Here is a 288,358-nt window from a genome sequence, read left to right as displayed (position 1 = left end):
CAAATCATTAGTAAGACCTCTTCTGGAATATGCAGTTCAGTTTTGGGTACCAATTCACAAAAAGGATATTGGGGAACTGAAGAAAAAGGGCAGAAAAGGGCAACCAAACTGATAAGAGGCATGGAGGAGCTCAACTATGAGGAAAAATTAGAGGAACGGAATGTATTCTCTCTTGAGATTAAGGGGGGATATGACCAACATGTATAAATACATCAGTGGTTCATATGGTGAACTCGTTGTACAGTTATTCACCCTGAGGCCATCACAAAGGACAAGGGGGCACTCTTTACGTCTGGAGGAAAAGAGATTTAATATCCAAATACGAAAGGTTTCTTCACAGTAAGAGCTGTGGAATAGACTCCCTCAAGAGTTGGTTCTGGCCAGCTCAGTGGATTGTTTAAAAAAGGCCTGGATTCTTTCCTAGATACATATAATATAACTAGATACTAACATTTATAGGTAAAGGTGATCCAGGGAATATCCAATTGCCTCTCGGGGGATCAGGAAGGAATTTTTTCCCCTGCAGGAGCAAATTGGATCATGCTTTGCTGGGTTTGTTTGCCTTCCTCTGGATCCACTGTGGGTATAGGATTACAACTTTTTTTTTTTTTTTTTTATGGTTGAACTAGATGGACTTTTTTGTAGTTTTTCAGCCAGGCTAACTATCTAACTAAAAGAGACTGTTCCCAATATAGTATGGCAAGATTGAATGTGATAATTTGGTTTTGGGCCCCTTTGAGAGAAAACTTTCCTCTACTGATGTAAGTGGTGAAGCTATTGCAGATGTAAACGCAAGTGTGGGAGGAGCCTAGAACAGAGCCAAACACCCCAGAGGTATCCGGATCTAGTCAGGTACTGTCCAAGGGCCTTCAATAGGGCTGAAGCCATAGGCAAGGTGGTACAGAACTCAGTAGGAACAGCAGTAGTCACCCTGGCTCTTTTTAAGGAGTTCTGCGGGTTGTCATCGGGGTGCAAAAGACCTTTCAGGCTAGGCTGGAGTCCTCTGGTTTGAGTGCTGGTGACACTCGAGGGAATGAGTTTGCCATCTGGGAGCATACCCTGCTGGAGAGAACTATAGAAAGAGAATGAGCAGCACAGAGGCTAAGTGGTTAGCACTTCCACCTAGCAACACAAGGGTTGTCAGTTTGAATCCCAACCATGACACTATCTGCATGGAGTTTGCATGTTCTCCCTGTGCCTGTGTAGGCTTCCTCCGGGTGCTCCAGTTTCCTCTCACACTTCAATGACATGCTGATAGGTTAATTGGCTCCTGTCTAAAGTGACCCTAGTATGTGTATGTATGAATGTGAGTAATGGATCTTAGATTGCAAGCTCCTTGAGGGTAGGGACTGATGCACAAAACAGGTATATATGTAAAGGGCTGCATACATTGGTGGCACTATATAAGTACAGGTAATAAATAATACACATTGGGAGAGACTGTTATAACTTAAATATAGGCATGCCCAAAATTAAACTCAGTTGCTGTGTCCTAAACACTAATCCAGTGTTTGAACTAAATATATACTGTATATATATATAAATATCCACAGCACTATATATAGACAAACCATTAAAAAAATGCTAAATAAATATACATATAAACTTGCTTAAATAATAAATAATGTCCAGCATAGAAGTGTTTCACTATAAAAGAAAAGTGCTCAGTGTTATGTCTCTTCAATTCTCTTGCACAAAATTCTCTTCCGAGAATTAATAAAAATTACTATCAGTTCTCCACACCATACATGATCCTCCACCTTCATATTAGAGAACTAACCAGAAGAAAAAGAAGAAGACCTTTAGTGTACCTTCCTTCTTAGATTGCAAGCTCTAACGAGCAGGGCCCTCTGATTCCTCTTGTACCAAATTGTATTGTAACTGTAATGTCTGCCTTCATTTTGTAATGCGCTGCTCAGACTGTTGGCGCTATATAAATCCTGTATAAAAATAATAATAGAACATTTTATAAAAGTGTTCAGGTTAATATCACATCCACAGATATCCACACACAAGGTAATGTGCATCCAGCCCAGCACATTCAGCTCAGAGACTGGCTCCACTCACAGAGGTGCAAGTGTGTTTGTCTATCACAGAGCTTACTTCTGGGTGTATTTCATAACTTCCAGGGGTGCCATGCAGGATGGAATCACTTCCTGTGGCTCCACCCTGGTACGTTTTGTCATTTTGACTTCCTCAGGAGGTTTCTGAGGACATCAGAACAATGAAACAAGCCAGGGTGGAGTCACAGGAAGTGATGCCATCCCATAATACTTCATATACAAAAGTGCATGAAATGAACATTTCTTTTGGGCATGCAAGTTTTTCCCCATAACAACAGTATATTGGGTGGAAAGCAACATATGGCATTAATTTCATTTTTGCAGCATGTGTCTCACTGAGATATCACTTATAGTGTACACATACAGTACAAAAGGGAAGAAATCAAATTTTTACAATGGCTGTGGCTACATTATACAGAATATTGGGTGTGGCTTAAGGGGACATGGTTAAATAAAGTCTGAGGCTACCAATAGTATATATTGTACATAGTTTGCAGTCCTTGTACCCACAATATACCTCAAATTACTGCACTATGAGTGGGAGTCTTATAGACATACATACCTAAAAAACAATTTAAAAGAAAATAAAACAGAATACAGAAAACTAACACTTTGAGCTTACCTGAAATAGCTGCAAAATACACATCAAACAGCAACTATTAAGACAAAAAACAATATAGTCAGGACTTTGTAACACACAAAATAGCTTATAGAAAGCAGGGTTCAAGTTTATGTAACATAATACACAACACATAGGGGTTGACAGGGGTGGACTGGCCATTTGGAAACTCGGGCACTGCCTGAGGGCCTGGGGTCAGTAGGGGGCCCCATGAGATGCCCCTGGTACCTTTTTCATAGGCTTTTTTGAGTTTGAGCAAGGACACAGGGGCCCCATGATCCCCTATTGCCCGGGGGCCCCATGAGTTGTCAGTCCGTCCCTGGGGGTTGATTTACTAAAACTACGTGGTGCAAAATCTGGTGCAGCTCTGCATAGAAACCAATGTTTCCAGTTTTTTTTATGAAAGCTTAATTGAGAAAGCTGAAGTTAGAAGCCAATTGGCTACCATGCACAGCTGTACCAGATTTCTCTCCAGTTTTAGTAATTCACCCCCCATAAAGTGTTGCTATCTTAGCTATGCAATTTACAACATAGTGTGCAGCATGCAGGAGTCAGGAGTCAGTGGGGGTTGGATGGCTAGGGTCAGTGGTTTGTGCCAGGAAATTAAAGACTGGTATCCCTGATCAGTGAAAGGAAAAATGCTCAGCATCAATGAGAGGAAAATATGCCTGACATCAGTGGTAGGAAAACATGGTGCAGGAGGGAGGCGAAAATCCACAGCGTTAGTTGGAGGAAAAAATGTCCAGTGTCAGTGGAAGCAAAACATATCTCTCATCAGTAGTCAGTGTAAAGAAAAATGCCCATGATCAGTAGTCAGGGAAGGAAAAAATGCTTGTTGTGGTCAGTGGGAAGAAAAAAAATGCCTGGCATCAGTGTCTGCTGAAGGTAGAGTGCCCTGATGTCAGTGGTCAATCATGTAAAAAAAACTGGTGTCAGTAAAATAAAAAAAAAAGAAAAGAAAGAAAAACGACATTGGTGACAGTTGAGTGAAAAAAAATGCGTTAGGCCTTCTTCACATTACAGCAACACACTGTAATATGCAAAGTGGTGTTATTAATTCTGAATGGCACCTTGCCAACTGTCCTGTGTTGCAGCACACCACAGTACACAGTAAGTCACCACAATGCATTGTAGTGTGCTGCTTTATAGAAATAATGCTTTCTAGTGCACTAGGCAGTCCATACAAATTAATGGGCTTCCTATGTTAATGCACATGTGCTAATGCAGAGCAACAGTGTAAACCCAACCTTAGTATTAGTAGGAAGAAAAAAAAGCTGCATTGGTGTCACTAGGATGAAAATATAAATCAGTATAAGTGGAATAAAAACTTAGTCTGGGGGTGGCCAGTGTTGATGGAGAGAAGACATTTATGGCCAGTAGAAGTAAAGCACTATTATGCACTTACCTTGCACTATATAGAGTATTCCAAATTTGTCACCTAGGTACTAACAAGTAGTGTTTTTTAAAAGGGTGCTACTGTATTCTTTGTACACAGTAGCTGGTCTCCTTTGTGGAGAATAACTGGTAAAATGGAATATGCCCTATTTCAGGCTAATAATATGTCAGGCATGTCAAATTCTGTTAAGGCATGGGGACTTTTCTATATATAGTATGTTAGTGAATGTAATTTATACGATAACTCTTGATTCCCACAAAGCAATTTCCTTCTAGATAGAAGACTCTGCTGATTTTTCCCGATCGAATTTGTAAGCATAATGTTTACTGTTTTTATCTAAACACCTATAGGAACATTTGTCTGTATTATCATGTGTCTGGCACCCAGTGGCTAGGTTCCATATATCAACGTCCTTGTGCGCAGAGATTACATACTGAGATGAATGTTCAGCCTGACACAATTTAGTGTCATCAGCAAAGAAGGTTTTTTTTTTTTTTTTAAACCATTAAATGTTGAAGTTTGCTCTCTGGATGTCAGTAAATGTTAAGGTTAGTGATCCCTTTTCGTTCATAGTCTTTAATAGTGGAAATTTTATTCTAGGAATTAATGAAAATAATATATTTAATTTATGTGCTGTCACTTTGACCATCATTAATTTTCTTGCATATGCTGGTTTCATTTAAGCAGTGAAGATGTTTCTTAACAGCTTCGTGCCAGGTTTCTTCACATTTGCAGATTCAGTGCATTAATGCTGGAGAAGTAAAGACTAGTAAAAATAGACTTATATTTAAATGCATTTTATTAAAGAAATATGTTACAATTTATTTTAAATTCAGCAGCTGTTAAAATCATGAAATATAATTATAAAGACCTACATAGAAAGGGTCAAACGGGACAATAGGTTGATTTTTTTCTCTGATATTATACATTTTACATTAGAGTTTGTTCAGAAAAGTATATTCTGTTGTCTAAATTGCTGTATTCATTTCATCATTTTCCACTGTGAGATTTCATTTTATTTTTTAAAGTTGAACTCTTGACCTTCAGTCTTGCACGAATATACAGAATATGCTCCTCTTCTGTACTAAAATTGCATACTCTGATTTCAGTGCACACTGTGAGCTTCTTATAGTATTGTGCATCAGAAGCTGCAGCAAGTCAGATACATCCCCCCTCTTTTCCTGACTGGAGAAGGTCCAGGATCATATAAGCATTTTACCCCAACCTTGCCAACCCCGCCTTGCCCCTGTCATTCATTGGATTTAAGTTCTTTCCTGGAGGATCAGCAACATGTGCTACCTATATACTGTATACTACCTAGTTAAGGCATTTAATATTTGCATAACCCCTTCCAGGAGCCAGCCCACTGCTTGCATCAGGACTCTTGAGAGGAATTCTGAGGCAGAGCACTGTGATGTTTTTTTAGGAACCTATGTACAGCACCCTGCCAGCTGTGATCTACCTGCATTGCAAAGAGAAACACAGAGTCCCAGTGATGATGTCCCTGGATCTAAAATCAGACATGCAATAAAAACAGGTTTTATTTCAAAAGGTTTTAATTGTTGATGAATAGGGAGGTAGAAACCAGATAAGGCAAAATATAAGGCAAAGTGTTAAACTTCAAGTGATAGTAAAGGCAATGTTTAAAGAAAAATGTTATACTTACCTGCTCTGCGCAGTGGTATTGCTCGGAGCAGCCTCGATCCTTCTCTTCTTGGGTCTCCCGCCAGCGCTCCTTGCCCCACCATCCTGCCGAGTGTCCCCAGAGCAAGCAGCTTGATCTGGGGGCATCCAAGCAGTCTTGCTCCCAGGCCACTGCTCTGCTTGTCCATTCATGCACAGAGCCACATCTGGGCCCTGCCCCCTCTCTCTCCTAATTAGCTTACAGGCTGTGATTGAAAGCCATTCGCTCCTGCTTCTGTCTCAGCCAATGAGTACAGAGAATCACCAGAGAACCGAGGTTCTCATGCACATCACTAGATGGCAATGGGACTCAGGTAAGTATTAAGGGGCTGCTGCATAGAATCATGAAGGTAAAAAACCTTGAGCCTTTACAACCACTTTCAGCTTTAACCTCTTCACGCCGGCTGCACACAAACGTGCGGCCTCCCAGCGTCTGGGCCTAGACGCCGAGCGGCCGCACATTTGTGTGCAATTAAGAAAAACATATGTGCTGAGAGGGCGCTCCCTGCACGCTCCCAGCACACATGTCCAGTACTCACGGAATGGTCCCGATCTCCTCTTTAGATCGGGGCCTTTCCCTATCATGTGACCACCATGACGGTGAATCATGGCGGTCACATGACCCTAAAACCCGCCCTGCCTCTTACAGTGATTTCCATCTTCCAGGGGCATCAGCCAGGTATGGCATATGAATACATACACTGATCCAAGTTGTATTCATGTAACTACTCTGTAAAAATATCCAAACCTCAAATTAATATTTAGGCCTTCTTTTTAACCACTTGAGCTTCAGAAGATTTCACTCCCTTCATAACTAGGCCATTTTTTGCTATTCGGCACTGCATTACTTTAACTGGTGATTTTGTGGCCATGCAACGCTTTCCCAAAAAGAAAAATATATAATTTTGTTCACACCAATAGAGCAATCTTTTTGTAGGAAAACATTTTTAGATGCTTGAATGAACCCCCCCCCCCCTCCCCTCACCTGTGTCATCTCTCAGCTTTCTGATGTGGCCTGAACTGAGTGTCAAGTGCTCCTATCACATCTCCCTGGTTCCTTTCCCTGTGGGTTGCCTACATTAGGCGGACAGCTACCAGCATAGGTAATTTGCTGTTATAATAATGAATTATGGTTATCACATGTATTGAAATGTATTGTGGTGAAAGATATATAATAATTATATGCTGTTATAAGCATTCTCATGGGTTTTTGTATACTTGCAGTGCTTTTTCTTTCCCTATATTTTAACCCCTGAAGAAGCCTACCCGGCAAAACGTGTTGGAATCCACCACCTTCATGTGTATTCAATCAGTTTCAAAACAATAGAGTGCAGCGCTTAAAAAAGATGAAAAGTCAATAAGGTGATAGTACAATATCCACAGTGGTAAACTGTAGATACACGAATTCCCACGGCCTCCACTCTGTCAGAATAACAGAAATGCGCACTCACCGGAAAACGCATGGGTTATGCGCATGTGTGATCATGCATCACAAGCAATAGGTACATCAGAAGCCAGGCATCTCCCTCACGGTAGGTCATCACAGACTCCTAAGATAGGTCCGGGGGTCCCCTTAAGGTCAGCCAGGTACTTCAGGAAAAAACCTCGTCTCAGGATGGCAAAGTGCTTATTCTATGGGAGTGAAAGCTCCAGGCAGGAGCCCCAAAAAACAGATGCCCAAAATAGTGTAGTATGTCCAAAAAACGAGTTTTTATTATTAGAACAATAGGGCAGTATGCAAGTAGTACATCATGTATAAATTAAAATACAGCAGTACTGACCCCAGTGATGGTGACCGCCGAGCCTCCTCGTGGCTCCGGCGGTGGAATGACGTCACGCTCTGCACAGTTCCTCCTTAGGCCTTTCGTGCTAAAGGCACATCATCAGAGGGGAGACTGTACAGTACATGATGTACTACTTGCATACTGCCCTATTGTTCTAATAATAAAAACTCGTTTTTTGGACATACTACACTATTTTGGGCATCTGTTTTTTGGGGCTCCTGCCTGGAGCTTTCACTCCCATAGAATAAGCACTTTGCCATCCTGAGACGAGGTTTTTTCCTGAAGTACCTGGCTGACCTTAAGGGGACCCCCGGACCTATCTTAGGAGTCTGTGATGACCTACCGTGAGGGAGATGCCTGGCTTCTGATGTACCTATTGCTTGTGATGCATGATCACACATGCGCATAACCCATGCGTTTTCCGGTGAGTGCGCATTTCTGTTATTCTGACAGAGTGGAGGCCGTGGGAATTCGTGTATCTACAGTTTACCACTGTGGATATTGTACTATCACCTTATTGACTTTTCATCTTTTTTAAGCGCTGCACTCTATTGTTTTGAAACTGATTGTTTGTATTTGAGGCATTATGGTTGTCTAAAGTGTTCTAGCTGCTGACATTTATGAGAGCGCTCACTATTCATCTTTTGTATATTTACCTTCATGTGTATTATACGCTCTTTACCAGGAAAAACCAATCATCACAACCGCAAGTTGATCGTGCATGCTATAAAAGCGTGAAGCCGCATCACAGAGCCACTCCGTATAAATAAATCCGGAAGTGACGAAACGCATCGGCAATTGGCTGAGTGATAACCTGCAGTGACATACTTTGGAACCTGAAGTGATGTGGGTTTGTCTGAGAGCGAGGACTGCCAGTGGTGAGAGCATTGTGCGGTCTTCCCTCTCTGATATTACCAATGCATGGAGATATATATATCTTTGGGCTTATTTTATACTATGTTGTTGTAAGTGAGGTTCTCTGGGCAGAGATTAAATGATTTTAAATGGTACTGCACCATGTTGGGTCTCTATTTTTTTCTTTTATGTGATGTCTGTGGACAGTCATTATCAGAGGCAATAACATTGGAGTATTTGAACCATTCTTGGGAGGAATCAATATATGATATGAGAGAACATCTTTTTCTGGAAGAATATAAATTTCCAAAAAAGCGCAGTTGCCAGCCATGAGAGTGGGAGCCAAATAAATTTGGTGAGTGCACACCTGAAGGGGGAGCACGGCACTTTGAAGATATTTTAACCATCACGTGGTGATTTTTCTTTGGCAGTTATACATTCAATTCACTTGGTGAATACAAAAGGACTTTTGATTTATGGACTTTTTTTGTTATCACTTTATTATTTACAGAGCGCTCCACATATATTTTGTTATTACCGAACATGACTTGTTTATTATAAATTTTTTTATAGTGGAAAGTAGCAGCTTAATATTTGTTTTGTATTATATATATGATATATATGTAGCGCAGTTTGTATTCAGAAAGGTCATTCCTTTTGACCCGGAGATACAGTTGCAAAAAAAAGTATGTGAACCCCTTGGGATTACGTGGAGTTTTGCATGAACTGGGCATAAAATGTGCTCTGAACGTCTGATCTGCAACTACAGGAAACGTTTGAGGTTATTGCTGCCAAAGGAGGGCCAACCAGTTATGAAGTCCAAAGGTTCACATACTTTTTCCTCCCTGCACTGTGAATGTTTACATGTTATGTGCAATTAAACCATGGCAACATCTAATGTTTGTGTAGTATTATGTTCAGCAGACTGTGTTCTTCTATTGTTGTGACTTAGATGACGTTCAGAGCACATTTTATGCCCAATTCATGCAAAACTCCACGTAATCCCAAGGGGTTCACATACTTTTTCTTGCAACTGTATACGGTGATTTGTATAGGATCTAATAGATGTCCCACTTTAAGGGCTGTTGTTTGAAACCACGGAGCCCCATACAGCCAACCTGACAGGCCCCCCCTAAAAAAAATAAAAACAGCTTACTATGCTTCAGATATGAATGAACACAGTGAATGATAGGTAACGATCACTCACTATGTTCATTCAGGAAAGGAAGAGGCTGGTAAATATGACATATATACAGGACCCTTCCACCACTCTCCATCCTGAGGGATCCTAGTGTGTGCTTGCAGCTGCTGGTTGGAAGTATAAGAGGGGGGGGGCTGGGCATCAGGGGGAAACGTATGGTACACGGGGAGGGTCATGGGTGTGGCGGGGAGGCAATTACTGGTACCAATCCCCTGTATGGCTTTCTCTGCAGTAGCTGAAAGCCATTGGGATGGATAGGAGAAGAAGCCAGCTTTCAGCTTCTGCACAGACAACCATACAGGGGATCAGATCCAATAGTTGCCCCCTGCCGTACCGATCACTCTCCCTGCCCATATCTGATTCACCCAGCTACTTGGGCCCCCCTGCTGGCCTGGGCCCCTTACAGGGGGTGGAACTCCCTTATCCATGGCCCTACCCACGTTTACACAGTGCAGTGGATTGTGGGTTAGGATTATGCATCCTTGTGGTGTAATATACATAATAAGGTAGCATTATATTCATTTATTATTATTAAATTACAAATCTCTCTGCATTCCCTCCTATATGAAAGCAAGTTAATACCAAATGTCATGCACTTATGAACCTAGGCTTCAGGGGTTAGGGATGGATTGTGGTGAACATGTAAAGTAACAAGAAATATGAGGGATTCTTTACTAGTTCACAGAATGACTCTGTGTTCCAGCAGTGCAAATTGGCAATCTGTGTCAAACATCTGCTCCACAAAGATTAGTCCCATTAACTGCAAATCCTTCCAAATCATTAAATATTAAGTTGCAAATCGAAACACATTCCCTATGTATGTATACACAGGCCCCATAGTGAGGCAATTTTTGAATTTAGTTAGTGTGTTACCCTCCTTTCCACAAATTAATGGGTAATCAGGTTCTGAAGATGATTGACAATAATGGTTTCACCTTCTGCCACCATCAGTTATTGATTACACAGTGAAATAATGAATATAAGAAAAGAGATTGGGGGTGGTGACTGTAGCATCTGCTGTGAAACTTGCTAAAACGTCAGTTTCCCATTAAAATAGATTAATCCAGATGTTGTATTTTTGGATTCAAATATAAAGTTAGTTTGTTTGCAATTAAAGCATAATTTAAGGGTTAGACCATAAAAACAGTGTTTAGATCATCTACTATAATGCCTCATTTTTCAAGTTTTTTTATGTCTGAATAAATATCACATTATAGATATTGGGGTAGATTTACTAATAGACTGTGCACTTTGCATGTGCAGTTGCAATGATTTTCCATAGTAAATATAAATGTGGTAAAGCTTCACTTTGTAAATAATACCCAATCAGGTGCATGAAAAAAACAGCACTTTTGCTTGCACATGATTGGATGATGGAAATTATCAGAGCTTTACCACATTTACTAAGCTCTTGCAACTGCACTTGCAGGGTTCACAGTCTATTTGCCTTTAGTTAATCCACCTCATTCTGTTAGTAAATACAATACACAAGAGGCAAAGGCATTTATTTGATGCCCATATTTCTTGACATGACTTTATACCATTTACTACCATTTTGTCAAGTATGTAGAAAGACTCTAAAGTTAACCGTTTCAATACCGTGCAATTTTACACCTTCCTGCCCAGGCCAGTTTTCAGGTTTCAGCGCTCTCACACTTTGAATGACAATTGCGCGGTCATACAACATTGTACCCAAACTAAAATTTTATCATTTTCTTCACACAACTAGAGCTTTCTTTTGGTGGTATTTAATCACCGCTGGGGTTTTTATTTTTTGCTAAATTAACAAAAAAAGACCAAAAATTTTGAAAAAAAACACATTTTTCTTTGTTTCTGTTATAAAAGTTTACAAATAAATAATTGTTCTTCATAAATTTAGGCCGAGATGTATTCTGCTACATGTCTTTGGTGAAAATAACCCAAATTAGGATGTATTTTTTAGTTTGTAGGAAAGTTATAGAGTTCACAAACTATGGTATAGATCTGAATATTGATCAATCCTGAAGTACTGACAGCCAATCTAATATCTTGAGGTCCAAGAATGTCAGAACAGTACAGATATCCCCCAAATGACCCCTTTTTGCAGAGTAGACAGTCCGATGTACTTCATAAGAGGCATGGCGAGTTTTTTGAAGTTGTATTTTTTGTCATAATTTTTCGGAAAATTAAAAAATTAAAAAAATTATTTTCACTATTTTTTTTTTACATACTGTCACCAGTGCAGTACAGCGTCATCATATAACTGGCATGGCGGTGAACAGCGACACTGACTGGTGACAGTATGAAAAAAATATATATATATTTTTTTTTTTTTTTATTATATTTAATTTTTTATTACATTTTTTTTTATTTTTTTTAAGATTTTTTTCATATTTTACTATGACCAAAATAGTACAATGTTGGGGGGCGTGTCCAAGATGGCGACCGGAGCGGCCGCATAATCCGGAGCTCCGGTGCCGTGCTTTTAGATCCGCTGCCATCCGAGCGGCGGCGGGTCACGGAGTGCCGGCGGAGGACCCGGGTAGTATCCCTGACCCCGGGGAGTCGGAACCCAGGTGATATTTCCGCCCCTCGTGGCGGCTGACATCCGCGGCCTGGTGCGGCCGCGCGGGCCGGGGCTCCGGCGCCGCCCATCAGCTCTCCCATCCGCACCTGCTGCCATCCGGTACCGAACTTTTAAGTCCGCTGCCATCCGTGCGGCAGCGGATCACAGAGTGCCGGCGGAGGACCCGGGTGGTATCCCTGGTCCCGGGGAGTCGGGGCCCGGGTGATATTTCCGCCCCTCGTGGCGGCTGACGTCCGCGGCCTGGTGCGGCCGCGCGGGCCGGGGCTCCGGCGCCACCCATCAGCTCTCCCATCCACACCTGCTGCCATCCGGGCTGTGGGAGATCGCCTGGGAACATCCGCAGCGCCCTCTGCATTGCTGGGACTGGGGGAGAGACGCCACTGAGCCTTGCTGCTTCCCGCGGTGGCGGCGGCCTACATCACCGGTCTGGAGCCTCCATCTGGTCACAGTGAGTGGGGGATGCAGGTGCCCTCTTATTATTAGCTCCCCCCGCAGTGACCTGGGAGTGGGCCTCACGTTGCTGACCCCGGAGCCTGCCATCTCCTGTAACCACAGCCCCTGTTGGGCTCAGAGGCCTACTGGGGCCTTGATATTGCCCCGTGGAGTGTCTCCCTGGAGGGCCCTGTGCTTGGTGTTGGAGGTCCTCTGCCTCCCACTTGTCCCTCTTGTGTCCTAGATTGGGATCTGGTGCCATCATCCTGCTCCGGTGTGCTATATCTGCGTGTTACTGTGATCTATGTCCTCTCTACCCTTCCATGACTTGCTAATTATCTTTACAATATAATGTTCTCGCAGATGAATCTAACCGCATTCATGTAACTACAACCCTGAACCTATTTTGGGCGTTATAGGTCCCCTGGGGTTATAATCTCCATTCCTTATCCTATTTTCAGTTGATCACCCCCAGGAGACTCCCTGTATGCCGTCCACAAAGAAAAAAAAGGGACAAGCCCAGAAGTTCCTCACAACATACCTACTTAAGGCACACGAACTTTGTAACATGTCTCCAGTCAATACAGAGCGAGCATCCCTGTCCGATCCCACGCAGGATACCACCGCTCCCTTATCGGCCTTGGTCAGTGAAAATACACAGCAACTTACAAAAGGGGACTTGGAGTCCTGCTTGGAATCTATGTACGCCAAACTAGCCGCCAAATTTCAATCAGAATTGCATAAAAGCACTAATGTTCTCTCTCAGGAAATAGCCACATTGGGCTCCAGGACAGACCGCTTAGAAACCAAACACGATGAACTTAGCCTGGCCTATGGTGAACTTTCCAGAGAGCATGATCATTTACAAACGGCCTTTTTTCAACTACAGGCGCAGGTGGAGGACCTTGATAATCGCAATCGCAGGAATAATCTGCGAATCAGGGGAATCCCGGAGTCTATGTCTGACCTCTCCTTAATCGTGACCAAATTATTTCAATCACTCCTCCCGGATCGTGACTCTGGGTCTTTTGCCTGTGACCGCATCCATAGAGCCCTACGCCCTAAACCTCCTACTGACAAGCCACCTAGGGATATTGTCCTGTGCATGAGGGACTTTTTGACCAAAGAGGAAATACTCAGAGCTGCTCGCAATACCCCTACGATCTCCTTTGAAGGCTCGGTCTTACAAATCTTTCCGGATGTTTCCCCGGCCACGTTGGAGAAGCGTAGAAAAATGAAAGAAGTCACAACGATCCTGTTCTCAGCTCGTATTCGCTACAAATGGGGCTTTCCCTTTAAGTTGATTGTTCCACATAATGGGAGCACATATATAGCTACATCTCCTTCTGAAGGTAGAGCAATCTTGGCCAAACTGGGCCTAGCGGATGCCCCATCACCTCAACGTCCACCCTCCACCCCTCGTGTCTCTCCCATTTGGCATACCCCATCTCCACGGAGAGATAGAAGGAGAGTCAGACAGGATCCGGGTTGATAGGTCCATTCTCACTTGCCTATTACCTATTGTTTGACAGTCCTTGGTCTTGCCTATTGTCTTTTATGACTTTACCGAGAATTGAGACACAGGGATTTTGTTTCTTACATCTTACGCTGTCAGGATGTGTATTTCTATGGTTACTGCTATGTTAATTTTATAATCCTGAGTAATATATGTGTGCCTTGCATTGATAGCTGGACGAGTTAAGGTATAACAAGGGTCTTTGGTCCCTCTTAATTGCGCCCATTGGTTTATGGTTCCACAACTCTTTGACACGTTACCCCACCCTGCCTCCTGACATGGCCGGAAGTGTCGCTGCCCGATTGAGGGGTGGCAGTTCCGTTTTCCATGTTTTAGGGAGACAGGGTTTGGGCCCATTTGGCCCCTTAATATTTGAACTTTTTGTTTTATCAGGTATGACAAATTTTCAGCCTGATCCATGTTCTTTAGTTACCTTATTTGTAGGAGCTCTTCAACTCTCCTCTCTATTGTTTTTTGTCTTCTCTTTTTTCAACACTTTAGTGCATGAGGATTGTGTTGTGTCGGTCTATGGACATCATGGCCCCCATCTTGGGGCCGGGGGGTCCCCTGGGCTGGTTCTACCACCTGTACGTCTGTCTGCTATAGACCTGCGGATCTCTATGTCTAGCCAATTAATTTTAGGGGATATCTCTGTAATGTATACTTTTATGATGATAGTAATAAGCTCTGTTTGCTATGGTAATTCAATGTATTTCGCATAATGTCCAGGGTTTCAATTCGCCAAACAAGCGCAAAACGGCCTTTCTTCAATATAAACGACTGGGAGCCAAGATTATCTTATTACAGGAAACACATTTTGCAGCTGCAAAACACCCGACATATTTTCATAGATCTTATAGGCAGGGGTATTATACCCTGCATTCCTCCAAGAGTAGGGGCGTAGCCATCTTTCTACATAATTCATTCCCCTTTGAGGTTCAACATGTGTATCGTGATCCGGACAGTAGGTTTATCATTCTTAAAGGCACCCTTTCAGGTCGAGAACTTACTATTGCTAATGTATATGCACCGAATTCAGCTCAAGCTACCTTTTTTTCAAAATTTTTTGGTACTCTGGATAGGTTTTTGTCCCCTCATCTCTTGGTGGGTGGGGATTTTAATCTGGTGGCAAATCCTCTTTTGGACCGTAGTTCCCCCTCGCATTCTTCCCAGGCTTTCCCAAAATCCCTTACTAAGAAATTAGATACCCTCCAGTTGGTGGATGCCTGGAGAGCGCACAACACCGGAGCCAGGGATTACACATTTTATTCCCATCCACATGACTCTTATGCTAGATTAGACTATATATATTGTACCCCAAATTTACTAGCTAATTCTAAGGTAGCTTGCATTCATTTGAGCCCCTGGTCGGATCACAGTATTGTGGCCTTATCTATCACATTTGTGGGATTGGCACCTACTCCTTTCTCTTGGAGACTTAATGATTCTATGCTAACCGATATCGACTCTCGCCAGGAAGTGGTTTCATCTATTCAGGAATATTTTCAATCTAATTTAACCCCTGATATTTCCCCAGCCACACTCTGGGTAGCCCACAAGGCGGTCCTACGAGGCCGACTTATCTCCATGGCCTCAGCCAGAAATAGAAAACGTTGGCAGCAAATACTACTTCTAACCCGAGAATTAGAAGCACACTATAGAAGCCATGTCGCTAATCCATCTCTGCTTAATAAACAGCTACTGTCCCAAAAGCGCTTGGAACTGAATGCCCTGCTTTCCCAAAAAACTGAAAAGGCCCTTCGCTGGTCGAAGGCCTCATTCCTATTACATAGTAACTCGGCATCTACCATGTTCGCAAGGAAGTTGAACCACTCTCTGCGCCCCCCACACGTGTATAAATTACGCACAAATTCGGGTGCTATCTCATCTCTACCTCAGGAAGTCTTGGGTATTTTCGAACATTTTTATTCAAAACTACTAGCTCCTCCGCAGTCGGATTCTGTCCCTCTGTCGGACTCTTGGCTGGACTCTATACCCCTCCCTGCCCTTACACCCTCTCAGATTGTCACTCTTAATGCCCCCTGTACTTTAGAGGAAATAACATGTGCGATAGGCGCGCTCAAGCGCTCTACTGCGCCGGGTCCTGACGGATTTACCGCTAGCTATTATAAACATTTTGCCTCTACATTGGCTCCATACTTGATAACTTTATTTAATGATGTTTTGCAGGGGGGTAAGTTCCCTGAGGAGATGTTATTGGCTAACATGTCTCTAATACCCAAGCCACAGAAGGATCACTGTTTGCCACAAAACTATAGACCAATCTCAGTCATGAATAATGATCTAAAAATATTTAGCCGTATTTTGGCGGACCGGTTGGCCCCTATCATCTCCTCTTTGGTCTCTCCAGACCAGTCGGGTTTTATTCCCGACAGATTTATTACAGATAACATTCGTCTCACTCTAAATGTTATTCAAGACGCCAATTTACATTCCAAAGAGGTTCTGTTGATGAGTTTGGATATAAACAAGGCCTTTGATAGTGTTCTTTGGCCCTACTTGTTCTCCTTGCTACAGAAGATGGGCTTTGGTGAAGGGTTTTTGGCAGGCATACATGCCCTGTATGACTCTCCTAAAACGAGAATTAGGCTTCCTGGCTGTAACTCTGACTTCTTTACATTGGGTAGAGGTACCCGCCAGGGCTGTCCTCTTTCACCCCTTTTATTTGCGCTGGTGTTGGAACCTTTGGCATTGGCGATTAAATCACATTCGGATATTTCTGGCTATTCATTATTAGTTTCACATTTTAAATTGAGCATGTATGCTGATGATGTTATGCTTTTTATTACTAACCCGTTGACTTCTTTACCTAACTTGTGTGCTGTATTGAACGATTTTGCCAAAGTGTCAGGTCTCACCGTTAATTTTACCAAATCTGTGATCATGCCTGTTAATGTTCCTGACTCCCTAAGTGCATCTCTCCGTAGTTCTTTCCCATTTCGCTGGGCCAAGGACAGGATATCCTATCTGGGGATTAACCTCACTCCCAGATACTCGGATATATTTGCGGCTAATTATCCACCATGTGTATCGCGTCTCTCTACTCTACTGAAGATCTGGCATGGTTATCATATCTCCTTTCTGGGTAGAGTCACGGCGGTTAAAATGAATATTTTGCCCAAATTGCTTTATCTTTTTAGAGCACTTCCAGTTCCGGTCTCAAAAACCTTTTTGGATCATTTTCAGCGGACTATTAATAATTTTATTTGGGGAAATAAGCATCCACGTTTTGCCTCATCCATTTTGTATCGCTCACAACGGTCGGGAGGTCTCGGTCTTCCTAACTTTTGGCTATATTACCTCTCGGCTCGCTTTGCGCAATTGTCACAATGGGCTACTATTAACTCTCAAATCCCGTGGATCAAGTTTGAGTCTCAGTCGATACGCCCTTTTTATTTACCGGGAATTTTATGGTCTAACATCTCCCCCCGATCGACTGTTTTTCATAACTCCATAGTGGCTCACTCACTGACGCTTTGGTCCAAACACAAATCTAAATTGGGTTTAGTCTCTTCTATTCCCCCAGGTGTGTCATTTTTTGGTGATCCTACTTTTGTTGTAGCCTTTTCTTCCCCTCATATGTTTCGTTGGTGGTATGATCGATCTTTTATCAGATTGTCTGATTTCCAAAGAGGAGGATCTTATATTACTTTTGATATGCTGCGCGTGTTGTTTGATGTTCCTCTTCGCGAGTACCTTCGATATAGACAGATTAGGCACTTTTTTAAAGCGCACTTTGGCCTTGCCCCATCCTCTCCGATTTCCTTTTTTGAACGTGTCAGCCGTGACTCTCCCAGGGGTAGGGGTCTTATCTCAAATCTTTATCACCAATTTTTGATCTATCTTTTTCATGCTCCCCCTTTGTACAGACGAAAATGGGAGGAGGATTGTGGCATCACTTTTTCGGATGAGGATTGGGATTCCATGGTGGATAATATATGCAAGAGCTCTAGATCTCTTTCGGTTCGTGAGACGGCCCTTAAAGTTCTAACCAGATGGTATTATACCCCGTCAAGACTACATGTACTGTTTCCACAAACGTCCCCTCTATGTTTTCGGGGCTGTGACTGCACGGGTACTTTGGTTCATATATTTTGGGATTGCCCGACCATATCTTTGATCTGGCGTAGGATTTCTGAGGTCGCTACCTTATTGTCGGGCGCCCCGATACGATTGTCCATGCAGACCTGTTTGTTGGGGGCCCATATCCCAGGGGTCTCTGACGCCAATCTGAGATTGATACACACATTATGTATTGCCACTTTATGGTCTATTGCGCTACATTGGAGGTCCAATGTTGTTCCCTTAGACTCCGTTTTACACAGAATTGACACTGTAATGCTTATGGAACGCATTCATTATACCCTACTGGATAAGCTGCACTTATACGATAATAAATGGGAGTCATGGAGAGATTGCAGACACTTATTACATGCTTAATAACATCCCCAGTAAAGGTTGGCTGGCATGTACTATTGACAGGTGTATCACCTAACCTATTTTGTCGTTTACGTACTTCATGCACTTGTAACTTCCTCTTTTTTTTCTTATCTTCTTTGTTATGTTAATATACCTTTATGTATTGTACTTTTCAAAAGTGCCTTGTTTTTGCTGACAATATCACTTTTAAAATGTGCTGTTGTTCTACTGTCTACACTTGTACAATAAAATCGTTTGTAAACAAAATAGTACAATGTTACCATAGTAACACTGTACTACTTTGGGGAAGTGATCAGTATTTTTTTTTTTTTACACAATTTGCTTATAGCAAAGAATTACTTTGCTATAAGCAAGCATTTACCTGAATGAAATCGATTCATTCAGCTTTTTTTTTTTTTTTTTTTTTTTTGTGCTTAGCTGTGATTTGGTCACAGCTAATCACATGACATGTGCATGTGATTAGCTGTGACCATTCACAGCTAGGCACTAGTATACAATGGATGGCATCATGAATGAAGCCATCCATTGTATACAACTGTCATGTGGCCTGCTGTGATTGGTCACAGCAGGTCACATGGTACCGGCAACGGGAGCCGGTACTCGGATCTGTCATCGGCCGTGTCCGAGGTGCAAAAGCTGCAGCGCTTTTCAAGCCGCCAAACGACCATTGGCCGGGCGGCTAACGGTTAAGAAAGGAATTTGGGCACTTTTTTTTATTTTCCCATGCAGTGGGTCTGTGCCAGCACTGCATGGGTTAAAGCGGAGTTCCACTCGACCTATCAAAAAATAAAAGTCAGCAGCTACAAAAACTGTAGCTGCTGACTTTTAAAAAACAGCCACTTACCTATTCCTAGGTCCCCCGTAGCCCGTTTCACCAGCCGTCCTGGATTCCAGGAGGCCAGCATCTTCAGTGTGGGCAACCGGCTCTGATAGCTTATGGCTTCACAGCCGGGTACCCACTGCGCATGCATGAGTAGCGCTGTGCTTCGTGAATGGTCCTGTAGTCTTCTGGGACCTGTCACGTGTCCCAAAAGATCGGACCAGAAGTGGGAGCGGGTACCTATCAAATCGGGGTACCCACTCCCCTCCTGCTCCCCAAAGGTGCCAATCCTTAATGGGAAGCAGTCCTTAAAGCGGAACTTCCCCTTTTGGGTGGAGCTCCGTTTTAAATGCCCATTTTTGTCTAGGGACTCAGGAAGTAAAGATATACTTACAGTACCTAATTCGCCGATCCTCCGAACGCATGACCAGTCCCCACTACTCCTAACCCCCCGCACGCTAGCGGTCTTGTAAATGGGCTGTTCCTGATGTCAGCACGTCCATAGACCAGCTCCAAATATGAGGACGGCAGGAACAGTCCACCGATGGACAGTGGTAGTAAGTGGTGGTAAGTGTAGCTTTACCCTGAACCCCTAGATAAAATGAGCACTTACCCTATACAGTGCGGACACAGCTCCACTGCATGGGAAAATACAATTCTTAACCAAAGTTCTGCTTTAAAGCAAATTTAAACCCCAAAACAAAAAAAATTCTATATTTACTGTAAGTTTACTAATCCATAGTTGTGGCGGTTGCATTAGTTTTTCTTTATTTTTCACTTTTCTTTTCATCTGGTGATCTGGCCAGTAACACACTGTATCTATGGAGGAGCAATGTAGCCAAACTTAGACAGCAGCATTATCACTCTGTGTAGATGGTAGTGTTAGATGGACTAATATATTTAGATGAACTTTATATACATATTTAAACATTGAAAGCCTAAGACCAGCTAACACTTTTTAAACCATTTTTCCATTGAGGATAAACGTTTTAAGTAAGGGAGTAAACATTGACCATTATAAGCACCCCTATCAGTGCTAAATGGTTTGTCTTAACCCCCTAATTAACCCTTTTGCTGGACTACTGGCTCTAGCAAAGAGTGTTGAAAAATAACAGACTTTCTGGCTGAATCAATTTGTGCAATATAAAAAAAGCCTAAAAAAGAATGCAGCTGGCACATCTAAGAATTGGTAAACTGTAATATATGGCATTTCTGTTTTTGGGTTTAGCTTTAATAACAGGTAATTAGGAAAATATATATCCTTTAAATATCTTGTGTAATGGCATAATGAAAAGTATCATAGGGAGTAGGATATGTGGAGACTTACTTGCAGAAGGCACAGTTGAGCAGATTGGGAATGTGACAAATAAAATCAGGTCATAGTTATTGTATGCTGAGGGCTGGACAAAAGTTCCCTAGATGATGAAAAGCAGGTGCTGAAAAGTATAACACTATATTTCATCTTTGACCTAATTTTGAAGATCACCATAACTGAGATATAATACTTGTAAATCTATGAATTACAAAGTTCAACATTATACATACAAAGCAGTTTTTATTCTTCTCAAATTAATATCACATTATTTTTATTGTGAATAAAAAATACAGCAATTATCCTTGTTTGTCCCTGATAAAGTCGTGAGGACATGGAGAAAAACATGTGGGTGAGATTTCTGTGTTGTGAAAGGTAACATTTGTAAAGAATAAATAACTCATTCTACTCAATAGTAAAATCTCTGAGCAAGCAAATTACACTTTACCACCTAAATGAAAAGAATGCTTTTGGGGTTATAAAAATTCATCAGGTGTATTTATATTTTTAGGCACCTTATTCATGAGCATCATCTGTTATATGGCCAGTCCCTTATTTATGGGGCTGTCACCATGAAATAATGTTCCTGATTTTGTCCCAGGTTTCTTTTCAGTTTTATCAATGGCCTGGCCTGGGCGTCTGCAGGGTAAACAATCTTAGCAACATTTCTGTGATTGACCTGGCGAAGGAGGGATGGCAGGGTGTCTGACCCCATCTGTGTCTGGGGTTGTTGATTGTTGTCACACACTGATAATAAGTGGTGACCCCAGTCCCTCCCCTCTCAGCTTGTACAGTCTTCATAGCTGGAGGTAAGGATATGGATTATTTTCTGCCTTGACCTTTCCTTTGATGGTGACCTACAATGTGTACCTGGGTCTGCACTATTTATCCAGAGAAAATCAGGCTCCGGTGTTATTAAACCATACCTCTTGAATCCCTTGCCACTGTTAGCACAGTTTGTCCAGGTATTTTGCATGCCACTATTAACCCCACCCCCTCATTTGTCCTATTCTACCCCCAATAAATTCAGGTGAGGTCAGTAAGGTGTACCAAGATTCCATTTTAAAATCGGTTGTGCTTGTAGAGTATTAAAGTATAACTAAAAGTAAAACTTTTTTCTTGTCTTAGAAAACCTGTCAGATTTTTTTTTATTGCTCCCCATTAGGGAGATGTACCCTCTCTATTTGTCCTGTTTACTGTTATCATGAAGAGTGAAAGTAAAAGAAAATCCCGATTTGGGATTGTCACCAGAACAGGAACAGGAGTGGAAATCTTCCAATGAGGACAGTGGTTCTGGTGACCCTGGTCATAACCAAGGATTTCCTCACCTTAAACAGATACCCTCTCACTTCTTGTTTTGGCTATGGGACAGGAAGTATAGTTCTACTTTAATTAAAAATGTGACCACCTATTTATTGTTGCAAAAATTTGTTTTTTTACATACAGAAAAAAAGTCACCTGAGTAAATGACAGGAAGTTGACCAAGTACCTATCAGAAGACGAAACACTCTAGAGAATTGCCATGTGGTTTGAGAGAAGTGGCACAGGAAAAGCGTGTGGACTGAGAATGCCAGCTCTACCCATCCTCATTCCAGCAGCAGTGACCATTAACATGGTTGTACAATTATTTTAAGGAAAATACGTCCCTAGAAACGACTCCTCTCATTCAATGGGAAGCACACAAATGTGTGATACGTGGGCTCCTGCTTTCCATCTCTGCCTCTCGGAAACGCATAGCTCAGGTATCTTTTACGTCTATACTTCAAAAAGTACGTAAACTGGAATGCTCACATAAACGCTCTAAAACTGTAAACTTAGCAACCAAACTTGACCAGGCACGCAAACAACTTCGAGACATAGTGGAAAAGAAAACCAAGCGCAATTTTACTTTAGCTCAGAAACTCTTTTATGAACATGGAAAAAAGAGCCGCAAGTTTTTACCCCGGGCCTTGCAAACTAAAAAAAGCAGCTCGCACCATTCATCAACTTAACTCCAAACAAGGTCACGTACTTAAAACCTCTGCGGATATCGCAGCCGAATTCGAGAAATATTATACCACCCTTTACAACCTACCCTTACCACCAAAACTGACAGGGGACGCTAGACCACGTAAGGTCATTATCCAGACTTTTCTCGCCCAATAGCTTTCTAAATCCATTTCCCAATCACAAGCAAAAGATTTAGATGGAGCTTTGACATTGGCAGAATTACAACAGGCCATTGAACAACTAAAACCAGGTAAAAGCCTGGGCCCAGATGGACTTATAACCACATATTACAAATCTTTCATTAATGTTCTAGCACACCCATTCCTAAAGGCCTTCAATTCACTAGTTACCCCAGGACAGTCCATGCGCCATCTTTCTGAAGCCCATATTACACTGATACCGAAAGAAAATAAAGACAAGACATCGCCAGCAAACTATCATCCGATTTCCATACTGAACGTTGATTTAAAGATTTTTGCCAAAATACTGGCCAATCGTTTACTGCTTATCATAGACCCTATTATCTCCACTGATCAGGTGGGGTTCGTACCCGGTAGAGAGGCTAGAGACAATACGATCAGGGCAATTTATATTCATCATTGGTTGACACAGAAGAAGCAATCTGGCTTCTTCCTTTTTCTAGACGCTGAGAAGGCCTTTGACAGATTGGCATGGGACTACATGGAGGCCATTCTGTCTGGCCTTGGGCTTCCTGCACGTCTTTTGAACTTTATCATATCTCTATATACAACACCAATGGCTAAAGTGAGAGTCAATTGCCTCCTTTCAGACGCTTTTTCAATAAGCAATGGGACCAGACAGGGCTTCCCATTATCCCCCCTTTTATTTATTCTTAAGTTGGAACATTTTTTGAACTGTATTAAACGGAATGACAAAATCAAAGGGATTTCAGTCAATGGCAAAATTCACAAAATAGCGGCCTTTGCTGACGACATCTTACTCTTTCTGACAGATTCGCATATTACATTACCTAACCTACTACACAACTTCAAATTGTTTCAGTATTTGGCCAATTTTAAAATAAACTTCAATAAATCCCAAGCCCTCAATATTTCCCTAACCCAAGATACGATCAGACAGGCGAAAGCAAATTTTCTTTCACATGGTAGTCAGAGGCCATTAATTATTTAAGAATTTAATTATGGACCCATCTTACAGAACTATATGCCAAAAACTTTCTACCCATCCTACGCAGCATTACCAAAGATCTACAGACATGGGATAAACCGTTTTTCTCTTGGTTTGGCAGAGCAGCTATCCTCAAGATGAACGTGCTTCCTAGACTTCTGTACCTACTGCAAACGATTCCAATCAAACTGTCTAAGTCCTTCTTTAAGTCTTATAAAACATTATGTACCTCGTTTCTATGGTGTAATAAACGACCCAGAATAGGTTTTGACCAACTTACCATGCCTAAGATAAGAGGAGGTATTGGACTACCTGATATCACCCGGTACTACAGAGCCTGTCACATGGCAAGAATAGTAGATTGGTCTACGAACCGCAACCGTAAGGCTTGGGTTAATTTGGAAGCTGCTTTTTTGGGGACCTCGCTCGCCACCTCCCCTTGACTAAAAAATTCCCACATTCCGTCCAAGTTCAAGGAACACCTTCTTATAGGCCCTGCTCTATCCTGTTATCATCAGATAAGTCAGAAAACAGGTTTCTCTTCCACCCCTGGCCCACTCACTCCTATCAAAATGAATCCAGACTTCCCTCTGGGTATGTCACATGCCTTTCTTGCAGGACCTAGCCCCACAGACAGTTTGAGTTTGCATCAACTTTTCAAAGACAAGACGTTCTTATCCAGAGACCTCATTCTGAATAAATGGCCATCCCTGACCTTGACGCCTTGGATGTATAGACAACTCCACCACTTTATACATAGCTCCTCTCATCTAAAAGAATATACTAGACAACTTACCCCGTTTGAAAAACTTTGCTCAACAGACTCTCCCCAGAGACATGGTATATCCAAGCTTTACACGTGCCTCGAAAACACTATTGACCTTCCGTTTAGGAAAGCTTGCAATGCCTGGAGCTCTGATTTACAACTACAACTACCGCCAGAAGATTGGGATCACATTTACGCACATATTCACAAAGGGTCCATATGTGTTTAAACTACACTCTAGATGGTACAGAGTTCCATCCCTGCTTCACCAATTTGACCCCAACATCTCAGATGCGTGTTGGAGATGCCACCAGGTGATGGGTACACTCTTGCATATCTGGTGGGACTGCCCATTGCTGCAGCCTTTCTGGAGAAAGTCCAATCTACAATCGCACAAGTAACTACGTATACCCTAGACCTCTCCCCCGCACAATTCTTGCTTCACCACTCCACACTTCCATTTAGGACGTGCCGTAAATCACTCGCCATGCATATGGTAAACGCCGCAAAACAATGTATCCCAGTCCACTGGCGCTCAACCCATGTTCCCACTATCCGAGAATGGTTTGCTAGGATCAACAAAATTGAGGAAATGGAGGAACTGATTTATGTAGCTAAGGAACATCCCGAGAGATTCAGGAAGACATGGGCATGTTGGAGTCATTTCAAAACCACTTCTACTTATCACCTACTAGTACATGAACAACCTATACCCCCTGACTGAATGATTGGACACAATGCTGTACTGGGGAGCGCCCTATTCACTGGAGACTTTCAAGGTCCTACCTTTTCCCTGAGGTTATGTTACTCCATGTGCTGGTGTCCATCTTGGATTCTGCTGTGCATGATGGGAATCCTTTTTATGCCTTCAGGTCTCTGAGGTCCACCCCCCAGAGGGGCGTGGCTGATGACATATAAGCCTGTGGCCCGCACATGCTCTTTGCACTTGTGTCTTGTGTCTTTGTGTTACTATTACTCTGTTCTGACTCTTGTGACTCTCCTGGTATTCTGATTCGGCTTGTGACTTGACTATTCTTTGTATTCTCCTTTGATCTGACCCTCTGTTGCTGAACCCGGCTTGTGACCTGTGATTCTCGTCTTCTGTCCTGTACTGTTTTGTCCTGTTGTTGTTGACCCCGGCTTGTCTGACTACTCTTTTGTTTCTTCCACCAGCTACACGCCATTGGCGGCGGCCATTACCGCAGCTGAGGTGTCTCGGGGGCCGCGACCTGGTTCCTGGCTGCGTCAAGTCCATCCCCACCATCAGGGGCCCTGGTGAAGGGCAGCCTGGGACTTAGACTCCGCGCCCTGAGGGACTTCGGTCTGTGGGTGGTGGTTGTCGTCAGCCAGTGCGTTACATTGTTAGGCCTGCCTGTCCGTTCCTCGGCTCCTGCCCTGACATTACACAAGTGCCATGAACCCTGACGGTGCAGGCACGCCTTCGCTCCCAACGCTAGTCGCTAGACTCGATCAACAGGATCACCTGTTGGATCAGTTCGCTCAGGCGTTGCAAACTCTGCTTGCACGCACTGCACACCTTGCTCCTGGTGCTATTAGGCCGGTAGTCACTCCGGTGGTCTCTCCCGCTGCTTCTCCGCCTATTGCGTCCACCACCTCGGTGGCTGCATCAGCGGCACCCAGAGGTATGACTGGCTCTGCCCCTCTTCCACAGCGCTTTGGGGGTGAGCCGAGTCAGTGTCGTGGGTTCCTCAACCAGGTGGGTATTTATTTTGAAATAATACCCCACGCCTTCCCGTCTGAGAGGTCAAAGGTTGGGTTTCTAATTTCACTACTCGCAGACAAGGCCTTGGCCTGGGCAAATCCCTTATGGGAGAGGAACGACCCGGTGATTCAAGATTTTTCCGGTTTTGTCGATGCCTTCCGTAGGGTATTCGATGTACCGGCTCGTTCCGCCTCGGCGGCCAAGCTGCTCATGACCATGCATCAGGGTTCACGGACCGTGGCCGAGTACGCCATAGAGTTTCGTACCCTGGCGGCAGAGGTCGGTTGGAACAATGAGGCTCTGGTGGCTGCGTTTTCCCATGGTCTTTCTGACACACTGAAGGACGAGATTGCAGCTAAGGAACTGCCTGTGGTGTTGGAGGAGCTCATCTCTTTCCTGATCCTGATTGACACCAGGCTCAGGGAGAGGCCTTCACTCAAGGAACGCCTGCGGAGGCCTTCCAATCGACTGGCACCTGCGTTTTCTGTCCCACCCGTTCCTCCCTCTCCTCCCACGCCTCCTGGGGATGGATTGTCTGGTAGTGAGCCCATGCAGCTGGGGTTTGCTCGCCTTTCCGAGGGGGAGCGGGCCGCTCGGCGTCGGGAGGGTCGCTGCCTGTACTGTGGTCTTGGTGGGCACTTTCGGCAGTCCTGTCCGGTCCGTCCGGGAAACGCTCGCACCTGAGATCCTGTCGGGGACAGATCTTGGGTGGAGTCTCCTCGTCCCCGGCGTTCCGCAGAGATAAGCCACTGATCACCGTTGTCCTCTCTTGGGCGGAGGGCTCGGTGACGGCCCAGGCGTTGGTAGATTCTGGGGCCAGCGGGTTGTTTATGGACAGCTCGTTTGCTGCCCAGCACTCCATTCCCCTGCAGGCTCGAGTTACCCCATTGGTTCTCGAGGCGATAGATGGCAGGCCCCTGCAACCACCGCAGGTTACCCACGAGACTGTGCCAGTGGAAGTAGCTATTGGGGCTGTTCACAGGGAGTTGGCCTGTTTCCAGGTGATTTCTTCTCCGCACTATTCGGTGGTTTTGGGGTATCCCTGGCTCCAGATGCACAATCCAACCTTCAATAGGCAAACAGCCGAGATTCTCTCGTGGTCTCCACAGTGTGGGGCCGGGTGCATCCGTGGGCCGGTTAAGGTGTTGTGTGCCTCCTCGGACTCCGCGTTGCCCTCTGATTATGGGGAGTACCAGGACGTGTTTGATAAGGTACGCGCTGGTGCCTTACCTGCTCATCGTCCTTACGACTGCGCCATATCCTTGCAACCCGGTGCCACTCCTCCGCGTGGCAGGGTGTATCCTCTTTCAGTTGCGGAGAATAAGGCCATGGAGGAATACGTTGCGGATGCGCTTTCCCGGGGGCACATTCGTAAGTCTACTTCCCCAGCAGGAGCGGGCTTTTTCTTTGTAAAGAAGAAGGGTGGTGAATTGAGGCCTTGCATTGATTATAGGGGTCTTAATCGAATCACCACTAAGAATGCCTACCCGATTCCCTTGATTACTGAGTTATTCGACCGCCTTAAGGGGGCAACAGTCTTTACCAAGCTTGACCTTAGGGCGGCGTACAACCTCGTACGGATCAAACAGGGGGATGAGTGGAAGACCGCGTTTAACACCAGAACCGGTCACTACGAATACCTGGTGATGCCCTTCGGGTTGTGTAACGCGCCCGCAGTTTTTCAGGAATTCATAAATGATGTCCTTCGTGACTTGTTGCAGCAGTGCGTGGTAGTTTACTTGGATGACATCCTGGTTTACTCTGCCGCCATGGAGTCCCATATCCAGGATGTCAAGCAGGTGCTGCAACGATTACGTGAGAACGAACTTTTTTGTAAACTTGAGAAGTGCGAATTCCATCGATCCCAAGTTGCCTTTTTAGGCTACATCATTTCTGCGGAGGGATTCTCCATGGACCCTCAGAAGGTTTCGGCGGTTCTGCAGTGGCCTTATCCCAATGGTCTTCGGCCCATTCAGCGCTTTTTGGGTTTTGCCAACTACTATCGGAAGTTCATCCGGAACTTCTCCACGCTGGCAAAGCCTCTCTCAGACCTAACCAAGAAGGGCAGTAATCCTCACGAGTGGCCACCCGAGGCCATCGTAGCGTTTGAGGCTCTGAAATCCGCCTTCGCGTCGGCTCCGATACTGTCTCATCCCAATCCTGGATTGCCCTTCGTCCTTGAGGTTGATGCATCCGAGATGGGAGTAGGCGCTCTCCTGTCTCATCGTCGGTCGCCCGATGGACCCCTACTTCCCTGTGGGTTCTACTCCAGGAAGCTTTCCTCTGCAGAGTGCAACTACCAGATTGGAGATAGGGAGTTGTTGGCAATCATTCTGGCTCTCAAGGAATGGAGGCACCTGCTTGAGGGCTCCGCGGTTCCTGTCCTCATTCTTACCGATCATAAGAACTTGACTTATCTTTCGGAGGCCAAAAGATTGACACCCCGCCAGGCCAGATGGGCTCTGTTCTTGTCACGCTTCAACTATGTGGTTTCATATTTGCCTGGTTCCAAGAATGTCAGGGCTGATGCGTTATCACGGCAATACTCTGAGTTGTCCAGGGAAGACTCTGAGCCAATCTCAGTTATTCCTCCAGATCAGATCCTGGCTGCCATTCGCACCAGTCTGACCTCTCCTCTTGGGGAGCAGATTTTGGTGGCTCAATCTGATGCTCCCCCCGGGAAGCCGGAGGGTAGATGTTTTGTACCCGAGGGATTGCGCACCCGCCTGCTGCGTACCTACCATAATGCCAAAACTGCCGGGCATCCGGGGAAGAACCAGCTGTGTTGGGTCGTCTCTCGCTTATTCTGGTGGCCAACCCTCCGTGCCGACATTGCCTCTTATGTAGCGGCATGTTCGATCTGTGCCCAGAATAAGTCTCCACGGCATCTCCCTTTGGGTCTTCTGCAACCCATTCCCAATGGGGAGCGTCCTTGGTCACACCTAGGTATGGACTTTATTGTAGACCTCCCGGTGTCTCGGGTTCATACGGTCATCCTCATGATCGTCGATCGGTTTTCCAAGATGTGCCATTGCATTCCACTCAGGAAATTACCAACAGCGCAAGAACTGGCCACGGTCTTTTCCAGGGAGATTTTTCGCCTGCATGGGTTGCCTAAGGTGATTGACTCGGACCGCGGGAGTCAGTTCGTGTCCAGATTCTGGCGCGCCTTCTGCTCCCAGTTGGGTATTAGTCTCTCCTTTTCCTCAGCCTACCACCCGCAGTCCAATGGGGCTGCGGAGCGTTCCAATCAGGCCTTAGAACAATTCCTTCGATGTTATATTTCAGACCATCAGGACGATTGGGCCGATCTCTTGCCTTGGGCAGAGTTTGCCAGGAACTCGGCGGTCAACTCCTCCTCCGGGATGTCGCCCTTCATGGCCAACTATGGGTTCCAACCCGCAGTATTACCTGAGAGGTTCTCACCACAGGACATTCCGGCTGTGGAGAACCATCTTGCTGCCCTGCGTTCTTCATGGGGGCAGATCCAGAGGGCCTTGAGGGACTCAGCTCAGCGCCAAAAGTTCCAGGCTGATCGCAGACTGTTGCCCGCTCCTTCATACCAGGTCGGCGATCGGGTGCAGTTGTCTACTCGCAACCTCAATCTTCGGGTGCCCACACCCAAACTAGCTCCCCGTTTTGTCGGTCCTTTCCGCATTCTCCGCAAAGTGAATCCGGTGGCCTATGCCCTTGCCCTTCCGTCTGGGATGCGGATCTCCAATATCTTTCATGTTTCCCTGTTGAAACCTCTGATCTGCAATCGCTTCACTACCTCTCTGCCTCGGCCCCGTCCTGTCCGGGTTGACGGTCATGAGAAGTATGAGGTGAGCCGGATCCTGGACTCTCGATTGGTGCGCGGTCGATTACAGTTCCTGGTTCATTGCCGCGGTTATGGTCCTGAGGAGCGTTCCTGGGTTCCTTCCGCGGATGTCCATGCTCCTGCCCTCCTCCGCGCTTTTCATACCCGCATTCCTCAGAAACCTTTTGTTGAGCCGCGGAGGGGGAGGGGCCCTTGAGGAGGAGGTACTGTCAAGGTCCTACCTTTTCCCTGAGGTTATGTTACTCCATGTGCTGGTGTCCATCTTGGATTCTGCTGTGCATGATGGGAATCCTTTTTATGCCTTCAGGTCTCTGAGGTCCACCCCCCAGAGGGGCGTGGCTGATGACATATAAGCCTGTGGCCCGCACATGCTCTTTGCACTTGTGTCTTGTGTCTTTGTGTTACTATTACTCTGTTCTGACTCTTGTGACTCTCCTGGTATTCTGATTCGTCTTGTGACTTGACTATTCTTTGTATTCTCCTTTGATCTGACCCTCTGTTGCTGAACCCGGCTTGTGACCTGTGATTCTCGTCTGCTGTCCTGTACTGTTTTGTCCTGTTGTTGTTGACCCCGGCTTGTCTGACTACTCTTTTGTTTCTTCCACCAGCTACACGCCATTGGCGGCGGCCATTACCGCAGCTGAGGTGTCTCGGGGGCCGCGACCTGGTTCCTGGCTGCGTCAAGTCCATCCCCACCATCAGGGGCCTTGGTGAAGGGCAGCCTGGGACTTAGACTCCGCGCCCTGAGGGACTTCGGTCTGTGGGTGGTGGTTGTCGTCAGCCAGTGCGTTACATTGTTAGGCCTGCCTGTCCGTTCCTCGGCTCCTGCCCTGACAGAGACGCACTTGATGCACGTTTGAATAGGCTGTGGCTCTGCATCGTGACCTGTCTTCCTGGTTTTTGGCTCATGTATTACCCCATTGACTGATCTTGCACGTTTTGCATCTTAAGCTATATGACTATCTTTCTGGCTCGACTCGTACAAAATGATGTGATCTATTTTGTCCATAATTACCCATTCTACATCCCCTCTACCCATTACCCATCCCCACCCCCTTTTTTTTTTCTTTCTTTCTTTCTGCTCAGATGAGTTCCCCCATAGCAAGCAGCTTCATATGGGGGCACTCAGAGAGTAGGAGGAACAAGGAGCGCCATTGTTGGGGTCTGAGATGTCTGTTTCATGTCTTTTATTTCATACATATAATGTGTCCCATTCCTTTACTAACTAGATGCTTTTTCCAAGACAGTAACATACTAAGTGGTAAAGCAACAATAAGAGCTCATTCACACATTACTGCAACATGTCATAAATCACGTTACATGCATTGGTGTGTTGCAGTACCATTCATTATGAATAACACCTCATTGCATGGTACATTGCAGTGCAGCTTAACGAATGGTAACATGTTACTGTGTGTTGCATTGTGGTGTGCTAGCAAAAAGGCTGCAGGAGTGATTTTTAGTCTATAGTGATGTGTTAGGCAGCCCACTCAACTGAATGTGCTGCCTTATAGCAATATTCACTGACAAACTGCATATTGTGCATTCAATAAACATACTGCTACAGACCACTCTGTTGTAAATGCGCCCTGGGGATGATGGCCCCACAGCATGCACCCTATAAAGTATGAGCAATGGCAGCTCCCATATTTCTCTCCTGACATCTTCCTTGGAGTGCCAAGCCTGATACTATATGTCCAAGACATATTTAAAGCAGAACACAAGACTTATATAAAAAAACAGAGCATCAAAATGTGGAGCTGCGCTAAACATCCACTGTTCAAGTTGAGCTAGTATGAAATATTTTTTATGCAGTGTGTGCTTTAAAACGGGGTCAACCGTGACCAAGTCACCCACTGAACTAGAAGGCTATCATTAGAACAGTGATTACTGCATAGTGTGCTTACATGGAAGGTCTTAAACCTTTTACTCACCATTCTCCTGGCCACCATAGCTTTTACCCACCAATAGCCGGGGACACTCTGTGCAGAAAGTCTTGATGGCATGGGGGCCCCAGTCACTTGTTGCGTGTTACATTGAAGGGTTAGCTCTTCACCAATAAGAGGGTGACTTCATCCCCTATCCACCACTAGCCCCAGCCCGAACAGGGTTGCACTTGTGTAATTATCCTCAGGTTCCTGTATCACCCAGTGTGAGATGCATCCCTCCAGCGCTATGACCTATTATGTGCTGTTCCAACCCACACTCTCAGCGATAACAGGTATCCACTTCAATCACTATAATTCAGTCAGAGGCTCAGTACAGCACTATTTTATTTGTACTTGAGGTAGTCAATCAAAAACAACATGTTGGACTAACAAAATATGAGCACCAAACTTTCCTTTTGAAAAGTTCAGAAGTATAGAAGCTTTCTAATGTCCTCCATATCTGGTGATGGAAAGTAGATAAAACATCCGGTGATCAGATGTCAGCTGCAGCACAGCAATCACAATGCTGTAGAACATATACAAAGTACATTTTACCCTCAGAACTATTGCAGTTTACAAGTCATAGATGTGTAGGTACTTGACCATCATGACAGATGGAACTTTGGCTTATTTGCACAAACAGTTTAGGTATTTGACCATCATAGCAGAAGGAACTAACTTGCACAAACAGTTCAGCTCCTGATTAACGACAAAGTCTTTATCGACGGTTGCTGCTGTCAAGAGCGTTTGTTCTCTCCTCCATTATACTTATGGTTGAAGTCAAGGCAGATGTCCCTCAGACTGACGGTCCAACAATTCATAATTAACAACAATGACCATATAGCCCATTATAGATTTCCAAGGGCAATGATCACTAGTGGCTTGGCCTAACAGTAAAAGAAAACTTTGCTTTCTACATTAATAAGTGAAGTATTGTTACGGTTACACTACCCAGCTACCACCCGAACTCTATACCAGGGCTTGAAAAAGTCGTTTGCCCGCTCGTCAAATGCAAGGAGAAATTCTCTAGCGGCGAGCACAGATGATGGAGCGGCTGCGCTCCAAGCCTCATTGTTAAGCCAAGTTCCGGTTTCCGAGTTCCGGCTTCTTCAGCACCGCCGCTGAGGGGACAGGTGCAGGAGAGCTCCGCTCTCCTCTGCTAAGAGGAGACACCCTCTCCACCACTGCAGGGGACTCAAGGAGTAAGTACTATATACATGTCATATCACTATAATGGAGTACAGGGGAGCTGGGATATACATTACTCAGTAATATATATCCCAGCTCCCCTGTACTCCATTATAGTGATATGACATCTATACAGTAATATATATCCCAGCTCCCCTGTACTCCATTATAGTGATATGACATGTATACAGTAATGATTACTGTAAAAATGTCATATCACTATAATGGAGTACAGGGGAGCTGGGATTTACATTACTGTATACAGTTTTATATTTTGGACTCTTTATTCTAAAGAAAAATGTAATTTTATAAGCTTTAAGGGGGCATGGTTGGGGGCAGGGCTGGGGGAAGGCTGGGGGTGGGGTTGGAGGTGACCTGGGCAAGGTTGGGTGGGGCAACTGGTGGAGAGTAAAGTTTGTGCATGGCTAGTAGGTCTAGAGTCTAAATTTTAAGCCCTCTATACTATTCTACATCTAAACTAAACTGTCTCAAATTACTGACCCAACTTAGTAGTATGACAAATACTAATCATGGGTACATAGTACAGGATCATAAATATTGTTAGGACTATTTATTGTGTGTGTTTCCTCTGTGTACTCCTGTCTCCTCCCATACTCTAAAGACTTTCTGGCAGGCTAATTGGTTCTTGTCTACACTGGCCCCCGTATGTGCATACAAATTGCTCATGTATATGTGTCACCATACTCTACATGCCAGTCCCAAACCGAAGCAATCGGGGAGAATTGAGGAAAACTTATCTCATAATAATTTACCGAGAAAATTTTATGAAAACTCTATCAAGTGTATCAAACATGGTGGGCATAGGGACTATTGTCTTAAATAACTTAAACTCTCAATCATATAATAAAAATCTACTTTAAAGCAGACGCCAGTTATGTGCAAGACCCAGGTTTAACCCTTTAAACTTTTATGGTTTTACTTGTATCACCCTTTCCCTCCCTGTACTGTGCACATTCTGTGGATTCTGTTTATAAAAATTCTTCACACTCCACCAGTTCCACTACATTGACTATGGCAGAATGTACCAATGCACATTGACTCATATAGTTTAACTTGAGCTCACTCAGGAGGACATCAAGGAACAATGTACCTGAGCAAAGAGAGGAATATCACTTCCAGGAATTTCAAATGGAATTACAAGCTCCCCTGGATTGGAATGATGCTGTATTTATCTTTTCTTATCAGCTGTAAGACATCTTTAAACCAAGCTAAGTAAATTCCTTTTATTATTATGCTTTACAATTGTTTGAATTATTGCACTACATCCACACATGTTAAGGTTAAAGATAGGAAAATGGAAGTAATAAAGTTTAACCTTTTATTACAGAGACTCGGTAAGATCAGTCACAGTCCTCGTAAAAACCCCTGGGGTCTAACCCTCAAAGCACAGGCACACCTGAAGCTCTGGTCAAAAAGGTCCTACTCGCAATGTCTAGAAACAGCTCTCCAATCAGCTTCCTTGATACTCTTCAGTGAAATGGGTACTTCTCCAGCCCAGCTTCTTAAGGTAGGGTCCTGCAGAAGATTATCTTAAATCCAGGCTTCTTCAGGCCCTCAGAGGGATGAGATATACTGTATGGCAGATTAACAATCGTTAATAAGTGATGAGTGCTCCCCATACATACCTGATAGTACTGAAAATGTAAAGGATGAAATCAATGAGGCCAGAAATATTTATATTAGATTACAAGTGAAAATAACACCTTGTGTTAAACATATTGATATTAAAGCATTGTCTATTTGTAAACTTGAATATTATAAAAAAAAAGTATTTTGTAAATCAAGGTGTGGAATGTTGTATACGTTTTAATAGTTATTGATTTACAAGAAACTTAGTAATAGTCTTTATGTTTTTTATGTTATTAATTATAGCAGTTTATACTGTGCGTGTATTTATATATACAAGACAAGGACTGCCTGAGAAGCTATCCTCTAATGCCTGCTATGTGCTCTGGAGCTGGTATCTGGGCTTGACAGCCCTTGAACAAGGGAGACCTGGGTTATTTCCAGCAGCCCCTCCTGGAGACATCGCTACAAAACCTTTCTTTTCTCTTAGAACATTGGAGCCATCTTTGTTTGGGCATCATTCAGAATCAGTATCTAACTCTTGAATGGAGATGCTGGCCCAGGGGTTTTACCACCATAAATCCCAAAAGCTGTGAAGTAGCCTTTATGTTCTTTGTTGTATGTATACTTGACTCACACAGCTCAGTTTCCTGCTCTTGCCTCTCATACTGTGGTTTAGGAAAACTGAAGAAGTGTTTACTCTTGCCTGCATCATATTTAGATGAAAACCTTCTCCCAGCATGACTTTTATCAAGCAAACCTTGAGACACTGTGCCTAAGCATAATAACTTCACTGAACACTTCATTAAAGCTCAAGGGCTGCTTTTTAATGGTAAAATGTACTTTTTCCTGTGTCTGAAAAAGTATACTATTGCAATCTTCTGACAGTCAGTTACTTATTTGTGCAGATTTGTTTACTTGTTAATCCATGAGGATAAAAATACAGAAGCTACTATTGCTAAACAGAAAATTGCAAGATCAAAGGCTGCCATATTGATCCTAGCTTCCTACCTAGTATGTCACTGTACTGGGCCACGTAAGGTGGACAGGAGTACATATTTCAGACTTTACAAACGTTTGTTCTAAAATACAAGTTTACCCAAAAGAATGTAAATACAGAAATTTAAAAAGAGGTTTAGATGATGCATGTAGCAACCTTTTAAACAAATAAATATTATTGCCAAACATAAAAGTTAAATGTTAAAATACACTTTTTCTTCTGAGATTTAGCTACTCAAAAGCAGTATAACAATACTACTAGCTCACTGTTCCTGTATACTGTCCTTCTGGTCTCTGCCATTATCAGAATATAAGCATTGGCCACAATAGAAGTCTATAAGGACTCTTAGAAGTTACAGATAGTTCCTGGAGCTCTCCTTTAACAACTCATCTGTTCTACTGGCACATTACACTGTAACAAACATTGAACTCCAAGTTTCTAATTAAGTAAGACATGGTTTACAAAGCACCCATTTGATATTCCTCTAACACTATGCACTGAAAATTACAGAGCGCAGTTTGGCTCCCTGCGTTGTGCAATTTAAGTTCCCATAATGAATTTATAAAACACACCATTTGCTCATTTACATCCATTTTGGATATATTTTTAGTTGTTAATGCTCTATTAGATTGTGAACACAAACACACTGACCAAACAAAAGTAAGTGATCCTGACACAGCAAACAAATGCACACCAAAGCAATGCACTGGACTTTTCATTTGTATGATAATGCATAAACAATTAGAAGAATTTTATAATCTGTACAATGCAATTATATGCATCTGGTAATCATGCTTACTCCAGCATGAAGTCCTCTTGTCCTCTTTTGTCTTTTGCTTTAGACTTCACACATTTTATTCCTTGAACTCTTGTAAGGTGTAAAGCTGGTTTTTGCAGTGTCATTTTTAGTATTCTAATGATCTGCCTCCAGGTAAAAGCAACAGTGTAGAAAGAATGGCATTTTTCTGGATTAGACAACCTGCCTGGGGAACAGAAAGAGCTTCACTTTAAATTAAAAACTGCAGATGTGATATGTGCTATGAAGCTAAAATGTTATTAAATGTGGTTTGCAGGGAATTGGGTGACAAAGCACAGTGCATCCAGCATAATTGTTTTTTGTTTTGTTTTTTGCATAGTGAAGGAGGTAAACCGCCATGTAAATACATTTCAGATCTTTTTTGTATTTTTGTTTATAGCGAGTGGCTAAAAATGGCATAAAATCAGATTCCTCTATTGGCAAAACATTTTTTTTATTTAGGATAGAGTAAGGGAGGGTTATAATCCCTGTCAGTTTGGGGTTTTTTTGTCATCTTTGAGATTTACATTGATTTTCTGTCTCAAAGCCAAAACAAGAAGTGAGAAAAAAATCCCTGCAAATGAAGGAAATCCATTGACCCCCTCCTCCCATGTCACCAGAACTGGTGTTCTCATTGGATTTCCCCTGTATTACTTTTCTGGGGACAACCCAACATGTATGATTTTCTTTTACTTTACTTTTGATGACAATGGTAAACAGGACAAATAGAGAAGACAGGACAAATCTCCCTAATGGGGGCAGAGGTAGCAATGAGCAAAAAGGTGAATTCTCCAGTTGTTGCTTATGTGTTATAATAGGTGTGACATACCATCTTGCCAAATATTTATAATTAATTTCCACTGTATTCATATATACTGTGCCATAAGCCATTCTTAGTATTTTTTTTTGTTGTTGTTGTTCATTCACCTGTGTTCTAAGTTAATTTTCCCATTTTTCCACATATGGTGGAAACACAGGTCCAGTTATTGTAATAAGTGTCTTATAGATACAGGGGAACACCATGTTTTTGTACCACATATGAACTGAATATTTGTTAAAATGGGTGTAGGTTTTCTGCAGATCTTAATAGTTGTGGGAGTGTTGCAACAAAATGTCTTAATTGATAATAACACATTTGTCTATCACAAAAAACAATTCCCTTTTTTTCTGGTTTATTAGTCCTGACATTTCTGCCTTTGTCCCTGGGGTGTAATATGTATACTTTCTAAATTATATTGGTTGATCTAATATTCGTCGATAACATTGTGGGAGTGAGTTTTGGATGGCCATGGGTATATGAACAGTGTGTAATTGGATCTAGGATAGGAGCCATACGGGCATAGCCTGGAGTGTTATGTACCTAATTAAAAGCTGATCATTGCACTCCCTATTTACAGCCAGATCAGGTGAGAGGCTGTCTGGAACATGCATATGGTTAAATTGGCTAATATGAGTGTAATTTTTTATGTCTGAATGTATGTTTTTACAGAGTTTGATCTTGCTCTTTGCTTAATATATCCTATTTGGTTCGGTTTGGGTAATGTGATCCTCTTCTCTCCCACAACGAAGGAAATATACCATTTCAATCTTTTCATGCTAGGTGATCTGATATAACCTAGGTAAGTGGTATGTTAATTAGGACCATGTTTGCTTATTTTTGGCTATTTTATCCCCCCCTTTCCTTCCTCTTTTTCTGGTCCCCCCATGGATCACCCCAGTTTTGGAATCCCCTCCACCTATCAGCACATGACTGGGTTTTTTCTTTTCAACCCCCACATTTGCTATTGTTATATATATCTATATATATATCTATCTATATATATATATCTATATCTAGATATATATATACAGTGGGGCAAAAAAGTATTTAGTCATCCACCAATTGTGCAAGTTCTCCCACTTAAAAAGATGAGAGAGGCCTGTAATTGGCATCATAGGTAGACCTCAACTATGAGAGACAAAATGAGAAAAAAAATCCAGACAATCACATTGGCTGTTTTGGAAAGAATTTGTTTGCAAATTATGGTGGAAAATAAATATTTGGTCACCTACAAACAAGCAAGATTTCTGTCTCTCACAGACCTGTACCTTCTTCTTTAAGAGGCTCCTCTGTCCTGCACTCATTACCTGTATCAATGGCACCTGTTTGAACTTGTTATCAGTATAAAAGATACCTGTCCACAACCTCAAACAATCACACTCCAAAACTCCACTATGGTGAAGACCAAAGAGCTGTCGAAGGACACCAGAAACAAAATTGTAGACCTGCACCAGGCTGGGAAGACTGAATCTGCAATAGGCAAGCAGCTTGGTGTGAACAAATCAACTGTGGGAGCAATAATTAGAAAATGGAAGACATACAAGACCACTGATTGTAGGCCTGTAATTTTTAGGAATAACTCACTGAAATCTGAGTCTAGTAAACATTCCGGGTATGTTAAAATTTGAAACACGAAATCATAAATTATAATTTAATAAATAATCATAAAAAATAATAATATAATAATAATACATTTATTCAATAATATAATCAAATCAAAAACACTGAAATTTGAAATAGAGCGTTAGTTCGCACATCACTGAGCAAAGTCGCAAAATCGTTTTCAGTGTCTGATGACAAATTTCCCCACGAATCATTATCACTCAATTCTGAAAGTAGTTCTAATTTACTATCGTTGTTCTCTAGCTGGTCTAAAACCGATTTTGACATAAAGGGACGCTTTTTGGACGCCATGGACTTTCCAGGCAGTTTCCAGGCAGAAAGAACAGTAAAAATGCAGGCAGGGCACAGGACAAAGCACTAGGGACAAAATGTATGTGAAATGGTTTGATACAGTAATGTTTTACTATGTGATTTTAGTGAATTTAGTGAATGTCACTTTTAAAATGTTCAAATTTCCCGTCAGTTTCATCCTCGTACATCCTGACGTCGCAGGGAACGGAACACGGAAGAGAGATGCCGGCATCGGCCGGAGGACATTGCAGGGGACACTGCAGGGGGGGACATTGAGGGAGCGCAAGACAAGGTAAGTGCAGAAGAGATCCCAGAGCAGCGCTGCAGGGTATTCCCGAGTGTAGCTCGGGGTTACTGCTTGTGGTGCTGAAACTTTACCCCGAGCTACACTCGGAAATACCGCCAGGGAGGTTAATGTATTCCTGGTTACAAGTCTCATGTGATGAACAATCTGACAGATTCAGAGCTCTGTGGGAATCTGCTCTCCAAACTCAATTTACCAATGCCCAATGAGAACATGCATGCATTTTAGCACACAAATGCTTAATTGGCACCCACGCTCAGGAGACTTCCTACAAGTTCCTACGCAATAGTATGCTACCCCTTCAAAACTCAAGAAATATTTAATAAAGGTCTCAGATCTGTGTTGTAGATGCAGAAGCGCAGTAAGGGATATATTACACATATGGCGAAACTGCCCCCTGATTCATATCACAGAGACCCAGATTATTATTATTATTATACAGGATTTATATAGCGCCAACAGTTTGCTCAGCGTTTTACAATATAATGGGAGACAAAACAGCAACAATACAGTTCAATACAAGAGGGAAAGGAGGGCCCTGCTCCTTGGAGCTTACAATCTAGGAGATCAAACTTACAATGGCCTGCTGTCTATTACACATATCTCAAATTATTCAGATACAAGTGCACCTTAACCACTTCCTGTCCGGCCCATGCACATAAACTGTCGGACAGGAGCAGTGCCGAAGCAGGTTGCCATTTATAAACGGCCCCCATATTCACTGTCTGTGCGCTTTACCTGGGAGCACATGACACCACAATCCGGTGCCCGCTGTGTCCTCCAGAACACAGCGGAACGCCAATCACTGTACGGGATCTCTTTGTGAGGTCCCAATTCATGTGATCACTGATTGGCCAATCAGTGATCACATGAATAGTAGTAAACAAGATGTCACTTCCTGACATCATTGCTTACTACTTGTGAAATCTGTGAATGATCACAGAGGTCACATGGTACAAGGCTATTCACAACAGCCTTGTACCATGTGACAAGCTGTGACCAATAACAGCTCTCACAGTATTTCTCAATGGCTGCAAGAATGCAGACAGAGAGAAGGAGAAATTATTGCTTTTATAGCCTTTATTGGTGTAAAAGTAATTGGTGTAAAAAATGAAAAAAAATCTGCATCACCCCCCACAAGTAGTATATATAATGACACTGTACTGCTAGGGTGACGATATGTTAAAAAACAAAAGCAAAAAAAAAACATAAATAATAATATAAAAAATAAAATAACAATGTAAAAAATGTTTTTGAAAAATTATAATTTTTGGTTATAAGCTTATTTGGGTTTTTTTTTTTTTACTAAAAAGATAGCTGAATACATTTTGGACAAGATTTATAAAGAAAGATTATTTATTTGCAAACTTTTATAAAAAAACACTTTTTTTTTCAAAATGTTTGAACTTTTTCATTTATATAGCAAAAAAATAAAAATCCCAGTGGTGAATAAATACCACCAAAATAAAGTTTTATCTGTCTCAAAAAATGCTAAAAAATTCATATGGGTACAGTGTTGCATGACCGTGCAATTGTCATTCAAAGTGTGCTAGCACTGAAAGCTGAAAATTGGCCTGGACATGAAGAGGGTGTAAGTGTCCGGACTTGAAGTGGTTAACAAACACTTGCTTGACACTGCTAAATCTTTGATCCCCGAATTTTGGAAGTCCTCCAATATCCCTTTGATCAAAGATTGGATTAGAACAGTTGATAATATTTATGAGATGGAAAAGTCAGTAGCTATAGAACGGGAGCACACAAAGAAATTCCATAAAACATGGACTGCTTGATTCTTATTCCAACTCTCCAATGACTATGCTGTTAACCATATTAATATATAATTGAATATCTGACAGAAACTGATAATTTCATCCACCTTAACTTGAATTTGATTTTTAATTATATTTTTATTAATTCCCTCTTTTTCTTTTGGTTTCTTTATTTACTTAGTATGATTTTCTATGTTGTATGAAGATCTTTAACCATTTTATGCCTTTATATTATATGTTTTATTGACACACATACTTTGAAGGTTTGATATGTTGGTTTGTTGCTCTATAAATATTTATAGGTATGTAAGACTTCAGCCCTCCACGCTTATCTTGTCTGAATCATACCATTTACATAACCTGTTATATATCACTGTACCAATACCCCATAGAGCATGTACCTAAGATATTTGTTATATTATATCCTCTTTTGGTTTCTTCTGTATCTATGATTATAATTGTCTTGCTTTTCATGTCATTATAAGACATTTATTCTTCAATAAAAATGTATTGAGAAAAAAAAACAAAACAAAAAATAAATAATAATAAAATAATATAAAATATAATAATAAAACATTACTTTCTGTTATTAAATGTATCTTGGGAAGTAATATTTCGCCAGCCATCAGCCGTAAATGTTTTTACTGTGAACTATTATATTGTATCGTTTCTAAAAACAAATTTTGTCAGCTCAAGTGAACCACACATAGAGCTCCATGACTACATGCAGGCATGACCTTAGAATGATGTTGTGTGTCATGAATGACTGTCATTGAGAATGTAAACCAACTCTGTGTATGAGGGCCCCCAGAACCTGAAGTGCCCCAGGCTCCCTGAGGTTTAAGTTAGACATGTGCAGTTCATTTCATTTCAAATTGAAATATAGCATCCTCCCAGCCTGACCCACCAACATGCCAGCTAAAACCCCACAGTCACAGAAGGGAAAGAAGGGGGCAGCAGCAGCTGCAACCAAGAGCGCTATGGGGGCTGTAGGGACCCAGACCACCATCAAGGAGTTTTTATAGCAACCTCCACTCCCGCCCGAGTCATCTTACTGGAGAGATCCAGCCCCAGTCTCAGCCACTCCTAACAGCATGGTAGAGCTCTCCAGCTGCAGCTCCCCTCCATCTTCACAACTACCTCTGGCTGCAATATCAGCTCCGATGGAGGAAGCATGGCACATGCAAGCCTACATTCGCTCTTTGCCTACAAGAGAGGACATGGACAGGTATTTGTACAGATTTGAAACTTCCTATAAGGCAGAGCTGCACTCATTGAAAACATCATTGCAAAATACTCAAGACAGGGTGGGCACTTTAGAAGCCAGGACCACTGTCCTTGAATATAAGTTCTCACAGTGAGTTATGGACCGTGAGCATGTTACCTGTTACCACTTGCCCTCCCCCCCATTCATGACCAGGCTGTTTTTTGCAATACGGTGCTGCGTTACTTTAACTGACAATTGCGCGGTCATTTCTTTTGGTGGTATTTGATCACCTGGGCGTTTTTATTTTTTGCGCAATAAACAAAAAAAATACTGACAATTTTGAAAAAAAATACTTTCGATTTTTTGCTATAAAACATATCCAGTAAAAAAAAAATAAAAATCAAATTTTTCTTCATAAATTTAGGCCAAAATGTATTCTGCTACATGTCTTTGCTAAACAAAAATCCTAATATGTGTAAATGAATTGGTTGAAGTGAAAGGTATAATTTTTCAGGGTTGAAAGTATGGTCACTAATAATGGAATTCATAAATGTAATACTCTTATTGAGTATTGTTTGCATATCAATGCTGTGAACTCTCTTATTATATTATGAGGGGAATAATATTGGAAGATATGGATCCATGTACCGTGTAGCAAGAAGGCAGAATCTTTAGCTGTTTTGTATTATATTTTATGAACAAGGAGACATACAGTTTGTGCGGACCTGATGTCTGTACTCCAGAGCGGCGGCGGCGGCGGCAGCAGTGTTCATCATAATTGACATTGGATCTAGTTCGGGAGACATTGTTTTGTTTTTTTGTTTTTTTAAAACTGTCTCTGTGATATAATTTTGACACTTTTTGGGTGAATAACAATGCACAGTGTATGCCACATTTATTCACATATGTGGGGGGGGTGGCAGGATCTGGGGGCCCCCCTGTTAAAGGGAGCTTCCAGATTCTGATAAGCCTCCCAGCCCGCAGACCCCCACAATCACCACCCAGGGTTGTGGGGAAGAGGCCCTTGTCCCCATCAACATGGATATAAGGTGCTTTGTGGGGAAGCCCCCCTGCCAAAGAACCACCCAATGTTGTGGGCATGTGGCCTGGTATGGTTCAGGGGGGGCCGTCACTTGTCTCCCCCTTTCCTGGCCTGCTGGGCTGCATACTAGGATAAGGGTCTGGTATAGATTCTGGGGGGGGGGGCATGCCATCTTTTTATTGTAGTGTATAGTTCCCCTCAAAATGCATGCCAGACCCAAAGGACTTGATATGGATTGGGGGGGACCCCCACACTGTTTTTTTAAATTGTTTTTTAATGCCATTCCAAACATAATAGAAAGAATGCTGAAGATGCAAAACAAATTTCAGTATCACAATCACAAATCACAATAGCTGGTTGTTAAGAACTGGCCAGCCATGGCATCTTTAACCACTTGCCTTCCAGAGGATTTACCTCCTTCCTGACCAGGCCATTTTTTGCGTTACAGCACTGCGTTATTTTAACTGACAATTGAGCAGTCAAACAACGCTGCACCAAAATGAAATTTATGACTTTTTTCCCACAAATTGAGCTTTCTTTCAGTGTTATTTGATCGCCTGGGTGTTTTTATTTGTTGCGCTATAAAAATAACAGAAAATTTTGAGAAAAAAAACTATATTTTTGACTTTTTGCTATTAAACATGTCCAGTAAAAAAATTTAAAAAAATCTAATTTCATCATAAATTTAGGCCAAAATGAATTCTAATACATGTCTTTGCTAAAAAAAAAATCCAAATACATGTAAATTAACCTCCCTGGCGGTCTGATTATGTCAATATTTTTTAATGTGAAAGCGGTATATTATGTTGCATGGAAATTTCAGTGTCTGATAACGAATTTCCCCACGAATCACTATCGCTCAATTCTGCAAGTGGTTCTAATTCACTATTGCTGTTTTCTAGCTGGTCTAAAACCGCTTTTGACCTAAAGGGATGCTTTTTGGATGGTTCTCTAGTTTGCGGGCAGAAAGAACAGTAAAAGTGCAGGCAGGGCACTGTAAAAAGCAATAGGGACAAAACTGAGGTGACATGGTTTGATACAGTAATGTAATCCTAACAGATTACAATGTATTGTGTATGTCATGTGTTTACTTTTTTGAATCTCTCACCCGTTCCGCCTCCCTACAACGTGGCGCTCGCAGGGAAGGGAACCTGGAAGACGGATGTCGGCATCGGCCGGAGGATACAGTAGGAGGACATTGGCTGGAGGACACAGTGGGAGGACATCAGGGGATCGCAGGGACAAGGAAAGTTACACTACACACACACACACTACAGTGTAATCCCAAGTGTGGCTCTGGGTTATCGCTTTTGGTTTTGAAAATTAACTCCGAGCCACACTTGGAATTACCGCCACGGAGGTTAAATGGTTTACGTGAAAGTTATAGCGTTTACAAATGGCAGTATAGATACTGTAATTTTAAAAAAAAGAGTTATTTTTACTAGTAATGGTGGCGATCAGCGACTTATAGCGGGACTGCGGCGAGCATTCTGACACTGGAGGGGGAACTGACTTGGTGTCATTGACATCCCCAGTGACACCAATACAGTGATCAGTGTTAAAAAAAAAACTGACATTGTACTAATGGCACTGGGCAGGAAGGGGTTAACATGAGGGGCGATCAAAGGGTTAACTGTGTGCTGGGAGTGTTTTACATAGGGGGCCGTGTCAGTGTTCTTCACTGTAAGCACACTGTTTTGGATGGATGTGCTGTAAACAAAACAGTTCTCCTCCCCGTCGGAGATCATCAGAAATTACCGGGACGCTGGTGAGTAATCACCTGCCAGGACCCCGTGATTTACAGCCGTGCGCCCCCTACCTGTAGCAGTATTTCTGCTATTGGGTGAATGGGAAGCGATTAGCGTCCATGATTTATCTGCTGACAGCAGAATTTAAACAAACAATGCCAACTTTAAAACAATGTAAAAAAAAAAAAACCTTAATAGACCCTTCGGGTCTGGTATGGTTTAAAGGGGAACCTCATGCCAATTTTCTTTTTAAAAATGGCGCGGGGCCTCTCCCAAAATCCAGACCCTTATTCGAGCATGCAGCCCAGAAGGTCAGGAAAGGGGGGGGACAATCGAGCCTCCCCCATCCTGAACTATACCAGGCAACACGCCCTCAACATGGGTGGTGCTTTGGGGCAGGGATCCCCCCTAGAGCACCTTGTCCCCATGTTGATGGGGATATGGGGTCTCTTCTACACAACCCTGGGCAGTAGTTGTGGGGTCTACAGGTGGGGGGCCTATTGGAGTCTAGAAGCCCTCTTTAACAAGGGGGGCCCCAGATCCAGTCCCCTCATGCAAATGAATATGGGGTACACTGTACCCTTTCTCATTCACCAAAAGAGTGTTAAAAATAAATTAAAACAAAAAGACAATTTTTGACAAGTCATTTATTAAAAAAAAAAATAAACAGCAATTGAATCATGGTTTATTAAGGCCTCTGCAGCTGGCAGGCTGCACTGCTCCTTAACAACCATTTATTCTTCACAATGAATTCTAATAGAGTCTATATTTTCGACTTTGAATCCATTGGAAACATTTTGAATTCGGTTGGAAACATTTTGAATCCGGTTGAAAACGAATAAACGCAAGGAAATGAATTTCATTACAATGCAACTAAACTAAATTAGTAACTTAACAAAGCAAATTTATTCTTTTATTTTTTGCCAGTTTTGGAAACAAAAGGATCCATTTCTTAATGAATTTCACATTCTGAGTTCAAATATAACAATGAAATTTGTCAATTGGCTCTAGTTTTTCTGTAAACGGAAGGTTTTCTACTATAGGTGTAATGACTACATAATGCACAATAATTATATAGATAGATGTCTTTCCACAAATATAAAGCACTTGCTAGGAGATTTCACTGTTGTAGTCTTGACCCCAAAAGCTCTGCCTTGTTCTTCGGAAGATCCAGGTCTCTGATAAGATCGCTCAATTCCACTTGTGTAATGAGGTGTGGTTCAGTGGGTGTGGATGGAAGAAAGTCTGGGTCATGTGAGGTTGACGGTTGATGACTACACGCTTCAGGTTCTTCCTCACTTGACTCAACCACGAAGGATTCTGGTGCTTTAGGAATTGGTAGCCCCTCTCCAAGAGAAACTGGACGTATTGCCGATGGAATATTTGGATAGTGCACAGATAACTTTTTCTTTTTATTTAGCCCTTTTACAATTGGAGGCACCATACAAAAGTAACAATTACTAACATGATCTGTTGGCTCTCTCCAAATCATTGGCACAGCGAAAGGCATAGATGCCTTTTTTCCATTCAACCATTGCTCCAGTGCCGTCCCACAAGAATTGCAGCATATATGTGGTGCCCAGCTCTTGTCCTGGTCTCCTATCTTGCAGCCAAAATACAAGTTGTAGGCTTTCTTAATCATTCCTGTTATCCTCCTTTTTTGTGAGATAAAAGTTATTTCACCGCAGATATAGCAGAAATTATCTGCTTTATTCACACAAGTTCGAGGCATTACTGAGTAGCCTATATAAGCATAAAACGAAATGTAAAGACGAACTACAATCAGCTACAGATACTGCAGCTTTTATGCAGTGAAGTGATGCAATTAAAGGCTAATATTGCATCATCTCAGTATACATGCAATTTTCTATTGGTCACCAGTATCAATTGCACAATATGCAGCTGAAGTTGCATCATAATTTTGAATGGCTTACGTCATTAGATGGGTGAATATATCATGGAAACTAGAGCCAATCAACATTTTTTAGGGTCATTTTCGTTTTCAGCACCCCAAAATTATGTAAGATTAGCTAATTTTATGCCCAAAACTTTTTACCTGTTGAACAGTGTTATTTTTATCTTCTTGAGAAAGTTCTTACAGATACAAATGCCACTTTCGACTGACTTCTACCCTGAGATGATCAGTGGTCATCAGCTCAGTGAAAAAATTGCATGTGCTGATTTTACATTATAGAAGAAATACATCACAGGCATAAAAAGCTCTAGTGTAACATTTCTTGATTATGTTCTGTGGATGAAATATAACAAAGGCTGAATGATTATCACTGATCTGTGCAGTTAAATGCATCTGATTCATTCAGAAGATGATCCCACTTACAGTGTACCCTTTAAAAGAAATTAGGAATTCCATTCCAACATCCTTGCAGCACAGACGAGTAAAGAAAAATTTGTGAAACTTCTTTGCCTCCAAATCTTGTTAGAAGTATAAAAGTGCTCCCCTCAGCCATCCAGTGCAGTTGTAAATACCAAACCGGAGTAGTTCTTGGCTAAACTAAATCCTTAACAGAGAAATTTTAAAAAATAGAGCCACCAAAAAAAAGTACTTTTCAAAGATTTGAAGCGCACTGAAGATCGCAACACAGTCATGGAGATGAATAGATTGATGGATGGAAATATGGATACAGATGAACAAATGGGCTTATAAATGGATGCACAGATCATGTTCTTCTCATAAGAGTGAGCCAGTGAATGTGGCTATGATTGATTCGTTGAAATCAGCAAGCCCCAATCCGCTCAGTAGCAAAATGACTACAGGCCACAACTTAGGTTTTCATTCTCAACTGTGTTTTTCTTGTGGTGCTGAGCAGTGCGGTGAATTTAGGCATGTTTTGCATGCTGTCCATATATGTTGCAATTCATCCCCGTAAGACATGTTATAATATTAATGTGCAGCGCTAATAAAAAATGTGTGTAATAATCAGTGATGACCAGTGTGATTGTAAAAAAGAAATAGGGAATTGTGAATACTCCAATGAAGAAACAAAATGGACAGTATAACAAATAACAAATGAATATATATAAGTCCTCTAAATATCATAATAGTCCCAAATATAGTGATGTGATCAAATCAACAAAATGTAGTGACTTCTCCTTCCCCCTTCGGCGGAGCCTACTTGCTGACATCACGCCACCGCGTCCACGTGATGGTCTGGCAGCCGTCTTTGTAAGTGCTTTTTATCCATTGATGATTTTATGCTCCACGTGGTTGCTATCTTTTTAATAAAACATACTACACTATATGGTGCTGTCTCCGGGCTCAGTCTTCGAGCTTGCCCTCTAGGAGGAATTCCTTTCCTTGGTTCACCGTAAGCTGGAGATGGAGACTTGGGTGCTCTACTTTTGATTGTTTATTTGGTGTTTCATTGGCTTCTGGAGAGATCCCACCTTCAACCAGGTCACCGGCAGGAGGAACAAACAGGAACACCCCTTAGTATCATTCTGCTCTGGGCTTGCTTGCTACTTACTTCTTGTGAGTGCATTATGGTGTAGGTGCAGTGCGGAAGTCACAGAAGTCACTACATTTTGTTGATTTGGTCACATCACTATATTTGGGACTATTATGATATTTAGAGGACTATTTTCATTTGTTATTTGTTATACCATCCATTTTGTTTATTCATTGGAGTATTCACAATTTCCTATTTCTTTTTTATGATGTTTCCTTTCTTTTTTACAATCACATTTGTCATCATTGATTATTACACACATTTTTATTAGCTCTGCACATTGCTATTAAAGTGTTTTGTTTTGGTGGAGACAGAGGGTTTGCCATGTTGTGCCAGCTGCTTTACTTTTTCCTTTTTTGTCTTGCGCTCACCATTTATTCTTTGATTATACATTTCCCGTAAAAAATGTGTTTTGCCCAAATGTAGCAAGAAACATTTTCCTTGTAATACAGCAGGCTTAAATGAGGTGTGAATGTATCCTTAAAGCAGTATTAAACCCAAAAGCAAACATTTATTATACTGCAGCTTCTTAGATATCATGGCTTCATTAGTTTCCTTTTTTAAGATTTCTTTCTTCTGTTTTCATCTGGTGATCCAGTCAGCAAGTCTGTTGCTGTTCAGAAGCACAAGCAGCCAGCTCAGCTAATGATTGCTAAGCTGCAATATAATACATTTTTAGTTTTGAGTTTAATACCACTTTAGATCCTAATTGCAGCAAAAATCACAAACAGAAAAATCAGCTGTCACAGCCTCTCATAAAGAAAGCCTGACTGTGCCTACCCCTTCTGCCCAGCTGAGCTATCAATCATCTACCCATCCTTCATTCACAGATCTTGTTGCATTCATAGTAGTACAGCCCTTATGAATGGAGAAGCTGGGCAGAAAGGGGTAAGCATAGTCAGGCCCTCTTGATGAGAGCCTCTGACAGCATGTTAGTTGTGTTAATCATCTCCCCACAAGAAGATTACAGGGGAGAGGGCAGGACAGAGGAAGGTTTTCACTAAAAGAAGTGTAATCAGCACAAGGGACACATCTTACTGACTGTACGTTATGTCCCTTGTACTAGCATTTCTCATTGTGGTTTTGGCTGCACTTAGGCTTTAAAGCCGTTGTAAACCCAAAACCAAAAATGTATTAAATTGCAGCTTACCAATCATTAGATGTGGTGGCTGCATCAATTTTCTTTTCTTTGGCTTTTTTCCCTCTGTTTTTACCTGGTGAACTGGCTACTAACACACCTCATGTATTAGCGAGCCACCACTCTAGAGGAATGAACTAGGACACAGTAAACAGTATCATTGGCAGTCTTGGAAGTGTTAAATGTATTAACAGATTTGAATACACCAACAAATTGAAGCCAAACTCCAACTCACGCTTTATAATCATTTACAGCAAACATTTTTCCTCTTGGGATAACGGTTTTACGTGAATAAATAAAAGGTGATAATTTTAACCGATATTCTTTACAACAAATAGGGTTAGGCCCCCACTTGTTAGCCAGGATATTATCCTTATACTCTTCTCCGTCTGCCAGAATTAAGATCAACAGCTCTCTAGCTCCTGCATTCTCCATCTGGAATGACACCCGACAAGGGTGCCCCATCTCCTCTTCTCTAAGTCCTTACTATGTAACATCTCGCAGTAGCCATTCGGCGCAATCCTAATATCAATGAATTATCAGTGGGCCCCTTACATTCCAAACTGGCCCTCTTTGCTGATGACCTACTCCTATTTGTAATACAACCACATACCTCCCTACCCTCTATAATGCAAGAATTCCGTAAATTCGTCCAGATTAGTACCTTCAAAGTGAATTATACCAAATTGGAACTGCTGAACATCTCTTTAGCTTCGGAGGATTTGCAGCATATTTCTTTAACCTTCCCTTTCAAAACCAGTTCCACTTTTATCTGATATTTAGGCATACAAATACCCACAGATCCATATAAACTCTATTTGATAATCCTCCTGCCCTTACTCCACCGGATAGAAACTAACTCTCCTGCGCTCTAAGACCCAAAGGAGGTAGATGTATGGAACCAGAACTTGAAAAAAAGCTCCAAAGAAGGCTGGGGAAGCCCGACCAATACTGTGAAGCAAAGACAAAAAAGAAGCGCACCAACCTTGCTTACTCCACCGGACTCAAGCGGACTTATAATTTTATGCTACCAATAGACTGTCCTGGCTGGGTAGAGTAAACACTCTGAAGATGGATGTTGTTCCCCGTTTCTTATATCTATTTCAGACGATCCCTATCTGTCTCCCTTCTTCATTTTTTTTTAATTACGCTGTCTATTTTCTGTTTTTATCTGGAATGCACGATGTCCTAGAATTCGTTGGACTACCCTCTCTCTCCAGGTCCTTCTAGCAGACCCATCTTTAATGTCAATGACTCCAGGCACGTTCCCCCCTCCAGCTTCATTCACCTGGTTACAGAGACAGCAAATAGTGTTTTATGTTTGTTCTTTTTTTCTCTGTTTCTGACATTCTAACTTTGCCAACAGCCTTTGAATCCATCCTGCTCCAGTCTGAACCTCCCTCCCATGTAGTTTCCCAACTATACTTAATTCTTCTCCGTGCTTCCTCACCCAATCTTCCTCCATATACCCATGCCTGGGAGGTGGATCTACAGCTTACTATTTCCCCCCTGGACTGGAAAAAATGTTTCATCCTGACCCAATGCACTTTCCCCAGCTACTAAAACTAAGGAAAAAGGTTTCAAGTTGATAACTAGATGGTACAGATGCCCGTCGATTCTTCACCAGTTTGACCCATCCATCCCAGATACTTGCTGGCATTGCCAACGCTCACAAGGTACTCTGCTACACATTTGGTGGACTTGTCCCCCTATCCGGGAATTCCGGCAATATATTTTTGATTTGTACTGCAAATTGATGGCAACATCTATTCTCCCTTCCACAGAGATAGCCCTCCTCTCCATGATGGACTCCTAAAATCAGTGAAACGAGATATCTTGAGACACCTTGTGGCCGCAGCCAGGACAATCATCCCATGCCACTGAAAATCAGCTACTGTGCCCTTCCTAGGGGAATGGGTCAATGAGCTGGAATCTATACATGACCTGGAACACCTGTTGATGTGGGAAATGGGAAAAGAGAATCCTTCTCTGGTGTAGCCATGGTGGAGCGTGTACTCCGTCACCTATTTCATCCCTTTGCTCTCCTGCTCTTTACTTGTTTTCCTTTACTCTTTTTTCTTTGCGTGTCTCTCTTTAATATAACTATTTCACCTGTTACAATTATCATCCCTATTCTATCATCTGAGACGTGTTTCCATAACCTCCAATTTTTATGTGTTCCCCTGGGGCTAAAGAGCCCAACAATCACTTACTCACCTATGTGTACTTCACCTATCTCAGGTGTTATACATCCTCTTCCAATTTCCTAAATTCATGTCAACAAAACCTGTATGTATCGTATTCTCACTTCAACACAATGTTGTTTGGATTATGGTATACAATATTCAACCTTTCTTTCTTATCTGTTCAATTTACCTGTATTTCCTTGTATTCTATGTTTCTAAAAATTTACAATAAACTCAATTTGAACTAAAATTGATAATTTCCACTGCCTCTTATTCAATGACAGCATGCATTTAAAATGCAATTTAAATTTTATATTACCTTTCTATTCTACAAATAATATTGGCTCATAAGTATTAGGTTTACTGAGTCCAGGGGAGGACTGAGAACGCATAGGGCCCCTGGGGCAAAAGGGGATCATGGGGCCCCTGTGTCCTTGCCCAAACTCAAAAAAGCCTATGAAAAGAGTACCAGGGGCATCTCATGGGCCCCCCTACTGACCCCGGGCCCTCGGGCAGTGCCCAAGTTTCCAAATGGTCAGTCCTCCCCTGACTGAGTCCCTAAAGTGCAAGGAATAGAGCTTCTGCTATTTAGACCTGTTCTGCAGCCTAGACACTGTTAGAGCTACATGGACTCTAAAAACAAGTCTGGGAGCACAGAGGGGGTTTTAGTGATGTGGTCACACTACTAAAATCGGTAGGAATTATTTGTTAGTAGTAACAACTGAATATTACACTTTTGCCACAAATGGCTCCCTATGGAGTAAGGTACGCAAACATAATTTAGTAGCTTGTAGTAACGATTAATCACATACATGCTACTACATACCCATTTCATAGGGAGCCATTTGTTTCATATGTGTAGCAATTGATATTTAATACTAGCAATTGATTCCTAGTGATTTTAGTGTACACAGACATGGTTATTATTTCTCTTTTTAGTTACAAACATTGCTTCCTGGAGTTCCTTTTTATAAAAAGAAATACGCTCAATCTTATCTCGGTGGTGATAATGATAAAATAAAGGAGATGAGCATATTTTGCGGTGGATACATTATTTTACTGTTCTAGGTATGCAGTAATTTCTGTTCTTTATGTGGTGCCTTTGTTGTTCAGTTTTATTATTGGATTACACTGATAAACTAAGAAAATCAATTTACTTGCATTGCATTGTAACAATGCAAACCATATGAATAAACATTATCCTGCCTGATATTTCTTATTATCACACTTAGCCTTGAATAAAAAAGTGGAAATTGCTTTAAAAATTAATCAGCTTACTGAGTTTTTTTAAAGTGAATGTGTAGCTGATATGATTAATAATATTGTGAAAGCAAAATTGTCATTTATTATTTTCAAAATTAAATAAGGCTTGTGAGACTGTAAAATGAGACCTATTTATATAAACACATCCAAGAAAACCATTCAAAAAAGGATCAGGATTTACATAAAACTAAGATGAATTAGTATTGCATGACTTTTTAACAGCTATTTTACATTTGCATATGCAAGCCATTTTGATGAATTATATAACATCTTTTATTGATAAAGTATACAGTTCTGCTGTGAAGACCAGTTTCGTGCTGGTAAGATATAGAAGCTGATAGTCAACTGCAGTCAATCTTTTTCAGCTAAACCTGAGATGACATTCATTTGCAGTTTGTGAACTACATTTAAATATAACCAGTGCTTGTGAGACATAGTAATGGACCTATGTCTAAAATATTAAAATCAAAATGTTGCCAATGTTTTTTTCCCATCCTTTTCAATTTAATGATGTTTGCCCTTTTTCTTTAAAAAAATATAAGCCTCTGATTTCTGTACACATTCTATGTTTTTCATTATTGCATAGTTATCCCTGCAAAAAAATAATTTTACCGGGAGATAGATTTTTGTTCATAAACAAAGGAAAATAACTGTTTCTTCTCTAAAGGGTCTATTTTGACCTTACTGATTTTTTTAAACAATAAATATGTCATTTTAACATTTTTCTAAATGTCCTAAGTTTGTTTTATACATATTCATGTTTTTAAATGTAAAATAGTTTTTATTAATATTGAAATTGGCATAAAGTAACAACATCAATGCTGACAAAGCCATGTAGCTATGTTGTAAATGTTCAGATGAGGGCATAGATAACACAAGGTTTCTGCAATGTAAAATACACAGAACAAATGTAATACATAGGCAATTGACAAAAGTGTTTTCTGATGTCTAAATTTTATGGATATTTAGAACTTAGTATCATCCCTTAGACATAACAGATCACAAATGATTATATGGCACTGCACCCTCAGTACATCAGACCTAAACACATAAGGGTCACTGTTCAAAATCAAGTAGGAGCGGTGTCTGAAGATTCTGCTCACCACATACCCCAAATTTTCTGAATGTATTTCAGGTAACCTCTGTGGTCATAGATCATGTTCTTTTATGGAAATATTGTATTAATCTCTGCTTTCCATTGTTGTAGGCTAGGCATCCTAGCTTGGATCCCCACATTAGCCATTGCCTTCTTGGCAGTAAACAATACCTCAAGCAAAAAGATGCACAGATAAATGTTTCATTTTAAAAACTCAGGAGGACCCAGCAGGCATAGTCGAGGATCTAGATGTACCAGGGAACCCATGGCATCATGGAAAAAAGGTGATTATTTTCTACCAGTGAGCCAGTATCTGTGGACAGGACCAGCATGAAAAAGGAACCAGGAGCCCTTTAGATCTTGCTAATGAAATTGGCATCAAATAGATACAAAGAGGTATAAATAAATGGATGAGCTTATCAGTAAGTTTTAAGGAAACTGGTGGCCATGCTGGTTAGAACCTCTTCCCAGGCCCCATCATCATTAGGACCCAAATCAGCATACCACATGCATGAAGTACTTCTACTTAATTTGTTTCAATTTGTGGAGTGGAGTCCAATGACAACTGCCACACATAAGAATATCTCTCAGACATGTAACAATAAATTTGAGATATGAACAGGCCAACCTCCTGTTTCATTTAATTTGAAAATGTATGTTTTGGGAGACAGTTGATGTTTGTATAGTTTGCACAGCCCTATATACTGTATTTACAACAAAACTTAATGACCAAAGTCTGCTGATTGAAATGTCACATTGGTGCAACTGTTATGTAACACAGTAAATGGTAATAGGAACGGTAAAGGGCAAGCGAAAATAGTATGTGTTTTACTTTAGGGGAGCTTTATTATCTATATTCCCTATTTATTTACTCATTTTTCCAGGACATTCTTCAGCAATAAAGTTTTCACCCATAGTGCTCCTTTCCAAACATCCACCTTCTAGCTCCACTTCCCCTAGATGTACCCTCCAGCATGTGATGTGATGGCCCTCACCCTTGTATGTGCTTACAGGCCCTGTTCTTCAATATGCCATGAACCACCATGCACCCCTTTTCCATTTACTTCAGACCAGTCATTTGAACGTTTAACAACGTTGCTTGTAGCGCTGCAATAATACAATCCAAAGTGCACACCAGTCCCACTCTGACTAACTAGTCCCAGGCTGCCCAAGCATACCTTTCCAGGTAGTAGTTCATATCTGGGGGAGTCCTGTTTTAGGTTGATTCCTGTGGTGGGTGCTACCAGATTGCTTGTGGTTACATCTTCTCTGGTGGACTTCTTGATCCTTTTCTCATGCAGTCTTCCCCCCGAGCAGTGCCTTCTTCCTATCTATATCAATCACAGAGTGGAGGGCAGTACTCAGAAAAACTCAGGAAAGGCTTAGACTTAGAGTTAACCCTTTCCCACCAGGGCAACCCAGAATATCTATCTAACAGCAGCAACATTTGTAAGAACCTGCACACACAAAGGCCTGGGCTAGGATCATATTAGGCAAGTAACAGTAACAATTTCAGAATGAGAGGTCAGCAATGGCAGTTTCTTTGTTCCTTTCTTGACAAGTTTCCATTAAAAGTGAATCTCAGGAACATATAAAAAACACAATAAAACAACTTTCTAATTGTAAATACAACATGAAATGTATTTTAAATACAGCCAGTACTTTGTATTAGCTTCTTGCAGCCCAGAACAGCAGAGCCCTTAGCCCAGACTAGAGCCAATTCTGTTCTGTAGTGCAAGAAACATGCTAATAGGAAAAAGCACAATTGCAAAGATGGGAGCTCATTAGTCTGTTGCTTCTCCTTACACTGATCAGTCACCATATGGAGGAGACAGGGCCATCTTTAAGGAGGGGCAAAAGGAGCGGCTGCCCTGGGCCCAGTCATTGTTGTGGAGCCCAAAGAGCCTGTCCAATACTTGCCAACTGTACTGGTTTACACTCCCTTGGAAGTCTTTGTTCCACACTGTCAGATATCTGAGTGTGAAGTGCTGTCACTTATGCTGCCCAGCTCTATTTGCCATGCACAGATGACTGACATGTCAGCATTCACATGTAAATAACTGCAGCATTCATATGTAAATAGCGTTAGCAATGTGGCATTCATATGTAAATAGCAGCTCCATTCATGTATATATATTCTGCCCCCAAGATTCTAGTCGGCAACACCTCTGCTGGTGTTCAGTGTAAAATCCCCTTACTTTGGTGGCCAGTGTAGAAATGTATTGGTTGTTGGTGTAAAATCCCCTATTACATTGGATGTTAGCGTAAATTCTTCATTACATTGGTGGTCAGTGCAAATTCCTCATTATATTGGTCATCAGTTTTAATCCCCCCTAACATTGGTGTATAAATGTCACCTCCCATCCCCATCCAGCACTGCCACTGATCCCCTCCACCCCAAGCACTGCCATTGATCCCATCCCCCCAAGCACTACCACTGATCTCATCCTCTCCACCTCTGCCACTGAACCCATCAATCCTCCCCCCAGCACTGCCATTGATCACACACTCCCCCCAGTACTGCCCATGATCCCAGAAGTCTTAGGACTTTTCTGTCTGTTGGTGGGTCCCCTAACCTTCTCAGTCCACGGTGTGCAGGCAGCAAGGCTATGATGTGCTGTAACCTCCAGCAACCAATCAGTGAGCAGTAAGGATGTGCAGTAACCACTAGCAGAAATCATGTGCTGTAACCTCTAGTAACTATTCAGTGAGCCGTAATGTGTGCTATAACCTCAATCAATTGCAATTGCTGTGTGATCTGCTGGGGTAAACTGATTTTGACTTTAGCCGCTATTTATTGTATGTCTCAGAGCAGGTGGAGAGCAAAATTTCATGGGGGGCAAGAAAATGTTTGCCCAGGGTGCCATCAATATTAAAGATGGCCCTGGGAGGAGGGACAACACCTGTAAGTGATACTTAAAAGATAAGTTCACCTTTAGTAACATGTTACACTCATGTAACGTGCCACCAACGACCACCTGCCTGCGCCCTTCCAATTCACTGCTGTGACAGCAAGCAGGGGATATTCTCTCCATACCCGCTGTCACAATTTAAAATGAGCATGGCCATGCAGGACTACACCCACACGTCCATTCATTCATAGAGTTCTGTGAATGAATAAACTACAATTACCCTCTGCCATTGAGGTTGATGGCTTGTTGTTTTCAGTGAACTGTGAGGGCACTAGTGAGAGCTCTCATAGCTCATTGATTTTCTCTCCAATAACTGTCTACCTGTACAGGAGGTATGGGCAGGCAGTTGTACTGAGATTCGGCAGGAGCCTGGCATTGCACCTGTGATCTGCTCATTGCGGATGCAATGCTCTACAGGCCCCAGAAGGAAAAAAAATTAATAAATGATGATTTGTTTTACCTGCAAATATATGTGCATTTATTGTTTTTAAGGTGAACTCTTAAACTCTTAAACTGCAACAGCGACAAGTCAGGTCTTCTGTCCTGTCTGGCTTGACCATACTGTGTGTCAGAGCCATGTAAGCTGCAGATCTGGAAAGACATACATAAAAATTAATTGGCAGGCAAAATGGCTTCCATATATGTATTTAGTGTGTGTATTTAACTGTCCTGACCAGGTAATTTTTTGCGATAGGGCACTGCCTTATTTTAACTGACAATTGCGCGGTCATGCAAAGCTGTACCCAAAATAAATTTACGTCCTTTCTTTCCCACAAATAGAGGTTTCTTTCTATGGAATTTGATCGCCTGTGCATTTTTATTTTGTGCGCTATAAGCAAAAAAAGACCGACAATTTTGAGAAAAAAACAATAATTTCATCATAAATGTATTCTGCTGTCTTTTGTCTTTTCAAAAAAAAATCCCAATACCTGTAAATTAATTGGTTTATGTGAAAGTTCTAGTGTTTACAAATAGCGGTATAGGTACTGGAATTTTCTTTTTTTTTATTAGTAATGGCGGAAATCAGCAACTTATAGCAGGACTGCGGCGGGCATTCTGACACTGGGGGGAACTGACTTGGTGTCACTGACATCCCCAGTGACACCCATACAGTGATCAGTGCTAATAAAAAGCACTGACACTGTACTAATGGCACTGGGCAGGAAAGGGTTAACTGTGTACTGTGTGTGTTTTACTAAGTGTGCTGTGTTTCACTGTAAGCACACTGCTTTGTATGGATCTGCTATGCAGAGCCATACAAAGTAGTGTGCAGGAGCTGACAGGTGAGAGATTTGTGTTGTTTATACACAGGTCTTTCCCCCATCGGAGATACTTGGCGATCACCGGGTACCAGAGAGAAATCACTGATTGACAGCTGAGGTCACGAATGGCACGGGTACCCGGAACAGCAAAATTATCATATATAAACGTGATTTTGTGCACCCATGCCACCCTGTAGCAGTATTTCTTCTATAGGGTGGAGTGGAAGCAATTCATTAATCTGAGTTATTTTGTCAGCCATAAGTCACTTTATAATAGTATATATTACACTTTTCCTACTTTAGGCCTCTTGCACACAGGGCCATCTAGCTTCTGTTTGTACATTCCAGCATATTAGTGTGCCAAGGAGGACAGGAGCAGTTTCCAGCACCGCTGCATACAGTCTGTCAAAGTCTATGGCAGGCTGTAGTTGGACAGGGCTGAACACTATACTAAGTGGTACTTGTATTTAGGCCCCTGTGTGTTTATGAAAGAAAGCTTAGAACACAGGTCTGCTGGTACATAGTTAAATAGTTAGTCTGGCTGAAAAAAGACAAAAGTCCATGCACTTCAACGATTCATCAAATGTTCATCTTAAAAACATAGGATATCATTGTTTTGTCTAATATATGAACTTCCTGGACTAATTACACTCCTTGAGATAACACAGGTTACAGGTATGACTTTCTGACAAGGTCAATCAGTATTTTTATGCTTTTATCAAACAGATATAGCAAACACAGTGGCTAAGTGGCTAGCACTTCCACCAAGAAGCACTAGGGTGGTCACTTCAAATCCCAACCACAGCCCTACCTGCCTGGAGTTTGCATGTTCTCCCTGTGCCTGCGTGGGTTTCCTCCAGGTACTCTTGTTTTCTCCCACACTCCAAAGACATGCCTAGTAGGTAAATTAACTCCTGTCTAAATTGTCCCTAGTATGTGTATTTATGTGTAAGTTAAGGACCTTAGATTGTACGCTCCTTGAGGGCAGGGACTGATGTGAATATACAGTATCTCACAGAAGTGAGTACACCCCTCACATTTTTGTAAATATTTTATTATATCTTTTCAGACCTAAACCCTATTGAGCATCTGTGGGGAATCCTCAAACGGAAGGTGGAGGAGCGCAAGATCTCTAACATCCACCAGCTCCGTGATGTCATTATGGAGGAGTGGAAGAGGACTCCAGTGGCAACCTGTGAAGCTCCGGTGAACTTTATGCCCAAGAGGGTTAAGGCCGTGCTGGAAAATAATGGTGGCCACACAAAATATTGACACTTTGGGCCCAATTTTGACATTTTCACTTAGGGGTGTATTCACTTTTCTTGCCAGTAGTTTAGACATTAATGGCTGTGAGCAGGGGCGGACTGACCATTTGGAAACTTGGGCACTGCCCGAGGGCCCGGGGTCAGTAGGGGGCCCCATGAGATGCCCGTGGTACCTTTTTCATAGTCTTTTTTGAATTTGGGCAAGGATACAAGGGCCCCATGATCCCCTATTGCCCAGGGGCCCCATGAGTTGTCAGTCCGCCCCTGGCTGTGAGTTGAGTTATTTGGAAGGGACAGCAAATTTACACTGTTAAACAAGCTGTACACTCACTACTTTACATTGTAGCAAAGTGTCATTTCTTCAGTGTTGTCACATGAAAAGATAGAATAAAATATTTACAAAAATGTGAGGGGTGTACTCACTTCTGTGAGATACTGTATATGTAAAGTGCTGCATAAATGGATGGTGCTATATGTATACCTGTAATAAATAAAATAAATAACACCTTCAATGGTATATTTAACAGAGGGTTTACATACATTTAAAAACTTATGTCCTGACGGACAGAGTTGTGCTGTGTAAATCACATGACTGGACAGACAGATATACAAAACCTTTGGCAGATAAAACAGCTTTCATATATGCAGGTCACCCGTATTCCTCCTCTGCTTCAAAGGATCATATGTACATGGCTACTATTTGTAGCATAGAGCAAGCTAGATATTTTAATGTGTTATCTTTAACATTTTTATATTCATGCTTTATTTGTCCCCTGAAAGCCATCATCACTGAGACTTCCTGTGTATTTTTATGATTGCCAGGGAGATAACAATGCATATCATTCGTGTTGCTTATTTAGTAGCAAAAGATTGTTACACAGCCAATTGTTGCTGCAGGAAAGGGCAGAGGCTAAAATAATGTTTTTTCATCTAAGCCAACTTCAGCAAATGTTGTGTGATTTGCTTGTCAATATTAGTGATGTTATACTCCTAGATTGTAAGCTCTAACAGGCAGGGCCCTCTGTTTCCCCTTGTACCAAATTGTATTGTAACTATAATGTCTACCTTCATTTTGTAAAGCGCTGCGCAAACTGTTGGCGCAATATAAATCCTGTTTAATAATAATAATAATAATAATAATCTTTCAAATCACGTACAGGTTCTAATGAATTATCCATTTAACTTGTTTTTACAGATCAAACTTTACAAACGAATGGACCACTCTCACAAAGAATATTATATTTTTATAAGTGAATGCGGACACTGCTTGTAATTATAATATTTCATATACTCACACCTTTTTTTGTCACTCAAAGACAGAGAAAATGGTCTGCAAAGCCGTGCACCATGACTGGAGGACTTACTGGTATAATAACAGGACAAACAGGCAACAGCTAATGGCTTGATGCTGATAACTGGTGTTATTTGGGCTATTTATCCATAAATCCTCTGTTCATGGTACACAGCTTCATGGGCCATTTTCTTCTTTAAATGGATTAGCAACTGAGCAGGACTGTGGTGCCATGGATCAGTAACTGCTGGACTATAGCTAGATTTCCCTTAGCAGCAGCAATACTTTTTGTTATCAATGCTTTTTTATTATTTGTGTTTTTTTTCTAACAATTACATGCAGACCCAGAAAGAGTGACAATGACAAAAGTTAAGGTTAAACATAAAGGCCTGTTCACAACAGTGTGTTTAGGTAACATACATGTTTAACTTGTGGTTTCACGTGTTTAAATGTGCATTGCACTTAGCAGAACATTTATTTGGATTGGACTGCCAAAGCTTAACACCATAAAATCAGGCAATTTTTTTTAATGTAATGCCATAAAATGCACAGACTGTTCATATCTGTGCTTTGTGGTGTGTATCTTGTGCAGGTGCATTGCCATTCAAAATGAATGCCATCTCAATGCATTTCACTGTGTTTGATGTGTTATCGCACTTTGCAGCAGTGTGTTGTACTGATGTGGATGGGCGCTAACACTGGGTATTTACTATGGATATCTTTTCCATATGGTTTAAAGCGATAGTAAACCCAAAAGCAAACATTTATTATATTGCAGCTCACCAATTCTAAGACTTTGTGGCTGCGGTGCTTTTCTTTTTTAGGCTTTCTTTCTTTTATTTTAACCACTTCTCATCTGCCCTATAGCAGAAAAACTGCTACAGGGCAGCACGGTTGCACAAAATCACATGTATATAGTATATATGTGATTTTTTATTTTTGCGTCTGCGGCTGTCAATAACCGGGTCCCAGCCCATGACTACTTTCTGGATCTCAGTGATTTCCAAAGATCTCCGATGAGGAGGAGGACTGTTTTGTTTACTAACAGTCCTTCTCCCTGTCAGCTGTGCACAGCCATCCAGAGCAGTGTGATTACAGTGAAGCACACTGGCACGGCCCCTAGTAAAACACTCCCAGCACACAGTTAACCCTTTGATCGTCCCCCATGTTAACCCCTTCCTGCCAGTGCCATTAGTACAGTGTCAGTGCTTTTTTTTAGCACTTATCACTGTATTGGTGTCACTGGGGATGTCAGTGACAGCAAGTCAGTCCCCCCAGTGTCAGAATGTCCACCGCAGTCACTGATTGCCGCCATTACTAGTAAAAAAAAATCCAGTATATATACCGCCATTTTTAAATGCTGTAAAGTTCACATAAACCAATTAATTTACATGTATGGAGATTTATTTTTTAGTAAAGACATGTAGCAGAATACATTTTGGTGTACATTTATGATGAAATTAGATTTTTTTAATTTTTTACTGGACATGTTTAATAGCAAAAAGTAAAAAATATTGTTGTTGTTTTTTTCAAAATTGTTGGTCTTTTTTTCTTTTCATAGCGCAAAAAATAAAAAATGCACAGGCGACCAGGCCATTTTTTGCGTTACGGCACTGTGTTACTTTAACTGACAATTGCGTGGTCATACAACGCAGCATCCAAATGAAATTTCTGGCCATTTTTCCCCACAAATAGAACTTTCTTTTGGTGGTCTTTGATCGCATGTCCAGTAAAAAAAATTAAAAATCTAATTTCATCATAAATTTAGGCCAAAATATATTCTGTTACATGTCTATGCTAAAAAAAAATCCCAATACATGTAAATTATTTGGTTTTATGTGAAAGTTACAGCCTTTACAAATGGCGGTATATATACTGGGATTTTTTTTTACTAGTAATGGCAGCAATCAGTGACTAGCAGGACTGCGGGACTGTGGCAGGCATTCTGACACTGGGGGGAACTGACTTGGTGTCACTGACATACCCAGTGACACCAATACAGTGATCGGTGCTAATAAAAAGCATACTAATGACACTGGGCAGGAAAGGGTTAACATGTGGGGCTATCAAAGGGTTAACTGTGTGATGTTTTACAGTGTGCTGTTTTGTTGCTTTCAGCTGTAAGCACACTGCTTTGTATGGCTTTGCTATGCAGAGCCATGCAAAGCAGTGTGCAGGAGCTGACAGGGGAGAGATCTGTATTGTTTACATACAGTGGGGATCGAAAGTTTGGGCACCCCAGCTAAAAATTTGTATTAATGTGCATAAAGAAGCCAAGGAAAGATGGAAAAATCTCCAAAAGGCATCAATTTACAGATTAGACATTCTTATAATATGTCAACAAAAGTTAGATTTTATTTCCATCATTTACACTTTCAAAATAACAGAAAACAAAAAAATGGCGTCTGCAAAAGTTTGGGCACCCTGCAGAATTTATAGCATGCACTGCCCCCTTTGCAAAGCTGAGACCTGCCAGTGTCATGGATTGTTCTCAATCATCATCTGGGAAGACCAGGTGATGTCAATCTCAAAGGTTTTAAATGCCCAGACTCATCTGACCTTGCCCCAACAATCAGCACCATGGGTTCTTCTAAGCAGTTGTCTAGAAAACTGAAAATAGTTGACGCTCACAAAGCTGGAGAAGGCTATAAGAAGATAGCAAAGTGTTTTCAGATGTCAATATCCTCTGTTCGGAATGTAATTAAGAAATGGCAGTCATCAGGAACAGTGGAAGTTAAAGCAAGATCTGGAAGACCAAGAAAAATATCAGACAGAACAGCTTGCAGGATTGTGAGAAAAACAATTCAAAACCCACGTTTGACTACACGATCCCTCCAGAAAGATCTGGCAGACACTGGAGTTGTGGTACACTATTCCACTATAAAGAGATACAGTTGTGACCAAAATTATTCAACCCCCACTGAAATTGAGTGTTTTGGCCAGTTTGACATTGCTTTTGATCATTCAGTCATCTTGCTTACATTTACATTAAAGAGGCACTTGTAGGTCAGACAAATATAACATAACAGTTATAATGAAATAACCACAAATGTCTTTTCTGTGCTCACAGCATTATCAGTTTTATTCAACCCCCAAGTGACATTCAATCTTAGTACTTAGTACAGCATCCTTTTACAGTTATAACAGCTTTTAAACGTGAAGCATAGCTTGACACAAGTGTCTTGCAGCGATCTACGGGTATCTTCGCCCATTCTTCATGGGCAAAGGCCTCCAGTTCAGTCACATTCTTAGGCTTGCGCACTGCAACTGCTTTCTTTAAGTCCCACCAGAGGTTCTCAATCGGATTTAAGTCTGGTGACTGCGATGGCCACTCCAAAATGTTCCAGCCTTTCCTCTGCAACCATGCTCTAGTGGACTTGGAGGTATGCTTGGGATCATTGTCCTGTTGAAAGGTCCAACGTCTCCCAAGCCTCAGGTGTGTGACGGACTGCATCACGTTTCCATCCAATATCTCCTGGTACTGAAGAGAATTCATGGTACCTTGCACACGCTGAAGCTTCCCTGTACCTGCAGAAGCAAAACAGCCCCAAAGCATGATTGACCCTCCACCATGCTTCACAGTAGGCAAGGTGTTCTTTTCATCATAGGCCTTGTTCTTCCTCCTCCAAACATAGCGTTGATCCATGGGCCCAAACAGTTCTAATTTTGTTTCATCAGTCCACAGAACACTATCCCACAACTTTTGTGGTTTGTCCACATGGCTTTTGGCATACTGCAGTCGACTCTTCTTATTCTTTGGAGACAGCAAGGGGGTACGCCTGGGAGTTCTGGCACGGAGGCCTTCATTACGCAGTGTGCGTCTTATTGTCTGGGCTGAAACTTCTGTACCCACATCTGACAAATCTTTTCTCAGTTCCTCAGCAGTCACACGGGGACTTCTCTCCACTCTACGCTTCAGGTAGCGCACAGCAGTCGAAGTCAGCATCTTCTTTCTGCCACGACCAGGTAGCGTTTCAACAGTGCCCTTTGCCTTGAATTTGCGAATGATGCTTCCTAAGGTGTCTCTTGGTATGTTTAACATCTTTGCAATCTTCTTATAGCCATTGCCCTTCCTGTGAAGAGAAATCACCTCTTCTCTTGTCTTCCTGGACCATTCTCTTGCCTTCACCATGTTTGTAACCACACCAGTAAATGTCTAGAAGGAGCTGAGTATCACAGTCATTTTAAAGCTGCCTAATTGGTGCTTATTATGCTTGATTGCTGCTCGGTGACATCCACAGGTGTTTTCAATACCTGATGGAAAGCACCTGTATGAACCTCTGTTCTTCAGAGTGGTAGTCTTTAAGGGGTTGAATAATTGTGGCAATGAAGAAACCACATAAGAACCATTTACTACTGTATTACATAAACAATTGATGTCATTTTAGTTGCATTTGGGTAGTTACAACGTCCTTGTAGGATTTGATTCTGAATACAATTCCAAATGTACACTATAGTCCCTAAACCCCTTTACAGCATTGGGGGTTGAATAATTTTGGTCACAACTGTACTTGTACAAATATGGTCTTCATGGAAGAGTCATCAGAAGAAAACCTCTTCTACGTCCTCACCACAAAAATCATCGTTTGAACTTTGCAAATGAACATATAGACAAGTCTGATGCATTTTGGAAACAAGTTCTGTGGACCGATGAGGTTAAAATTGAACTTTTTGGCCGGAATGAGTAAAGGTACGTTTGGAGAAGAAGGGGCACAGAATTTATTGAAAATAACCTATGTCCAACTGTTAAGCATGGGGTTGGATCAATCATGTTTTGGGGTTGTGTTGCAGCCAGTGGCACAGGGAACATCTCACGAGTAGAAGGAGAAATGGATTCAATAAAATTTCAGCAAATTTTGGATGGTAACTTGATGCCATCTGTGAAAAAGCTGAAGTTAAAGAGAGGATGGCTTCTACAAATGGATAAGGATCCTAAACACACCTCGAAATCCACGGGGGATTACATCAAGAGGCGTAAACTGAAGGTTTTGCCATGGCCTTCACAATCTCCTGACCTCAACATAATTGAAAATCTATGGATAGACCTTAAAAGAGCAGTGCGTGACAGACAGCCCAGAAATCTCAAAGAACTGGAAGACTTTTGTAAGGAAGAATGGGCAAAGATACCTCAAACAAGAATTGAAAGACTCTTGGCTGGCTACAAAAAGCGTTTACAAGCTGTGATACTTGCCAAAGGGGGCAGTACAAGATATTAACTCTGCAGGGTGCCCAAACTTTTGCAGATGCCATTTTTTTGTTTTCTGTTATTTTGAAAGTGTAAATGATGGAAATAAAATCTAACTTTTGTTGACATATTATAAGAATGTCTAATCTGTAATTTGATGCCTTTTGGAGATTTTTCCATCTTTCCTTGGCTTCTTTATGCACATTAATACAAATTTTTAGGTGGGGTGCCCAAACTTTCGATCCCCACTGTACAGTTTTCTCCCTCCGTTGGTAATGCTCAGCGATCACCGGGTGCCGGCGAGTAATCACCACCTGGGTCCCAGTGATTGACAGCCGAGGCCACGAATTGCAAAATCACATATATATATATGTGATTTTGTGCACCCCTGCCACCCTGTAGCAGTATATCTGGCAGGGCAGTAGGAAAGTGGTTAAGCTCAACTTTAAGAGACAGAAAAAAAAAAACCTTTCAGTTTTGCTTTTTTGAGCGCATTTTTCTGGCAGAAAAAACACTGGTAATTGCTCCTAAATGCTAGTACAAAAAACACTCAAAATTATTGTTTTTTCTGCCAAGAGCACTGGCCTTTTTTAAGCCCATGGTGCATCGAGCACTTATCTCTGCCCAAACTGACAATTCTGTTGTCTAATAGTGCCCCCTGTGCTCATTCATCCAGAGTGGAGACATTCTAATACAAGAGGTGTGTTACTAGCCAGAAAACAGAGTGGAAAAAGCCAAAAAGAGAAAGCAAGTTCACCCACCATATTTAAGAACTGGTAAGCTGCAATATATTACAGTTTTGGTTTGGGGTGTAAGCCGTGTACCGGGGTCGGCTCCCCAGGATACAGTGAAGTCACAAACGAGGAAAGCAAACCCAACACCAGCTTTTGCCACAACAGAATTTTACTTAGATGTGGCAAATAAACACAACCACAAATGCTGGAAACATACAATAAATTTACATACACCCAGCCCAAAGGCTGAGACCCTTGTGCTGCACAGCACGGCGCCTTCTGATGGATGACGGTAGAAAGTGTAGTAATTTACCTACTGGCGGGCACAACTAAGCTGCCGCACCTTACCTGTTATTACCCTAAAAGAGCAGGAATCAGTGTATGGGTGTACGGTATAGGCTAGGCTGGGGTGCAGCACAACAGCTTACAATCTTACACAAATCTACAGTATTCCCTCTCCCATAACTGGTCCTGTAGCACGTGCCTGAGTATTCCTTCTGAGCAAAACGCCAGTCTGGCTTGAGTTTGTAGGATTGTATCAGCTCTCCAATGTGAAATGTCACTTTAAGTTGTGGAGTCCTTCCAATGATCAGTAACAACACTTGTGGCCTGACACAAACAGAGACCCTAACTAACTATAGGCCTGGACTCAGTCTCAAGGCACCAACATTGAAATGAGGTGTGTGCACGATCTTACCGACCCGGGTCTGCTTTGCATACGCTGGTGACTCTGAACCAAACAAATGTCTCTCCAACAGGCCTGCGATATTGTAGTTTATGCTGCGTTGTTCCTCCGCTCTCATCAGCTTCCTGGCAGCAATCTCATCAGCTTCACCCAGCTGCAGCTTACATGGCCCCTCCATTCAGCATTCTCCAGAACATGGCTCCTGCATTCAGCATCATCCAAAACATGGCTGCAGTCTCCTCTTCCTGTTCACTAAAAACCCCACCTCTTCGTGAATATACAAATATCTATGCAGTCTGGGCCTGTGTTAGAAACAGTGACATCTTGTGGCTAAACCGCAGAATGTCAGTCAAAACATCAATTTACTCCACACAATAATTTACTGCACACAAACAGTGTTCAAACAATGAGAGCTGTTTCCCCATCTCACAAGGGTTTAATACTGTTTTAAGGAGACTCTGCCACCACCTGCTGCACTGCAGACTGAAGACAGGCAGAGAATCTGTAATGGAAAAACGTACACAAACCCTGCCTGAAACAGCCATGTTGCTCCGCTCAGCAATATCTTAGTGACAATTCTACAGCAAAGTCATCACTTCTGCAAGTCTCAGATAGGAAGCATTCCAGGGGCCTTCCATACACTTTATTCAAAACACCTGGAAGTGTCAATCTTGCAGCAGGATTGCCACCAAGATATCATACCAGAAAACAAATTCCATCAATGCAATGAAGGAGAAAAAGGTTTTATGAAAAGAGCAATCTCAGGATGAACACAGTGTGCCAGATAACAAACTACTGTCTGTCTTTGGACCTCTGATAAAGTGGTGCTAATGAGGAGGATGAAGTCTATTTGGTGACATCAAGACGCTCTGAGGGGCCCCTATGCCAACTCTGAGTGCAGTGAGCAGGAAGGAATTTGCTACCTGGCACACTGTATTCACGCTGAGTAATGATGGGCCGAACCCCCTTGTGTTCAGTTCACAATTGAATGTTCAAACCTAATGAACGTTCGACCATGAACTTCGAATTCAATGCAAGTCTATGGGGCTTGAACTTGTCAATTCAAAAGTGCCCATTTTGAAGGCTTATATGCAAGTTATTGACCATAAAAGGGGTATGGGGACTTAGGTACTGCCCTGAGGGACATGAATCAGTGAAAAAAAAGAAAAAAAGGGTAGTCATTTTTTATTGCTTAACCGGTTCCCAACCACGCTATAGCCGAAGGATGGCTACAGTGAGGTTGTGGAATCCTGGAACGATGTCCATGGACGTCATTCCCGAACCCGCCCCCCCTGCGTGCCCCCAGCGGCGCGCACCTGGCACCACCGGTGATTGCTGTGTCCTACGGACACAGCTGATCACGGGGTATGGTAAATACAGTTGTCGGTTCTCGACTGCACTTTCCTCACACTGTCACAGATGATGATCAGTGCCCAGCAGTGCCGCCCACCTGTGCCACCCACCTTTTCCCATCAGTGTCGCCCACCTGTGCCCATCAGTGCTGCCCACCAGTGTCACCCGCCTGTGCCTAGCATTGTCACCCACCTGTGCCCATCAATGTCACTCACCTGTTCCACTCAGCAGTGCCACCCACCTGTGCCCATCAGTGCCACCCACCTGTACCTTGCAGTGCCACCCACCAGTGCTGCCCACCAGTGCCATCTATCAGTGCAGCATAATCAGTGCCAGCTCATCAGTTCCACCTATCAATGCCGCTTATCAGTGCCTCCTACAAGTGCCCATCAGTGCTGCCTATCAGTGCAGCCTCATCAACGCACATCAGTGAAGGAGAAAAATTACCTGTTTGCTAAATTTTATAATAGATTAAAAGTGCCTAGTAGGCAATTGGTTAATTACTTCCATACCGGGCGCTTTTACCCATTTCCTGCCCAGGCCAATTGTCAGGTTTTAGCGCTGTCACAATTTGAATGACTATTGCGCAATCATACAACACTGCACCCAAACTAAAATTTTATCATTTTCTTCACACAACTAGAGCTTTCTTTTGGTGGTATTTAATCACCACTGGGGTTTTTATTTTTTGCTAAATTAACAAAAAAAGATTGAAAATTCTGAAAACAAAACACGTGTTTCTCTTATAAAAGTTTGCAAATAATTGTTCTTCATAAATTTAGGCCAAAATGTATTCTGCTACATGTCTTTGGTGAAAATAACCCATATCAGTATTTATTATTTAGTCTGTAGGAAAGTTATAGAGTTCACAAACTATGGTATATATCTGAAAATTGATCAATCCTGAAGTACTGACAGCCAATCTAATTTCTTGAGGCCCAAAAATGTCAGAACAGTAGAGATATCCCCCAAATGACCCCTTTTTGCAAAGTAGACAGTCTGACGTACTTCATAAGAGGCATGGTGAGTTTTTTGAAGTTGTAAATTTTTTGTCATAATTTTTTGGAAAATGGAGAAATTAAAAAAATTATTTTCACTATTTTTTTTTATATACTGTCACCAGTGCAGTACAGCATTATCATATAACTGGCATGGTGGTGATCAGGGACACTGACTGGTGACAGTACAAAAAAAAATGTGATATTTATTTTTAAATTTTTAAAAAACATTTTTACATTTTTAATTTTTTATTACACTTTTTTCTTTTTTTTAAGATTTTTTTTTTCATATTGCACTATGACCAAAGTAGTATAACGTTACCATAGTAACATTGTACTACTTTGGGGAAGTGATCGGTATTTTTTTTTTTTTACACAATTTGCTTATAGCAAAGAATTACTTTGCTATAAGCAATCATTTACCTGAATAAAATCGATTCGTTCAGGGTTTTTTTTTTTTGTGATTAGCTGTGATTTGGCCACGGCTAATCACATGACACAGCTGGGCTGTGATTGGCTCAGCTTGTGCATGTGATCGCTGTGACCATTCACAGCTAGACTCACTTGTATACAATGGATGGCATGAAAGAAAAACCATCCATTGTATACAACTGTCATGTGACCTGCTGTGATTGGTCACAGCAGGTCACATGGTACTGGCAACGGGGCCAGTACACAGATCTGTCATTGGCCGTGTCCGAGGTACACGGCCGGTGACAGATCTTGCTACTGCATGTCCCTGCGGGCATGAACAAAACGCGTTCCGGAAAGGACACCATATAGCGCCCACCCGGAGGGACGAGCTGTATAGCCAGATGGCGGCCAGGCGGCAACTGGTTAAAAACAGCATGCCCCCCTCCAATCCATACTAGACCCTTTAGGTCTGATAGGAGAGTTAGGAGAAAACCCACAGTAAACATTTTTTGGTTTTAAAGTGTGTAGGGTTCCCCCTAAAAGCCATACCAGGCCCCAAAATTGGGGGGGGGGAGTGTGTGAGGTTCCCCTAAAAGTCGTACCAGGCCCTTTAGACCTGGTAGGACTTTTAAGAGGAACCCCACCCCCAAAAAATGGGGGTAAAAAGGGTGGGATCCTCCCTAAATTCCTACCAGACCCTTGATCTGAGCACAGGCCTGGCAGGGCAGGAAATGCGGGGATGATTGAGTGCCCCCCCTCCCTGCAGCTTACCAGGCCATGTGCCCTCAGCATTGGGATGGTGTACCCATGCTGTTTGAGACAATGGCCTCTTCCTCACAACCCTGGCCTGGTGGTTGTGGGAGTCTGCGGACAGGGGGGCTCATTAGCATCAGGGTACCCTTTTGAATAAGTGGGCACCCTGATGCTACTCCCCGTTGTGAATGAGTAAGGGTACCCCTACCCTTTCACTAAAGAGTTAAATTCAGTAAAAAAAAAAGAGACCAGTGTTTTAAAAAATTCCTTTAATTGAAAAAAAACAAAACAGTTTTTGATAAGCTTTTTAATTTAAAAAAATGGTCCCATTGTTGTAATTCATCATCAATCACAGCATCCTACATTGTCACAATGATGCCAACTCTCCAAAATGTTTTTAAAAAACGACGCCGGCCGACCTATCAGCACCCACCGAGCACTCGCCGCAATATGACAGGTCTGGCATTTGCCAGTCAGATGAAAACAAATAGGCTTGGCTAGCAGAGACGTGACCGCCGAAGTCACCACTAGCGCCGCCAAATTGTTTACATCTGACTGGCAACTGTCATACCTGTCATATTGCGGCAAGTGCTCTGCAGATGCGGGCCTCTGTTTTTTTTTTTTTATTTCAGAAGGTCGGCGTCATCGGGAAACCGCTGGATGCCGTGATTGACGATGGATTACATCAATGGAACCATTGTTATTTTGTTTTTTTGGCTATTTTGTTATTTGAAGGACTTGTCAAAAACTGTTGTTTTGTTTTTTGCTCAATTAAAGGAATTTTTCAAAAGTCTGGCGTCTTTTACTTTTTCTAAATGTAACCCTTTAGTGAATGGGTATGGGTACAAATACCCCTTACTCATTCACAAGGGGGGGGGGGGCAGCATCAGGGTGCCTCCTGATTTAAAAGAGTTCTCTGATGCAAATGATGCCCCCTGCCCACAGACCCCCAAAACCATTGGGCCAGGGTTGTGCGGAAGATGCCCTTGTCCCCAAAGGCATGCATGGCCTGGTAAGCCACTGAAGGGGGGGGGCGCCTTCCCTTTCAGGCCTGTGCTAGGGTCAAGGGTCTGGTAGGAATTTAGGGGGGACCCCACGCTTTTTCCTCCCATTTTTTGGGGGTGGGGTTCACCTTTAAAGTCCTAACAGGCCTAAAGGGCCTGGTAAGGATTGGGGAGGGACCCACACTGTTTATTTTTTAAGGGTTTTTTATTATTTTTTTATATTATTTTTTAAAAATTATTATTTATTTTTGGGGAGAGTATTCTTCACTCTCTCTTCAGCAGTGTCTGGAAACACACTTAGCCATGAACCATGATTGGTCAATGTCACAGTGACTTTGGCCAATCATGGCTCTCACAGTGTATTGTGCTGTGATTGGCCAAACTATTGCACCTGATCTGTGGCCAGGTGCATTGCTTTTGCCAATCATGGCTCTCACAATGCACTGTGAAAGTGTACACATGAACAGCCAAACACATGAATGGCCAATGTTCGAGTCAAACTTAACGATCCTAAGGCTTTGTGCCTCCACTGACACAAGTGAACTTGCATATAATTGTGAACTGGATTGTCTCTGGCTGTGAGACTCACCTCCAGGCCCTGCCCTACGCATTTCGTCACACAACGTTTTCTGGGAGCAGCCACGAATTTGCGTGTCATCCTTGCGCAGGGCCCTCGCTAATCTTCTCTGTATTTTTCCAATTTTAGAATATGTGCTGCCGACGCAACACATAGTTTGGTGAGTGGACATTATGTTCATTTTAGAGGTTGTCACTTTAGATTTATAATCATACATTCAGATAGCACCAGTGCCACACATTTATAAGTGCAGTTGAATGTGACTACTACTAGCTGAGTTATGACCTAGATAAAAAAGAACTTTCACAGATGATAATCATGGAAACTGCATTTTTTTATTATAGTAATAATAAGACTGCTCTGTGTCCTGTGATTTACGGGGGAAAAAAATAATTGCAAATTCAGAACCAGTGCTCAGGAAAAATGCACTTTAACCTCTACCATAAAGTAAATACACAGAAACCTACTGAGAAGCTGGAAAAAATAATGCCACCCTGGACAAGTTAATATGAAACACACAGTGCCAGCACTCAAACTCAACCACAAAACTACAATCATCTTATAACACAAATTTCATGAATTAAAAAGTGATAATAGTAAACAAAATGTGTTATCATATCTATTAGTATTAGACTCAGTATTAGTAGTCCAGTGATCAAATCCACAATAATACTCCAAATGTGTTCCTGTGTAGACAATCCAGTGATCTAATAATATTTAGTAGTATCCTGTTTGGACACTCCAAGGATCATAAACACAGTAATAGTCAAAATGTGTCTACAATAAAGTAATGGTCTCCTATACAGAATGAGTCACCACTGTGTAGCACAAACAATTATAATTGGACTCTCACCATGAATGCACTCATGGTGAGAGTCCAATCATGCATGACCCTATGAGTTTATTGGGTCAAATAAGGCAGGTCAATGAAGACATTGCTAGAACTAACAGCAGAAGAGGTCTACTGTCCTCTGCTATTTTCCAGCACCCTCCAACTAGTACAGCACTTTCAGTTTCCTCCCCATGATCTTGAGCCCTTGATTCATACAGCAAATATACAGAACAATAAAGCCATAGGGAACAACCTCAAAAGAAAACACCTCATCCATCAGAGGGAGAGAGTGTCCATTGAGGACTTTCGCAGACTGGTCCACAGTTTGCTCAGAAACAATAACCTTACGGATTTTTAAGGAGGAAGAGGATGTCTGAAGATGATTTCCCCTTCCCCCACTCTCCATTTTGTGTCTTCGTCCTTTCATTAAAGTTTCAGGCCTGTGAACTCTTTCCCCTCACTCATCCCTCTTTTCTTATCCCCATTACACCCATTGCTTATTGAACTGTTTTTTAAATGTTTGGTTTATTTTATGTAGGAAGTGCGAGACAGGGGTCTAACTCAAGTGCTGCATGTCTGACATTGTCCCTCTAGGTATTTTGGTGGTACCTTAGGGGCCACATAATGCTTTCAGGGTGAGCAGCATCATGCATAATGTGATGGTTTGGGGATCTTGGCTTCGCACTAAACGTTAGGCATGATACCGCAGAGTAAATATATTTATTGTGGGATTGGAACTGTATTGTAATATAGTGTATTCCAGCACTGTGTCACAGTAGAGGGTGGAACGTAGCCTAATTAAGTATTTTCTTTTTCATATTTTATATAAAATAAAGTATAATTTTCAACCAAAAAAAAATATATAAGAAAGTCATTTTATTTTATATTTAACAACAGTCAGTGCAACCTAGACATTATTGTGTATTTTGTGCAAAAACACATTGAATTTAAAAATGTTTTAAGAATGTACTTACAACAAATCAACAGCAAGAAAGGGAGTTATTTCATAAAACACCAACGCCACAGATGTGGGACATTAACCTCTAATTGGCATTTTAACCTGTGTGTGTCACCTTGTGTGTCTGTACCAAGGCCAAACATTCCAGGGGATGGAAACTTTTGATCATGGCCATTTGTGTGATTTCTGTTATCATTATGATTTAAAAAGGAGCCAAACAACTATTTGATAAGAAATGGCTTCATATGATCATCATCCTTCAATAAAAGAGCAATTTTGGCATGATCAGTCATATTTTCAATATCAATGCCAAAATTTCACAATTTCTGCCAGGGTATGTAAACTTTTGAGCACAACTGTATATTGGGAAATAAATATACTGTATGTGTTTATGTTAAAATTCTACCCTATTGAAAGCTCTTTTTTATGAGGTGGATTGGTGACTCTGAAGAAGGTAGTGGAAAATAAGAGAGTGGAGACTGGGTGCATTTTAGATCTATTGTGGTTGCAAGTTGCATGCTTTGCATGAGGGGATACCTGGTGTTGGAGGATTGCTGGTAAGGAATTATTGCACAGGAGGCATGACAAGCAGTGGTGGGAAGAGGAGAGAGTGTCATTGGATTGTTGTTGAGCAGTGTGACTTGACCCATTATACAAGAGGGGTCTTACTGTCTGGCAAGCATTTTAAGATTGGTGATTGGTGCGAAGATCACTTGAAGAAGATCTTCGATTATTGATTGACTTCTGTTTATGTGGAAATTCTATTGCTATGGGACATTGCCACGAAGCGTGAAGGAATTAAACAATCAGCCCACAGTTGCAAAAGCATTGGGCAGAGTGTCTTGAGCTGTATCGAGGCACCCTAGTGAGGAGAAGATACCACCTAGTAATAACTTTGTAATTTGTCTCCACTGCCTGCACTATTATGGAACATAAATTTGATTTGGCAGTGTCCCAAATTTGGGCCCGTGCTTGGGAATCCAATTCTATATCAAAGTCTGATGCCTATTTTTCAGTATAGGCAGGGAGATGCTGGAACAGTAGTGTTAGAAATTGCGAATAAAGGAAGACGATTATACCTGGGGTGCAGGGGCGGAATGACAACTCATGGGGCCCCCGGGCAATAGGGGATCATGGGACCCCTGTGTCCTTGCCCAAACTCAAAAAACCCTATGAAAAAGGTACCAGGGACATCTCATGGGGCCCCCTACTGACCCTGGGCCCTCGGGCAGGGCCCCGACTTTGCAAATGGTCAGTCCGCCCCTGCTGGGGCGTGTGGGTTAGACGCACATTTGGACTCAAAAGACATGAGTATCCTGGGGCCCTCAGGGTATCGTACATTGCTTTGTAGGAAGTGTTTTACCTGAAGGTATCGAAAAAGTTTATAGTGCTGGAGTCTTTTTTCTTGTTGTATTTGAGCAAATGATTTATCTCTGCTCTAACTACCAGGTGTAGCACTTGAATGAGATTTTTAGCGATCCATTCACAGTAAGCTGAGGGGTCTGAGAATCCTAGAGGAAATGAAAGATTATGGGTGAAATCTATAAGGGACCTGTGTGAAGAGAGAAGCTTGGCTGAATATTTTACCACAACCCAGACTCCTACGGTAAGTTTTGTAATGGGATAATAAATGGGTAATAAAGTATTTGTCTGAAGAGAGGATTCAGAATAGATTGTCAACCCATACAGGGTCACAGCTTGACACTTCCAAGGAAACCCAGATGGGAGTCTCAGAATGAGCATGACATTTTGGCATGTGACATAGTTGTGAAGATTGGTAATATTGTTGAAGATGGGGAGTTTAAGTTTGCTTCTAACTAATGTTGAGTTACTTAAAGTGTTACTAAACCCACAACAGTAAAACCAGTCTGTATATGCAGTAAAGCATGCTTGTTAGACTCACTGTGGAACCTAATGGGTTAATCATCTGCATTGTGTAAAAATGCTGTTTGATCCTGTCTTCTCTGATCCATTCTTCCAATGTCTCCCTCTTATCTCGTGATAAGACATATCGCGTGGAGACACTGCACATGCTCAATTTGGTGTGTATTGCTAGAGAGTTTTTTTTTCTTGGGAGAGTGCATGTGATCAGCACAGGGCCAATCATCACTGCCCAGACAGAGATCAGCGGTTCTCCATCCTCCTACAAGCTTTAACCAGTGCTTTGCTGAACACTGATAAAAGTCACAACTCACAAGACTGCTCTAACTGCTGATGAGGAAAGGTATTTAACAGTTTTTATTTACTAAAATAATTGCATTTCCATATTCTATGTACTGTGGGAGACCAGATATAGGGAATGCAGGGTACTGGGTTTAGTAACACTTTATTCAGGGTTTGGCATTATGCCATACAAGGCAGTTATTTGGAGTTGCAAAGAGCAAAGCGTCGTTGAGGGGACCCAGACAGGGAGGGTGTGAAAATGGTATAAGAGCTTGGGGAGATATGTCACTTTTATGGCAGCCACTCTCCTGAAGTCATGACTGTGGATATTTGTTACACTCTGAGTGATTTTTATTTTCTTAATAAAATTATATAGTTAGCAGAATAAAGGTCAAGGGAGGAGGCTGTCAGTTGAACACCCAAGTATGGGAGAGAGAATGGCTGTCATTGGAAGTTGTAATTATATTGGAGTTGAGAGCAGCAGTTGAGGGGTAAAGATACATTAAGTGCTTTAGACTGATATTCATTCACTTCAAGGCCCGAGATTGCGGTGAAGTCCTTCAATATGGAACATATATTAGGTACCGAAATCTGAGAATCGGTTATATACAAAATTATGTTGTCAGCGAAAAAACTGTTGGCTAGTGTAATTCCCTGAATTGCAGAGTTAGTTCAAAGAGCAAAAACCAGGGGTTCTATCACCAAGGCAAAAGCAAAGGCAAAAAAAGGTCATCCTTGACAAACACCTTTGGCCTTTGAGAATTAGGGAAACTCCTAGCTAAAGTATTTACCGCCATGTGTATCAAATGAAGGATGTGCCATATATTGTCACAGACTTGAGGATTTATTTTTTGAACTAGGTAGATTATATCGGTGTTGGCGGCTCCGGACATATTGAACCTTCACTTAGGTGGAAAAGATATAAGACAGCTAAAAACTTTAGATGTAATATTTAGTATCAGAAATGGCAATCACCATATTAAAATGACATGCCCTGGTACACTGATTGTATTTTCTGAGATTATTCACAGGTTGCACTGGTTTAAGTAACAGACTATGAGGTTTTCAGAGAAAATCAGGTAAAAGTTTAATAGGGCTGTTAACAAGTTTATGCCATCAGTAAATATTCTTTCAATAAGGCATTTTGAGGTTGAGGTTGATTTGCCTGGACTCTAACCCACCTGTGTTTTGGGGGACAGTTATTAAAGTTTATATCTGATATTTATACAGCTCAAATCACGGTGCCTGAGTTGGCTTAATTTTGTTTTTAAGTGCTTTTGATGTTTTCAAGCTGTTGATCCTAATTAATTTTTTATATTTTTGTAAACCAATAATAAAGGGAAGTAGCTGATTTTTTTTATTATTCAGCATTCTGTCCGTATTTATTTATTGCATGTTAAGATTTTTGCCTACTGCCTGAATTCCCATAAAGACTTCTCATAGATTTTTCTCCACACCTCCTTTTTTATAGTTTCCCTTTTAGAATGTGTTGTAATTTAGGTATAATCGTCTAGTTTATTAGCTGTTTTAACAGCTCTATTAATAATATTTATATATTATATTTATAATATAATAATATTTTAAATGTTGGGAGACATTAGACCTGAGCTTTACTGTATTACTGTGGCACCATGGATCACAACCAACACCAGGGAGATAAACTATTACCAAATCATGCTGAGAGCAAATGCCAAAATGGGTAAATAAAATCCATAAAGTGTTCTACAAACAACTACCGTATTTGCCGGCGTATAAGACGACTTTTTGACCCTTGAAAATCTTCTCAAAAGTCGGGGGTCGTCTTATACGCCGGTACACATGTTTAGGGGGGCTGCAGCATTAAGTACAGGGGTTTGCAGGGGCTGATGTCTCTTACCTGGATCCAGTCCCACGACGATCCGGTCCAGGAAGCGCGGCGTCTCCTTCAGTTCGGCCACTGGATGTTCGTGCGGCTGCTCGGCTCCGCCTCCTCACCGGTGATTGGCCGCCAGAACTGTAGCTCAGGAAAGGCACACAGGCGGCCAATCACCGGCGAGGGGGCGGAGCCGAGCGGCCCCGCGAAAATTGAGTGCCGGAGCAGCAGGTAAGTGTTCTGTGTAGAGGTGCTGCTGCAACCACATATGCTGGCTGCAGCAGCACCATACGAGAACAGGGTCAGCAAGTCTCAGTGGGAGGAATAGCGCCCCATCATTGGTGTCACTGATACCAATGATGGGGCACTATTCCTCCCACTGACACCAATGATGGGGCACTATTCCCCCCCCCACTGACACCAACGATGGGGCACTATTCCACCCCCCACTGACACCAATGATGGGGCACTATTCCACCCCTCACTGACACCAATGATGGGACACCATTCCTCCCACTGACATCAATGATGGGGCACTATTCCTCCCACTGATACCAATGATGGGGCACTATTCCTGCCACTGAAACCAATGATGGGGCACTATTCCTCCCACTGATACCAATGATGGGGCACTATTCTTGCCACTGATACCAATGATGGGGCACTATTCCTCCCACTGACACCAATGATGGGGCACTGTTCCTCCCACTGACACCAATGATGGAGCACTATTCCTCCACTGATACTAATGATAGGGCACTATTCCTGCCACTAATGCCAATGATGGGGCACTATTCCTGCCACTAATACCAATGATGGGGCACTATTCCTCCCACTGACATCAATGATGGGGCACTATTCCTCCCACTGGTGTGCATTGGAAGAGGGGTAGTCTTATACGGCGAGTATAGCCCAAACACTACATTTTAGCAGGAAAAGTAGGGGGGTCGTCTTATATGCCCAGTCGTCTTATACGCCGGCAAATACGGTAAATATGACATTTTCATAGAACTTTTATGTTGAATTTAAACACCTGAAGTTTCTGTGATGGTACATCAGATAGCTTGATAATGATTCTGAAACCATTTATGTCTGCTGCAATGACAAGCAGACATTTAAATGAATGAAGCACTATGGCTTCTTGTTATGATCTATAAAAAGCAATGAATAAACTGTTATAATGAAATCTGTGCTGGAACACACTTTTACCATACTTAAGGGAATTTCTGAATGTCTAACAAACGTATTTTACAGTCAGCCTGGTTATTAACTTGTCCCTAATAACTAACTGTTTTGTTTATGCTTTAGCTACCCAAATATTATGTTGACCTATATATTCCCATCCTACATCCAGAAAATATCTATAATTATGAAAGTCTGGCTATAATCTTTTATTAATAAAAAAAAGGACCTATTTTACATGTCTGTCTTTATTGAATGTTTTCCCCTTTGAACAACTGAACTATTTTTCATTAGCCTATTGGGTATGTAACTACTTACCAGTAATGCTGTCTTGTAAAAAAAAAAGAAAGAAAAAGTCTAATGGCCAGTTTAAGGCCAAATAGGCAACTCCACTTCAATGTTAAAAAACAAAAGCATATTTTATTACAGGGTATACCTGTCCTATATCTCATACTCTGCACACCAATAGTGGTACCCAAGTATGAAATTTATAGCCTATCAAGCACAAACAAATCAGACCAAGATCTCAGCTGCATTGGAATAATTAATGGAAAGGTAAATAGTAAATAAACAAAACTAAACACCACATAAATTAGGCTGTGTCCCCTTACTGAAGTTTAAAGCTTTATTTGTTAAAACAAACCACATACTAACATTTACCAAAGATCACCATAGCTAAACATAAAATAACTGTGTAGAGAACCGCTGCCCTCTGCTGTTAGCTGTTAGTATCACACTGTAAGGTAAAATTAGGAATGTTACTTCCTGACTCGAGGGTGTTGGAAAAAGATCCTGGAAAGAGGATGTGCAAAGAGCTAAGGTCTTGTGCATGCTACTAATACCAGATCATAAGAGATGATTATGCAAGTATTTCTATATTGTAACAGTTCAAATGAAGATTTGCATAGCTTCTTGAGTGTATTGCTGAATCCCCGTGACAACAGAGTATCTCTGTCCTATTACCAGGGCTTTTTTTCTGCGGTAACAAGAGGGAACACAGTTCCAGCACCTCCAGCACTGAATGTTTGTAATGACCAGAGGTGTTGGGGTGTCCTGGAGGGTCTATTGATGCCGGCTGATGGGGGATCTATTGTGGCTGGAGGGGATCTAGTTTTGCATGGGGTCTTTTGTTAATGGGGAGGTCTATTATTGCTGGTGGGGAATATGCTGTTGTTGGGGGGGGGTCTTATGTTGCTGGGGGGGATCAGTTGTTGCTGGGAGGATTCTACTGTTGAGGGAGAGGTCTATTGATGCTGGCTGCTGGGAGATCTGTTCTTGCTGCTGGGGTGGATGTATTGTTGTAGGAGTCTATTGTTGCTGGGGGGGTCTATTGTTGCTGGCTGCAGGGGATTCAAAGTATTTTACTGCTTTTCTTGTTATCATTAACTAATTCCATACAAATTACTTAGCACCACAAAATGATACTTGGTTCTGTATTCTCAAATAGGGGGTGGAACCAAGGGATGGAGCTCAGAGGTGGCTAGGGGGCAGAGACAAGGGGTCACTCTGAAGAGGGGAGTTCCTGTACCTATTTAAAAAAAAAAAGAAGCCCTGTCTATTACCATCTCACATGCACAGTGCCAGATAACTAGGACTGCATTCCAGTCTGTTTGGGTGACAGTTGGAGGGTCTCCTCATTACTTCAGATCTTGTCTTCAGGTCTCCAACCCTAAGACAGATGCTGTATCATTTACAGCTTTCATTGCACATGTTGTTTTGTGTCTGAGCACATTTTTATTTAAAATTACACTTTTTTCACTCCTGACAAAGTCCTTTTATGGGTGAAGCATGTTTAGTTTTGGGATTGGGGTGCTCACTTTTTGATGTGCTTTATATTATCAAGTCATGCAGGGTAAGATTGAAAAATAGTCTGTTGTGGGAGGCAGTCATTAGGATTACCAGTTTTTGGACATAAGTAAGGGAATGTTTCTCTGGAAAACTCATTTTGAATACTCCTACTAGATTTCTTACCCCCTGCATCCACCTGCAGGTTTTGTGCATACAGAGATCGACGCACGGCTCTCACATTGGTTTATCAGTTGTTATTCCACACAGTAACCTGTAATTAATTTGGTTCATTTATTGGTTTATAGTTCAGATGCTGTATCATCCTTAGGGGCCCCTGAAACTGGCCTTTGCTGCAACATTCATCTATATGAATATATGGGTATGTCTATAAGTAACTATATATACCCGGATATATGTGTACAGTTCTACCAGGACTCCTGTTGGGCCCTTTGCTGATCATATTTGTTTTATAATGAATGGGTGTACTAATATTAATCTCTTCTTATATAAAGTGTGTATTATTTCTATAATGGTGTGCATTTACATACATTTGGTTCATACTGATAGTTCCTCTGCTCCCAACTACTTTGATTGACTTTGATTAGGTTAACCTCCCTGGCGGTATTCCCGAGTGTAGCTCGGGGTAAAGTTTCAGTACCAAAAGCGGTAACTCCGAGCTACACTCGGGCTTACCATGTGGCGTAGCTCAGGGATTCCCTGCAGCGCTTACCTTGTCCTTCGCTCCCGCAATGCGTCCCCTGCAGCGTCCCCGGCCATCTCCTCTGGTCGAATTTCAAGCCCACCTACACCAATCTTATAGCAAAACGTTCAGCTATCCCTGCTGCCATTAAAAATGTCTACGGCTAAGCCATAGTCCTTCACAATATAACCATTTGTTTGCAACTCACGCCACCCATTGACATTCATTGAAACTCCACTCTAGCCACCTCAAATTTGAAGGGCAATTTCTAAACTGCGACCGTGCCTTCATTTTTAATATCTCAGAAACATACTATGCATCACAATGTAGGTCTGGGTCCTGTGATTCTCACAATATAAAGCTCTTTGGTGTAGGATTTATAATTTTTAAACTATAACCGTTTGAATATGGCAACCGCCAGTGAAGTGAGCAAGTTGGAGCAGTTTGTTTTTAACTGCTCTTCTCTGCCCTTGCTGTAGAGTGAGTTGCCATAGGAACCCAGGTGTGTGAGCAGGCAGCAGAGTGACAAGCCACTCCACCCAGTTACTCCGCCCACTCCAGTTGTATACTACTGGTGGAGGCAAGAACACTTCACACAATTTCCCCAGAAATTGTAGCTTTTCTAGTATTATATCATGATATTCATTGATTAGATTTTTCATTATGAATTAATTTCTATGCTCACAAATTATTTTGGTACTTATATGCAATACAAAAAAATGCAGAGGGAATTTTTGGACTGAAGCTGAATTTACAAAGGTTTTTTAGAGCACTATGGGTTATACAAAGAGACAGATAAGCAGGCAGCATTTGCTTAGAGGCTGTGATTTGTCTACCTCTGACTGAGCTGCCCAAAGACGGATAAATTACTGAGATAAGTCACCTTGTATGTAACTTTTAGCTTGAACTGTTGCTATGCTTTGTAAATGGCAAAGCATAGGAAGGGGGTTGAGGCACAATGACAGACCACAAGAGGCAACTATGGTCACAAGTTCCTGAATCCTCCACTGTGAGATCCTCTTGATACAGCTGAAAATGTGTTAGGAAGGTAGGGCCAGGAGGGCAGAGATTGAGTGAGTCTCAGGTCCTTAAAGAAGTCATCTGTGCCGGTGAAGATGTTTAAATAGTACAGTCTGATTTCTTTCCCCTTAATCAGTAGGTATGCTGACAAAATGGTACTGTGTCAGAAGAACCAGTGTAGTTTAAAGGCCTGAGACATTTGTGCCCACATGTATGCATTCCTGTGCATTTTATGATCAACAACCTTCTTACCTACTGCATGTTATGTTCATTAAACATTTATTTCCTTTCTTCCAAGATAGCAGAGAATACAAGATACATTTACAATGTGTTACTTGCCATGCTCAGTGCTTTCTCACCTATACAATGATTCTATTCAAAGCGTGTGTATAATTAATTTTTGTAATTAATTGATGATAATAAACTCTGGATTAGACTACTCCTTCAATCAATTAATTTATGATTCCAGGCAAAGCATAATGCTGTTTTTGGAAGCACTTCAACAAAATTGAGCAGCTCTTATCATTGTTTAACTCTCATGTTTAGGAGAAAGGAATAATGAGTGCCTGCCAACAATAAAAAATGTAGCATTCATTTGTAAAATAATTTCAGTCAATTAGTGATCTGGGATGCACATGTTTTATTGGGGCAGTCTTTTCTGCCATAGAGGCTATTTGTGTTCATTTTGATGTACATAATCATGTAGAAAAATACATAATATAGCAGTTCTGTACCTTGATAATTGACTAAATATCTACATAGGTTGTCTCAACAAGGAAAACTGTGGTTTATTTTCAGGACAAATGTAAATTAATGTGTTGCATTTACATACATTTATGTTGATCCAGTAATAATTTAAATACTTATTAAATGAGACAAGATGTTGCATCAGAACTAGCCAAGTTTCTGAAAAGATCAATTAGCACAATATAACTGCCCTGGAAGGTACATAACTAAAGTGATAGTACCAAACAGTGAACAAAATGAACAAAATTAGCATTGTACTTACAGTTTATAAATGGATCACTAATGTTTCACTGAGATCAGTAAAATCTGCTTCAAACTGTACTTGCATTTTCATTGCAGGTACAATTAGTTGGTAGCCCCAAACTCCCAGTAGGTCCAGAGGAAGGCAAAAATCCTATAACGCATAGTCCAGTTTGCTCCAAGAGGCACCAAAATAGATTTCTGATCTAATCAGAAGTTCCCTAGATCAGCAATGTACAGTATAGTATTAAGATTTATAAATATTAATAGTCAGTTATAGTCTTTTCCTTCAGAAACATATAACACTTTTTTTTTTACTAGGCTGGTTAGAACTAACTCCTGAGGATGTCTATTCCACATTTTCACAGTTCTTACTGTGAAGGAGCTTTTCCATAAGTGGATTAAACCTCTTTTCCTCCAGCTGCAAAAAGATCCCCCTTGTCATTTACAATGGTCTTAAAGTGAAAAACTTTGCACCAAGTTCAATCTATAGACCATTTGTGTGTTTATACAAGGTGATCATATGCCCCCTTTAAACACCTGTTCTCAAGAGAGAATTATTTGAGTTCAGTTACTTTACCTCATAACTGAGGTCCTCCATGCCTTTTGGTAATTTTGCTGCTCTTCTCTGCACTTTCTCCTTTTTGTGGACTGGTGCCCAAAACTGAACTGAATATTCAAAATTACTGTATCTCACAGAAGTGAGTACACCCCTCAGATTTTTGTAAATATTTAATTATATCTTTTCATGTAACAACACTGAAGAAATTACACTTTGCTACAATGTAAAGTAGTGAGTATACAGCTTGTATAAAAGTGTAAATTTGAGCTCCCCTCAAAATAACTCAACACACAGCCATTAATGTCTAAACCGCTGGCAACAAAAGTGAGTGCACCCCTAAGTGAAAATGTCCAAATTGGGCCCAAAGTGTCAATATTTTGTGTGGCCTCCATTACTTTCCAGCATGGCCTTAACCCACTTGGGCATGGAGTTCACCAGAGCTTCACAGGTTGCCACTGGAGACCTCTTGCACTCCTCCATGATGACATCACGGAGCTGGTGGGTGTTAGAGACCTTGAGCTCCTCCACCTTCCCTTTGAAGATGCCCCACAGGTGCTCAATAGGGTTTAGGTCTGGAGACATGCTTGGCCAGTCCATAACCTTTACCCTCAGCTTCCTTAGCAAGGCAGTTGTCGTCTTGGAGGTGTGTTTGGGGTCGTTATCATGTTGGAATACTGCCCTGTGGCCCAGCCTCCAAAGGGAGGGATCATGCTCTGCTTCAGTATGTCACAGTACATGTTGGCATTCATGGTTCCCTCAATGAACTGTAGCTCCCCAGTGCTGGCAGAACTCATGCAGCCCCAGATCATGACACTGCCACCACCATGCTTGACTGTAGGCAAGACACATTTGCCTTTGCACTCCTCACCTGGTTACCGCCACACACACTTGACACCATCTGAACCAAATAAGTTTATCTTAGTCTCATCAGACCACAGGAAATGGTTCCAGTAATCCATGTCCTTAGTCTGCTTGTCTTCAGCAAACTGTTTGCAGGCTTTCTTGTGCATCATCTTTAGAAGAGGCTTCCTTCTGGGATGACAGCCATGCAGACCAATTTGATGCAGTGTGCGGAGTATGGTCTGAGTACTGACAGTCTGCCCCCACCCCTTCAACCTCTGCAACAACGCTGGCAGCACTCATACGTCTATTTCCCAAAGACAACCTCTGGATATGATGCTGAGCACATGCACTCAACTTCTTTGGTCGACCATGGCGAGGCCTGTGCTGAGTGGAACCTGTCCTGTTAAACCACTGTATGGTCTTGGCCACCGTGCTGCAGCTCAGTTTCAGGGACTTTGCAATCTTTGTATAGCCTAAGCCATCTTTATGTAGAGCAACAATTATTTTTTTCAGATCCTCAGGTAATTATACCAGCTGGAACTAGCAGTGGTGGTGTTGTGATTACATCCTTGTACCTATTTAAGTAGATGCACAAATACTTTTTACAATAAATCTGCAACTTGCACTATGGAATGTATGGAATGTTTGCTTATCTCTTACATGGCTTAATGTACATGGGGGAGTGAAGATGCCAACAGTGAATCCCTGCTCATGTACTCTGGTGTTCCTGAAGTGCCATTGAACAACCTGTCTCTGTGATATGCCATATGGTTCCAAAGCTGGTGATGGAGGATTACTGATAACATGCTGTTATAACACCACCTGAAATTTTGGGTCTTATGGCTTGGTAAGAGGCTGCAAGTGGTGGTGGTGTTGAATTCACAAGGCTGCTTACTTTCATTCACAAGTGGAAACATATGAAAAGATTTGCAATGGTAGTAGAACTTTCGTGCACATAACTACTTGTTTCATTTGGGCATTTGCATACAGATGGCGGACTTCCATCAGGATCTATGTTTATTGATTTAACTGGTATTTTTTATTTTTGTGTCGCTTTGGAATAGTGGTATCACCCTCCGGATTTTCATTTTTTTTTCTATTGTATTTAGGTTTGATGTTGGTACACATAATACATATATTTTGATAACATTAGGATCCCTTGTATTGGGATACATGTGACTAAGACTTTAATTTAGTAACACAGCACAACATTGGTATTCCTTTTTATTTTGGTTCAGCTCTGGTAATATGTGGTGTTTGTGACAGCAGCTATGGGAGCTTTTAATTTTGATTTTTGTTTGATGCTGAGCACCACGTTTCTACCATTTAGTTACATTATTGGAGCTGAGGAAGATTGTGGGACACAGCCTGGATCTGCAAGATACCAGGATTTAGTTGTAATATGAGATGGTTGGATGCTGGTAGATGAGTGCAGGGTAAGTTGGGGTTCTGAAAGAATTACTTGAACAACTTCAATGTTACTGCACTAAACTGACCATGAATTGTTCCATAGTATCTGCAGATACAGAGCTTAGTGACACTTTATTTTAAATCTCATTTACTGATTGTTTAACATATATAAATACAGTACATAAATGCTCATAGCCTAGACCAAGTGTAAAGTAATGTACACCTGGACAACCAGACAATGCCCATGAAAGCCATTTTAACAGACCAAAAATAGCAATCAACTTATCAGAGTTCAATCTTGGATGTTTTCCTTTAGCTTTTGTCTTAATATACACTATAAGCTTATATTAAGGTGCACAAAGGGGTTGATTTACTAAAATTAAATCTTAGAAAATGTATACGCGGTAAAGCTTCACTTTGTAAAGGTGCAAGGAGAATAGAAAAAAAATGTTTGCTTTTCCATCTGGATGATGGAAATCAGCAGAGCTTTACCACATTTACTAAGCTCTGGGGAAAAAGAGTGCAACTACGCTTGCAAAGTGCACAGTATATTTGCTTTTAATAAATCAACACTACAATGTCTTTTGTACGCTTTCTGTAAGTGTTTCAGAACTTTTTTATGGCTTCATTTTTATTCAGCCAATAACTTTCCATGCAGATGAAGGAATTTTATCATATGAGAGACAGTTGTTTTAAGAAACTACAATATGAAAAGAGACTGCAGATATCAAAATTTCAGCTGTGTCACAAGTGCCTGTAGTACTTGCAATAAACATGTTACTACTTGATGAACAATTGTTCAGAGAGGTGATCACTGATAACTGGAGATGAGTTATGCATAAGAACTTTACAACAGTTAAATCCCAATCTCAGGAAAATGTTAGGAACAGGGCCAGAGAAATGAGAACTGCCAGAACTATTACTTGTTTACCAGGGACGGACTGACAAGTCATGAAGCCCCCGGGCAATAGGGTATCATGGGGCCCCGTGTCCTTGCCCAAACTCAAAAAAGCCTATGAAAAAGGTACCAGGGGCATCTCATGGGGCCCCCTACAGACCCCGTGCCCTCGGGCAGTGCCCAAGTTTCCAAATGGTCAGTCAGCCCCTGTTGTTTACCCATAAACAGGAACTTCTACTTACCATGTGGTTGTTAATTACCAAGCATCTGAAAAAAAAGCTATCCCCAAAAGACTTCTTTTAGAAATAGTACGGCTTGTAGCAAAAAAGTTAATAGCAAAAATAATTAAAGGCATTTGTCTAGGACGAGAGAGGTTATGGTTTTTTCTGTACCTCTGCCCTTGAACATTCAATTTGCCCTAGCTAATTTGTGCTGACCCAAGAAAGCTAGAAAAACAGGACACCTGGTCTGTAATCTGAGTTTAAAGATCCACTCTGCAAAATAGTACATTATGTGAAATAAAATTTTGAGAAGCCATTTAGCATCTCCAATTGACCTAATTTACTAGAGAGGCAGGAAAGAGGGGATCACGTAAAAGAAATAGGAAACATTGGTTTGATAATTATCTATTGTAATCAGCAGATAATTTGAAAACAACAATTAAAGAACATTAGCCAATACTGGTAAAATGTGAAAAACTGCAAGATTATATAGGGGATAAACTGCTGAAAACACATAGGAGAGCAATTTCATTAAGAAACACATTGGTAAAAAGCCAGTATAGTGAAAAGAAGGATATTTACACTAAAAAGAGAACATTTGAATGTGGAAATTGTAAGTATTGTGATACATTATAGAAGGTAGAAAAGTTGACCAGGGTGGAAAAACAAATCCTGATTAATCACAAAGTAGGGTTTCTACACAGAATATGAAATATATTATATTGGTTATGAGCATTCTATAATAGAAAAGCTATTAAAGTTTTAAGAAAAAGGATAACAAACACTAATATAGTATTTTGTCAGGTAATTTGAGATCTGTCATGTGGCAGCATTTTAATTTAAAACATGATGGAACCCCAGATGGCATGTTTGTGTAAATTGTGGATAGATTACTTGAGGGGTGGGATTACGATAGTGAGTTATTACCTATGGAAAGCAAATGGATATATAAATTGAAAAGAAATGTACATTCTGGTTTACATGAGATATTGGATTTTGCTCCCTATCTCTAAGGTAGCAAGTTTTGTATCCCCTTTTGGCATGAGATAAAATTGAGAAAACTGATAGCTGCTAAGATTTTTCTTTTTACAGCTCTAGGTATACTACTCCTTTTCCAGTAATATACATATATATATATATATATATATATATATACCGTATTTTCCGGCGTATAAGACGACTTTTTAACCCCTGGAAATCTTCTACAAAGTCGGGGGTCGTCTTATACGCCGGGTGCTGGGCTGAAACCTTACCGTACTTCCGTGCTGACGCTTCTGCGCATGTCTTCGGCAGCAGTAGACGATCGCGGATCACCATAGCTCGCAGAACTGCATGAGACGTCGGATGCAGCAGTGCTCGATTGAGCTTGACTGAAACTGTGATATGCAGAGAAGGGATACACATCGGGTAGCGGCTTCTGCGCATGTCACAGTTTCAGTCACGATCAATCGAGCACTGAACGGCTGCATCCGACGTCTCATGCAGTTCTGTGAGGAATGGTGATCAGCGATCGTCTACTGCTGCCGAAGACATGCGCAGAAGCGTCAGTTCGGAAGTACCGGTATGGTACTGCTGCATCCGACCTTGTCCCCTTCATTTCGGTAATTAATTATTAATATTATAATGTGGCAGTTTTGTGCAATTTATGGTACCGCTCGGATCAGGGAGAGCTGACCCACCCAATCCAAGCAGGCTTTGTATGCAGTGTGCACAGAAAATACTGGTACATCGCTTGCCGTGATTGGTTGGAAGAGGGGTAGTCTTATACGGCGAGTATAGCCCAAACCCTCTATTTTAACAGGAAAAGTAGGGGGGTCGTCTTATACGCCCAGTCGTCTTATACGCCGGAAAATACGGTATATTTAAGATGCTGCACACTAGCCTAAAAATTTAGATAAATATGCAGTTTATAGTATAGTTTAACTTTTTAGTATTTAGTCATTTGATTTATGGATCATATGTTTTATACAGCAATCAACTACCTAGTTGATTGATAATTAAAAAGGCACTTCAGTCTCCCCAATTAAATGTAAAAGTCAGTAGCTACAAATACTATATCTGCTGACTTTTAATAAAAGGATATTTACCTGCCAAGGGATCCTCACCCAAGCCGGTTCTTCACCAATATTTGGGTTCCCAACACTGGCATGTTTACTAAGGGGAATCACAAGGCTTCATTATTATTATTATTATTATTCAGTATTTATAAAGCGCCAATAGTTCGCTCAGCGCTGTACATTACAAAGGGGGACAGAACATGTGACAGAACAATACCAATACAATGCAAAACATGAGGGGATCGAGGGCCCTGCTCTTTCAAGCTTACAATCTAGGAGGGAGGGGATGGTGGCACAGGAGGAGATAGCTGTGGGGGATGGAGTGGTAGGAAGAGTGGAGGAGGTCGGCAAGTTAGCAGGGGGCGGGGTAGGCTTCCCTGAAGAGATGGGTTTTCAGGGTGCGCCTAAAGGAGAGGAGAGTAGGTGATAATCTGATGGGTTGGGGCAGGGAGTTCCAGAGGATGGGTGACACCCTGGAGAAGTCCTGGAGGCGGGCATGGGAGGAGGAGACCAGGGAACTAGAGAGAAGGAGGTCTTGTGAGGAGCGGAGTGTGTGTGCTGGGCGGTACTTGGATATTAGGTCAGTGATGTAGTTCGGGGCAGTATGGTGGACAGCTTTGTACGTCAGCGTTAGGATTTTGAATTTGATCCGTTGCCCAATCGGAAGCCAGTGGAGGGATTGGCAGAGGGGGGTGGCGGAAACGGAGTGGTTGGAAAGGTGAATGAGTCTGGCAGCCGTATTCAGGATGGACTGAAGCGGGGATAGCCAGCGGCGAGGCAGGCCAGTGAGGAGGGAGTTGCAGTAGTCGAGTCGCGATATGATGAGGGAGTGGATGAGCTGTTTAGTGGTTTCTGGAGTTAGGAACGTGCGGATTTTGGCGATGTTGCGGAGGTGGAGTCTGCACGAGTTTGTTAAAGAGTGGACTTGGGGCTGGAAGGATAGGTTGGAGTCCAAAATGACACCAAGTACTCTGGCCTGCGGGGCGGGTTTGATGGTGGCGTTGTTGGACATGATGGAGAAGTCAATGGGGGTGGTGTCCGGGCTGGAGGGAAGACAAGAAACTCAGTTTTGGAGAGGTTCAGTTTAAGGAAGTGGAGCGACATCCAGTCTGATATGTCGCTCAACAGGTGTGTGATTCGGGCGGAGACCGAGGGGGTGAGATGGGGGGTTGAGAGATAGATTTGTGTGTCGTCGGCATAGAGGTGATAGTTGAAGCCGTGAGAGTGTATGAGTTGGCCAAGGGAGGAGGTGTAGATGGAGAAGAGAAGGGGCCCGAGGACAGAGCCTTGAGGGACCCCAACAGAGAGGGGGAGTGAGAGGGAGGTGGTGGCATTATAGGTAACGCTGAAAGAGCGTTGTGACAGGTAGGATGAGAGCCAGGAGAGAGCAGAATCTCTGAGGCCGAGGGAGTGTAGTTTTTTGAGGAGGAGGGGGTGGTCGACTGTGTCAAAGGCCGCAGAGAGGTCAAGGAGTAGGAGCACTGAATAGTGGCCATTAGCTTTGGCGGTTAGCAGGTCGTTGGAGAGTTTGAGTAAGGCAGTTTCGGTGGAGTGTAGGGGACGGAAGCCGGACTGTAGGGGATCGAGGAGGTTGTTGTCGTTGAGGTGAGAGCATAGGCGGGCGTAGACTAGGCGCTCGAGGAGTTTAGATGTAAATGGGAGCAGGGAGATGGGTCTGAGGTTGTTCGGGTCATTGGGGTCCAGGGAGGGCTTTTTAAGTATGGGGGTGATGTGTGCATGTTTCAGAGGGGAAGGGAAAGTGCCGGAGGAGAGGGAGAGATTGAAGATGTGGGTGAGGGAGCGTAGGATGGAGGGGGAGGGAGGTTGTAGGAGTTGTGTGGGGATAGGGTCAAGGGGGCAGGTGGTGAGGCGGGCATCAGAGAGGATCTTGGAGACTTCTTCGATGGTAGTAAGGTCAAAGGTGCGGAGTGTTGGGGGAGCTTCAGTATGAGGAATGTAGGGTGGGGTGGGAGAGGAGGTCAGAGCAGTGGTGGGGCCGTGGGAGAGGGGTGTAGAGGGGGTAGCTGAGTGAGGGGGAAGGGGGTTGGAGGGAGTTTGAGCAGCGACGAAGTCCCTGTGGGTTATGTCGAGGGGGAGGGGGGATGAGGGGGTAGCTGTGTGAGAGGGGACGGGTTGAGAAGGCGTGTGAGTTGCGGCAATGTCCTTGCGAATTGTGTCAATCTTGTTTTGAAGTGATTGGCAATCTCAAGGGCAGTGAGTGAGGTGCTGGGTGGAGGTGGGGGTGGCGAGAGTAGAGAGTTGAAGGTGGAGAAGAGTCGGCGAGGATTGGAGGAGAGGGCCTTGATGAGGGTCAGGAAGTAGGCTTGTTTGGCAGTATGGAGGAAGGAGGTGTAGGTGTGGAAGGCAGATTTGTATCGGGTGAAGGCTTGTTGGGATTTGGTTTTGCGCCATAGTCGCTCCAGGGCACGACTGTGTCGTTTGAGGGTTTTGGTGTGATCAGTCTGCCAGGGCTGGAGCGGTCGGGGTCTGATGTTGCGTGTGGTTAAAGGCGCTAGTGAGTCAAGGGCTGTTGACAGCGCATTGTTGTAGGCGGTCATAGCCAAGTCGGGGCAGGACAGGGGGAGGATGCGGTCATGGAGTTGATCAACTGCGGAGTGGAGGGAGGCAGGGTTAAGGTTGCGGAGGTTACGGCTGGTAGTAGTGTGACATTTGGAAGGGTAGGCATTGGAGGATGAGGAGATAGAGAAAGTAATCAGGTTGTGGTCAGAGAGAGGGAAGGGGGTGTTAGTGAGGTTGTGGGGAGCGCAGCGGTTGGAGAAGACAAGATCAAGGATATTACCGTCGGAGTGGGTGGTGGATTGTATGCACTGTGCAAGTGCAAAGGAGGAGGTTAAGTGGAGGAGACGGGCTGTGTCCGGGTTGTCGAGGTTGACAGGGATGTTGAAATCCCCAAGGATGATAGTGGGTAGCTCAGAGGAGAGGAAGAAGGGTAGCCAGGAGGAGAAGTCTTCCAGGAAGCGGGGTATGGATCCAGGAGGCCGGTATATCACAGCAATCTTCAGGGGGGTTGGGGAGAATAGTCGGACGCTGGCTCCCCACTGTGCAAGCAAATCATGCTGCACTTTGGGAATGGTCCCACAGTCTTCTGAAACATGTGACCTGTCCTAGAAGGCTGCTGGAAAAGTGGAGGATAAACTTTTGCTTGGATTTTGGATGGACGTGGGAGTGGGTATCTGTCGAAATCAGGTATCTGCTCCCCCAAAAACAAAAATTTTAAAAATGGGAGAGGATGGAGGAAAGATGTGAAAAAGTAGAACTTTTGGGTGAAGTTCTACTTTAATGTGTACTGACTGGTGCATGCTCATTTTTTTAAGGTGATGTAAAAACACATCATCCTTTCAGAAAGCCACCTTGAGCAGCAAAAACATTAGTTTTTTCTGCCTAGATCATAGATGGATAGCTTATAGTTGATATGGGAATAAATCAGTATACTACTGAAGATAACCTGAGCTAGTGTTAAATGTGGTGGATATCTTACTGTGAAAATGGAAGTGATCTTCTGTGTTAAACCTACCTGGAGGAGCCCTTGCAAAGAAGAACACAACATGCATGGACTAGCCTCTGGACTCCAGTCCCTGTGTACATACAGGAACATGGACATAGAAGCGGGTGGTTTCACTACAGAAGATCACAGTGATATTGTCTACAGGGCATAATACTTCTTTCAGGATTGTAAAGCACAGATACACTATATTGCCAAAAGTATTGGCACACCCCACCAAATCATTGGATTTAGGTGTTCCAATCACCTCCATGACCACAGGTGTATAAAATCAAGCACCTAGGCATGCAGACTGCTTCTGCAAACATTTGTGAGAGAATGGGTCGCTCTCAGGAGGTCAGTGAATTCATACATGGTACTGTGATAGGTTGCCACCTGTGCAATAAGTCCATCCGAGAAATTTCCTGGCCACTAAATATTCCACAGTTAACTGTTAGTGGTATTAAAACAAAGTGAAAGCAACTGGGAACAACAGCAAGGTTAGGCCACATAAAATTACAGAGTGGGGTCAACACATGCTGAAGCACACAGTGCTCAGAAGTCACCAACTGTCTGCAGAGTCTAAAGACCTCCAAACTTTGTGTGGCCTTCAGATTAGCACAACAACATTGCATACAGAGCTTCATGGAATAGGTTTCCATGGCTGAGCAGCTACATCTGAGCCTTACATAACCAAGTGCAATGCAAAGCATCAGATGCAGTGGTGTAAAGCAAGCTGCCACTGTACTCTAGAGCAGTGGAGATGTGTTCTCTGGAGTGAAGAATCACGTCTTTCAATCTGGCAATCCAATGGATGTGTTTGGGTTTCCCAGGAGAACGGTACTTGCCTGGCTGCATTGTGCCAAGTGTAAAGCTTGGTGGAGGGGACATTATGGTGTGGGGTTGTTTTTCAGGGGTTGGGCTTGGCACAGTTTGTATAACAGTGTAAATTTGCTGTCCCCTCAAAATAACTCTGCACACAGCCATTAATGTCTAAACCTCTGGAAACAAAAGTGAGTACACCCCTAAGTGAAAATGTCCAAGTTGGGCGAAAGTGTCAATATTTTGTGTGGCCTCCATTATTTTCCATCACCGCCTTAACCTGCTTGGGCATGGAGTTTACCAGAGCTTCATAGGTTGCCAGTGGAGTCCTCTTCCACTCCTCCATGACAACATCACAGAGCTGGTGGATGTTAGAGACCTTGCGCTCCTCCACCTTCCATTTGAGAATGCCCCATAGATGCTCAATGGGGTTTAGGTCTGGAGACATGCTTGGCCAGTCCATTTCCTTTACCCTCAGCTTCTTTAGCAAGGCAGTGCTCGATTGGAGGTGTGTTTGGGGGTCGTTATGTTGGAATACTGCCCTGTGGCCCAGTCTCCAAAGGGAGGGGATCATGCTCTGCTTCAGTATGTCACAGTACATGTTGGCATTCATGGTTCCCTCAATGAACTGTAGCTCCCCAGTGCTGGCAGAACTCATGCAGCCCTAGACCATGACACTCCCACCACCATGCTTGACTGTAGGCAAGGCACACTTGTCTTTGTACTCCTCACCTGGTTGCCTCCACACTCGCTTGACACCATCTGAACCAGATAAGTTTATCTTGGTCTCATCAGACTACAGAACATGGTTCCAGTAATCCATGTCCTTAGTCTGCTTGTCTTCAGAAAACTGTTTGCGGGCTTTCTTGTGCATCATCTTTTGAAGAGGCTTTCTTCTGGGACTACAGCCATGCAGACCAATTTGATGCAGTGTATGGTCTGGGCATTGACAGGCTGACCCCCCACCCCTTCAACCTCTGAGACCTTGTAACACTAACGAGTCACATGACACAAGGGAGGGAAAATAGCTAATTGGGCCCAGTTCGGACATTTTTACTTAGGGGTGTACTCACATTTGTTGCCAGTGGTTTAGACATTAATTGCTGTGTGTTGAGTTATTTTGAGGGGACAGAAAATTTACACTGGTATAAAAGCTGTACACTCACTACTGTACATTGTAGCAAAGTGGCATTCCTTCAGTGTTGTCACATGAAAAGATAGAATAAAATATTTACAAAGATGTGAAGGGGGTTTACTCACTTCTGTGAGATAATATATACAGTGGGGATCGAAAGTTTGGGCACGCCAGCTAAAAATTTGTATTAATGTGCATAAAGAAGCCAAGGAAAGATGGAAAAATCTCCAAAAGACATCAATTCACAGATTAGACATTCTTATAATATGTCAACAAAAGTTAGATTTTATTTCCATCATTTACACTTTCAAAAAAACAGAAAACAAAAAAATGGCGTCTGCAAAAGTTTGGGCACCCTGCAGAATTTATAGCATGCACTGCCCCCTTTGCAAAGCTGAGACCTGCCAGTGTCATGGATTGTTCTCAATCATCGTCTGGGAAGACCAGGTTATGTCAATCTCAAAGGTTTTAAATGCCCAGACTCATCTGACCTTGCCCCAACAATCAGCACCATGGGTTCTTCTAAGCAGTTGTCTAGAAAACTGAAACTGAAAATAGTTGACGCTCACAAAGACGGAGAAGGCTATAAGAAGATAGCAAAGCATTTTCAGATGTCAATATCCTCTGTTCGGAATGTAATTAAGAAATGGCAGTCATCAGGAACAGTGGAAGTTAAAGCAAGATCTGGAAGACCAAGAAAAATATCAGACAGAACAGCTCGCAGGATTGTGAGAAAAACAATTCAAAACCCACGTTTGACTGCACGATCCCTCCAGAAAGATCTTGAAGACACTGGAGTTGTGGTACACTATTCCACTATAAAGAGATACTTGTACAAATATGGTTATCATGGAAGAGTCATCAGAAGAAAACCTCTTCTACATTCTCACCACAAAAATCATCGTTTGAACTTTGCAAATGAACATATAGACAAGCCTGATGCATTTTGGAAACAAGTTCTGTGGACCGATAAGGTTAAAATTGAACTTTTTGGCCGGAATGAGCAAAGGTACGTTTGGAGAAGAAGGGGCACAGAATTTAATGAAATGAACCTCTGTCCAACTGTTAAGCATGGGGTTGGATCAATCATGCTTTGGGGTTGTGTTGCAGCCAGTGGCACAGGGAACATCTCACGAGTAGAAGGAAACATGGATTCAATAAAATTTCAGCAAATTTTGGATGGTAACTTGATGCCATCTGTGAAAAAGCTGAAGTTAAAGAGAGGATGGCTTCTACAAATGGATAATGATCCTAAACACACCTCGAAATCCACGGGGATTACATCAAGAGGCGTAAACTGAAGGTTTTGCCATGGCCTTCACAATCTCCTGACCTCAACATAATTGAAAATCTATGGATAGACCTTAAAAGAGCAGTGCGTGACAGACAGCCCAGAAATCTCAAAGAACTGGAAGACTTTTGAAATGAAGAATGGGCAAAGATACCTCAAACAAGAATTGAAAGACTTTTGGCTGGCTACAAAAAGCGTTTACAAGCTGTTATACTTGCCAAAGGGGGCAGTACAAGATATTAACTCTGCAGGGTGCCCAAACTTTTGCATACACCATTTTTTTGTTTTCTGTTATTTTGAAAGTGTAAATGATGGAAATAAAATCTAACTTTTGTTGACATATTATAAGAATGTCTAATCTGTAATTTGATGCCTTTTGGAGATTTTTCCATCTTTCCTTGGCTTCTTTATGCACATTAATACAAATTTTTAGCTGGGGTGCCCAAACTTTCGATCCCCACTGTATATATATATATATATATATATATATATATATAGATAGATAGATAGATATAGTAAATGGTACATATAGTGAACTTGATTTTGACCTATTCACTTTCAGGGCATTAAAGAATAAGAGGGGAAACTCTTTACGCCAGGAGCAGTAGTCTTCAAACTGTGGCCGTGAGCTGGATGCTGCCCTTTGCTTGCCTTCATCTAGCCCTTGAGCCAAAATTCCTCTCACTGAAAGTAATGATGAGACACAACCAACAGGGAGGCATAATTTATGATACTGACAGCAATGATGGGGCACTATTTGTCCCACTGACACCAACAATGGGGCGCTATTCCTCCTACTAACACAAATGATGGGGCACGATTCCTTCCATTGAAGCCAATAGTTGGCATTATTCCCTTCACTGACACTATTCCTCTTACTAATACCAATGGCTAATGACCACAAGGTTTATGCAATTTGTTTTACTCCTGGTGACCACCAAGCCTGAGGCATTGTTTACTCCCAGTGAGCCTGGAACATTTTCTACCCCCTCTGGCTAAGGTCCAGCCCACCTAAAGTTTAAAAGACAGTAAGCTGGCCCTTTGTATTGAAAGTATGGAGACCTCTGGTCTGGAGGAAAAGAGATTTAACCTGCACATAAGAAAAGGCTTCTTCACGGTAAGAGCTTGGAAAATGCAAAATAAACTTCCTCAAGAACTAGTTCTGGCCAGTTCAGTAGATTGTTTTAAAAGTTGGATGCATTCTCAAATGCATATAATATAACTGGATCTTAATATTTAGAGGTAACACCAGGGTTAGTTGATCCAGAGAATATCTGCTTTTTTCCTGGGGGATCAGGAAATATTTTTTTCCCAAGCTTCAGCAAATTGGAATATCCATTATTGTTTTTTTTATCTGCCTTCCTCTTGATTAACTGTGGGTATAGATCTGTGTGTGGCTGTTGAAGCTCTGACCTATGAAATCCTCAGATTGGTATGGCAGCACAGCTGCAACAGCCAGCAACACACTGTGAAGATTGGGGTTGTGTTTGTAAAAGAATCTGACCTCAGCTGTGTGCAGTATGGGGAGGAACTGCTCTGATGAGTGCCCTGCCACCAGTCACCCCAACATCTACCCTGCTGACCCTTTACCCTGCTGATGATATACTCTGCCCTGCTACCCCATCCAATGCTCTGCTGACCCTGTCCTATGCTCTGCTGATGTCATCCTATGCCCTGCTGACTCCACAATCTGCCCTGTTGGCCCCATCCTATGTCCATTTGACCCTATCTTCTCCCCCACTGACCCCATCTTCTGACCTGTTAACCCCATCCACTGCCCCATTGACCCCATCCTAGCCCCCTTGACCTCTGCCCTTTGACCTCATCCTCTGCCTTGTTGTCCCTGTCCTCTTCCCTGCTGACCACTGTCCTATGTCCTGCTGACTCCATCTTATGCACCATTAATCCCATCCTGGACCCCACAGACCCTTGTTCTCTAACCTGGTCACCCTGTCCTCTCACCCACTAACTCTGTCCTCTACCCTGGTGACCCTGTCCTATGTTCCATTAACCCCTGTCCTCTACCCTGCTGACACCATTCTCTTCCCTTCTGACCCCATCCTATGCCCTTTGGACCCCGTCCACTTCCCTGCTGACCCCTGTCTTTCACCCAGATGACCCCTGTCCTGCTGACCCTTGTACAATGACCTGCTGACACCATCCTTTGCACCGGTAAGCCTTGTACACTGCCCTGCTGACCTGTTTAAACTGCCCTGCTAACCCCCTGTCCTCTGCCATACTGACCCCTGTCTTCTGCACTGCTAACCCCTGCTGACCACCCTATTGAACTCTGTTCTCCACTCTACAGGCTCCTGTCCTCTGCTTTGTTGACCCACGTACACTCTCATGCCGATTTCCCATTCTCTGCTAGCTTCTCTACACTGCCCTGTAAACTGCTGACCCTATCCTCTGCCCTGCTGACCACCCATCCTCTGCCCCTTGATATTTTTTTACTGCACCCTCACATCAGACAGGCTATATCTGGTCATGGTGCTGAAGCGAATGTACCAAGCTGTCTGCTCTCATTTTGCACCAGTAATTAACCAGCCATTTTGAACTGTTAATTTAGAGATGCAGGAATTGGGACTGATCTGAGGTGTGAAGATGCAGGAATTTGGATGATATTAGGGGTGAAGTTGAAGGAATTGGGGTGATCTGAGTTGCGATGGTGCAGGAAATGGGGTGAACTGAGGTGTGAAGGTGGAGGAATTGGGGTGATCTGAGGTGTGAAGGTGCAGGAATTGGGCTGACTGGAGGAGTGAAGGTGCAGGAATTGGAGGGATCTGAAGTGGCAAGGTGCAGGAATTGGGGCAGCTTTGACATGTGAAGGTGCACGAATTGGGGCTGATCTGAGGGGTGAACTTGCAGGAAGTGATCTAAGGTGTGAAATTGTAGGAATAAAGGCTGATCTGAGATGTAAAGGCACAGGAATTGGAGTGAACTAGGGTGTGAAGGTGCAGGACATGGGGGTGAACTGAAGTGTGAAGGTGCAAGAATTGGGATGATCTGAGGCGTGAAGGTTCAGGAATTGGGTGATTTGAGGCTTGAAGATGCAGGAATTAGGTTGAACTGAGGTGTGAAGGTTCAGGAATTGAGGCTGATTTAGGTGTGAAGGTGCAGGAATTGGAAATTGAGGTGATCTGAGGGGTAATTATGCAGAAATTAGGGCTGATCTGAGGTGTGAAGGTGCAGGACATGGGGGTAAACTGAGGTGTGAAGGTGCAGTACATGGGGGTGAACTGAGGTGTGAAGGTGCAGGACATGGGGGTGAACTGATGTGTGAAGGTGCAGGAATTGAGGCTGATCTGAGGTGTGAAGGTTCAGGAAATGGGGGTAAACTGAGGTATGAAGGTGCAGGAATTGGGGTGATCTGAGGGGTAAATGTGCAGGAATTGGGGTGATCTGATGTGTGAAGGTGAGGGAATTGGGGTGATCTGAGGTGTGAAGGTGAGGGAATTTGGGTAATCTGAGGGATGAATGTGCAGGAATTGGGGTGATCTGAGATGTGAAGGTGCAGTAATTGGGGCTGTTTTAAAGTATGAAGGTGCAAGAATTGGGGCTGATTTGATAGGAGGAACCGACAGCACGTGTGACGTCATACACCGCCGTGACCACGAGGAGGTCCAGTGGCCATTTTACTCTAGGGTCAGTACACTATCCCTGTCTATTCATTTTTGACATATATATATGTACCTGTACCCATTCTACATTTTTATTCTGGAATAAAGCATTTCCTACTACACTATGGGTACTCCCTCTTTGTTTTAACCCTCTATTGAGGATTTCAGATTCACAGCAGCATTTTTTATCCAGAGGAAAGAATCCATCTACCCAGGCTGTTCATCCGACATTAAGGAGACCTCTGAGCCCTGCTGTATACCACTTCACCCAAGTTGGATGATCCATATCCTAGAGGGATGTCCTGCTATCTATCCGGTGTTATGCACCTCAGTTGATGATTATTCACATGCGCATTCCTAATGTGCGGTCAGTGAGTGCGCATTTCTGCTATTTTTACCAGTCAAGCGTATTACAGCAGAGGACGTTTTACTGGTGCCGCACATTAGATGTATTACATGAACTCTATATCTTTTATTATTAACTAATTTACTTATCATTGATGCTGCTTCTGAGAACCACTATACGAACTTCAATGCATTGAATAATCGTATACTATTGATAGCGCTGCACTGATGAGGTGGCACTGATGAGGCGGCACTGATATGCAACAATAATGGGCACTGATAGGCTGTACTGATGGGCACTTATAAGTGGCACTGATCAGCAGCACTGATGGGTGGCACTGACTGGCAACAATGCTGGGCACTGAGTACTGCTGAGTACTTTCCTCACGCAAGTGCAGCCGATGACCGCTAACTGCATTTACTGGTGATCTGCTGTGTCATTGGACACAGCTGATCATGTGGTAAAAGGCCCTGTGATTGGCCTTTTACCACATCACGTGATAAGCTGTGTCCGTAGGACACAGCAATCATGGAGGTCGCCAGGGGGGGTGCGGAAGGGCGTCGTATGAACCGTCATTCGGCTATAGCGTGGTTGGCAAGTGTTTAATAATGTAACAGCATAACAAATGTTCCGAACTGATTCAGATCCATAAGTTTTTATTCTAGTGAGCATAGCATGAATATTCTAATAAGATTCTTTTTGTATTGGGGTTGAACTTGAGAGACCATTCGTTTATTTTTTTATGTGCATGGAACAACAAAGTCGGTTGGTGAAGAAATTAAATCAACTTAATGACATAATGAATGAATACATATTAATTACAGTTGTGCCCAAAAGTTTGCATACTCTGGCAGAAATCGTAAGATTTTTATTTATTAATTTATATTGAAAATATGACGGATCACACCAAAAAACTGTCTTTTATTTAAGGATAGTGCTCATATGAAGCCATGTATTATCACATAGTTGTTTGGACCCTTTTTAAAACATAATAATAACAGAAATACCCCAAATGTTGTTTTGCTCATAAGTTTACATACCCTGGAATGTTTGGCCTTGGTAAAGCTGCACAAGGTGACAAACAAAGGTTAAAATGGCAATCAAAGGTTCATTTCCCATATCTGTGACTTTTAAAATTGCAATTAGTGTCCGTGTATAAAAAGTCAGTTAGTTTGTTAGCTCTCATGTGGATGCACTGAGCAGGATAGATACTGGACCATGGGGAGCAGAAAATAACTGTCAAAAGACCTGCATAACAAGGTAATGGAGCTTTGTAAAAATGGAAAAGTATATACAAAGATATCCAAAGCCTTGAACATGCCAGTCAGTACTGTTCAATCACTTAATAAGAAGTGGAAAGTTCAGGGATCTTTTGATATCAAGCCAAGGTTGGGTGGACTAAGAAAGATTGCAGCCACAACTGCCAGAAGAATTGTTTGGGATACAAAGAAAAACCCACAGGGAACTTCAGGAGAAGTATAGGCTACTTTGGAAAAATGGTTGTTTCAAAGAGCACAATATGATGATGTGTGAACAAAAATAAGCTACATGGTCAAGTTGACAGAAAGAAGCCTTTACTATGCCAATGCCACAAAAAATCCTGTTGTCAGACATATTGTAACCACGCTTATTTGTGGCATTGGTGCAGTAAAGGCAACTCGACCATGAAGGTCATTTTTGTTCAAGTAATGTCGTATTCTGCTCCTTAAAAAAAAACACATGATGGCATGATCAGCCATATTTTCAATATTAATGCCAAAATGTCACAGTTTCTGCCAGGGTATGCAAATTTTTGAGCTGTAATTAAGTTAAAATGAATATAGCCAGTCTCCTGAAAAACAGATATAAAACAAAATATAAGCAGTGCAATTATAACGAAAGATGTTCAAGTGTTGTGATGTAGACATAAATAAAAGAAGAAATAAATAAAGTTCAGTTCATGAAAGTGGAAACAAAGATGTGCTCCAAAATCAATATATAAGTCTACCAATAATTGTGTTAAAAGTCCATCTTCCCAGTCAAAATACCATGTGGTTAAATGAATCTTCCAAATGTGTAACTAATCAGCCAGCTGCACTCCTAAAACACTGCGCGCTTCAAACAGATCACCCCCAATCCACTGACACTCAGCAGATACTATGGCTTATCTCAATATTGATAACCAAACTCGCTTGTGATAAATATTGTTCCCCATTAAGGTCCTTCCTCCATGTCGGCTGTACCAGCCAGCAGGAATATGCTCATAGAACAGTGGGATTCCACTATCATAACCACTCCGCCACAAGGAAAGGGAATAAAGAAGAACTAATAGCGTAATATCGCTAAAACTCAGTTTATTAAATATCCAGTAAAATACTCCCAAGCATATAGAATATACATGCCCAACATCAATCATCCCACAACAGTGCAGTGTATTGCATAAACAGTGTCTCACCAGACCATCCTCACTATCCACGAGTGGAACATCACTTTCAGCAGGGAATATGAGGTGGATGCCGGTTGTTGACAGTTGTCGTGCAGTTCAAAACTGATGTATTTCGTCACCTGACTTTTTTGAGTTGAATATACAGTATATCACAATATTTTCATTATTATTTTTTAATATGTGGTATTTACTATATTGGGGTATTTTTGTGTTAAATGCACTATTGACTTTGTTACACTAGATTTTTTGGGGTTTATTGTATTCACATAGTTTATATTTTATATAATTTCCATGGTGATTTGAATTATAATCAAAAGAATAACAGAACTTCTGAAAATACAAATCAAATCAGAATATATACGCTCCTGAAATAATGAATCGTTCAGAAAATTAATCACTAAACATAACGATTATGACAAAACAAAGAGATTTACTTAAAGTATTACTAAACCCACAACAGTAAAATCGGTCTGTATATGCAGTAAAGCATGCTTGTTATACTCACTGTGGAACCTAAGAGGTTAATCCTCTACATTGTGTAAAAAAGCTGTTTGATGCTGACTTCTCAGCTCCTCCTCTTGTTCAAATGTCCATGTCTTATCTCTTGATACGACAGAATGAACCCTTCTGCACATGCTCAGTTTGGTGTGTATTGCTAGAAAGGTTTTTTTTTTTCTTGGGAGAATGCATGTGATCAGCAGAGGGCCAATCAGCACTGTCCAGACAGAGGTCAGGGGTTTTGCATCCTCTTACAGCAGAAAGAAAACTCCTCCTACAAGCTTTAACCAATGCTCTGAAGCCAGAAGATAGAAGCCACAAGACTGCTCTAACTGCTGATGAGAAAAGGTATTTAGCAGTTTATATTTACTTCAATAATTGCATTTCTATGGTGTGTGTACTGTGGGAGACCAGATACAGTGAATGCAGGGTCCTGGGTTTTCGTAACAATGAAACCAAAATGAATTTTTCCGCCTTGCGCATCTGTAATATACAATGTAAAATAAAGTAGTTTTTATTCTCAGCACTCTTCCAAGTGTGTTTTGAACTGTAAGAGCTTTAAATCTTTCAGGTTACATTTGCCTCCTGAATTCAAGTCATTTATGTCAAACACAATATTGACTAATTTCCAACTTTATAAGTTCAGAGCCATCCGATTTGTGACTATATGTAATATCTGTGATAGGGATAGACACTGTAGCAAATTTCACAACACTCAGGTTATTCTGTTTTTGGTGTGCTCCACTGAGCTGCGGTCAATCACCCTGACGCATGAACATGGCAGAACAAACACTGACTTTGCCATGCTAGTGAAAAGTAGCAGTTAATTTACATGATCAGTTTTGCAAGAACAGAGTCCAAAATGATTTGGCATAACATTATATTTAGGAGATTTGAAGAACCCCTTAATTCAAACTACAGTATATTACAAACAACACATGGGGGCATGGCATTCCTGCAGCACACATGACATAATATAATAGGTATCCAAAACAATATCCTGTCCATTCATAAAACATTCCCAAAACGTATATAATTAGAAAACCAATTAAAGGATATAATTAGAAATCCAGATTAAAGTTATAGGAGAACCCCCCCTCCCCGAGATATCCCAATTAGGGCTTGATTTTCTAATTAAATGCACATTATATACTGTCACTAGTGGCTCTATTAATATATTAGCAATGAAAGTCATCTAAATGCAACCCTATATTATCCAATTTGGCAATGTTACGGCAATCACCCTATACCTCACATAAAGAAAGCAGCTCCCTGTTCAGGGGGAGCCACTAGTATATACTGTTTTATGGAGGAGAAGAGAGTATATACTGTGCTGGTTGGCTTATAAAAACTGCATACGACCGCAGGATGTTTGAAGGGGATAATCTTTTATATATATATATATGTACTGTTCTATGAGGAAGAGAGGCAAGTAGATAGTGTTTTAGAGGATAAGAGTGTATATACTCTGCTGGTGGGATGTTCATATATATGTACATGCTGTGGGGAAAGAAAGGAGATGTATAATTTGTATGGGACATGGGTGTATATTGTTTATTGTTCTGCGAGGAGGACAGAGATCAATATACTGTTTGGAGGAGAGATGTGTATATATACTGTGCTTGTGGAGGGTGTACATATTGCTCTGGGATTAGGGAAAGGTGGTGTATTTAATGTACCATTTAACACTGGGAATTAACATAAACAAGCATATCTGAAATAGTTAAGTAATTTAAGAAAGTCTTTGGCGTTCCTAGTATGGGAGCTTTTAATGTGCATACTGAGACTTTCAGCTTCAAAGTCAGAGTTATGGCAAGTTCCCAATTAATGTATAAATAAAAAATTTAAATTTTACAATTGGAGTGGTAGTGCAAGGGTGGAATGTTTTTTTCCTGGGCCAACCTATGCCACAACTACTTGTCTTAAGCCAGTCATAGATGGATCGAATCTCGGCCAGTTCAGCAGGGACCAGACAAGATTTCATCCATCTATAGACAGGCTGATTGTATCCAAGTAGATCCATCAATCGACTTGGGTACAACCAGCACGTTGGAATTTTATCATGCAATTGTTACTAGCAGCTATAACTGCTATCAGCAATCACATGGCTCCCAGGGATGGCTCCCCACACCTCCCCCACCATGAGAACACAATAGCTCTGCGGGAGGGATTCCCTCATCAACACTCACCATGTTCATTGAGGAATCAAGTGATTGTCTTTCCTGCAACCTGAATAATCTATTACCTGCCTTGCTGCTGAACTGTTTGGGGAATACATAAAAATGATTTCAGAACATTTTAAATTTGATAATCCCCTCCAGGTGCCACCCTCAATAGTAAAGCAGATTTTATGTGCCATAATACTCCAGTGAGACTAGGATTTTACAACCTATAGAAATTTCCACAGTGGACACAGAAGTAAATAGCAAGCTTGTATACAAATTTTCACTGATTACTGAATTTAAGCAACTATTGCTGCCAAAGCACATGGAGTAACAGTGCCAGGACCAGGGAAATCGTTCCATTCATTGTTTTTGGTAACAGATGCCAATTCTGGACATCTGGATAGAGCATCAGATCCAATGTTCTTTGGGCCAGGTTTGTTCTTCAGAGTGAATTGATAATTGGGTAAAGCAGCCAGCAATGTTCTGTGGCATCCAGTTTGGCTGTGGTTAGGATATATCTCAAGCGATTATTATCTGCACATATTTAAAACGTAGCTCCATACATATACTCATGTAACTTATTAATGATGGTCCATTTAAGCACCAGGAACTCTAAAAATATGGACAGGGTAGTTGTACTCTCTAGGAGTAAGGTTTTGGGCTGACTCCTAGTGTAATTGGCCGTAGCCCAGCTAGGCACTCTTGGTGCAATACCAATCCTTCAAATTTAACATCCACATTGAGCACATTTCTTGGCATCAACATTTGATAAAACTGGTGCTTCTGTCAGCTTCTTCTTCATTTGAGTGAAAGCTTCTTCACATACAGAAGTCCAGTGGTCCCCAAAAGGACTTTTGGAAGACTTCTTTTGATTCCCTTGACTGCACACATCAGTCTTCTATAGGTCATGAAGAGCTTTGGCCACTTTTTATTGCCCTTCTACAAATCTGCAGTAATATCCCCGACTTTCAAGGGACTCTATACTGTAAACTAACTCTAAAATATTCTGAGACTGAGGCCAGTTAACCACTCCTCCAACTTTGGCTGGTTCAGTAGCCACTCCTTTAGCAGAGACTAAGTGACCCACATAAGTGACTAATGACCTGCAGAATTTGCACTTTTCTGTCTACAATTTTAGCCTCTTTTAGACATTGGAATGCTCATATAACTAGTTCTTCAGGCCCTTCTAGTGTAGCCCCAAGCATTATAATGTCATCAAGGTACACAAAACATTCTCTGGGTATCACATGACCCACAATTACTTCTATTAATATTTGGAATGTTGCAGGTACACCTCTCATGCTGTGTGGCATGTGAGTAAATTGATAGAAGTCCAAAGGACATATACAGGCTGTCTTCTCTTAATATTTGGGTGCCATTGGAACTTAATAGTACCTAGACTGTAGGTGAACCAGCCATTTCCATTTAAAGCCTCCAGAACTTCTTCAGTTCTGTGCAGAGTATACTGATCAGGTATTGTCCTCTGTAATCTACACAGATGGATAGATCTGCATTTTTTTCTCACTACCACAATGGGGGAGTCATAGAGACTCCTCCTATGCACAATTGTCCCCTAGTCTTTCATCTAATGAAATGTCTGTCTAGGCTCATCTACATCTTTTGATGCTATCCTCCATGGCCTTTCTCTGTATGGAGTAGTGTCAGTTATTTAAAAAGACTGTTGAGCACTCTTAGTGCAGTCTACATCCATATTACCTGTAGAGAACACCCCTGACAAATCTGACAATTGCTGTGTCAATTTCTTGTTCCAGAGCTTTGACAACTTTGCATCACTCAAATTAAATTTGAGGATAGAAAATGTAGTTCTAACTTGAACTCTGAACACTTCAGCATAGGTGTTAACACCCAACACAGGGTAGTAGATAGCTACAACTTTGTGATAACCAATTATGACAGGATGGGGAGAACAACTTTTCACTGTAACAATAATATATAATTCCACTTCCATTCTCAAGCAGCACCATCCCCCCAGTGGAATTTCTACTGGGCGTTCACTGATGTGGATCACCACTCATACCGATAGCTAACACAGGGGACATCACAAAGTTCAGATGGGATATCAACTTGCTCAAAAGAAACAGCTCAACCCCCTTCAATAAACTGCTGGAAGGTGTATCTACTGCTATGCAGTTAGGGTACATTGGAATTCTATGTCAATTAGAGCTGGAGTTGTAAGCCCATTGACAATGACTTTAACTTTATACTTAGAGGGTATGAAGTATCCTCTTGGCTTTGGCCTAAAACACCCACCTCTGCAACTTAACTCATGTACGGGGAATGCCACGCTTAGCACTGCTCCCCCAAAGTCCTCAGGACACTGTATGGCGAGTTTGACCACACCTTATACACCTTCGAATATCTCTCCCCCCCTGTGTAGCAACTGGTTGAGCAACCAGATTTGGGTTGGTAGCACTGCTATTTATTTCTGACAGTGGGGAGCCTTTCCCACCATCAAAATACAATGTTCAGTGCTGCTGGCTATAGCCGTCATCATTGATCGATCTGGAAAAACTTGACAGGCTGGTTGTACAACCCAGATGCCCTTCCATGGACTGAAATTTGGCGGGTCCCTGGTGAACCGATCTATGTATAGCCAGCTTTAGAATGGTGATCTTCTTTTAGAATCGCCACCCATTTTGCACCTTTTTAGAAGTACAAAACTGGATGTCAGCCTCTTGTTTCTTCACTAACTTCATTAACTCATTGATAGAAGGAATACTGTTAGATAATATTTTGAGGAGCTATATAAAAGACAAAAGTAACTGTAATTGGTTAATAAAAGTGAAAACATCTTCCTCTTTTCTCTGACAAAACATACAGTAGTCAGCAATCATCTGTTTGTGATCATAGTATGGCTCAAAATGACCAGACAGTCCACTGTATGTAGTCCGTTGCACGTACTCCCTCATAAGCAGGTCAATTACACAGCTGAGGACCACAGACGTTCAGTGACATATGGTTGTTGCTTATCACCCCTTTACAAATGGATACAGGAGATACATGAGCCCTGATAGGGTGAGTATGAAAAAAAAAGAAGGTTGTTATACACAACCCACATTTGTTCTCTTACAGATATTGTACAGTACACAGACCTATCCCAGCCTGCAGGAAAGCCTTACAGACAAATCAGTTGATTTTACATGCAAGCAGGATATAAGAATGTAACTTTCTATGCATCAGACACGTCGGTGCACAGTTGGAAGTGAGAATCAAAGTGAGATGGTACAATGATTTATGATACAATCTCTCTTATGTCTATGAGATACAATGTCAGCCATCACAATGTAGTGGATGCGATGGGCAAGAACACATAGTTTACTTCTAGATTAGTATTCTGTTTGCTCTTCACTGCATGGAAAATAGGAGGAAGAGGTTAGTCCTAGGTTATATTGAGAGAGTTAGTCATCACTAAACAATATCATGTCTTTTACTTGTGACTGAGATCTATAAATACTGAATCTGAGTGCCTGTGGACATGGAAATAGGCACAAAACCTCCCCATCAGCTATCAATCCAAAGTCATCTCATGCTCCAGAAGAGGAAATTTATATGATTTTGTTCACATACATCAGCAGTGTGTGTAGTTAATCTACAAAACACTTTGATATCATTCTCAGAAGATTGACATGAACTATAAATCACATATCTCAGCAGTTTGTTTACACCACATATGGTTGATCTAGGGAGTAATCCAATTGCTTTCGGGGATCAGGAGGGAATTATCATGGTTCTTGCATATACACATGCACAAAAACAAATACACACATATGAATATATGGGTATATTCACCCATAATATATACACTGCTCAAAAAAATTAAAGGAACACTTTTTAATCAGAGTATAGCATCAAGTCAACTAAACTCCTGGGATATTGATCCGGTTAGTTAAATAGCAGAGGGGGTTGTTAGTCAGTTTTAGCTGCTTTGGTGTTAATGAAATTAACAACAGGTGCACTAGATGGGCAACAATGAGATGACCCCGTAACAGGAATGGTTTTAAAGGTGGAGGCCACTGATATTTTTTTCCCTACTCATCTTTTCTGACTGTTTTTCACTAGTTTTGCATTTGGCTAGGGTCAGTGTCACTACTGGTAGCATGAGGCAATACCTGGACCCTACAGAGGTTGCACAGGCAGTCCAACTCCTCCAGGATGGTACATCAATACGTGCCGTTGCCAGACGGTTTGCTGTGTCTCCCAGCACAGTCTCAAGAGCATGGAGGAGATTCCAGGAGACAGGCAGTTACTCTAGGAGAGCTAGACAGGGCCACAGAAGGTTTTTTACCCATCAACAGGATTGGTATCTACTCCTTTGTACAATGAGGAACAGGATGAGCACTGCCAGAGCCCTACAAAATTACCTTCAGCAGGCCTTGGTGTGAATGTCTCTGACCAAACAATCAGAAACAGACTTCATGAGGGTGGTCTGAGGGCCCGACGTCCTCTAGTTGGCCCTGTGTTCACTGCACAGCACCATAGAGCTCGATTGGTATTTACCATTGCACACCAGAATTGGCAAAATTAAAAGGATCTGAAGAAGCCATGGAGAACGTTATGCTGCCTGTTACATCATTCAGCATGACCGTTTTGGTGGTGGGTCAGTGATGGTTTGGGGAGGCATATCCATGTAGGGATGCACAGACCTCTACAGGCTAGACAATGGCACCCTGACTGCCATTAAGTATCAAGATGAAATCCTTGGACCCATTGTCATTGTCAGATGCTGGTGTAGTGGGTTCCACCTTGTGCACGACAATGCCTGGCCTCATGTGGCGAGAGTATGCAGGCAGTTCCTGGAGGATGAAGGAATTGATACAATTGAATGACCCCCACGCTTGCCTACCCTAAGCCCAATAGAACACCTCCGGGATATCATGTTTCAATACATCTGATGCCACCAGGTTGCACCTCAGACTGTCCAGGAACTCAGTGATGCCCTGGTCCAGATCTAGGGGAAAATACCCCAGGACCTCATCCGTCATCTCATAGGAGCATGCCCCAATGCTGTCAGGCATACATACATATAAGCATGTGGGGGCCAAACTACTGAGTACTATTTTGAGTTGCTGCAATGATATTTCAGCAAAATGGACTAGCCTGCTGCATACTTTTTTCACTTAGATTTTTGGGGTGTCTTTGAATTCAGTCCTCCGTAGGTTGATAATTTTTATTTCCACCAAACGATGGGGCATCCTTACGTTCCTAAAACATTACCCAGTCCATATTAGTATAGATATCGAGCATGATACTTTTCCCCATTGAGATCTGATGTGTTTTCAAAGTGTTCCTTTAATTTTTTTGAGCAGTGTATATACAGTATATGTTTAGAGAGCCTCTTCAAAAGCCACACATTCACTGTAACTGGCTAATTTTCTCTTTCAATGCCGGTAGGTGCAGGGCTTATTTACAACATGGCTTGTAGAGGTTGGGAGGCAGAGCAGGCCAGGATTCAGGATGCAGAGCAGTTATAACCCTCACTATGCCCTAAATTATTTATACTTGCCTGGGACAAGTTGTGGAGACTGCCGGGGAGAGACTGGTTTGTGTTGCATGTTGCAGTACATTAATGACAGTTTATCCTGCATTTTATGCCATGCAGCACCCAACCACCCACATGAAAATCCTGCCCCCATAGCAGATGCACCTCCTGCTTCCCTCCCATCCCTTGTCCCTACAGCCATGGTACCCTATGTCAAAAGACAAATTGAAACCACCATGATTTTTTTTCTTTATGTGTAGTGTTTTTTTTCTGTAACTGCTGAGCTTTGTTCTGCATGTATGTAGCGCTGCCCTCTTGGGGGGGCTGCTAGATTTGATTGGGTCCCCCTAAATTCTGCATGGCCAGGCAACACACCTTTTCCACACTTGGACACAATAATACAGTCCTTGGACTGTATTTTTAGTTGTTTTTATTAAAGGGTTAACAGATTGGATGAGGTCTAGGGGTATATGGGATGCCCAAGGAACTGCAAATTTGAGGACAAACTTTTTAGCAACCTGTACACTGTACAAAAAAATGTGGATCTGCAAAATATAGCACTGTCTCTTTGAGGAGCTCTAAATTCCCCTTGGTGTACCTCCTCAGACCCCAGATGAATCCTTCCTCGTAGAGCCTCCCAGCCTGTACTGAGGTGAACTCACTACCTCACTTCCAGGTTGACTCATCCCAAGCTATTTCCCAGTCTCTAAGAAAAAAACAACAAAGCCTATCTAGCTAAACCTAGAGGGTGCTACATCCACCCCCACTGCAAAACAGCCATGCCCTCACTGGCTGGGGAGAAAATAGCCCTTGAGCACAGGAGCAGGGCACCCCATATAAAAAAAATGGAGGGGAAAAGGGAACAAACTTGTAAGGGGATATGTACAAATAAATAAATCAGTAAAGAAATAGAATATGTACACTTTACATATTTACATTTGCAATATCAACATATTTACATCCTGACTACAGCTCCCTGTAGCTAACCGCAAAAGAGCCAAAATAGCAACACATGGTAACATGCCTATGCCTGTCTTGAGGTGAAATCACTACCTCACTCCCAGGCTTACTCATCCTAGGCTGCTACCCAGACTCTGTCTAAGACAAAAACAACAAGGCCTATCTAGCTAAACCTAGAGGGCGCTAAATGTATAGAGAATAACAATAACAATATACTTTAAATTTCGATTTCATTGCATGGCCTGGAAACCCTACATATAAATATGAGACACACTTCAGCCAATCTGTTTACTTGGGGCATGAGGCACTCTCTCTTAGAGCTTTGGCACCCTCTATGAGGGGCAGTATGCTATATATGGACTGATATGTGAACCTTTGGTAACTTTTTTATCAATTCAGTAACACATAGAATCTATTTTTTGCCTAATGAAGCAGAATCAACAGTGGTGTAACTTTATGACTTATGCATCTGTAACGTATACATCAAGAGAACTTAGGCTCAATTCACTAAGCTAGAATGCATGTGATTAGTTAAAATGATGTTTCAGTCGTGATTAGTAAAATTAAAAATTCCCCAGTGTCAATAGTAAGAAAAAATGATCTGGCATGAAAAAATATGGCCTGGCATATGTGTCATTTGTTGGAAAAATTGTCCTGTGTGGGGAAAACAAATCCTAGCACTAGTGGCTGAAAAAACAGAAAATTTAATGACAGATACTTACCATAATTTTCCTTTCCTGACAAGCTCCATGTGAGCACAGCTGGGTAAGGACCCCCCCCCACCCCCCCCCACCCCCCCCCCCATGCTTCCAGGACCTAACTCATAAATTTGAGCCCACCTTAAGTCTAAGTGTTCTGTAATTAGTCCTACCAAGCTGGGTGGGAAATGTGCTGACTTGGAGTTCATCAGGAAAGGAAAATTATGTTAAGTATCTGTCAATCAATTTTCCGTTTTCCTGACAGCTCCATGTCAGCACAGCTGGAAACTAACTAGCCAAAAAAGGGGAGGAATAATGCTACACACTCCTCAATTCTGGCTAAAAAGCAGAAGCCAGGATGCCTCTGCCAAACTCAACTGCCATTAAGACTACTTCTATACACTAATGAAACATGAACGTACAGTATATATTGACCCCCACATAGCTGCCTTGCAGATAATGTCTGGGAACACTCAGTCTGCTAGCGCTCACAAGGTCCAGATCTGTTGGGTGGACAGTGAAGTGATCCCCCTGGCACAGTCAACCTTTTCAACTTGTAGGCCAAGGAGATGAGCTTCACCATCCAGGAGGCAATAATCTTGTTGGAAGCCATGAAATCATTACACGCTCCACCTGGAGTGACAAACAAGTGCTCCAACTTCCTGATGGCAGATGTCACCTTGATCGTAAATTTTAAAGCTTGACCCACATCTGATGGGCTAACATTTTGGGTACTCCCCAAGAGGAATGTAATAAGGACACCTTTTCGTGTGATATGGACTCTGAAGGCTACTTAGGCACAACAGAAAAGCAAACATGAGAAGCCACCAATAGGTTAATTCCATGTGTGAATAGAAAAAGTATTACTTTGTGCACTTGCTATGCAGAGTACTACCTCTGGAGGAGCTCATGGTATGTACAGCAGCTGCAGCGAGCAAGGCACAACAATAGTTAGCAATGCAGTATTCATTTGGATGCAAAACATTTTTAAATTTAGCTCACTAAACTTCTGTCATCCAACTGTGAACACTGGAACTGTGTGGGTGTGCCCATGGGAGACTCTGCTGACACCGCTGCCCACTTCACATGGACCCAGCAGACCCTAGACAAGGCTGTTAGCCATGATAAAAGCCACTCCAAGGACCAGCAGTGAGGCTTCCTGGATTATGAGTAATTTAGCAGGTAAACCAGGGACTGCATCCCGCTGAAACCCACATGCATGGATGGACAGCCAGCCCTTTAGACCAGCCAGGTAGAGGATCACACCTACTGTAGTTCCTGCACATGCAAGGATAAAAGAGGTACTCTGAGGCTGCAGGTGGGCTCAAATTTATGAGTTAAGTCCTGGAAGCATGGGGGGGGGGCCTTACCCAGCTGTGCTGACATGGAGCTGTCAGGAAATGCCCTCTGTCAGTAATCACAAAAACATTGTCTGCCCTCAGAGTTAGGGGGAAAAATGCACTGGCATTAGTGAGACAAAGTGTTCAAGTGTTGGAAAAAATGCCCCAGTGTTAGTAGCAGGAAACTAGAGTTTCTGTAGTTAATGTAGGGGAATAAATGTCCTGGAAATAGTTGGATGAAAAAAATGCCCACATCAGTGGCTGGTAAAATGCCAAGGTGTCAATGGCTAGAAAAATGTTCTATTGTCAGTGGCTAAAAACAAAAAACAAAAACGGTATCACATAATTACTGTGATTTTCCTTTCTTGATGCCAATCCACGGCAACAAACATTTGATAGAGCTCTGCCCCTATCTCTACCTACATGACCTGTTTAAATGGTTGAGAGCATGACCTCCCACATTGTCCATAATTATACAAAGATCCTGACGCCAACATGGCAGGATAATTATGATAAATAATGAGCTAAACAGGCAGGGCTATAATGTCTACTCAACTTTTATTGACAATAGACATAGAGGCCTGTATTATCTTTCTTCTGAAATACAGTCATGGGAGCCCCTGGGTCCACACTGCATTGCCTCAAGAAGGTGTGTTGTGTCAACCAGCTTGCTGTCTTGCAAATGGCTTCTATGGACATTCTAACTTATGCTGCCCATGACGTAGAGACAGACTTGGTGGAATGAGCTTTTACCGCTCTCGGAGGGTCTTGCCCGGCCATTCTCTACACTCTTTGGAAGGTCTTGACTATCCAGGACTACAAGATTTTGGCTGTAGCCTTTGCCCTTGCATTTCCCTGATGGTAGAAAGAACAGTCTGTCTGAAGCCTTAAAAAAGGCAGTGTCTCGAAGATAGGCATTTGGACTCTTGGAATGTCCAGCTCCAATAGGTTAGGATCTGTCTCTGCCAGGAAAGACGGCAGCACCCATTCCTTGGGGAGGTGAAAGATGGAAGCCACCTTAGGAATAAAGTTCTCAAGGGACTTAAGCACGACCCTGTCTGGAAAAAATAATACATAAGACTCTGTTGCCCCCATGACTCTTCTGAGTGAAATCTCACTGGGTACAGTTTTCTGTCAGTGCAACAGGCGTCTGGGTGATGAAATCCAGGACCAATGGTAAATCCCACTGGGAAAACCTGTTTCTTCTTGGAGAGTGAAGTTTTAGGACCACACTCAAAGTATTCCACTAAATGCTCAGATGCCGGATACAGTGGATATAAAAAGTCTACACACCCCTGGTAAAATGTCAGGGTTCTGTGGTGTAAAAAAATTAGACAAAGATACATCATTTCAAAACATTTTCCACCTTTAATGTGACCTATAAACTGTACAATTCAATTGAAAAACAAACTGAAATCTTTTAGGGGGGAAGTAAACATAAAAAAACTAAAATAATGTGGTTGCATAAGTGTACACAACCTCCTATAAATGGGGATGTAGTGGTGTTCAGAATTAAGAATGAATTCAAAATCTTGTTAAACAGGAGTCAGTAGACACCTGTCATCATTTAAAGTGCTTCTGATTAACCTCAAATAAAGTTCAGCTGTTCTATTAGGTCTTTCCTGACATTTTCTTAGTCACATCCTACAGCAAAAGCCATAGTCCGCAGAGAGTTTCCAAAGCATCAGAGGGATCTCATTGTTAAAAGGTATCAGTCAGGAAAAGAGTACAAAAGAATTTCCAAAGCATTAGATATACCATGGAACACAGTGAAGACAGTCATCATCAAGTGGAGAAAATATGGAGCAACAGTGACATTACCAAGAACTGGACATCACTCCAAAATTAATGAAAAGACGAGAAGAAAACTGGTCTGGGCGGCTGCCAAGAGGCCTACAACAACATTAAAGGAGCTGCAGGAATATCTGGCAAGTACTGGCTGTGTGCTACATGTGAAAACAATCTCCCGTATTCTTCATGTCTGGGCTGTGGGGTAGAGTGGTAAGACGGAAAAACAACAAAACCCGGCTAAATATTGCAAAAACACATCTGAAGTCTCCCAAAAGCATGTGGGAAAATGTGTTATGGTCTGATGAAACCAAGGTTGAACTTTTTGGCCATAATTCCAAAAGATATGTTTGGTGCAAAAACCGCACTGGACATCACCAAAAGAACACCATACCCACAGTGAAGCATGGTGGTGGCAGCATCATGCTTTTGGGCTATTTTTCTTCAGTTGGATCGGGGCCTTAGTCAAGGTAGGGGGAATTATGAACAGTTTCAAATAGTCAATATTGGCTTCTGCTAGAAAGCTGAACATGAAAAGGAACTTCATCTTTCAGCATGACAACAACCCAAGCATACATCCAAATCAACAAAGGAATGACTTCACCAGAAGAAGATTAAAGTTTTGGAATGGCACAGCCAGAGTCCAGACCTGAATCCGATCGAAAATCTGTGGGGTGATCTGAAGAGGGCTGTGCAAAGGAGATGCTCTTGCAATCTGACAGATTTGTAGTGTTTTTGCAAGGAAGAGTGGGCAAATATTGCCAAGTCAAGATGTGCTATGCTGATAGACACTCATACCCTAAAAGACTGAGTGCTGTAATAAAATCAAAAGGTGCTTCAACAAAGTATTAGTTTAAGGGTGTGCACACTTATGCAACCATATTATTTTAGGCTTTCAGGCTGCCAAGGCCAGACAAACAGGATGCAGATGGACAGTTTCCCTTGCAGAGAAGGAGGAGATACTGGCAGCCAAAGAAGTGGTCATACACTGAGATCCTTTGCAAAAGCAAGTCATGGTCTGCTTGGTCAGTAAGCAATGATCATGATGATTGTAAGATTCTTGGACAGCACCCTGCTCTGGAATTGCAGGATTAATGGGAGAGGTGGGAAAGCAAATGCGAGACAGTAGTTCCAAGGATGTGTGAGAGCATTCACTCTCTCCCCCATTGGATGAGTGTGGTGAGAGAAGGATCTAGTCACTTTGAAGTTAGCTGGGAACACAAACAGATTAATTTGAGGAGAGCCCCAAACCTGAGTGATCTGGGTAAATACTTCTGAATGAAGAAACCATTTGCTGGGATCTGGGAAGTACCTGGAAAGGCGGTCTGCCTTAATGTTCTGAGGTCCTGGAAGATATATTGCACAAAGCTGCTGTAGGTTCTATTCGACCAAGGCCATAACAGGTTTTACCCTCTCAGAAAAGACAGGCTGTTGTCCATGTGCAGAGTGGCTGGGCAACCCCAAATGTGTGGCAATAGCACAGTCATTGCCACGAGTGCTGTCCAGAGTTCCAGCACACTGGAGACTATGCCTTCTGTTGGGAAACTCCATCTGCCCTGCATCCTGAGATGACCACAAGTGGCACCCCATACTAAAGCGCTGGCATCAGTGGTAAAAATGATCTATGGCAATGGACCCAATGGGCCAGACTAAGTGTTTTCTGGCATGTCTACCACCACAAACCTCTGCGGCTTCACGGGAAAATTTTGATGAGCTGTGACAAGTGATTTTTCCTTCACTGTACCAGAAATCCTGTCTGGAATACTCTAAGATGCCAAGGTAGCATAGGATACCATCATTCCCAGGAGGCTAATGCATTGAGAGGCAGTGATTACTGAAGACGCTAATGCCCACTGGAACTTCTGTCTTACCTTGGGCAAGTTCTGAAGAGGAAGAGATAATGTGACTGGCTTGGTGTCAAATTGTACCCTCAGTACTGGCTCAAGCTGCTTTTTCTGGAGATTTACTACTCAGCCTAAGGGTTTTAAACTGGTCAGCAAGATTGCTCTCTGTTTAAGTAGCTGGTCCCAACTATGGGCTAGTAGAATGATGTCATCCAAGTAATGGATAAGCACTTGATCACATGATCCTAAACAATGCAACCTGTAAACAGTAAAATCATCAGTACATCTAACAGTACATCTAATGAACAGCTAACATTTAACAGTGATTTAATCAAACAGTAAGCTAATTAAGAGCTAGCAGCTAACAGCTAACATTGATCTAATTAACAGTAAGCTAAACAACAGCCAGGCACCCAGATTAGCCAGGAGCCCACCCCAGTCAGCCCGGCAACAAGCCCACACCCTTGGATATACAAAGTACATTACACATGCTATGTTTCAGGTGTTTGCCTTTCACTTGTATAATCTGTCCACTAGAAAAGTCATCATAAGACAAAATTCATACAATATTCCAATATTCTGAAAAAGTGGAATTAATTTATCTTAATAGATTTCTTGAGGGAGATAGGTGATAGGGGGCGTGGCCGTCCGCAGACGGAGATGGCCGCACTGTAAGAGAGCTCCTGGAGCTGCCGAGCCCTGCAGCATAACGAAGCGAAGGTACACAGCGCGAAATCCCGCTGACGTCACTGCCCTACTAAGGGTGGTGTGGGGCACACATTGGGAGAATGGGGAAGAGGAAAATAAAAGGAGGGACCTTGCAAACTGTCAGAGTGTTTTGCTCCGGCAGGTCCCCCCTCCTCCCAAAATGGCGCTGGTCCCTGCTCTCCTGCCAGACCTCGGGGACAGGAGGAAGGAGGAGGGAGACAATCACAGCTCTCCCCTGCATGCTTCTCCAGAGGTTCAACAACTGGGTGAGCAATTTCCTGATTCTTTCTCACAAAATACCACAAGAGAATTTATAGAGAATTTGTAGGATTACCCTGCAGAATGTATGCCACTTACTACTACGGTTATGAAAGATATGTCAGTTACTCTTAAAGGATCCCTCCATAAAGATAGGATGAGCTTTGTGACACAGATCAACACAGAGGTGGAAAACTTAGGAGAGCGGGTGTCACACGTGGAAACTAAAATGGGGGATTTCGCCACTGCTCATAACGAATTAGTGGACGCCCACAATGCAGTTGAGGATGAGCTGAAAGCACTAAAGGTGAAAATGGCAGATATTGAGGACCGCTCCCGCAGAAATAATATAAAATTTAGGGGGATTGGCAAAAATACATCTGTTACAGATCTCCGCAAATTTATTTAACAAATGATATCCACACTACTGCCGCACACTCCGAATAGGGAAGTAGTGGTGGATAGGGCGCATAGACTGCCCAAACCCTCCTTCCTCCCAGATCATGTCCCTCGGGATGTGATCACAAGAATCAAAAGAATAGCCCACTCCCAGTGCATTACAGTGGGATCTCCTTGTTCACTGATCTCTCTCAACACACCATATCAGTTCGCAAGAAATTGATTTCTCTCACAAAACTATTGCGCAACAATAACATCAAATATCAGTGGGGTTTTCCTACCAAATTGCTAATCACAAAAGATAACTGAGTACTCACAGTCACTTCTGAGGAAGATGGCTTGTTAAAAAATGGGAACTTATCCCTGTAGATGAAGAAATTGCTACTACCAAATCCTCCCCCAGGAAAATTCCTTCACAGTGGGAAAAAGTAGCAGGATGACGTCCGTTGCCGCATCAACCTACAACCTCCCGTGCCTTATGTTTTGCCCGCTGTATGTTTAGATAGCGGCGTTTCAGACTGCATGCCTTGGTACTTCCCCCCATCCAGTCAAGTGATTTGTTTCACGCGAACTTATATGTTACCCTTTTGTTATGTTTTTCTCCACAAGTTTTCTCTCTTTTTTTCAGTGTTTTTCTCAAGAGCAGCATCACCATTTATATCGCTGGATCTCAGCGGGTCATCTAGAGTTGATTTCGGAGGGGCGCACTTCCTTCTCCTAAAATGGCAAACCAAGGTCAATGCAAGATTATATTTCCAGCTTTTAAATCCTGTCATGCTATTTTCACTTCCACCACTTGAGGGCGACTACACCTCACAATTCCAAGCTTTCTCATGGTCTTAAAGATTATCTCATTGAATGCTCATGGCCTTAACAGTCCTTTCAAACACCAAATGATGTGGAAGGAAGCTCAACGGCTGCATGGCAATGTGATTTGTGTTCAGGAAACGCATTTTTCATCATCTAAAGCGCCATATTGCTCTAACCACTTGTTCCCACATATTTTCACTTCCAATGGCCCTGTTAAGAAGTGTGGTGTATTAATTGCAATTCGTGACTCTGTCGCTTTCTCTTTGCAGTCCCAGGTGTTAGACAACAAGGGCAGATTTCTCTTCATTGTCTGTGAAATTAACAACATTGCCTACACCATTGTGAATCTCTATGCCCCTAATACCCATCAGGTTCACTTTTTCAACCGACTACGGCAAAAGGTGGCAAAAATTCAAAGGGGTTTTTTGATTTATTGCGTAGACTTCAACGCTATTATTAACAACTCATTAGATACTTTCAATCCCTCACGGCATTTGAGACAGTCCTTAGCTCAGACCCTCACAGAAGCCAATCTTTATGACCCCTGGAGATGTCTACATGCTTCTGAAAAGGACTTTACGCATTACTCAGCACCCCATAAATCGTATTCCCGGATAGATTTTTTCCTCACGGATGTCCAACTTGTACAAAATATTTCTAAAGCTGAGATACACCCAATGGCGTGGTCGGACCATGCTCCTATTTCTCTGAGCATTGAGGAGACTTTGCAATTTACTCCATTATTCCTATGGCGTAACGATATCTCTATGTTTTGTGATCATTCATCTCGCCCTGTTATTATTGATGCTTTGGAGGAGTATTTTGCTGTTAATTTATCTTCTGATGTTAGTGCAGCTAATGTATGGTGCACTCATAAAGCGTACTGTAGAGGTTTACTAGTGAAATTGGCATCATATTGAAATTGGCATCGCAGGCTAAACGGAATAGGAATCATATTTTTTCTGACACAATTGATCAGATAGCTAAACTTGAACATTCACATAAACAAACTTTATCCTCTGACACTTCAGGAGCTTCAAGCTACTAGATTGAAGTTTAGGACTCTACTTTTAGGGCGCCATGGTCAAAACCTAAAAAGGCTAAAGATAAATTTTATACAGCAGGGAATAAAGCAGGTAAAATGCTAGCAAAATACTTAACAACTAGACAAGCAAAATCCAAAATATCTTATCTATTAGACCCTATTTCTAATAAACCAACTTATCATCCTAACAAAATAGCAGAAGCTTTCGGCACTTACTACTCCCAATTATATAACCTCAAGGATGATCCTTGCACTCCCCAACCAACCCCAGAGTTGATTGCTCAATTCTTGAACAAGCTGTCTTTGCCCAAATTAGATCTCCAAAAGCTGGAAGGTCTCAATCAACCCATTTTGGAAAGCGAAATATTCGAGGCTATCAAAGCATTACCCAAAGGGAAATCCCTGAGTGCGGACGGTTTTTCAAATGAATACTATAAGGAATTCCAATCTATCTTAGTTCCCCATCTTAAACGCACATTTGATGAAGCTATACTTAAGTCTACATTTCCGCCGGAAATGTTGAAGGCTATCATTGTTACCCTACCTAAACCGGGGAAACCTTCAAATCGCTCACAAAACTTTAGGCCCATCTCATTACTAAACACTGATCTTAAAATTTACGCTAAAATTTTAGCCTCCTTAATATAACTCCTCTCCTGATTCGGGCTGATCAGTTAGGCTTTGTTAAAGGCAGACAGGCAACGGATGGCACTCGTAGAATACTAGATTTGATGCATTTAATCGAATCTCGTAGCCTTGGACGCCAAGAAAGCTTTTGATAGGGTTCACTGGCGATATTTAGACGCTATGTTGCTCAAGTTTGGTATTAATGGATATATAAAATTGGCTATTATGGCACTTTATACGGTCCCCACTGCTCAGGTCTGTACGTCCAATGCGATATCAGAACCCTTTAGCATCACTAATGGAACACATCATGGCTGCCCATTATCTCCCATTATCTTCTCCTTAGTCATGGAACCATTAGCAACGGCGATACGTGATAATACACAGATTTTGGGTTTTCGTGTTGCGGATACTTTCCATAAAATTGGTTTATTTGCCGATGATGTTATACTTACTGTTACTGATCCCGTGCAATCCCTTTTCTTCCTCCTTGCAATCCTTTTGTACAGTCTCTTATTATAAACTTAATGTTTCGAAGTCATCTACCCTACCGATAGCTATAATGAAAAATTTTTTAAATGAACTTAAAGCTAAATTCCCCTACAGCTGGACCCAGAAAAAATTAGACTAGCTTGGCATATTTATTTCATCTCCGACTTCTAACACCTTTAAGGATAATTTTGAAAAGCTATACCAATCTGTTTTAGCGGAGTTACAGCGACTCAATAAATTCAAAACATCTTGGGTAGGCAGAATAGCAGCTTTTAAGATGCTGGTTCTTCCCAAAATATTATACTATTTTTGAACAACTCCAAATGTTATCCCTCATGCTTATTTTAATAAATTGGAGGTGGCTATTAGGAACTATATATATGGCAAGGGAGGAAACTGGAAACTGAGAATTTCTCTCTTGTCCCTCTCTAGACATAAGTCTAAAGGGGGGAAAGAGTGCTCCAAAATTCCAGTAGAGAGGTTGAAGAAACTCATTGATAATTACAGGAAGCGATTGATTTTTTAAGGGGTGTGCTACCAAATATTAAATTGAGAGTGCCAATCATTTTGTTCAGTCCATTTTGGGGGTTTTGTGTGAAATGTGTCAGTTTGGATTTTTGTTTCTCCACTTTTTTGTGTTATACCAATACAAACAAAAGAAATAAACACCAGAATGCCTAAACATGCCGAATGCCTAAACATTTGTAATTGCAACAATTTTCTGGGCGAAGTGGTGCATTATCTGACAGAAATGCAGGGGTGCCAATATTTTTGCCATGACCATATATCAGGTAGAGGGCCACTCCAGAGACAGGGTTAAAGGAGTATAAAAAAAACAGGGTGACTCCCTGGATTTTAGGTTGAACCTGGGGCAGTCTCATGAAAACCATACTAGTTGGAGGGTTTGACCTCGTTAGATTCTCACCTCTCAGTCTGTACTTACTCAGCCCTTTTGTCATCTGCATTCATACAGCATTCTTGGAGCTCCAAGGTACACATCCCCTGATAGACTCCACCCCCTTTCAGTGAGCTCTCTCACCTTCACAAAGCTCCAGATACACTCCCCCTGATCCATTTAACACACCCCCTGCTAAAACTTTGTCCTCTTAATGAACTATCAGCTTCCCCAAAGCCCTGGCCTGGTGGTTGTGGGGGTCTGTAGGAGAGGGGGAAACTTATCAGAATCTGGAAGCCCCCTTTAAAATAAGATGTCCCCAGATACCAGCTACCTCTACCTGAATGAGTTAAAATAACATAGTATCTCTGGTTACTCATTCAGAAAAAAATTCAAATAGTAAATAACACACATGCAATGTCCTTTATTAACCACTTGCCCTCTGGAAGATTTACCCCCCTTAATGACCAGGTCATTTTTTGCTATTCGACACTGCACTATTCCAATTGGTAATTGCATGTTCATGCACAGGGGCGGGTTGACAACTCATGGGGCCCCCGAGCAATAGGGGATCATGAGGGTGAGGGGGATTTTTTTTTAAAATTATTTATTTTGCTTTATTACATTTTTTTATACTGTCCCTTTAATTTTTTTTTTATCACTTTTATTGTTATTACATTGAATGTAATCATTCGCTGTGATAGCAATAGGCAGTGACAAGTACTCTTTTCTGAGAAATCTGGGGTCTATTAGACTCTAGATCTCTCCTCTGCCCTTCTGATCTGTGTGATCAGATGCTTTCCCAATTTTAAAATGGTGCTAATTATATCTGGCGAAACGGAAATTATGAACTTATTATTATTATTATTATACAGGATTTATATAGCGCCATCAGTTTGCGCAGCGTTTTACAAAATGAAGGTAGACATTACAGTTACAATACAATTTGGTACAAGAGGAAACAGAGGGCCCTGCCTGTTAGAGCTTACAATCTAGGAGGAAGGGTTGAGTGATACAAAAGGTAATAGCTGTGGGGGGGATGAGTTGATGGAGGAAATAAATGGCGGTTTACTAAGTAGAAGCAAGATAGACTTCTTTAAAGAGAAAGGTTTTCAGGGATCGTCTAACAGTGGATAGATTAGGAGACAGCCGGACAGATTGGGGTAGAGAATTCCATAGGATGGGAGAAGCTCGGGAGAAGTCCTGGAGGCGAGCATGGGAGGAGGTGACATGTGCAATGGCAACAAACTGCTTACGTTTTTAATATTCATAGGCAATGTTTTAAAAGCCTTTACAAGCTACTATTTTAGATTTACAGAGGATGTCTAGTGCTAGAATTACTGCCCTTGATCTAATGTTCACAGCCATACCTCACATGTATGGTGCAACCGCTATTTACATACCGGCACAGGGTCAATGCTCATGCACACGGGGGGGCGAGGGTGTTTTTTTTTATTTATTTTTTTTAAGCTATTTTGATTTTTGTAATTATTTTAACACTGTCCCTTTCATTTTTTTTAATCACTTTTAATGCTATCACAGGGAATGCAAATATCCCCTATAACTTCAATGGGCATTGTCATATATTCTTTTTTGAGAAATCTGGGGTCTATCAGACTCTAGATATCTCCTCTGCCCTTACATTATCTAATCAAACCAAGATTGGTGTGATCAGATGCTTTCCCAATTTACAAATGGCGCAGTTTATATCCTGAGAAACTGAAGTGATTAAATGCTTGTAGCTTCCGATTTCTTAGACTATAGAGATGATTGGCACCATTCCAGTCTCCAATCAGCTCTATGGTCATTCTCAGGTTCCCCCGATGGCATGGGATTACCCAAGAAGGCCGTGGAAGGCAGTGAGGGAAGGGGGGCATCATCTCCTTCTGCTTGTAAAAGCAATCCTGCAGCTACTTAACCAATAGGATTGCTTTTACATGAAAGCCAATCGCTGGCTGAAAAAAATGATACCAGGATGATGCCTGCAGCTGTAGACATCATCCTGGAATAACCTGCTACAAGAATTAAGATACTGCAGATGATAAAGCAGGTTAAAATTGGCCAGCAAGATAGATAAGTCATGGTAGGCCAAACTTTTATATATAGACAGGGCGTGAAGTGAATGTGGGAGTCATGTGATGTGGTTTCGGTGCACACTGTTCGTGCACTTAGTTTATTGTTTCTATGCAGCTGCATGCTGCAAACAAAAGACAGCCACAAGAATAGGTGGGTAATACCAAGTGAATGCTCTGCTTTGAACACCTCAAACTTAAGGAAGACCTTATCAAGATAATATAAAACAACCTACAAAAAAAATTGGAACCCCAAAATACCAGCCCCTGAACTCTCCATTTTTTAAGAGAAGCCTTGAAGCAAAAAAAAAGTTTGCTATGTCTAGAACAGCAGCTAAAAGTGACCTCAAATCAACCACTAAATTAAATAAAATACAAAAAAATCCTCCAATTTAAAAAAAAGACTGGTTGATTGCCCAAAGAGCTAGCAATTGCAATTAAAGTGCAGTTTCCTAAATGAGCCCAATCGCTCTTTCTGCAGTTGTTAGCTTACACCAGGGGTGGGCAACTGTGGCCCTCCAGCTGTTGTAGAACTACAAGTCCCATGAGGCATTGCAAAACTGACAGTTACAAGCATGACTCCCAAAGGTAGAGGCATGATGGGACTTGTAGTTCACCAACAGCTGGAGGGCCACAGTTGCCCACCCCTGGTTTACACTATCCTTTGCTAGAAACAGCTTCCAATTCACTGACACTATGAGGGATATTTACTAAAACTGGAGCACTCAGAATCTGGTGCAGCTGTTCACGGTAGCCACTCAGAGCTGCACCAGATTTTTCACGCTCCAGTTTTAGTAAATCCCCCCATGACTGCTTTGCACCCTCTGCTTTTATATCAATGAGCATGGCTCAATTAAAAGCCCTGTGTTTAGCTTTTCTAAACTTGCTGGTCATATTCATAGGCCATACAGTGCATTATGGTTTTAAAAAATTCTCCCGGACAAATATGCACATAAATTTGCATCAAACCCATAATGGTGCTGAACCTACACCTCATCTACTACGCACTAAAATAGTGTTTTTTTTTTTTTAATAAAAATTATGAATTTTATTATATATTCTTATATAACAATATCATTTTAAAAATAAATGAGGTAACAGAAAATATATGTAAAATGTATTAAAATTATTTGTACCATTAACTAATTAACTGACCTGGTAAAAACAAATGTGCAAGCCAAAGAATTTTAGACACATTTATGTGTAGGAATGTGCATCATCTCATTCTAGTCTTTGTAAATAAAGAGACTGAAGACTGTGCATGGACTGGCAATGAGACTCTACTACATTCTGGTCTATTTATAATGATTCAATGTGCATTCAACCAGACATGCTCCTGACATGATTACCAGTTTGAGCATTTAAAGCCTCATAAATGTGGTGACTATTGCAAACGTAAGTGAACCCAGGACAGGGAATGTGTCTTTTTTTTCATCACATGAATACAAATATGCCCCTATACATCAGTTGTGCCAGTTATATGTGTAAATTACTAGGTAACTTTTGATTGTAAAGACTTTTTATAACAGTTCCCAGCATATTTTTGCTTGATTTTTAGTTATTAGATTGATGCTGTATCTTTTTCACACAGCTATGAGAATTCCACGTTTTCATCTTTGTCTCAAGTTACTGGTGCCCTCTAGGGTCCAGATAATGATGGTGCCTGTATGTAATAACTGCTTGGAATACACTGAATAGAAAAGTACTAATAAAAAAAAATGGTTTAGCAAGAGGTTCCTTGAATATTTTTTTTTTGTACAGCGTGTAAAATGTTTGTGGAAGCAAGGTCACATTTTAGTAAAGTAGGCTCCTTGATACTAAATTCTGGCCATTTTCTAGGCTAATAGGGAAACTATTGTCAAATAAGGACATGAGAAGCTGGTCATTGCCATATGAAAATTACACGGCTCAAAAAAATTAAAGGAACAATTTTTAATCAAAGTATAGCATCAAGTCATTAAAACTCCTGGGATATTGATTTGGCCAGTTAAGTAGCAGAGGGGGTTGTTAATCAGTTTCATCTGCTTTGGTGTTAATGAAATTAACAACAGGTGCACTAGATGCGCAACAATGAGACAACCCCCAAAACAGAAATGGTTTTACAGGTGGAGGCTACTGACTTTTGTTTCCCTACTTATCTTTTCTAACTGTTTTTCACTAGTTTTGCATTTGGCTGGGGTCAGTATCACTACTGGTAGCATGAGGCAATACCTGGATCCTACAGAGGTTGCAGAATCAGTCCAACTCCTGCAGGATGGCACATCAATACGTGCCTTTGCCAGAAGGTTTGCTCTGTCTCCCAGCACAGCAGTGTGCTTGCAGTGAAGCACAGGGACACAGCACTTAGCAAAACAGCAGACAGCACACAGTTAACCCTTTGATCGCCCAGTGTTAACCCCTTCCTGCCCAGTGTCCTTAGTACAGTGTCAGTGCTTTTCTTTTTTAGCACCGATCACTGTATTAGTGTCACTGGGGATGTCAGTGACACCAAGCCAGTTCCCCCCAGTGTCAGAATGCCTGCCGCAGTCCCACTATAAGTCGCTGATTGCTGCCATTACTAGAAAAATAAAATCCCAGTATATATACTGCCATTTGTAAATGCTATAACTTTCACGTAAACCAATTAAATTACACAAATTGGGATTTTTTTTAGCAAAGACATGTAGCAGAATACATTTTGGCCTAAATTTATGATGAAATTAGATTTTTTCAAATTTTTTACTGGATATGTTTTATTGCAAAAAGTTAAAAATATTGTTTTTTTTCTCAAAATTGCCATTTTTGTTTAATAGCACAAAAAATTGAAAATGCACAGGCGGTCAAATACCACCAAAAGAAAGCTAAATTTCATTTGGGTGCAGCATTGCATGACCGCGCAGTTGTCAGTTAAATTAACACAGCGCTGTAACGCAGAAAATGGCCTGGTCAGGAAGGGGGGTAAATCCTCAGGAAGGCAAGTGGTTAAAAAAAAGAAAAAGTGTGTTTTGTTTAGTTTTGTTGTGCTTTATTGTCTAAGGATTGTAAAGACACTATCATGAAAAGAAAGTTTGTCCTTAAAAAAACAATATGTGTATTACCTTGTTATCTTTAGTAATGACAAAGTTATTGACAAATAAACAGGCTCATGGCAGTAATGTAAAAATTGCTCTGGTCCAGAGGGGTGAACAAGTGTGAGAGACAAAAAGATTACAAATAAATTGAAACTACCCACTTCCTAAAATGTGAAACATACAGATTTATTGCGCAAACAATAAAATAACACAAAGTCCCAAACACTCCAAAATAAGTGAAAAGAATTTTGAAAAAGGGCCCCACCTAACAATATAAAAAGAAACTTGAGAGAATGTAAAAATAACATATAAGGATGGAATTCTCAATAAAAAAAGAAAAACCCTATTTGATTTTGGTTACTCCACGGATTATTTATTATTTAGCAAAGATTATTAAGCCATTGGTACACCCTCGAGGTGACCAATATTCAGTGCAATTGAACCAGTGACATCCAGGGCTGGAAAATATATAGATTTCTTTCTTCAGCCTTTAGTGAAAAATACACCAGCATATTTAAAAGATACACATTACACTATAAATACATTGAAAGCCATCCAGGTAGAGGGTAATTGTTAGTGACAGCCGACATGTTGTCACTATGCACCACCCTTTCTCAACCTTTTCAACGCAGAGGAACCCTTGACATAACTTTCCAGTCTCAGGGAACCCCTGCTAAAAATGACTTTTATCTACAATTCATGATACATTAGTGTGATAGTCAGAGGTAAGAATGCTCCTTACACTTGGTGGTCATTGGGAAGAATTACCCCCTTACAGATAGCTAAAAAGATCAATGGTGTCAGTGGGAACTTATCTGAGAGACAGAAATTGCTCATTGCTCAAGGAACCCCCAGCAACCTCTGGAGGAACCCTAGGGTTCCACGGAACCCTGGTTGAGAAACCCTGCTATACACCATTATTCCTCACAATAAAGTCATTGAAGTGACAAAAACATTTTTTAGGAATGAGGAATTCTTTACCTCCCAAACAGAAACAGTTTATTTTGGAGTTACTCATGTTTTGTATGAAACATCATTATTTTTGGTACAGCGGTAAATCCTTTTTGCAAAAAATGGGAGTAGCATTGGGTGGCAAAATTTGCTCCCAGTGTGGTCAATTTACTTATGGCCCATTGGGTGGAAAGTGTTATCTTTGGTAGACCCAGACAGGAGATCCTCTTTTGGAGGCACATCATTCATGATGCTTTACTTGTATGGGAAGGTAATGAGTAGAGATGAGCGAATCGAACCAGGCGAAGTGGAATTCGATACGAATTTCAGGAAAAATTCGATTCGCGTCGAATCCGAATATTTGCCTACTTCGGGTGCGCGAATCGGATTTTTCCCGATCAGCCGGCAAAAGTGTCCCTGCAGAGAGCTCCGCTATTTCTGACAGTTCTGTGACATTCCCTCCATACAGCGGTTGAAACATTGTATCTATTTGTTTCCATTTATGGAAACAAATAGATACAATGTTTCAACCGCTGTATGGAGTGAATGTCACAGAACTGTCAGAAATAGGCTATTTCTGACAGTTCTGTGACATTCCCTCCATACAGCGGTTTCAACATTGTATCTATTTGTTTCCATAAATGGAAACAAATAGATACAATGTTTCAACCGCTGTATGGAGGGAATGTCACAGAACTGTCAGAAATAGCGGAGCTCTGCAGATACACTTTTTGCCGGCTTGGAATTCTTCTTATTTTCATCCTACTTCTTCTTCTTCTTCTTCTTCATCCTCAGAAGAAGAGGATGAGGATGAAGAAGAAGAAGAAGTAGGATGAAAATAAGAAGAATTCCAAGCCGGCAAAAAGTGTATCTGCAGAGCTCCGCTAAGTGTATCTGCAGAGCTCCGCTAAGAAATAGCGGAGCTCTGCAGATACACTTTTTGCCGGCTTGGAATTCTCCTTCCTCTCATCCTTCTTCTTCTTCTCATCCTTCTCCTTCTTCTCATCCTTCTCCTTCTTCTCATCCTTCTTCTTCTTCTCATCCTTCTCCTTCTTCTCATCCTTCTCCTTCTTTTCATCCTTCTTCTCATCCTTCTTCTCATCCTTCTCCTTCTTCTCATCCTTCTCCTTCTTCTCATCCTTCTCCTTCTCCTTCTTCTCATCCTTCTCCTTCTTCTCATCCTTCTCCTTCTCCTTCTTCTCATCCTTCTCCTTCTTCTCATCCTTCTCCTTCTCCTTCTCATCCTTCTCCTTCTTCTCATCCTTCTCCTTCTCCTTCTTCTCATCCTTCTCCTTCTTCTCATCCTTCTTCTCATCCTTCTCCTTCTTCTCATCCCTCTCCTTCTTCTCATCCTTCTCCTTCTTCTCATCCTTCTTCTCATCCTTCTCCTTCTTCTCATCCTTCTTCTCATCCTTCTCCTTCTTCTCATCCTTCTCCTTCTTCTCATCCTTCTCCTTCTCCTTCTTCTCATCCTTCTCCTTCTTCTCATCCTTCTCCTTCTTCTCATCCTTCTCATCCTTCTCCTTCTCCTTCTTCTCATCCTTCTCCTTCTCCTTCTTCTCATCCTTCTCCTTCTCCTTCCTCATCTCCAAGGGCATTTAAATTAAAGGTACAGTGTTCTGCACTAATTTAAAGGCTCTCTGAAGCCTAGAAACCCTTTTTATAAGTTAACTTCGTAGCGAATAAATTCGCATCGAATCGAATTTCTTCCTGAAATTCGGCGAATCAGCCGAATCAAATTTTTTAATAATTCGCTCATCTCTAGTAATGAGGAGTCATTACATGAATTTCTAACCTATTTGAACAATAATACCTGGGGTATAAAATGGTTCTAGGAATATAGGTGAAGTTTTTGGATTTCACTATTTAAAGAAAAGTAAATGGGCTAAAATATTTTTTAAGAAAATGGGCAAAAATGGGTACATCAAAAAACAAAGCTGTCATTACCCGCATGGCTATCAAATTGTTTGGAACTGGATGAATTTTATTCACAGGGGGATATTCTTAAACAGAGGCTTGTGGTGAAGAGCTACCTAGTCCATCATTTGGATGAAAATATCCAGAGATTTCCCTTATGTATTGAAGGAGTTATTGGTACCCAAGGTTAGGAACCAAGGTGACAATGGATTCGAGTGGGCATTTACCACTATGTTTTCAGAATAACATCAAGTGGTTAAAAATCTTTTGGGCAGACATTGGGATATTCTGAAGAGTGACAGGGTCTTAGGTGCAGTATTACCTGAGGGTCGAAAGGTTATCTTTAAAAAGGCTCCCACTCTAAGGAATATGATTGCCCCTAACCTAATTGAACAGCCTGAGTGGATATACAGTTGTGTTCAAAATAATAGCAGTGTGTTGAAAAAAGTGAATAAAGCTAAAAATCCTTCTAATAGCTTTTATTTCCATACACACAAATGCATTGGGAACACTACACATTCTATTCCAAATCAAAACATGAAGAAAAATATATCAAATTTGTGTTGTTCCTCTAAAAAAAAATTGAAGAAAAGTGAATATTAGACTGTTCAAAAAAATAGCAGTGTTTGTATTCTTCTTTACAAACTCAAACATTCACTATATAAACTGAAAAATGTTTGAAGATTTTGCTTTCCTTTTAATCACTTAATTAATATTTAGTTGTATAAGCACTGTTTCTGAGAACTGCTGTACATCTGTGTTGCATGGAGTCAACCAACTTCTGGCACCTGTGAACAGGTATTCCAGCCCAGGATGATTGGACTACATTCCACAGTTCTTCTCTACTTTTTAGTTTTGCCTCAGAAACTGCATTTTTGATGTCACCCCACAAGTTTTTATTGGATTAAGATCCGGGGATTGGGCTGGCCACTCCATAACGTCAATCTTGTTGGTCTGGAACCAAAATGTTGCATGTTTACTGGTGTGTTTGGGGTTGTTGTCTTGTTGGAACACTCATTTCAAGGGCATTTCCGCTTCAGCATAAGGCAGCATGACCTCTTCAAGTATTCTGATGTATTCAAACATATGCATATGGTATGCATATATGGTATGTGATAAATAGGCCCAGCATCGTAGTATGAGAAATATCCCCATATCATGATGCTTGCGCAACCATGTTTCACTGTCTTCACAGTGTACTGTGGCTTGAATTCAGTGTTTGGGGGTCGTCTGACAAACTGTCTCCGGCCCAAAAAGAACAATCTTATTTTCATCAGTCCACAAAATGTTGCGCCGTTTCTCTTTAGGCCAGTCAATGTGCTCTTTGGCAAATTGTAACCTCTTCAGCGCGTCTTTTTTTCAACACTGGGACTTTGCGGGGGCTTCTTGCAGATAACTTGGCTTCATATATGCGTCTTCTAATTGTAACAATACTCACAGGTAACTTTAGACCTTCTTTGATCTTCCTGGAGCTGATTGTTGGCTGAGTCCTTGCCATTTTGGCTATTCTTCTATCCATTCGAATGGTAGTTTTTCGCTTTCTTCCACGTCTTTCAGGTTTTGGTTGCCATTTTAAAGCATTTGCGATCGGTTTAGTTGAGCAGCCTATCATTTTCTGCACTTTTTTATATGTTGATGAATGACCTCACTAATACACTAATGAATGACCTCACTAATACAACTCCACACTGCTATTATTTTGAACATGCCCCTTTCAATTAGTGATTCAATTACACAGAATCAGCAGCATGCATGTCATGACTGTTGGGTCTGTTGGATTTCTATTACTCTACTACACCTGCTAGTAAATTATATGCCATGTAGAAATATAATTTCTACCAAAAACAGTGATTGATCAGGTTAGTGATGTCTGGCTGCTATTATTTTGAACACAACTGTATATATTTGGTGGTCTGAAGGGTTTTTTTTCCATGCAAAGATGTCTTGTTTGCAAATGTGGCAGACATAATATAGTTAGAACATTTTTGTCTGAGGTTGCAAAGAAAGCCTACAACACTGAGGAATTCATTACATGTTCTACATATAATGTGGTTTATTTTCTGCAGTTCCCTTGCGGGTTACAGTATATAGGGAGAGCCAAAAGGTCACTGCAGGTTAGGATAGGAGAGCACCTGGCCAGTATCAGGAAGGGGAGATATTACGCCTCACATCAATCATAGGATCTTACTAGACTGACACCATTGGAGAGTTGGTAATAGTTTTAGAAACAGCTTGGGGTGTGAAACACACTGTATTTATAGGATAAGAACTTATAGCTCACTTGGATTAAACATTGAATGGGAGATAAATAATAGTTAGTATTAGTTCGATTAGTTTCACATTTTTGCTTGGGAAGCAACATATTTATGATCTTATTAGCACCTTTTTATTAACATATGGGGAATTTAATAAATCTTATCCTTTATTTTATTATTCAACTTTTAACTCTTTAATTTTTCATTTTATTTAAATTTTTTTGTGAAATGTACACATGAAATTTAATTTATGAATTTATATTATATATTTTTAAAGTATTTATTTTTGCAATGGTTGTTATATTTATTGGTAACTTTTTTTTTATTATTTATGGTTTGCCAATTGGGAGTTCTACTCGCTGAGTAACTATTGTTGATTTGACTGTGATTGGATTTCATATTTTGGAAATAAATCTTGCGATGACACAGAAGATTGAAGTAATTTATTTGGAAATGTTTCTAGCTGGGAGATTCTTTTGGTTTTGTTTATATTGCGGCATAATTTCGGTTGCATTACAGTATGCTGCTGGATCAGTGGGAATAGACAGCACCCTCTGGTGGATGAATTTTGCAACCTATATGGATGATGGTATGTCTATTCACTGCTACTCTGATGCCCTTCCTTAGGACAAAATGCATAGGGAGGGGCTTATTCCTGACATCATCTCAAAGAGCTGTGGTTGATTGCGACCGTTTGCACTTCTTTTTGTGAGCATTTAACCTTTTCTTTAAAAAAAATTGTATGGAGTTCCTTCAACACTTTCTGTATATGTGCTGTTGAGCTATGCTGCAAGTTGCTGCTGTATGAAATGAGGTAGAAAGCCATCAACTGATCAGGAATTTGAGCGTTTCCTATACAGCGCTTTAACACTTCTTATGTAGTGAGGTCTAGGCTTTTAGTAAACAGCCCAGAGTGTTGGTTCTTGGAGTACTGGACTTGGTGGCATGGAGGAAGCAATTCTGGGCATGTTGGATTATTTTCACTTATTTTGGAGTGTTAGGGATGTTGTGTTATTTTATTGTTTGCACAACATATCAGTATGTTTTACATTTAAGAAGTGGGTAACTTCAATTTATTTTTTCTTTAAAGAGACAATGCAACACATATTTATGTGTTTTTATTTATATTTTTGTGTCTTAATATTGGTGAGTGCTGCTGTTTGTGTGCATTTAGCCATTTTAAAAATTTAAAATTTCAGCACACTTTGCAAATGTATACATATCTTTTGTTCACAGCAGATCACATGACTGGGTACAGGACCAATGAAATTGGACCTGTACCATGTGATCACTGTGTCCAATCACAGCATCAACATGTGTAAACAAAGAAGGTAAACATCTGTTATCTCACCACCCACAAAGACCATCTGTGAGAGGAAAGAGAACCATTACCAGGATCTGTGAGTCATCCAGTGCCTGTCACAGTTTTAACCACTTCAAACCCACACCAATTCTGACAGTTCTCACATACACATAAATCTGCATTTTATTTTTTTTTGCTATAAAATTACTTAGAACCCCCAAGCATTATATATTTTTTTGAGAGAAAAGGCACTGGAAAAAAAAAAAAAAAGCTTGGTGCAATTTTTTTTACGTAACACAATATTTGCACAGCCGTTTATCAAACACACGTACAGAAAAAATACATTTATACTTTACCACAATATAAACACACAATTTTTGATAAAATATAAAAGATGATGTGACGCTGAGTAAATACAGTGGGGCAAAGTATTTAGTCAGCCACCAATTGTGCAAGTTCTTCCACTTAAAAAGATGAGAGAGGCCTGTAATTGGCATCATAGGTAGACCTCAACTATGAGAGACAAAATGAGAAAACAAAAATCCAGACAATCACATTGGCTGATTTGGAAAGAATTTATTTGAAAATTATGGTGGAAAATAAGTATTTGGTCAATATCAAAAGTTCATCTCAATACTTTGTTATATATCCTTTGTTGGCAATGACAGAGGTCAGACGTTTCCTGTAAGTCTTCACAAGGTTGGCACACACTGTTGCTGATATGTTGGCCCATTCCTCCATGCAGATCTCCTCTAGAGCAGTGATGTTTTGGGGCTGTCGCTGGGCAACACGGACTTTCAACTCCCTCCAAAGGTTTTCTATGGGGTTGAGATCTGGAGACTGGCTAGGCCACTCCAGGACCTTGAAATGCTTCTTACGAAGCCACTCCTTCATTGCCCGGGCGGTATGTTTGGGATCATTGTCATGTTGGAAGACCCAGTCACGTTTCATCTTCAATGCCCTTGCTGATGGAAGGAGGTTTGCACTCAAAATCTCACGATACATGGCCCCATTCATTCTGTCCTGTACATGGATCAGTCGTCCTGGCCCCTTTGCTGAGAAACAGCCCCAAACCATGATGTTGCCACCCCCATGCTTCACAGTAGGTATGGTGTTCTTTGGATACAACTCAGCATTCTCTCTCCTCCAAACACGACGAGTTGTGTTTCTACCAAACAGTTCTATTTTGGTTTCATCTGACCATATGACATTCTCCCAATCCTCTTCTGGATCATCCAAATGCTCTCTAGCAAACTTCAGCCGGGCCTGGACATGTACTGGCTAAAGCAGGAGGACACGTCTGGCACTGCAGGATCTAAGTCCCTGGCGGCGTAGTGTGTACTGATGGTAGCCTTTGTTACGTTGGTCCCAGCTCTCTGCAGGTCATTCACTAGGTCCCCCCGTGTGGTCCTGAGATTTTTGCTCACCGTTCTTGTGATCAGTTTGACCCCACGGGGTGAGATCTTGCGCGGAGCCCCAGATCGAGGGAGATTATCAGTGGTCTTGTATGTCTTCCATTTTCTAATTATTGCTCCCACAGTTGATTTGTTCACACCAAGCTGCTTGCCTATTGCAGATTCAGTCTTCCCAGCCTGGTGTAGGTCTACAATTTTGTTTCTGGTGTCCTTCGACAGCTCTTTGGTCTTCACCATAGTGGAGTTTGGAGTGTGACTGTTTGAGGTTGTGGACAGGTGTCTTTTATACTGATAACAAGTTCAAACAGGTGCCATTGATACAGGTAATGAGTGCAGGACAGAAGAGCCTCTTAAAGAAGAAGGTACAGGTCTGTGAGAGCCAGAAATCGTGCTTGTTTGTAGGTGACCAAATACTTATTTTCCACCATAATTTGCAAATAAATTCTTTCCAAATCAGCCAATGTGATTGTCTGGATTTTTTTTCTCATTTTGTCTCTCCTAGTTGAGGTCTACCTATGATGCAAATTACAGGCCTCTCTCATCTTTGTAAGTGGGAGAACTTGCACAATTGGTGGCTGCCTAAATAATTTTTTGCCCCACTGTAGATACCTAACATATCATGTTTTAAAATTGAGCCTGTGGAATAGTGTCAAACTACTGTGCCTTATCTATAGGTGATACTTTAAAAGCCTTTACAGGTTACCAGTTTAGTTACACAAGACATCTGGCACTGGTTCATATTCAGAATCTGACAGCGAAAGCTCCCTGCTACTCCCATCTGTCATGCTCAGACATGACAGCAGTGCAGTACATCTGGATGAAAGGCCAAGTACAAGGATTGGGTTGTCAAAGGATTAGGGCCCATACCAGTGTCTCAGAGGCACTTAAAAAAACCTTTATCTCTAATTTCTAATTCCATAGCAGCACCTATCATCCCCCATGCACAGTCCAACCAGGCATTGAGGCAGAAACTGAAAATGTTATACCCATTCAGTTTTTCTATTTGTTTTTCCCAGGAGATTTATTCAATTCAAAATGTGGATAAATGTAATCTGGATGGTCAGCAGCACATCACCAATAATAATAATGAAAAATAATTGAAAGAACTCATAGTGGTTGAAGAGCAGATTTGAAAGGAGAGAGATGGCTCCAAAACCTAATATGGCCCATTGAAATCCAAGGGTTTGAGTATCTGAAGTGAGTCCATTCCCATGTGGGGTGTTGCATGTTGGTGAAGTGGACAATAGGAAGTTAGTTGCTATTTTGTTCATATCAATGGTGATTAGAGCTGTTGCACATTAGTTTCATATAAGAATATCTTTAAATTTTTATCTTGTTGCAATAAATACACTATTGACTTGGCCTCTTGGTTTTTTCACAATATTTCCTGGAGTGACCTGGGACATGAATGGATGTTTAGAAAGTCGATCTCAGAGGAGATAGACATCTGCTGGCCACACTTTTACTTGCATCATGAATTATATGACCCACTCATTTCTTTGGGTCTTATCTAGTGAGAATACAATTTTTCTGTATTGAACTGCATGGAAATTATATCCAAAGGTGGGAAAGGATAGCTGCATGAAAATTGTGAACATTTTATTTTAATTTATGGACACAAGGACTATAACAATAAAACTTAATTGTGTTTACTTTTGAGTGCATCTTTGTAAAAGCCTGCCCAGGGTGACAGGGCAATTCCAATTGCTGGTAGTTGTTGTATATAGGATTTATACTAAGAGGATATTGGGATTCAACTGAGCGCTGGATGTTAGAATTTTACTGTACTGATCCTTTACCTACATACTGACCATATCTTTGCTTTCCACCTGAACTGACCGTAATCAGTAGGCTAGGCCTGCTTGGCTTTTTGGAACTGCTGTAGATTAAGCTACATTAAGCTATATTCCCTGACCACTCTTACAGAATAAACCATTACAGTACATTGTTTTATATGCAGTGTTGGTTAATTTTGTGATACACAAGATGCAATTTTTGGTATATACTTAGTCCAAACATTGAAAGGAAAAAGGTCATACACACATGGTGTCCCCATGTTCACAAGGAGTAGCAAAATGTGTTTTGGGTTGTAATTCTAAGTATTCCAATGCTGTGTGTTAGAAATATCATTGGGATAACTGCTTTCCAAAATGTGGTCATTTTTGTTGGTGTTTTCACTGTCCTGGTGCTCCATGGTCTCCAAAAGTGCAATAGGTAGTCGGGAAGTTAGACGAGTAATTTATGCCTCTAGAAGATACAACTTGAATTTTGAACCTCTCCATTAGGCTAGGCTTTGAAGAAGTCTCACATGTGGTATTAACATACTTGGGAGGTGCAGCCAAATGTGTTTTGGGCTAATAAATTATACATCTTATAAATTGACAACTTTTCTGTAAAAAAAAAAAAAAAATTTAAAAACGTAGCTAAAAATAAATGACATCTCTTAGAAAATACCTCTTCGAGTGTTTTCATTCCAAAATATGGTCATTTTGTGGGTGTTTTCAATGTCCTGGTCCTCCAAAAATGTGATGGTAGTTAGGAAATTAGATACGTAATTTATGCCCTTAGAGAGCCTGAAGGTGCTCCTGTTTGGGCCTGTGTGGCTAGCCTGTGAAAGTCTCACATGTGGTACGCTCATACTACGGGTAGCACTATGTGCTTTGGGGTTAGACTGTAAGTATGCCTATGTTGTACAAGAGATTTAACTTGTTAAACTGACAACTTTGTGTAAAACAAAACAATTTACGTTCATCATTGTCCAAAGAATTTTGGTTACAAAAAAAAAAAAAAACACACCCACAATGCCTCTTATTACAGTGGGGATTGAAAGTTTGGGCACCCCAGCTAAACATTTGTATTAATGTGCATAAAGAAGCCAAGGAAAGATGGAAAAATCTCCAAAAGGCATCAAATTACAGATTAGACATTCTTATAATAAGTCAACAAAAGTTAGATTTTATTTCCATCATTTACACTTTTAAAATAACAGAAAACAAAAAAATGGCGTCTGCAAATGTTTGGGCACCCTGCAGAATTTATAGCATGCACTGCCCCCTTTGCCAAGCTGAGACCTGCCAGTGTCATGGATTGTTCTCAATCATCGTCTGGGAAGACCAGGTGATGTCAATCTCCAAGGTTTTAAATGCCCAGACTCATCTGACCTTGCCCCAACAATCAGCACCATGGGTTCTTCTAAGCAGTTGTCTAGAAAACTTAAACTGAAAATAGTTGACGCTCACAAAGCTGGAGAAGGCTATAAGAAGATAGCAAAGCGTTTTCAGATGTCAGTATCCTCTGTTTGGAATGTAATTAAGAAATGGCAGTCATCAGGAACAGTGGAAGTTAAAGCAAGATCTGGAAGACCAAGAAAATTATCAGACAGAACAGCTCGCAGGATTGTGAGAAAAACAATTCAAAACCCACGTTTGACTGCACGATCCCTCCAGAAAGATCTGGCAGACACTGGAGTTGTGGTACACTATTCCACTATAAAGAGATACTTGTACAAATATGGTCTTCATGGAAGAGTCATCAGAAGAAAACCTCTTCTACGTCCTCACCACAAAAATCATCGTTTGAACTTTGCAAATGAACATATTGACAAGCTGATGCATTTTGGAAACAAGTTCTGTGGACCGATGAGGTTAAAATTGAACTTTTTGGCCAGAATGAGCAAAGGTACGTTTGGAGAAGAAGGGGCACAGAATTTAATGAAAAGAACCTCTCTCCAACTGTTAAGCATGGGGTTGGATCAATCATGCTTTGGGGTTGTGTTGCAGAAGGAAAAACGGATTCAATAAAATTTCAGCAAATTTTGGATGGTAACTTGATGCCATCTGTGAAAAAGCTGAAGTTAAAAAGAGGATGGCTTCTACAAATGGATAATGATCCTAAACACACCTCGAAATCCACGGGGGATTACATCAAGAGGCGTAAACTGAAGGTTTTGCCATGGCCTTCACAATCTCCTGACCTCAACATAATTGAAAATCTATGGATAGACCTTAAAAGAGCAGTGTGTGACAGACAGCCCAGAAATCTCAAAGAACTGGAAGACTTTTGTAAGGAAGAATGGGCAAAGATACCTCAAACGAGAATTTAAAGACTCTTGGCTGGCTACAAAAAGCGTTTACAAGCTGTGATACTTGCCAAAGGGGGCAGTACAAGATATTAACTCTGCAGGGTGCCCAAACTTTTGCAGACACCATTTTTTTGTTTTCTGTTATTTTGAAAGTGTAAATGATGGAAATAAAATCTAACTTTTGTTGACATATTATAAGAATGTCTAATCTGTAATTTGATGCCTTTTGGAGATTTTTCCATCTTTCTTTGGCTTCTTTATGCACATTAATACAAATTTTTAGCTGGGGTGCCCAAACTTTCGATCCCCACTGTAAATACCTTGGACTGTCTACAAAAAAGGGCCTCAAAAATAATAAATAAGATAGGCAGTCAGAACATCAAGATTGACCAATTTTCCAATACCATGGTTGCAGACATTTTGGCCTAGGTTTCTGAAGAAAGATTATTTATTTGCATATTTCTATAACAGAAACAAATGATTTTTTTTTAAATTTTTCTATTAAATTAAATTTGGGTGTGCTACATGAATAAATGATTGTCAAAGTGTAACATCACTGAAAAAAGGCCCGGACTGGAAGGGGATGCAACAGTCCGGTCTTCACATTTAAAAAAAAAAAAAAAAAAAAAAAGGGAGTTGTTAAAACTTGCATTCCTTACATGAAAAGGTAGAAATGACAATTCACATAGGAGCCTCTTATTCAAATGTGGAAAGCTTCTAGTTACTATTATCAGATTGTAACTGCAAATACTAATCATTCTAAAATAATAATAAGCTTCCTAGTGCCACATCCTGAAAATATACAAAACAATACCGGCCAAGAATTGTAGCAGATTTTTTAGGTACAGTGAGAGACCAAACTATTATGTTAAAACGTAAAAATTTTATTAAGCATTAGAATAAAAGAAATACAAAACCCCCAAACAAAAAGGGGGGAATAGTGCCTGACATAGCCCTTTACATCTTAAGTGGTACATATCACCTAGTAGACAAATAATTCTTCCAAAACAGTATAGCTCTAGGATAAGTAATGGTCAACGTGTTTTGCCTGTGCATGTGGCTTCTTCAGGACCGTGACTTCTACGTAAAAGGAAGCAGCAACAGAGGAGTAGCCTGATGAATAGAAAATATATGCTCCAGTACATGAACGCCCAAACTGGACAACCAGAGTCCCACCTAACAGGGGCCCAACAGACACAATGGTGCATTTTAGAGTTAGCACCTCCTTCATACACATTATGGTTAATCTAGATAAAGGGACAATATCAGCTTACACCTGATCCCCATGGAACACCCCTGTAGTACAGTTGCAAGAAAAAGTATGTGAACCCCTTGGGATTACGTGGAGTTTTGCATGAATTGGGCAGAAAATGTGCTCTGAACGTCATCTAAGTCACAACAATAGAAGAACACAGTCTGCTGAACATAATACTACACAAACATTAGATGTTGCCATGGTTTAATTACACATAACATGTAAACATTCACAGTGCAGTGAGAAAAAAGTATGTGAACCTTTGGACTTAATAACTGGTTGACCCTCCTTTGGCAGCAATAACCTCAACCAAACGTTTCCTGTAGTTGCAGATCAGACCTGCATAATGATCTGGAGTCATTTTGGACCACTCCTCTTCACAAAACTGTTTCAGTGTAGCAATATTCTTGGGATGTCTGGTGTGAATCGCTCTCTTAAGGTCATGCAACAGCATTTCAATCGGGTTGAGGTCAGGACTCTGACTGGGCCACCCCAGAAGGCATATTCTGTGCTGTTGCAGCCATTGTTTTGTTGAATTACTTGTATGCTTTGGATCATTGTCCTGTTGCATCACCCATCCTCTGCGGAGCTTCAGTTGGCGGACAGATGGTCGTACGTTTTCCTGCAAAATGTCTTGATAAACTCTGGAATTCATTTTCTCATCAATGACAACAATCCGTCCAGGCCCTGAGGCAGCAAAGCAACCCCAAACCATGATGCTCCCTCCGCCATGTTTTACAGTGGGGATGAGGTTTTGATGTTGGTGTGCTGTGCCTTTTTTTCTCCACACATAGTGTTGTGTGTTCTTCCCAAACAACCCAATCTTGGTTTCATCTGTCCACAGTATATTTTGCCAGTAGTGCTGTGGAACATCCAGGTGCTCTTTTGCAAACTTCAAACGTGCTGCAATCTTCTTTTTGGACAGCAATGGCTTCCTCCGTGGTGTCCTCCCATGTACTCCATTCTTGTTTAATGTTTTCCTTCTTGTAGATGTGTCAACAAAAATGTTAGCATGTGCCAGAGATTTCTGTAGGTCTTTAGCTGACACTCTGGGATTCTTCTTAACCTCATGCAGCATTCTGCGCTGTGCTCTTGCAGTAATTTTTACAGGACGACCACGCCTAGAGAGAGTAGCAACAGTGCTAAACTTTCTCCATTTGTAGACAGTCTGTCTTACCATGGACACATGAACATCAAGGCTTTTGGAGATACTTTTGTAACCCTTTCCAGCTTCATGCAAGTCAACAATTCTTGATCGTAGGTCTTCTGAGAGCTCTTTTCTGCGAGGCATGGTTCACATCAGACAGTGCTTCTTGAAACCAGTAAACCCAAAACAGGTGTGTGTTTTTTAAGGGCAGGACAGCTGTCAGCAACACATCCAATATCATCACACTGATTGGAGTCAAGGTTGGCTCACTCCTGGCTCCAATTAGCTCTGGGAGAAGTCATTAAGCTAGGGCCTCACATACTTTTTCCTCCCTGCACTGTGAATGTTTACATGTTATGTGCAATTAAACCATGGCGACATCTAATGTTTGTGTAGTATTATGTTCAGCAGACTGTGTTCTTCTATTGTTGTGACTTAGATGACGTTCAGAGCACATTTTATGCCCAATTCATGCAAAACTCCACGTAATCCCAAGGGGTTCACATACTTTTTCTTGCAACTGTATACTGCCACAAACAAGTGTCTCCACCACGCTGATCACAGCCGGCTGCGTTAGGTACAGCTACTGTCTACTAGGTGATATGTACCACTTAAGATGTAAAGAACTATGCCAGGCACTATACCCCCCTTTTTGTTCGGTGTTTTGTATTTCTTGTTTTATTCTGTCTGTGATTATTTGAATGTTTAATAAAATTGTTACATTGTAACATGATAGTTTGGTCTCCCACTGTGCCTTAAAAATCCGTTGGTTTGGCCGTACAATTCTTGTCCGGCATTTTTTACTAATCATTCTAAATTTTTCCTATGGTAAGCTTTGGTTTAATCAACATTAAAAAAAAAAAAAAAAAAAAAAAAAAAAAAAAAAAAAACTACACAGTTATTGTCAAGACCAGATTTATTGCACAAAAGTTTCCCACAAAATTGGGTACAGTTAATATGATACAATGCATATTATGGAAAATATTTACAAAAACAGGAAGACTGTTCTGTACATTATACACATGGTTCATCTAAATAATTTAAGCAAAGAAACAAAGAACACCACTGTTTTACAGCAATCCCTAAGAGCACATATATTACTCACACACACGCAGACATACATAGGATGAGCTGATGTTTGCTGCCAGGGAGTTAAGACATAAATGAAAAGATTCATTACCAAAATTTTGGTCGAGAGCAGGAAAATTGTAGAAAACATATTAGAGTACAAAGGAAGGATAAAAAAAACATTGTTAGTTTGCACTGAGTACGCCATTTGTGTCAGTTTTAAAAGCATTAAATATATACAGTTTTGTTTTGTATAAAAATGGTGAGTACGTGAATTTTCTAGATACTTAAAATAAAAAGCAATATGATTATTACCATATATGATCATATCTTATATAAGAAAGTGCCACTATCTGATTGCACGTGAAATATGCAATTACCATGCACATTACTTTTTGTTTTTGCTGGTATTTAGAATAGGCGTTAAAATCATGCTGCAAATGTGCACCAATTATGCAAGCACTTCTTTATCAAAAATGTATATTTAAGGGGGTTGGACTTTTATCAATGTTGTGACAAGCCCATCCACTTATGTCTTATTGAAGATCCTGATGGCTGCCCTGCTTGTACAGAACAGCTGTTCTCTTTTCCAATCCTCCTGGAGAGGTTATTATGGGTCACACTATTTCACATGAAATTAAAAAAATATATATATATTTTTTTTTTTTTTTTAATCTCACGACTGGATACACAGAAATTGAAATTCATTTGCAGGCATCTCATATATGGATTTCATTTGCGTATTTAGCCTTTTGCCTGGTTTAACAGGTAAATAGGGAATTTAACAGCAATGCAGATAAAGTAGCAAATAGCTACATTTTTCAATTTTTAACCTCCCTCAATTTAATCAGAAATTATATATCTAGTTATAAAACACAGGAGAAAAATCTAACTAGCTTTAGTCAAAAGTGAGAATGGTTATAAGGGGATGGTTTAGGAATTCTTAACACCTAGAAATTTGTTCCAAGCAAGGTTTTCCTACACAGGGATCAAAAAATTTCACAAGAACAAAAATAATAGAGAGGAACTAGGTACCTCTAGGTAAAAAGAAAATTATTATTTCTGCCTTAATTTCATACAGGCATATAGCAGGTTTCATGGGTTTGTAAAAACTATTTTTGATATCTAAACCTGAAGCATGTCATTGGTGTCACTGCAGAGAATGGGCATTCATAGAAAATCCAAAAACCATTGGGTATTGTAAGCTGGTGATGCCCACAGGGCTTATTTTTGCACATGCAGCTTTGAAAACGAAATATATCATAATTTCTCTATCAACCTAAATTTTACGGTTCTATTTCTTGTACAGATCAATTAAATTTGATAACATATTGTGCTTTCTGCCCTCAATTTCCTTAATTTGAAAAAAGAAAAAAGTTTTAGATATAAATAAACACACATGTTTGAATACTTGTGCAGGCTTTCTCAAATATGTCTCTGTGTAGGTTATGCAATAAGTAATGTCACCTCTCTTCACGGTGTCTCAAAGACTTGCATTCCGTTTCAAAGTTCACTTGACGAAACCTATTGGTTAGTAGAATTTGTATGTTTTTTTAATAAATCCTTGTATGGCTATAAATAATAAAAGTTAAAAATTAAAATTAAATATTTAGCATCTTCCATAATGGTAATACAAATGAACAGTATTCCAGTTAAGAATAATGCACATTTTATATGAGTTAATGTAAATGTTTGAAAAAGAAAGGATTGCTAAATACAAAGCACAGTCTGCAAACTCATACTCAAAACAAAGAAAGAATGATAAACAGCAGCAACTAACCTTAATTTGAGAATATTAGAAATTTAAAGGGGAAACCAAATTTTTTTTCACAAAAATAAGAATAACTGTATTGCAGTGTGTGGCTTACATATTAAAAATAGTTTGACCTATACAAACAGAAGCTATAACTAAAATCGTGTTAAATAGGGTATTAAGAGAATTATGTTGAAGTACTGTAAAAATGTTTACAAATATAGGTCATTCTGCTTCCATGCAAGCAGCAGTACACTTGCACATATATATGGCTGGACGGAGAAAAGGATATTGCTGTACTAGCACCAGGGAATTATAAAAATTATTATTGCATACATCCTTTTCTTTGAGGTCTAGATGTAGAAACCTTAGATAGTGCACTCATGCCCCAGTATGAAGGAGCTGTAATACAACCAATGTCCCAATTTTGTACATAGAGCTCATTATGGGAGCAAGATTTTTTTTTACTGAAGGTCATGTATACAGCACATGAAAAAGATTTCTTTAGTGAGGATGTTTCCAACCTCTGCCCGTATGTGATAAATGTTCAAATACAGGAAATGTGGATTAGCCAGGGTCTGAAAAAGATTACTCTGCATCATGCTCAAGTCTGGTTTTTCCCGTATTCCAATAGATCTCTTAAATAACAATATACGTTTAAGTGATGCTATTCATCGACTCATTTCTTAAGGATTCTGTGTGTGTCTGCCAGTTAACCCTAAGCAGATTTTGTGTACAGCTCATCCATAGCAACCTAAAAAAACAGTACATTGCAATAGCAGGGTGATAAAAATGGGAGAAGAGGTATTTAAAAAAAATTAACAAAGGATTCTAAAAGTAAACTGGGGATCAAATTTTTTCTTGCTACTTTACTAGACAAGATAACTGCAGGCTAGAAAAATCCAAGCCCTGCTTTTCATATAACAATAAGAAAGCATTGGGGATATTAAACAACCTGTCTAATAAATCTTTTAAGGAGACAAGTTATAAGAGGCATTGAGGATTCTTTGGAAAAAAAAAAAAATACTTGTTGCTTGCCCTTCGTGCTGACCCTATTGCATTTGGTCACTCACCTGAAGCAAGTGTATACTGATCAGTATTTCAAACTTTCCTGATGTGCATACTTTATTCAACCAAAACGTTAAAGTTATTGAGTTTGTATAGCAGTCAGCTACCATTTTCAAGAAATCAGCACTGCCATTCCACTGTACCTCTCTGACAACAGATTTGCTTTCACAAACTTTAAATTTGTTCAAAAGATTATGGGTTATATAAAAGGGTTGCGTTAATCTTTTTTTTTGGCTAATGGCCACAGGCATCCCTTAAAACACTACTGTGACATACCTGCCTTGTGATGATGTTACTATATAAGAGGTTTACTTAGATTACATTAAGATTGCTCTTATTCATGAAAAAGGGCACATTTTCAAAGCAGGGGAACTTCTCATTATCAACTATAGTTTACTTGAAAGAACCCCCTATTTAGTTCATAAAGTGCAGATAATTAAAAGTAGGGAAAGTACAGCAATATTTCAGCAACACTCTGAAATAATGCTCCATTTACATCTCGTGTAGTGGGAACTGCTCTCAATATTGTGTCTGCATGATTTTATACACTATTCCATGTGCTGCACATACAGCAGCCCATTCACTTTAATGGAGTGCACTATGTGCCTTTGTCACTCAAAAGAAGATCATACATCATTGGGTGACAAGCTTCACGCGATTGCCACACGATTCTGTCCAATGACAATCGCAGCAAAATCGCATCGCATTTGGGATGCCGTTAAGAATGAATGACACCCAAACACGCATATTGCAGTTTCCCACAATTTGGAATCAGTGAGTTCAAATCACCAAGTGTGAATGGGGCCTAAAGTGTGGACATTTAAAAGATAAAATATGTGAATTTCTGAAACAAAGAGAAATATCCCTAAAAAGGTCAAGAACTGCAGAAGGATTTACATAGTGAGGTGCCTCTACAGTAACATCAGTAAAATATAATAGACTCCTAAAGTTAACAAGTATGTTAAAAAGGGGAGACAAGAAAAGTGGTTTAACTATTCAGTTTACTAATTGAGAAATGTGTTCCATAACTATTCTGTATTTTTGTGAGAGATTGGCACAGTAATATGAGGTAGTACAAGATGCTGAATTCAATTTCATTCAAATGTTCCTGCTGCCCACAAAAATGATGGCTGTCATTTTGTAGGGTCATCTAATTATTTCAGAAAATTCAGTCTGAGTGAAAATAATAGAATGAATTTTGGTCAAGCTAACAAATGGCTGGCTTAATTGTGTGTAAGGGACAGGAGCACTTCAACATTAAAGAGGCACTGCACTTTGCCCATGGGGGGTAAATTGAATGTGCCTGCAGATAGCTGCCCCCAGGCTTATATACACGCTTCCCAAAATACTGGAGCCCTGGCTAATGGAGCAGGACTTCTCGCATTGGAACTCAGACAGTCTTTGATGACTCAGCAGGGAGTGGTTTGGGAGTGTACCTCTGATTGGCTGCAGTAAACCATTTTTGCTCTTTTACTGCCTTCCTTAAAGGCAGCAGAGTTAATTAAAAGTGACTGAACAGTAATTTGTACATTTGTGCTATTTTAAAAGACAGGATATGAACTGCTCTATATATTGTCAATTGGTACATAAAAATACAGATAAAAAGCATTGCTCTCATAGAAGACATCTGACAGAATTTGTGATTTTAGATGTTTTGTTAGTACAAAGCAAACATTTAAAGTCATCCTAAACATTTGTTCAATTCCTCTTAACCTATTTACAAAATAAATCGATAGCCACCCCCCTTTCCCTCAAAAAAAAAAAAAAAATCCATAATCTTCAGAATTAGGAAAAGGAGTCTGAAATGTTGCTGTAAAAAGAACTCACAATTGTGTTACTCGGAAAATGAGTATACTTTTCTTCTTGTGATTTCTGTTCTGCTTAACAGTCGTCAAAACTTTTATCAATATGACTCTCAGGTATACAGGAGCGAACCTTCTCCTCCTCTGTGATTATCTTCAGGGTTTGACAGATCACAAAGTCAGCTCAATAATAGTTACCAGATTCTGAAAGAATGACACTGTCCTTTAATTGTACTTCTGGCAATTCAGTCCAACTGATGCATCTTCTATTACAGAAGGATCTGAGCAACATATGGAGAGTGGGTGCTGGCAATAGCGGCAAGCAAGGGAAGATCGCTTGATTCAATTCTACAACGAAAAAAACAAAAATCACTAAAAAGAAATCTGACCATCCAAGCTCCAGCTTAAAATTAAAGGACTCATGTACACAGACGTAATAAAAATGCTGATATTTAGAAAAGATATTGTGGCGGAAAAAAACAACAACCGTGTAATGGCTCATAAAGTGTGTGTGTGTGTGTGTGTGTGTGTGTGTGTGTGTGTGTGTGTGTGTGTGTGTGTGTGTGTGTGTGTGTGTGTGTGTGTGTGTGTGTGTGTGTGTGTGACAGTCCCCCCCAATACGTACCTGAGCCCTTGGCTGTCCCAGGACTCTGCCTCCAGCATTGTCATTGGCTCCCGCTGCTGTCAGTCACAGCCAGTAAGGCATTCAGTAGATGGTACCGAGCCGTGGTTCCATGTGTGAATGAACAAATGGAGCAGCAGCACGGGAGCGTGCCTATTTTCAACACAACTATATATAGTTGTGTTCAAAATAAATAGCAGTCAGACATCACTAACCTGATCAATCACTGTTTTTGGTAGAAATGATATTTCTACATGACAAATAATTTACTAGCAGGTGTAGAAGAGTAATAGAAATCCAACAGACCCAACAGTCATGACATGCATGCTGCTGATTCTGTGTAATTGAATCACTAATTGAAAGAGGCATGTTCAAAATAATAGCAGTGTGGAGTTCTATTAGTGAGGTCATTCATTCTTTGAAAAACAGGTGGCAATTATTGCCCTTATTTAAGGACAGAAGGCAGCAAATGTTGTACATGCTGGTTACAGTGCATTTCTCTCTGAAATTCTAAGGAAAATGGGTCATTCCAGACATTGTTCAGAAGAACAGCGTACCTTGATTAAAAAGTTGATTGGAGAGGGGAAAACATATAAAGAAGTGCAGAATATGATAGGCTGCTCAGCTAAAATGATCGCAAATGCCTTAAAATGGCAACCAAAACCTGAAAGACGTGGAAGAAAGCAAAAAACTACCATTCGAATGGATAGAAGAATAGCCAAAATGGCCAGGACTCAGCCAACAATCAGCTCCAGGAAGATCAAAGAAGGTCTAAAGTTACCTGTGAGTACTGTTACAATTAGAAGACACCTATGTGAAGCCAAGCTATCTGCAAGAAGCCCCCGCAAAGTCCCACTGTTGAAAAAAAGACGTGTGCCGAAGAGGTTACAATTTGCCAAAGAGCACACTGACTGTCCTAAAGAGAAATGGCGCAACATTTTGTGGACTGATGAAAGTAAGATTGTTCTTTTTGGGTCTAGTGGCCGGAGACAGTTTGTCAGACGACCCCCAAACACTGAATTCAAGCCACAGTACACTGTGAAGACAATGAAGCATGGTTGCGCAAGCATCATGATATGGGGATGTTTCTCATACTACGGTGTTGGGCCTATTTATCGCATACCAGGGATCATGGATCAGTTTGAATACATCAGAATACTTGAAGAGGTCATGCTGCCTTATGCTGAAGAGGAAATGCCCTTGAAATGGGTGTTCCAACAAGACAACGACCCTAAACACACCAGTAAACGGGCAACATCTTGGTTCCAGACCAACAAGATTGATATTATGGAGTGGCCAGCCCAATCCCCGGAACTTAATCCAATAGAAAACTTGTAGGGTGACATCAAAAATGCAGTTTCTGAGGCAAAACCAAGAAATAGAGAAGAACTGTGGAATGTAGTCCAATCATCCTGGGCTGGAATACCTGAAGTTGGTTGACTCCATGCAACACACTGCTATTATTTTGAACACAAGTGTGTGTGTGTGTGTGTGTGTGTGTGTGTGTGTGTGTGTGTGTGTGTGTGTGTGTGTGTGTGTGTGTGTGTGTGTGTGTGTGTGTGTGTGTGTGTGTGTGTGTGTGTGTGTGTGTGTGTGTGTGTGTGTGTGTGTATATATATTTATTTTACACACACATATACTGTATGTATATATATATATATATATACACACACACATACATATATACACACACATACATACATCTTTAGCGTCGCTTTAAAAGCAGAAGGAAGATCCAAGGAGGCAAGGCTTACTGAGCTGGCAGACTGCAGCAGTTTTGCACTGGTATAAGCCCTATGTCCTTGGCAGCAAAGGGGTTAATACATTCATCTTTATTACTGTAATCTAATAGTAGAGCATTCAACCTATACCACTTCAGTTGGGTACTGCAGCCTGAAGGTGGCAGTGTTCATCTGCTAGTTGAAGACTGTAATTTTTTCCCATTTAAGCCCATATCTTGCATGTAATCACTATGAAATAGTGGACACATGCTTGTGAACCATATCGATTCGTTCCTACTTTTCAGTGGAAACTTGAACAGTCAGTGGCAGCCCAGGCAGACAGGTAGCTGCCAAATGGGTGAATTTTTATAAACATATTGGTAGCATGCAGGCATCATGCTGTTAAGCCCTGCTTTTCAGTTTCTGAATGAGATCATTTCTAGAAAATCTTACCCTAGCACCATGCTTAACTCCTTCACGTGGACTCTAGTTTGTCCTTTCAGGTATTCAGACAACATTCGACTCTTGAAGTAAAGCTCCTGTAGCCTGTCCTCTAGATGCATGATACACTAGGGAAAACCAAACCACAGTAAATATTTTTGACCATAGCTCTATTATATAGGATATCACAGACTTGGCAGTTAGGAGGGACAAAGCAGACTTGGGTACAGTAATCTTGTATTGTATATTTTATGTCATTTCATCCATACATTTTCAGGAACAATACTAGTAAATCATTGTTTTAGAACTCAGATATATGCAAAATCATATCATTGCAGAAATCTGTGTCCAGAGAAAGCAAAACATTGACATTCAAAGGAAACAGACATTTCAACTAAATAAATTGAACTAGTTAACATGAACCTCTGCCCAGACTATGCAAACTTGAAAGTTGTCAGCCCTCTAATGTAAACACACAGCAGTTGTTTCTAAGCCGCCAATAAGTGACTGAAAACGGACTTCAGAGGTGGGATATTTTAGGATCTTTTGAAATGATTTACTTCACATTACATGCAGCTAGAGAGGAAGCCTGGGCCTGTTTTTTTTTTATGGCATTTTACTTCTCGTTAGAAATATATAGATATGGTAATGTCCAAAGCCTGGGCAGAGGTGCACTTTAAAGCATAGGTACACCTTTACAACATGTTACACCTGTATTTAGGGTGTAACATAATATGCAGCTGGTTCCTCTCCCCTGCAGCCACTGTCACATTTGGTCCTCTTGCACACTGGACGTTTTTACAGCTGCTATTTTTGGCGGGTTTTTTTCTACAGCCAGTAAACTCCCCAGCATGTTATCCTATGTATCCATGCACACAGACTGTAATCAATGTTTTTGGCAGGGTTGTTTTTTGGCTGGAAAAAACCCCAGAACTAGTGGGCTTCTAGAGGAGTATTTTAGCTGTAAAAGCTGTTTTTTTGTAAAAAAAAAAAAAAATGCTAAAAAACGTGGCAAAACGCTAATGCAAAAACACTAAAAACGCTGAAAACTTTTTAACGTGACTTTACACAGCTAATGTTACCAGTGTTATTAAAAGCCTAGTGTGCATGGATCATTAAAATCAGCAAAGCAGTGTGGGGTGCATAGCAGCATCATTCATTCACAGATCTCTGTGAATAACAATAAAGAAGTCTCATCTGCAAATGCGGCAGTAGTTTTTCAATGGACTACAAGTGCACAGATTAGTGCATTGACACATCTTCCAGCTTTTGAACGGAAAGCCTGTTCAGAGGTACAGGCAGAGTGCTGCAGGAAGTGTCTGCAGGAGCCTGACATAAAAGCAAGAAGACAAATCCTCTGAAAGACTACATTCATATTTGTGCGGTTATGCAAGCTGCAATTTGCACTGGCACTGCAGCCCATTTATCTGAATGGACTGCTGTGCCTTTTGCAACACAGGGGAAATGTCCATGAAGCATTTTACAAATCACAGCCCAAACAGGGACTGCAAGTGTAATGAGGTTCCCATTGTGGGAGCAATTTTCAATGTGTGCAGCATACAATTAGCATTAATGGCATCTGCACACAGCACCTGCCTTTTTCTGCAGGGGTGTTTGTGGCTGTGGGAACTGCAGAGGTAATCACCCACACAGGTGTAAACCTAGCCCAAATTTGTGAGCTATGTTGAAATGCATCAAATGCAGTGTTAATCAGTGTGAAAACAAATTGCATTCAAAATCAGCTCCAGGGCTGTTGATCTTGCTACAAAGCATTCAAAAAGAAGGCTTCATAGCAACGCAATGCTTTTTTTATTTACAGGGTAAGATTCATAATGTCATCTGTGATGCTACTGGCACTTCTTGTGAGCTCCTAAAGGCATCTATAAAGTTTTTACCTTAACGCATTCTCTGAAAAAAACTTCTGCATGCAACGCTTCAAACTGCCCCACCACTCATACTTTAGCTGGATATCGATCCAGCAATGTGCATGAGAGCGGCGGCTCTCTCCTTCCTTCCTCATTCGCTCAGAGGCAGCAGTGGGTGCCATTGGCTGTTGCCGTTGTCTGTCATAGCCAGCGAGGAGGGAAAGGAAGAAGGGGCAGGGGTGCTAGCGGGGGGACCCGAGAAGAAAATTTAAAAAATTGAGCAGTTATAACAACTTTTAATAGGGAGAAGAGCCTAAAAGTTTTTTATGTTACAAAAAAAATCATTTTATAAGGTTATATGGCTTAGATAGGAGGCTTTGTCAGTTATATTCTAGGGTAACTATCTAGGGCTGCATGAATCCTGTGAATGCTGTACTGGAAAAAATTACACTAAAGGTGAAAGTGCACTAACAAATTAAAGCTCCATTTGTTCATCACAAAAGATATAGTATAGTCTACAGTAGCTAGAAGTATTACTGTAGGGATCAGAGACATTTGCATTACAAAGGACACAATCAGACATAATGGTGGGTAGGGTTAAGAAAACATACAATTCTCACACTTAGAACTTATAAAAACATAATACAAAAGCTGAAGGCAAGTGTACTTACAAAGTTTGCTGACAGATTGTGTTTGTAAAGCTGCAAGGTGGAATGAAGCAGGCCAGAGACCAGGCTGGATACCAGCACCTCCTTGCCTAGCTTATTATCTGTTGTCCTTCTCTGGCTACTGGCAACTTGTACAGACCACTTGTCTACGTCTGCGATAATGCAGACAGCCTCTGCAATGGGCTCATCCAAAACTGGATGCTACACAACGAGAGAATAAAACAGATCAGTGAGTAAATAATTTAAGGGACATCAATCATGATTAATTATATTTACTGTATTTGACATATGGATATGCCTGCATACCTGTACAGCATGTGACAGATCTGACATTAGGCACTGCCTCAATTTCTCCTCACTTGCTATTCCTTGCAGAACAAAGTCTGGTACGTAAAACGGACAGTAGCCTGCCAGTAAGGATCTTCCAAAGTTGGCGATGTTAGGCTTCACAGAATTGACTTCCACCAGCTTTGACCTAAATGAGGATCAGCATAGGGGAAATGCACTTAGAATGTAGTTTGTGGTATGTAGTTAATATTTTAAGGTGACACAAAACTCTGATTATTAAAAAAAAAACAAAAAAAAAAAAAAAAAAAAAACAATTATTAACCCACTATTTAAGCATGTTTGTTTTCTTAACTTAAAAAGTACCTGCTATTGTTCCCAGCCTCCTCCAAATTGTTTTTTTTTGCGATTGTGATCCGACTTCCTATTACAGAATGGCTACATTCCTTTTTTCAAGGTGCCACCATATGTAGGAGTAAAGCTACACTTTCTTGTTTGCTCCATAGATGGACTAGGGACTATGGATTATAGTGTAGTATGCATAGAACAGTAGTAAACTAAAGTGCGCTTCTTTTTCCAAACAAACAGGAGAATGGGGGAAACGTAGATGTTCGGGAGCTCACAGAGGACATTATAAAGGAGGCAGAAAAATACAGTAAGAAACAACTTCATGAAAAAATAGGTTAGAGGGCAATTAAGTAAAGAATATGTATATATAATTTCTGGAAAAGAAGGATATTGTTTAGTGTTGCTTTAATATGGCAGGGATGGTTGCATGTTACATTGATCTGTTTGATTAATTCTGCAATCCAAAGCTGTCTGAAACCAGAAAATTGCCCTGAATGAGTATAGAAGTACCCTGACCAATGAAAATACAGGCTGCCAGGCAAGTGGTTACCCATTATCAGTTACATAATGTCATGTTATCAGCTTGCTGACAAAACAAGAGCGGAGAAATTACAAGCTTCAAAAAGGTACTGTAATGTAAAAAAAAAATGTACATATACCATTTCATTCAAAATTTTGTTTCAAGAACGCTCAATTTTCTATTTGTTAGTGTGGCCAAAACAATGCTCATTTTCAACCACAGTGCCAACAAAATTTGAAGGCGAAGGATATATTTTTTTTTTCCAACAAATTTCTAATAGTGTATATGGTTTTCATTCCGAAAGGTCCATTAGTTGCAAAATCAAATATTCAAAGCAAAAACATTTTAAAGTAATTTTAAAGGACATTTGTCAAGTCATCAAATGTACTGAGAATTTTCATACACGTTTGTAAAAACATTAATTTGAAAATATGCTAGTGTATGACCTGTTTAAGGAACAGAACAATGTAGTAATAATATAATAAAAACACCAGATATGCTGTTTGTATATGTAAAACTTAAGCAGCTTCATGTAAAAGCGGGAGTAAAGGAAAGTGGAAATGGCCATTCAAAATAAACAAAATCACAGGTTGTCTCATACATACTGTATTAGCCAAAGAGATAAAGATAGAACTACATGCATGCTAGGTGCAGATGTACATACCCTGGGAAAGAAATCTCCTCTTCTTCCATCCAGTCTACTTGTTCAGCCCCATAGTAGCCAATACTTGGTGCATGAAGCTCGTGACCCGTGTCCTCACTCTCGCTGTCACCAAGGGCACTATCTGAACTCTCGTTCCTCGGAATGTCCCAGTCAGTGCCCAGCACAACCTTATTCTCAGGTTTCTCTTTATCCCCATGGGGGACAGATACAGAGACTTTGTCTCTTTGGTCCTGTTCAGTACAGCAGTTTTTGCATAAGTTTGGAAGAACAGAGGTTTTTACATTACTAGGTGCTTTATCTGTTTCACACCGTCTTTGTGAGCACCCTGTATCCTTTTGTTTTGCCTCTGGAATATCATCAAGGATCTTTACCTCAATAGAACCATCTTCTGGAAAGTACTCATCAAACATGCTAATGTTCTCTTGATGAAAAGGATTCCAGTTTTGAAGCTTGCTTGCCACCCTGGAAAGCTTCTCACATGACACACTACTTTTTTGGTCCTCAGCATTCTGTTTCGCTACAGTGATAAAATCAGAAGCATTTGTCCTCTGTTCCTGCACCGGTTTCAGATGGTGCTTCTGAATCTGATCCACTACATTTTGGCTTTTTATCTCTATATCAGAGTCTGGTGACATAGAATCACCAATCTGAAACTTCACCTTGTTCAGAAGTTGACCAGCACCACAAGGCATTGCTGCAGTTGGGATCTTATCTGGAGGTTTTTTCTCTATACAGATTTCATTAGTTCTCATACCTTTTACTGCTAAACTTTCCTCTTGCAAGTTTTCATTTTCCACCACTTGAACTGATGGCTCCAGGCATCCAACTGCTAAGGGGCATTTCTCTACTGGAGCTGCCCGAATGTTAATGACAGTCTCAATTTTTGTTTCCGGGCAAGTTCTTGATTTGTCTTTGTAGACTTCAGTATAACCAGCTACTTCCTGGCTGGACACCTGGGTCAAAACCTGACTTCCATTCGTACTTGCCTCCAATGACTCTTTCACTGGCCTTGGAGGGTCCTCCTTTTCCTCTTGTGATTTCTTCTGGTCAGCAATGGGACACTGGCAGCAGCAACATTTATTTTCAGAGGCCCTTGTTTCATCTGAATCGTTGTTTATTAGGCAACCTTTATTCTTGTGCATTGTGATTAACACATAGTCTGACTCCTCCACTTCACCCTTCTGCAGCATTGTAGTGATCACTGTACCAGGCATTACAATGGCTTCATCCTCACCATTCTCCAGGAGGTGGGTCTCTTGAAGTTCTGAGCACCTTATAAAGTAGGTGAGGAAATAAAGTAGCCTTTGCACAAGATCTTGCCTTTTCCCAACGACAACTGTTCTTGCTAATCGCACTGGTGACCCAATAGCTCCATATAAATCTCCTACATAAAGATAATACAGACATAGTTAATTGCTCTAAAAGAAAAACCATCATACAAACTATAGATTTGGCTAATGTTTATTTGATTGCTTCCCAACGGAAGGCCCTCTTTAGTGAGTAGTTGTATGTTATGTTTTGTTTTATATTCTTACAGTTTATGGAGAGTTGGTGCAAAAAAAAAAAAAAGTTGACACAATGCAAATCAAAGCTTACAGTAACTACTGCTACCATTTCATCATTGCTTGTGCTTCTTTAATTTGGCAGAGTATGTTTAGTGAACTGATGGTATATCAGTATAAACTCTACTGTAAAAAAAAGAAAAGTAATATTCTTTAAAGTGGTTCTAAAGGCAGGTGTTTTTTTTTTACCTTAATGTAGGTGTAGGCAACCTTAAAGATCACCAGGCAGTGTTGCCTCCTCACACTTGATTTAAACCTCTAATTGTTGTACTACCGTGTCACAATCGCGTACAGTGCACAGTAATCATGGGTTTAAATCAGGTGATGAGGAGGCAACATGTTGCCTCCTCACCACCTGTCAAACACACTGGGATCGCTTTGCAGAGGAGCAGCAGTGCCCACTGCACCTGAGAATCAGCCCTTAGTTTGGGGCTGTTGTGGGGTGCTAAAACCCTGTGGTTGAATCACGGTTTTACCACCCCCCAATCCTTACCCCCTTTAGCTGCTGAGACAGCAGCCAAAAGGTGTACACATGCCATAGCAGGAATTACACCGTTGCTTTTGGTGGGTGCTACGGCCTGTCAACCGAGACCCATTGAGACCCAACAGATCCCTCAGCAAGTGCCCTGGAACTGCATGCTTGTGCAGGGTCCAGGGGCTTAAAGCAGGTGGTGAGAAAGCAACACACTGCTGCCTGTTTAACCCCTTGTTTGCTGTACTGCAAAAGGTTGCACAGCGGTCTCGTTCACTTGAATGGGTCATGCTTGGCTGGTGCTACACTCACCAACCATTACAAGGTGTAGGAGCAGCACTACAGAGAAGTCAACTTATGGGGCTCTTACTGCCTATTACAGCTCCAACTTTACCAGTATTTCCTCTGCATTGCACTCTGATGCTCTGGGATGGAGCCTCAGCAAGCCCAGACCAAGATCTACCAGACACCTGGCCAAGATCTGCTGGTAGATCACAATTTATTGGTTGCTGACCCCCGCCTTCATGCATTCTCTGCATTCAGGTAAAAAAAAAAAACCTTCTGCAAGCAGCTGTTTCCTCAGCCCCCCTTATACTTACCTGGGCCTGATTTTGATCCCAGTCCAGCAATTTGCACAAGAGCAGAGGTTCTCTCAGCTCTCTCTATCCTCATTGACTCAGAGACAGCAGCAGGAGCCACTGACTCCAACAGTTGTGTTCAAAATAATAGCAGTGTGTTGAAAAAAGTGACTAAAGCTCAAAATCCTTCTAATAGCTTTTATTTCCATACACACAAATGCATTGGGAACACTACACATTCTATTCCAAATCAGAACATGAAGAAACATATATCAAATTTGTGTTGTTCCTCTAAAAAAAAATTGAAGAAAAGTGAATATTATACTGTTCAAAAAAATAGCAGTGTTTGTATTCTTCTTTACAAACTCAAACATTCACTATATAAACTGAAAAATGTTTGAAGATTTTGCTTTCCTTTGAATCACTTAATTAATATTTAGTTGTATAAGCACTGTTTCTGAGAACTGCTGTACATCTGTGTTGTATGGAGTCAACCAACTTCTGGCACCTGTGAACAGGTATTCCAGCCCAGGATGATTGGACTACATTCCACAGTTCTTCTGTATTTCTTGGTTTTGCCTCAGAAACTGCATTTTTGTCACCCCACAAGTTTTCTATTGGATTAAGATCCGGGGATTGGGCTGGCCACTCCATAATATCAATCTTGTTGGTCTGGAACCAAGATGTTGCCCGTTTACTGGTGTGTTTGGGATCATTGTCTTGTTGGAACACCCATTTCAAGGGCATTTCCTCTTCAGCATAAGGCAGCATGACCTCTTCAAGTATTCTGATGTATTCAAACTGGTCCATGATCCCTGGTATGCGATAAATAGGCCCAACACCATAGTATGAGAAATTTCCCCATATCATGATGCTTGCGCAACCATGCTTCACTGTCTTCACAGTGTACTGTGGCTTGAATTCAGTGTTTGGGGGTCGTCTGACAAACTGTCTCCGGCCACTAGACCCAAAAAGAACAATCTTACTTTCATCAGTCCACAAAATGTTGCGCCATTTCTCTTTAGGCCAGTCAATGTGCTCTTTGGCAAATTGTAACCTCTTCAGCACGTCTTTTTTTCAACAGTGGGACTTTGCGGGGGCTTCTTGCAGATAGCTTGGCTTCACATAGGCGTCTTCTAATTGTAACAGTACTCACAGGTAACTTTAGACCTTCTTTGGCCATTTTGGCTATTCTTCTATCCATTCGAATGGTAGTTTTTTGCTTTCTTCCACGTCTTTCAGGTTTTGGTTGCCATTTTAAAGCATTTGCGATCATTTTAGCTCAGCAGCCTATCATATTCCGCACTTCTTTATACGTTTTCCCCTCTCCAATCAACTTTTTAATCAAGGTACGCTGTTCTTCTGAACAATGTCTGGAACGACCCATTTTCCTCAGAATTTCAGAGAGAAATCCACTGTAACCAGCATGTAAACATTTGATGCCTTCCTTCCTTAAATTAGGGCAATAATTGCCACCTGTTTTTCAAAGAATGAATGACCTCACTAATAGAACTCCACACTGCTATTATTTTGAACATGCCCCTTTCAATTAGTGATTCAATTACACAGAATCAGCAGCATGCATGTCATGACTGTTGGGTCTGTTGGATTTCTATTACACTACTACACCTGCTAGTAAATTATTTACCATGTAGAAATATAATTTCTACCAAAAACAGTGATTGATCAGGTTAGTGATGTCTGACTGCTATTATTTTGAACACAACTGTATATCTTACCTTACTTGCTTTAGTTTAAATGTCGTGTGGAAGCTGTGGTAATAGATAGTTAAAAATAGAACTACCAATTTTATTTAAGTATACTATTCTTTTCCTCTATACTGAAAAACCTCCAGTAGATGGCAGCATATCTAACCAAATCAATTTAACCATGCCACACCCAACAAAACTCAAACTGACAGCACAATCTCCAGCTCTCAGTTGCTCTCAGAAATAAGATCCCTGTGCTTGCAAGTTGTTATTTACTTGTGAATGTTATTTTTTAAAAATCATATATATCTTTATTGCCGAAAACTGGAGCAATAAAAACTGAAGAAATGTGGTTTTCCTTCCAACAGCAACCAGACTTTCATTTCCATAAGAATGAAAAATTAGAGCTATACTATAAGACTCAAATTATGTAGACACCTCTCCAAATTACTCAGTTCATGGTTGAAGGCAAAGACATGTCAGCCAACTGGGTGCATTCAGCTCTGTGTGAAGAGCCTCATTTTTGTTCCAGCATGACTGTGTCCCTATGTACACAGCCAGGTCCACAGATGCATTTTTTGACCAGTTTGTTGTTGATGATCTTGAGTGGATTACACCTCAACTCTGCTGAATACATTTGGGATGATTTGGGATAAGCACTCATTACATGCCAGCTCCTCTCATCCATTCAGCCAAAAGATCATTTGTGATGTCAGATACTGCTGTTGGACAAAAATTCCTGCAGGCACTCCAAAATCTTGTGAAAAGCAATCCCAGTAGAGTGGGAGCTGTTACTGCCAAAAAGGAGGGGGGGGGGACTCCTTATCAATGCCAAGAGCTTTAAAAATGGGACACCAACAAGCTTATATACAGAAATTGTAATGGTCAGGTGTCCACATACTTCTAGCCATATAGTGTTCGTTAGGATACTAATTATTGTATATACAGTAGCCATTTTGATACCAAGTGTCTGTTTATGTATCTGCATCATTTACATACATACATATACTTTTAAATTCCTGTACATGCCACTAGCAACTGTGGAAAGATTATTTTATGTTCTAGATTATATCCCATGGTGGATTTTTCAGTGGCGCTCGATTACTAAGCCTAAAGCTAAAGGGGGATGCAGAAGATCTCATCATTGGATGCAAAAGAGAAGCAACAGCAACAACGGCTTAGGACTCACCTAGCTGTGCCCAAAGAGGGTTGTATGGGTGGGTCTTTGCCAACATATTCACACTCTGTGATGAGTGCTTTTCTAGGAAGATTTTAATTGGTGGCTGTCCATTGGGCATGACTGTTGGTACCCAGGCAAGATGATTTGTGAGGACAGCTGTAAGGAGTGCTGGAAGGAACCTGAAAGAAGGGAAAATTCACAAACATCATCAAACCTCTTTTTTCTCTGAATACCCATTATAAATATGAAATACTAAAATATATCAAATTTGGGGTTGCTTACACACTCATACACAAGGGTGTTACATGAATAGCCCTGTGCTCAGTAGATTTATAAATCAAAATCAAATACCTGCCTTTTTTCTAAAACCACACTATACAAAAACTATAGCTGGAATTCTACTAGTTCCTGTGGCCAAAGCATACGCTTCCTACTGTGCAGATTTTTTATGTTATGACCAGTTAAACGCTTGATTTGAAACATGATTCGCATTTCCGGGTAGGGGCGTGCGTCAATCACCGAGTCCAGGCCGCTGATTGGTGAGGATCTCCAACGGGGGCAGAAGGGGGGGACTGTTAGTAAACAAAACAGTTCTCCTCCCTGTCAGCTCCTGAGCACTGCTTTGCATGGCTGTGCACAACACAGCCATGCAAAGCAAAGTGCTTACAGTGAAACACACACAGAACATAATGTAAAACGGCACACAGCTAACCCTTTGATCGCCACAGATGTTAACCCCTTCATGCAGTGTCAGTGCTTTTTATCAGCACTGACCACTCTATTGGTGTCACTGGGGATGTCAGTGACACCAAGTCAGTTCCCACCTGTGTCAGAATGCCCACCGCAGTCCCACTATAAGTTGCCAATTGCCACCATTACTAGTGAAAATTTAAACATTTTTTAAAAGCCCAGTATATATAGTCGCCATTTGTAAACGCTATAACTTTCACGTAAACCAATTAGTTTACACATAATGGGATTTTTTCGCTAGCAAAAACATGTATCAGAATACATTTTGGCCTAAGATGAAATTTGTTTTTAAAATTTTTTTACTGGACATGTTTAATAGAAAAAAGTCAAAAATAATTTTTTTTTTCACAAAATGGTTGGTCTTTTTTTTCTTTTATAGTGCAAAAAATAAAAAAAGCACAGGTCAAAAAATACCACCGAAAGAAAGCTCTATTCATGGGGAAAAAAGGACATAAATTTCATTTGGGTGCAGCGTTGCATGGCCGCGCAACGCAAAAAATGGTCTGGCCAGGAAGGGGGGGTAAATCCTCTGGGGGCAAGTGGCTAGCAGTATATACAGATTTTAATAGTGTTTTATTATTGTTTGCCTTACAGTGTGAACCCGTTTGTTTCCCCTAAAGGGTACAAATACAGCTGTTTCTGAGCTTGCCAACGGTATTTAGCAATGCAATCTGTGCACAATGAGTTAATATTTAAAGAAGAAACACCCCAGGGCTTTAATTTAGGAGTGCTAACAACAGGATTATGATCTGAAACTGCTATGCTAACTACTAGAAAAGCAGGGGAATATATGACATGCAATAAGCAAACAAAAGATAAATGTCAACACCAATTCAGCTAATCTAACATCTATAGATGAACTGCTGTTCAGTTTATCAATTGTTACAAGCATTTTTTTATTTTATTCTTTAACCGCCTCTTTTGGTAGCAGAGTGACAAATCTAACCCAATCCAATTAAAGAGACAGCAAGTCCATACACAGGAACATTTCATTCCACCAAGAACTCTGTCTTTGTGATGAGCTGCGCTGGCAGGCAAAACCTGCTGAATCAGCAAACTGTTTAGACAACCAATAGAGGGGAAGAGGGGTAGAGCTGTAGTTTGTCTTGCCATCACATAGCCAGACCGGCCTACATAGAGATTTATATTAAAATGAATAAATGGTTAAAAAAATGCACTTGCAATCTTTTGGTAATAGATTCTTTAATTACTTTTGAAAACTTTCAAAAAGAAACCTCCATGCATGAGTGCAGAGAGAGAAGAATGTGACCGTGGAACTGAGACTTGGCACACAAAATCTCTCCTATTGTCACATGATTAGCTGGCCTGCCCTGCCTTGGCTCTACACTGGAAGATAATATGCTCTGTCTAAAAGCGTACACAGGATTTAGTAGCAAAAATAGGCAAGCTTGATTTATAGACTATTTTTTATGCCTGCTTATATCCAGGATGCCTGTCATTTAGGAATAAGAAAACAAATGGTGCAGAGAAAAAGTATTAATGGGTAAACATAACCGGATTTATTTTAAAGTGCATCTATACTCAGAACATTTTTTTTTTTTAAAGATAGGGTGGGTATGGATTAGAACTTTTTCACTTCCTGTCTGGGAGAAAAGTTGGCACCAGTAAGTTAGGGAAAGAAAAAAATCCCTCTAGCAGGAATCATGGGAATGCTGAAACCCATTTTAGTTTTTACTGTTGCCTGTTATTGTCCCATATTGCTCCTGCTAAGAAAAGGTTGTCCCCAAAACAGAAAGTGAGGGTTCCCTCTATAGCAGTAAAATCCGACAGGGGTTCTAACCTTTCCCCATTTTATCCAAAACTACAAAGGTTTTGGGTATAGATACTCTTTAATATCCTAGCTGTTACTATATATAAATACAACAAACTCTAAACTTTCAGCTGATCTTGGAAGACATGATACGTTTGGACAATGGTATATACAATAGATGCCATATTTTAGCATCATATCCTATTTCATTTTTAATTATATTAACAATTACAAAATCCAGTAGAAGAGCAGAAGCAATATCTCCTTAACCCTAAACTCTGTACAGCTGGGAGTCTTAAGCGATCATTGAATTTGGATGGGAAGAATTCTGTAAAGGTAAACTTCCCATAAAACATCCATAATATTCAAATTTGGAGCAACATGCCTGTGGCAGCACAGTGGCTAAATGGTTAGCACTTCCGCCTGGCAGCACTCACTACCTGCCTGGAGTTTGCATGTTCTCCCTGTACCTGTGTGGGTTTTCTCTGGTTACTCTGATTTCCTCCCACACTTCAAAGACATGCTGGTAGAGCTCCTGTCTAGCAAATGTATAAATGTAAGTTCGGGACCTTAGATTGTACGCTCCTTGAGGGTTACGGACTGATGTGAATGTATAAAATATATATATATATATATATATATGTAAAGTGCTGTGTAAATTGATGGGGCTATATACAGTAAGTACCTGTAAAAAATAAACAACAGCAACGTACCAAGTGCTGCAATCAGTCATAAAATCTACTCTACACAGTAGGAATACAATGCACTACTGAATGCTGCAATGTTATTGGTAATGGTGTCTTAGTGCACATACGAGCTCTATGCATTATGTCATTTAAATAATTGCAAATCTTTTACCCCCATCACTATTTGGCTATTTAGACTGGGCTCCTCATGCAGGTCACAGTGTAGATTAACCACTAGCCTACAGGGCACTTATACCCCCTTCCTGCCCAGGCCAATTTCCAGCGCTGTCACATTTTGAATGACAATTGCGCAGTCATGCAACACTGTACCTATATGAAATTTTTATTTTTTTGAGACAGATGGAGCTTTCTTTTGGTGATATTTAATCACCTCTGGGATTTTTATTTTTTCTAAAACAAACCAAAAACCACTGAAAAGTTTGAAAAAAAAAAAAACATTTTTTCTTAGTTTTTGTTATACAATTTTGTAAATAAGTGATTTTTCTCCTTCACTGATGTGCACTAATGAGGCTGTAGTGATGGGCACTGATAGGTGGCACTGATGAGGAGGCACTGGTAGGTTGCACTGATGGGCATTGACAGGCATCACTGATGGGCACTGAAACATGATACTGATAGGCGGCACTGACTGGCACTTTTAGGCAGCACTGACTGGCACTGATGGGTGACATTAAAAGGCAGCTCAGGCAGCTCAAGTGGCATTGATGTGCACTGGTATGCACGGATATGTGGCATTGATGTGGCACTGATGAGCACTGATGGACACTGACAGGTGGCACTTCTGGGGCACACTGATCATCAGTGTACATGTCCCCTCTGCAGAAAGCCGATTACCGGCTCTCCTCTCACATGATCACATGACCGAGCCGACATCTTCGGCTCTTTCCGTGATCCGCTGTGTCCGAGGGACACAGCGCACCGGCGATCGCCGCACTGCACGCTCCCTGAGCCACGCATGCGCAGTGAGAATGGAAGGACGTCATATCAGAACGAGAGAACCACCTTGCACCCGTCATTGTATTATATGGCGGGTGGGAGGTGGTTAAAATACTCTAGACTTTAGCTATTTACCACGTGGCATACTTGTAAAACCTTTAGAGCTGGAGCTCTTCCCATATCTAAAAAGAGCTACCAAACCTAATTAAAAACAGTTTACTTCTATTTCATTTTGTACCCTTAGTCTTAACCTCCCAAGTAAGGAACGAGACAATTGATCAACCTCAGCTAAACACCAATTCATGACTAGGTTAGTAGTACAGAAAGTTAAGCTGCCCATACATTAGTTAGTTTTTTGGGGGTTTTTTTGTTCAACCAGACGAAATCCTTCTGCTGAGCTATTGTATTCTGACAGTGGGGAGACTTTCCTACCTTTTGAATACATTATTCAGTGCTGTAACCTACACTGTGTGCACAATTATTAGGTAAGTATTTTGACCAAATCATCATATTGTCCAACTCCAAGCTGTATAAACTTGAAAGCTTATTGGATTTAAGCATATCAGGTGAAGTGTATTTGTGTATCGAGGGAAAATGTGGCCTAAGGAGATCAACACCCTATATATAGGTGTGCATGATTATTAGGCAGCTTCTTTTTTTCAGGCAAAACTCCCAAACCTACTGCCAGTTTTTAGAAGACACTCTTTTCAAACAGTGGTACAGGAAAAGGTCTACATCTTTCAAGAAGACCATGAAATTTATGCAGGACAATGCTCCATCGCATGCACCAAAGCACTGTGAGGCTAACCAGTAAAGGCCTTAAAAATGAAAAAATGACGACATGGCTCCCTTCCTCACCTGACCTAAACTCTATTGAGAACTTGTGGGCCCTTCTTAAACGGGAGATTTACGATTTGTCTGGGTGGCTGTGGTTGCTGCTGCACAAAAATTTGATCGTCAACAGATAAGAAACTGTTATTGAAAAGAAGGGTGGCTATATTGGTCACTGATTTTTTATTTTTAAATGTCAGAAATGTTTATTTGTAAAATGTTGGTTTGTTTATTATTCTCATTTTAACAGATGAAAATAAACAAGAAAGATAGGAACATTTTCGTTTTTCATTTAGTTGCATAATAATTCTGCACACCAAAAGCTGCCCAATAATTGTGCACACAGATATTCTCTTGAGAAAGCCAAAACCTCACTTTTACTTTCTTCAATAATCAGGTTTGAAGTTTATTAACATTTTTGATTGACCAAGATCACTATAGTTGTTCAATAATGAAATGAATCCTCAAAAATACAACTTGCATAATAATTGTGCACACAGCACTGAACACGTTCTGTTCAACCAAAGAGTCCCTGCTGAACTGGCTGAATTTTGATCCATGTATGGCAGTCTTAAAAGAAAAGGACAAACGGGATCATCAGGCGATAAGTTCTCTTTAAGCCTTGGTTCACACTGATGCGGTACGGGAAACGCTGCGGTTCCTGTGTGTTTCCTGCACTGCAAGCAATCGCACAGTGTTCATGCAATCTGTGTGGGTGTCAATGTTAAGTTAATGACACCCCACAAGCAGATCACAAAACGCAATGCATTTATCTGAATCGGATTGCATGACTATGAACACCCATGTGATCCAATTCCAGTGCAAAAAAAAAAGGGTGCATGTGGTGCGATATGAGCCATACAAAATTAAATGGGCTTAAATTGGACCAACCAGTATTGCATGCAATTTGCACAGGAATGCGGCGCGATTCCTGTGCTAATCACATGTGGTTCCACAGTGTGAACCAGGGCTTAAAGAACTACAAACAAGCAAAGTAAATACTCATCTTTCCTGCAGCTTGCCAGCTACTGCCTCTGATTACTAGATTACATGGATGGGGTCTAGGAACCTAGTAGTAGCCTGCACCTCCAGCAGCTGCATTCCAGCCACACAGCACTGTAGAATGTGCATTGCCAGAGCTGTAACAATGAATTGCAAAACGTACTGATTTTTTGAAGTGTATTCCATGAGGAAAGCAAACTCTTTCATAAATCGCTGACAAAGGTGATTTTTCTCTGGTGATCCAGACATCATTGTTAGCCAGACAGGTTCAGATATTCTGGGCATGGTGTACAAATTACAGATCGTAGTCCTGTATATGGTAAAAACACAAAAAAAAGAAGAAATTCTTTGCTATTTGAATACAAAAGAATAGTATAGTAACAACTATGTAAATAATTAATTATACAAGATAATAAACTCAAACAGCCACAAACAATTTTTACTATAGGAATTTGCAACTTGGAATTCACGTGAATTAAGGGATTCTTCAAGAGTAGCTAAATCTAAGAAAAAAAAATATTATATACTGCAGCTTACCAGTTCCTATGGACTGGTAAGCTGCAGTATATTAGATTGTTTTTCTTAGGGTTAACTACTCTTGAAAATAAATAAAAGCCTAAAAAAAGAAAAACTAAACGCAACTACCTCATTTAGATTTTTCTTTTTTTAGGCTTTTATTTATCCTGGTGATCCAGCCAGAAACACACTTCCTGGCTCAGGGTGTCTCCATTCTGGGGAGAGGACCAACGGAGACACCTTTGGACAACAGCATTGTCAGTCTGGGGAGAGGGTAGTGTTAAAGCCACCATACACCGTATATAAATCTGATTGTACAATCTAAAAAAAAAAAAAAAACACAAAAAAAAAACCAAAACAGACTTGCTGGCTGGATGGATGAAGAGAAAGGATAAAAGCCTTAAAAAGAAAACTAATGCTGCCATCATATCGAAGGATTGGTACTTAACAATATAATCATTTTTGGGAGCTTAGATACACTAAGTTAGCCAAAGGTATCACCTAAAGTTGAACTATGGTGTTCAAATGAAAAATTGCTATCAGAAAGCATTTTATTTCAGAAGAGACTCATCTGCAATAAAAGCATCTTACCTGGTTGACAGAAATATTTCTTCTGAATGTACACTAAGCCATACATGCACAAACCCCATACTTTATTAATTGATGGCTAAAGCAGTACAAAATTCTTATGCAAGTTCCAACATTCTGACTGCTGCTAACCTGAGCACTGAGGTCTGACCATCCAAGTCCTTCATAATAGAGAAGGTAGGGGTGGGGTGAACGGTGTCCCTCTGTGCTCAATAAGCAGCATCAGACTTACTTCAGGTCATCCGGGACCCTCAAACTGTGTCTGATCCCACCCTCAACTACATCCCATTAACAGACAGAAGAGAGGAGGAGATTTATTGCACCATGTCACATCTGGACTTTATTTCTTATAACACGCTGAAAAGGAGAAATTGACACATGTAGGGAAATAAATGTCAATGTTTCCAGGTTTTTCTGCAAACATTAGCTTGTTTTTAACATAAAGCATTATAGATTTTCGCAAATTATATTGGAATCATGCCCTTTGTATATTGGCTATTATAAGTATTATTCTCCTTTGCATCTATTCAGATTTATACGATTCATCAAAGAACTTAAAAGTAAAACTATAGCATTTTTTTCCCCATTTTGCGCAATGTGCAGAACACCTGCCAGTTTTTTTTTTCACCATCTGTGTCCCATTGGGGAGATTTCCCTTCGCTTCCTGTCCCATAGCCAAAATAGGAAGAGGAAATCCCTGCAAATTAATGGAATTCCTTGTGCCCCCCCAGGTCACCAGTACTAGTGTTCACATTGCAATATATTCCCTGTATTACTGTTCTGGGGACAACCCAAAATTTGGGATTTTCTTTTATTTTCACTTTTGATAATGGTAAACAGAACGAATAGGGAGGGTGAATTTCCCTAATGGGGGAACAGACAGCAATAAAATCCAGATAGGTGTTCTAATCCATCTTCACTCCAAAAAGAAAACAAAGTTTTTCCTTTACACTTTAAATATTGGTTCCTGGAAGAGCAAATTAAATCAATATTGATTATTACAATAAGTGGTTAAACAGCAGGTTGGAGCTCCAGCATGATAAGACTTGTACATGAAGTACATGTTAATAGTGCTAAGGTGGAAGGAAAACAGACTGGGAGATGTGTGGATTGAGGAAAAGTTTTCCATGACACACACACTCTTTTCGAGCACTTCCTGGTATCATTCCAAGTAAGAGGATATAGTAAGCTCTGGCCAGGCATTTATAGTATGTGCACTGGAAAAGTACTCTCAACTGATGACACAAATATGCAATTACAAACCATTTTACTCAACAATACAGCTCCATTCATACTATACCAGCTCTTTATAACACGCAGAACTGCCCATATTTTCAAGCGTACATACATAAAATGTGAAAAAAAATGCTTGACAATTTGGCGGAGTCATACATTGTTAACAGCACGTCAAACTCTTGCTATTCTAGACAAAAGCGCAGAATGAGTAAAGCCCAAAAAAGGTACATGAGCGTCCTTTGACATGTTTGTCATGTAAAGGGTAGTCCATTGAAATGAAGGAGCTGTCCTACTCATGAGGCGTGGCAACACTCCAAAAACAAACACATATTCTTGACACTATTTCACAATGCACTACTGTGAATGTGGCCTACCAAGAAATTTCTTGTATGTGTATATCCCTGTACTCTGTAGAGGGGCCTTGGTGATCAGTTCCAACAAGAGCTATGTATAAATGTGTTGGCCAGACACAGAAAACTTCAATATGCTCCCCTTCTACAAATATTTAAAATAATGGGCCAATGTATTGTGTTCTGTAACAAAAGAATACAAATTATATAATATAAATACTGTTACAAGCCTTTAGGCCTTTTGGAAATATTAAAGCTGACTAAAACACTGCCAATTTGTTAAATTTCACAAAAACAAAATCCCAATATTGCAGGAAGAGATACTCCAATGGGAAAAATGCAAACTGCATTAACATTTTGTTATTACAAAGGTTAATTGTTATTTTTACATAGATAGAGCTCACGCGCCACCCATATAACAATGTAAAACCATCTGCAATTTAAGTAGAGACTTAGAAATGACAGCTGCACATACTACTTTAACGGTTTTTTTTGTTTTCTTTTTTTTTTTGTTAAGCCACAATGTTTTTAAGTGGGAAAAAAAAACAATATAAAACATAATTACTAAAACACTTCCTTGCATTTTTTTTAATACAATCCTATATGGTTTATAATTACAAAATTAAACAAATGCTTTATGTAAACCAGCTACTTGTGAAATCCATTACTCTAGAAGTTGTTAAAATGTGTTTGCATGGAGCAAATAGACCAAAGTCTTGTGATACATTATTTACTATTCTGGTAACCCTGGCTGAATCTGCTGCTGATAGTGTTGCCTCCAAGATAGATCAGATTGCACTGGCTGCTGTTCAGCAGACATGTGACTGCAATAAAGGGAACCCTCCATAGCAGAAATGAGCATATTAATGGCTCACAGACCAAGGGCACAGCATAGACAGTGTACACAGCTCACACCCTCTTCCCCCTTGATACAGACATAAATTACCAGCTTGCCTGTTATACATGAACTAAGTATACATTTTTTTATTTGAATTGTCATTTTAGATGGACTTACTAATCACTGCTGCTAAATTATAATTATTTTATTTATTACAGGTACTTCTATAGTGCCAAGTTGTACAGCACTTTACATATATATTGTACATTCACATCAGTCCCTAACCCTCAAGGGGTGTACAATCTAAGGTCCCTAACTTCACATTCATACATACACATACTAGGGCCAATTTAGACAGGAACCAATTAACCTTCCAGCATGTCTTTGGAGTTGTAAACTGTTTTTTTTTTTAATTTAAACTGTTTTCTGTGGGAATCATACTGAACAATTCATAAGCTTAAAAAAAAAAAAAAAAAAAGGAAGGAATCACAGAAAATAAAACGCTGGCCACATATTAATATCAGCCTTAAACGATGTAGTCCAGCTCAGCTTTTCTTAAAGAGAAGTATGGGTTTGGGGAAAAAAAAAAAAAAATTATTATATATATACAGTTGCAAGAAAAAGTATGTGAACCCCTTGGGATTACGTGGAGTTTTGCATGAATTGGGCATAAAATGTGCTCTGAACGTCATCTAAGTCACAACAATAGAAGAACACAGTCTGCTGAACATAATACTACACAAACATTAGATGTTGCCATGGTTTAATTGCACATAACATGTAAACATTCACAGTGGCGCAGCACGCTGTCTTCCCGGCTTCTGTAGTGTCGGCGCTGGGCTTGACAGCCGGGTTCCAAGTGCGCATGGGCAAGAAGCGGTGCTTTTTGTGAATGTTAAGGCGGTACTTGGGACACATGACAGATCCCAGAAGCCGCCGGACCAATCACAAAGCACAAGTGCTTCTCGCTCATGCGCACTGGGCACCCGGCTGTCATGCCGAGCGCCGACACTACAGAAGCCGGGAGGACAGCGCGCGGCTGGATAGAGGAACAGGTAAGATCAAAGTACAACTCCGTGGAAGTAAGAGCGGGTACCTGTCAAATTCAGGTACCCGCTCCCCACCTCTCCAAAGGTCAGCAGACAGTGCTTCTTGAAACCAGTAAATCCAAAACAGGTGTGTGTTTTTTAAAGGCAGGTCAGCTGTCAGCAACACATCCCCCCCTCCCCAAAGGTCAGCAGTCATCTCCTGTGCTGTCCGCAGTCTCTGGTCATCCCTGTGCTGTCCGCAGTCTCTGGTCATCTCCTGTACTATGTCTGCAGTCCATTAGTTCAGAATTTTTTTTTTCCTGTTTTCTGCCTCTAAAACCTAGGTGCGTCTTATGGAGCGAAAAATATGGTATTTCTTTCCTTGCCATAGTTATACATTTCATTATAACTACTGAAAAGAACGGTCATACAGAGCAGCCCTGGGTTTTAAATATGCTATGTCATGTATTATTTTTGTCTTCAGGAGCTTATAAACCATTGCACCAGCGATCAGCAGATCGCTGGTGCCATGTAGGTCTCCTGCAGATCAGTCAGTGTATCTGATTGCTCTTATGGGATGTATGAGCAAGCAGATATACTTACAGGAAGAATAAATTAATTACCACAGCACTTCACAGCGCTGTGGTAGTTCACTGAGGACTACAAGCTGATAGCCGGATAGTCGAAACTTGTAATCTCTCATTCACAGATGACTGTGAATGAGTGACAGGGCAATGTGGGCGGAGCCCCAAATAGCCAATTTATTTTTAAAACAATTTGACAGCTAGCGAGCTAGAAGATTCCCCGCTAGCTGTCAAAGTGGGGATGGGGGGGAATGGGGGCTGGTCTATTTGTAACATGTTACACCCTGAATATGGGTGTAACATGTAACGTTATGAAACGTGAACTTATCCTTTAAAGTGTATATAATGTAGAACACTCAACACACCACACCCACATTGTACATAAAACCTGCACTGATCCAAAACCATAAATATGTATACGCTTTCACATCACCCTCGTTTATTGTAGAAGAAATGATAATAATAAAAACATGGACAGCTTAAGGTACTACTCAAGCCAAAACTGTTTTTATTTTGTATTTTATTTTATTTTTTTTTACTGCATGGAGTAAGAAAGGACTAAAATATACATGCAAAAAAATAAATAAAAAATAACTCAAGTTGGATTAAACCCCTTCATGGCCACTCAATACCTTTTAAGTCCACATAAAAAATGTCCCATGTCATGAAAACGTCATTTTACCATACAACAGAAGACGTGGACTGCACAGTTGTGTGTTCCTAGTTTTCAGGCCCAATGTCAAATAGAAAAATTAATGCAGATCATACAAGTTGAATTTTCGATAGTTCCTGATGAAGCAGCTTAAATTCGCTATGTGGGTGGCTCCTCCTACGTCAGCACCATCCCACATGACATCCACAATTTAAAAACTGAAGGAGCCAGAAGGAAAACCTTCAGCTGAACAGAGGCAGGCGGCACCTGTTAGAATACAATAGACACAGTGGGAGATTCATCCATCTGTGCTGTAGCATGGAAAGAGAAACCTGCTACATTTTTATTTTCGTTCAGCAGGCTGAACAAAAGAAAAATATAACAGTGTATTGCCAGATTTACTGTCAAGTTTACAGATGAATATTCACACTCCTAAACTTGGTCTAGGAATATAAGCTCCAAAAAATTCTGGTCACCAAGAGGGTTTAGTACTGATATAAAGGAAATCTGGCACAAATTAATTCAATCACTTTGATAATAAATGAATGCACTGTTGCTGGTCATTCCCTTATACATCACTGTTCCATCCTGTACTTTGGTATATCGCCACTGCATCTCCAGGTATACCAAAGTAAATATCACACCATTCTGTTGTCCATTAATGTTTTAACCCTTTTATATGGTGTACATCAATCTGACGCTAATACCAAGACTGGCATGTCAGTCTTTGAGGTTGGTATACATACAAAATTTAAATCATTCCATTAGACTGCTTAATGGTCCTCAGTTATCACCAGGCCTTTGACAGACTGGCTTTATGTGATGAGTAAGGAGTCTGTAAACTACTGGATATGGAGCATAACTTGCTATGTCTGCTACGCACAGGTGTTCAATCTCATTTAGCGAATGCTTTGGGTTTTCTCATCTATTTGGCCTATGTCTACTTCAGCTGATTATTTTTAGCAGAGCTAATTATTTTAATCAGTGGATGGTAACAGTGACAGACCCAGCCACATACCAAGAGCCAAAGTCACGTCAAAATGGGGCACCTGCCCTACACTAAGATTAGGGCAAAGAAGCTTCACCACCCATAAAATTAGCTTCTTTTACTCTTCACTTAAAGAAGATGTAAACCCTAACTAGCTTACAGCTTGTCAAAGAACTGTGTATCAAACTATTTACATTTGCAAAAACTTGTTTTTATCTTTAGCTACTGCTCGGTGCCATTGATCATCTGTAGCCTCCTTGCAGTCACTTCCTGTCTACATGCACTCCAGCAGTGGCTGCATGTCAATAGTTAGGGTAGATTTTCTAAAGGAGACAACAGTGGACAATGTCTACACAAGGTTTGTTTAAAAAGCCACCTGTAGTCTCCTTTGAAAAGCTGTGTGACAAGTGACATCACAAGAGCACAACTGGGGGACAGGGCTGAGCATAATCCACTTATAAAGAGAAGTGTCTGAACAAGGACCTTCCTGGCAGGACACCGTGTACTTTTTAATGAAAGTTCCAGTTTTAAAGATATTGAAAATTACTTTTGAATTTGCATCCACGTGTTAAAAATGTTCCTTTTTTATTTTTAGTAATTGGGTTTACATATGGTTGAAGTAAATAGTGAGGTTTTACATCATATCCAGACAGCATCTGTAATTTTTTTTGCATAGTTTAGAAAACTAAAAGCACCTTTTAACTGACTCACGTAGTCTAAACAATTTTCTTCAGTCTTTCCAAGATTAATATAAGATTCAATATGTTCAAATGAAATGGAATACAGTTTAAACATGTAGACTTTAAAGTGGTAGTAAACAAAACAAAAACAAGGAAAAAATTTGGGTCTCTGCACGATGTCATAATGTGCTGTATATATCGCATACTAGCACGATAGACTTGCCTTAAAACGAAGCCCTCCAGTGGTGTACTGTCATCACTGACAGGGCTTCCATCTTCACCCAGTCTTCCTTCCAGGTTCACGAGCTTTGGCAGTTTGGATGGATGGGCCGCGATGACGTCACTCACACACAAGCCCACGAGAGTCATAACCACGGCACAGAGCTCTGAATGGACAGCATGTCCACTCAGAGCAGTGTGTATGCTCAGTGATGTCACAAGCTGCTACTAAAGTAAATATCTCCTAAACTGTGCATGTTTAGGAAATATTTATTGTATGTAAAAAATAAATGGGCTGAAGTCGCACTGTCCAGAACTACGTGTAAATCGCACAGAAATGCACATGCAGTTTCTGGTGTGAACTGACACGAAGGGCTTCTAAGGTTATTGTCTGCTTACAGTTGCCTGATTATTTTGTAGGTAGTGCACTCATACACCTCGTGAGTGGCAGGGCTCAGTTCCTGATAAACAACATGTGATGTGATCTGTGCTAAGGTAAGAAGCAGAATTCCGGGCATCTACCTATCTCCTGTTAAGGGAATTTCGGGTTGTATATATTAGAGGCCAAGTGCCCTTGACCTTAATGAACACAAACAGCCAAAACCCAGACCGCCTGAGACCAGGCTTCTGCCACTGATCACAAATGAACCAGTTTAAATTTAGAGGCAGATTATGGGAAACAGGACTCCAAGCCAGGCTCTTGCCAACACATCCGACCGTAAACTTAAGAGGAGGAATTTGTACACCTGCTACACATATGTTCAATTTCAAAAGTGAAGGAGAGGCTTACAAATACAACTCTTCACATTTAGGCACTTTTGATTTCTTACATTTAAGATAAATACCGATAAATATACCTTCAATTGGGCTTTAAAGGAACTCTCTATTTCTGTTGCCAATATTAAAACAATAAAACATAAAATCTATTGAACAAAATATCCAAAAGTGTGTTAGACTTCTAACAGGGATATAATTAAGCCAATTAAGACATGAAAAATCAACATAAGTTACAGTAAGAAAATAAACATACTACAGGAGTTTAAAAAAATACAGTTGCCAGTAAGTAATAGTTTTAACCAACTTCTTGGTCAAATCACAAAGTGGAAGAATGTACAATGGGAGTCATTATAGGATGTACTGAAACCTAGGTTGAGAGGTGGGAAGATTATGGCATCAAACAGGGTTGAACTAACTAAATTTTACAGATGTGGTCTAATCACTAAGACATGTAGGCAGAATTGGGGGAAAAGAGAACCGTAAGGGAAAAAAAGAGCAAGGATAACTAGGATAGAAAGGAAAGGCACCATTGGGATATTTCATTTAAACTGCATTACAGGCAATACAGCAGGAGGAGGAAAATGTTCTAAGTGGCAATATGGGCAGAAAATTAAACAAGAAAGCTTTACAAGCAAAGACAATAACCCCCTGCACACAGGACAAATCACAAACATCCACGTTTATTTTAAAGCATATACAAACATGGCAGTCACAGTCCCTACCTTGGCAAATAATAACACAGTGTAGCGCTAAGAACCAAACTATATAATATAATAATGTCAACAATCAAATAAAATTATAATTATATATGTGATAATCAAATATAAGTGCACAACACTCAATCCCCCCTAAAATCCACACTTGAGGGATGCAAATAAAATATGTGCAACACGTGAATTCCCTCTTCTTGGGAACATAAACAGTGCAAATGGTGTTAAGTGTCATACATCACACAACAAAAATATGAATAACACTAATAATCAAAACCATCAGCAAACAAATATATAATCATGAAATCAAGTCCCAAAGCAACAACATATATGATAGTGCTCCAACTTCACTCTCATGCAAATCGTGATGTGTAGGTGATCGATAAGTGGCAATCCTTCAGTGGCCAAAATGGCCCCCCACCTCCTTACATAGACCCCAAAGGGCCAGCTCGCTTTAGGGATCACACCGACCCTAATAAGGACAGACTCCTCACAGGCTTCCCCTCAGTGATGGTATACGTTCTTCAATCCAAGCCTCCACACACCTACCAGCAAGCCTCTCCCATTATCATAGTAAAACAAAAAGATCCTCCATAGTGCAAACTGCTTATTCCAACATATAGGTATACATAAAAATACCCACTCATATTTGTATCCTTTACATATCCGCTTTTCTACCACATGCTAAGGGTGTACTGCATGGGTATCTGAAAAAGGTGTTCCAATATGGCCCCCACACCAGAAATGACTTAATGTTTATGTTCCCAAGAAGAGAGAATTCACGTGTTGCACATATTATTGTATTTGGATCCCTCAAGTGTGGATTTGGGGGGATTGAGTGTTGTGCACTTATATTTATGATTATCACATATATAATTAGAATTTTATTCATTTGATTGTTGACATTATTATATTATTATTTAGTTTTGTTTTTAGCGCTACACTGTGTTATTATTTGTCACTTACACTTATTGAGTATAAGGTTAGTGTTAGCAACTTTAGGGTTAGGGCTCCATTTAAGCGCAGGAGAATCCTCTTTATATTAGTCCCTACCTTGGACCACCTCACTAATGCATTTCACCCAGTCAGGGCTTAGTCATAGAGATCTCTACAACTAAGCTCTGATTGGGGGAAACACATTAGGCTAGGTGGTCCAAGGGTATGGACTGTAAATGTTTGTGGATGCTTTACAATAAACAATGTAGACATTTGTGATTTATTTGTGAGGCAGCTCTGATCTTTGATTCTGCACAGTGAGCATGGATGGCTCGGCTAGCTCCCAGCACCCAGGTTTCAAATAGCAGTGGTGAGAAGCTGCTTGGAAAGGAGAATTTCTTCTGTTAAATGTAATTCAAAAGAAATCTTTACAACTGAGTAATTCAGCTCATCAGCAAATACCAGCAACTTAAAGTGTAGCTCCACCCAAAAGGGGAAGTTCTGCTTTAAACTTTTGTCCCCCGGTCCCCATTAAGGATTGACACCTTTGGGGAGCGGGTACCCGAATTAGACAGGTACCTGCTCCCACTTCCGCTGCGATCGCCTAGGCCAGGGGTGCGCAACCGTGGCCCTCCAGCTGTTGTAGAACTACAAGTCCCATGAGGCATTGCAAAACTGACAGCTACAAGCATGACTCCCAAAGGCAGAGGCATGATGGGACTTGTACTTCACCAACAGCTGGAGGGCCACAGTTGCCCACCCCTGGCCTAGGCGATCAGAAGTTGTCCTCACCCTTCTCTCCCCATAGTCTTCTGGGACATTTGAGATGTCCCAGAAGACTAGGGGGCCATTCACAAAGCACAGCACTTCTTGCGCATGCGCAGTGGCCACCCGGCTGTGAAACCGTAAGCTGTCACAACCGGGTGCCCACAATGAAGATGCCGGCGCCAGGGAGAGGAGAGAAGACGGCTGGTAAAACCAGCCATGGTGAGGACAACGCTGGACCGAGGGACAGGTAAGTGTCTGTTTTTCAGTCAGCAGCTACTTTTTTTTTCAGCTGGAACTCTGCTTTAAATATCTCATTCCAGCTCAGTTTTAATATCACTAAACTGCTAAGGAGAATGCGGTTTACATGTGATGGAAGATCTAACAGAGGAAAAAAGCATTTTGTAGTTTCAATGACTAATAGGATTGTAACCAAAACATATGACCAGATTTCACATTATAAACATCAATTTTATTTTTTGCTTTAGTGAACTTTGCAGAAATAATGCTTAAATAAATCCCTGTAGAGGCAAATGTTTTGCTATCACATGTCCGTAAAAAATTTGACCAGAACTGCAAATCCATGCATCTCATGACTTAGTCAAGTGCTGATTTTATGCCTTTGAGACAAAAACATGCCGTGAAAACAGAAAACCAAAAAGCAGTTTTAGCTTTTCTCCCTTGCAAATGGTCAAAGTGTCTCTTGTAGTGCGAAGAGTTAAATTAAATCCGAACAAAATCACTAAAATGTAATTTAAGCTTTAGCATATTAATACAAATCTCAAAGGTTTTCAATGCTTTTAAGTCTGCAATTTTCATTAAAACGATACCAAGTAATCCTGCCATAAATGTCCTTGGCTGAGCACTTCCTGTTATGAGGTGGCAATGCTGTGCACCTAACTGTTCCTAGCTGTGCTCCTGCATGGTCACCCTGTAACATTTCGACACTACAAGTGGACATTTCAACACACTTTACATAGGGATAGTATACTGTTGATAACATCAGGAAACTGCTTTGAAAAAATGCCACACAGCCATCACTGGGGATCACCAGTAGTGAGATGCAAAATGAATGTAAAAGACAAAAAAAAAGGTAGCTCACTTAAAAAAAAGAAAAAAAAAAGCCAATTCTTTATGAGACTTTAGCAAACAATGTAACTCTGTTAGTGTTTACATTTACTTTAAATACAGAAAAATACTGTGATGTTATTCTCATTTTACCTTACAGGTAAACATTTTCTACATACAGTATATACCGTATTTTTCACTCCATAAGACGCACTTTTTTCCTCCCAAAAAAGGGGGGAAAATGTCAGTGCGTCTTATGGAGCGAATATGGAGCGGTCGGTCCGGTATTTCCACCGCCGCGTCAGATTACCGAGCCGGCCGCTCAGCTCTGCAGCAGGACCTTACCTGTTCCTCGGTCCATCGCTGCACAGTCTTTCCACGCCAGCTTCTTTAGTGTGGGCTCTCGGCTTGACAGCCGGGTGCCCAGTGCGCATGCGCGAGTAGTGCTGCACTTTGTGAATGGTACGGCGTCTTACGGGACACGACAGGTCCCAGAAGACGGCGGACCAATCACAAAGCGCAGCTCTTCTCGTGCATGCGCGCTGGGCACCCGGCTGTCAGCCGGGTGCCCACACTAAAGGGAGGACAACTCCGCGGAAGTGGGAGTGGGTACCTGTCAAATTCAGGTACCCGCTCCCCCTCCCTCCCCAAAGGTCAGCAGTCATCCCCTGTACTGGGTCCGCAGTCTCTGGTCATCCCCTGTACTGGGTCCGCAGTCTCTGGTCATCCCCTGTACTGGGTCCGCAGTCTCTGGTCATCCCCTGTACTGGGTCCGCAGTCTCTGGTCATCCCCGGTACTGGGTCCGCAGTCTCTGGTCATCCCCGGTACTGGGTCCGCAGTCTCTGGTCATCCCCGGTACTGGGTCCGCAGTCTCTGGTCATCCCCGGTACTGGGTCCGCAGTCTCTGGTCATCCCCGGTACTGGGTCCGCAGTCTCTGGTCATCCCCGGTACTGGGTCCGCAGTCTCTGGTCATCCCCTGTACTGCGTCCGCAGTCTCTGGTCAACCCCTGTACTGCGTCCGCAGTCTCTGGTCAACCCCTGTACTGCGTCCGCAGTCTCTGGTCAACCCCTGTACTGGGTTCGCAGTCTCTGGTCATCTCCTGTACTGGGTCCGCAGTCTCTGGTCATCTCCTGTACTGGGTCCGCAGTCTCTGGTCATCCCCTGTACTGGGTCCGCAGTCTCTGATCATCCCCTGTACTGGGTCCGCAGTCTCTGCTCATCTTCTGTACTGTGTCCGCAGTCTCTGGTCATCTCCTGTACTGTGTCTGCAGTCTCTGGTCATTTCCTGTACTATGTCTGCAGTCCATTGGTTCAGAATATTTTTTTTTCTTGTTTCCTGCCTCTAAAATCTAGGTGCATCTTATGGTCAGGTGCGTCTTATGGAGCGCAAAATACGGTACATACAATATTATGCAGTACTGTCTGCCTACTACCTCCAGCTAATGTCAGACATACATCTGCAGTCACCTCAGAATAATATAATATATAAAATATAAATACATATTTTGTTTCTGGCATTAAAGTGCTGCTCATCTTTAGGAGATACAAAGGACTCCCTGCCAACAGTTCTCAACAGAGATCACAGAACAGAGGGGCCGTTTAGTATAAAATATTGATTGGGAGGTCTGATCATACTCATTTACCAGCCCACCCACAGATGATTCATGTAGCATTTACTTTGTGGAATCCATCTGCCCTTAGCTCAGGCACGGAGACAGGAGGGTGTGCTTAGCTGAGAAAACCTCCCCTCCTGAAGACTCCTGTGATGTATGACAACATTTGCCTAGGCATGAAAACTAGGAAGTAACTGAAGAAATATTATAAACAGTTTAAAACAAGTAAATATGACATACTTTGCTATCTACTAACGCTAGCAGCATAAGAATTAAAAATAGTCAATGCTGATTGAGAGAGTGAAGTTCCACTTTAAGATACACAACAGAATATATAATATGAAAACTACTTCTATTATTTTAATTCTTGTAACTAGATTTTGTGGTAGACAATGGGTTAACTGTGGAGTTGCCTTGGGAATATGTTGATAATTACTGCACCACTATAAAAGTTTGTCTCTCCTTATTTTCTCCTTTCTACTGCAACATCTATTAATAAAACATACCTCATAGACTCAGATATAACTGACATAGAAGAACTAGAAGAGGCTGTGGAAAAGCCGATCTTTGTTTACACCGATCAGAAACCTAATTTCAGGATAGTTTTTGCCAAAGTCAATGCGGTTTTAAAACACACAAATACTGTGTATGACAGAGAAAGCAGCGTTGATGTAATCAGTCCAGAAAACAGCTCCTTTCTTTTCCGATTATCACAGACTAAGATTAATTAGCTACAATTAAAAACAACCACTCTGTAACAGCTAATGAGGTATTCGCATCAATTCTCTGTTCACATGTGGACTACAGACTTCAGATCTTTCCACCTATAGAACTAAATCTGTACTAAGTCATAGCTCCAACCCGCAGGAGTGAGTTGGTCCTTTATGATTCAAGCTACACTAAAAACACTGCACTTACCGAAATTCATTCAAGGCCTCCACAATCTTATTGTAAGCCAAGCTTCTCTGGCTGGCATCTGCGGATCTGCGGCTCATTTTCATTGCCTTTAAGGAAAAATATAACAATTGTTATTCAAAACTGGAATCATTTTTTTCTTAAACATGTTTACACAGGTAAAGACAAATGTTCCTGAGCATCTATAAACACTGCAGCCATTTGGTTATTATTCTAAATAATTCGAATAATTAGAAGAACGAAATTGTAGTTTAAAGTAATAGATTTTCTTGTCATCAATGTTAAACCTACACAGTTTTCTCTTACTATTTTTCATACAATTTATACATTCAGGAGTAGGGCTAGATTTTCAGTTAGAAGGCCAACAGGCTAGTATCTTTATGGGCTTTATATACCCCTATAAAAATCGCATAATTCAAAAAGTACTTAATTGCTTTTGTGAGATTTCACTATGCTTATGCTCCTGAAGAAAGAACTCCCTATTGGAACAAACAGCAGCCTGTCGCATTCTGAAATTTCCACAATCTAGGCTCCACAAATTTAGTCCTGAATAAAAAAAGGTTTCACTACAGCCAACAAACATTTGATGAAGGGTAACAATTTTGTTATACTTAGAAACAAGGAAAAAAAAAATTTCTAGACATATGAGCACTTCTCTAACAATATTGTCCAATATCTAAATATAGTGATGATGAACAAAATCTGTATAAACATCTACTGTGCCAGTGTTTAATTAAAGGAGAAGTAGTGTCAAAGCCCTTTTGGCCCTACTTCTCCTGTGGGTCACAGGCGTCCACTTTATTCAGCACTCCTGCAACCCATATTCAACCGGCAGATGGGCTAAAGTCCGCTGTCAGCTGACGTCACTCAGCCAGTCCAGACTCTGGAGAGATCCCAACTTTAATGTCGGGATCCACCTAGATGCCTGATTTTCAGCTGGTTCAGCCTCTCAGTGTGCCGATGAAAGCCTGAGCCAGCCACTCCTCCCCCTCCACCGCCTGGTGCTCCAATGAGCGCAGGAGGGGCAGAGCAGAGAGCTGGTGACTGACCTACTTAATGAAGACCGAAAACTTGGCAATCAGCAGTCTTTTATTATTATTATTATTATTATACAGTATTTATAAAGCGCCAATAGTTCGCTCAGCGCTGTACATTACAAAGGGGGACAGAACATGTGACAGAACAACAACAATACAATGCAAAACATGAGGGGATCGAGGGCCCTGCTCTTTCGAGCTTACAATCTAGGAGGGAGGGGATGGTGGCACTCAGATCACTCAGTTCTTTGTGTAGATGTGGAGGGGAACAGATGCAGATCAGACGAATGCTGCATCCACCTAGGTGAGTGTGTGCGTTTGTTTTTTCCAAACCCTCGTGTCTCTTTTTCAATACTAATCAGAAACGAAATGTAATTACTGCCCTCTGGGCTGCAATAACTTTTCTTGTTTATCAAATAGCAGCAGGGATTAACTTACATGTTTTACACAGAAAATTGCTTTTTTCAAATAACCTTTGAAAAAGTGCTTTTTAGAGCAAAACGTGTCAGAAGTGACGCCTGCTATTTAATAAGTTGTCATAGCCCAAAGTGTGGCAATTTTCTTTTTTTCCCCAAACTATTTGCCAGAATTCAACACAAAAACTACTCTGCTACAGTTTTCAGAAGTATTATATGACTACAATTTATTATTATTATTTAAGTTATTTTTAACATCATCCCACATATACAAGGGCAGTGTTTCAGTGTACCTGCTCTATGGCGCTCTTCAACTTGTTCATGTGACTCTCAAAGAGAGGAAAGTGAGAAAAGAAAAACTCATGAAATTTTTCATTTTCCTCCTCATCAGATGACAAAGAGAAAATGACACCTATAGCGATCTTCTTCTTCCGTGCAATGCCCAGGTTGGGCCCACAGCTTTCGTCTGACATGTTAAAGCTTTCCTCTATTGACCTGTCAAAAGAAAAATGTAAATCCTAGAAATTTATTCAAAATATATTTGTTTTATTTATACCAGGGATTATATCAAGATCTTTGTGCATAACAAGTTTTACTTTTCAGAAATCTTATTGTGGCCATACATGCAATAAAACTGAATGATCAATATCCAATGACCCAAATAGACATGGAGCAAAAAAAAACAAAATGACACAGCTGAGCTATAAGAGAGATTTTGATCAACCCAAGTTGACTGTTTTTAGAGGGAAAGAAAAAGAAAAGGAAAAAAATTATTGTAAAGCGTTGATCAATTTTGTTTTTAGCACACTGGTGAATCGCTTATGATCAACCTACATGTAAGGGCACAAAAACCCTCCATCAATCAACCGAGTACAATTTCTATCCCCTTCACAACTGATTTGCTTTGGTTGATCGAAACGCTACCATCTGCTGCTCATCATTTGGCCATGCCATTTCAGTCTTGCTCAAACGATGTCTGAATTATTTTGTCAAAACGGACACTGATTGTTCATAGTCTGGCTGAAAAAGACAAAAGCCCATCCAGTTCAACCACAAAAAAAAAAAAAACAATTATAAACCTATACCCACAGTTGATCCAGAGGAAGGAAGTAAAACCCCAGCAAATCGAATATTCCCTGTATCAACTTTACCTATAAATGTTAGTATCCAGTTATATTCTGTGTATCTAGGAAAGAACCCAGGCCTTTTTTTAAAGAAATCCACTAAGCTGGCCAGAACCAGCTCTTGAGGGAATCTATTCCACATTTGCACAGCTCTTACTGTGAAAAAGCTTTCCGTATTTGGAGATTAAATAGAGTGACTCTACACCGAGTTCACTATATGAACCACTGATGTATTTATACATGTTGATCATATCCCCCTTAATCTCCTCTTCTCAAGAGAGAATAAATTCAGTTCCTCTAATCTTTCCTCATAGCTGATCTCCTCCATGCCTCTTATCAGTTTGGTTCCCCTTCTCTGTACTTTCTCCAGTTCCCCAATGTTCTTTTTGTGAATTGGTGCCCAAAACTGAACTGCATATTCTAGATGAGGTGTTACTAATGATTTGTACAGCGGTAATAAGATATATCTCAATCTGGAGTCTTTTAATACACTGTTCAAAAAATTACACACATCAGATCTCAATGGGGAAAAATATCATGCTGGATATCTATACTGATATGGACTGGGTAATGTGTTAGGAATGTAAGGATGCCCCATCATTTGATGGAAATTAAAATTATCAACCTACAGAGAACTGAATTCAAAGACACCCTGAAAATCAAAGTGAAAAAATTATGCAGCAGGCTAGTCCATTTTGCTGAAATTTCATTGCAGTAACTCAATGGCCCAGTGATGTGAAGAAGGACGTTCAGTTTTATGTAACCATATATAGCCATTATTACACAAACACTGTTTGGTGTACGCAGTTAAAGTGGAGTTTCCAGGCAGCAATTTTCTGAAAGGTAATATAGTTCTTACAAATAAGGACTCCTAACAACTATGCTATAAAATCTGTACCACAAAATATAAGGAGGGTTGTCTTAGCTTGCCATCTTCTAAAAATGCTAGTTACCTGGTAGGCTCCAGCTTCAAAACTTTGACTAAGCTCTGGTTCACATATATGAGAATTTGAATGCATTTTGAACCACACTGATTTTCATGACGTTAACCAAAAGGCTTTTCTGTGGAGCCCATTCACATATGCGCAGGCTGGCTGCAGTGCAATTTGAAAAAAAGTCCTGTGCAATTTTCAGTCAGGTACAATTTCCAATCTCCTACATTTTAACAATTAGCATTGACATCGCACCAGAAACGCTAAGGAAATCGCACTTGATGGGGCTTAAAATCGTACTGCATATATGTGCACTTGGGTTCAATGATTCAGAACATCATAATAGTAAAGTTAGAACTCCCAACCCAATTACCTGTTCAAGGCCTGAAAATTAAAAAGTAATGAAGAAACTGAATAATCATGACAGTCAGGAAACTGACATTTTCATAGGTCAGCAGAAGCAGCCTACCTAACTCTCTCAGTACGTTTGTTTAAGGGAAAAGAATGTGTTAAATATAGGAAGTAGTATGTTTGTTCTTACCATCGAGGAAATACGCCATTCTCCAGGCTGGTAGTTTGACTACGACGCCAGCGTCGCTGGTAACTGCTGGCACAGCTGCTGTTAAGTGATGAGCTTGGAGAAGGGAAAGGGGTGATCAGAAGACTGCTGAGAGAGGCTGTGGATAGTTAAATGGACAAACACTGATCAACTCAATGTTTTAATAAAGTATGAAAGTATACATGTACCACGTTACAGCAAAACACAATATTTAACAAAAAGAGACTCACCAGATCTTGCTATTCCACTGTCTCTGTCATCACTGAAACCCCGACCAGGCATGTCCATTGGATTGCTATGTACTGTAAAACAAGACTCAACGGGTAAGTCACATAAAACAAATGCACAGCCCCTGTAAGCACCAAGGAGATAATCTGGCAACCCTCTAAAGCAACGTGAACTAAAATTGAAGAGAAGTCTAGTGAGGGATTTTTATAACCAAGTGTAGCAGTCATGCAAACCCACCACCAAAAGCCACAGCTCAGCTGAACAAGACTGCATCTCACATCAGTCTAATTAAATAGTTGAATATACCAATCACACTAGTAACAGTGAGTTATATTGGAAAACATTATCATCACAAATATCAGTGTTCTTATTTCGTTATATTTGTGATTTGGATACAATAAAAATGTTAATCCAAATTTTTACCAGAAAATGTACAATAAACTATATGATAGTGTATATGTGCAGTTACAATTTATCAAAGCTCAAGCTCATCCTCAATTACAGTCACCAAATGTTACACATCAGCTTCAATGACAATATAAACAATATATCTGACAATTTTCCATATGCGGAAATTTTCATCAGAATGAAGGTGACAGTGAAAATGTTTTATAATACAAAAATGTAATTCTAGTGATCTTTGAGCTGTAATGACTCCTTTGTATAGCTAATATATGGATTTAAAAAAATGCGGCAATTTTACAAAAAACTGTGGAAAATGTAACTATACAATTCATAGGGCTATTTCTGTTCAGCCGGGCTTTTACACACCTGGATTGGCAGGTCATGTGTTCATAAAGGAATCCAGAAGCTCAACATTTTAAAACCAACAGAGGCGTGCAAAGGTATGTTGAAAAGAGTGAAAGTCAGCTGTGGAAATAAGGTTTTCTTTTTGCTTCTACCCAACCTTAGGGTGCATGTAAACCAACCTTCCTTTATTAACTTTCAATGTGCCTCTGAATTAGAGACTCCCTCCTTCCTTGCATGTCATAGCCCTCTGCTCGTCTAGGAGTGCCTAATCATTCTCTGTGCTGACCCAGCTCCTCCACCCAACCTCTATATCCAAGTCATCCAAACTATGTTAAAATTATTTTTTTTAATCCTTATTTCCACATTGGAGGCCACATGGAGAGCATGCAATGGAATACAGAGGCTACACTACACCTCACACAGCACACCTGCAAAGAAAGAAGCACTCCGGATGAGGCGGAGCGGGCCCTGCTCAGAGAACGCCCGCCTGGGGCTGCAGAGCTGAGACAGACCTAAATGTTCAAAAGCAGAATACATATGGAAAGGAATACAGTTAAAAGGGAAGTATAACAGCATGGAGAAGAAAATAAAAAGTACTGGGGAAAACACAGGCCATAGGCAGTCATTTGATTTAAGTGAAACTCCAGGCAACCTACTAAATACATAGTTCTAAAACAAACAGCTTTTTAGGTTCCGCCATCATTTATCTGCTTATTAGACAATGAATCGGTAGTGTGACTGGATGGTGCAGCAATGGGAAATAATGGTGTCTCCTGCCTGGTTACATGGAGTGGCAGAGGTATGTGAACTACACGAATGACTGAACACTTTCACAGGTTTTGGCACATAACGCGTATTTGAACTCTAAATTTAGCAGTTTGCCCAAAAATCTGCTTTAACCACTTCAAGTCTAGAAACTTTTACCCCCTTCCTGTCCAGGCCAATTTTCAGCTTTCAGTGCTATCACACTTTGAATGACAATTGAGTGGTCATGCAACACTGTATCCATATGAATATTTTAGCAATTTTTTAGCAATGAAAAAGTCCAAAAATTTTGAAAAAGTGTTTTTCTTAAAAAAACTTTGCAAATAAATCTATCATAAATCTTGACCACAAGTTATTCAGTTATCTTTTTAGTAAAAAAAAAAAAAAATCCCCAATTAGTTTATAACCAAAAATTATAATTTTTCACATTTTTTTTCATTTTTTATATTATTTATTTTTTGGGGTTTTTTTTTTTTAACATACTGTTACCCTAGCAGTAAAGTGTCACCACAGTGGGAGGTGAAGAAGTTTTTTTTTTTTTGTGGACACTGATTGCTTTTACACCCATAAAGGCCGTAAAAGCAATAATTTATCATTCTCTCTGGCTGCATTCTTGCAGCCATTGAGAAATACTGTGAGAGCTGTGATTGGTCACAGCTTGTCACATGGTACAAGGCTGTTGTGAATAGCCTTGTACAATGTGACCTCTGTGATCATTCACAGATTTCACAAGTAGTAAGCAATGATGTCAGCAAGTGACATCTTGCTTACTACTTATTCATGTGATCACTGATTGGCCAATCGGTGATCACATGATCGGGACCTCACATAGAGGTCCCATACAGTGATCAGTGTTTCGCTGTGGCAGACAGAGCGTGCAGCGGATTGCGGTGCCGCGTGCACCCAGGGAGCGTGCACAGCCTGTAAATGCAGGCACAGTTTATGAACAACCCGCGCCTGCACTGCTCCCTGCACTACCGTTTATGTACATGGGCCGGACGGGAAGTGGTTAACATGCAGGTGAGCACATATTTGTCTACTACATAAAATTCAAAAGTAGATGATTTATAAGAATTGGGGAAGGGAAAAATGAAGCAGCTACCCAAAGCAGCCACATTGCATTGTTCCAATACAGATTATAGAATGAAAGTTGAAACTTGATTGTTTGCTGAAAGCAATAACTTTATTGTTCTTTGAATTAGTTTTCAAAAATCAAAGCCAATGTAGGAGAACGATAAAGTAGGCATTCAGAAACAAAATCATATTTGTCTCTTTGAACTCCACTAAAAATAACTGCCAGTTTTCTAAAAATATGGATCCTTATCTTGGTGTGCTAGCTTTGTGAATTGGGCATATTGTGCCTACTTCTGTAAGATGACAGGTAAGTTTGATGTCGATGCGACGATGTAAGTTTGATGTTGATGTCGATGCGACATGCGCAGAATAAAGTCAGGATGCTGGTTGGACATATAACTGGGCCATTTTGAGATCCTAAAATTAAGATTTTTGCCTGGAGTTCCACTTTAACAAATTCTGAGAGCTGCTCAAGGTGAGCTCTGCTTTTCCTATGGTAAATGTAAATTGGATAGAAAGAAAGCTCCCCTATGACAGATATACTCTCCACTTCTAATAACTCAAAAATTTTTGCTGAACAAAAAACAAACATTTTTATTTACAAAAACATGTCATTTCTACACCTGTGTGAAAATGCTGAACATTGGGCTAACAAACATGATATTAATAATCTGCACAGTGCAATTAGAGTAGTAACCAATTACATCTGGATTTAAACGTAATACAATCAGACAATAGAAAAATGATACACTCTGCACATTATGGTTTATACTAAATAAATAAGACAACTACTAATCTGCTGAATTAAACAAATGGCCAACCCTGATAAAATGCATGCATACAGCTTTTTTTTTTTTATAAAACTACTATAAAACTAAGTCAATAAAATATTTGTTTGTATCAGTAAATTGAGTCAGAGGGAGATGAAAGCAGAACAGAGGTACAGTATATTGCATTTATCAGGACAGAATATATACTGTAAGAATATACATAGCTTACATTACAGGTTAAATAAACCCTACACTTTTCTGTAGTAATGGTCATACTTTACAAAGGGCTCGTTCTGGTTTTTAAAAATAAAATTTCCTTCAAAGCCTGGTAAACACAATGGTCAAAAAAGCATTTCCTGTATAACAAGGTTATATATTTACAAATATATAGCATAAAGCACAAAAAAGGCATGTGTAGAATTGAACAGAATTGTTAACACAGACTAAAATTTATTCAAGCAGATCCAGAAAAGCAAATGATTAATACATTATTTATTAGAGCAAGAATGTATTTCCACATAAATAAAATATAACACGCATAACAGCAGAATTGAGGGAAATTGTTATGGGTCAGCTTGTTACATTTTTCTGATGGTTTTGTTTTTACTATATGTATACAATTTGTATTATATATTAACTGTTTATTTGTAAAACACAGGCTTCATAAAGAATTATGGGTTTGCTAAAGAGACAGGACAACAGAAGTAGCTCTTTTAAAGACACAGCCATCTCTCACGGATTCTTCCTAATGATAATTTCGGGGGGTGTACAACTTATAGGTGACAGGAAAGTTGGTGGGAGACACTTTCCCACTGCTGCGTGCTACTATAGCATAAGTTGCTGGCAATGACTTTCTCCTACCATATGTTACTGAATGCTGCGTGTGGTTATAGTGAGTGTTCTCCCTGCAAATACTTTTCAGCTGGGTGAGATAAAAAATTAACTGGGTGTTCAAAAAAAAAAAAAAGATGCAAAATGTTTACAACATCTATTCTTCCTGTAAAATCTGCAATGAAAGACAATATAATCTTTACATTTTCCATGAAAGCAAATCTAAACCCAAGAACAAAACATGACATATTGTAGCTTACCAGTCCTTGTGTGGTGGCTGAATTAGTTTTCCTTTTTCAGCTTTATTTTCACCTAGTGATCCTGGCAATAACACTTCCTGTCCTAGAGTGATCACACTCACTGGACTGTAACTGTGAAGGAGTAGTGTTATCACCCTAGACCAAGATGTGTTCAGACTACAGAACTCCTCCCCCAACTGGTGTTCTGTAGTCCATAGAGGGAATGGAAACAACAATAACTGATATAAGTACAGAGGAAGCAGAAAGCACAGGAAGTTGTCAGCTAACTAGATATCTGGCAGTATCAACAAGTATAACAAAAAAAGGATTTCAGATTTTCAGAAATCAAATACATGGTAAGAAAAATGTGTGTTCTCTACAGGGTAAAGGAGAAAGCCAGCAGGCATATCCTTTAGCTTCCAAATTTATATGCATACCCAACTTCTTTCCCAATAAAGATTATGCATAGGGAAAATAGTGAATCATCAAAACAGGGCTGTTTTATAAACATGTTTTACAAAAACATTAGTGTAAGCAAGTGTTGAAACCAATCAGGTTTGCTCTGCTTCTAGCTGGGTCTATACTAAAGAAAAAAAATTATAGCTAAAGCTAGCCATATATTTCTTTCAAACAGATCATCCATCTACACAAATGTATTCATCCTGCTGGGCAATTGCGTGCCCCAGCTGTCGGAATACCCGAACAGTGCCTGCTGCTGATTGGTTGCAGGTGCTGTTTCAGCTAACAATTCCCGCCCCAACAACAATGACAGAAGTCAACTGAGTAATTGACTTTTGTTGAGTCAGTAGGCCTACCTAGTGTATGGCCAGCTTAAAGTGGCATTAAATCCAAAACCAAAAATGTAATATATCGCAGCTAACCAATCATTAGATTTGTTGGCTGCATTGGGTTTTTCTTAGGCTTTCTTCCCTCTATTTAACATGATGATCAGGCCAGTAACACACCTCCTATATTAGAGTAGAGTGCCTACACTCCAGATTAATGAGCACAGAAACACCTTTAGAAAGTAGAACTGTCAGTCTTGGGGGAGGGGAGTGCTAGATTTACTAGTAGATTTAGATATATACAAATTGAAGCCAAACTCCAGCTACCAATTTATAAGCAGTTACAGCAACAGTTTTTGTTTTTTTTTTTGTCTTTTGGAATATAGGTTTTACATAAATAAAAGCTGATCATTGTAAGCACCCCTCTCAGTGGTAAATGGTCTTCTCAACCTTCTAGCTGCTAAATCTGCAAGAGATTACGCTGTTGAAAAATAACTGACTTACTGTCAGGATCACCAGATGAAAACAGAAGAAAGAAATCCTAAAAAAGAAACCAAATGCAGCCATCACATCTAAGAAATGGTAAGTTGCAATATAGTAAATATTTGCTTTCGGATTTAATACTGCTTTAAAGCGTTTTTAATTACCAAATAAACATGTTATACTCTCCTGCTCTGAGCAATGGTATTGCACATTGGAGCCCCAAACCTCCTCTTTTGGGGTCCCCTGCTGAAGATCTTGGCTCCTTCTCTTCTCTGCATGCCCCTAACCCATATGGGGGCAGATAGTGCATGTTCGCTCCCAAGCTGTGTTCATGGAGCTGCACTCAACAGACACACCTCCCGCTTCCTCCTTACTGCATTTGATTGACAACAGCAGCAGCCAATGGCTTCTGCTGCTGTTCGAGATCCTGTGTGAAGAGGAAGAGAGGGTGCTTTAGCCATGCACAGCGCAGGATCTCTTCTCCCCTCTCTTGCCTTCCACACATGGAAGGGGGAGAACAGAAAGCCATAAAACATTTTTTACTTGCAGGGAGTGCATTAAAGTAAAAATGTTTTGGCTTTAGAACAACTTTAAGATCTAATTCGCTGGCATGAGCAAGATCACCACTTTCATTTACACCAGTAGTTTTTTTTAAAAAATGACCAACGATGAAAAACGGACAAACTGTTTTGGCAACACAAGGTTCTAATTTACAATTATCATCCAGAAATGCATTTAGGTAGGCAAAAGCAGACTTTCTGGAAGTCAGAACGCAGGGGAAAGCCCAAAACTCAGGTCAACAGCTTTCTATCCAACGATTACATTTTGTAAAAAAGTAAAAAATGGCTTAATTTGCCCAAATATGGATTGTCACTTTATGCAAAGCTGTCATGTAAAATACAGGAGCTTACAATGATCACCTTCTTCTAACAGTGCTACTTGGCTCGTTTACATTAGCAACTAACATTTTTAGGTTACCAATGGCGACAATTCAGTAAGAAGTTTAATTTTAAGTTACATGTATGTAAAATGTAATTATGATCAGTAGATAGCATGACTATATAATAATATTACCTATGTTTCCAAGGAGACCATTCATAATGCTGCTGTTCTCAGCTTTTAGAGTGTTGTTGTCATGGCTTATGTACTCAAGGCTGTCTTGTAATCTGTAGTAAAACACACGATAAACAATTAAAACATACTTTCAAGTTGATACAGACAAGACTGTCCACAGTGGCACGTTGGATCCTTAAACTTAGCTTACTTAGGCTGGCCACACAATATACAATTTTCCTTTAGATTTACCAATATCATATAATAGTAGATCAAACCTAAACACTTTCAATTTGTATGCAAACAGACAGTCCCTTACACTACATAGCGGAGGGTAAATCTACAGGAAATTGAATAGGAAACAAATTGTATAATGTGTGGCCAGCCTTACTATAGGTACATGATCACATTAAACTTGCTTTCAATGGTTTATATTGGGCAAAGAGTATAGTGCAAAATCTAGCAATATGTAACAGCGGATCAGAAAACCTCCTGCACTGTTCTGCCTGCTCTATAGCAATAACGGTGAAATCTTGGTTTCCTGTACACTACGACATGTTAAATATACTTGGTAACCTAAAAAATGACCATATTTACTATAGCTTACTAGGTACAATCTGTTTTGTGCCATGCTTTCTATTAACAGAGCAAAACCACATAAATAGGTAAGAGTCTGATGGCAAAAATGCTTTGGAGATGAAAGCTTGAAGCTGTGCCAGTGATACCACACTGGCCTTCACAAAAGAGAATGACATAATCCAGCAGCTGTTCTGCTCAAAGCAGACAGTCCAGCAAAGCTAAAATGCAATCTTGTTCACAACGTATATAGAATGAATACACCTTCTATTAACAAAGATGCTCGAAGCTGGCCTGTGCAAGTGAAAAACTCACGTGTTAAGGCTGCCATAGATGCTGCTCCCAGTCCGTGCAGTGAACACTTTGCTCAGCATCAGCTGAGGAGGTGAGCTAGACAAAGATGAACAATATTAAACTGGCTGTTCAACAGGTTTTAACATAATGAAGCAATATTAAACAGGGCAAACTATTTAGTTATAATTATTTATTTCAGGTACTTATATAGCGCCATCAATTTACGCAGAGCTTTACATATATATTGTACATTCACATCAGTCCCTAACCTCAAGGGGCTTACAATCTAAGGTCCCTAACTCACATTCATATACAAGGGCCAATTTAGACAGGATCCAATTAACTTACCAGCATGTGTTTGGAGTGTGGGAGGAAACCGGAGTACCCGGAGGAAACCCACGCAGGCACAGGGAGAACATGCAAACTCCAGGCAGGAGGTGCTGTGGCTGGGATTCGAACCAACAACCCTAGTACTGCCAGGCGGAAGTGCTAACCATTTAGCCACTGTGCTGCCCATAATTACCAGCAAATAAGGCATACAGTATGAATATATATATATGAATTTTCTCCATGAAGCAAAACAGATTTACACACAGGAATGAGTTAACTTAGGGTGGTAGATGTTTTAAGTTTACAAATAAACATTTTTTTTTTTTTTAACACAACAAAACTTTTTTGGGAGGAGAAAGAAAGCAGAACAGTAATTATATCCTTACAAGCGCGTGGTCTTCCACTAAAACCTAAGGGGATTCAGAAGGGTGAGAGAGAGAGGGGCGTCTTTGCTCTTTACTTGTAAATGACAGCTTGAGCTACTGAGCTCTGAAAATACTTTTTGGTGGGAGGTGGGATAATGAGAAAATATTAAACATTTGAAAACAAGCCTCAAACGCCACCTTGTCAAAATAAATCACACTGCAGAACACGGATAACCAATACTTCAAAATTTACCTAACTAAAATGTTTGTTACATTTTTATTGTTTAGCTTTATGTATAATAATTAAGGAAAAATACATATACACACACCAAACCACTACACAGTCTTTTTCAAAGGAAATCTTCCCTGAAAGAAACATGGAAGCTACCATTGCAGAGTTCACCTTGTACAATGGCTGCAATGCTCTTATGCCAAAACTTTGGTGCATATTAATAAAGCAATAATACGGACATTGAGCAAACATTCTTTGCAGAAGAATCTTCCATGTTCATGTGTTTTAAACAGTGAAGATTGGTTTAGTGAAAGTCACATTCACTGCTTTATAAATGGATCCTTTTGAGTCACTGTCCTTGAATTATACAGACAAGGATTTCTGACATTACTTCAACTTCCCTCATCTGGATGCTTGCTTTCCAACACAGACCGAGAAATTACTGAAACCAACAAGTAACCATATCAGCTAAGCAACCAGCATTTTAAGAAGAAATTCAGTAATGGCAGCCCCCATATTTTTTTTTAGGAACAGTTCCCTTTAAATTGAACTCTCAGTAAACCAATATGAATGGAGTTTTGTTGCAGACCAACTGCATTCTTATAACATGATCACATCTCTTATAGCACGCATTATAAAGTTGAGGAGGGTGGGGAGCCCAAACAAAGCAGAAAGTCAAGTTAGTGGACATTTGAAGACATAACAAAAAAGAATAGCTGGGCTTATTGGTAATGAGGATTAAATCATCATTAACAATTAGATTATGTCTAGCTGTTCAATACCACATTATATAGCAGTATTCCATACACAAATGCAGAATATGTTATACAATAAAATTAAAAATGGCACAGTAGTATGGAGTGTGATTATCTCATTTAAAATTATTCAAACCCACAAAGCTGAGTATAGCAACCAAACATAACCCCTTAACCTACCACTAAAACCTTGTCCTCATGGAAAAAAAGGCAACTTGCTGGACTTAACCTATGTCTAAGCCCAACCATTAAACTGTAAAAGGCATTTTTTTCCTCAAGTTTTGAATAGAATGGAGAGGGATTAGAAAGCCTGCCAGTGGGGAAATCTTTGTATAGAGGGGAAATCTTCCAATATGGACACTAGTTTTGGTGACACCAGTGGCACACCAGGATTTCCTCCCACTTTCTGTTTTGGCTATGAGACAGCAAATGAAGGGAAATCTCTCCTATGGGCCACAGATGGCAAAAAAAAAACCTCACAGGTTTATAACCATCTTTTACTCCAGTCAAAATTATATAAAAAAAAAACAGCTAAATGTGTATTGTGTCCACTCAGTCCTCAGATTCTAGGTATTGTGCCCATCCTATTCTGAAATTACTGCTCGTAATACAATTGTTCTCCACTGGTGACATTTGTCCTGGCTATGGCTACTGCTTTATGTGTATGACTGCATTATGAAAGAAGATGCTTAATCTAGTGTTCATCTTTTGAATAATGGACTGCACATTTCTGCTTCAAGAACTCCGATAGAAATTTGTCCTTTGCAAAATAGCCAAGTGGATGTTTGCAGCCTTCACTTGATTTGCTATGGCAAAAGGTAATATGCACATCAGTGCCACAAGGAGGTAAAAGGCAGAGAAGTTCATGAACTATACAGTGCAATGACAGACATGCATATAAACCTATGTCTAAAGCAATGTAGATTGGTAATATATACAGTATGTGGTCATTTACAAGTCTACCTGTAAAGTGATGGTGAAAAACTGGAAAATTGTATTCCAAAATTATCCATAACAAAAACCTTTTTTAACACAATGTTTATACAGTAAGCTCTTCTACAACTGAAAAAGGTAATATAGCTATAAAAGCCACACAACCTACCGTATCTGATGAATTTTTAGGGTGGAGCCTTTGTAGCTCATGGCCACAGAACCAAACATCATTTCTCCAAGCATGTTGGCATCTGAAGAACATCGCGAACTCTATAAATTGAAAGAGAAGTAGGATTACAGTTCCTTTAGTTTCACAAATGGACTAAAACAAGCTGTCTTATACAAAGAAATTGTATTTTGAAGCCTTGCAAAACGTTCAATTTCATTTCCATGAAGCAGCCCAATCATCCTCTTTTCAGGTTCCCTGCCACAGCAACTGGTCCCTCAACACCAACCCCCCCCCCTTCCCCCAAATGCCCCATTTAGGCCGTTTGCTCTGGAGGCACTCGTGTGTGCTCACTCCCAAGCCGGCTTTGTGTGCCCATACGACACAAAGAGCGACTCAGCCCTGCTCCCCACTCCCTCCTCACTGTCTGTGATTGACATATAACGGGTAGATGGGGGGGGTGCAATTATTTTAGTAAATATAAAACTGCTAAATACCTTTTCTCATCAGCAGTTAGAGCAGTCTTGTGAAGCAGTGTCCAGTCAAGCACTGGTAAAACTTGAAGGAGTTTTCATATTGCTGTAGGAGGATGCAGAACCCCTGAACTCTGTCTGGACAGTGCTGATTGGACCTGTGCTGATCACATGCACTCTCCCAAGAATGAAAAAAAAAAAAACCCCTCTAGTAATACACACCAAACTGAGTGACTCCACACAATATGTCTTATCAGGAGATAAAAGGGGGACACTGGAAGAAGGGGAGGATCAGAGAAGTCAGGATCAAACAGCCATCTTACATAATGTGGAGGATTAACCCTTTAGGTTCCTGAGTGAGTAGAACAAGCATGCTTTACTGCATATACAGACTGATTTGACTGAAATCAGAAGTCTCATCAGATACAATGCAGGGTCAGATCACAACCCAAATTATAAAAAAAAAAAAAAAAAAAAAAAAAAAGCACATTCTCTATAATCAAGCCCGTATTGGGTGAATTGTCAAAGGCAGTCCTAGGCATGGCCGCAGTGCGCTTTGTCTATCATTAATAAAGCTGGATGTAAGCTGACATCATTCATGTGTGACTTCCCGTTCTCTTGCGGAGTTTGTGAAGCATGTTGGGCTCCCTTTGGTCAGTACCCAGTGTTTCAGAAGAAAGATTTTAATGCAGGCTTGGAGTGGCAACATCTATCTACATGTCTAAAATATCACTGACTGTCACTACTTACTGCACAAAGTTCACACTCCATTTAGGAAGCCTGTTATCATATTTGGTTACACTTACAGTTTCTTTTTCCCACAACACAAATAAATCCACCACTTGATATGCAATATATGACACTTTTACTGCTTTGGGCTAACTAAAAAAGAAAAAGAGTACAGATTGATTGTGGTTTGCAGATCACCACTCACATCCCATAACTGGTGTTAGAGTAGAAAGTGTGCTTTCGGCTATTTACTTTTCTGTTGGTTCTCATTGCTGCACAGTAACAAATTCAAGAGGGTAAAGAAATATAAAACTGGTACAACTGGAAAGTTTTCTGACATGCTATACATAAGCAATAAAGACGCAAATGTTAATATATTAAATCCAAAAGAAATCAGTGAGACACACAACATACACATCGATCAGCCATAACACTATGACCACTCATTTGTTGAGGCATGGACTCCACTACAGCTCTGAAGGTATGCTGTGATATCTGGCACCAATCTGTCAGTAGCAGATCCTTTAGGCTCTATTCACACTTGTGCAACTTCAAAATCGAGCAATTTTCATTGCGACTCTACAGTGCAACTTGATGCTACTTTGATGCGACTGTTTTTGAACAAAGATGATTGTTTGTGCTGCACAAAGTCGCACACAAGTCGCATGTATAACATTCAGGTGCGACTTTCATGAAACTATGGAGGGTTTACATTGAAGTCTATGGCCCTCAAGTCTCATGGAAGTCGGACCAAAGTAGTACAGAAACTATGTTGAGGGCACACAGATATGCACGGTACTCACTAAGAAACATGGGGTGTGGCTTGTCATGCGACTTTGGACCCCAAAGTTGCATGAGCAGTCACACAAGTGTGAATTGGTTCTTAAACCCTGCAAATTGTGAGGTGGGGCCTCCATGGAACAGACTCCTTTTTCCAGCACATCCAACAGATGCTTGGTTGGACTGATATCTGGAGGTCATGTCAAACTCGTTGTGTTCCTCATGCCATTCTGACACATTTCATCGGAACCAGCATTAAAAGAGAAGCACAGCCAAAGCTTTTTTTTTTTGGCCATACTTCTCATGTGGGTCACAGGAGTGCACTTATTTCTGTTTTCCTGTGACCCAGATTTAGCCGACAGGGGGCTAAATCCCTCTGTCACCTGACATCATAAAGCCGGTTTAATTTTGGGATCCACACTAGCTGGCTCAGGTTTTCAGTATGCTGCTCAGAGCCTGAGCCAGGCAATTCCACCCCTCCACAGCGCTGAAGGGGCAGAGCAGAGAGCCGGTTGCCGTCAGTCACCACTCTCAGTGAAGACCGAGAACTGAGTGTTCTTGGTCTTAGAGCCAGCGGGATACAGCTGCAGCATTGAATCGATGCTACAGCCACACAGGCAAGCATGAATGTTTTTTTGTTTTTAAATCCCGCACTTTCATGGTTCTAGTATCTGTGTTCCCAGAACCCCACAATGTGCATTGTTCAATGACTCCCCCAAGGGGACTTCCAGGCATGCCCTATCATTGATATTCTTTACAGTACTAGCAGTCAAAATCACCAGTCGCGAGGGCCTGGAAGAATCCAGTGAACTCCTTTTGTATGGTCAAACATAAGGTGTCATGGCTAATGATCCATGAAAAGTTAGCCAGTACACTTAAAGATGAAGAATGATTTTTCAAACAGATATGGAACCCCTGGATTGAATTCATTGCTGGCATTTGAATCTTAGCCTCATGTTATTCCTAACAAGACAGGACCACTGCACATTTCCCTTCTTCCCTCGCCTTTTCATCTTCCACTTTACGTGGGCCTCTAGCCAATCTTCATTCTTACCCAAGGTCCTCTCTTGTGACAATCATATTCCCATGAAGATGATCAAGACCTGTATAGTTGCCTTGACATTGCATTCTAGCAATCTTTTAAGTTGTACTATGTTTATATTCAGTCACTGTCACAACCTTCTCTTCACTTGTTTTGTACAAAAACGGAATAAAAACAATTGAAAGTAAAATCCCGCACTTCTCTCAAAGTATGCAGCAATCTGAGCTACAGTAGCTCTTCTATTAAATAACACAGGCCAGTCTTCACTCCCCACATGCATCAGTGATCCTTGGCCACCCGTTACCCTGTCGCTGGTTCGCCTGGTTTCCTGCCTTGGACCACTTCCGAATGGGAACATCACATAAGAGCTGCAGTTTTAGAGATGCTCTGACCCAGTCATCTAGCTATTACAGTCTGGCCCATCATAATTGCATATCCTTACATTTGCCCATTTTTTTCTGCTTTCAACACATCAACCTAAGGGACATGTTCACTTATTACCTAGAATATCCCACCCACCCACTCAGGTGCCATTGTAACAAGATAATCAATATTCCCAAAAAGATGAAAAAAAAAAAAAAACACTTTAAATGTTTTTAAAAAGGCAACAGACTAAAATGTTCTATGGCAAAGGTCTTCCCCTTGTAAGTTTTATCCAAGTAGATTCAGCCCAGTTTGATGGAAGCAGGCATTCGTGGATTTGTGCCACATAGCAGTCCCAGAGCAGTAAATAAGTTGAGCTAGTATACAGCATATGACTCAGAGAATGATGTTACAGATCAGATCATCTTCTTAAAGCAGCATAATAATCAATCTCCAGCTTCATTTAAAATAACACAAACCTGAATTGTTATTAAGAGATAGCTGCAGGGTTACTATTTTAGGGATGCTGTAATAAGATGCGTGTGATCTCTGCGGGTTCGCTTGACAGGAAGAATATTTATGTGTCAGATGACTGCCTTCTCCTCTGGCCAAAATCCCTTCTCTTATGTAAAATATAACTCAAGCCAAGTGAGGAGATCCCAAACCAAGAGCCAGAGGAACAACTCAGCATTTACCAGTCACATGTGCTTGCGGTTTTAACTCCTTGGCTGCTGTAAGCATGAAATGCCAAATATATTTGGAATGAATGCCAAAGCCAGCATTCCATTATTGATGCGGAATCCCATAATTGCTAAGACATACAGCTTGTTTAACAACATTAAAATTAAATGATGAACCCAAAAAATACAAGTTGGTTAAATATATCCATCTGGAACTGTCTCCCCCCCTAAAAGTACCTCCTCCTAATCATGGGTATTATTACTTCATTTCTATTGCAAGCCAGACATCAGCTTTCAGCTGGCATATGGTAAACCCAGTATTCAGTTTTTAGGTTCAAACAATTATGACTTTTAATGAAAAACAAACATGATTCAAATGGTGTGTGCCTGGAAGGTATTGTGCTGTGTTGATGGGCAGATGACACTGGCAAAACAAACGGCTATTCACAGATTAAAAAATGATAAAAAGGGATCTTGTTTGCAACATCAGCCTGATTTTTGATTTTTTTTTTACTTAAAGTGATACTAAAGCTAAAAATGTTTTATTACCTTAATGCATTCCTTGCTATTTCTCAGTCATGCCCCTTCCCTGTGTGAAGGGGAAGAAAGGGGAGAATAGATCCAGCGCTGTACATGGTTGCATCTCTTCTCTCTCGTCCTCTTCACACAGGGACTCAAACAACAGCAGGAGCCATTGGGTCCTGCTGCTGTCAATAAAATGCAGTGAGGAGGAAGTTGTGGGGGGGCCTAAGTCCCAATGTGTGTGTCTTTGGAGCATGGCTCCATGGACACACAGCTTGAGAATAAACAACTTGCTATGGGGACACACAAAGAAGAGGAGGCACCAAGAATGGTGGCGGAGGGACCGAGAAGAGGAGTATGGGGACCGCTCTGTGCAATACCACTGCACAGAGCAGGTGAGTATAACATGTTTGTTATTTACATTTTTTTTTTTAATTAGTCTTTAGTAACACTTTAAATTTGGATGCTGGAATGTGCCTGGTTTTAAAAGGAGGAAGTGACCTCTAAAAGCTGTGCCCACCCCCAAAAAAAGCAGAGGGCAAAGAACTAGTCAAAAGTATACAGTGGGGTCACACTGCAGCTGATCTTTTCCCCATTATGGATGTACCATACGCTTTGTGTGTGTTCTGATCCCTCATGTCAGAGCCTCCAGCAAAAAGAACAATGAGCAGCACAGCAGTGACATCACCAACTCTCGCAGTCAGATGTAGCCTTGCCTTAAATGATCTCACACTGCAAATATACAGCTATATGGCTATAGTCATGGGTGTGCCTAGGCACCCTCATGGACCAAGAAGTGCACTGTTATTTTTTTATGAGGTACAAAAGGTACATTTTCTGGCTACTGCATAAACTCATTTCTAGTGATTTACCTTTAACATAGAAAATCTTTAGTTTTCGAGTTCAGATACTCATTTTCAAGAGTAAGTGTTTCAGGCTATTTCCTTTGTGCTAACCTTTTATAAGTGAGCCTTACATTATTGTATTCAGTCATTAGATTATAAATGATATATTAAATTTCATCATTTGACTAAAGGTTATACTGCTGCCGTTTGAATACATTTTCATTAGAGGCAACAAAATGAGATACCTGGTATTTGGGACATTGTTCTTTGGTGTCAGAAGAGTTAGCTGAACTATCTAAAGATGAAGAGCTGTCTCCTCCAGGTCTGAGCTGGCAACACTTCCCGAACACCCTCACTTGAGCGTCACTCACAAGTTTCTGTGGAAACACAATGGAAAAAATAAATGTGAGCTAATTTCTGAAGATCTCTGTATACAATGAAATCGCCAAATATGAATCCCCAAACATTCATATCCTGGAGTCACCCACAGTTCACAATACATACATTCTGTGTGTCTATACTGAGCAGAGCAGGTGCAGAATGCCTTTGTAGCTTGGTCTAATGTGCTTCTTTTATATCTCCTGATCTTGAACATACTCCACAGTATTACCAGAGGATGAAGAGAGCATTAAAGGTTTTCATCATGTGAGGTGTTAGCGGCAGAACAATGGGAGGCACTTCTAAAACTAACACAAGGTAAAAATAAAACATTTATAAAAAATTTTAAATTGCCGAAAACGCTCCACTTATGGCTGTTTTACAACAAAGAGCCTGTTCTGATCTGCAGGGGGATCAGTGAACAGATGCCCTGCCAAAAGGTACTGTCACTTTTGTGACATCCTTGTCTGTTCAGTCTGCCCTCCCGGAGATTAAACTGACCCATGTTTATGGGCAAACTGATATAATAGACGTGCATTCATTTACATCCAAGTACCTCAGATCCATCACATTCAAAAAATGGAAGATTAAGCAGATCTTTCCCACTTTTTTTTTTTTTTTTTTTTTGAGTTAGGCAGACTGGGTTAGGGAAAGAAATGTACCTACTTGCATGGAGATCAGGAAAGTTACACATAACCTTTTCACTCCTGCATTACTTGTATCACATATTGAGGTACAAGTGACATAGAACCGCCTGTTGCCTGCCAGGGTGTGACTCTTACAATGCGAGGGAGGTCTCGGTTTTGGTAAGAAATTAAGTAAATAAAAATCCAGTGGCCTTGCATCTGTAACTGGACATACTATAGTAAGTTAAAACCAAATTATGTTATAAAAATAACTATGCTATAATATAATGCTACACTAATATAAACAAACATACTAAAAATGGTTGTAAAGCCTTGGGGTTTTTTACCTTAATGCATTCAATGCATTAAGATAAAAACCCTTTCTGCACTGCATGTGTCCCCACCTCACTCCCCTCATACTTACCCGAGCCTGTTCCTGATCCAGCACTGTGCATGAGAGCAGCGGCTCTCCCAGTTTCGTCCCACCTCACTGCACAGACTCTCACTACTGTCAATCAATTCTGTGACAAGGATGCGGGACATCAATGAATTTAGAAAAGGTGGCTCAAAAGCAAGCCCGCACAAGTGCCCCCATAGATATTGGCTTCCTATAGGGGCACCTGCCTAAGAGGTGGAATCAGAAACGCCAGCAGGAGACCCCAGAAGAAGAGGTTTGGGGCTGCTCTGTGCAAAACCATTGCACAGAGCAGGTAAGTATGACATTTTTTTATGTTATTAGTTCAAACAAAAAAAAAAAAAAAGTTAACCTTGAAATGTACATTCAACTCTTCAAGAAAGATTCAATAGCATATTAAAGTGACTGTAGTTTAAAACAAAATTTATCCAAGTATGTATGCTTAGTGCTATAAAAAGTACCTTCTATTGCTCTTAGCCTCCTCCAAATCTCTGTTAGAGGGTGGCTACATGGTAGGAATGTAGACCACTCTTCTGTTGGCCGCTTTGGAGATGGATTAGAGAATATGGACTATTGGATTTGTAGTGTGAATAGAGCAGTGAACATGACCATAATTAACATGCAGAGGAAAAGGAGAGGTTCTGGAGATCAAAAAGGACATTACACGGAGGCAAAAAACAGAAGGAATTGAATGAAAAACAGATTAAAGGCTTTTAACTACTGGATGTATATGGAATATTTTGAGAGATTAAAGATATCATTTAGAGTCACTTTATCTAAAACTGCCACAAGTCAAATTAAAGTCATACTAGGGGGAAAACAACACTCAATATTTACATTCTTGAATAACTGACTGGTTCTCTTTAAGAAACTTGTTAACAGATATGTCAAAACATTTCTAATGTTACAAGATGCTGCAAAGGCATTTTTGGACAGTCAGTCATCCGTCTGGTGACTTTGCCAGTTTCTATATCCACATGGAATGCCATTGGACAGATCTGGCTTTCAAGATATGTATGAGCCTGGTACCAGGATACAGAACTATCGGCTACAATTCCATGTCACTGCTGTCCATCAAAGAGCAATCTTAAATTTCATCCATTCCTTTCATGACTGCTTGGTAATAAAAATTACCTTTACATTACTGCTGCAAAACACATCTTCTGTGGTACATTCTTTCTCAATCCACAATCGGAATGGAAAATCCAGTTGTATGTGAACCAAAATAATTTTTTTATGCCTTCATGGTGTGACTTGTTTCATAATAATCTAGACATTCTGTATGTATACAATGGAGTTTGCCAGACTGTGCCACACTCCTGTTGATTATCTGAACTGACACTGTACATCCTGGTTGACACATGTATGGCTGACATTAACCTTTGTGAACCTCAACTGAGCAAACTAAAATTCAATCTACCCTAACGTAGGTCTTAGCTTTTGAAGCAGCCTGTTAAAAAATACACGAAGGATGCAATGTTAAAATCATCTGACCTTTCACATATTTTTGTTCTCTTTCAAGTAAACGCCAACACTACTTTGCTCACACATCACCCACATAAGTTCCAGAAATAGATGCTGGCTATCAGAATTATGTTTCGAAGCCTGGCACAAGCCAAGAAACCCTGTCCACTATAGGCATGCTTAGTTCTAAGTAGTAGTCTCAAATTCTGGTGCTTGCCAAATAATAACTTTATGTGGTCATTTGGACAATACAGCGAGTATAAAAAAAGAAACACCCCCCTTTAAAATAACCACATTTTGTTGATTTGCAGGTTGAAATAAAGACAGACCCAGTTTATTTTTTCCAGTTATATTTACTCAGTGCAACTTATAGCATTCAAGTGAAAGATATAACACTAACATGTCAGAAATGTTTTTTTTAAAATTCAGAAACAAAACACTGAGTTGGAAAAAATATAATGGGGTGATTCTTTTCTATACCCACTGTATATAAAAATAAATGTAAACTATGTTTCCATTTACAGTGCCTGTAACTTCTTTCTTGCAGTCTATACACATTGTTCACTAGGAAGGCAGCCATTCATACAGCATATTCGTTTCAAGGTCATAGGAAGTGCCAAAATGGTTTTGCACCCCATCGTGTTTTTTCACTACATTTTGCAATTGACCTGCTATATAATAAAAGTTACAATAAAGGAAATGCATGCAAATAAACAATTTACATTTTTAAACCCTGAAAGTCTGTAAAAGGGAGAAAAGAAATCTATTAAATAGATGTCTTAATATTTCCCATCCAAAGTATCTTTTTTTTCCCCACAATGTTTAGTACATGTTGCTCAAATAGACAGATATGTGAACTGTGTGTGCCATATAATTAGCTGTGATTGTGGGACAGGTGGCGGCCACTCAATGCTTTAAAGTCTGGACACCACTTGGCTTCAGATCTGAGGATTAAATGTCCAAACATTGCAAAGATTATTTTATTTCAAGGCTTTTGAATTCCAGATAAACTTTATTTTATAAGATGGTATGCTAAATATGGATGTGACAACACCCGCCAATAAAAGGCTGTAAATCATCCAATGGCAAAAGACTGCAGGGAACCAAGCAATTTGTGGCAAGGATTAGCAGGTCACCTGCAAAGGTTGTTAACAGAAAATTGACATAGTATTCGGAGATCTTGGTTAATGACACAGTGTAACTTAAAATCAGCTTACATGTGTAAATAAAATTACTATAACAAATAAGATGCTATTCAAAAACCACAAAGTAAAAACTAAATAATGTATTAGCTAGGTTTACACCCAAGCGGCTCCGTGAGCCACATTTGTGTGGACATGGCAGACCATTCATTTGAATGGTCTAATATGCCTGCATTTCATGCAGGGAAAAGGTTCCTGCACCTTTTTTAAACCCGCACAGCAGAGAAAATCACAATGCTTTTGCACCATGTGATGTCCCGCAACCGAAGAAGCGCTGTGTTTTTTGTTTTTTTCAGATTAGTGGGGAAGGCATTAGGATGGATGGCAGTTCAACGCATCTGCAAAAGAGCAGCAGGGTTTGGATGTGGGTGGTTGTAGATGTGGGAGGAGATGACATTTATACACTGTCCCGACCCCCAACTACATGTTCTAAGAGAAGAATGAAGGTTTGGGTCTGAGCCAGCAAGAAATGCCTTGGGTGACTCATAGGTGACATCTTCCGCTCTCAGCAGCCAAAAGGAGCTTTAAGGCAGTGAGGAAAGGAATATATGGTGCCGGAAAGGGTGGGTCAACATGCATCTGGCACACGGCTCAACATATCCTAGGCGTGAAGTCGCCATGGCAACCAGAATTTGTGTCTTGGTGCCGGAGCTTTTGTCAGCGACAGGTGCCTCTGCTGGCATTACAAGGCAGGCTGTGGGCGGGTCTTGGCCGGGTAGGTGGAGGCGGCCTGAGCCTCGCAGGCCCTTCGGACACATTCGAGCACTGCTTGGCACCACCAATATCATGGGAAAGATTAGTGGGGGCAGTGGGGTTAAGGACAACCTGGGGATGGAGCAGGAAGAGAGCAGCATGACAGCCACTGACACGACAGGAGGAGCAAGCGGCCAGCAGAATGCAGTCAAGCAAAGTGATCCCTGGAAGCCAGTCATCCTCACCAATGCTGCTGCCCTCCCTTGAGGTATTGCTGCAGCAGTCCTGCCTGAGGGAGGCTGTGGCCCGGCTCAGGGACCAGCACCAGAGCGCCCTGCTCCAGTGGCATAGCATGGGGGAGGTCGGTCATAGAAGGCGGTGGAGGGAAGGGAAGAGCAGGCTCTGGGAGTGGAACCGCTGTCCATGCCTCCGGATAATTGAAGCCAGGGGACAGAGAGAGGGGGAAAGCTCATTGCCGCAACCGCCATCCCTCATCTATAAAGATGTGCTCTCTGTCTGTTGCAGAGGGGAGATAAGTACCTGAGCTCCCATGTCTGGGGAGGATTAGGGGATGCGATGTTGGGAAAGATTCCACCAGCAACATTAGTGAGGTTGCTGATGTCAAGGCAGAGGGAGAAGGAGCTCATATCCCAAGGAGGGGGGTGAGGGAGATGACTGGCAGGTGCTGGCACCTCCATCTGTACCTTCCCCTAGCCATGTCTGTGCACCTGAGATCTCCTCTCCACTCCTTTTCTCTGCCATGTCATGAATCGTATTATGGGGGTTCAGGGCTGGACCAGCTGGAGGTAGAAAAGCAGGACTGCAGTAGGACAGGGGCCTCCAGAGGCTACAATCTGCAGAGGGTCCTGTGCTGAGCAGATTGGATCTCTGACATTTATATATTATCAGATATTATAGGGCCAGTCTGTATATCAGCAGCCATCACTATGTCCTTGACTAGATGCATGTCTGATCTGGGGCCAGGGCACTTGTAGCCATGATGGCTATAATGCTCTGACTTCATATGTGGTTCACCATTACCGATCACTGCAGTGGGATTATACTGGATGACACCGACCCTGAGGTGCTAATATGACTGTAGGATGACTGATGAGCATTCCCCTGGGGAAGAGCCCAGCCTGCTCCCCACTGCAGGAGGTACAAACACTGCAGATCCTATGTGGCACCTGAGATTTATACACAGCACATGGAACCTGGGACACTAGTTATTTCCACAGTGTATAACCAATAATAAAAGGCTGTGGGGCAGCGGGTACCCAATCAGAGGCTTAAGCCTAGTACACACCAGCAGTTTATTTTTGTTCAACCCAGCGGGCTCAACGGGACAAAAAAAAAAAAAAAATGGAGGAGCTCGCTGTACTAATTATCCGGTGTTAGTGCAGCGATCTCTCCCCGAGCTATTGTGTTCTGAGAGGGGGACTGCCCTGCCAAAAACACACCAGTCAGCTCTCTCAGCCATTGCCTGAGAGTACCGATTGGAACGCTGATAGGGAAACCTCTTTAGGTCATGCCCCTTCAACAGAAACCGGCCATTTGGTCGACTTCTGGCTACGTAAAAGAAAGGATTTGTCATTGAAAATAAAGCTTTGTTAGTTTAAAAAAGAACCTTTCTAACTTTTTTAGCTGGCTCCTAGATTTAAAGCAAATTTGTCAGGCCCTGATCTGGCAGATCACCTCTCCTATATGAGCAAATCTCAGGTTCACATCCTTACCTGGTTTTCACCAAAGGTGAAGATGCCCTGTAATACCTCCTCCACTCTGAATGCAGTCTACCCAGTAAAATACTTACCTTCAACCCTGATCTGTGGGTCTTCATTATGTGGCCCTACCGGGTGTAGCACAGACTTTGCAAACAGACACTGTCTTCCCAGAGGGCATCAGCACGGCCGGGATTACATCATCAGAGCTTGCAGGAAAACCAAAAGTGGACACAGGAAAGGTAAGTAAATCAAAAAAACTTGCCAAAAAACAGTGTTAGATGATTTCACATCCAAGCAGAGATGCATGCTTATGTTAATTGTACTTAAATAAGGGAAAGCAGAGGGTGAACCAATGAGCAGAGACTGAGTCAAAGTACAAGGTTGGATTTTCCAAAATAAAACATTGCAAACATCTTGTTTACCTGTTTTCATGTTCAGGATTCAAACTATGCTTGTGAATCAGTCTTACACGAGCCGTAAAAAAAAAAAAAAAAAAAAGAAAAAAGTGCACAGTCTAGTTGGCTACTAAACGAAGCCTTCACTTTTCAGTGCGTTGTGAGGCTGATTACCAACTAGGAGAGGAATTTAGTACAGTGTAATGAGAAATCCAGACTAGCTGTTATGACAATGGCTCATCTCACATGCACATGTATGACTCATTCTCATGTGACTCCACAAATCTATATAGATTCCTACGCTCCAAAAGCCAGACACATCCTTATGGAAGATTTGGGTGGATGCTCATTCAAGTCTATTTAAAACATATACAATAATTACCCTTTAAAGCAAACAGGTTATTTTCATGGCTACTTGCATGAACATTCTTGACTCAGTTTGGCTACCTGGAGTGAACAGTAATCGTCCCAAATGACATTGAAGGTATTTTGAGTAGCCAGATGAGAGCTGGTATGTGACAGGAAGGAGAGTATTCTGTGCCAGGTACACTGGCAGTCAATAGAGCAAGGGAATAGGGAAGGTACATATAAGCCGACAGCCCCCCCCCCCCAAAAAAAAGTAAGTATATGCCCAGTTTTATGGGGAAGGATCCGAACGACTGTCGATTTTTTTTTCACAGATATCTTGCGGTTCTGTTAAGGCAGTCTTTTCTCTACCAGGGTTCCAAAAAACCCAAGAGGTTGCTACGTAGGAGTTGCTTGAGCATTTACACTCTGAGATAGGTAACCACTTGCACCAATGATCTTTTTAGCCATCTGCAAAAGAGCATTTTTCCCCACTGACACCCAAAATTAGGAAATCATTTTCCCTACTGACCACCAGTGTAACAGGGCACTTCTTTCCACTGACGATCAATCTAATGGGAACCCACCCACCAAATCAATGTAAGGGAGAATTTCACTAATCACTAATGTAAGGGGGCACTAGAATGACCATCAATACGAAGGGGTACTTTTCCACTGTACAAAAAAAGTGATTTCTACAGTTGGTTGAATTGGGTGCAGGAGAGCACTGGATGCCTTTGCTGCCGTTATGCTATTGCTGGGCGTCACATGCGTCCCTGTACATTTAGGGAGGGGTGGGCTCCCACCAGGCACACCTGCCTTATCCATTCTTATATGTGCCCCTAATATTGAGGCTCTGAAAATTAGTTAGGGCTGCAGTATATACAGAGGTCCCTTGTCGTGGGCACTGCAGCTTATGCATATATTTGCAAATGTGTGCACTTTTCCACTGACCATTAACGTAACAGGTTATTTCTCCACTGACCACCAGACATGAAGAAACAATTTTCACAGTTTTTTTTTTTTTTTGATTATGTGCTTCATTTCATTACTTTTCAATGTAAAAAACATTGTTGTATATAACATCCCTGGGTGTCAAATATGCCACGTGCACCACATTCCTTATTTATTCTTGTATCTCAGCCTACGGATCACAGTAATATACTGTGAACTGTTGATACAGTACTTATTAGCAGAAGCTTTCTACAACCTGAAAGTTATTCCAGGGGTTTCTCCATCTTCAGAAAGATAGTTAGAGATTTCCCCCAACTTACTGCCACTGTGACAACGGTTCACAAAACAGGAGGATGGAGAAATTCTGCAAATGGGACATATACAGCAAAAAGGAAAAAAAAAAAAACAGCTGTCGCTCACACAAATTGGAGAGTAATGGTACTCTTGATAGCAGTAATAATCACTCCAAAAATCACACTAACCAGAACTAAAGAAAAAGTCCCTTTTCTGTTAATTATTCCTGCATGGGAAAAGCATTTTAATCAATTTTCACCCTCAAAGAGACAACAGGCTACTGTGGATATAAAAAGTCTACACACCCCTGTTAAAATGTCAGGTGTCCGTGACGTAAAAAAAAAAATGAGACAAAGATAAATCATTTCAGAACTTTTGCCACCTTTAGGCTCAGTTCACACTAGTGTTGAAAGCAGGCGTTTGGGGGCTTTTTTAACACTCCTCAAACGCCTAAGAAAAAATGACACAGGTGGCAGCACACAGTGCTATTCACACTGAAGCATTAGCGTTGCGTCAAAATTGACAACTCATGTAGAGTCAGGAGGAGTTGAAGCCTTTCAATGCCTCCCATTCAAGTCTATGGTGACGCTCCTCAAACGCTTGGCAGGCGTTTGCGGGGGGCGTTAATACCATTAAGTTCATTATAGGCGTTTGTGGCACAATTTTAAGGCTTGTAAAACACCTCAACATTGCGCATAGGGCAATTGGGGAACATTTTTAATGCTTGTAAAAACACCTGTCTAATGCTATAGGGGTGTTTGGGAAGAAGTCAAGTGTGAAGCTCTAAATGTCACCTATAAACTGTACAACTCAATTGAAAATTAAACAAATTTTTTTTTTTGGGGGGGGGGGGGGGGGAGAGTAAACATAAAAAACTAAAATAATGCGGTTGCATAAGTGTGCACACCCTTAAACTAATACTTTGTTGAATCATCTTTTACATCCACTGTATGTAGCAAGTTAACATTAATATGAAATGCTTGATTTTCTCAAAAGCTGTAAGTACTTTTATATACTTTGGAGTGTTATCAGAAGCTCGATCACATCTTCGGTTGGTTTTAGGTCTTCTGCTTCATTTAGGAACAAAATTGCTAACATTTATTTACCCACACATATACAACACAATCTGTTTGGCAATTAGCAGAGGTGAACCACCCCATTGCTCACACACAGGCTGACACACAGAGCAAACAGGGTGGAGTCCGAGAGAAGGAGTCATATGATCGTTGTAGAGCCTCGTGAACTAACACTGCAATTTATCTCTGACCCAACAAACAAAATTCTGGCTACGCTCAGCAAGCATGTGACAGACACCACACTGATTCTGCTGGCTACTAGAAACCTGCACGCTCTCCAGACGACAAACAACTATCTTCCCTGGGAGAAGATTATTGCACAAGAGGTTTTATGAAACCCAGTACATGTGAAGTGCAGAAGCAAAGCTGTCCAAAGTGGTTTGCTGCTTACGTATAGAGGATCGTGGGGAAATCTGGGATTTTATTAATAAAAATAATATATTTTAGGCAGTTCGAAAAATCGTATTTAGAAAGCTCTAAGCCCTAATAATAGATGCCATGCCTTGAAGCAATGTTCCCTTATGCTGGCTACACAACTTCAATTATCAATTTAAAGCAGCTTTCAGTTACAAAAATAACTATACTGATGAGTGTAACTTACCCTCAATGGTTTCTAACGATGGAGTAAAGTTATTTAAATCATTGGAGATAGGTAGCTTTGATTCATGTAGCTGTTTTCCAGCTAAAAACTGACTGAAATGATCTAATAATGACTTAATATATGAACAGCATTAAATTAATGTTCCACCCTATTTTTTTCCAAGATAAGATACTGATGCTGTAGGATTTGCTTTGTGCTTGGCTTCCTCTCACATTTTTCCTTTTCCTCCGATATCATCTGGTCCCCCGATTGCTGTCCTAAACTTGTGATGCCTAGTACACATGATCAGAAAATCGGAAGAAAAATGCCGCTTTCCAAGTATTCATACGATAATCTGATCGTTAGTACACAGCTTTTGAGAGCCAACCACGCCAATTCAAGGGTGTCTTCTTGGCTTGCAGGGTCCTATGGAGCCACGCTGGAGTCATCCTTATGTGCGTTACATACAACGTGCTGCTATGTATGTCAGAAGCACGCATATAGCCCATTGTAACAGAAAGCAATGACATCATAATTGGGCAGGCATGCGTAACAGTGCTACAAATGCTGGAACATGTAGACTCAAGCAGGATAATCCAAGACTTTTGTTTCCATTCACAGTTAGAGTTCCCTGGCCGCAAAATCAGGGAAGCCACACCATGGAAGCTGGAGGCTGTAAACTAAGAAAGTGAGTAAAATGTGGGTGTTAAAGCGGAGCTCCACCCAAAAGGGGAAGTTCCGCTTTAAGCCTTTGTCTCCCACTCCCCATTAAAGATTGGCACCTTTGGGGAGCGGGTACCCAAATTTGACAGGTACCCACTCCCACTACGATCGCCTAGGCAATCAGAAGTTGTCCTCCCCCCTCCCTCCCCATGGTCTTCTGGGACACGTGACAGGTCCCAGAAGACTGCAGTACCATTCACAAAGCGCAGCGCTTCTCGCGCTTGTGCAGTTGGCAGCCGGCTGTGAAGCCGCAAATTGTCGCAGCCAGGTGCCCACACTGAAGGTGCCGGCACCAGGGAGAGAAGACGGCCAGTGAAACCAGCTGTGGTGAGGACACCGCTGGACCAAGGGACAGCTAAGTGTCTGTATTTTAAAAGTCAGCAGCTACAGTATTTGCTGACTTTTTTAATTTTTTTTTTCGGGTGGAACTCCGCTTTAAGTTGCACGATTGTATTAATTGTCCAGTGATCAATAGGTCAAAGAGGATCTAAAAAGGCTGAGCCTTTAGTATTCTCAAATGGTAGGGGACCAATGAAGGTTAGCAGCAACACCACATCCCCATTTCACAATTTTAGTATACTTTTACACAATACCTGGTGAATAAGGTGTCAAAATACCATAATCATTTATTATAGAATGTCAGTTTATTTATTACAATTACACAATCAAAAAAACAACAGTATGAGGTTTCATATCCAGGTAAGGTCTACACCCTCAATCACTCACTACTATTTTAACCACTAGCCTACTGGGCATTTATACCCCCTTCCTGCCCAGGTTAATTTCCAGCTTTCAGCGCTGTCACACTTTGAATGACAATTGCACGGTCATGCAACACTGTACCCATATGACATTATCATTTTTTTTATGACAGATAGAGTTTTATTTTGGAGGCATTTAATCACCTCTGGGTTTATTTTTTCTTAAACCAAAAACCACTGAAAATTTTGGGGAAAAAAACATTTTTTTTCTTAGTTTTTGTTATACAATTTTGTAAATAAGTGATTTTTCTCCTTCACTGATGTGCGCTAATGAGGCTGTAGTGATGGGCACTGATAGGCTGCACTGATGGACACTGGTAGGTGGCACTGAAGGCCATTGACAGGCATCACTGATGGGCACTAAAAGGCAGCACTCATATGGCAGTGATAAGCGGCACTGATAGGCGGTACTGACTGGCATTGATAGGTGGCACTGATGGGTGACACTGAAAGGCAGCTCAGATGGGCACTGATACGTGGCATTGATGTGCACTGGTAGGCACTGAAATGTGGCACTGGCAGGTGGCATGGATGAGCACTGACAGGCACTGACAGGTGGCACTGCTGGGGCTACACTGATCATCAGTGCCCTGATGATCAGTGTGCATTTCCCCTCTGAGGGATGCCGATTATCGGCTCTCCTCTCGAGCTGTCAGCGTGACAGCTCGCGAGTATAGAAATGCCGATAACCGGCATTTCCCTGTTTATATGTGATCAGCTGTGATTGGACACAGCTGATCACATGACCGAGCAGACATCTTTGGCTCTTTCCGTGGATCGGTGATCCGCTGTGTACGAGGGACACAGTGCACCGCCGATCGCCGCGCTGCGTGCTCCCAGAGCCGCGCATGTGCGGTGAGAATGGGAGGACGTCATAGGACGTCCTCCCAGAACGAGAGGACCGCCTTGCGTCCATCATTTTACTTTGTGGCGGACAGGAGGCGGTTAAAGGGGAATTAAACCCTCCTGTTCTTTAAAGTCAAGGAAGCTGCCATCTTAGCCTCTCTTTGATCTGCATTTGCCTTGGTGCTGCACTTGTGATCAGTTATGACATAAGCAAATTTGATGACTTGACAGTTCAGTTGAGAGCACAGTTATTCACTGCATGCCTTGAACGTCACTTTTCTGCAAAAAGGGTAAATAAATGGGTTTAGTTTCGTAGGTAATATGCAAAATAGGAAAATAAAGTGGAGCTATATGAAAATCGACTTGCCATGGGGAGCCAATACCACAACTAACACAGTCCCAAACCTTTTGGGTAAAAAAACCCCCAAAAAACGTAATATATATATAGATTTAGGCACGCAAGATCAAGTGTCTTGACAAGGTCACAAGGTGTGATGTGCCACTATAGAGACAAGTGCAATAAGCACATAGCAGCTCCTCCCCAAGGCATACGATCCTTAGTGTGGAATAGCTGAATCCAGCAGTCAGCATATTCAGGATACCACCTGTCAGCAACTTCCAAGCTACAAATCATGCTTAAAATGTTGAACTCTGGCAATCTGTGCTGACCAGTAATTGCTGACTGATTCCTATGTACAGACAAAGTGAATTATTACTATCCAAAGCCAACAGTTTGGTCACAACCAACATGAAGATCACTTCCCATTGTGTGTGTCATACTTGCTGAAAATGTGTAAAGATTTACAAACCTTTAAGAACAACTGAGTGTATTTGCCAAGATTCATCCTTTTAAATCCAGTTTGGCTGCCTTCTATCCCGATGATATGGGCACCTAAAGAAGCAGTACAAGTTGCAAAAGCAGAATGACAGCACCCCCAGCCAGGTCATGTAATGCTGTTGTACTGTGATAAATTCAGACAGACAAATAGAATTTAATTATATCTTAAATCTATAGGGTTTGGAGCGTCTGGCAACATGGGGCTACACAAAGTGCAGGAGCATCTGTTTTTTTGGCAGCCCTGGTTTACACTTTGCAGTAGTACAGGTGTCTGTACAAACACTGGGGGCTGAAAGTAACAGGACTGTAATACTGAGCCATGTCAACATTTACATATACATGGAAGTGGACACAGCATATCATTATAGTCTGAGCATAATGAACACCCAATAAAAAAGCTCAATATTTTCAATTTATCACAGAAAAATGTTGTAAAGTGATCCAACAAGGTGTAACTAGTGCAGCAACAAGAGTATGCTTAAAAAAACAAAACGCAAAATCTATGACTAAGTATTTAAAATTAATCTGATTCATTACAACAATTAGAATCCAATGACGCTGACAAGAGCCATGTGAGCTTTCAAAAAAAAAAAAAAAAAGCAAGTGATCAATTACCTCCTGCTAATGATCCTGGAATTCTTAGAGGAGTTCTGAATGTTACAGATTACATCCTAAAAATAAGGGTTAAAAACAACACACCTATCGGCTCTAAATGGACTACTTTGGCCTGAGAAGAGTGGGCGAGTCCATTATGTAATATTATACTAAAACGTGGGCGATTAAGGAGAAGTGCACAAGAAGAATCTGAATCCAAATCCTGCTATGTCAAATTACCACAGATCCTTTGTTATCTTTTTCGTGCCAATCTATCATGTACAATGAGAACTTCTTACCTGTGGCTAAGAGTTAACTTGAGATACTTCACAAAGATCATACAGACTATACAGTCATTTTTAAAGATGAACAGAAAAACCTTTTGGCATAAATATGGTCTTCATTATTGCTTTTTTTTTTTTTTTTTTTACATTTTTACTTTGCCGTAATTACAATTGATGCTTGGTTTGGTCAAATTGTACCACCTTACAAAACACACTTACATATAAAAGTATTACATATAAATAACCAGAGAGTCCTTCCCAAAAAAGTTCATAACACAGAGTTGGTAAAACAAATTATTACCAAAGTCATCTGAGAAATAGTGGAAGCACAAAGCATAATAGATGTCAACATGCCCCCCTCCATCTGTTTGATACTGTGCACAATTTTGTTTTCTTTTTTTAGACCTGGAACTGAAATGTATGGATTACCACACACATTCTCAAACAGTTGCAAAACATTTTCTATGTAATGTTATACAGATACTTTGTTTATTCCCATAGATTATTCAGTAAGATTGTTTCAATTTAGTGCTGTTCTTCTGCATATTATACACAATGCAATTTTATTAATCACAGATAACATGAGATAGCACACTTGGTGTTGCAACAACAAGGACGGGTCTAAACCAGGGGCATATTTACCACTAGGCATTTGCCTAGGGTGGTATTTTTCAGGGGGGCGCCACCGTCCAACCGCCCCCCCCCTACCTGGGAAGAAGGGACACACGCAGCAAGTGGACCGGGTGGGATCCGACAGAGGCTGTGGGCTGCTTGGCGGTGTATGCAGAGTCCAACTCTCATTCCTAAGGATGTCCAGAAATGTGAAGGCGAGTGTCACTCTCTCTCGCCAGGAGGGCTGGAGGGGAGTGTTGGCAGGTGTTAGTGGAAGGCTCTCTCGGGTGGGGGAGTGTTGTTACTCGATGTCAGGCTCTTTCCACGGGTGGGTAGGTGGAAGGCTGCCAATTTTTGTGTTGCCTAGGGCAGCACAAAACCTAAATACACCACTGATCTAAGCTAGTGGGATTTTTACCAATTTTCACTAATTTTATATTATGAAAATCCCAAATGGTAAGAACGCCACTCCAAATTCCAAGGTTATTGGAGACAGACTTTATCAAGCTCTTACCACTGGAGTTCCCCTATAAACAGTAGCAGGATGGCTCAGGCCAAGAGATTCCCCTAATGCCACTTTTGTACAGACTGATCTGTTAGCATTGTAGTTTTTTACTGCCATGAGAAGATGTTTCTAAACTATTAGGAACTATAGTTTCTATAAAAGGTATGCACTACCTCATGTTTTCATGTTTTATTGACACTGAACAGTCTTAAAAGCTGCACATGTGTTTGTGCATTGTATTGGCCAGATTACTACTTTATTCTGGCCATTAGAATGCATCACTGTGCCAATGCGACAAAGCACTAATGTTTTTTTCTGTTCAAAAGCTCCTCTCCTGAACGCACTGGTGATATTTTTCTTCTACTACAACTGTGAGTGCCTATGTATACATGGACACCTAGGATAATAAATGTGCATTTACAGGCAGGAAAAAAAAAAACACCAAATGCCTGTAAAAGTTGCGTTTTTTTAAGACCTCTGTGGATGATCTCTCGAGAGGGTTTAAATGATCAGATTATAATTACACATGTATCTGGAAGGTCCAACATCTGGTGATTCAGTTTCATGGCATAACTTACACTATTAGGACAAAATAAATTCTTAAGGAACTTCAAGCATGAAAAAGTGATTGGGTCCAAAATTTGCCAAGTCACTGAAATGGAAAAATGCACAGACTCAGCTCTAAATCAGCAAAGGGCAGGCCATCTACCAAAAGGTGATTAAATGGGCAAGAAGGAGACTAATGTGAGAGGCAAACAAGAGACTTGCGACCACGCTGGAGAAATTACAATCCTCAGTGGGTGAGATTACAGAGACTAAGGGACTCTTGTCCAGGTGCTTTCTCACTAAAAGCTTTATGAGAGAATAGCAATAAAAAGGCACATCAGAGACTTTTCGGCCATCAGACCAAACACTTTCTGTTAAAAAAAAAAAAAAAACCACACAGAGCTATAAGCTATATGATATAGTTCTGAGAAAGGGGGTTCCTCCCGAAACATGTCAGATTGCCAAGACAATGATACATCAAGTCAGGCCATGCAATATCTACACTGGATCATGATTTGGTGTAATACAAAGCCTATATATTTCCTATTTTTGTGAGTATGGATTTGGCCGTTTGTTTTTTACATTAATAAACCTTTGGTAATACTCTAGGCGTTTGCACCTTCCTTTGTGGTTTTTTACAGTCATCTACTAGATTCCCCATCTGAGGAGGGCTGTGCCAACTAAGCATATCAGAAGGATTCTTTCGCACAATTGATGATGGTTTGCACAATATTGAGAATGTTTGGCAGCACTCTAAGCGTTGGACGTGTTTTGTGTGTTTTTGTGCTTAAACACTTTATGTGATGCCAAACACCACACATCATTATAAACACTTTGCAGCAGGTCCTAGAGAGTTTGCTGGGAGTGTAGACGATAAAATGAGCACAGGAAAATATAGAGACATACCAAAGGAAAACCTGATGCAATCAAAACTAAGCATGGAATAAAATACGTCTTTCAGGAAGATTAGGCCTCTAAGCATAAGACAAAACATGATGATGCTAATTTACATTAACAAAGTGAGTTAAGATTCTGCTTAAAACTGTCTAGAAATACTATTACAACTCTGGTAAAGAACTGGCCACGTTTTTTTTAAAAAATCATGCAAGGTACCTCCAAAAGGGTTTACGGTCATACACTGACACAAGATGACATTCTATCAACCGTATTCATCGATGATTGATTATAGAATGCTGAGAGATGCACTTAGAACTATTTCTTATGCACTAGAAGCACACATTGGGGGTTATTTACTAAAACTGTATGATGCAAAATCTGGTGCAGAAACCAAACAGCTTCCAGGTTTTTTCAAAGCTTAATTGAACAAGCCCACATTAGAAGCTGATTAACACATTGGGAAGTAACTGAGCCCCAACTGGGTCTGATGACATAAATCTCCTTGCTCCAAGATATTTTCTCCCAGGCACTATTAAAAGCATTTAAATTATAGACAGAGGCAACTTACCGAAACAGAAAGATCCTCAGTCTTTCGCTTGGCATTGGAGTCAAACAAAACATTTCGTCCTCGCTTTTCACAGTCCTGATACACAACCAAGCGGATTTGACTTTGATCATATTCATAGGACGGCCAGCTATAAAAAAAAAAAAAATACAGTTTGTCCACATAAGAAAATAATTTTCCAGAAACATGACAATATACTTTTAATGCTAAATTAATTGTTTTTGTTTATTTTACACCCCTACAACAAGAGATTGGAAAATTACACAGAAAAACAATGATGCTCAACCCCTTTGAAAAGTTGAGCTTGATTTGCAACAGCTCTTGGTATGACTGCAAAAACATAACTGAGCTGATTTACTAAAAGATATAAATCAGATATATCAAAAAGATATATCAGGATTTACCTTTCAAGTGAAGCAAAGTAAGAATCATTCCGTATACATTTTAAATCAGGCAAACTGCAGATCCCCCCCCAAAAAAAAACAAATTCTGGATTGGGGTCTCAGCCCAGTTGGACAAGTTGATTAAAAAAAAAAAAAAAAAAAAAAAAAACTGTTTTTGGAAGGAACTTTACTTTTTTAATGGATGTCACAGAATCATGTACTAATAGGTATAGAGAATTGAATTTTCTAAGTGAGAAGCCATTGCTGGACTCTTTCAAGACTTCTATGTGTATATATGAGGAGCTGAGCAGAGACTTTGATAGCCCAACCACTCCAGTAAATCTAATTTGTATATACTGTTGTGAAAGTGTAATTTCCATTGATAAGGCGGCCCTAACTGTACACATATTGGTATCAAATCCACTATGCTCCCATGTTAGCTGCCAGATCTACAGAACTGCATCCTTGATTCCCAAACAGGCTTCTAGTTTGCAACTCAAGAAAACAGCTAACATAATACAATCACCATTCAATCAGGAAAATGATGTGTCCTGATCCAGAATTCCTCAAAACAGAAAATTATTACTTTGTATTATGATGGGGTTATCATTATCATAAGACTGGATTGCAGTTTATCCAGAAAAAAAAGTTTACCAATTATTAGCATGACGATTAGCAATGAAATTGCTATAACGAAATGTTTACAAAACTTACACAAGAACAAAAAAAATGTCAATTTAAATGTCAATACTGTACTGTACACCAGCGCTGTTCACTTAGTACCAAGCTCTGGTCTGTGACCAACAGTCGCTGAACTTCCAGAGAGAATCCAGCAGGAAGCTTCATTCTGCTGTTATCTCCCATGACCACACAAAGCTGTTTTATCAAAGTCTGTCCACACTGCTTCTCCAGATACATACACTTCTAACTTCTTGGAATTCTTTTAGGAACATGCTCCATGTTGCGTGCAGTTAAAGCAGTGAAGTTCCTAAGTATCTATGACTGTGCCACTTTGGGTATGTACCCAGTGCCCTAATGGACAAATCTACAGACTATTTTTAAAGAATCTACGCACCTACTGTATTTATAGATTGTTAAGGCTTATCTGCTATGCGTGCTTGCCATGTTACAACTGTTTCTAATATTTTCATAAATAATGTACATACTTTAGGTCAAGTCAGAATTAAATTACCAGACATAAAGCTTTTCAACAGCAAATCAGTCTTGTTCAGTAGCCTGACATAAGGGAAGGTTAATTTTTAACACCATAAAACCGGCCATACATGGGTCAAATTCTGAAAGAATTTTCTTTGAAAAATCTTTTTGAAGAATTTTCATTTGAATTTTGCACCATTAGTGGGCCACAGAAACAGACGATTTTCACACAGCCATCAAATTTGAGTGATCGGGCATGTTGGAATTTTTTTGAAAAATGAACTAATTTCTAATCAATGATGGGAGAATCGTGTGAGAAATAGAAGCGAAAAGAAACAAGCATGAGCTGTGACCTGGAAAGAAAAGAAAATCCTTGGTCACCAAAATTCTTTTCCGTAGCAACATGCGAACTTGAAGACTTGGTTGGTCAAATATTGAAAATTAATGGTGGCACCATCTGCTTACAAAAGCACAAAATTTCTGATTTTCTAAAGAAAATTTGTTTGGAATTCGACCCATGTATGGCCTGCATAAGTCACCAGTCACACCACTGTAATATAAAATCGCACAATTTGTATGCAATTTCTGATGACTTCATTGCTACTTGTGAAGATTTTCAATGACTTCTTGCCATTTGCAGTGCGATTTCCATTATAGTAATGCAAAAACTACTTTATAAATCGCGCTACAGCAAATCGCACGTTAAAAGGCACTGACATTCACTGGATGTGACTTCGGGTGCGATTGTAACTCGCAAATCACACCGGTATGACTGGGCACTTAAGGCTCAAGGCTTCAACTACAAATGTTTACAGCATACCGGTATATTCCAATATGAAATGAGGCTAGTATATGAAAGAGAGCAGAGGGGGGGAAAAAAAAAAAAAAAAGGAGACTGCTACCAAAAAAGTTTTTGCTTTAATTCACGCTGTGCTGTATAAAAATTTGATTGGTTGCTATGGGAAACACACCCCTTTCCTCCACAGTTTTAGAAATGAGGCCTAAAGCCTCATTTAAACACTCATAGCATAACTGCCTGCAATGAATCTCCCAGTAATGAACAAAATAAATCATTTCAAGATGAATGTCACAATGTAATTGATAGAATAAAACCATTCCGTAAACACATCAAACATGGAATGTTAACGTACCAAATGTATTATATGCAATATTAAAAATAATGATGCTATACTGTATACAATCAAGTAACATCCATATATACAGTGTTACTATTCCCATTTGTAAATAAATATCAGCCATAGTCGGAGTACCTGGACTGCATCTCGCCTTGTATGCAGCTCCCTCTAAAAAAAGAAGAAGCAATTGAATAAAAAAGAAAAAAAATCACTTAGGAGCCAACCAACTGTTAAAAATAGCAATAAGCCAGATTAAGCCAAAACAAAAAAGTTGGCATGTGACAAATGGAGAACTGTAGCTTGAACAATATGCTGTCCATGTTGTGTTCTAAATTGCACAGCACCATCGACATCAGAAGAGCCACCTTAAAAACATCTGCTGCCAGTGGTAAAGTCTTTACTTTCACACCAAGAGCCATTGATTCTTGAGAGGTTGCAAACAGTCGTGCTCTTCTTTGATTCTCGTGTGTGATGCTAGCTGAAGGCACCCCAGGACTCTGCTAATTAGCAGAGACAAAACTCTGTGCTGACCGAGCTGTGTGCCAGCTGAGTTTCTCTGTCACTTCTTAAATCTCATGTCTCTTCAACCACCTGACTATGATCTCTTGGCAGATGTGACTGTGCGTCTTCTCAGCCAAAAAGTGTCAGACATAGCAACGTTAAGGGAGTGTGGAGGCTGCAAGATGAAGATGCCTTTGCTGTAATTCTGTCCCTGCTTATCCCCCACCTCCATAGGCGACATTCTTTGGAGCAGCAGGATGCATGTGTTCTGCTGAGAGGCGAGCCAGACAAATAGAAAAGCAGGCACTGACAGCCACCATGTGACACGGAGCTGTCAGTGCTTGCCACCTGGATCTGAGGCACTAGTGCCAACCAATCCTTGAAACGCTTTCTGTTCATTTCAAGCGCTTCATAAATCTCTGCGAGAAACTGGAGCCAATACTATGCAATCTAATGCTATCTATTCAGGGATATGAATATACAGCAGTAGTAAAAGTCATTTTTCAGGTAAAAAAAAACAAAAAAAGGCCCTACAAGACAGATATAAAAACCACACAGTAAGGACAGACTGTTGAAATAAATGAGAAACGGTGCTTTGCTCCAACTCTGTTGTATTGACTTCTGAATGCAAGTTTAGTATCAAATACTCATAAAAGTTTCCATACATAAAAAAAAAAATAAAAAAAAAAAAGCAAAGTAATCCCTAGAGAAAACAATGCACTACCAGCTTTCCTGACTTCTGACAGGTTTCTGTGACATCACATTTATTTGCACGTAAAAAGCAGACTGAAACCAAGACATTACACATTTCAAAGTCCAAAAAGAACCCTCACTATTTACTATGGGAATGTAGTCAAAATGCAATACAAATGGACAAGTGACAAAAAAATTCTCAAGAGATGGACAGTCTACATAACAGTTCCAAGTGCCTGTGCTCCAATGTATGACTCCACTTTAAGACCACACTCTGTGCCGTGATCAAGTGCTCCACAGACATGTAGAACTTGCCAAATGCCTTTCACCATCTTATATGTAAATGGGTCAAATGCGCCAAATAGTAAAGAAATTCCTCCAGGACTCCAATTCACCAAAAACCAGGCCCAGGGATGAATTCCAGATTCTCTATCTGAAACTCAGACCAAGGGATAGGAAGCGCACAATGAAAAAAAAAACTCATCATTGCGCACCACTCTTTATTAATAAAAAGCAAGCAACATAAAAAACACAATTCGCTTATATGTTTGTGTGCCATCCCAGCACTCAGTAAATCCAGCAGTGTAGTTACACCCTCCGCCGCCTCCATTCTGAGTAATTAGAACCCAGCCTGCATTCCAAGGGGACCATGTGACATCACTAAAAGTAACCGGTGCCCCTGGAAGTCCTGCCTTTACGTGTTTCGCCCCCATACATGTGCAAAAACGTGCATAGAAAACACGTGTTTGAAATACACTAGGTGTGAGTGGGGCTTAAAATGATTGTAAACAACAAACATGTTATACTTACCTGCTCAATGCAATGGTTTTGCACAGAGCAGCCATAGCCACTTAGCCACTTGATATGGGGGCACTCATGCAGGTTTGGTCCAAAGCCATTCTGTGTGTCCATTGACTCTTTGCTCACTGGCTGTAATTTACAGCAGCTTGAGCCAATGGCTCCTGCTGTTGCCTCCATGTCCAGTGAGGAGAAAGAGTGGAAACAGCTGCTGCTCCCAGGCACAGCAGTAGACCAAGAGAGGACTCAGGAACGTATAAGAGCGGTTCACACCAGATGCAGTCCAGGGCTATTTTATTCTGCATCAAAAATGCACAGATAGTGTTTGCCTCAATCCAGAACATTAGGTGTCATTTCTGTCCGCTGCCTCCTTCCTCTGCTATAAGCATAAGTCACTTCTGACAAATTTTCAACACCAAGACAAAAAAAAGGGACAAAGAAGGAAGTTCCAACTGATTGACAGCCTCAGCTCTGCTCCTGTGTGCAGGCGGTGTGTGCCTTCCTTCCAATCAGCTCTCAGAGCTCTCCTCACTGATGTAACTTCAGCTCCCCGCCCCCTGCTTTTCATAGCTAAGAAATCCTGTGTAAATTCTGCACTTTGAATGCATGTAGGAGACAGACTGTTGTAGATATACAGGTACAACTTATGTAGGATTTGTTTCATCTCTATGTATCACCTGAGGCCAATCACTTCACTGGGAATATGTAAGGCTATACAACCACTTTAATAACAATAGTGTTGATGAGGAGTGGGGGCTGGAGAGCAGCCATTGCTGACCTGAAGGGGCTGGCAACCCAATCCTGGCTTTGCTACCTACAGAGTCACTGGCCAGGAACAAAAAGTATACTTCTGCATCTAGAAATGCCTTTTTTTTGTTTCTTTGTTTTTGAGGAAAAATGCAATCGGCAACACATTAGTAAAATGTGTTTTCATGTAGTACAATGCATCTGTTTCCCAACAGTATAATAAAAAACTGTTGACATTTGGGAATACGGTTTTCAATCATTAGCTATTCTTTCCATCACTAATAGTTGAATCTTGACTTCAGCTGTACAAAAGGAAGAAATAAGAGAACCAGCTTGACACTATGATTTATTGAGCTGCACTCTCCTATTCCACAATTCAAATACACAGTATGTCTATGCTCAGTGTATTTACTTAATGGGAATTAAAATTGCATATCAATACATGACCATCTTATGACATCAATTTTTAACTAGTTTGTTTTGTTGCCTGCCACCTTTTCGCTAGACAGTTTACATATGAGATAGTAAATCTAAGTGGAAAACCTAGAGCACGCTATATCAGTACTCCCAAGCAGGGTTCTTCTAGCAGGGAATGGAAAATGAGTTTGACTGCATACATTAAAGGGTTACTAAACCCAGGACCCTGCATTCACTATATTTGGTCTCCCACAGTACACACAACATGGAAATGAAATTATTTTAGTAAATAATCGGGCAGCACAGTGGCTAAATGGGCAGCCCTTCCGCCTGGCAGTACTAGTGTCATCGGGTCAAATCCCAACCCACGGCACCACCTGCCTGGAGTTTGCATGTTCTCCCTGTGCCTGCGTGTGTTCCTTCCGGGTACTCCGGTTTCCTCCCACACTCTAAAGACATGCTGGTAGGTTAATTGGTTCCTGCCTAAGTTGGCCATAGTATGTGTAAGTATGAATGTGAGTTAGGGACCTTAGATTGTACACCCCTTCAGGGTTAGGGAATGATGTGAATGTACAATATATATGTAAAGTGCTGTGTAAATTGACGGCGCTATATAAGTACCTGTAATAAATAAATAAATATAAATTGACTTCAGCAGAGAACGGATTAAAGCTTGTAGGAGGAGTTTTCTTTCTGCTCTAGGAAAATGTGAAACCTCTGACCCTCTGTCTGGACAGTGCTGATTGGCCCTGTGCTGATCACATGCACTCTCCCAAGAAAAAAAAAAAACCTCTCTAGCAATACAGACCAAACCGAGTATGTACATGTGACTATGGATTCAGTCTGTATCAGGTGGTCATTTCAACAAGAGGAGGGGCAGAGAACACAGGATCAAACAGCCTTTTTACACAATGCAGAGGATTAACCCCTTAGGTTCCACAGTGATTATAACAAGCATGCTTTACTGCATAGACAGACTGATTTTACTGTTGTGAGTTTAGTAACACATTAAAACTACAATAAAATGTTGCAGCCTCAAACCCTACAAATAAAAGGTCCTTGGTGTGTAAAGAATTTGGGCACTGCCTAACAATTCCATAACCATAATGTTGTAGCCCAAGGCTTGCCATACACAACAGGTACCAAAGGGATTTATGGAAATGTATAAAGCAGCATCCTATACAGCAGGAAACGGCATGCCCATCAAGTGTCACAAGGAAATTTCTACATTCACACAAGGGTACTGCTAAATATAACAGACCCAGAAGTCATGTGCTACTCTAACCTCTATCCTTGCTTGCCGGAAAAGATGAGGAAGTTTTAAATTCATGTTATTGCTGCAACTTCTCAAAGGACACTAAGTGTTCAGCAGTATGAAGAATAAAAATATAGGAGCATTGTAGGAATGACACACATGATACGGACTGAATTTTCTGCAGCCACTGTATAGGGTTACTAAAGGACAATGACACCTACTGCATTATAATCTGATGAAAAAAGAAAATCATATTCATATTGCATAACCTAAATAATAGGATTTTACATAGGCTGAAACACCACCTCTCTATGTAGGGATTGCTTGGCAACTTTCCCACACATAGCAGTAGGAGCGGTCATAGAAGAACTAACACTCTTCAGCACTGGATCGAATATTGCTATGCTAACCCATAACAACCAGTCAAATCTTAATAATCCCATTGTCCTAGATTTATAATGACAAAGTTTACCTAACAACTCAACAGTTGTAATAAAGGCATACGATGAATGATATTTGGCAAGGACACTGTTGATGTTTGTGCTTAGTTACATTTTCTATGTGATATGCATGGTGCATATAAAGGTTCTCAGTAAGGCTATTTTCACACTGATCCCCCGCAAAAAAACACAGCAAAAACGCACATGCGTTTTTACCACGCTAAGCGTTTTTTAAAAGGACATAGGACTTAAAAACTGCACCAGAAACACTTCTCAGTGGCGTTTTTGAAGGGCGCTATTTAGGCATTTCCATTGATTTCAATAGGAAGAGGTATTTTTGGGGCATTTTTTTTTTTTTTTAACTCACCAAACATGCCCCAAGGAGTTTTTACACTGCACCACAAGCGCAACACCTCAGTGTGAAAACTTACATAGATATATATTCACATACATAGGGAAGCAGTTTTCTTGAGCTTTTCAGGCGCTTTTTTTAACGAAAAAAATGCTTCAAAAACTCCACAGTGTGAAAGTAGCCTAAAAATGAGGGCCATGGTGATTGCCGCTGAGTCAACTAGATTGTATATCCCCCCAAAATACATTCAAAATAAACAGCTTCTGGCAACCATCTATGTGAAAAAGTTATCAAGCTATTTATTTCTTAAATTGTAGTGACAAGAATCCAAAGACTGGTTTATGTTCACAGTAAAACACAAATGAACAGGCATACATAATACCAGCTGGTACTGGAAGACAATGAAGCATTTTATACTGAGACAATTATTTAGCTGTGCCATCCATACTGTAGATTCAGACTCCATGACCTTTCTCAACAGCACATCACAAGCCCTCGCTGCATGGAAACCGACAGTGTTTATAAAGATATTCAATTGTAAGGTCATCTCTATAGATAGACAGATCTCCTCTCAAAATGTAATGCTGAGAAAAACTGCATCAACATACATGCAAATCTACAAGCTGTACGGAGTAGAAAGAAAAGACTGAGAGGAATCTGAAATGAAACACATTTAACAGGCAGAATGTACAAAAAGCAGAACTAGTGGCCTCTGTGTTCAGCGAATACTAAGGAGACTAAATGATATTCAGAAGGAATAAGTTAAGTACAGACAGTACTGTAGAGAAAAAACACAATGTAGACAGGTCTGGGACCACACTGGTTCTCCTGTTTGGTTGAAATTGTGTTGGCTTAATTACCTGTTTTGGCTTGCTGGGCGTACAACACTCACTCTTGTGACAGATCAGATATAACAATATGAGCCCACGCCAAGAATCTGTTTGCCGATGTCCTCAAATGCCATGCGGCTCAGGTCTCATGATTCAGGAAGACCTAACTTGTAGAGGATGACATTTTACTCTAGTCTCATGTGGGCTTTATACTCGGTGTGCCATAATCTGTGTTACATGTGAATGGTAAAGTGGAACTTTACCCATAACAACTTGATAACAAATAATCTTTAGCAAGGAACATACATTCCACATTAACACCTTCCCGCCCGGCCTATAGCAGATTGACGGCTGGGCGGGACACTCCTTGTGACTGGGCATCATATGATGTCCTGTCAAAAGGAGCCGTGCAGTGGCGCAATCTGTCACTGGCTGTGTCCACGGGACACAGCTGATGACATATCACTACACTGGCCCGTTGCCAGTGTCATGTGGCCACTGTGACCAATCACAGCAGATCACATGTCAATTGTATACAATGGACGGCTTAAGGGCATGCCATTCATTGTATACAATTGTGTTGTTAGCTGTGATTGGTCAAAGCAGTCACATGGTACAGACAGGGCCCACACACAGCCCATCTGTATCATGTGATGAGCTTTGCCCAGTCACAGCTAATCACAACAAAAGACTGAATGAATCAGTTTCATTCAGTAAAAACTATTGCAAATATCAATGAAATACATTGGTATTAGCAATCATGTGTAAAAAAAAAAAAAAAATCCTGATCAGTTGCCCAGAGTAGTTCAATGTTACAATGGTAACACTCTATTGCTTTGGTAATAAAAAATAAAAAAAAATGTGAAAAAAAAAATATAAAATTTCTTTTTTTTTTTTTTTTTAATGTACAGTTTTGGTCATCACAATTACTTGAACAACTAGTGAAACAGAGCTAAAGCAGCACAGGTTAGAGGTCAATTCCAACAAAACTGAAATTAAAGTGATATTAAAGTTGTTATTTTTATTTAAAAAAAACACAAAAAACAAAACAAAAACACAACAAAACATGTCTATACTTACTCTGTGCAATGCTTTTCCACAGAGCATCCCTGATCCTCCTCTTCTGGAATCCCCCACCAGTGCTCCTGGACCCTCCTCTTCGGCGGGTGCCCCCATGGAAAGCCACTCTCTATGGGGGCACCTAAGTGGGCTGACTCCCTAGCTGCCCTGTCCTCGTCCATTGATGCAGAGTGTGCTGCTCAGCCCTGCCCCCTGCTCCTGTGTCACAGCATTTGATTTACAGCAGCAGTCAATGGCTCCCGCTCAATCTGCCCCATGAGGAGGGAGACCGCAGCTAAAGCTGCTGCTCTCGTGCACTTCGCTGTATTGGATCGGGCTCTGGTAAGAAAAGGGAGAGGAGGGGTGGGGGGGTGGAGCTGCAGCACAGAAGGTTTTTCACCTAAATGCATAGAATTGCATTAATATAAAAAAAAAACACCTTAAGGCTTTAGAAACACTTTAAATTCTGCATGATTACAGATAAATAGCTTTTGATATTGCTCAGTGATCCCTGTAGTAAGGACATTTCTACCACAGATTTTAATTCTTCCCAAATTCTACAGTTTTGACAAAAACAAATAATTGTACTTTGCTTCATCTACTGGTAAACTAAGAAGTCCAACAGTGACTTCTAGGAGTGGGCAGAGACAAAGAAACGTGTGAAGAAACCAGACCATTTGACTCAGCGGTATAAGGCAGTCTCAGGGAACTCCTGCTAAAAATGCCTATATCTACAACTCATGATACATTAGTGGGATCGTCAGCGGGAAGAATTACCCCCTTATAGATAGCTAAAAAGGTGAGTGGTGTCAGTAGGAACTTATCTGAGAGGCAGAAAGTGCTCATTGCTCAAGGAAGCCCCAGCAATCTCTGGAGGAACCCTTGGATTTCATGGAACCCTAGTTGAAAAACCCTGATCTAGTAGGTCACTCAACACATTGGTGCAGCTAACTATCTGACAAAAATAGCCACTAGATAGAGCACCTCCAAATTTCTCTATATAATGAAAGAACCCCTGTGCCATTTTAGCACATTCCTCTTTTTTTTTTTACTGGTGCCCATTAAGGCAATCATACAATCAAACTGCTTTTTCTTACTGAGGGAAATCCTCAATACAGGAACAGTTTGGAGTACGCAGGCAATGGATACACTGCTATATTAATCACATCACACACGGAACAAAATGCACATACATAATTACACAACCATAAGCAGATTTTGTTTTCAGATAAGCACAAGGTAACAATATCTAAATTCTGCTGTTCACTTAAAGTGTAGAATGAAAATTAAAAAAAAAAAAAAAAAAAAAAAAGGATTATAATTTGGAGAATGAATGAGCAGGCATCTCAAGAACAGTTGACAGTCTATTTCAGGAATTTGTCATTAGGCCATCAAGAGCTTCCTACTTAGCCTGACATGTGACCTGCTAAGTTGAAAGTTGATTCATTTAGTCATGAGACACCAATTGTGAGTGAGGAAATTAGGACACAAAGAATGAGACACTGAAAATACAGGAACAGTTGTGTGAGCTCTATGATTAAGACAAACAGAACACAAGGTTTGAAATAAATGTTACACAATATAGAAAAGTTATGACATTATGTATGTAATGGGATTGCCAAGTAGGGATATCAGTCTATGACTAATTTTCATCATAGCAACAAAGTTTTCAAAGAAAAATAAATTTATTTAATGATCCCATAAAAAAGTTGTACAAGCTGGGACTTAAAGCGGAGTTCCAGCTGGAAAAAAAAAAAAAAAGTCAGCAGCTACAAAGACTGTAGCTGCTGACTTTCAAAATATAGCCACTTACCTGTCCCTCGGTGTAGCGGGGGCAACACTACCGCTGGTTTCACCAGCCGTCTTCTCTCCCTGGCGCCCGCATCTTTAGTGTGGCACCCGGCTGTGAGTGTGCGGCTTCACAGCTGGGTGCCTACTGCGCATGAGCGAGAAGCGCTGCATTTTGTGAATGGCCCCGTAGTCTTCTGGGACCTGTCACGTGTCCCAGAAGCCTACGGGGAGGGAGGACAACTTCCACTTTTGATCGCTTAGGCCAGGGTTAGACAACCTGCAGCTCTCCAGCTGTTGCAGGACTACAAGTTCCATCATGCCTCTGCAAGTCATAGCTGTAACTGTCAGGTTTGTAATTTTGCAATGCCTCGTGGGAAATTTAGTTCCACAACAGCTAGAGAGCTGCAAGTTGCCTACCCCTGGCCTAGGCGATCGCAGTGGAAGTGGGAGCGGGTACCTGTCAAATTTGGGTACCCGCTCCCCAAAGGTGCCAATCCTTAATGGGGAGCAGGGGACAAAGACTTAAAGCAGAACTTCCCCTTTTGGGTGGAACTCCCCTTTAAAGAGTAAGTTCACCTTTGGGAGCATGTTACACATTGCACCCATATTTAGGGTGTAACGTGTTCCAGCAGTCCCCCCAGCACCCCTACGATGCTCCCCCTTTGACAACGGGTGAGAATTCTTTTCCCCACAGCCACTGTCACAATTTAAAAACAGCATGGCTGTGTGGTGCTCTGCCCACACATCCACGCCAGTCACTCACAGCAATCTGTGAATGAATGGGACTACAAGTAACATCTGACACAGTGGCAGACGAATTGTAATTCTCAATGAACTGCAAGGGGGCTGCTGAGAGCTCTCCTGCTTCACTGATCTTCCTGTTCTTCAGTAACAGTCTGCCTGTATGTGAGGTACAGGCAGACAGCTATACTTAAGAGTCTGCAGGATCTTGACATGAGCACACAGGACACACAGTGCATATAAGTACCTTCCCTGGTACGGATTGAAAAAAAAATAAAATTACTAATTTTAAAGCTTTAAAGTGGTAGTAAACTCATTTCTGGTACTTTTACCTACTGGTAAGCTTATAATAAAGCTTACCTGTATGTAAAATAAATATCTCCTAAACGCGCACAGTTTAGGAGATATTCTAGTGAGCAGCAGCCGGCGACATCACTGGCGCATGCGCTCTGAAGGAACAGCATACTTATACCGTCCCTTCAGAGCTATGCGCTGTGGCCGTGACTCCCACGCGCATGCACGGGAGTGACATAATCGTGGCTGGGCCAAACAGCTGGAGCCCTTGAACCCAGAAGGAAGACTGGGTGAAGATGGAAGCCCTGTCAGTGGTAACAGCTTCATTTTAATCCAAGTCTCTTATAATGTGCTACTATGAGATACATATTAGCACATCATAACCTTGCCCTGCAGGGTGAAATTTTTTTTTTCGTTTAACACTTTACGACCGCTTTAATCTGCAATCAGTTTAGCATTATAATATTTGAAAGGTATTTGTTGTAATTGTTGATGAAAACAAAATTAAAATAAAGAAGAAAACAGGAGCCCTAAACTGAAAACATCAGAGTAAAGGTTACATAAAAAATGCACAAGCAGTACATAGAATGTTGTCAGGGGCTACATCGAACCCATCTGAGAAAACTGTTTCAGTTGCAAATGGAAATATTGCATAGTGAATAAAGAAACCAAGAGCAAACAAACACTCACACACACACACATATGCCTCCTACTCCTCACAGACATCAGGAGAGATAGAGAGCCCATAGCCGTCATAGCAGTAGTGCAAAAAACCCCTCTGAAGTTGTAGAAACATGCGACAGTGACTGAGATAGTGGAATATCTCCCCAGAAAGTCTGAAATGTCCAGCCAGGGTTGCCACACTGTCATAAAATTTTTAGGGCAAGCCCAACCTCTGTAGATCATTATTATTATTATAATACAGTATTTAAATAGCACCAATAGTGCGCTCAGCGCTGTATATTATCTTATATTTAGGTAGATCAAGATTGACCATACAATATTGCATTATGTTTAGTGGTTTGGGTTTTAATTGCAAAAAAAGTTAGGAAAAAAAATGGAAAAAAAAACACCTTTTAATTGCATTTGTAAATATCTTTGACAGGGTTTGTACAGTAACACAATTTTGGTGTCAGGATAAAAACAGAGCAAATCCAACTAAAATTAGTACTTTTACCAAATGAAATACTAGTTGTTTTAAAATCTTCACACTGGGAAAACTGAAACCCAATTCCAAAAACGTCAGGACACTGTAAAAGCCACATAAAAACAGAATGAACAGATACTGCTGCTGTAGTTGTATATTGGGGCACGTCAGGAATGTATTCATGCAGACTGGTAAAGTTCCAGTTCCTGAAGTGCACTAAGCTACAAAGAACAGATTTTACCTTTCTTTAGTTTAGATCTAGGCGATCAGTGAAGAGAATGTCTGACTGGCTGTGAAGTTTTGACAACGCCTTTCTGTTTTACTGAATAATGGCCACCAAGTGGTATTGTAGAGCAGTTAATCTTTGTTTACAATTCAGCAGTGTGTTTCCAGAAGCACAACTTTCCGGTGTAGTAAGAAACATGGGTGATTTCCAGAAACTCTACTTCCTCTAATGACTAATAGATACAGCGTTCATCGCTCTGTGAAGAGTGACCAGTGGTACCATTTTAGAAGAATGTGGCAGTGAATAAATAAAACTTCCTCATCATTGTGAGTTTCACCGGCTAAACCTTGAATAAAAATAAATGTGTGACCTGAGCTGACATGCGAGTTCACAGATTAAGAATGTCAGTTTTTCTTTCCAGCATAATATGCTATGGAAAAGGCCAGTGACAAGGCACACAATGTTTCCAATAGATTCATCACATCCCCCAAGGTTTTGAATGCTCTTGTCTAGAAGGACAATACCAGTGATGTCTTCACATGAGTGTTCCTTGAACGTGCCCCAAAGTGCACATTTTGCAGACATTTGCAACACAAAAAAAAGTGCATCCCACCTGCAGTGCCATTTATTGTTAATGGCACCCCAAATGCAATAAGTAAACGCACATGCGTGTCAAAATACCCCCAAAAAACCCCAAAACATGCAGTTAAATGCAGGAAGCTCAAAAAAAGTATGGTAGCTTCTGTGGTGCATTTGTCACCCGTAGAAACCCTAGGGGGTTTTCTCTTTGGGAGAGCCCCCTGACCAAGTACTGGGTGTCCGGCTTCGGCTGGACACAAGGAACGGTGGTCCACCAGGCCTTTTGGCCAGGAGGACCAAATGGGAACCTTGTCCGTCAGGAGCTTCGTGCCCCGGGGGATCAGGGTAGCGGTCCAGCCCCTTTAGGGGTAGGACAAAAGCACACCCCTAAGTGCACTTTTTCGTGTGGTGTTTTGCACTTGCACTTTTTTTGTGTACACTTACGGGTTTTTTCGTTATAGTTGCACATTGCGGACTTAAAAAAAAAAAAATTTGTCACACGTAGAACAGCAACAAAACAGTGTAGAGCAAAAACACAGCCAAGAAAAACACACCTTCACAATACACTAGGTGTGAACCTTGCCTAAGGCTACATGCAAATAAATATGCCACTTTAGAAGCATTTTTTTCTTTTTTTTAAGCCTGTAAACACACCTCAGTATTGGTTAATAGGGTTGATTTACTAGAACTGGAGTGTACAAAATTTGGTGCAGCTGTACATGGTAGACAATCAGCTTCTATCTTCAAATATGTAAAAAAGAAAAAACCTCAGCGCCCAGGACTCTCTTATTAAACACACAATTCCCCGTGAGATGCTGCTGTACACAGGTGCAAAAACCAAAAAAACTTATATCAATAAATACCAGCGCAAACCCACATAATAAATTGCATCACCCAGCCTATTAAACAAACTTAAAAAACTGTGACACAAAACCACTTTTGTGCTAATAAAATAAAAATATATATATATAAATAAATAAATAATAAGTCCAGTGACAAAAAAAATCCCAAAAATAACAGTCCCGTGACAAAATAAGTTAAATTGTAATTATAATTAGAAATCTGCTTGCGCTCCTATGTAAAATACAATTGGTAAACGTGTGAAGCTGCTAACATCTGATCCAATACCCCAAGATCAAAAAAATGCAGAAGAAATACAAATGATGTAGCGCTAAAACACCCAGTTAAAGCGTCAGTGCCTTAGGACATGCAGCATGATGTTAAAATCCTATATGAACATAATACATATATGTGCGTGATGATACTGACAAAATGGAAAACAGATGTGCAACCCCTACACACAGTGCACATATAGGAATATAAAGTCCAGTGATCCTGTATCAATATTTGCACTCAAACAGAGTCCTTGGACTGTATGTGGGCCCGCACACCACCACGTGCAATCCGAAATCAGCTGAAGTGGCCTCTCACCTCCTCCCTGCGACCCTGCAGGGCCACAGAGCTTTATCAGATCCCCACTGAGTCAAGGTATGCTTCCTCTTGAGTGGATGGTTGGTATATCCCCAGTATACAGCTTCCACCTCTCCTGTGGTATCCTCCGAGGTGAACTGAGCAGGATGCACCCCAGCTCAAGCCCATGTGCTGGCATCCATCTTGGATCTTTCGGATTGCACGTGGTGGTGTGCGGGCCCACATACAGTCCAAGGACTCTGTTTGAGTGCAAATATTGATACAGGATCACTGGACTTTATATTCCTATATGTGCACTGTGTGTAGGGGTTGCACATCTGTTTTCCATTTTGTCAGTATCATCACGCACATATATGTATTATGTTCATATAGGATTTTAACATCATGCTGCATGTCCTAAGGCACTGACGCTTTAACTGGGTGTTTTAGCGCTACATCATTTGTATTTCTTCTAAATTGTAATTATATTGTAATTTTCATTGGATTCTTCCGTGCCTTTGATCCCTTCACCATCCACCAGTGCAAAAATCAACATTATCATGAAGGGATCAAAGTGCACTGGTGGATGGTGAAGGGATCAAAGGCACGGAAGAATCCAATGAAAATTACAATATAATTACAATTTAACTTATTTTGTCACGGGACTGTTATTTTTGGGATTTTTTTGTCACTGGACTTATTAATTATTTATTTATATTTTTTTTTTTTTATTTTATTAGCACAAAAGTGGTTTTGTGTCACAGTTTTTTAAGTTTGTTTAATAGGCTGGGTGATGCAATTTATTATGTGGGTTTGCACTGGTATTTATTGATATAAGCTTCTATCTTCAGCTTGTTCAATTAGGCTTTGACCATAAAACCTGGAAGCCGATTGGTTTCTATGTAGAGCTGCACCAGGTTTTGCACTCCCCAGTTTTAGTAAATCAACCCCAATGTATCCATATACATTTTAGCATTTATATTTGTACTTCAGAACAGCTCTAAACTTGCATTCATAGAGAAGCGCACTGGTATAATTTATGATTATGCACGCATGAACACACGTTTCAGCACCTGGAAGAAAGATAAAGCGTAAATGGGTATATTTTAATACACCGATGTGCATGAGGCCTCATGCATGGACACAGCAGCCTATTCATTTGAATGGACTGCGGAGTCCATGTTTCAGACTACAAAAGAGTGCATGCACCTTTTCTGAAAACGCATCTGCATGGAAACTGCATGGTCTTTTTGACCATGCGGTTCGTGCACTTGCAATCGTGCTGCGGGATGAGACATGTAGGTATACCGTTTAGAATGCATGGCACCCCCTCAAGCGTCTTCCAAGAGAAGCGCAATGCGGTTGCAGGAAATTGCATCGATTCCCCACCACAGCCAGCCTTCAGCGTGAGTGCAAGTGTGAACCTAGCTTAAGCCCCTGGTCACATCAGGTGCGATTTGCATGCCAGGTGACTTTCCAATCGTATGCCAAGTTGCACCCTATTGTCCGCTATTAGAGCGGTCATATTAGTGCGGTTTCAACTTGGTTGGAGCTGCACCGATTTCAAAAGTAGTGCATGCACTACTTTTGTTGCGATCTGCAAAGACCTCTGTACCAGAGGTCTTGCAAAACCGCAAGGAAATCGGTAGGTTACCAGATTTCTTCACTATAAGGGCTCGTTCACACTAGGCTGTTTTGCCAACGCTTGCCAAACGCCCCTATAGCGTTTGGCAAGCGTTGGTCCGGCATTTGCGGAGCGTTTTTTAACGCTCGGCAAACGCTCCGCAAACGCCACATGCGCGGTTTAGCGGAGGTTGCTAGGCGTTTGCCGAGCGTTAATAACGCCCCACAAACGCCTATAATGCAGTTTGAGTGGTGTTACCGCCCCGCAACCGTACCGCAAACGCCGGCCGGGCGTTTGCGGAGCGGCACCATAGACGAGAATAGGAGGCTTCAAAGCCTCCTGACTCGTCCAGAGGCGTCCGTTTTGCCGCGACGCGACGCAAACGCTCCCGTTAGAACAGCACCATGTGCTGTAATGTGCAGAATTGGCAGAGGCGTTTGGGAAGCGGTAAAAACGCTTCCCAAACACCTCTCTGCCGCCTGCACACAAGGCTAGTGTGAACGTAGCCTAAGTCGCACGATTTCAAAATCAGGTTTGACGTGATCGGGATATAAAGCTTCTTAGCGGTACTGCTTATGACGCTCTGAAAGGAGATCAGTGGTGGACTGCTTTTCAGAGGGCGATATAGCAGTGGAAGAAAAGCATTTAGGTGGTGCTACTACCACCTACTGAATGCCTTTTATTCCTTTTTTACTTTTGTTGCTAAATTGCTGAACATCAATTTTAGATTGCATGACCGCACTGCAACTGTGAGCAGAGCATTTGGCTTGTGGTTGCAGTGTGGCCCTATGGAACTCAAAAGTGTGAGTTTGACAGGCAGGGGTTTATTTACTAAAGCTGGAGAGTCCAAAATCAGACTCCCTTCTGCATAGAAACCAATCAGCTTCCAGGTTTCATTGAACAAGCTGAGGTTAGAAGCTGATTGGTTTCTATGCAGAAGGGAGTCTGATTTTGGACTCTCCAGCTTTATTAAATAAACCCCGCAGTGTCACCTGTCAAACTCTACATCCCAAGTTAAAAATGCTGCAAACTCGAAGCAAAGCTAATCCCCCACCCGGGGGAAACAGCCCAAAGAGGATTCAACCAGGGAGACAGTTACAATGGAGGAAAACCAACATCATGGTCATTCCACCAAATATGAATTAAGATAAGGGATTACAATATGGAGAATCAGAACACATTTCATTACATGGAAGTGTACAGCATTGGTATTTTTATTAATTTTAATGATCTTCTCTTTGTTACTGTTTACGTCTTGATGAAAAACCTAAAGCAGAACTCCACAAAAAATAACCCAAAAAAGAGAACATTTTTTAAAATCCACTTTGCTGCAATACCCATCTTTAGTCTGTAACCAAAGTTTTTGCCATTTCCCTGGCACAATTTTAGGGCTTGACATGTTGGGTATCTAATTATTATCTTTAAACTTTTCCAAGAAAATCAGCAAATCGTGCGCTCTATAATTAATTTCAATTAATTTTTTACTAAAATTGGAGATGCAAAATTGGCTGGCAGCAAACGGGTTAACATAGGTCACAGCAACAGCACATAGAAAACAATGGTTTTATACTCCGATTTGCTCACATCACAATGCCACGTAAATAAGCATTGCAGTGTGTTGTGTTAAAATGCAACATTTTAACACAACACAGTGAACGCATGCAAACTGCATACCAATGTGCAAAGTGCATGTGTTTTTGATGCATTAAGGTAAATTTAGCATGCATTATGGTAAGAACTGGTCCTTAAATGAATAAAGCACAGGAAATGTGTAGATATTGCCAAGGTATACTGCATGCTTTTTATTTTGGCTTGACAAAACACTGCATCCTCACAGAATGTCAAAAGAAAGGTTTTCATCCAAACATAAGACTACCAAAGTATACTTCTCACCAAGCGCTTTGTGGTATAAGTGAGTAAAGACCAGTTCCACCAGTTCCAAGGAATTGTAGTAAAATCCTATGTGCCTTCTTATAGTCAAGCTTGAAGCTTCACCATCTCTGCCATTAGCAGACTATCACCTGAGCTATTTGCTGACATAACAGACTACAGTATAAGCAATGGAGCAAACAAACCTGTAAAAGCTCCTACTAGCTAGAACCAAAATATATGACCTTCTACTTGGTCTGACACATTTTCTTGGAAGTGATATTCCAAGCTAACAGCAGATGGATCATCACATGGATAAAAAGTAAAAATAAGATTGATTACAATTAAAAAAAGTGCACATTTCTGAGCATTTTCTAATGATTTAGAGTAAATAGGAACAATTTCGGCTAAAGGTTGGTTGTGCAGAATTACAAATTCTTTCCCCATTAAACCAGAAAATATGCATTTAATGTGTGTATATCAGTATGCTTGGAGTTCCATTTTAAAGTCTGACCTTAAGTCCTCATGCACACTGGACGTTTTTACAGCTGTTGTTTTTGGCTTTTGACGTTATCCTATGTATCCATGCACACAGACTGAAATCAGCATGTTTTTTTGGCTGGGATGTTTTTTTGCTGGGAAAAAAAAAACCCAGGACTAGTAGTTTTCTAGAGGAGTTCTTTAGCTGTAAAACACGCTCTAACGCTGAAAAACACAGTAAATCGTCCCACACTGGCATTTTTGGACTTTTTTTTTTTTACCCCAAAAATGTTTCTCTTGGCAAAAAAAAATGCAAACGTGGGAAACCGCCGCTAATCACGTCAAAATGCCACTAATCACTAATGCAAAAACGCTAAAAAAAAAAAAAAAAAAAAAAGCTGAAAAACTCACATTTTCAACGTGACTTTACACAGCTAACATTACCAGCATTATCAAAACGTCCAGTGTGCATGAGGGCTTAAACTGAGTGTAAACCCATATTTTTTTTTTATTCTTGCCTGCACTGTGCAATGGTTTTGCACAGAGCAGCCCCGATCCTCCTCTTGTCAATTCCCCCTCCCACCCCCAGCCGCGTGCCCACCATAGCAAGCTACTTGCTATGAGGGCACTCGTGCAGGCTCGCTCCCAAGCCATCCCTATGGGTATTGACACACACAGTAAATGCGCATACTCATGGAAACATCAACTTCGATACACATTACATATCGATGCGCACACTGGAATGAGAGCAATAATTCTGGCACCAGACCACCACCGTAATGCTAAACTGATGACCTATAGGGGCTTTTAAACCGTCGATTAAAGAAAATTTAGGATACTGAAGTTTGTCGCCATTTCATGGGGACACACAAATTTAAGGTTTGACACGTAGGGTATTATTCAGTGCAACCTCATCTTTTATATTTTACAAAAAAATTGGGTACTTTATTAGTTAGTGAACCTGTTTGTTCACTATACAAAAGGGTAGCCACTAAGGACAGGAACTGGAAGATGGAGGTAATCACTTTAGTAGCAGTAACTACAATGATTCTCTACTTCCACAGTTGTCCCACAAGTATGAAATATGTACAGTATACCAACGTTGGTCCAAGCTGGACCAATGTAATCATACAATAAAAACCATACCTGCAGCTCAACTTAACCAAGTTAGTGATAGTAAATGCAAATAAGTGACACAAATCTTTTTAGGTGCCTGTACATTACACCTGACAAGCAGTTTATTTTCTTGCTAAAGTGACAGTCACTTTAAGGCCAGTTCACACCATAAAGGGGTGCATTCTTTCACTTTCCCACGAGACACGATTTTGACAGCCCATTAATTTCCAAAATGCACAAAAAACATGGCGGGCACGACATTTAAAACTATGCTGCCCTAAACTGCATAATATTGCGGTACCATGCATTCTGGTGACTGCAAATGCATGTGTGGCACCTATGCAGATCTGCAGTGGGCAGTACATTCCTGTACGTGATTTGTTTAGTTCTGTTAGGGCTCGTTCACACTTGGCTGTTTTACCAACGCTTGCCAAATGCCCCTATAGCGTTTGGCAAGCGTTGGTCCGTTTTTTAACGCTCCGCAAACGCCGCATGCGCGGTTTAGCAGCGGTTGCTAGGTGTTTGCCGAGCGTTAAAAACGCCCCACAAACGCCTATAATGCAGTTTGAATGGTGTTACCGCTCCGCAAACGCCCCACAACCGCAACGCAAACGCCGGCCGGGTGTTTGCAGAGCGGCACCATAGACTAGAATGGAGGCTTCAACGCCTCCTGACTCGACCAGAGGCGTCCGTTTTGCCACGACGCAAACGCTCCCATTAGAACAGCACCATGTGCTGTAATGTACAGAATTGGCAGAGGCGTTTGGGAAGCGGTAAAAACGCTTCCCAAACGCCTCTCTGCCACCTGCACACAACGCTAGTGTGAACGTAATCTCTCTGCGATGTGGGGAGGTCAGCTCTCGGCTGGAACAGCGTGGTGGCTGGAGGGAAACAGCGGTGAGGCCGGCCGGCATGCACGTCCTCACTGCTTGAAAAAGGAGTGCACTTCTGCCTTCCACGGCCAGTGCATGCTCCGAAACGCGTCGCAGTGCACCCTGGGATCTGACGTCATCACGGCCACACCGCCGCTACGTTCCAGCGTACGTTCCAGCGTGCGTTCCATCCGGCTCTGAGGGAGGACGTGCATGCCGGCCGGCCTCACCGCTGTTTCCCTCCAGCCACCACGCTGTTCCAGCCGAGAGCTGACCTCCCCACATCGCAGAGAGATGACGGCTCTTCACCCGGGTTACCACCCCACCGTTAACTATTGTTAACCACGTTTTTTATGCTTATGATTACTTCACACATGTGAGTGTTTCTACATTTAGACTTGAATTAAAAGACTTATTGCACTTAGAGGCGCTTCTCTCCTTTTTCTCATCTACAGAAGTTGCTACAGCTTATTTGGAAGCCTTGCCCTCAGTGCCACACGGAATCCTACGCTCTTCATACAGTAGCCACGAATACCACGATCACCCCATACTACCATTTCCCAGGACTTTGCAGTGTTTGCGCTGTTACAACCCTTCCTCATTTTTTCTGAATCGCTAGTGTGAACGTAGCCTAACACACACAAAAAAATAATAAGCATATGATCATGAAATATCTAAATGTCTCTTTCAAAAGGAACTATGGTTTGTTTAAAAAAAAAAAAAAAAAAATGAAAAAAGCCAGCAGCTAAAATACTATAACTGCTGACTTTTAATGAGCTGGTACTCACCAGTCCAACGCTGTCTTCACCTGGACCAGTTCTTCCTCTTGTCTTTGGATCCCGGCTGCTACTCACCCTGGCTGTGATAAACCAACTGTGACTTCCTGATGTTTCACAGTAAGCTCCCTACAGTGTATGCAAGAGAAGTGTTGCAAATTGGTCCTGCAGTCTCCTGGGACTGTAATGTGCACGGGCAGAAGGAAGTGGGAGGTTAACATCTGCAATTCTTTCCTAGGTGAGAATAACGGAAATGGGAGCGGGTACATGTCACAAAATTCCTGCTTCCAGAAAATAAACCTTCCAATAAAGTTAGAAGAGGAGGAGAAGGGGGATAAAACGGAACCTTTTAAGTGAAGTTCTACTTTAATAGACAAAACCTTCCATAAACAGAAAATCCCAGGGTCTGTCGTGATATGCAGGTAAACTTGGATAGTAAATACAAAAATGTTTCCATAGCTGACCACAAGACACATTGGCAAACACACAGTAACCTTGATTTTACCTAGCACTAGTACTGAAAAACAAACATTGTCTGACCGGAGAGCCAGGACCAACTGCTTCTCACCTACTACAAAAACAATCACAAGTGCTAAAAACGGAACACCACTGCTGCACTCTGACTGCATGAGGAGAGCAGCCAGAGGGTCATTTTAAAGTTAAAAGCCATAAACTAAAGGAACCTTTTAGTTTAACTGACAGGGAACAAGATATGAAGACAACTCGAACATAATGTTCATTTAGACAGCATGTCTCACCAAGCAGTTGTACACTGTCATTTCACAAGTTATGGAATTTTATACTACAGCAGATGAAGAAAACTTGAATACGTATGAAAGTCCAGCTCATCAACATCGGAATTGAAATTGTAAAAATGTATTTACTTGCTATTTATAGAATGCCAACTAAAATGGAGTACTCTGAGGTCCCACAATTATGAAATATGTATGACAACATTGGTCCAAGCTGGACCAATGTAACTATACAACAAAAGCATACCCAGAGTTCAGCTTTAACAAATCAGTGATAATAAATACTAATAGGTGACAAGAACCTTTTAGGTGTCTGTACTACATCACCAGCACAGGGATAACATTTATATTCCATTCAGATAAAGTCCTGGCCAGGATATGAACAGGAAATACGAGTGGTATAAGGCTGAAGTGCTACCTATTAAGCCATTGAAAATCCTGAATGTCACTGTGGTGCCCAAAACTATACCCCATATTCAGGATGTGACTTTGCAAGCAGGGTATCTGTACACCTGTATCTTGTTTTATCTCACTTTATTATACAGCCCAAACAGTGATATTGCAATAATCAATTTTTCTTCCACCAGAGGTCATGGCACCTGACCTCAAAAGAAACATTTCAAGTCTGAATACAAAGTGATATGAAAGACAGGGAAGGGGGTCAATCAACAGCCTAGCATGCAATCAAACTGAAATACTAGTTTTCTAGGAATAAATTCTAGTAGAAATCTGCCAAGGTCATGTCCACTAAAGCATCTACATATCCCAATCAGCACTTTAAAACACGCCCTAATTCATCTCTGTATCTACAAGTATTGTGAAGACATTACGTTTTCTATGATAGAGGCACTGTTTTTTAAAATGAGAAGATCTTGGCAGGCTGCCAGCCCTTTAAGGGGGAATATCACTAGCACACCGAGGATCACCAATATGGGTCCATTTTTTAAATTGTGACAAACTGGAAAACTATTTAAGAAAACCATCCACCAATCAGAGTGAAGTAATATGAGCCCACCCCCAGCCCATTATGTCATGTTCCCTCCAAAAATGTATTCAAATCAATGTAAACAGAAATAAACTGCGAAAATAAACCATAAAACAATCAGATGTGCAGAATATCACCATATTGGTGATCCTCAGTGTGCTGGTGACATCCTCCCTTGCTGATTCTGTTCGGTTCCAGCCGACGGTCGGTGCAGCACTCACCTATACACACATTTTAACGCAGGAACGTGAACGTGTGCGTTTGGATTCTACACTTACAAGCTCTTTAAAGACACAAACGTATACAGCGGGTAACATAAGTATTGAACACATCCCCATTTTTCTGGTAAATATATTTCTAAAAGGGGCTACTGACATGGAATTTTCACCATGTTGGTAACAACCCATAAATACAAAGAAACCAAAACAAACACGTTTACAAATTAAGTTATGTGTAATAAAATGGAATGACACAGTGAAAAAGTATCCACTAACTGAAACGTACAGTATTTAATGATGTGTACAAAATCCTTTGTTGGTAATGACAGTTTCAAGATGCCTCCTGTATGGAGAAACTAGTTACATTGCTCAGGTGTGATTTTGGCCCACTGTTCCACACAAACCTCAAATATTGAAAGTTCCATGGGCCTCTTCTATGAACTCTGATCTATAGTTCTTTCCATAGTTATTCTATTGGATTCACGACAGGTGATTGGCTGGGCCATTGTAGAAGCTTTATTTTCTTTTTCTTTGAAACCAATTTAGAGTTTCCTTGCTTCGTGTTTGGGATCATTGTCTTGCTGAAATGTCCACCCTCGTTTCATCTTCATCATCCTGATAGATGGCAACAGATTTTTAGCAAGAATGTCTTGGTACATTTTTCCATTCATCCTTCCTTCTATGATATGAAGTTTGCCAGTACTGCATGCTGAAAAACAGCCCGATACCGTTATGTTCCTACCTCCAAACTTCACTGTTGGTATGGTGTTTTTGAGGTGTTGTGCAGTGCCATTTGACCTCCAAACATGGTGAATATTATGGCATCCAAAGAGTTCAATTTTTGTCTCATCTGACCACACTATATTCTCCCAGTATTTCACAGGCTTGTCTAAAGGTTGTGCAGTAGACTTTAAACAAGCTTGAACATGTGGTTTCTTCAGCAATGGAGTCTTGCTTGGTGAGCGTGCATACAGGCCATGACACTTGAGTGAGTGCATTACTTGTTTTCTTTGAAACAATTGTACCAGCTAATTCCAGGTCTTTCTGAAGCTCTCCACAAGTGGTCCTTGACTCTTGGACAACTCTTCTGTTAATTCTTTTCACTCCTGTCAGAAATCTTGCAAGGAGCACCTGGACGTGGCTGGTTTATGGTGAAATTATGTTCTTTACACTTCCAGATTAGGGCCCCAACAGTTCTCACTGGAACATTCAGAAGTTTAGAAATCCTTCTGTATATACCAATGCCATCAGTATGTTTTTCAACAACAAGGTCATGAAGGTCTTGAGAGAGCTCTTTGCTTTTACCCATCATGAGATGCTTCTTGTGTGATACTTTGGTAATGAGACACCTTTTTATAGGCCATCAGTTGAGACTGAACCAGCTGATATTAATTTGCACTGACAAGGGACAGGATTGCTTTCTAATTACTGATAGATTTCAGCTGATGTCTTGGCTTTCCATGCCTTGTTGCACCTCCCTTTCTTCAGGAGTTCAATACTTTTTCCTTGTGTCATTCCATTTTATAACACATAACCAAATTTCTGAATTTACTTGTTTTGGTTTCTTTGTATGTATGGATTGCATGGATGTGGTGAAAATTTTATGTCAATAGCACCTTTAGAAATATATTTGCCGAGAAAAATGTTGATATTTTCGTCAACATTTATTCTTATTAATACTTATTCTTCTACCCACTGTATGTTTCTAAGGCCTCATTCACACAAATGTTTTGAACTGCAAATCTGCACTAGCATGAAAACATCTGCGATTTTTCCCACCCAAGAAGCCAGAGGTGGTGTGTACAGCCAGCTATAGAAGTAAATGGCTTTAATCAGCCATATTCTGGTTACAGCCAATGCTTTCAGGCATCAGCATTTGCACATACATGCATCATGTTCTTCTTTTATAATAATTATAAAATGGGGGGAATGGGAGGGGGGCGTCAGTCAGCAACAACACCATTTAAAGAAGCCTTGCAATTTTTTTTTTTTTTTTTTTTTTAAAGGTAACAAGGCGTTCTCTGATCGGATAAGGTGGAGATTGTAACCATCACCCCCACACTCCACCTTGTCCAATCAGAGATTCACCAAATGTTCTATAATAGTTAAAACCCCTGACAAGTATTTCTTCTGTGTCCCATATTCACAAAATGTTCCTTTAATTTCAGTCTTGAAACATAACAGGAACTGAGAGGAGGGAGATCTCTCCAAAGTGAGCTTAATCCCCTCAGATAGCTGTCAATGGAATGAGTGTCCCCATTGGAAAATATCTTGCCATTATAGATTCTCCCTCACCTTCAGCCCTAAAGGTAATGAAGGACAAATACAAAGGGTTGAATCTCTTCAGTATGGACACAAAAACCAGAAAAAAAAAAAACTCAAGATACACTTTAACAAACAATTATACAGAGTCCTAAGAGCGGAAGTGGACACAAGTATGAGCATGTAGCATTTGTAACATTAATAAATACCTAATGATATCCAAGGAACATATTTGGTATCTGTTTATCTCACAAATGATGTACATAATGTGCCCTACCTACTTCTTTAACAGCAATTCAGTGATCCCTGAAATAACTTGAGGAACAAACAGTACCATTACCACCAACCCAGTGGAATGTCCAGCATCTGTGCATGATATATTAGGTCCTGCCACTATGAACTAGTATAGTGCCCATCAGTGATGCCTGCCAGTGCTACCTATCTGCGCACATCAGTGAAGGAGAAACTTTTTTTCCCCAAATATTTGGTCTTTTTTTGTTTAGCAAAAAATAAAAAACCCTGTGGTGATTAAATACCACCAAAAGAAAGCTCTATTTGTGTTTAAAAAAAAAAAAAAAAAAAAAGATACAGATTTCATTTGTGTACAGTGTTGCATGACAGCACTGAAAGCTGAAAATTGGCCTGGGCAGGAAGAGGGTGAAAGTGCCCTGTAGGCAAGTGGTTAAAACATACAGCATTAAGCAGGGACCACAGACATAGATTTTACAAGGTTTTTTTAAGCAGTCTTGTGTGCATGTGCTTATAGCGTATCATACAAGTTTAGTTTTTTTTTACGACTCTGAAAAGTATTCACTATAGATCTGAAAGAAGCACAGCAAATTTTGCACCTGTGTGCATGAGTCTTAATAGTTTTCCTGTAAAAATAAAAAAAGCCTATATTGGAAAATAATGACCAGTAGGTACACTTTGCAACACAATATAAATTGGACTTAAATTGCTTGTAAAGGCATATTTGTTTTTACCTGTGTGCATTCTATGCATGAAGGTACAAAAACCTTCTGTGCGCTGCTTCCCCCCCCCCCCCCCCCCGATACTTGCCTTAGCCCCCTCTTGATCCAGAGATGTGCACAGAAGCCTCGGCTGTCCTGGGTCACTCTCTCCTCATTGGCTGAGACACAGCAGCAGTAGCCATTGGCTCCCGTTGCTTTCAATCACAGCCAGTGAGGACAGAGTGGGAGGCTGGGACAGGCTGTGGATCTATGTGTCTTATGGACGCATACAGCCGGGTTCAGGCGCGAGCACGCACCAGGGCCTCAATAGCAAGTGGCTTGTTATTGGGGGCACTGGTCAAGGGGGAGGATTGCCAACAGGGGACACGAGAAGAGGAGGGTCAGGGTGCTCTGTGTAAAATCATTACACAGAGCAGGCAAATAGCACGTTTAGCAAAAAAAAAAACCATTAATATCCCTTTAATGTAGTACATACTACTAGTGCGTAATGCAAACAATATGGTTTCCGTTGAATAACATACTTTACATGTTGATATTTACAGATTATTTCATGGCATGTGTTCAACAGCGTGGGAAGGGTGAAAGACCTTTCTTATATTACTATCACAAGAACTTGAGTGAACTCCTTTTCTTGAAACCACGTGCATTTCCTGAGACTTCGAGGACTGAAATGAGTGATGCAGGAAATCCCAGTTTATGAAAAACATGCAGCCCTGATAGCGAGGCACTCAAAAGGAGAAATAGTTTAGTAAATAAAGTATCTTACTGCTGGAAATTTTACATTAGAATGATGTAGCCTATGGTTTCTGAGTCATAAATTCCTCCCTCAGTTACTCTAAAGTAGCACTAGGACACAATAAAACCTAATCCTGACTTCATTAGGCATCCGTTTAGGGTGAAAAACATTTTCATCCCCACTGATAAGACTAATGCAAACCTTTGCAAACTATACACTGTAAACCTGTCAGAGACTTAGCTGAAGGTAGAGTCCAGTTTGTATCTAACCGTTTCGCCACTTACTTGATAAACGTCCCTGTGACGGAGGATAGGCAGGACAGAACACACAGAGTAGATGGCAAACGCAAAAAGCTTTATTGAGACAAACAGATGACAGTCACGCAATAGAGGGACTTGCGGGGAGGGTAAATTCACCAGTACAGGGTAGCAAGGAGGGGGCTAAAACACTTCTAGGCCAACACCAAGAGCCAAGGGAGAGTCTCTGTAGCAATTGTAATCCAATGGGGGGGGGTAGGGGGTCAGTACAGGAACAGTTCAGGTAAAACAGGGAGAATGCATATACTCACGGATGCGACAGGGTGCCAGGTCTCCCAGTGACAGAAAGTGGAACACAGGTACCTGTTGGAGTCCAGATCATGCGGATGGTCTCCCCTTCTGGGCTGAGTCCTCAGGCAGCTGGCAGGCAATCTCTCCCCTGTGCTGGGGGTCTCGGGCAACTAGCAGGCAATCTCTCCCCTCGGCTGGGGGTCTCTGGCAGCTGGCAGGAAATCCCTCCCCTGGACTGGGGGTCTCTGGCAGCTAACAGGCAATCTCTCCCTTGCTGGGGGTCTCTGGCAGCTGATAGGCAATCCCTCCCCTGCTGGGGGTCTCTGGCAGCTGTGGGTGTGGTTCCCCGTTCGGCTAGGGGGGGTCTGCAGAGTCTGGCCCCCCAAAGGTCCCGCCGCAGCTGGGCTCCTTTGGTGGCCGGCGCAGTGAACAACGACCCCGGAGCGCCCGGCATCGGCTTCTTAAGCTGATGCGGGACACTCCCTGGTCGTCTAGGTAACCAGGGCGGGCCGGCGTGCCCTGTTGCCCGGCAACAATGCACGCCCCCTGGACAGGGGCCGCGCCTCTTGTGAGCACGGCCTTTGTCCAGTGACTTTCGCAAGTGTGGGAACTTCTCGTGCCCACGCTGCGGATGACAGGTCTGAGGTGGCATCAGCGAGATGCCGTAGCCCGGAACATCCCTGCGGGATGCTCGCACCTCTACGCAGAGAGGTGTGAGTCTCGCCACCTTCTCCCCTCCGGCCGCATCCGGGGAGGGAGAAGATAGTAGCAGGGGTGAGGAAAGCCGCACCTCTCATCCCACAGCAGCAGGATGAGAGGTTGGGGGGGGTTCACTGGACCACAGGGATGAATCGGGCTGGCGACAGGAGACACAGTGAGGAGTCCAGGATGACACTGGACCCCCGGGGACATCAGAGGGGCTGGTGCAGGAAACAAGTTAGGGCAGTAGAGGCCATGCAGCCAGCTGGCCGGAAGGAGGGAAGCCACCGTGATGGAATTTTGCCATTTGGCAGGGGTCCCAATACCGTGACAGTCCCCCAATGTGCACAGGCTTGAATTTCAGACCCATGTATACCTGTCCTCCCAGTGTCTTGCCACAACACACTGCAATGGACAGGTATGAATGGACCCTAAATGCTAAAGACACAACCTGTAATGCAGTTAGGTAAGGTTATTATGTTGAAAGAGAAGAGAAAAAAGGAAGGAGATGTTACACTATAAATGTTTTATGTCAGCCTGACCTTTAGAATTCATGACTGTGGATGTTTGCAGATATTCTACAATGCTGTGAAAAAGTATTTGTCCCCTTCCTGATATTTTTTTCTTTGCATATTTGTCAGAGGTAAATTATTCAGATCTCTAAATAAAATATTAGTACACAAGGATAACCTGAGTAAATACAAAATACAGTTTAATTATGATTTCATTTATTAAGGGAAAAAAAGCTGCCTGGCCCCATGTGAAAAAGTAATTGCCTTTAAATCTAATAACTTGTTTTGCCACCTTTGGCGTTTGCGATAACCAAATGAGTTTTTCACATCTTTTCTCTCACCCTTCACCCCAAACCTAATACCCTTCCTTTACTTCAAAATATTCCAAATACAATTCAAAAATATCATTCAAAAATATTCACCAAATGTCCCAAATAAAGTTCAAAATTAAAGTCCAAAAGTAATCCGCTCAATGTCCACACTATTTAATCTTCCAAACGTGATAAGATGTCCAATTTCCACTCGTGGAGAGAAAAAAAAAATATATATATAAATTAAAATATGAAGTTCTATATGACTATCAAATATGAATGAATAAATAAAGTGAATAGAGAAAGTCCCCCTATACACGCCCACTCGTGAAATGGGTATAATTCACAGCAACTGGACTAGTGATAATACACAATATTTGAAGATGTCATCACTCTATCCAGGTGAAATTCACAAAAACCACTCAAACTGTGATTAGTGCACCATTCCAAACAAGTGCCACCACACTAGTAGGATAACATACTATTACCCTCTTGCAGCTTAAAAAAGCGTTTCCAACATTCCAGGATACAAAAAGTATGTCCAATATTCCAGGGTGCTATACACCTTTCCCCTTGTGGATCAATCCAATGGAGTCTTCCCCGCTCCTCATAAGGCAGAGAGGACAAGATTTAGTGGAGTGTACAAGTAAAAACACAGATTTTATTAACTGCTTACATTGACAGCACGTCCATCCTGTTCCATCAGTTCATACAAGGTCCCACAACAAAGATGGCCGCGTTGCTCCTTCCAGTTATGCGTCCTGACGTCACGACCCTGACGCGTTTCGTCACTTCCGACTTCTTCTCAAAGGATCCAGAGATTTTAGTTGAAATAGTTTTTCACATCGCTGTGGAGGCATTTTGGCTCACTCTTTTTTGCAGAATTGTTTTAGTTCAGCCACAATGGAGGGGTTTTGAGCATGAACAGCATGTTTAAGGTTATGCCACAGCATCTTAATTGGATTTAAGTCCGGACTTTGACTAGGCTACTCCAAAACCTTAAAGTGATATTAAAGGTTCCTTTATTTTAAATAAAATAATAAACATGTCATCCTTATTTGTTGTGTTCAATGGTTTTGCACAGAGCAGCCTCGATCCTCTTCTTCTGGAGTCCCCCGCTGGAGCCCCTGGCTCCTCCTCTTTGGCAAGCGCCCCCATAGGAAGCTGCTTCCTATGGGGGCACTCGTGCAGGCTCGCTCCTGAACCGCCTTGCCTGTGTCCACTGACAGACTGGGAGGCTCAGCCCCACCTCCTTCTACAGCTACTGATTGACAGCAGTGGGAACCAATGGATCCTACTGCCATCAATCTGCCCAGAGAGGAGGGACAGAGCTGGGAGAGCCTCGGCTCTTATGCACAGTGCTGGATCGTGAATGGCCACAGGTAAGTATAAGGGGGGGCGGGGGGACTCTGTTGCACCAAAAGTTTACCTTAATACATAGAATGTATTAAGATAAAAAAACCTTTAGACTTTAAAACCACTTTCATTTTGGGTTTTTTTTAGCCATTCTGAGATGGACTTGCTGGTTTGTCTCAGATCATTGTCTTGCTGCTTAAACCAAGTGCACTTGAGCCTGAGGTCACAAACTGATGGCTGGACATTTTCCTTCAGGATTTTCTGGTAGAGTGTAGAATTCATAGTTCCATCAATTATGGCAAGTCGTCCAGGTCCTGAAAGTGCAAAGCAGCCCCAGACCATCACACTACCACAACCATGTTTGACTGTTGGTATGATGTTCTTTTTATGAAATGCTGTATTTGCTTTATGCCAAATGTAATGGGATGTACACCTTCCAAAACATTCAAGTTTTGTCTCGTCAGTCCACAAAATATTTGCCCAAAAGTCTTGGGAATAATTAAGATGTTTTTTGGCGAATGTGAGATGAGCCTGTGTGTTTTTTTTTTTTTTTTTTGGTAAGCAGTGATTTTCGCCTTTGAACTCTCCCATGGATGCCATTCTTGCCCAGTCTATTTCTTATTGTTGAATCATGAACACTGACCTTAAACTGAGGCAAGTGGGGCCTGCAGTTCTTTAGATGTTGTTCTGGGTTCTTTTATGACCCCCTGGGTGAGTCATCATTGTGATTTTGGAATAATTTCGGTAGGCAGGCCACTCCTGGGAAGGTTCCAAGTTTTATCCATTTGCAGATAATGGCTCTCACCATGGTCCGCTGGAGTCCCAAAGCCTTAGGAATATCTTTGTAACCCTTTCCCGACTGATACATGTAAATTACTGTGTTTTTCTTCTGTTCTTGAGTTTCTTTAGATCATGGTATGATGTGTTGCTTTTTTTTTTTAAGCATGCTTTACTTTGTCAGACAGCTTCTAGTTAAGTGATTTCTTGATTCAACAGGTCTGGCAGTAATCAGACATGGATGTGGCAAGTGAAATTTAACTCCGCTTTCCAAATAATGTGGTTAACCACAGTTTATGATTTAGATGTTGATCGATCAATCAACTTGGGTACATTCAGCCTGCCCATACATGTTTTGAATCTCTGCCGGTCCCTGCTGAACCCGCCAAGATTCAAACCAGCTGTGGCCGGCTTAACTGTAGCAGTGAAAAATTAGATCTTCCACCCTGCCAGATAAGAATGTGGTGTGGGGCACAGCTATGTAAACCTCATGGCTGGATGGACAAATCCTTTGGCAGGTAAAGTGACTTCCTTATATGCATTTGTTTTGTTACGGTTTTGGGGTATTTGATATGTGCAAAGAGATCACACAAATACTTATAAGTAAAACATTTATCACAAGTATTGTCAGATACAGATAAAGAAAATATAACAAGAACACTTCAGTAAAGATGCGGTTTTGCCAAGGAGTGCCCCCATGAGGGCGTGGCCATGCGTGATTGCAAGCTCTGGGTCGAGACTAAATATTTACAGCTACAACTGTAGTATATTGACTATGGCAGCCCCCCAGACACCTCCCCTCATAAGCAGCAATATGATCTTTTAAGGACTTGGTCAATTTGCAATCACAAATTCCTGAAAAGAGAGCGGGCTGGCTTGTCCATATAGTCACATTCGTTTGTTATTTAAGGTAATCAGACTTTGTCCTCGTATAGCCCTCCAACCAAGGCTCGGAGACATTCTTAAACATTAGTGAGCCATCATATTAATAAGTGTGTAATATGCAATTTCTCATCAGCATTCCATCTGTGTATTTAGCAGTCAGTCTGGGATTCTCATTCTGTATAGCTTTTTTACTACACAAACAGGGAATGGATTTACTTTCAATGGAGCACAGTGGGAGAAGACGACATTTTCTCACAGTGGTACCATTATACATTAATTATGCTGGTTTTGCATTCTGTTTCCACTGATTTTGCATCTCTTTTACACGTCTTCATAGCATTGTGCTTACCCTGTAAAACCCCATCTAGCAAATCTGGTGAACGGATTTCCCTGATACAGGCAATTTAACTTTAACTTACTTTATATTACTATTAAAGTATATCTAAAGCCCAAACTTATTTTTTCTTTATTTTATATACTAGAGTAGATAAAATGTTATATCCCTGTCAGGTGTTTGCATTTCACTGGGAAATTTCCCTTCACTTCTCAACCAGATGATAAAACAGGTGAAGAGGATAGAAAACTCTAAAGTGAGGGAAATCCTCTCAGATAATTTTCACCTGAACAACTGTCCCCACTAACAATCCAGGAAAAATAGACACTGAATTTCTCGTTCAGGGACACAGACAGCAACAGAAACATGACAGGGTTCTAAACCCTCACCAACTAAAATATATGTTTTGCAACAGGGGCTTTATACATCATTGATAACTAAAGCGGTTCTAAAGGCTCAAGGATTTTTTCCTTCATGTATTCTATGCATGAAGGTTAAACGAAAAAAAAAACCAACCAAAAAACACAAAAAAACAAACAACACTCTCTGTGTGCAGTAACTCCCCCCACAATCCTTACCAGGGCCCCCTCCGATCCAGCGACGTTTTTGACAGCCTTTGCTGTCTGGGGACTCTTCCTTCTCATTGCCTGAGCCAGCAGCGGAAGCCCATTGGTTCCCACTGCTGTCAATCACAGCCAGTAAGCCAATGAGGAGAGAGCGGGGGGTAGGCTCGAGTCACAGCCTGTGTGACTTATGGATGCATAAAACAGTGGCTCGGGGACAAGCACGCAATGGTACCCCCAGGTCGAACAGCTTTCCCTGGTGGCACTGTTCGAGGGGTAAAAGCCAGGAGTGCTGGTGGGGACCCCAAAAGAAGAGGTCCTGGGCTGCTCTGTGTAAAATCACAGCACAGAGCAGGTAAGTTTAATATGTTTAAAAAAAAAAAAAAACAGAGAAGCTTTAGTGCCACTTTAATTAAATATAAAGGAGAACGTACATGCTATAATACATACAATAATATACATTACGATCTATCCTAGTGCCACGAAAGCAGAGTTTACAGACATTCCAGAAGTTGCCCTGACATCCTTTCAAAAAGGGACCCAAACATCACACCAGCCACCCTGCTAAATGTACAAATGAAGACAGTCCCTAGTCAGTCCTTGTCACAAGTTTCCATGCAATGATACCATCGGATTACAGTAACAGAATGACATAACTGCACAATGTTTCTGATACAGGCTTTGCAGCACCCCCATTCTTGCAAAAGCACAAAGGTCAACAATGTAACCTCTCAGCACCTAAAAGTCACTGGGAGAAATTCATAGGATTCATAGGAAGCTTCACTGAGCCTTTTCCTAATTTAAGCACAATTTAACACAATTTGGCCAATTTGACTGTTGACGGCCATTACTATTCTTCTGAGCAACCAAAGAGCGTCCAAGGTCTTTTACAACCCTATAATGTAAACTACAACTAAAAAAAAAAACAAAAAACTAAAATCACTAAAATGTTTGGCTTGAAGAAAAGGTGGCAACCCTAGACAGCACTTATGGAGCAAGTTTTGCATGTCCTGGAATTCAGCTGTAAGGCTGGTCACGGTGTTCTTCAGTTCCACAGTTTGTGTCTTGTTACACTTAAGAAAGACTCATTGTTACTCTAAATATAAGGAAGTTGCTTTGACCTGAACAGATGCCAAAACTTAATGTTTACCTAAATTCCCAATCTAATGTCTCCAGGCAAACTTGCAATACTTACATAACCACTTTCTTCTCTCTTGTAAAAAAAAAAAAACGTCCATGTAAGTTTATCACCGGTAGTGCTAGGTCATGACGTAGCACTCAGCAGCAGCCAATGTAAAATTTCCCAGTTTAGAACAGAAAATATAAATGCAAAAGACTGAACTCTTGATATGTTACTGCAATTTGCCTTTTTGAATGTAAATGGCTGAAAATATAATCAAGATACCATATCCTGAGCCAAAAAACAAGAAACATTACATTCAGATGATACAATATTTCAAGTTTAGGTTGGTGCACACAAATCTTAACGTGTGGATCTCACTGGAGCGGACTCAATTGGAGAGGGTTGGAGGAAACTGTGATTAGATCCATTTTTCCCCACTTCTTCTCAGACATTTGTGTTACAGTGGGGCAAAAAAGTATTTAGTCAGCCACCAATTGTGCAAGTTCTCCCACTTAAGAAGATGAGAGAGGCCTGTAATTGGCATCATAGGTAGACCTCAACTATGAGAGACAAAATGAGAAAAAAAATCCAGACAATCACATTGGCTGATTTGGAAAGAATTTATTTGCAAATTATGGTGGAAAATAAGTATTTGGTCAATATCAAAAGTTCATCTCAATACTTTGTTATATATCCTTTGTTGGCAATGACAGAGGTCAAACGTTTCCTGTAAGTCTTCACAAGGTTGGCACACACTGTTGCTGGTATGTTGGCCCATTCCTCCATGCAGATCTCCTCTAGAGCAGTGATGTTTTGGGGCTGTCGCTGGGCAACACGGAATTTCAACTCCCTCCAAAGGTTTTCTATGGGATTGAGATCTGGAGACTGGCTAGGCCACTCCAGGACCTTGAAATGCTTCTTACGAAGCCACTCATTCGTTGCCCGGGCGGTATGTTTGGGATCATTGTCATATTGGAAGACCCAGCCATGTTTCATCTTCAATGCCCTTGCTGATGGAAGGAGGTTTGCACTCAAAATCTCACGATACATTGCCCCATTCACTCTGTCCTGTACATGGATCAGTCGTCCTGGTCCCTTTGTGAAGAAACAGCTCCAAAGCATGATGTTGCCACCCCCATGCTTCACAGTAGGTATGGTGTTCTTTGGATGCAACTCAGCATTCTCTCTCCTCCAAACACTATGAGTTGTGTTTCTACTAAACGGTTCTATTTTGGTTTCATCTGACCATATGACATTCTCCCAATCCTCTTCTGGATCATCCAAATGCTCTCTAGCAAACTTCAGATGGGTCCGGACATGTACTGGCTTAAGCAGGGGGACACGTCTGGCACTGCAGGATGAGAGAGGCCTGTAACTGGCATCATAGGTAGACCTCAACTATGAGAGACAAAATGAGAAAAAAAATCCAGACAATCACATTGGCTGATTTGGAAAGAATTTAATTGCAAATTATGGTGGAAAATAAGTATTTGGTCACCTACAAACAAGCAAGATTTCTGGCTCTCACAGACATTTACCTTCTTCTTTAAGAGGCTCCTCTGTCCTGCACTCATTACCTGTATCAATGGCACCTGTTTTAACTTATCAGTATAAAAGACACCTGTCCACAACCTCAAACAGTCACACTCCAAACTCCACTATGGTGAAGACCTAAGAGCTGTCGAAGGACACCAGAAACAAAATTGTAGACCTGCACCAGGCTGGGAAGACTGAATCTGCAATAGGCAAGCAGCTTGGTGTGAACAAATCAACTGTGGGAGCAATAATTAGAAAATGGAAGACATACAAGACCACTGATAATCTCCCTCGATCTGGCGCTCCATGCAAGATCTCACCCCGTGGGGTCAAAATGATCACAAGAACGGTGAGCAAAAATCCCAGGACTACATGGGGGGACCTAGTGAATGACCTGCAGAGAGCTGGGACCAATGTAACAAAGGCTACCATCAGTAACACACTACGCCGCCAGGGACTCAGATCCTGCAGTGCCAGACGTGTCCCCCTGCTTAAGCCAGTACATGTCCGGACCCATCTGAAGTTTGCTAGAGAGCATTTGGATGATCCAGAAGAGGATTGGGAGAATGTCATATGGTCAGATGAAACCAAAATAGAACCGTTTAGTAGAAACACAACTCATAGTGTTTGGAGGAGAGAGAATGCTGAGTTGCATCCAAAGAACACCATACCTACTGTGAAGCATGGGGGTGGCAACATCATGCTTTGGAGCTGTTTCTTCACAAAGGGACCAGGACGACTGATCCATGTACAGGACAGAGTGAATGGGGCAATGTATCGTGAGATTTTGAGTGCAAACCTCCTTCCATCAGCAAGGGCATTGAAGATGAAACATGGCTGGGTCTTCCAACATGACAATGATCCCAAACATACCGCCCGGGCAACGAATGAGTGGCTTCGTAAGAAGCATTTCAAGGTCCTGGAGTGGCCTAGCCAGTCTCCAGATCTCAATCCCATAGAAAACCTTTGGAGGGAGTTGAAATTCCGTGTTGCCCAGCGACAGCCCCAAAACATCACTGCTCTAGAGGAGATCTGCATGGAGGAATGGGCCAACATACCAGCAACAGTGTGTGCCAACCTTGTGAAGACTTACAGGAAACGTTTGACCTCTGTCATTGCCAACAAAGGATATATAACAAAGTATTGAGATGAACTTTTGATATTGACCAAATACTTATTTTCCACCATAATTTGCAAATAAATTCTTTCCAAATCAGCCAATGTGATTGTCTGGATTTTTTTCTCATTTTGTCTCTCATAGTTGAGGTCTACCTATGATGCCAATTACAGGCCTCTCTCATCTTCTTAAGTGGGAGAACTTGCACAATTGGTGGCTGACTAAATACTTTTTTGCCCCACTGTATATAAAGGTTCTCCATAACCAAGGATTTTTTCAGCGGGAACGCGGCAACTCACAGTTCCAGCACCTCTAGCACTGAATGTGTATACTGGTAATGGGTGCTTGGGCATTCCAGAGGGTCTATTGAAGTGGATAGGTAATGCTGCTGGGGGGGAGGCTATTGGAGGAGATCTAAAGTTGCTGGGGAAGGATTGGGTCGGGGGGGGTTATTGTTGCTGGAAGATCTATTATTGCTGGCTGCTTGAAGATCCATTGTTGCTAGTGGGAGTCTACTGTTGTTGGCTACAAGGGGGTCTATTTTATGGCTATTCTTGTTATCTTGAACAAATTCTATACATTTTAAAATAGCACCACAAAATTATAATTGGTTTTGTATTCTCTAAAAGAGGTGGTACTGGGAGGTTATAAAGGGGATTCAGAAACAATCAGATTCAAATAAGATTACCTCACTGATTGTATATCCTGGTCACACCTGAAACAAACAAGCTTTCAGGGGAGTGACAACCCCTTTGAGAACTAAATAATTCACTGAACTCCCAATAAAGGCAGAAGCACTCTTATGAAAGGTATACTCATCCAAAATGGTATACCAGTTCTTCTTTCTGTGAAGTTCCCCTGTACCTCCAAATCCCTCTCCTCTTCAGCTTTGTGACATCATTTGTCCCAAGAATTTTGGAAAGTGGAAACCTTACAAAAATGTTTAAGAAATCTTTAAAAAAATACTCATTTTATCGCACACCAATATAATATAATGCTTAGCTTTTAACATATACATTTTCAAATTTTTCATTTTCTATAAAGTACAAATATAATTTGCCTAAATATTGGGTGTGCTTGTGAAAGCATGAAAAAACAATACTTTAAATTTTAAACAAGTTAAAGTGGTTGTAAACCTCAGACATGAAATATGAACAGAGCATATCCCCCTATAGTATGTACTTGTCTAAATTAAGAGCACTAAGTGTGATTTCTGTCTGCTGCTTCTTTCCAAGCTATCAGCATGAATCACTTCTAACAGGTTTTCCTGACACCGAGAAAAATGGTGACAGGGGAGAGACCACCAGCAGAATGGCAGCCTCAGCTCTGTTCTTTTGTGCTGTGTGGAGGGGGTGAATCTCTTCCCTCCAATCAGCCCTCAGAGCTCTCCTCACTGAGCTCTGCAGAATGTAACTGCAGCTCTCTGGCCTCTTTTTGAACGGCCAAGCAGGCTTTATAAATTCAGCACTTTGAATGGATATAGAGGAGAATACAGCAGATAAACAGATACAACTTATGCAGGAGGATCTGTTTCATATCTGTGTAACACCTAAGCCAATCACTTCACTGGGTATATATAAGGGTTTGCAACCACTTAAAAAAAAAGTACAAAACAAAAGACTCCAGTATGGTAGCCTAAACAAGTCAAACTCAAAGAAAACAAAAAAATCTTCCTCAACCACTTTAAGACCACCCCATAGCAGATGTACTGCTACAGGGTGGCTACACTGTGCAAAATCCCGTAAAAATATACGCAATTTTGCATGTCCGCGTAGAGGGCACGTGCATGCACACTCTATCCACACTGTCACTGGCTCCCAAAGATGTCAGTCAAGAGGTCCCTCATTGTAAGATGGATTGGGGAAAGTAAAAGAAGGGGAGGATCAGAGAAGACAAGATCAAACAGCCTTTTTACACAATGCAGTGGATTAACCCCTTAGGTGCCACATTGACTATAACATGTATGCTTTACTGCATATACAGATTGATTTTATTGCTGTGAGTTTAGTAACACTTTAAGAAAACTTCATTATACCTTAAAAAGTGTAAGAACCCATGTTAAAAAAGATCAAGTTTAGTATAATCTAGGACCAGCTGTATGAAAAGTGCTTCCTTTAAGATATACAACCTTAAAAACTGTCAGATTGTTTGCTCCCTGGTAAATGTGAAAGCTCCCTTTACGTAATTGCAGCCAATACTATAAGCAGACCTGTGTGTACACCAGAGGAATGTCACTGTTGTAAATGGCAGGCCTCCTCTGTGAATCCCCGTAAATTCTAACATCTGAGATATTTATTTGTGGGAGGACAAAGAACTTAGTGAGTGACTTTCCTTCAAGTCAAATCACTAATGTGATACAATTATCTGGCACTGAGATGTCAGAGGTGCTATTCTGAGTAACAGAAAATTCCCGTGTAAACCAGAATGCCATGTGCTGCCCCATGCTCACTTCATGAAACACTAAAACTGCACTGACTTCATGAATTATCTAACAAACTAACAACCATGAAGAGAAATAAAACATGCCTTTTCAAAAAAAAAAAAGAAAAGAAAAAAAGCCAAATGTAGTCTACTGAACATTAGAAAGCTTTTAAAACAGAACTCCATTTCAGAAAGAAAAGTCCTCCCCTGCTAAATTATTTACATTGCAAGGACGTGAGCAAGCTTCATCACAATCATTCCTGCTGTTGTGTGTAGTGGAACTCACATGGCTTCCACTCACTTCCTACTTCCAGACTAGTGAGTGGGAGGGTCTTCCCGAGTCACGTGATCAATTCCACTGCATAATAATAGAAAATTGCTGGGACATCAGTACGACAAACACATAAGCAGGAACTGACGTTTCTGGTGGAGTTCCCTACAAAAACCACACACAGAACACCCCTATAAAAAGAAAGCCTCTGAATCCAAAGTCTGAATTGATTGCCACTTTAACTGTCTGTTTATTGAACTAAAGAGAGACATTTTATGTTAAATTATAGGAAAGCTTTTGTAGCAATTACATTTTTTATATCTAATGTTGGGTTTTCTACACCTATAATCCCAGGTCTGCACATGACCACCCTCATCACTGGATTCTGATTTTATTGTATATTTTTAAAGCATCAGAGAAAGATTAAACAAAAAACTTACAGTCTGAAAAATGATACGGATTGTTTCTCTAGTTTTTTTGTTTTTTTTTAATTTGTGAATTTGGGGTGGCTTGGGGGTTGACAGCTTCTCATGGGCATTGTCCAATGCAGTACAAAGGCATTAAGATGAACTGCCTTGAAGAGGTTGTAAAGGCTGATGGTTTTCTACCTTTGTGCATTCTATGCATGAAGGTAAAAATTCTTTGCTGTGCAGCAGCTCCTCCTGCCCCCCCCCCCCCCCCAATACTCACATAAGCCTCCTCTTGATCTAGCGATGTGCACTGGAGTCTTGGCCATACCAGGACTTCCTCTCCTCATTGGCTGAGACAGAAGCGGGAGCCACTGGCTCCCACTGCTGTCAATCATAGCCAGTGAGCCAATGAGAAGAGAGAGGGTGAGAGGCCAAGCCGCGGCTCTGTGTGTGAATGGATACACAGAGCAGTGGATGCCCCCATAGCAAGCTGCTTGCTGTGGGGGCACCCGACAGGAAGGAGGAGCCAGGAGCCTGTGGGGGACCTGAAAAGAGGAGGATCCGGGCTGCTCTGTGCAAAACCACTACACACAGCAGGTAAGTATGACATGTTTGTTATTTTTAGAAAAAAAATAATGTAAGGCTTTAGAATCGCTTTGACTCCTATGAGCTCATTTCACACCACGGCACTGCAGTGGTGTGTGCTGAAAAACAGTAATACATACTACATTTTTATGCAGCACACTACACCACAACACAATGTGCTGCATTGCATAAAGATGCATGAAATTTAATTTTGTGACATTTCAAGAAAGCTGAACGAAAAAAAAAAAAGTAAAACACGCTGATGAGTCATTACAGCACATCTGCACTGTTCCCTTCAGAGCGCACACTAGCTGTGGCAGTAAAATGCAGCCACTGGTGTTTACAACTCTTTAATGGCCACTGAAGTCTCTAAAAACATGTCTAAGCCCCTGAACAACTAGAACATAATATACTACATCTGATCTGTATTTAGCTGCATTCGTTTTCTTTTTTCCAGGCTTTTCCCCTTTGTTTTCATCTTGTGATAAAGGCAGTAACACTTCCTATCTCAGGGTTACAACCCTATACACCCTAATGTGAGTTTATATACACAAGTAGGCAAGTACAAAAACAGCCACTAGTTGCCTTTTTTTTTTTTTTTTAAGTTAGTTGCAAGGCAGTGTCCGGCCTCAATACTTTGAAGTTGCAGACTCTTTATAAGCATGCTGTAAAAGGATGTCAGAAAAGCGTTGGACTGCTTATATCTGTACCTGCTCCAAGTCAGTAACAATTGGCAACCAATTGTCATTACTGGCATCCTACATAATTTATACAATAAAAGGATAACCTAAATGTAAGGGTATTTTTTCATTATTATTATTCAAAGTTGATTAGAAATTCTGAAAACTAAACTCCATGTGTTTTTGGCATTTAAATCCAACAAACCTCCTTATCGCATGGTCAATATAGTGAAATGAACTCAGATCAAATAACTAGCATGTCCGCCGCCTGGCCGTGCCTATTGTTGCCACAAGGAAGTTTACATTCCTTGTAACAGCAATAAAAAGGGATCCAAAAAAGAAGAAAAAAAAAAAAAAAGCAAGTGTAAAAATAAATAATTTTAAAAAAATGTAACGTGCCTCTGTGCTCATGCAATTAATTTTCTAGCAAAAAATGATTGATTGTACGTGCCTCTTAACATCCTAATGTGCACAGACACATAGAACAACATTGAGCTGCTTCTACAGGCAAAAACACAAAACGCCTTTTTCTAAGTTTTCTAAGCCCAGTGTGCATGGACCCTGAAAGTAAAATCACCTTCATCCTGTGCTGAAAAGAAAACCATTTACTAAATCATAATACTGTGGTTTATTAAATGAGGTAGTTTTTCTTCTACTTAATAGCTTCTTTGTCCCAGTAATATACACTGCACAAAAAAATAAAAAGAACACCTTTTAATCAGCGTATAGCATCAAGTCTATTAAAGTCCTGGGATATTGATCTGGTCAGTTAAGTAGCAGAGGGGGTTGTTAATCAGTTTCAGCTGCTTTGGTGTTAACGAAATTAACAACAGGTGCACTAGACTGGCAACAATGAGATGACCCCCAAAACAGGAATGGTTTTACAGGTGGAGGACAGTGCCATTTTTTTCCCTACTCATATTTTCTGTTTTTTTACTAGTTTTGCATTTGGCTAGGGTCAGTATCACTACTGGTTGCATAAGGCAATACCTCGACTCTACAGAGGTTGCACAGGCAGTCCAACTGCCAGAAAGTTTGCTGTGTCTCCCAGCACAGTCTCAAGAGCATGGAGGAGATTCCAGGAGACAGGCAGTTACACTAGGAGAGCTGGACAGGCCCATAGAAGGTCCTTAACCCATCAGCAGGACCGGCATCTGCTCCTTTATGCAAGGAGAAACAGGATGAATACTGCCAGAGCCCTACAAAATGACCACCAGCAGGCCACTGGTATGAATGTCTCTGACCAAACAACCAGAAACAGACTTCATGAGGGCGCCTGAGGGCCAAAACATCCCCTAGTGGGCCCTGTGCACACTTCCTGGTACCATAGAGCTTGCTTGGCATTTGCCACTGAACACCAGAATTGGCAGGTCCGCCACTGGCGCCCTGTACTTTTCAGGGACGCACAGACCTTTACAGGCTAGACAATGGCACCTTGACTGCCATTAGGTATCGGGATTAGATACTTGGACCCATTGTCAGACCATACGCTGGTGCAGTGGGTCCTGAGTTCCTCCTGGAGCACAACAATACCCGGCCTCATGTGGCGAGAGTATGCAGGCAGTTCCTGGAGGATGAAGGAATTGATACCATTGAATGGCTCCCACGCTCGCCTGACCTAAATCCAATAGAACACCGCTGGTATATCATGTTTCAGTCCATCCGACGATGCCAGGTTGCGCCTCAGACTGTCCAGGAGTTCAGTGATGCCCTGGTCCAGACCTAGGGGGAAATACCCCAGGACACCATCCGTCATCTCATGGGAGCATGCCCAAACGCTGTCAGACATACAAGCATGTGGGGGCCAAACTACTGAGTACCATTTTGAGTCACTGCAATGATATTTCAGCAAAATGGACTAGCCTGCTGAATCATTTTTTCACTTTGATTTTCGGGGCGTCTTTGAATTCAGTCCTCTGTAGGTTAATAATTTTAAATTTCCAATAAACAATGGGGCATCCTTACATTCCTAACACATAACACAGCCCATATTAGTATAGATATCAATATTGAGATCTGATGTGTTTTCAAAGTGTTCCTTTAATTTTTTTGAGCAGTGTACTTATTAACAAGACCTTTCACAGTTTATCTTTTAATGCCCATAACTGGGCAAACATCAACCTCCCATCTCCCAACTGTTTGAAAAAAAAAAAAAAAAAAAAAGAAGAAAAGGAAATTGTACATTGAACTGTGCTAATGGTTATCCTGTGCTCCTTCTTACATTTATAGCATTGGTAGACAACACAAGAAAAAGTACATGTTTGGGACTTTGTGCATCTGATCTTGATGTCCTCTCTAGTGGAATGACCCAATTACCGCCAAATAAAGCATTGCTCAATCCTGTTAAAAGCTGGGTTGTAGACATCAATAGTCTGCTAGTTGTTGATCATTTGCATATTCTAATAATAGAAATTCAAACTACTTGCATGTATGTTCTTTAGGGTAGTTGCCATTTAATTTACTCTGAATTGTTCAAACAGGGATGCACCTAGGTACAGCCCAAAGACACGATTTGCTACCAGCTTTGACTACACATTGCTATTTAGACTGAACATTATTTATTCTATATTTATGCCTACAAATGTTGAATTACACTTCTGGCACCCAACAATAAAAACAGACACTACAATGTTCATATAAATGAAAGGGATATGCCACCTAGTAATGGGAACACTATGTGATGAGATCTCATTACTTTAACAACTTACAATCAACTACGCACAAGCTGAAAGGATAAGGGCAAACAGCAGCTGAAGCTGTTGGTGTGTGAGTCTCCTGGTATATGAATGTGTACTAATACAGCAGAAAACAAATATTTCACATCTAGGTATGGACACTATGTAAAGACATTATAAATTCAGGGCAGTATGTAAAATAGTATGGAAGATAAAATTTAAAGAATGCCATGAAACATAAAAAGTACGCTGCTGGCCAAAGTCACTCAGACGGTGCAGACCCTTCAAGGATCCTGACAATAATGTCGGGATCCACCCAGATGCCTGAGCAGCAGCTGGCTCAGCCTCACAACGTTCCGCTGAGAGCCTGAGACAGACGCTCCTGCCCTCTCCACAGCCTGATGCTCCACTGAACACTGAAGGGGAAGAGCAGAGAGCCGAAGACTAACAATCACTGCTCTCTGAAGACCAAGAACTGAGCGATCAGTGGTCTTTGATCGCTCAGTTCTTTGTGTTAGAGGTGGTGGGGAAAAAGTCAGCATTGAATCGATGCTGCATCCACTTAGGGGAGTATGATTGTACCAAATAAAAGCCTTCTGTTCCCTTAAAAGAACTGCAGGATTTACAAAAAAAAAAAGTTAATAAATCACCTGCCCAGATTTAAATATTGCTCTGGTCCATGAAGTGTGTACTCGAGGGAGAACTGAACTGGTTAATGCAATAACAAAAATAAAAGCACAAGGATAAAAAAATGCAAAAGTCAAAACATTTTTTTGGTAACAATAACAACTTGGAGCTATGCTCAGCAAATAATTACTCCAAATATGTGCTGACTGAAAATACTAAGTGGGGAGATTTCCAAAGTAACTTGCAGTATTATTGTAAAGCGTACTTAAAATGGTATTAAGCTCGATTTTGAAAAAATGTTTTCACCCTTTCCCCCTGCAGGTATATGCCATCATAATGTGCCCTCTAGCTCTCAACTGTCACTGATCCTGCGAGTCCTGAGCACTTTCACCTAGTTTATCTTCCGAGTTCCGTATCTTCAGCCACTTGAATGGCCAGGCCACAAGGATGCACATGGGAGTCACAGAAACACAGCACAGCGAAGGTGCCGTAAATGTGGTCTGAGTTGTGCACACACGACTCGCAACACATGAGATTACATTACTGCTGACAGGCCAGGAGTGGCAGTTATTACAGAAGAGACCACTTGGATCTGTTTCATAAAAACCCCACCTGTCAGCAGTTTAAAAAAAAAAAATGATTTTTCTCCTTCACTGATGTGCGCTAATGAGGCTGCAGTGATGGGCACTGATGGACACTGATAGGTGGCACTGATGAGGAGGCACTGGTAGGTGGCACTGGTGGGCATTGACAAGCATCATTGATGGGCACTGAAAGGCAGCAGTGACGGGCACCGATAGGCGGCACTGACAGGTGGCACTGAAAGGCAGCTCAGATGGGCACTGGTATGTGGCATTGATGTGCACTGGTAGGCACTGAAATGTGGCATTGATGTGGCACTGATGGGCACTGGCAGGTGGCATGGATGAGCACTGACAGCTGGCACTGATGGACACTGACAGGTGGCACTGCTGGGGCTACACTGATCATCAGTGCCATCTCTGAGGGATGCCGATTACCGGCTCTCCTCTCGAGCTCGCTGACAGCTCGTGAGAAGAGAAATGCCGAAAACCGGCATTTCCCTATTTACATGCGATCAACTGTGATTGGACACAGCTGATCACATAACCGAGCCAACATCTTCGGCTCTTTCCGTTGATCGGTGATCTGCTGTGTCCGAGGGACACAGCGCACCGCCGATCGCCACACTGCGCGCTCCCGGAGTGTGTCGTTAGAATGGAAGGATGTCATATGACGTCCTCCCAGAATGAGAGAACCGCCTTGCACCCATCATTGTACTATATGGCGGGCGGGAGGCAGTTAAAGGCAGAAAAATTAAGTCCACTGACAGCACATCCAGGAGCAGCAGAATTTGCCAAAGAAAGATGCTTGACGCATGTAAACCTTTCTAAACGCACGTTATCACCAGGAGCATTTAGCACTTGAGCATTAATTCATTTTAGTCAGAATATATTATGCTGGCCAATGAAATTAATTAACACCCAAGCATTTGACGCGCCTAAATGCGTTACAAGCGTTTTTCCTGCCAAAACACCACTGCCGGGAGGAACGGAATATAGGAAAGATAGCAAAACCATCCAGTGTGTATGAGGCCTAAGTCAACTTACTGGGCCATTTTTATCAATGTTATCCAAATTTGTGTGTACAAACACATTTATTGCAGACATAATAGACAGTAATACACTATCTCACCCTGCTTTGCACATGCTCAGTTGCTATTTTTTGGCATTGTGCCAAAAATGTAGAGGCCAATCTGCTGAGAGCCTAAAGATTTAATGCTGCTCAGGGTCTCTGGGCTTCAGCAAAATGGCAGCCTCCAGCAAGAAGAAACAGGAGCAATGCTGGAGGCAATTTACAGCTCACACTTATTTTGTTACCATAATTTTTAATGTGGAATGTACAGTGGGGATCGAAAGTTTGGGCACCCCAGCTAAAAATTTGTATTAATGTGCATAAAGAAGCCAAGGAAAGATGGAAAAATCTCCAAAAGGCATCAAATTACAAATTCGACATTCTTAGACTATGTCAACAAAAGTTAGATTTTATTTCCATCATTTACACGTTCAAAATAACAGAAAACAAAAAAATGGCGTCTGCAAAAGTTTGGGCACCCTGCAGAGTGAATATCTTGTACTGCCCCCTTTGGCAAGTATCACAGCTTGTAAACGCTTTTAGTAGCCAGCCAAGAGTCTTTCAATTCTTGTTTGAGGTATCTTTGCCCATTCTTCCTTATAAAAGTCTTCCAGTTCTTTGAGATTTCTGGGCTGTCTGTCACACACTGCTCTTTTAAGGTCTATCCATAGATTTTCAATTATGTTGAGGTCAGGAGATTGTGAAGGCCATGGCAAAACCTTCAGTTTACGCCTCTTGATGTAATCCCCCGTGGATTTCGAGGTGTGTTTAGGATCATTATCCATTTGTAGAAGCCATCCTCTCTTTAACTTCAGCTTTTTCACAGATGGCATCAAGTTACCATCCAAAATTTGCTGAAATTTTATTGAATCCATTTTTCCTTCTACTCGTGAGATGTTCCCTGTGCCACTGGCTGCAACACAACCCCAAAGCATGATTGATCCAACCCCATGCTTAACAGTTGGACAGAGGTTCTTTTCATTAAATTCTGTGCCCCTTCTTCACCAAACGTACCTTTGCTCATTCCGGCTAAAAAGTTCAATTTTAACCTCATCGGTCCACAGAACTTGCTTCCAAAATGCATCAGGCTTGTCTATATGTTCATTTGCAAAGTTCAAACGATGATTTTTGTGGTGAGGTAGTAGAAGAGGTTTTCTTCTGATGACTCTTCCATAAAGACCATATTTGTACAAGTATCTCTTTATAGTGGAATAGTGTACCACAACTCCAGTGTCTGCCAGATCTTTCTGGAGGGATCATGCAGTCAAACGTGGGTTTTGAATTGTTTTTCTCACAATCCTGCAAGCTGTTCTGTCTGATATTTGTCTTGGTCTTCCAGATCTTGCTTTAACTTCCACTGTTCCTGATGACTGCCATTTCTTAATTACATTCCGAACAGAGGATATTGACATCTGAACACGCTTTGCTATCTTCTTATAGCCTTCTCCAGCTTTGTGAGCGTCAACTATTTTCAGTTTCAGTTTTCTAGACAACTGCTTAGAAGAACCCATGGTGCTGATTGTTGGGGCAAGGTCAGATGAGTCTGGGCATTTAAAACCTTTGAGATTGACATCACCTGGTCTTCCCAGACGATGATTGAGAACAATCCATGACACTGGCAGGTCTCAGCTTTGCAAAGGGGGCAGTGCATGCTATAAATTCTGCAGGGTGCCCAAACTTTTGCAGACGCCATTTTTTTGTTTTCTGTTATTTTGAAAGTGTAAATGATGGAAATAAAATCTAACTTTTGTTGACATATTCTAAGAATGTCTAATCTGTAATTTGATGCCTTTTGGAGATTTTTCCATCTTTCCTTGGCTTCTTTATGCACATTAATACAAGTTTTTAGCTGGGGTGCCCAAACTTTCGATCCCCACTGTATACTTGCTAAAGAACATTATTTTTTATCAAGTTGTCCTGTGTAAAGTTCCACGTTAGACCCTTTCTTTGTAGTTTTAGAGACAGTGGGGGGGGGGGTGTTTGTAGTTGCTGTCTACCCCCACTGGGCAGATACATGCTCACTCCTGGGAACCACTGTCTCTGGTACAGAACATAAAAGGAACCAAGAAACACTTTTGAGCTGTCACTGCAACAGAAGAGGGAGTAAAACCTGTTCTCGTTGCCACTGCCTAAGGAGCAGATATCCTTACACTTCGGAGAGATCTCCTTTTATGTCTTGCTGTGTCTTTTTTGACAGAAAGTGAAAATAAAGCTCCCAATAACAGACAGGGGGAAAAAAAAGCCCAACAGAGGTCTTAAAACCTGACTCCAAGGAAAGTGAAAAAGCTCCCCTGTAATGGGGTTGCCCACCACACCGCCTAGACCTAAATGAGCATTTAACCCTAGAAAACAAAAGCCATTTTACTCACCTGATCCTCTACTCCTGCAGGCTTCCCTCCATACTGCAAGAAGTCCCTGCAGGTTCTTCTCCCCTATTCTCCAGAAGAAGCAGGTCCTCTAATGCCATCAAGTCTAATTCAGAGCTCATGGATGTGAGCACACGGAGGAACAGCCCATCACTGGAGTGTGGGGGAGCTCTGACTGCTGCAACAGCAGATGATCAAACAAGTAAGACTACTCTTTTAAATCATTTAGGCTCCATGTACACGGGATGTTTGGAAAACACTTCTGAACAATGGAAACGGACTGCTGGAAAACGTAGGTTAAAAAAAGTCTATTTAGCCACGTTTGCACACCTCGTTTACAAGCGTTTGCGTTTAGAAGCGTTTTTTTAAAGATAACCTCAGGAGACCTTCCAAAATGCAGAGAATGCACTGAAAAACAGTAAGAAATTAACGGTTTCAGACATTTTGAGAGAAAGAGCAGAAGCAGAGAGAACAGTATTTTGTTGAGATTAGAGGTCTTTTTTTTTTTGTGGTGTTTGGATGTGTTCCAGCTCTTTTCTGTGCAGAAATTATTGCAGCAGTGTCTAACATTTTCTTTCATGCAAAACCTCAAAGTATGGTGTACCAGGTCCATTTGAGTACTGGGAAAACGCTTTGCATGCATTTTTCATGGTGAAGAAAAGGCTCTGGACAGCATCTGGAAATGGAAGAGTTAAAACAAATTTTCCAAATGCAAACGCTTATAAACACTGTTATCCATGTTTACAAGCATTTGGCATTTGAAACGCTGATAAAATCTACTTCTGAACGCAAGTTTGGTGTGTTAAAAAAAAACGACTGTAAACTCAACTGCCTGTAAATGAAATAGTGTACATGGACACATAGGAAAACTTTAAGGCGAGTTCAGGGGCTGCTGAAAAAAAACACAGAAAAGCTCCTAAACGTGAGTTTATCAGCTGCAGTGTACATGGAGCCTCAAACAAGCACATCATTCTTGCAGTGCTGGGCAACCCCACTGCAAAGTAAGATTTTTTTTTTTTTAACCATTCTGTACTCTTTTGAGCTCACTTCACGTGCACCATTTTAGTTAACGGTTTGGCATGTGCATCTTTGCACACTACCCTTATTAAACATTTCATGCCATTAGCAAACTAGCTTCTGATAAAATGGTTACAAACCATGACACTCATAAAGCTAGTCTGTGAATGCCCTTGCTACCTCATTACACTTTAAAATCTAGATTTATATTCATATGGGAAATATAACCAGTTCACAAAAGTTGTATGGTTTCCCACATGCCTTCTGGTACTTTTATAGTACTAAATTTACTTCCACTATCTAAATATGGCCACTACTCTAAATACAGGGCCAACTCTGACAGACAACCTCCCACATGCTATAGGACAGGATAAAAGCTGGAATATAAACACTAATTTAGTAAAAGCCCGACTTCAGGATCAAAGTAACTGGAAGAAAAGGGAGGATAGGACAAAAGCAGATTTTGCCTTGCGTTGGGCTTTTTTGCTACAAGGAAAAAAAAAAAAGCAGTAGTTCATTACGAAGTACTAGGCACTGGCAAAAAAAAAAAATTACACACTTCAGAGGGAAATATGCAAAACATAAAAAAAATGGCCAGTCTTCAGCTTGTGCTAGTTTCAGTGCCGGTCCTAAATGTATCTGTTCCCAGTGACTAAACATGCAACATCACATTTAACATAGCTCTTAATTGACAGTGTCTGATGCAATAACTGCTCTTACTTTTCACAGCAATCAATATGATTCTCGCATACTTCACTAGCAATGTGAAAATCGTTATTAGCTATTTCAGACATAAATCCAAACAGTACACCCAACTATTGGTTGAAAAAACAATTCAAACATCTACAACCACTTACATTTTCAGAATATGAGCTTTTTAAGATATTAGATTTATCTTCTCCTTTGTCATTTGAACTGGGAACCTAAAATTCTAGTTAAGTGTTCTTGCATGGCAATACCACTTACTGTTATCTCACATATATATTCCTATTATTATAGCCAAATTTACTACCCTAACTCCTCCCACAGTTTTTACACTACATAGACAGTAATATACCGAAACGTGTGGATTGTTCCCGATTGGTGTGCTATTACTTTGTGGAACGTTTCGCCGAATGGTTCACGAAATATCAGCGTTTTTGTGGCGAAATTGGTCCCATAGGAATGAATGGCGTAATGTTTAAAACTAGAGTGGGAGCTGAAAAATCAGGACATGATTTCTAAACTGCCATCACTCCCTCATTTTCAAGCCCACCTACACAAATCTTATATCAAAACGTTCAGCTATCCCTGCTGCCACTAAAAATGTCCACGGCTAAGCCATAGTCCTGATAGTTTTCACAATATGACCATTTGTTTGCAACTCACGCCGCCCATTGACATTCACTGAAACGCCACTCTAGCCACCTCAAATTTGAAGGGCAATTTCTAAACTGCGGCTGTGCCTTAATTTTTAATATTTCAGAGACATACTATGCATCAAAATGTAGGTCTGGGACTTGATTCTCACAATATAAAGCTCTTTGGTGTAGGATTTATCATTTTTAAACTACAACTGTTTGAAGATGGCAACAGCCAGTGAAGTGAGCAAGTTGGAGCAGTTTGTTTTTAACCGCTCTTCTCTGCCCTTGCTGTAGAGTGAGTTGCCATAGGAACCCAGTTGTGTGAGCAGGCAGCAGAGTGACAAAAGCTAGAGTAGACTACTGGTGGAGGCAAGAACACTTCACACAATTTCCCCAGAAATTGTAGCTTTTCTAGTGTTGTACTTATTACTTATGATGGGTAATCAGTTACATGACATAGAAAAGGGACCAGAAAGAAGCACATCTGTTTTTAAAGAAAATTCACACACAGTCATGGCCAAAAAATATTGGCACCCCTGCATTTCAGTCAGGTGCACTACTTCACCCCAAAAACTGTTGCAATTACAAATGTTTAGGCATTCTCCTGTGTATTTCTTTTGTTTGTATTAATATGACACAAAAAAGTGGAGAAATAAAAAGCCAAATCTAACACATTCCACACAAAACCACAAAAATGGACTGGACAAAATTATTGGCACCTTCTCCAAATTGTAAGAAATAATTGCATTCCAAGTTTGTGATGCTCCTGTAATTTGTAATAAAACTTACCTGTATCAATTAACAGGTGCTGACAATATAGAAATCACACTGGCAACCAGTTAAAATGTTGAAAAATATACTCAACCTTTCTGTTGTGTGTGTGTGTGCGCGCCACATGGAGAAGAGAAGGAGCAGAAAATAATTGTCTGAGGACTGGAGAACAAAAATTGTGGATAAGCATGGGCAATCTTAAGGTTACAAGTACATCTCCAGAGATCCTAATGTTTCTGTGTCCACTGTGCCCAACACGGTCAAGCAGTTTACAGCCCATGGCACTATAGCCAATCTCCCTGGACGTGGAGGAAAGAGAAAAACTGATCAAAGATTGCAAAAAAGGATTGTTCGAATGGTGGATAAAGAATCACTACAAACTTCCAGCCAAATTCAAGCTGACCTTCAGGCACAGGGTACAACTGTGTCAGCTCACACTACTGGACGCCATCTGAATGAAAAGGGACACTATGGAAGAAGACCCAGCAGGAACCCACTGCTAATACAAACATAAAAGCCAGATTGGAATTTGCCAAAATGTACTTGAGGAAGCCAAAAACCTTTTGGGAGAATGTGTTGTGGACAGACAAAACATAATGACAGCTATTTGGTAAAAACCATCATTCTACTGTTTTCAGAAAAAGAAATGAAAACAGTCCCTACTGTCAAACATGGCGGAAGTTCACTGATGTGTTTGGGTCGCTTTGCTGCTTCAGGTACTGGATGTCTTGACTGTGCGCATGGCATTATGAAATATGAAGAGTACTAAAGAATTGCGCGGTACAATGTAGAACCCAGTATCAGAACGTTGAGTCTCTGTCAGTGGTCATGGGTCTTACGGAATGCCAATGACCCAAACCACATGTCAAAAAGCACCCAGAACTGGTTTCAGACAAAGCGATGGAGAGTACTGAACTGGTCAGCAATGAGTCCAGATCTCAATCACATAGAGCACCTGTGGAGAGACCTCAAAACAGCAGTTGGGAAAAGGAACCATTCCAATCTGAGAGACCTGGAGCAGTTGGCAAAGGAAGAGTGGTCCAAAATTCCAGTAGAGGTGTAAGAAACTCATTGATTGTTACAGTAAGCTATTATTTAAGTTATTTTTTCCAAGGGGTGTGCTACCAAATATTAAATTGAGGGTGCTAATAATTTTGTCCAGTCCATTTTTGGGGTTTTGTTTGGAATGTCAGATTTGGCTTTTTGTTTCCACATTTTTTTTTGTGTCATACAAACAAAATAAACATGAAAATGCCTAAACGTAATTTCAACAATTTTCTGTGCGAAGTGCATTATCTGACAAAAATGCAGGGGTGCCAATATTTTTGACCATGACTGTATATTAAAATGTGTAGACCTATAGCAGGTGATGAAGCTACATGGGAGGCTTCCTACCATTGCAGCAATCATCAACAAAGAAATTATATAAAATACTATGTCAGTTGAAGGGTGTTTTTCTTTTTAATAATTGTGAAGATAAAATGTTGATCAGCCAAGGACAGAGATCTTATGGCTTTTAACAGAAGAAAGACAATAAATATATAAGTGGGTTTCTATGCACTAATGAAAAGAATGGCTAAAGAGCAAGCAAATTAGCAGATGACATCTTCATTCTGACAGCACTAACCTGCAACCAATATTTAAAGTATATACAGTCATATTTCAATAGATTCATTAACTGTAATTTTGTTTTCCTGTCACCTATCCAAGGCAGTAGACATATTTTACTAGGCTCTGCCACTAGACAACCCACGGTATCTATTCTTGTAAATAGCTCAACATGTATGAGGGGAGGGGAGACAGAGAAGGGAAATGTATGCTGTCATAGAAAAAGGAAAATTATAAGTATGAATGAATTTTTAGAGGTTTCTGGCACCTAAATGGCAGTATACATATGAAAAATAACTTACTACACTGATGGGAATAATGAGAAAGTAATTTAATGTTACATAAACGAAGGGAAAAATGATAATGTATTGGTTCCAAGCTCCACTTGGGTAAGTAATGCTGGGGTGGCACTCAAGTGCCATAGACATGTTAAAGTATGATCAACTGGCTGCCTTACAAATAGTTTCCAGACAAACTCTGGTGAGGCTGCCCGAAAAGACAAGATACTTCTGGTAGAACATGCAGTAATGATCTGTGGAAGGAGATGCACACACTGAGGGTGATTTACTAAAACTGGAGAGTGTAAAATCTGGTACAGCTCTGCATGGTAGCCAATCTGCTTCTAACTTCAGCTTATTCAATTAAGGTTTCACAAAAGAAACCTGGAAGCCAATTGGTTTCTATGCAGAGCTGAATCAGATTTTGCACGCTCCAGATTTAGCAAATTAAAGTGTAAACCTAGGACTCTGCATTCACTCTATCTGGTCTCCCACAGTACACAGAACATGAAAAATCAGTTTTTTTAGTAAATGTAAGCTGCTAAATACCTTTTCTCATCAGCAGTTAGAGCAGTCTTAAGCCTTCTATCAGTGTTCAGCCGAGCACTGGTTAAAGCTTGTAGGAGGAGTTTTCATACTGCTCTAGTGGGATGCAGAACCCCTGACCTCTGTCTGGACAGTGCCGATTGGCCCTGTGCTGATCACATGCACTCTCCCAAGAATAAAATCCTCTCTAGCAATAAAACACCAAACTGAGCATGTGCAGAGTGACTCCATACAATATGTCTTATCAGGAGATAAAAGGGGAACATTGGAAGAAGGGGAGGATCAGAAAAGTCAGGATCAAAAGAGCATTTTTACTCTATGCAGAGGATTCACCCTTTAGGTTCTACAGTGAATATGACAAGCATGCTTTACTGCATAAACAGATTGATTAAACGGTTGTGGGTTTAGTCACACTTTAACCCTACTGTGTCTCTACCACACTAGTAGCAGGTGAGAGGAAGGCAATTAACCTACCAGGAATGTGAAAGAGATCCAAAGCACTCAGCATAAACTCATCCAAACAGGATGTCAAGATGTAAGCTCCATGCAGACAGCGTCTGCCCACTTAATAGCCATGTTGTCCATCACAGGTAAGTCAGCAGGGCTTGACAACTGCCAGGAGCCAAGTTTCCAAGAAGTACATACATTTCCATACTACACTAATAATTATTATTATACAGTATATAGCGCCAAAAAGTTTGCTCAGCGCTGTACATTAGAGTGGGAGACAGTACATGAGACAATACAGTAACAATACAATACACGAGGGGTTTGAGGGCCCTGCTCCTTGGAGCTTACAATCTAGGAGGGAGGGGATAGTGGTACAGGAGGAGATGGCTGTGGGGGATGGAGTGGTAGGAGGAGCGGAGGAGATCAGCAGTTAGGTGAGGGCGGGGTAGGCTTCCCTGAAGAGATGGGTTTTCAGGGTGCGTCTAAAGGTGAGGAGGGTAGGTGACAGTCTGATAGATTGGGGTAGTGAGTTCCAGAGGATGGGGGAAGCCCTGGAGAAGTCCTGGAGTCGGGCATGGGAGGAGGAGACCAGGGAGCTAGAGAGTAGGAGGTCTTGTGAGGAGCGGAGAGTATGTGTTGGGTGGTATTTGGATATCAGGTCGGTGAGGTAGTTTGGGGCAGTATTATGAATAGCTTTATTTATATATTTGACAATAGGAGTTCCTGTTAACTAGCTTCTTTAATATTGTGGTCAAATAGATTGCAAGCCCATAATAAAATAACAAACATACAGTCATGGCCGAAATTGTTGGCACCCTTGATATTTCTCCAGGAAATCATGTATTTCTCACGAAACGTATTGCATTAACACATGTTTTGCTATACACATGTTTATTCCCTTTGTGTGTATTGGGACAAAACAAAAAAAGGGAGGAAAGAAAGCAAATTCGACATAATGTCACACAAACCTCCAAAAATGGGCTGGACAAAAGTATTGGCACCCTTTCACAACTGCGGATAAATAAGAATGTTACAAGCATGTGATGCTCCTGTAAACTCACCTGGGGCAAGTAACAGGTGTGGGCAATATAGAAATCACACCTGAAAGCAGATAAAAAGGAGAGACGTTCACTTAACCTTTGCATTGTGTGTCTGTCTGTGCCACACTAAGCATGGACAACAGAAAGAGGAGACGAGAACTGTCTGAGGACCTGAGAACCAAAATTGTGGCAAAATATCAACAATCTCAAGGTTACAAGTCCATCTCCAGAGAACTAGATTTGCCTTTGTCCACAGTGCGCAACATTATCAAGAAGTTTGCAACCCATGGCACTGTAGCTAATCTCCCTGGTCGTGGACGGATGAGGAAAATTGATGAAAGATTGCAACGCAGAATAGTCCGGATGGTGGATAAGCAGCCCCAAACATGTTCCAAAGACATTCAAGCTGTCCTGCAGGCTCAGGGAGCATCAGTGTCAGCGCGAACTATCCGTCGACATTTAAATGAAATGAAACGCTATGGCAGGAGACCCAGGAGGACCCCACTGCTGACACAGAGACATAAAAAAGCAAGACTACAGTTTGCCAAAATGTACTTGAGTAAGCCAAAAGCCTTCTGGGAAAACGTCTTGTGGACAGATGAGACCAAGATAGAGCTTTTCGGTAAAGCACATCATTCTACTGTTTACCGAAAACGGAATGAGGCCTACAAAGAACAAAACACAGTACCTACGGTAAAATATGGTGGAGGTTCAATGATGTTTTGGGGTTGTTTTGCTGCCTCTGGCACTGGGTGCCTTGACTGTGTGCAAGGCATCATGAAATCTGAGGATTACCAAAGGATTTTGGGTCGCACTGTAGGGCCCAGTGTCAGAAAGCTGGGTTTGCGTCCAAGATCCTGGGTCTTCCAGCAGGACAATGACCCCAAACATACGTCAAAAAGCACTCAGAAATGGATGGCAAAGAAGCGCTGGAGAGTTCTGAAGTGGCCAGCAATGAGCCCAGATCTAAATCCCATTGAACACCTGTGGAGAGATCTTAAAATTGCTGTTGGGAAAAGGTGTCCTTCCAATAAGAGAGACCTGGAGCTGTTTGCAAAGGAAGAGTGGTCCAAAATTCCGGGTGAGAGGTGTCAGAAGCTTATTGATGGTTATAGGAAGCGACTGATTTCAGTTATGTTTTCCAAAGGGTGTGCAACCAAATATTAAGTTAAGGGTGCCAATACTTTTGTCCAGCCCATTTTTGGGGTTTTGTGTGACATTATGTCATATTTGCTTTTCTGCCTCTGTTTTATATTTGTTCCAATACATACAAAGGGAATAAACATGTGTATAGCAAAACATGTGTTAATGCAATACCTTTTTTGTGTGAAATACTTGATTTTCAGGAAAAATATCAAGGGTGCCAACAATTTCGGCCATGACTGTATTATAAATTTCCTGTTCCGTGCAATGGTTTTGCACAGTGCAGCCAACCCCCCCCCCCGACAGCCCTCATGGCTCGTTCCGCCCCTCTTCCCAGTGTCCACCATAGCAAGCCACTTGCTATGGTGGCACTTGTGCAGGCTCACTCCCAAGCTGGCTCCATGTCTCCATAGACACACAGAACGTGGCTCGTCCCCACTCCGTCCTAACTGGCTGTGATTGACAGCAGTGGGAGCCAATGGGAGGGAGAGAGCCACTGCTCTTGTGCACAGCGCTGGATCGAGATCAGGCAAGTAAAGGGGGGGACTGCACTCATAAGATTTTTTTTTTTTTTTTTACCTTAAGCCTATTTTCACACTAGCTTTGTTAGCAGGCATTTGTGAAGCGTTTTTAACACTCCTCAAACGCCTGTCTAACACCTAGGAAAATTCTACACATGGCAGCACACATTGTGTTAGTGTCACAGCAAAATTGACGCCTCATGTGGAGTCAGGAGGAGTTGAAGCCTCCCATTCAAGTCTATGGTGATGCTCCTCAAACGCCTGGCAGGCATTTGAGGGGCGTTTGCGGAGCGTTAATACCATTAAACTTCATTATAGGCGTCTGTGGCGCGGTTTTAATGCTTGGCAAACGTTTATCAAATGCCTCAAAAACGCTCATAGGGTGTTTGGTGAACATTTGAGGAGCATTAAAAACGCTTCCCAAATGCCTGTCTAACGCCTGTCAAATGCTATAGGGGCGTTTGGCAAGCATTAGAAATTAGTCAAGTGTGAACAAGCCCTAAAAGAGAAGTAGGGCTTTTTTCCTCTGTTTATACCGTACTTACCTAGGTGGATACAGCATTGATCCAATGCTGCATCTGTCCCGCGCTGGCTCTAAGGATGAGAACTCAGCAATCACATGATCATGGAGTTCTCCTCTCCACTCTGAGCAGAGAGCGGTGACTGTCAGTCACCACTGTCTGCTCATCCCCCCAGCGCTCACTGGAGCACTGGGCTGTGCAGGGGGAGGGAGCAGCTGGCTCAGGCTCTCAGCTCTTTACTGGGAGGCGGAGCGAGGTGCCGCTCCAAACTCTTGAGTGGATCCCGACTTTGAAGCCATGATCTTTCCCCAGCCTGGACCAGCTGAGTGACATCAGCTGACAGTGGACTTCAGTCCACTGTCAGCTGAAAACGGGTCACAGGAGTGCAGAACAAACTGCCCTCCTGTGATCCACAGGAGAGCAGAACAAACTGCCCTCCTGTGATCCACAGGAGAAGTACAGCCAACAAATCTTTGGCTGTACTTCTCCTTAAATGCAGAGAATACATGAAGGTAAAAAAAAAAGCCTTTAGAAACATTTTAAATCTCTCCACTTTTGCTTCCTAGTACATAGCTTCCTTAGAAAATAAAAATATGACACACAGAAGAAACATACATCCATACTCCAGATAGCTATGCTGAAATTCCCAACAAGTTGGATAACATATAATCAACACATCAACACATGGATGTAAATCACCTGACAGACTTGTTTGAATTATGCGAGACAAGTCTTGTCACAGCAAATGAATGGATATAAATTCCACATGATACTGAAATCATCAGAGAAGAAGGGTTCTCAATATTTCATTGGACAATAGAGTGACACACTTTTATTGCTATATTACATACTAGTCTTCGGCTGTTCTGATGTTTTATGGCAAAGGTGTGACACTGATCAAAAACTGTACATAAAGTTTATCTACAGCCAAGAAAAAAAAGTTTTTAGTTAGGCCAATTTTAAGCTTTCAGTACTATCACACTTTAAGTGACAATTACTCAGTAATGCAACACTGTACCCATCTGACATTTGTATCTTTTTCAAGACAGAGCGTTCTTTTGGTGGTATTTGATCACCACGGGGGTTTTTTTTTTCTCCAGACCCTTTCACATGTGCTCAGAGTGAACCTGCTCTTCAAGCTATATGGTGCCGGGCAGTGAGCACAGGGCCCACTAGAGGACGTCAGGCCCTCAGGCCACCCTCAAAGTCTGTTTCTGATTGTTTGGTCAGAGACATTCATACCAGTGGCCTGCTGGAAGTCATTTTATGCTCTGGCAGTGCTCATCCTGTGCCTCCGTGCACAAAGGATCAGATACCAGTCCTGCTGAAGGATTAAGGACCTTCTACAGCCCTGTCCAGCTCTCCTAGAGTAACTGCCTGTCTCCTGGAATCTCCTCCATGCTCTTGAGACTGCGCTGGGAGACACAGCAAGCCTTCTGGCAATGGCACGTATTGATGTGCCATCCTGGAGGAGTTGAATGGCCTGTGCAACCTCTGTAGGGTCCAAGTATCACCTCATGCTACCAGTAGTGATACTGACCCTAGCCAAATGCAAAGCTAGTGAAAAACAGTCAGAAAAGAGGAGTAGGGAAAAAAAATTTAAATGTCAGTGGCTTCCACCTGTAAAGCCATTCCTGTTTTGGGGGTTGTCTCATTGTTGCCCATCTAGTTAATTTCATTAACACCAAAAGCAGCTGAAACTGATTAACACCCCCCCCCCCACTATCTAACTGACCAGATCAATATCCCAGGAGTTTAATTGACTTGCTGCCATACTCTGATTAAAAAGTGTTCCTTTAATTTTTTTGAGCATTGTATTTTAATGGTCAGGTGTCCAAAAATGTTTGTCCACATAGTGTATATCAGGTGTAAAATTCAAGTGTTACTAAACTCACAGCAGTAAAATCCAGTCTGTATATGCAGTAAAGCTTGTTATATTCACTGTGGAACCTAAGGGGTTTATCCTCTGCATTGCATAAAAACGCTGTTTGATCCTGACTTCTCTGATCCTCCCCTTCTTCCAGTGTCCCCCTTTTATGTCCTGATAAGAGACATATTGTGTGGAGTCATTCAGCACGTGCTCATTTTGGTGTTTTCCTAGAGAAGCTTTTTTTTTTTTCTTGGGAGAGTGCATGTGATCAACACAGGGCCAATCAGCACTATCCAGACAGAGGTAAGGGGTTCTGCATCCTCCTGAAGCAAAATTAAAACTCCTCTACAAGCGTTAGCATGTGCTCTGCTGGACCCTGATAGAAGTCACAAGACTGCTCTAACTGCTGATGAGAAAAGGTATTTAGCGGTTTATGTTTACTAAAATAATTGCATTCCATGTTGTGTGTAATGTGGGAGACCAGATATACTGAATGCAGGATTCTGGGTTTAGTAATACTAACAAATTTACTGAAAATGCCCTTAGGGTTGGTTCACATCCTAAGACATTTTTGCATGCTCCTGCAAGGTGTGTTTCTGACAGTCCATTTGTTTCAATGGTCTGCCAAATGTGCGAGGATACACGAAAAGTACAGCAGGCGTGACTTTTTAAAAAAAAAAAAAAAAAAATATCGCACAATACCATGTATTTTGGTGCTGAAAACATGCATGTTTACTAAATGTGTTTGGGAAGCCATTAACAATAGCACCTGCACGCATCTAAAGAGGACAGTAGTGAATGCACATGTAAACACGCATTTTCTGTACCACAAGTGGTGTTAACAAGCCCTCAGTGAACTGGTTTTCCCTAGGAAGTAGATGCATATGGAACGAATAGGAAAGAAATTATGTTTTTGCTCATCTCTGTCCAGTACAAATACGAAAGTACGACTCAACTGACCATCAACAAAAGTGAAAATGTTTTCAAAGACCACCAACGTTAGGGAATACTACAATTTGTGAAATCTGTATTTCTGTTCTGGCCCTGGTCACTACTAGTTAAATTTCATTATAACTGAAAACAATTTTGGCCTATAAAGCAGCCTAGCGTGTCAAATTCGCTAAGTTGTGCCACATTCCTTATTCTTTTATCTATTCATATGTAACAACTTCCTGTTCATGCCAATATAGTGTGAGCTGTAGATACAGCAATTATTAGCAGGAGTTCCTTGAAACCTGAAAATTACTTCAAGTGTTCCTCTATGTTAGAAAAGTTGAGAAAGGCTGAACTAGACCTAAGGTGGGGACATTAAGCAGTGAAAAGGACACGAGAACTGACAAGTACATTGGCTGTTGTGTATACATGTCATTTTTTTCTTAAATGGAACCTGTCAGGATATGGGAAGGTGCATGCTCCAGAGCGGTCATCCTAAATCTTGGCTCCCTTTTTAGTGCATCAACCTGACACCTGATATCCATGTGCTTGTTCCAGATCAGGGTGTTCTAGGTCTACAACGCAAAGCAATCACAGCTCTAAGGGTATGCTCCTTTAAAACTAAGATTAGCAGTAGCTCCCATTTTCTTATCAGGATCCCATTAGAGCCCACTCACACCATTCCCCTACAGTAACTCGTGCATCAATCTCAATGGCACCCCAGTGTACCTTGCCACCAGTCATGCTTTGCAGAGCACCACAATGCATAGTAACACAGGATATGGGAAGGTGCATGCTCTGATGCTGTTGTCCCAATTCCTTGCCTCTCCCTTTAACGATTCACTAACCTAACACCCGATGTGCACATGCTAGTTCATCGACTCCCTAAGATGTAAAGCAAGGATAAGCATGACAGATCCAAGTGTGGGCATCTTTAAAAGAAACTGTACAGCGATAACTTCCAAATAGCTATCAGAATCTCTAAGGTCCTTCTCCCTACTGCGCTGCACTAACATGCATTATTCTGAATGGCAACCCAATGCACTTTTCCACCAGATGTGCTTCGCAGTGCACCACACTGTGCAGTAATACACTACCCTGCGTTGTAACACAAGTAGTATCTCCTATAGTTGGGACTTTAAGGGCAGCACCAATCAACAAGCCAAAAAAGCAAAACCCAAAGTAAAATCTATGATAGTTTATCATAAGTCCATTAAATGCATGCAATTCTGAACACAATAATTGTCGGTACATTTGTTTGTTTAATGGATTTATAATAAACAATCACAGATTCTACTTTGGGTTTTGCTTTTTTTAGCTTGTTGATTGGTGCACTGCCCTTAATGTCCCTCCTGTAGGGGATACTACTTTTTGTGTTAGTTTCAAGGGATGATGGCAGCCTTAGACCTATTTCACCATACTATTACAATTGCCCTGTGTTGTAATACACTGTGTTACAGAAAATAGTACCCATGTTGGTGCATTACCGCAAGGGACATTAACGCAGCACAACAGTATGGATGGAACCTGAAACCCGTACTTCCAATGCAGAAGATGCTGCATACTGCCCAGGAGATCAGCGACTAGGTTTCCATAGAAATTTAGAGCATGTATCTCAGACTGTAATTGGGTTCTACCTTTCTCATCAACTTACTTGCACACAGGCGGCAAAAAAATGCATAGTTTTATCTTTATGGATCCGAATAAGTGCAATGTTGTCAATTGGACCAATGCACACAGCTGTGTTCATAAATGGAAATGATTACATTTGACTACACTCATTTAAATACATACTCAAATACATACAGTATGAACTTACATGCATAAATTGAAACACTGACAGAGGATGAAGAAAAATGTTGTGTATACATTTTGCAGATTTACGTAAGGTCTTTGTGGAACATAACTTGGATTTTTCTGCCAGCAAGATCCTGTGTGAACATCAGTAATGGTCAAGTCTCTGTGCAAGAAGCTTAATAATAATCAATGACACCCTAAGGGGCAACAGGGTGCATGCGCCAAGTTGAGGAGGTCTCAGCATTCACGTTTCTATGGAAACTAGCTTCTGTGTCAAAAGGTATTTTATATTCTAGAATGATCACAAGGGCTGTTTGGACATAAAAAAATTAATATTTTCCCTATTATGCACTTACCCTTTAAAGGGCTTGTTTACATTGTGTTGGTCTCTGAAGAGCAGTCCACTGTGGATGCAGGCATTCAGATGGCAATCCTGATGACCCCGAATGCCTATTTTTTTTTTTTCTTTACCAGTTGAATGGGGTTTTTAAGTGTGAATATAGCACTGCAACCATGAGCCTAGTGTTTGGGCTGTGACTGCAGCTCGGCCCTAGTCATCACTTGAACAGGTCATGTACGTCTGCAGTACAGACTGCCAAGCACAACAGGAGGGCTAATATTTTGCTGTGCCACAAAGCAAAGCATTGCAGCTACAGCATGTTTACAATGCCAACCAAGTATAAACTAGGGGTGGCTTCACACTGTCCTTGTGCGGTCCCGCTGCACTTTGAGCAAAGCACAGCTAACCTGTGGTTTTTGTGCAGGTCTGTGTGTGCTTTCCCATAGACTTCTATGATGTCCTGCGGTTTTGGTGCAGTTTCAGAAAGTGCACCAAAGATGCTGCATGCCGGAGTTTTGGTGCACTTTCCAAAACCACAGGACCTCATAGAGGTCTATGGGAAAGTCTAGCTAACCTACACAGAAACTGTGAATTAGCTACACTTTTGCTAAAGTGCAGCAGGGCAGTGTGAACCAGCCCTAAGCCTAACTGGATCACCATCACAGGCTTCACCAAAACAGCAATATTTGGCTTTTAATAGTTATAGGCCGTTGGCCTTTTGCCTAGAGAAGTCCAAAATATTACATAAGATGTGTGTAAACATTTGAGACTGTAGTATTTTGTATTTCTGCCTCAGGTCATTTCCTATAAGCTGCATCTGTATCTCCCTCCAATACTAGAGCAACTGACATCTTAGTCACGCCTATAACAGCCTTTCCAAACTTTTTGAAAATAATCTTCAGATCTTGTGGAACCCCTACTGAAATCAGTTCATTAGTGGCCAGTTTTTTTTAGTTCAGGTCTATGTATGAAAAATATTTTATAACAAATTAAAAAAATAAATAAACAAAGAAGAAGAAAAAGAAAAAAAGCAACACATACAATTCAGTACCATCAAGTGTAACAAAATACTACCAAGTAACTCTTCTAGTTCACCAGTATGCTGCATAGATAGTGTACTCAAACTTTATAACTGACCATCACAACGAGCTCCATTCATACCCAACTTCTGCTATGAAATGATGGCAGAATGCATCGAGTCCATCCATTTTTTCCAGATTTTTAAAAAAATTTTGAAAAGCATTACAATGGGTATATGCGCACTTCTGAAACATAATGGGGTTTATTTACTAAAGCTGGTTCACTCAGAATCTCATGCAGCTGTGCATGGTAGCCAATCAGCTTCTAACCTCAGCTTGTTAAATTAAGCTTAGGAATAAAACCTGTAAGCAGATTGGTTTCTATGCAGAAGTGCACACGATTCTGAGTGAACCAGCTTTAGTAAATAAACCCCAATATGTTTATACATGGCCACTATCCAATCTCTAAGGGTAGAAATTAGACTGGCCACCCTCAAACTGGTAGCCAGTGGGGAAAAAAATGACTTACGCCGATAGGGAAAAAGAAGGACCCTTACGCCGGTAGCCGGAGGGGGAAAAAAAGAAGGACCCTTACGCCGGTAGCCGGAGGGGGAAAAAAAGAAGGACCCTTACGCCGGTAGCCGGAGGGGGAAAAAAAGAAGGACCCTTACGCCGGTAGCCGGAGGGGGAAAAAAAGAAGGACCCTTACGCCGGTAGCCGGAGGGGGAAAAAAAGAAGGACCCTTACGCCGGTAGCCGGAGGGGGAAAAAAAGAAGGACCCTTACGCCGGTAGCCGGAGGGGGAAAAAAAGAAGGACCCTTACGCCGGTAGCCGGAGGGGGAAAAAAAGGACCCTTACGCCGGTAGCCGGAGGGGGAAAAAAAGAAGGACCCTTACGCCGGTAGCCGGAGGGGGAAAAAAAGAAGGACCCTTACGCCGGTAGCCGGAGGGGGAAAAAAAGAAGGACCCTTACGCCGGTAGCCGGAGGGGGAAAAAAAAGAAGGACCCTTACGCCGGTAGCCGGAGGGGGAAAAAAAGAAGGACCCTTACGCCGGTAGCCGGAGGGGGAAAAAAAGAAGGACCCTTACGCCGGTAGCCGGAGGGGGAAAAAAAGAAGGACCCTTACGCCGGTAGCCGGAGGGGGAAAAAAAGAAGGACCCTTACGCCGGTAGCCGAAGGGGGAAAAAAAGAAGGACCCTTACGCCGGTAGCCGGAGGGGGAAAAAAAGAAGGACCCTTACGCCGGTAGCCGGAGGGGGAAAAAAAGAAGGACCCTTACGCCGGTAGCCGGAGGGGGAAAAAAAAGAAGGACCCTTACGCCGGTAACCGGTGGTGGAAAAAAAAAAAATTACTCTTACACCGGTAGCCAGAGGGGGAAAAAAAAAAAAGACCCTTACGCCGGTAGACGATGGGGGAAAAAAAATGACCCGGTAGGGAAAATGACCCTTACGCCGGTAGGGAAAATGACCCTTACGCCGGTAGGGAAAATGACCCTTACGCCGGTAGGGAAAATGACCCTTACGCCGGTAGGGAAAATGACCCTTACGCCGGTAGGGAAAATGACCCTTACGCCGGTAGGGAAAATGACCCTTACGCCGGTAGGGAAAATGACCCTTACGCCGGTAGGGAAAATGACCCTTACGCCGGTAGGGAAAATGACCCTTACGCCGGTAGGGAAAATGACCCTTACGCCGGTAGGGAAAATGACCCTTACGCCGGTAGGGAAAATGACCCTTACGCCGGTAGGGAAAATGACCCTTACGCCGGTAGGGAAAATGACCCTTACGCCGGTAGGGAAAATGACCCTTACGCCGGTAGGGAAAATGACCCTTACATTGATGGCCAGTGAGAAAGAAAAAAAAAAATGTACCTTACATTGGTGGTGGCCAGTGGAAAAAATGGCCCACTTACAGTGGGGTTCAGAATGCCACCACTTACAGACAGCTAAAAAGGATCATGGGTATCATGCAGCTAAGAGCTGTTGGCCCCAGAACTATTCCGGTACCTTCAGATAGGAGATCAATCAATCAGCCACATCTCAAGCAATCCCCAGCAATCTCTGGAGGAACCTTACAGTTCCATGGAACCCTGGTTGATGATGGCTTGCCTATAAATACCCAAAGGGCAGGAGAAGTGTGGTGTGCACTCTATTCACCAACACCTCCAATGATTATGCAACAAATACAATTTATAAGTGGACAACCTGCTAGGAAAGGTTTCCTGATAGGATGAAGAACATCACCAGGAATCTTATGGTGGCCATAAACAATTAATTTTCGTTACCCACTCAATAAGAAAAAACCTAATCAGAAACTGATCAGATCCATCTTATTGATTTAGAACAAAACTGATCAAACTGAATCTATCAAGGCAAAAAGGATCAATAGTTTTGCATTAATCAGCAGCACTGATATAAATTTGACAATTTTTCAATTACAATTGCATGGTGGAAACAGTTAAAAATCGAGGTGATCGTATCTTGCAGCTATTGATCATATTTCACTTCATCGTGTATGTCATAGCAATTGATTGTTTTACTGACTTTAGATCAATTATTCTTATTGGTAGAGACTGATGGGATCATAAATCAATGTAACAAAGTGCATATGGCCAATAAGATGAAGAAACAAGGCACAACTGAGCTTCTACATGTTAGATATGATATCCCTGATGTAGCAGGACCTGTCACATCATGTTAGAATATCAGAGGACAAGCTGTGTGAGAAGAAGTGCTGAGCCCTAGGTGATCCCCCATACTAAACACCCCAGTCCTAATAGAAATAATGGAGGTACCTGAAAGCATAGTCCTCTCTGTGGTCTCTGCTCGGGGACAGCTGTCCGTTCCTCTTGGTAAAAAGCTTCTGGAAAAGTGTGGGCGGCATATTGCTGGAAACTCCCAGCTCCAAAGTGACATTAAAGTATCAGTATTGGATACATAGCGCCCGCCACCACCAACTATCTCCAGCTACACTCCATCACTCTCCAGTCATATGACTGCACACACACTCCACCCGATCACAACACTCCCCGCTCTGCCAGCCACTTCCTGCCCTGGAACGTCTCCGAGCGCTCTCATTGGTCGCCTCTACCCTGCTGTATAAAGCGCGGACATCCGGCATCCCTTTAGACGTGGGAGTCCTTTCCATGTGCCTGATGACCAGTAGGGGTCTGCTGAGTGTCTTCTGTATATGTGTGCACTGTATTCCAGTGTTGCGTGCACTGTATTCCCGTGTTGCGTGCACTGTATTCCCGTGTTGCGTGCACTGTATTCCCGTGTTGCGTGCACTGTATTCCAGTTTTGTGTGTTACTAACAAACTGTAATCAAAACTGAAACTGAGATTGTAGTGAACCTTATCATTTATAGGTCCATTGATTTCATAACATTTCTCTATAAATAGGCAGAAACTGGCCAATCTACAGCTATAAAACCAATGGTTGTGGGTTCTCGGCAGAAATGTACAACGTATCTAAATCCAAGAACAAAAATTGACAATATCGCAGCTCACCTGTCCTTTACACTGCAATCCCCATGTTCAGTGTGCCCTTCCACATTCACGTTTTCATGCGTTTGTGATACATTTGCATTGCGTTTTTTTACAGTGTTTATCAAAATGCAGCGCCTTAATACAGGTGAAACTCAAAAAATTAGAATATCGTGCAAAAGTTCATTTATTTCAGTAATGCAACTTAAAAGGTGAAATTAATATATGAGATAGACTCATTACATGCAAAGCAA

At 41.2% G+C, this 288,358-nt stretch overlaps 1 protein-coding gene and 1 non-coding gene across 4 annotated transcripts; both read right to left on the bottom strand.

Annotated features, from left to right (window-relative positions):
- Positions 1-73,087: 73,087 nt before the first annotated feature.
- Positions 73,088-73,193, bottom strand: LOC149448923 (U6 spliceosomal RNA). Its single transcript, XR_016315480.1, has one exon. It is a non-coding gene; the product is annotated as a U6 spliceosomal RNA (small nuclear RNA).
- Positions 73,194-144,026: 70,833 nt separating this feature from the next.
- Positions 144,027-287,634, bottom strand: FNIP1 (folliculin interacting protein 1). 3 transcript variants are annotated; one of them, XM_089694076.1, is made up of 18 exons: positions 287,415-287,634; positions 219,366-219,492; positions 202,294-202,425; positions 196,618-196,718; positions 193,855-193,929; positions 192,985-193,076; positions 187,392-187,475; positions 186,216-186,287; positions 185,968-186,103; positions 183,664-183,865; positions 181,921-182,006; positions 167,615-167,761; positions 161,464-161,633; positions 155,954-157,337; positions 154,443-154,611; positions 154,140-154,337; positions 151,616-151,731; positions 144,027-149,167 (listed from the first exon to the last, which is right to left on the bottom strand). In XM_089694076.1, the coding sequence occupies exons 1-18, from the start codon at positions 287,501-287,503 to the stop codon at positions 149,089-149,091; spliced, it is 3,459 nt and encodes a 1,152-aa protein (XP_089550202.1). In that variant the 5' UTR covers positions 287,504-287,634; the 3' UTR covers positions 144,027-149,088. The 3 variants fall into 3 exon arrangements, with proteins under 3 accessions (XP_089550202.1, XP_089550203.1, XP_089550204.1); XM_089694077.1 differs by lacking the exon at positions 287,415-287,634 and adding an exon at positions 222,172-222,791; XM_089694078.1 differs by lacking the exon at positions 187,392-187,475.
- Between the last annotated feature and the right edge of the window lie 724 nt (positions 287,635-288,358).

This window comes from Staurois parvus, unplaced genomic scaffold, assembly GCF_062004578.1.
Source record: "Staurois parvus isolate SC_StPar_1 unplaced genomic scaffold, SC_StPar_1.0 ptg000648l, whole genome shotgun sequence".
In the NCBI taxonomy this organism is placed as follows: domain Eukaryota; kingdom Metazoa; phylum Chordata; class Amphibia; order Anura; family Ranidae; genus Staurois; species Staurois parvus.
The sequence above is the reverse complement of the archived record's forward strand: the minus strand, read 5'-3'. Positions and strand labels throughout refer to the sequence as shown.

What these genes read in the sequence shown, in the direction of transcription:
- FNIP1 (XM_089694076.1), bottom strand. Translation starts at nt 287,503, where the DNA reads ATGCCGCCCACACTTTTCCAGAAGCTTTTTACCAAGAGGAACGGACAG. An exon ending in GAGGAGATTTCTTTCCCAGG is followed by an intron (nt 154,612 to 155,953) that starts GTATGTACATCT and finishes ATCCTCATTTAG; the next exon opens with GTCAAAGCTGGTGGAAGTCA. An exon ending in ACAATCTGTCAGCAAACTTT is followed by an intron (nt 151,732 to 154,139) that starts GTAAGTACACTT and finishes GGTTTTCCCTAG; the next exon opens with TGTATCATGCATCTAGAGGA.